The sequence below is a fragment of the Cheilinus undulatus genome, linkage group 11 (assembly GCF_018320785.1).
Source record: "Cheilinus undulatus linkage group 11, ASM1832078v1, whole genome shotgun sequence".
Taxonomy (NCBI): Eukaryota; Metazoa; Chordata; class Actinopteri; order Labriformes; family Labridae; genus Cheilinus; species Cheilinus undulatus.
The window spans coordinates 3,867,387-4,137,169 of NC_054875.1; the positions used below are offsets into that span (position 1 = coordinate 3,867,387).

The 269,783-nt window shown below is 39.4% G+C and overlaps 7 protein-coding genes across 8 annotated transcripts; 2 read left to right on the top strand and 5 right to left on the bottom strand.

Annotated features, from left to right (window-relative positions):
• Positions 1-9,986: 9,986 nt before the first annotated feature.
• Positions 9,987-22,488, bottom strand: lrrc38a (leucine rich repeat containing 38a). The gene is made up of 2 exons (XM_041798340.1): positions 21,861-22,488; positions 9,987-10,234 (listed from the first exon to the last, which is right to left on the bottom strand). The coding sequence occupies exons 1-2, from the start codon at positions 22,486-22,488 to the stop codon at positions 9,987-9,989; spliced, it is 876 nt and encodes a 291-aa protein (XP_041654274.1).
• A 9,200-nt stretch (positions 22,489-31,688) lies between these two features.
• Positions 31,689-36,033, bottom strand: LOC121518111 (guanylate cyclase activator 2B-like). The gene is made up of 3 exons (XM_041800326.1): positions 35,919-36,033; positions 32,209-32,383; positions 31,689-31,983 (listed from the first exon to the last, which is right to left on the bottom strand). The coding sequence occupies exons 1-3, from the start codon at positions 35,988-35,990 to the stop codon at positions 31,919-31,921; spliced, it is 312 nt and encodes a 103-aa protein (XP_041656260.1). The 5' UTR covers positions 35,991-36,033; the 3' UTR covers positions 31,689-31,918.
• A 5,437-nt stretch (positions 36,034-41,470) lies between these two features.
• Positions 41,471-56,246, bottom strand: LOC121516908 (putative beta-lactamase-like 1). Its single transcript, XM_041798317.1, has 6 exons — positions 56,141-56,246; positions 53,052-53,155; positions 52,812-52,969; positions 50,844-51,064; positions 44,074-44,179; positions 41,471-42,449 (listed from the first exon to the last, which is right to left on the bottom strand). Exons 1-6 carry the CDS (start codon positions 56,244-56,246, stop codon positions 41,471-41,473), a joined length of 1,674 nt encoding a protein of 557 aa, XP_041654251.1.
• A 13,617-nt stretch (positions 56,247-69,863) lies between these two features.
• Positions 69,864-156,497, top strand: LOC121517588 (ephrin type-B receptor 2-like). 2 transcript variants are annotated; one of them, XM_041799472.1, is made up of 16 exons: positions 69,864-70,106; positions 122,346-122,410; positions 125,534-126,218; positions 139,067-139,222; positions 144,407-144,742; positions 145,388-145,512; positions 146,402-146,564; positions 146,836-146,944; positions 149,116-149,189; positions 149,307-149,432; positions 150,684-150,931; positions 152,078-152,293; positions 152,500-152,649; positions 153,073-153,266; positions 153,354-153,509; positions 154,639-156,497. In XM_041799472.1, the coding sequence occupies exons 1-16, from the start codon at positions 70,004-70,006 to the stop codon at positions 154,745-154,747; spliced, it is 3,015 nt and encodes a 1,004-aa protein (XP_041655406.1). In that variant the 5' UTR covers positions 69,864-70,003; the 3' UTR covers positions 154,748-156,497. The 2 variants fall into 2 exon arrangements, with proteins under 2 accessions (XP_041655406.1, XP_041655407.1); XM_041799473.1 differs by having other exon boundaries at positions 149,310-149,432.
• An 8,304-nt stretch (positions 156,498-164,801) lies between these two features.
• trappc6b (trafficking protein particle complex subunit 6B) lies at positions 164,802-171,120 on the bottom strand. The gene is made up of 6 exons (XM_041798461.1): positions 170,831-171,120; positions 170,664-170,731; positions 168,341-168,458; positions 168,164-168,247; positions 167,531-167,624; positions 164,802-166,093 (listed from the first exon to the last, which is right to left on the bottom strand). Exons 1-6 carry the CDS (start codon positions 170,909-170,911, stop codon positions 166,062-166,064), a joined length of 477 nt encoding a protein of 158 aa, XP_041654395.1. The 5' UTR covers positions 170,912-171,120; the 3' UTR covers positions 164,802-166,061.
• Positions 171,121-176,320: 5,200 nt separating this feature from the next.
• Positions 176,321-208,579, bottom strand: foxp3b (forkhead box P3b). Its single transcript, XM_041799944.1, has 14 exons — positions 208,509-208,579; positions 206,579-206,640; positions 206,212-206,278; positions 186,723-186,883; positions 184,739-184,829; positions 184,355-184,523; positions 183,841-183,933; positions 183,529-183,616; positions 181,397-181,471; positions 181,052-181,202; positions 180,779-180,855; positions 178,908-179,009; positions 176,983-177,104; positions 176,321-176,901 (listed from the first exon to the last, which is right to left on the bottom strand). Exons 1-14 carry the CDS (start codon positions 208,540-208,542, stop codon positions 176,844-176,846), a joined length of 1,350 nt encoding a protein of 449 aa, XP_041655878.1. The 5' UTR covers positions 208,543-208,579; the 3' UTR covers positions 176,321-176,843.
• A 30,998-nt stretch (positions 208,580-239,577) lies between these two features.
• gpr173 (G protein-coupled receptor 173) lies at positions 239,578-250,057 on the top strand. Its single transcript, XM_041799980.1, has 2 exons — positions 239,578-239,646; positions 248,551-250,057. Exon 2 carries the CDS (start codon positions 248,722-248,724, stop codon positions 249,904-249,906), a length of 1,185 nt encoding a protein of 394 aa, XP_041655914.1. The 5' UTR covers positions 239,578-239,646; positions 248,551-248,721; the 3' UTR covers positions 249,907-250,057.
• The last annotated feature ends 19,726 nt before the right edge of the window (positions 250,058-269,783 follow it).

Consider the following 269,783-nt stretch of genomic DNA (forward strand, 5'->3'; position numbering starts at 1 on the left):
AAAAAGGACTCAACACTGGGATTTGAAAAGAAAATAACTTTATTACATAATTTCTGTTCTGCTCCATCACCCTCACCTCTTGTTTCCCACACTGAAGCGTCCTGACAATCCTCTTTCATCCTCAGTAATCATAACACATAAAGCCCTTTCAAAGTGGAGATTACAAATCTAGTTGGCACCCAAGTAATTGCACACTCAGACACGTAGTTTGTCCGCAGAGAGGCAGAGAGTCTTTGCATGCCTGGCATTCGTAGCCCCGGGTATGACCAGCACTGATACTTACCGAGTATCCCTGCTGAGGATTCACTGTTTGTTTTTAGGAGGTTCATGGTCCCGTATCCTTTTAGAAGGTGGAAGAGAGAAAGAACCTCGGAGATGAGACGGGGCATCAAACATTGGTTAAAAACAGGGCAATAATCCACAAAGAAAGAGTAAAATATGCAAAATAGCCCTCAGAAGTAAACAGACCATTAAACATTAACAATAGGTCAACAAAAATGACAGATTCTGATGGTTTAACTGAGAAATCGAAAGAAATGGACTGTCCAGTGTTTCACTCAGATTGGAACAAAACTACAAAGTTTTACAGAACAGAACAAAAAATATTTAAAACCATGCAAACATTTCCATTTATTGTCAGAATTAAATTCTTATGCTTGCCATATTTAAACTTTTAAGAAGACAGAGATTTCTACCATGTTAACCATGTTTTAAAGGAGGTGATTGCACAACAAACCATCTCAATAAGAATGCATGTAGTTTGTTCGTCTTAAGAAGAGAAAAACCTGCACACTATCATGCTCCTTTACATGTTTTTTGTTTATGGTACAAAACCCTCACCTATGGTAATGAGCTTTGGTTAATGACTGAAAGAAGGAGATTGCCGGTGCAAGTGGTCAAAATGAGATACCTCAGACTGGGCTTAGCTTCAGAGGTAGGGTAAGGAGCTCAAACAAATGGAGGGAGCTCAAAGTAGAACTGCTGATCCTTTATCTCAAAAGGAATCCGTTGAGGTGGCATCTTATTAGGATGCCCCCCTGTGGAGGTCTTCCAGGCGAATCCAACTGGACTAAGACCTTAGGGTGGGCCCTGAAATAGAGCTGCTGCTCCATAAATCTCAAAGGAAGCCAGATGACATAACATTTAATTAGGATTCCTCCCTTTAGAGGTCTTCCAGGTGCATCCAACTGGAAGAAGACATCAGGAAAGACCCCAAAATAGAGCTGCTGTTCCTTCATCTCAAAAGGAGTCAGTTGAGGTGGCATTTGATTGGGATGCCTCCCTGTGGAGGTCTCTCAGGCGAATCCAACTGGACTAAGACCACGGGGGAAGGCCCTGAAATAGAGCTGCTGCACCATAAATCTCTAAAGAAGCCAGACGACGTGGCATTTGATTAGGATGCCACCCTGTGGAGGTCTTCCACATGCACCCAACAAGATGAAGACCCCGGGGTGGATCCAGAAATAGAGCTGCAGCTCCTTCATCTCAAAAGGAGCTAGGTGAGGTGGCATCTGATTAGGATGCCACCCTTTAGAGGTCTTCCAGGTGGATCCAGCTGGATGAAGACCCCAGGGTAGACCCCTAAATAGAGCTGCTGTTCCGTTATCTCAAAAGGAGTCAGTTGAGGTGGCATCTGATTAGGATGCCTCCCTGTGGAAGTCTTCCAGGTGCATCCAACCAGGAGAAGACCCCAGGGGTAGACCCAGGACTCGCAGGAGGAATTATATAAGTCATCTGGACCAGGAACACCTCAGAATCCCCCAGGAAGAGCTAGAAAACATAGCTGAGTAGAGGGATACTGGGTTTACTTGCTTTGCCTGCTGCCACCAGGACCGGGCTCCAGATAAGTGGAAGAAGATGAATGTATGGATGAAAGTGACGTTAGCTACTGGCATAGTTTGGTAGATCTGACTGCAAGCATGTAAACAATGGCTGCCAGTATAGTATATGCAGCTGTAGTAGCAGTTTGATCTGACCTGGACATTTCTGAAGAAAAGAAGAGCAAAATGCAACACTGAGTTTTTCTTGCAGGAAAAACTTTGTTTGCTCCTCTACCAACTGACATGCCAGACAGCATGCCATGAATACGATATCTGGTGTGTCAAGTTAGAGCAAATAAGGATGAACCAAATACATTATGAAGATACAAGGTCAACATCAAAGATCACCCCAGCCCTTTATCTTCATGTACCAACGTGCCTTCACTGCCAGGCAGGAGCTTGTGCTTTTTAATAAAACTGGTGACGCTGAGCATTGGAAGTGTGCAGGAATTCCTCTTTTCTAGACCATTTAAAGCATAAAAACACACAGTTACATATGGACATGGTGTCTCTATGACTGATGAAACCCTAGAGCCTCTGTCCCAGCATAATGAAATATGCATCTAATTTTAATTAAGAAACCCATTAGCAGTAATTCAAGAGCTGCTGAGAGGTCAATACTGGATCTTTGCTCACCGTCAATAACCTTGGTTGGAAAAGAACTTAAAAAAATCTAATTAGAAATTTAACTGGAGGAATGCTACATCATTACCTTGTAGTTTGCACTGAATTGTAAAGTTACAGATGATACGTCGTTGGATGTTATTTTGAATTTCTGAACGTGTAAAAAAATATTTTCATGAAGCTCTTCATGCTCTCACATCAACTCTCTGTAAAACAGAAATCTGACTCTTCACAGGGATTTTTTACACAAGAGTCCAAAAGAAATGTGCAAAAATATCTTCGTTTTATAACGTAGAATAGGAAAACTCAAATATTTGTCAAAATATGCAGACAATATGATCTCACTGGAAGAGGATCGATTGAAATGAGAAACAAAATCCGTACTTGGAAGATCTGGAAACGTATATTTTCTGAAGACAACATAAAGTGGCTCTCAGTCATCTTAAGGCACTTCTGGCTCCGGCTTTTGGCCCTTGTGGCAGTTTCTTTGCTACAACTAGTTCCCACTGATGCCTATGAGGCATTTCTTTACTTATTGCAAATGAAAAACTCATTCTGCAATAATACTCTTAACAAAAAGCCACAGTAAATAATTTACAGTTCTCTAGGGTTTATGTCATTTTTTTTATTTTATTTATTTTTTGTATATTAAGCCAAATTTGTTTAAATGTGTTGGACAGGACACAAAAGCAAGACTCCAAAAGTCTGACTCTATGTGGCTCAAATAAGACAAGATGGACGAAATGGTTCCACGCTTTAGCATACCTGCCCCTATTCTTTATTTTCCATCTCCTCATCCCCAGACTAGGACCGGCCCTATAGATTAAATTCAAGGTACTGGGTGTAAAATCTGGCAGTTAACTTCTGCAGAGTCCTTGGCAGGAGAAGAAGGTTGTGTTCAGTGGTGTATTACATTAGAAAAAGCCCTTTTTATCTACAGGGGAGCAGATCCTGCACCACAAAGACCAAGCATCATTTTCTCCAACTGTGTTGTAAAGTTATGCAGAACAGAATATGGCTGTCAGCCACTGCAGATCATTGTAAATGAAAACAGAAAGTAAGGAGTGTTAGGTAGTTGGGTTTCATCTTCAAACATGCTAGACTTTCTGTCTGTCTGCACTTTGCTGAGGCGTCTCAGATGTGGCCTTGGTTGTTGTTCCACATGCATCCATGCTACGCAATTATAATACGCCAATTCTGTCCTCAGTACCCCTGATGGGCCAGGATGCATAATAAGGTGCTCTGATTGACACAGCTCAGACTGTATGTCTACGACATGGCCATACAGTAACAGTGAGAAGTCATGTTCTCTGGGGTGCATTTCTCACCACTTGCTACCAAAGTGAGCCCCAACACCAACCCACTTAAAAGCCCTCTTTGAGCCCATGCCCAGTTACCCAACTAGCCCAGATAAGCCCATGTAGGCCCCACTTGGACTTGTTGGCTGTGCAGTGTGAGCCAAAACACCAAGCTTCAATGTGTGACCTCACTAATGCTCTTATGTCTGCTCTGGCAAAAATCCCTACGTCAGATTCCAATAAAATAATCTCCTTTTCTTTGTCAGATATAGTATCATAATCTATAAATGCTTCCACGTAAACTCGGCTTCCCAGAAAGCCTTTGACAGGGGCTCGGACATGTCGCTTATGGGCCAAGAACATCTTATGGGCGTGTAGACCCAATGCAGCTGCTGTTTATTTGGGGGGGTTAGGGCTAGGTTTACTCTTCTGCAGACTGTCCCCATGATTTAGCACCTATCCTAACTATTCTAGTCTTCAGGTAAGACTGACCTGCTGTCATCAGCTCTGCTGAAATAGTATTGCTTTAGCACAGAGATACTCAACATGTGGCTCTGGAGCCACATGTGGTTCTTTTGTGATTATTTGTGGCTCTTTTATGTCTGAATTTTAAATATTATTCCCCAAGAAAACCTTAAAAAGAGAAACTTTTTGCCATTTTCATTATTCTTGCCACTTTTCACCCATTTAGGCTATCTTTAGCCACTGAACACCCCTTTTCCCTATTTTTTCCCCCCATTTTTGCAATTTTTTTTGACACTTTTCCCAATTTTTGCTGCTTTTATCCCATTGTTGCCCTTTTTTAACTTTTTTTTTGCCACTTTTCATCCAAATAAGCTACCTTTTGCCATTAAATACCACTTGTTTCCTTTTTCCTCAAATTTTTGCCTCTTCTTTTTGCAACTTTTTTTGCCCATTTTTGCCCTTTTCACCATTTTTTGCCACATTTTGCCCATTTAAGATAGCTTTTTTTCCATTAAATACCACTTGTTTACTATTTTTTTGCCCATTTTGCCACTCTTGACTGCCCTTTGCCCATTTAGGTGACTTTTCACTGAATTTTTTATTTATTTTTTTGCCATGTTTTTTGCCAATTTTTGACTATTTTTGCCATTTAACTAATGTTTATTGCCACTATTCAACACTTAGATGGTGGCTCTTGCAACAATTTGGCTCTTTGGTTGTGCAGAATTGAGTAACACTGCTTCAGCAGATCATGTCTAATGTCTGCATGAAGTAACAGAAATCCTAGCATGTTTGAAGTTTTCTCCCTTTCTTTCCAAGGCCAGCAACTTCCTTGTTGTGCTTATTGGATTGGTCAAGTCATGGCTTCCAGTCACAGGACTTTTCCAGAGGTTTGGAGGGCAAAAAGAGTTTAGAGAAGTGACACATACCGTTGACCACTATGTGGTGCTTCAGCACAGGCTGGTTAATTTCCCATCCCTTCAGAATTCACACCACAGAAAGAGTTTTGAGCAACTCTGACCCTTATAAAACACCAGGATACCATTTCAACACTAAAAAGTCCTCATTGGAACTTTGATGTTACATACATTTAGAGAGAATCCTTCTCCTTGCACCGAGGTTTGGATGAAAGTCTACAAAAGCATGGACAGTTTTATGTATTTCTGATGTGTCTGGGTGAATAATGCTGCTGTTTGGATCATAAAAGCTCAGGTAAGTGCTACTTAGCTAACCGCTGTCAGTTTTGGTCAGTGTTGTTGGGCAGCAACTTCATATTTTGATCAAGTTATGGCAGTATTAGAAGTCTGCTCTGCGCCATCGTATATATTACTCTGCTGGACAACGCTAGCAGCAGTAGTCCACTATCTGCTCCTCTCTGAGTTTTCTTTCTGTTTCAGGACTGAGTAGAAGTCTACCCTGGGTTTGTCACCTCATCTATAAATGCAACAGAACAATAACTGTCTTTAGCTTAAAACTAAAAATATCACTGGTTGAAACAAGTGGTAACCAATACCATAGCGTTCTGCAGTAGGAAGCCTTTCTCACCCACCATGAGGCTGGTTCATTAGTGTTTGATGTCACATGAAAACTATGGGTTAGGCCAGTGGTTCTCAACCTTGGGGTCTGGACTCCCTTTGGGGTCGTGAGACACTGAGAGGGGGTCTCCAGATGCCCGAAAAAAAACGATGAATATTTTTAAATTACACTTTGCCACTTTACCCAATTTTTGTGAAATTTTGTACCGCTTTTCATCATTTTCTCCCACCAATTTTAACACATTTTTGCCATGTTACACCCGTTTTTGTCAGTTTTAAACTCTTCCCATCTTTTTTTTGCCTGTTTTTGCCACTTTGAAACCTAATCTTTTAATTATTAACCCCTTTTAACCCTGTTTTACTTCCAAGATTTCCCATTTTAACCACATTTCACCATTTGATATGCCCACTTTTGGTAGTTTAACCAATTTCTGCCAATATCTGCCTATTTTTTTCTTTCTCAGTTAACCCTTTTTTGCCAGTTTGTAACAATTTTACAAAATGTCCTCCCATTTTGCCAATTTAAAGCCATTTTAGCCACATATTTACTCCCTTTTACCACTATCTATGCCCATCTTTGTCACTTAAACCCATTTCTGCTACATTTAAAATCCAACTTCACCACATTTTGCAACATTTTTTTGCCATCATTAACCCATTTTAGCCATTTTAAAACCATTTTCATTCTTTTTTGACAAAAGGATTTACATTTTTAGGGAGGCTTTTTACTACACACATGAATAGATAAAGATATTTGTTTCTTTGATATGTGAGGTTATTATTCAAGTTAAATATAACCTATGGATATCACAGCTTAACTTTACAATGGACCTTGGTTTTGTTGACCTCCATGGGCCCCCAGTTTGGCTAGGCACCAGAGGGCTCTCCCATTTATCCCCCTTTTTTGCAGCCTTGACTGCACATGACTGTTCTTGAATGTACATGGCTGTGTTCAGCCACCTTCGGGTACAGTGGGGGTCTCCAGTCTCTGGCACCTTTATTTTGGGGGTCATGGACTGAAAAGGTTGAGAACTACTGGGTGAGGCCAACTGCATTGGTTGAACATTTTGTAAATCCTGGTTAATGCTTCTAGGTCCAGTCTACGCTGTAGCTACACCACTGTGAACACCACATACTTGTGTATTGGTGTCAGCATTGATTTGCAATAAAAAGGTGACTTGGCTGTGTGATTTTTATGCCAGTTCCTGGTCCTGGTGCAACATTTCCTGCATGCAGAAAACCATGGCAACTGAAACAGAGCATTCTATGTTGGAGTTGGAGTTGAAAAATATTAATCAGAAGTTTATTTCACTGCAGTAACTGCAGATAAGAGATGGAGAGTATGGTGGCAGAATTGGCTGAGGCAAAGGAGGGGGGATTTTTTTGTATTTTCTCAGCCACTGAGGGAGCTATGCATGAGGAAATGCACATCTAATATTGCTGAATGTCCATGAGTAGATTTGAGTGGTCTAGTGCAGTGGTTCTCAACTGGTCAGGCATCAGAACCCACCACCACCTCCCCAAGAGAAGTCAGGACCCAAATTAAAAAAAAAAAAAAAATCATTCATTTCATGAATCTTAGTCACTGGTTAACCAGTATTCTTGGCTACCATTACACCATGAAGACATGAGAACACTCCAAAAAATGTTGAAGTTTGGACTCTAAATAGGAGAACTTATTGAACAAAGAGACAAGACAAAACAGACACCTTAGAAAAGCACATCATTATGGAAGGATTTGCATGCATACATCTTATTTTACTCCATTTTCCTGAGATAGCATGGAAGTTTGGTAAATTCTCAAAGGATTTCCTTGTTATCTCGGGTAAACCAGCTTAATTTCCCAACAAAATGGAGATAAATAGGTAGAAATCTTGAGAAAAATATGGGATTTCACTCGCAATAATAGAAAACCCAAAAAGAAATAAATGTATGAAATTACTGTATGTCCACCTAGGGCTTCCATAGATGGAGATTTGTCACATTTGTCTTCTCTGGCATACATTCGTGACCCACGAGAAAGAGCTTTATGACTCACTTTTGGGTCCCTACCCATCAGTTGAGAACCACTGCTCTAGAGTCTTGGATCCCAGCTGGTGGGTATCATCTTCCTGCGGAGGTCTTCTGGGCATGCCCAACAGGAAGGAGACCTCGAGGAACTCACTGGAGGGATTATGTATCCCATTTGCCCTGGGAGCGCCTTGGAATCCCCCAGGAGGAAGTGGAAAATGTTGTAGGGCAGCGAGATGTCTGAGGTGACCTGCTTTACCTGCTGCCACTGTGACCTGACCCCGGTGGATGGATGGATGTGTGCCAGTGAAGGACATGTCTCCATCTCTTTGTTTCAGTAATCTTTTGCATTAACTTTTATTCCAAACTTCTCCACTTTTCATTACACTTAGGAAAATGTAAGAAATTTAGGTCTAGATCAGTGTTACTCAACCCTGCTCAACCAAAGAGCCAAACTGTTGAAAAACACATTTTCAAGAGCCACAAACTAAGTGGTGAAAATTAAAACAAGTTAAAGGTGGAAAAATGGCCAAAAAGCAGCAAACACTGGGAGAAACGCGGCAAAAAAGGGCAGAATGTGGCAAAAATGGGTGGAAAGTGACCAAAAAATTAGTTAAAGTTGGCAAAATATTGTTAAAAAGTGGCAAAAATCTGAAAAAAGGTGGTAAAAATGGGTAAAAATGGCAAAGGGCAGCTCAAATGGGCGAGAAGTAGCAAAAAGGGGCCAAAACTGGGGGTAAAGTGGCAATAAAGGGCAGGGAGTGGCAAAAATGGGGGAGAAATGAAAAAAAAATGAGTTACAGGTGGCAAAAAAATGGTCCAAAAGTGGCAAAAATGTGGAGAAAAATGAGTGAAAGGGGACTACAATGGGCAAAAATCTGAAAGAAGATGGAAAATTAAGTGGAATTTAACTGCAAAAGGCAGCTCAATGGGTGAGAAGTGGCAAAAATAGGCAAAAGGGGCAAAAAATACTTAAAAGCAGGATAAAAGTTTCAAAAATGGGTGAAAAGTGACAGAAGAAGTGGAAAAAATGGGAATAACATTTCAAATGAAGACAGAAAAGAGCCACAAATCATCACAAAAGCTCCAGAGCCACACGTTGAGTATCACTGGTCTAGATTCATCGAAGAGGAGGTGGTGGGTCCTGACTCTAGACCAGTTCATTTTTGATGGGGTGCAGGCCGGCTATGAGCAAACGCCTTGGCGTTGGGTTCTAGGGTGCACTGACCTTTGGTGTTTGCTGTGGTGTAGCTCTGACACAGAAGCATGAATCAGACTGGAGACAACATGACAAGAACTTATGGATCTGTAAGACTTAATTTGGACAAAATAACCCTCTAAAATACCAAAACTCTCTGTAGTCAAGCCCTGATTTATGCTACCCTTTCCATTTGAGTGTGTCCCATACCTACCAATAAATCCTACTGACTGGACCTGCCTATGCCCATCATATTTCCTATAGTGCACCCACTAGAAGCCAAGTTTTCCAGTGATCTCCACCTGGAGAACATTTACAAACTCAAAGCTGACTAAGGTAACTTCATGTGTTGTAAGAATGGCACCGTTGCTACAGCTCTTCAGTTTCTTGCTCTGGTCTGACGTTGTCAATCATGATGTGGCAAGAATTTACAAATCTCTAATTGTCCATAAAGACAAAGACGACCATTTCTAAACTCTAAAGTGCTCTGAAGTCTCATCCTAATTTGTTATATCTCCTTTTTGTGTTGGATATATACTTCCAGGCCTGTGAATAACTCTAAAAGACAAGACCAACGGTAAAAGTCTGGTCCTACTAACAATGAAGACCACACCTGTTGAAATCTAGATGAATTTTCCAGCCAGTCATTGATTCCCAATATCTCCCTCTAGCATACATTTACAAATTTCCAAGCTGATGAAGGTTACTGCATACATTTGAAGAATGGTGTGATTGCTACAGCTCTTCAGTGTCCTACTAAAACCCTTCCAGAGACCAGTATCTCTGCGATGTACTCAGCAGTAGAAATTGCTACATTCAGAAAAACCAAAACCCTTTCACAGTGATTCAAGCCCTGCCAAAGTCTCCCAAACCCATCAGTGATTCTGCTGATAGCTCATTTGTGATCCCGGACTTGACTTGGAGAGATCTCTTGTACCACTGAGCTTTCCCTTGGATACCAACAGGATATCTGAGCAAGAGTTTTGTATGCAACACCTGCCCCCTAATGTAATCCATCGACCCTTCCTCTCCCATGTCAGTCGTTCCCTTCTTCCTCGTCTCCTTTACCGCCTTTGCTGAGGCGCTGGAAGCAATGGACTGTGGAAGCCAGGAAGAAGCTGGCCATGATGGCTGCTACTGAGACGGAGATGCCGGAGAAGATGACGATGAGGTAGTCGGTGAGGGTGAGGGAACCGCGGCACTCCCGGAAACTTTCCTCAGAGAGTAAACTGAGGGGGACCTGACGCCCATCCAGTAGCAGGGAGCACTCGATCCCCTCCATGCCTGCAGAGAGAGAAAACAGGAGGTGAAGAAGCTGAGGCCAGATTTTCACGTGCATTTAAAAAAGCAAGATGAAGGGTGCAATGGTGGCCTTACGGTTAAGATATACTCCACATCACTACCCAAACCTTTGCTGCAGATAACAGCAGCTTCTTTTTCTCTGTTGTATGTCTTTCTATGGCTGACAGAAAAAGCTAAAACACCCCAAAAAAGGATTAATCAGTCTTTATGTGTGGACTTCTTGTACCCCAACAATCACCAGCAGTACTGCAATGTTTGAACATACTCATACATTTGTTCAGAGTATGGATGCATGCACTAAAGTCACATAATATCTGAATGTTTAAAGTGCATTATTAATGCAAAATGTAAACAGGGCTTTGGACTTGACTCTGCACTGAAAAACTGATCTATTTTTCATACAACACAGTTTTTGTCCAGTGAAAATATTTTTCTTTGAAAAAGCTAAAAGCAGATGCCACCCACACACAGAGTTAAACAATAATAGTCCTTGAAGGCCTTCTTTTATGCCCTATTCTGGATTATTTATGGTGCATTACAACATAAAACCCAGTCCTTAATAAATCCAGGTCCACTCTTCAGATAGCAGTATGTGTGATCAGTCTAACCTGGTCTTGTCTTGGTTTTGCAGCAGTAATTACTCCTCTCCCACACAGTTCTGTGTCACAAACACCATCTGAAGTCCCACACCCCGATGACAGATTCCTAAATTAACAAGGGTAATTTCAAAGCAGCAGTAAGCCCTTGATCATTCCCCAGGACAGACCCTGACAGCTGCAAACAAGCATGTGGACATGCACACGCTTCTGTACTGTACATGTTAGAAAGCAGGGGACCACAAATGCCTGGGGCACATGTTCTTCACACATGTAGCAGATACATGATGGTAACCTCCTGATAGCAGAGAGGGCAGCGCTTTGATCTCTGATACAGACAACATGGAAACTAAGCAGCTAGCAGGCCCAAGGACAGAACATGGATGCAACTTAATGCATTTAACTCAGAGCGACCAGTTTGATCTTTTTAACATGTGCACCTGCATTGCCAAAGATTTCCTACTGCACCATAAAGCTGCAGACTGCTATTTGTAGAATATTGATCAGCTGATGATCACTGGTCTAATCTGTCTGTGGCTGGTTAACTGGACCAGGCTATAACAAACTTTCATGATGATGTTTTCATTTGCTTGTCACGATGAGATTTAATCTCATACTGGATTTTTGCTCCTGTTTGCAGAGGCAGAGAAATTCATTTGCAGCTCTGCACAAAGATTTCAGCTGCTGATTGCATTTTCTCTGTACAGCTTGATGATTGAGTCAAACATGATTATTTCTGTTTTATAGGCCTATTAAACTCCCCCAGACTAATCATGCTCTCATTATTTCTTTGTGGGATGAATTTATTATGGTAATGTCTGCATATGTGAGGCTGCAGCAGCACATTACTGAAGGAAACTGTTCCTATTTCAGATATAAATGCTGAAAGTTGGAATTGAAATTCCATATCTCTGACCGGTGGATCTCTCAGATTTGATCACATTTCACCTGACATTTTCAGGAAACCTCCGGCAAAAAAAATGCTGCTTGGCTCTTTCTGACCTCTGGTCTTTTACCTTCCCCCTTACATGTATCGTGCATGTACCTGGTTGCCTTTAGAAGGAGTAAAGTTCACACAGCAACTTCTTCATGCACAAAGAAGCACAATTATATAATACACCTTTAGTTCCAAAAAAGTTAGGGTGCTGTGTAGAATGAAATTAAAACAGAATGTAATGATTGTTAAATCTCATAAACCCATATTTGATTCACAACAGAGAAAAAACAACAGATCAGGTGTTGAAGCTGAGTCATCTTACCATTCCATGAAAAATATTAGCTCAGTTTGAATTAATGGGAGCAATACATCTAACACAAAGCAAGGACAGGACGGCAAAAGGCTGGAAAAGTAAGTGGTACTAATTAAAAACAGCTCGAGGAGCATTTTGCCACTAATTAGGTTAATTGGCAACAGGTCAGTCACATGACTGGGTATAAAAGGAGCATTTTAGAGAGGTAGAGTCCCTCAGAAGTAAAGATGGGCAGAGGTTCACCAAACTGTGGAAAAAATGTCTATTTAAAAAATGTTCCCTAATGTAATATTGTCAAGACTTTGAATATCCCACCAACTAAAGTCCATAATATCATCTACAGATTCAGGGAATCTGGAGAAATCTCAGTGAGCATGAGACAAGGCCAGAGGGAGGTATTGGATGCTGGTGATCTCAGGGCCCTCAGGGGCCACTGCATTAAAAACAGGAATGATTCTGTGCTGGAACCACTGCATGGACTCAGGAACACTTCCAGAAATCATTGTCTGTCAACACAGTCGGCTGGCCATCCACCAATGACAGTTAAAGCTGGATCAAGGAGAGAAGAAGCCATATGTGAACAGCATCCAGAAACACTGTCTTCTCTGGACCAAAGCTCATTTAACATGGACTGAGAAAACATGGAAAACTGTTCTGTGGTCAGCTCTAAAGCCTGCATCTCTGATGGTATGGGGTTGCACTAGTGCAGTGTTACTCAACCCTGCTCAACCACAGAGCCAAACTGTTGAAAAACACATTTTCAAGAGCCACAATCTAAGAGGTGAAAAGTGGCAATTAAAACAAGGTAAAGGTGGCAAAAGTGGTCAAAAAGCAGCAAACACTGGGAGAAAAGTGGCAAAAAAGGGCAGAATGTGGCAAAAATGGGTGGGAAGTGACTGAAAAATAAGTTAGAGCTGGCAAAATTTTGTCAAAAAGTGGCAGAAATCTGAAAAAAATGGGAAAAATGGGCAAAAATCTAAAAAAAAAGGTGGCAAAAAAGTGGCATTTAATTGAAAAAGGTGCTTTAATGGGTAAGAAGTGGCAATAAGGGGCCAACACTAGGAGTAAAGTGGTAGAAAAGGGCAGAAAGTGGCAAAAATGGGTGAGAAATTGCAAAAAAAATGAGTTACAGGTGGCAAAAATGGTCCAAAAGTGGCAAAAACGTGGTAAAAAATAAGTAAAAAGTGACTAAAGTGGGCAAAAATCTGAAAAAAGGTGGGGAAATGGGTAGAAAGTGGCATTTAATTGAAAAAGGCAGCTTAAATGGGCAAGGAATGGCAAAAAGGGGCAAACACTGGGGGTAAAGTGGTAAAAAAAAAAAAAGGGCAGAAATTGGCAAAAATGTGGAGAAAAATGAGTGAAAAGTGATTAAAATGGGCAAAAATCAGAAAAAACGGTGGAAAATGGGAAATAAGTGGAATTTAACTGCAAAAGGCAGCTTAATGGGTGAGAAGTTGCAAAAATAGGCAAAAGGGGGCAAAAAACTGCAAAAAGCAGGATAAAAGTATCATCCATCACAACAGCATGGCTTCACAATAGACGAGTCCAGGTCCTGAACTAGCCTGCCTGCAGTCAACATTGCAGGAAACATTTGGAGCATCAGAAAAGGAAGAAGACCCAGGACTGTTGAGCAGCTACAGTCCTACGTCAGGCAAGAACGGGACAACATTCCTCTCCTAAAACTCCAGCAACTGATCTCCTGGTTAACATGACCCTGTCTCTACTTTTTTTTAGATGGGTTGCTGCCATCAAATTCAAAATGTGGTATTATTTTTCATAAAGTGGTCAAATGTCTCAGCTTCAGCGTCTGTTCCATATATGAATAACTATGATAACTATGAAATTACAGATAATAAACAAATCTTCTATGGAGAAAAAAAATGGGGTTTTAATGGAATGAGCTCCACAGCCATGCATGTGCAGGTGGACTGCAAAAACAATGCATGCAGAGGGTTGACCAGCCCAAAGGAAAGAAAACTGCAGATCTAAATAAACCATTTCTATACAGTCCATTACATAAATGCATATAAATGCAACCTGCCAGTTTAGGCTCCATTGCTTCTTTGCTGTAAAGCCTTCAACTAAATAGAAACCTAGATTTACTGTCCACATCATGTATGCTGCAGGGTAGACTGTATAATATATTATGACTGTTTATTTATCTTAGCTATATTAGTATATGTAGCAACATTAATGATGTAGCTAGTGTAGCTATGTTAGCTTTATCTATGTTTTCTTCAGCCCTTGTTGCTAAAGCTATCTTAGCTACATTGGTGTATGTAGTTACTTTTATTATGTAGCTAGTGTAGCTATGTTAGCTTTAGCTATGTTTTCTTCAGCCCTTGTTGCTAAAGCTATCTTAGCTACATTGGTGTATGTAGTTAACATTTTTTACCATGATCTTTGTGTCCATTGTGTTTTTATTTTCATCTCTGCAGGGTCACTGTCACTAAACAGTTTATTTCCAAACCAAAAACAGACACAGAGGATTTATCCTCCTGATTCATTTATCACCTCTCAAACATCCTCTGTGCAGCAGCTCTAATGTTTCCTCCTGATTCCTCCGTAGCGCTGCTGTACCCAAGAGTCACCAGACATCATTGTCAAGCAGATGTGTGTGTTTCAGTGCATGTGCGTGTGTGGATGTGTGTGTGAGTCACTGTAAGACCAGAAGGGGTTTTCCACATGAAAAGGGACTCAGTGACCTCATCGCTTGGTGATATTCCAGTCACGTGGCGCTCCGACAGGCAGCCAGACTCACACACGCTCACAGACGTGCAGGAGACAGACAGACAGGCACACGCCCCCTCACAGCGCGCACACGCACCAAACATGCAGAGATGCAAAAATCAACAGAGTCAGAAATGCAGCTGCTGAAATGAATTCATCACATGACGTGGACAAAGACACGCAGGGACGCCCATACAAGGGCAAACGTAGACTAATTCATATGGAGAACACGCACACAAGCAAACACACGTATGAAGGTCTGCACATGCAGAAGAGTGGGTTTAATGAAACGAGCAAATTAATGAATTCAGGTGCACACAGGTGCACACATGCATGTTTAGAACATATGAACACAGGAAAGAAAATGAAGATGGGTGTGCAGAGGGGAGCTCAGCCTTTGTCCAGATGTGGCTATGAAGACAACGGTACATCAACCTTACTGAATCAACCTGAGTCTAATCTATGAAATAGCCCTTTAATGTGAGCCAGCTCCTGTTTGAGTGCCACTTTCTTTTCCTCTATCTTTGTCGTTATTTAATCTAAATTTAAAAAGCCAAACTGGAACCAAATGAAGAGCAACCAGCTGTACTGAGCTGAGCCAAACCGGACCACTTTAACATGAGTGAAGTGTGACTCTAATTATTTAGATAGAGGCCTTTTTTATTCCTGCCTGCTGACGTTTCTCCACAAATATTTTTGAGAATGATTTTATTTTTGCACTGTGAGTGCTTGGCACAGTCATAAACATGTCAAAGCATAACCTTTTCAGTAGCGTTTCTCTCTACAGAAAGAGTTTTCGGCTGCTGCTGGACATCATCTGCAGAGAACCAATCTTTACTTATATATTTCATATTTGCAGTTTCAGTTTGTGGAAGCTTCAGCTTGATCAGGAACAGTAAAATAATCTGATTGACACTCTTGAAGATTCTTTGGACAAATAGTTGCTTGCAGTAAGCATTGAATCTTGCTACTCTCCTCATCGTTGTCAGATTAATCAAGCAATCTGTTTCCAGAGTGCATCTTGAAATGAGTTAAAGGAGTTTCAGGTGTGGAGTCTAGTGCAGGAAAATCTGTGTATGGGGACGTTGGTTTATTTAACCATTTAAAATAAAAAATAAAAAAGGATTGAATTAAGATGCACAAGGTTGATGTTCCACAGGCCTCTCAGGATCCATTATTCACTGGTTTAAATCATATTTAAAGGAACGTACATTCTCAGTTTCACTCTGCAATTTCACATCAGTAAATTTCAGTCTGGACTGTGGGGTACCACAAGGATCAGTTCTTGGTCCTCTGTTGTTCAGCCTTTACAGGCTCCCACTTAGAAACTCAGAAACACAATGTCTCCTACCATTCATATGATACCGATGATACACAGCTTTATGTCTCACCCTCCCCTGGCAATCTCAATCCCATAAATCACTTGGTCAAATGCATCAATGAAATACACCACTGGATGCCACAGAACTTTCTTCAGCTTAACACAGATAAAACAGAAATCCTGCTAGTTGGTCCACAAAAACAGAGACAAGGATTCATTTCGCTTTCATCTTCGTTTCCTTTTAAGTACAGTGAGCACATCAGAAATCTTGGAGTCATAATAGATTTAGACTTAAACTTTCAACAACATATAACTGCCATCACCAAAACAGCCTTCTACCATTTAAAAAACATTTCCAAACTTTGATAATTCATGTCTCAGTCTGATTCAGAAAAACTGGTCCATGCATTCACATCCAACAGACTAGATTACTTTAACACTCTCTATGCTGGACTTCCAAAAAAGACAATAAATCACCTCCAACTCATCCAAAACGCTGCAGCTCGCGTTCTAACAGGAGCAAAGAAAATAGAACACATCAAACCCATTCTGAAAAATCTTCACTGGCTTCCCGTCCAATATAGAATTGATTTTAAAGTGCTACTTCTTGTTTATAAATCACTGAATGGTATGGTACCCCAGTGCATTTCTGACATGCTCACTCACTATCACCCAACCAGGTCGCTCAGATCTTCAGGTATGTTCCTTCTAAATGTGCCTAAAGTTAAACACAAATCAGGTGAAGGTGCGTTTAGCCACTATGGTGCTGTTCTGTGGAATAATCTGCGAATTGACCTGAGGTCAGTAGACACTTTAATCTCTTTTAAGAGTGGTTTGAAAACACTGCTTTTTTCTTATGCCTTTGACTGTTAGATGAAGTACAATATATTAACATTTTGCCTGTGTGCTCTAAGGAGTACACATGACTTGCACTTTACATCTGTGTGCGTGTGTGTGTGCGTGTGTGTGTGCGTGTGTGGGTGGGTGGATGGGGGGAATTTGCTTGAATTGCTGATTCCTTGTTCTGTTTGTTTTTAATCTTCTGTAAACCACATTGAGTTTACGCCCGTATGAAATGTGCTATACAAATAAAGTTGAATTGAATTGAATTGTTCTTTCCTTCTTTGCAACTCTGTCCACATTGCATCTATTAAACATTTATAGGATGACAGATTTGATTTTTAAATCGCATATCATTTCAGAATTTCTGTAATCAATCACATTTAATCACATCCTATTATCACATTTTCAGATGTTACTATTTTGCATTAAAAAATGTTTTGTACTTTGGATTTTTGTACCGTTTTAAACTAGGGCCACTAACTTCCTGGAGACAAGACCTGCTTATATTTTTAAAGTATATGAGGACCCTGAGGTAGATCAAAGATAAGACATGAAATTTACTGTAAAAAAGGAACTTGTCATGGATCTTCAAGATCTTCTACAAGACAGTCTGGCTGCAGATTCTTAATCTGAGACGTCGCATATCACAGAACGGAAATACACAGTAAACCTTTATAAATAAAATCCAATTAAACTTCTGTTTACTGTTTGCGTTAAAGGTTAGGAAACCAAGTTAAAGCTAAAAAGATGATCTGCAAAACCTGATTACAAAAGTTTGAATAAAGCAGAGTAAACCGTCTGCTTAAAGGAAAAGAGCTAGTCCTCCACACAAACACTCTAACACAGCTAGTGTAGTTTACATTGCTCCATAGCTGCATAAATTATGTGGCTAATGTAACTAAAGCTAAGCTCACAAGCCAGTTATGTTAAAAATGTAGGTACGCTGGCTTTAGTTAGGCTGCTAAAGCTCACGTTGCTAAAGCTATCATTTTACATTGGCGTATGTAGTGATGTTAATTATGTAGCTAGTGTAGCTATATTAGCTTTTGCTTTGTTTGCTTAAGCTCACATTGCTTAAGCTATCTTAGCTACATTGATGTATGTAGTGATGTTAATTATGTAGCTGGTGTAGCTATGTTAGCTTTTGCTTTGTTTGCTTAAGCTCACATTGCTTAAGCTATCTTAGCTACATTGATGTATGTAGTAATGTTTATTATGTAGCTAGTGTAGCTATGTTAGCTTTTGCTTTGTTTGCTTAAGCTCACATTGCTAAAGCTAGCTTAGCTACATTAGCGTATGTAGTATATACATGTGATCTCAGCCAACAAGTCTAGTTTACACATAATGTAAAGAGAAATCTAAGATCTCAAGATTTTGAAAAAAATCCTAATCATTGTGAGAAAACTGTAGAATAAAATGTCAGGATGCATGTTGTCTTGCTGGAATGAGTGTGATAGTAACATACGAACAAAACAAGGAGACGCGTACGTATAACCCCATTGTTCTGAATGCAGCAAAGGCCTCACATACAAAATATCTGATCTTCTAAAAGTGAATCAGTGCAGGATCTCAGACTACCCAGACTTTGTTTCTTGTTTATTTAATTCCTAAAGCCATCTAACCTGATTTGTTGGATCTGTTTCTCTATAATGAGGTGAAAGTCCAGACGTGTTTACCTACAGTCTGTCGTTGCTCTCACAGCCTCACACTAACCGTACAGCTGAATAGAACATGCAGCTCCTCCAGCTCTGGCCCGGCCGATGTAAACACTGGATTGTGTTTACAGGAAGTAGGTTGCCTCGTACTCATTGTTATTTAAACCGAGTAACGTGACAGCCGAGTTTAGGGGGAACTGAGGATAAGTGTTTTCTACTGTAACACTTTTACTGTCACTGGACTGAAGAGTTTGTTACTTAGGTGACCTAGAAAAGAGAATTATCCCTGAATACTACACTCATCCTACGCTGGGGCAGAGCTCTGTTCACTAAATCAGTCTGGAGCTGGAAGACTGTCGACTCTGGGTGATGGTTCAAACATCTGTGGAGGAAAGGAGGCTGAAATTTCTCTGATATTTGGTCCTGATTTCAGGGAGTTGGTGATGAAAATTTTCATTGCCCCAAAAGATTGCAGGGTTTTAAGGGTTTGACACAGACAATCACTGATCCAAAAAAATCCTAAAGTGAGCGGTCTATGAAAACAGTCGGGTCAAAGTCACCCATTAACATGATGTCTGTGTGGGTGCTCACTCTTTCACGCCAAGGTCATCCAAAGCCGGTTCAAGGAGGGCAGCTGGACTTGACTGAGGCTTATTGGACATTAAAGCTGTTTTGCCTCTATTGAGATTGTTTCGCCTCTTCTTGAAGACGTTTCACATGTTTTGGAAGACGTTACGCCTCGCCTTAAGGTTGTTTCACGACATCTTTCACATTTCTCCCCTTCTTGAAGAAGTTTTGCATTTTTTGGATGATGTTTCACTGCTTTTTGAAGACAGCTTGCCTTTTCTTAAGGCTGTTTCACCTTTTTTTAAAGACAATTGACATCTTCTTGAAGGAGTTTGGCATATTCAAAAATATTACACCTCTTTTTAAATACATTTCTCCACTTCTGGCCCATTTTGCCTCCTCTTGAAGACGTTTTGTCCTGTTAATTTTTTAAAGACATTTCGTGACATCCTGAAGATGTCCTGCATCCTCTTGAAATAGTTTAGCCCCTTCCTGAAGACGTTTCACTTCTTCTTGCACATTTCGCCTCTTCTTGACAAAGTTTTGCCTGTTTTGGGTAATGTTTTACTGCTTTTGAAAACAGTCCACCTCATTTTAAGGCTGTTTTATCTTACCTTGAAGATGTTTTACGTCTTCTTTAAAAATTTTTTGAATTTTCTTGAGCACATTACACCTCCTTTTCAATACATTTCGCCACTTCTTGCAAATTTCGCCTCCTCATGGAGACGTTTTTCTGCTTCATAAAGATGTTCTGCATCCTCTTGAAACAGTTTACCACCTTTCTGAAGACGTTTCACTGCTTCTGGCACATTTTGCCATTTCTTGAACAAGTTTTGCATGTTTTCGATGATGGTTCACTGCTTTTTGAAAACAGTCAACCTCGTCTTCAGGCGGCCATTTTTTTCTTACTTTGAACACGTTTAACGTCTTCTTTAAAAGGTTGAAACTTTACGCCTCTTTTTGAAGACGTCATGAACTCCTGCACATTTTGTCTCTTCCTGCAGACGTTTTGCCACTTCATAAAGATGTTCTGCATCCAGCAAGACATTTCAACACTTCTTGCACAATTTGTCTTTTCTTGAAGATGTTTTGACTTTTTTTTTTAAGACATTTTGCCTCCTCTAGCAGATGTTTCATATCTTCTTGCAACATCTTTTTGAATACGCTTCGCCTCTTATGAAGTTGTTTTGCATATTCCAAAATAGCTTAGCCCCTTCCTGAAGACCTTTAACCATTTCTTAAATATTTCGCCTCTTCTTGCAGAAGTTTTGCCTTTTTTAATATGCTTTGGAGCTTTATGAAGGTGTTTCTTATTCTCTTGAAATAGTTAAGCACTTCCTGAAGATATTTTACTACTTCTTGCACATTTTGCCCCTTATGAAGACATTTTGCATCTCTATGAATACATTTTTTTTCTTCTTGAAATTGTTTTGCACCTTCCTAAGGACATTTCGCCTCTTCTGGAAGATGTCTGACATTTTTTTGAGGACATTTCACCTGTTCTTTCTGACCTTTTTTTCTCTTTTTGAGGTGTGTTTCACTTCTTCTTGAAATCATTTTTCTGTTTTTGACTTTTCAAATCTTATTGAATGTTTAGCATCATCTTGTAGATGTTTTGCATCTATTTGAAGACATTTGGCCTTTTCACTTCTTTTCTCAAGAAGACCCTCATTAAAGTCCGGGTACCTCCCTTTGGGTTGAGCTTTAGATTGTTCTCAGGTGTGCCCTCTTGTAGCAGGTGCCATCCAGATAGAAACACAAGCACAAGGTGAAGCAGTGGTTTGATCTTTGAGCTTCGATCTCACGTCTGGAATCTCCACCGTGAAATCAAACGGCTGGTGTGAGGTCTCCTGGTCTCGCTGAATCGTCTAGTTTATTAGAATCAGTTTAAATGTCTTTATGCCATGGGTCTAGCATGTTTTCAGAATCCATTTTGATTTGAAAATAATCTTATGTTGTCAGCCCTGAAGGTTAACTATCAGTTTCATTTGTTCCCTCTTTCTGTTGTAATCTTTAAACTGGGCCATTTTTGTTCACCATAGTAAACTGCAACCACAGAAATGTGTGACCTGTAAAACTGGCATTCAGTTATGAGGGGGTTACACATTTGTAGTGAAGATCTTTTCATTTATCAGTGCACTGTGTTAGGTGAACTAACGAAGTATTTCAGAGTCAATGCATCAGTAAAAATGGATTTTTAATCATCTAAATATCTTCATAAGCTCCAAAAGCGCTTAAATTGTGGTGAATCTGGTTTGCAGTACATTCTGAAATTGCATTGATGTTTATATAAATGCCTTCGGTGTTGTGTAACAATGTCTTTGTCTCATCTGCTGTGCCTAAACAGGATTCTGGTGATCCCCCGAAAATGTCTCCTCCAGCACAAATACAGGAGGTGCAGCAGGAGGTACGGCTGTGTCCTGATTCACCATTTTGGGAATAAGAAATAATGCATCAGAGATGGGTTTGTGTACCAAAGATGGAGACATGCTCTGTGTTGTTTTTCTCTTTTAATTCCCTTTGTTCTACTTTCTGCTGCTCAGTCAAGCATCGGGATAAAACGACACTTTGGGGATGATTTGATTCCTCATGCTTTTGCGTGGGAGAAAGACTGCACGTCCGTGCTTTAAGCAGCTTAATTCTTACCATTTGGGAGCTTGTGTCGGTTTTGTGTCAGCCACACGAACAGCTTGGCAAACTGGCAGTTGCAGAGCCAGGGGTTCCCCTCCAGACGCAGCATCCGGAGGGAGGGCAGGGACTCCAGCACACTGACGTCCAGCTCTGTGAGACCATTCCTCTCCAGCTCCAGCTCCCTCAGAGAGGTCAGCCCCGTAAAAGCGTCCCTGTCCACCATGGTTAGGTAGGGGTTGTTCCCCAGACGCAGTTTGATCAGACTTCTCGACTCCCCGAACGTCCCCGAGGGGATTTCTGTCAGGTTGTTGCTCCCGAGGTCCAGGAAGACCAACCTGGACGAGGTGGTGAGGGTCCCAGGCTCCAGCTGGGAGAGGGAATTATTCCTCAAGTCCAGGTAGACCAGATCACTGTAGAGGACCAGGAAGTCAGAGGGGATCCAGGGAATCCAGTTGTTGGAGAGCAGGAGGCGGCGAACATCCAAAGGGATGGAGTCTGGGACTCTGGTTAGACCTTTGCCGGTGCAGTCCACGGTGTGGTGGTCCGGACACAAACAGCTGGATGGACAGTTGTTGGCTCGTGTAAGCAAGGCAGAGGAGATCAAGGCGAGGAGAGGCTGCAGCCAGTTAACGCATGGTAACATTGTCGAGGGGGCGACAGGAGACAGGGGGCGAGGGGGGAGGATGGGGAGACGGACGAATAGACGGGTTCAGATGTGAGGGAGAGAAGGGGGAGGAAAGGTCAGACGATGGAGCCTCAGTGTGGCATTGGCATCCTTCTGCGCTCCCTGCACCTCGAAGCGTGAACAACCCGAAAATCCATGGCGTGGTGAGGAGATGTTGTATTCCAGGAGATCATGTAACGGTGGTGTGGATCAAATAGCAGCCTGCTGGCTCTGAGGGGAGAGTGGGGAGGAGTGAGAGAGAGAGAGAGAGAGAGAGAGAGCGCGCGTGCAAGAGAGCGGGGAGGCAAGAGAGTAGGGGGGAAGTGAGAGGGGAGAGGATTAACACAGAGGTAAATAGAGACTAACGAACCAGAGGCGAGAGGAGGCGGGGCTTGTGGGGTAAGCCAGTAGACATGTGTTTGTGGCAGGGACAGCCCTCCACGCCTCATTAGTCAGCCGCTGAGGTAAACCAGCAGCTCCCGTCGTCACTGTGGTCAGTCGTGCAGAACGGCAGAGAAATCCTGAGAGTGGCGCCTCCATCACCAAGAGGAGAGAGACAAGGAGGATGAGGATGCCGCCGCCGCCTCTGACTCACCATGACGCTGTTAAAAAACGTAAGGCAGCGTCACACGTCCTCCTCTGGAATCACGGTTGTTTACCACCCTCCTCCATGCCTCCTCCTTTCTCCTCTTTCTCACCTTAAACCACACCGGAGGAGAAGGAACAGGATGTATTTTATGGCTGTTACCATGACAACACCTGGAAAACTACAGTGCCTATTCAAAGTATTCATCCCCTTGGATGTTTTACCCTTCATGGTGAATATAATTTGATCCAAAAAATTACAAAATTCCTCTTAATGTCAAAGTGAAAACAGATTTCTACAAAGTAATGTCAATTAAATTAAAATATGTAATACAGAATAAGTGATCGCATAAAGATTTACTCCCTTCAGGTCAGTGTTTAGTGGAGTCATCTTTGGCTGCAATCACAGCTCTGAGTCTGTGTCGATAGGTCTCAATCAGGCTTCCACAGCCCTTTTCAAGTCCAGCCACTAATTCTCTCTCGGATTGAGGTCTGGTCTTTGACTCGGCCACTCCAGAACATTCCCCTTGTTGTCTTTAAACCATTTCTGTGTAGTTTTCTCCGTATGCTTCGGCTCTTTACAGGAAAATAAATCTTCTCCCACGTCGAGCTCTTTTGCAGATTGTCCTGCGGGATTTCACTATATTTTTCTGCATTCATTTCCCCCTCTACCTTTACAAACCTTTCAGGGCCGACTGCTGAGAAGCACCCCCACAGCATGATGCTGCCACCACGTTGCTTCACAGTGGAGATGGCGTGTTTATCATGAAGTGAAATGTTCTGAGTCTTGTCTGATGGCCAAAAAGCTCCATTCTGGTCTCATCATACCAAAGAACTTTCTTCCATTTGACCACAGAGTCTCCCAGCTACCATAATACCCATGAAACATTTGATTCAGCGCAAAAACTGCATTTGAAAAAATGCAAAGGTACAAGGCAAAGGACAAATTCTTAAGATGATAAAGTGACTACCTTTCCCACATTTTAATGTGAGTGGTTCCCTTCATTGTTAAGCATGGTTCATGAAGCTTTTAAACCATATACAGTGCCTATGAAAAGTGTTTTTATTAACTCTGCCAAGGACGTTATGTGATCAGGTGGGTTTGTTTGTTTGTTTGTTTGTTTGTTTGTTTGTTAGCAACATAACTCAAAAAGTTGTGGATGGATTTGATGATATTTTCAGGAAATGTCAGAAAAGGCATAAGAAAGAACTGATTAGATTTTGGGAGTGATCCCGATCACTTTTTGGATCCAGGAATTTTTTTAAGGACTCTGTCCTATTGGGTGATAGGGCTAATGGTGGAGGTCTGCACTGTTACCACTTTACACCCGGAGATGGTGGACATGAGTAACTTCAATCCCAGCAGCATGTTTTTGGTGTGTTTCTATTCAGTTTTGGAGTTTATAGAGTTTCAAAGACACACGCTCGGTCGAGGAGACGAGTCGGAGCGTAACAGAAAGAAAGACAGCAAATTGTAGCGAGAATACTCACAACGCTGGGAGGAATAGAGGAATATTCACCCTCTGCCATGACTTTCAGTCATCCGGTGAGACCATGGGTGCTTCTGCCATGACAGTCCAAACGTAGCGAAGCCAATGCTTTGCCTCACAGTGTCTCCACCCCACCGGGGAGGGAGTAATCAGCGAATTACATTTTGGGAGTCATCTGGATCACTATCTGGATCCAGGAATGTTTTTAAAGGATTCTTCACTTTTGGGAGATAGGGCTGATGGTAGTTGAGTTTGTAAATCAATCATGGTCAATATAACTTGGCTTTTTTTACCAATAAAAAAACAGATTACAACAAAGTAATTTAGACATATTATGCCACATTCATTTTACCCTCTACCTTTACAAGCCTTCCAGGGCTGGCAGCTAAGAAGCATCTCCACCTCATGATGCTGCCATCACCGTGCTCCACAGTGGGGATGGTGTGTTTGTGGTGATGTCAGTGTTTGCCATCTCCATTCTGCTCTCATCAGACCATCGAACTTTCTTCCTCTTGACCATGGAGTCTCCCACATGCCTTTTGGTGAACTCTAGTCCAGATTGAATCTGAGTTTTCTTCAACAGTGTCTTTCTCTTCTCCACTCTCCCAAAAAGCTCTGACTGGTGAAGAACCCGGCCAACAGTTGTTGTCTGCAGAGTCTCTCCATCTCAGCTGCTGAAGCTTGGAGCTCCTTCAGAGTAGTCATAGGTGTCTTGGTGGCCTCTCTCACTAGTCTCCTTCTTGTACGTTCACTCAGTTTGTGAGGACGGTCTGATCTTGGCAGATTTACACATGTGATATATTCCTTCATTTCTTCATGATGGATTTAACTGAACTCTGGGGGATGTTCAGAGCCTTGGGAATGTTTTTGTCTCCATCCCCTGACTTAGACTTTTCAATAACCTTTTCTCTGAGTTGCTTGGAGTGTTCTTTTGTCTTCATGGTGTAATGGTAGCCAGGAATACTGATTAACTAGTGACTGGACCTTCTAGTCAAAGGTGTCTTCTTTTTATAGGCAGTGTTTGTATGTTGGCCAGTACTATTTTAGGTGGCTATTAAAGGTACATAATGCAGAATTTTTGCACTGAAATGTCTTAATTAAAAATTCATCATTCAAATCATTGCAAAGACGTTTTATTTCCTCCCTAACAGACTCGACATGCATCTCGATTATTCTCGCAGTTATCACCAATGAAGCCCCAAACTCTTGATTCCATTGCCAGATATATGCTCTAGTCTGACTGAATATTTGTAAGACATTAGGGGAGTGGCTGTATTTGCATTCATCCCAGGTCGATGCATGTAATGGAGAAAAACAGCAATCATGTTTGACAGTATTTGCACACCAACCTCGTTGGTATTAACTCGATTTATTAACCACCATAAAACAACTCATAAAGAAGAGGAAGAAGTCGGAACAACAAGTTACGTGCAGTAGCATCTAGCAAGAAGACATGACAGAGCTATGAGACCACAGGCGACTTCTCGCTCTCCTCAATTTCCCCGGGCAGTTAAAAAAAACTCTTTTAGTGGACAACCCTGGCTACTAGCGTGGATTTAAGCGCTCCACTCAGCATGTCCTGTCCAGTGTTTAGTCATGCTGCAAGCTGCTCAAACAGCATCAGCCAGGGCTTTTCTCCCTTCTGATGATAAATTCATCTATGAAACTAAAACATCAGTGTAAAGTACCACACACTGATGGTGGCGGTTGCTATGTAGAAAGGCCATCAGTATTAGCTAATCTTATTTATACACATTCATACGTCATTGATGCAGCAGGGGGAGCAGATTCAGGTTCAGTGGTGATCACAGGAGCTGGGGATTGAACCCCCCAACCTTCCACATGAGAGACGACCGATTTCACCTGCTGTCTGTTTTACAATGAGGCTAGAAAATGCTGATACAGATCAAAAACAGCTGTGGTCCAGGTCTCAACGTTTGTTGCTTCTTTTTACCCTTTTTCTGCCACTTTGCACCAAATTTGCCACATTTTTACTCATTTTCATGACTTTTTCTTGCCAAATTTTGTCCCCTTAATATATTTTTGCGCCATCACTCCAATTTCTAACACTTCTTAATCAAATTTCAACCCTTTTTCTGTGCATTTTTTCCACTTTCAAGACATTTTCGCCACTTTTAAAACCTTTCCACCACTTTTCCCACTTAATGTTGCCTCCGTTGACCCTTTATTGGCAGTTTAACCCCTTTTTACCACATTTTGTGCTTATTTTTGCCAATTTACTCACATTTCACTGTTCTTCACGCCCATTTTTGCCAGTTTAAATGATTTTTTTCCGCTTTTTAATCCCATTTCACCATCTTTTCCCCCCATTTCTTCCACTTTTAAGCACATATTGACCCTTTGAACCCTTTTTACCACTTTTTATGCCTGTTTTTGCCAATTTAATCCCTTTATGCCATATTTTCCCTATATTTTTGCTACTTTTATTTAATTTTTGCCACTTTTAACATCCCATTTCACCACCTTGTCCATCACTTTTCGGCCAATTTTAACCCTTTTTTTTTCTGGTTTACGAAAAAGGATTTACATTTTTAAGATGACCATACTACAGCACAAATAATAAAAAAAAAAAACCTCACAATTTTAGCCTTGATGACTGTAGCTTTTATTCAGGTAAAGAAATTAACTGTGGTTATCACAGATTAATATAATAATGGACCATAATTTGACTTCTCAGCTGGGCCCCAGAAAGCTCTCCCCTTTATCCCCCCTTATGGACGGCCTTGTCTGCACATGACTATTGTTGTGCATGACCGTGTTCAGCCACCTTCAGGTACAGTGGGGGTCTCTGGTCTCTGGCACCTTTATTTTGGGGGTTGTGGGCTGTAAAGGTTGAGAATCCCTGCCCTAAAGGACCAAGGCTAAAGATTCAGCTGATGCTGAACAAAGAGAAATAAACCATGCAGCACAAATCCAGCATGAATTCACCCACTTCGCTCCTAATAGTCCAAGGATTTTTTTGGACTTATCTCATGGTCTTTAACCGTAGTCTTTAACCGTAGGCCTTTATATACATCCAGAGTTTCCATCTTACCTCGTTGAATTGTTTATAGGAATATTTTGACTGTTTCTCTCACAGCTTGAAGTTGCTTGAACATCGGCGTGAACGTCAACAGAACAGAACCACTGCTGGACTAATCCTAAATCCCCAAATCGTCTTTTTTTATAGCAGCAATGTCGGCTCAGCAAAAAATGAAATATTACATAAATATCCCTCGAGTCTCACTGAGTCGACTGTTGTTTCTGTCATGTAGAAGATAAAGTAGGTCATACCGAAGTGTCACATCCAGAAGAGGAAGGATGGCACAGAACGGACTAAATATTTAAGACTCAGCCGCTGACCCATCCTAAAGTCAATTAAAGGAGGAAAAGATCTGATTCTGGTTTAATGTAATGCTTTTATACTCTAAGGCAGGGGTTCTCAACCTTTTCAGCCCACAACATTCAAAATAAAGGTGCCAGAGACCGAGGACCCCCGCTGTACCTGAACATTCAAGAAAAGTCATGTGCAGACAAGGCCGTCTGTGGGGGTGGGAGCTCTTTCTGTGGCCCAGCCAAACTGGGTCCCAGCAAAACCATGGTCCACTGTAAAGTTAAGCTGTGGTAATTAACCTGAATAATAACCACTCTTATCAAAGAACAATTTTTAATTCATTTGTGTAGTAAGTAGCCCTCTTTTGAAAATGTAAATCCTTTTGTTGAAAACAGAATTTAAATTCATTAAAAACAGCTAAAATTAGTTAATAATGGCAAATAATGCTGGGAAAGATGATGAAATTGAAGTTTAAATGTAGCAGAAATGGGTTAGAAATGCCAAAAAATTAGATAAAAATAGCAAAATAAAAAAAATGGCCAAAATGAGTTAAAGTGGCAAAAATGGGCATATTAGGTGGTAAAAAGGGGATTCAAAAGTGGCTGAAATGGTGTAAAAGTGGCAAAAATAGGTGGAAATTTTGTGAAATGGGATGAATAGTTATATAAACTGGCAAAAAAGGCTTAGATGAGGCAGAAAGTGGCAAAAATGGGCATATCACATTGTGAAATGTGGCTTTAAATGTGGTAAAAGGGCTTAATAGTGGCAATAATGTGTCAACAATAGGCAGAGAGTTGCAAGATTTGGTTTAAAAGTGGCAAAAACAGGCAGAAAAAAGTAGTGGAAAGGGTTTAAAATTTAAAAAAGGGTTTTAAGTTGCAAAAATGTGTTAAAATTGATCAAATTGGTGGGAAAAAGTCATAAAAATTTGGCAAAATTGGTGGAAAGTGGCAACAGTGTAATATTTAAAATGTTCTTGGTTTTTTAAAGCATGTGGAGACCCCCTCTTAGTGTCTGGTAACCCCAAATGGGGTCCCGACCCCAAGGTTGAGAACCCCTGCTCTAAGGTTAGACAAATGGAAGTTTTGGTAGCTGACTGTTGGATAACTTCAGGATCATTTGAGGCCCCTCACAGCCATTTTTGGAGTAATAAGCTCCAGTAAGACAGCACAGACGGCTTAATTCATGTTTGAAAAAAAAAAAAAAAAAAAAAAAAAAAAAAGCAGCTCTATCTCGACCACGAGCCACAAGGTCAGGGTCTACAACTCCTGCAGCAACACATCAGAGTGCCCTTGGACAAGACGGCTAACTTCAGAGAGCTAAAGTTTTTGTTTCATGGAGATAATGAGGAGGAAAATGACCTTCCTCAATCACCCTGCAGAATCCTTGCAAGGCATCATGGGATCCAGCTATGAAGGTTACTTAAAGAGACTTTAAAGGGAAAGTTCACATTTTTATTCCCTGGCTTTTGGCTCCATTTGAGATGTTTGTATATGTGAATCCCACCACCAGGGGGCTCTCTATCAAAACATCAACAGAAGGTAACAAGAGGAGGCTGCACAGCTCCACCATACTTCTTCTTTTAAACTGAGCACTAAGAACAGCGCTCCTTATCGTGTACCTACTAAAGAGTAAGAGTAAGAGGAGATACAGCGATGTTGCTGTTTCTCTGTTCTGCAGCAGCTTCCAGCAGCAGTTACCACTGCAGTAACCTATGTGGTGTTTCATCCAACCTCCATCACTGCAAAATCAATCTTAGATTACTAAATAATGACTTTAGCAGGATTGATGCTGTTGTCTAGTTATGTGTTTATGTTCAGGTTACAAAGCAGATCCATTTAAAGAGCATGAGTTCATTTCAGAACTGTATTTTAGAAAAGTCTGTTTTCATACAAAGATAGACTCCTGATTTAATTTATAGATGTGAGATCAGACATTTAACCCCCCAAACCTGGAATGGAAAGATCCTGAACTCAGCTGCATGGCTCTTTTCAACAAAATGTCAAATATTTCCTTATTTTTGGTCACCTCTAATCTCCACTGTTCATTTTTCTACACCTTTAAGACTCTGATAACTGAATAGAGGTATTTCTGTCTAAATGGATTTAACAACATGACAGTGGAGCTGATCCAGCTCTAGAATCAGAGTTCTCCAGTAACCCTCTCTCTGTGAACGTTCAAACATTTCTGAGTTTGATTTTATTACAGTAAGGTAGACGAGTGGTCCTCTTATTTAAATGTTCACATACCGCCCCCTGCTGGACACAGGCCTCCATCACTTCATTGTCCTCTCTTAAATTAAAAACGCTTTGAAATATTTTCATTTTCCTGTTGATTTTTTTCATTCATTTTTATTTTATTCTAATTATTGGTTAAAGATCATAATGATCATTTCAAGCCATTTTTAAAAAACTTTGTAACTTTGGTCAGAGATGGGCTGTTAAAGCCTTAATTATTACTCTAACGCAGTGATACTCAACATGTGGCTCATTTTATATCTTCATTTGAAACATTATTCCCATTTCTGCCACTTCTTTATGACACTTTTATCCTCCTTTTTGCTATTTTTGCCACTTTTTTGCCCCTTTTTGCCCATTTAAGCTGCTTTAGGCATTTAAATGCCACCTATTTCCCGTTTTGCCACTCTGTGAAGCATTTTGCCCATTTTCCCACCTTTTTGCAGATTTTTGCCCATTTTAGTCACTTTTCACTCATTTTTTCTCCACTGTTTTACCATTTTTGGACAATTTTTGCCACCTGTAACACATTTTTTCTACCATTTCTCCCCCATTTTTGCTACTTTTCTCCCAGTGTTTGCTGCTTTTTGCCCACTTTTGCCACTTCTTTTGCCACTTTTCACCCACTTTTGCCACTTTTATCCTGCTTTCTGCAATTTTTTGCTCCCCTTTCCCTATTTTAGCCACTTCTCACCCATTAAGCTGACTTTTGCAGTGAAATTCCACTTAACTCCCATTTTTCCACCTTATTACTGATTTTTGCCCATTTTAGACACTTTGGATTAATTTTTCTCCACTTTTGTGCCACTTTTGGACCATTTTTGCCCCCTGAAACTCTTTTTTTTGGTTGCAATTTCTCCCCCATTTTTGCCACTGTCCTTTTTTTCCACTTATCCCCAGTGCTTGCCCATTTTTGCCACTTCTCTTTTTCAATTTTTACCCATTTATGGCACTTTTATCCTGTCTTTTGCAATTAAATGCCACTTTTTACCCATTTTCCCACCTTTTTTTCAGATTTTTGCCCGTTTTTCCCACATTTATTTTGGAATTTTTGCCCATTTTTCCCACCTTTTTTTCAGATTTTTGCCACTTTTTAATAATATTTTTAACTATTTTTTGGTCACTTCCCACCCATTTTTGCCACATTCTGCTCTTTTTTTTTTTTTTTTTTGCCATTTTTCTCACAGTGTTTGCTTCTTTTTGAGCACTTTTGCCACCTTTAACTTATTTTAATTGCTACTTTTCACCTTGTGGTTCTTGTAAATGTATTTTTCAACAGTTTGGCTCTTTGGTTGAGCAGGGTTGAGTAACACTGCTCTCACTAATCTACCAGTACTACTTGGTACCAGTACCAAAAGTTAACACTGACACAGGGGTAAGGAACCAGGTTTCTCTGAGTCCGTGTAAATATTACTTCCTGAACAGGATCAAAAATGGAACCAGGGCTCACAACCAGGAGACTGACGTCCACGTAATCACACTCAGAGGGTTAAAAATAAAGTTTAATGACAATTAAAAGAAGTTTAGCTCCACTCACACTGATGAAAATACAGAAAACAGTAATCAACTTTACAGGATTTTTCAAACATTGAATTCAGATTTCCTCAAAGGCAGCAAAAGAAAATTTAGAAACATGAACCAAGAATACAAAAACTTTCCTACTTGAAATCAGACATAAAACCATTAAAATATGGCGACTATAAAACACAAACACACTATGATAAATGGGAACTTGTGTAATATCTGACGGCGTAGATGTCCCTTCAGCAGCCGTAGCAGGCGACAGATACACAGATCTCACAGTCATCAGGGTGGGAAGCAACGTCCGCTGGATAAGTAAGACAAAAACATGTCAGAGTTCATCCTGTGTTCTCAACAATGACCAGCAGGGAGAGACAACAGCCCTTAAATAAATCCTCTCCAACAAGAGGAGATGAAACTGAGCCTATCAGCTGATTTTTGACCTCAGTGGACTCTGAATGAGTTTGGGGCCTCCTCCAGTCCTGTATGGAGCTCAGTTTATTTTACATAGATATGAGATGAAAGATTTTACCGAGTCGAGCCAGAGCTGCTCCAGGGTCGTACCTCAGACACAGAGGTTTGAAGTCCCGGGGCAGGTCAGGGTGAGAGCACACGGCCTCCAGGTCCTGTTCAGCTGAGACTTCGTCTGAGGTCATCAGAGCTCCAAGAGCTTTCACTGACTCCAGAGAGAACTCAAAGTCTCCTTCCTACAAAGAATAACAATCAGTGAAGACCCTGAGGACTGTGAGGCTGAAATATCACCTACATTAGCAGAGTGGTTTTCTCTTATTGATCAGTGACCCACATCTACTGATCCTGGGGTAGTTTCTGCATCCTGAGTGAAAGTCTCAGTACCACTGCATTGTTTTCCTCAGCATTCTTACTTATGGAGCAGCTTTGAAGCATTACTCATAACTCTAATCCTTCTTTATATACACTATATTTCCAAAATTATTGGCTCACCTGCCTTGACTGGCATATGAACTTAAGTGACATCCCATTCTTAATCCATAGGGTTTAATATGATGTCGGTCCACCTTTTGCAGCTATAACAGCTTCAACTCTTTTGGGAAGGCTTTCCACAAGGTTTAGGAGTGTGTTTATGGGAATTTTTGACCATTCTTCCAGAAGCACATTTGTGAGGTCATACACTGATGTTGGATGAGAAGGCCTGGCTCTCAGTCTCCGCTCTAATTCATCCCAAAGGTGTTCTATGGGGTTGAGGTCAGGACTCTGTGCAGGCCAGTCAAGTTGATCCACACCAAACTCTCTCCTCCATGTCTTTATGGACCTTGCTTTGTACACTGGTGCACAGTCATGTTGGAACAGGAAGAGGCCATCCCCAAACTGTTCCCACAAAGTTGGGAGTATGGAATTGTCCAGAATCTCTTGGTATGCTGAAGCATTCAGAGTTCCTTTCACTGGAACTAAGGGGCCATGCCCAGCTCCTGAAAAACAAGCCAACACCATAATCCTCCCTCCACCAAACTTTACACTTGACTGTGGAATATTTAGGAGCCAGGAAATTTCACCACTTGTTGCAAAGGTGGCATCCTACCACAGTACCACGCTGGAATTCACTGAGCTCCTGAGAGCGAGCCATTCTTTCATTAATGTTTGTAGAAACAGTCTGCATGCCTAGGTGCTTGATTTTATACACCTGTGGACATGGAAGTGACTGGAACACCTGATTCTAATTATTTGGATGGGTGAGTGAATACTTTTTGCAATATAGTGTATATATATTTCAGGGTTTATTACTGATAAAAACTGGGAACATTCCTCTTTCAGGTTGTATTGATCGGCTTTATTGGTGATGATTACTGCTGTAAATAATCACACTTCCTCTCTTTGGTATGCATGAAACATCTGCAGAGCATTGGGCAATATCCAGTTTTTAATACCATGAAACCTTTCCAGAACTTTCTCCTGGTTTCAACACCATGTGATTCAAGAGGACATTTTTATAGAAGCAGCTCAGATCTCTTTGACCAAGTCTTAAATAAAACTAAAAAGACATTTTGTGTTTGTTTCTTTGCGGTTTTTAAATATCCTGGGACACCGTATTATCACCTACCTCTATCTGCAGTTTTAAAACAGCCTAGTGCAGTGCAGGGTTTTTCCTGCCATCTTTGGTGATTTACAAGAAAACTCTCGATATGTGATTCCTAGGAGTTCTATTTTAGTTCTGATAAAGGTTGTTTGCAGTCACATGATCACCATGTTACACCATTGCCAGAATGGAGGTCAGGAAGTGAAGAACAGCAGTTAGAAATCAGTGGAAATGGAGGAGAGTCATCAGGCTGCAGATATGGAGTATGACCTCTGCTCTTCACATACAGTATTTTTTTCCACTGGTAAACTGATCTGCCTGGCGTTGAGGTGACTGATATCACAAATGACTCAGTCCTGCAGACCTGATATGACAAGTCAAGCCAGGTGAAGAGAGACCAGGCAGAGAGCTGTGCCCTTTTAACCGCTTTTCTCCCTCTTTTTGTCATAAACATGCTTTTAAAGGAAACACTGAGATATAGTACTAACCTAACCTTGTGATGTAGGCATCATGTGTCATTAGGGAACGAGCCTGTTCTATGAAACAGATCCTCTATTTGATCCACAATAGCTTGTCTCATTTTGAGCCATTTATTGTTATTTAATCCACATATAGAAACTTAACTTTTACCAAATAGAGAGCTGAGACGAATGATCCAGATCTCTAAAAAGAGGCAATCACAATGAGCGAGGCTGGACAGACAGCAGCAGTGGAAACACATGCAAGATCAGGGTTTACCATGACAGACTGGACGGAACCAAACTGGATGCTTGGCGGAAATGGACCGTATGACTCCACTCTTCCAAACCTTAGACTGAAGTATATTGCCTGAATGTGTCACTACTTTCAGGACTCAAAAGTAGTCTAGGATCGGTTTTATTTATTTATTTATTTAGCAATTTAAAGGGGACATATTATACCTTTTTAAGACACATTTATATCGGTCTCAGAGGTCCCCAAAACATGCCTGTGAAGTTTGTTGCTGAAAAACACTCCAGTATTGCATTTTTGCATGACTAAAAACTCCTCTGTTTCAGCCCTGCTCAGAATGAGCTGTTTGTGGTTTCTGTGTGTGGCTTTAAATGTTAATGAGCTGTCTGACTCCACCCCCTGACCCCACCACTCTCAGGAAATGCATGTGGCTCTCCTGATCCTCCTCCCAGTTGGAGAGGAGGGCGGAATTTTCTTCCAAGCGGGGAGGGCCAACCGAACCTGGGGGCGGGGCTAACTCCCCACATGACATCATGAGGGGAAACGGCTTGTTTCAGCACACATTTTCTGGAAGCTGGAGAAAGAGAGGGGGAAATGGATTTCTCTGGTACCTGAGGGGATCGTGGACAGGCCAGGAGTGAATATTTTGTCAGGAAACCCTAAAAAAGTGATTTTTGCATGTTATCTCCACTTTAAATGGTCGGCACGGTTGTGCAATGTCTGGAAGTTTGATCGCACTTCTCTTTGCAGAAATTACTTCCTGGCCCCATCTGGACTTCTTCACCATAACATGACGCCATCTGCAAACAGCCTATATTTTAATTTAAAGTCCTGATATGACTACAGAAGCCTTAAAGGGCCATACATTCACTTATATTATTTACTCTGTTTCCAGTTATAACAAATAATTTCTGAGATCTTGACTTTTTTTTTGTCGTTATCTCGAGATAGCGCTGGTTTCCTCCCGCGTTATCACAAGATAACATTTGTTTTCCCATGATAGTGAGTTGAATTATCCTGTTATCACCAGAAAACAGAATAAATGATATGTATGAATACATGGCCCTTTAGAGCTCCCGTATATGACAACCCCTATATCTGTCATCTCTCTGTAAAGACGAGCATTTAATCCCATGGTTTCCCCCTTTAGAGGAAAAACACAACACAACCACACCTGATTTCCAGCGTGGGTTAGCTGTCACCTTCACCTCTCACATTAGACAAGATTACCATCACTCAGAGCATAAAGTCTGCAATTTACTTCAGAAGTGCTGGAGTTAAAGTAGATTTTAAGTTTATGAATTACTTGAGAAGCTTATTTGAGCAAAATTACATTCAAGAAAATAAAAAATAAGCTTTTGCATGAACTGCCTCCTATTTTATTAACATTTAAAAATCTGCTAAAAAGGAAAAATCACTAGATTGCATTGCTTTAAGTTCCTATGATGCAGATTTTGTGGGTTTTAAAGCTTTCTTACCTTTACCGTCACTGCTCTGGAGAGCTGGATCAAAACTGTGAGGAAGACTGAAACACGAACGACAGTCTTCATCTTGACGCGATGAGTCTCTTCTTTCTGATCACAGCATGGATGATGTATTTATAGAGGTGGATGGTTCATACTCACTGATGTCCCCGCCTGAAGGCTGGTTAATAATTAACACTGATTATGAGGCTGTAAAACTCCTCTGCTGTTTGAAGAGTGGAAAACTTTAAAGGAAAATGACGGATGCTAATTGTTCAGCTGATTAGCTTGTGTACAGAACACTTCAGTCCAACACTGCTGATAAAGGCTACGAATCAAAAACAGCTCTTTACTCCGGCAGGGTGTTGCACAAGATTAGGCCTCTATTCCTCATCACTGAGACGGCTCTAAGTACAGCTGTCTGCTCTCAGATTGGTCTATTTTCAGAGATTTACAGAATTCCAGAGTACCAGAATGTTCTGTTTAAACCTCAGGCCATATTTTATCACCCACTGGCAGTTTGCAAGAAAAGGTTAAGGCCCCTTTAGGGGATATTTCTGTATATTTAAAAATAGGGTTGTATCGGGTACTTGGTAGCTGTGGCATTAGCCTCCAGGGATTTCAGTGCCCCTTTAAGGAGAATGTACAGCGCTACAGATGGGTACAGCTGCTCTGTGTAGTTTTGTGAGTTTTTGATTAAAAATTGCCGTAAAACAATGTTGGCTCAAATGTCTCTATATCAAAAATCTTTGGAGCGTTTTATCTTTCCTGATTCTGTGTTTGGCACTCTTTTGTGATGCAACTTTCGGCTACGTATTCATCCGCTAAAGAGTATTGCTACCTCCTGATCAGCTGTTTGGGTCTGCAGAGATGACAACAAACTTGACTAAACTAAAATGAGCAATTTTGACTCGTGACAATGACGTGGTGTCGCTTGCATGCTTTCCTGATCCGGCTCACTGCAAACTGGGTGACCAGGTCCCTGTGAACTGGTCCAGATACCAGGGCAGGCCATGTGTGTTGTGGAGGAGTCAGCCTGGAGGATATCTAGAGAGATGGAGCATGGGCCTGGTGCTGGCTTGGATGACTGTAATAAGGAGGCAAGAGCATCACAAGGCGAAGGCTGATGCAGCAAAGTGCCGAGCCCTCATATGCTCCCATACCTCACCTGACCTGACAATGATGTGCCGTTTACTGTGGATACGAGGGGATGCTGGTATGACACCTAGCACACAGAGGAACAACTTCCAAAGATGGAGACTTGATGGGAAGAAAGAGAGGGGGGAGAAACTTTTGTAGAGACTGGTTAGCAGGACAGATCCTGGTTTACCTTGTGGTGCAGGTTTCTGATGAAAGATCGTGGATCACAGGCGTCTGCAGCATGCATCACTCCCCATCCAGAGTTCCCTGCCTCACTCAATGTAACTGTTTTACCGACCTTCTTCAACTTCATGAAAATAAATCAGAAAAAACTGACCCTGAGCAGAAGAGCTGAATGGAAACATGACTTTCAGGTAAGTTTATAGCTGTGGCTTTATTTCTTTAATAGCTGAAAATTACACAAGCTACAGTCGACTGATATGATTACTTTACGAAAATAATGTGTCAGCTCTTGAGAGGAAAACTGAGCTGAAATAACCTGTTTTAGTTTGTTTAGATTTTGTCTCTGTTGAAGCCTGCAGACCCAAACATCTGATTTGGAGATGGCATTATCCTGAGGTGGAAGAACACGTGGCTGAAAGCTGCATCACAAACACAGAGGCTTTCTGGGTGAAAAATAAAACACTTTTAAAAATTTCCATGAAGCATACAATTGAGCCAAAATAGTTTTTTGGTCCATTTTTACCTGGCAGATTTTGTGTAGGCCAATTTAATAAAGACATGTCTGTAGTTTTGACACCCCTGAATTATATAATGCAGAAAGTTCAGAAAGGAGAGTAAGTCATGCACCATGTGGACAAGAGTATTTTGCCACACCTGTTAATAATTGGATTCAAGTTAATTCAGGTGTTTTAATCAGACCTGTTGCCACAGGTGTAACAAATCAAACACCTAGCTATGCTGTCTCCATCTGTGATCCTAAAAGGGTTGTTCTGAAGAGCTCTGTGACTTCAAGCGTGGTACTGTGATGGATTCTACCTTTGCAATAAATGAAATTTCACCCCTGCTGGATATTCCACAGTTGACTGTAAGTGATATTATTGGAAAGTGAAAGCGTTTAGGAATAACAGCAACTCAGCTACGAAGAGGAAGACCATGTAAAATCACAGAGCAGGGTCAACGTCTGCTAAGAGTCTCTAAGTCTCTGCTGATTCCATGGCTGAAGAGTTCTGAACTTCCACTGGCAATAATGCAAGCACTAAAACTGCAGCAGGAGCTTCATGAATGGGTTTCCATGGCAACAGCTGCATGCAAGCCTCACATCACATTGTCCAGTGCTGTAATATTCATATTTTATATTGTTGTGTATATATATATATATATATATATATATTTAGTGTGAAACACATCTGGGAAAGCTTCAATAGGAAACGTCTGAGAAAAGGCAGAGGATTTGAAAAAACTTGGAGTGTGATTGGGTGAACATTCTGTCTGTCACATGTCTACGGGCCAATCAGAGCAACAAAACACATGACATAACCACTATCAAGCTGCGTGTGAGCAGCTACTGAGAAATAACGCAAAACATGGCAACTATAGACATGTAAGTAGTCGACTTTTTGTAAAGAAAACAGCTCACTGCTGTTCTTTGTTCTTCTTTTAACATCAAGTTCTGATAAAACTGTGCTTTAGCAGCATCTACACTAAGTTCTTCCACCAATCACACCGGCCTCTTGCTGCTTCCTGTTTACGTCACGACTCCGCCGCGCCTGAAAGTACTGCCCTTCAATGCTGACTGGTCCCGTCACTTTCTAACCGGGCCAAAACAGTTCAGATGGGAGCTTTGCAAGATGGATTCACCAATGAAAAACAAGGAAACAGGTGTGTCCTCCTGCTTTGCAAGGTTATATATATAAACGGGTTACAAATGGCAAAAAATGGGTTAAATGTGGCAAAAAAAAGTTGCAAAAATGACCAGCTATAGTAAACAGGGCAACACATCGACAAAAATGAGTTAAAAGTGGAAAAAAATGATTGGATGTTGGAAAAAAGTGGCAAAATGAATGGAGACAGCAGTGAAAAGGGTTCAAAAGAGACAAAATTTGGATTTAAGTGGCAAAAATTTGCTACCAAAGGAAACTTGGGGGGAGACAACACTGGGGAGAAATGGATGGAAAATGTTGAAAAGTGGTTGAAGAGCAGCCATGATGGGTGAAAATGGACCAACATGGGTTGAGGAGGCAAAATGGGAAACAAAGTTGCAAAAAAGGGTTACAATAGCCAGATAAACAGGTAAAAATTGGTTAAAAAGTGAAAAAAATTAAAGTGGATAAAGATTAGCTAAAAGTAGCATACAGTCACTGAATTTTTATTTAAGATCGGCGAAACATGGGTTTCAGAAATGCAAAAGGGTTTAAAATGGATGGAAAATGTTGAAAGAAGCTAAAAATTAGCATAAAGGTATATAAAGTGGCAAGAAGTTGCAAAAATGACTAGTTGAAGTAGGAAAATTGGGTTCAAAAGTGGCAAAAATGAGTTAAAAGTAGAAAACATGGGCCAAATGTGGGAAAAGTGAAATAAATGAGCAAGAACAGTGGTGAAAAGGGGTTAAAAAGCCCAAATTCTTTGAATCTAGCACACATGTTGATGTCATCAATAAGGTGTGAATGGGGAGGGCCCTCTCACTTTGTTTTTTTGTTGGAAAAAAAAACCTGAAAATGACTTTTGAAGTTAAATCTAATTGATTTTGACCTCTGCTGTATAGATAGAAATGAAAATATATAGTGTTATGACCCCCATCATTTTTTGTTAGGACAACTGAATGCGGGTCTGTTACGTGTGCCTAGCTCTGCGTGTTTCCTCTCTCCCTGCTCTCTCTGATCTCCCTCCTCCCCCTACCTGTGGGCTGCAGCACACCTGTGTGCGGTTAGCACTCAGGGTGGAGGAGGGGGAGTATTAGAGCGGCAGGGGAGAGGAGCATGCAGAGCAGAGAGAGCAGAGCTGGGCCAGGCACCCGTGACACTCTCATGGAGAAGCGCGTGAGGAGGTTTGTTTCTTTGGTATTTGAGTAATTATTTTTTCGTTTAGTTTTAATTCATTCGGTTAACCAAGCGTTTTGTTTCCCGTTCTCCTTTTCCTCCCTCCCCAGGCATGTTTAGATTGCTGGGTTTTGTTGTTTTAGTTTGGCTGTAGTCGTCGGTAGTCCTGTTTTCTCGTTGTGTTCTTTTCTTGATTAAATAGTTAGTTTTTTTTGGTTAGGTAGTTTTAGTTAGGGGTGGTGGCTGGTCCAATGGCCCATTGCGTGGTTAGCCAGTCCACCACCCCTCTTTTGTTCTTTTTGGCCGGCGGCTGCAGCCCTTTTGATTTCATTGATTTGATTAATGTTTAAATTAATTCATTGATCTGTTTATTAAAATACAGCTTGGATTATTTTGGAACTCAAACCATTTGTCTGTGTCCTGTTATATATGTTATGGTCTCTTTTGATACGAGCCTTATTTTTTTTTTCCCGGTTTAAATTAATAATTTTTAAGAGGCCGTAACAGGGTCCTTATGGGTTAATGCTTCAGCACATCAAGACATTTTGGACAATGCTATGCTTCCAACTGTTTAGGGAAGGCTCTTTTTTATTCATGACTGTGCTCCGTGCACAAAGAAGGACTCTAAAGACATGGTTTGATGAGCTTGGTTTGGTAGAACTTGATTGATGCACAGAGTCCTGACCTCAACCTCATCCAGCACCGTTGGGATGAACTGGAACAGAGATTTTGAGTCAGGCCTTCTGGTCCAACATCAGTGCCAGACCTAATGAATGCTCTACAGAATGAATGGGCACAAATTCCCACAGAAACACACCAAAATCTACAGTCAACTCCTTATTAAAGTGAATGGTCCAGTGGCCCAGTACTTTCGTCCATAAAGTGTGTCTAATTTAAAGCACTATCCCATGAGAGTTAAATGCATAAACTACAGAGAAAATGCATGAATGCAATACCAGATTTTGCATTTATACTTCATAAACACATTTAAAGACATGAGCAGACTTTTAACATAACACAAGTTTAATTCAGCACATCGTCCCGTCACACATCTCCTCTTTAAATAAACATGTTTACCTGCTTTCATGGTGATACCTGAAAACGTTGACCTCTTGACATGTCAGTCACTTGTGTTTTTTCCTCTATCTAGGTCACAGCGAGGCACTTAGAGATTGAAGAGAATTACTGCCACATTGTCCATTAACCAACCACGTCTCAGCAAACAGCTGTACAGTAAACATTTTTATCAGTCCTGCTTTCTTTGTGCCAGAAGAATAACTGGAAAAATGTCTTTGACATTCTCACCAAGACTAAGAACTGGAGCAGAGGAATAAATAAGATTTAAATCAAGTTCAGAATAAATAAGACGTAGAGTTTTCTGCTGTGACACAGTTACAGTAATAGTACGGTGAACAGTAATTCATGTCCTTATGCGGTAAAGTACGGTCTGCCACTTATCCTCGTCACCCTGTAAGTGTTGAGTCCTGGCGAGTCAAACCCCTGCGACACGCCTCTCTTGTTGAAAGGGTAAAAGTTAAAGAGCTGTCGGTCCTGTGCCTCCAGGGACACGGAGGTGCTGTGGACCTTCAGCTTGCATGGGTACGGCTTGTCAAAGACCACCCTGAACACTCTCTGCTGCAGGTAGTCCAGACGGATAGTTCGGTATTTCGACGGCACAGTCGTGTCTACCTGTGGTCCGAACTGCTGCATGATCAGCACGCCGTCTGAATCCACCTTAATCTGATAGAAAGTCATGTTCCTGTAAGTATAGAAGCCCACATAAGGAGACGTGTTAGGTGGTGGTCTAAGGGTCCGTTTAGCCTCCCTGAAGGCGCTCTCCAATGCAGGGATAAGATATCCATAGGCCTGACCCACGAGGTCCCTATCTGCAGGACGAACCCCGGACATCAGGACCACCATCCCCAGCTTGAGCTTTGGCACCAGTGAGAAGGTCGCAGCATAGCCGTCCAAGTCCCCGTCTTTCCTCACCACGTCATAGCCAAGCTGCTCGTTGATCTCCCATGGCGTTCCTGTTGAGTTGGCGAAGTAGCTGCTGTGGCATTTGTAGAGCGGCGTCATCATGGTGTTCAGCGTGTCCCGGCGGAGAGGCCTCCCACTGTAAGCGCCAAGGAGAGCCATCATGAGCTTCGCCATGTCAGCAGTGGTGGAGTACATCTGACCCGCAGGTCGGTACCAGCCCAGGTTGTAGAGGGGAGCCGGCTGGCCATTGTTGTAAACACCGATCGCCATCCGCTTCTGAACTTCTGGAGTTATGTTGAAGCCGGTGTCCTCCATGTTGAGCTGTTTCAGGATGTTTTGTGACAGCCACGTCTCAAAGTCTGTGCCTGCCACATTCTTGGCCAAGATGTTCGCCAATAAGGAGAAGGCAACGTTGCTGTAGTGACACCTGAGGAAACAAGACAGTGAAGTTAGAGGAAATGGCCATTTCTTCCTTGATAAAGGCAACAATTTCCCTAATAAGCAATGATTTCAGAAGTGTTCTAAATGTCAGTGCATGGAGTCTTACATCTACGCAATACCTGACAATGAAGAATGAACAACTTCAAACAATGTGGTGCAACCTAAAATTGGGATACTTCAAAAATCCCACCACCTAAAGTCCATAATAGAAACTCTTGAGAAATCTCTGTGAGAAAGAGACCAGGCCAAACGTTAATATTGGATACTGGTGATTTTTGGGCCCTCAGGGGCCACTACAATGACTCTGAACTGGAAATCACTGCATGGGCTCAGGAACACTTCTAGAAATCATTGTCTGTCAACACAGTTGGCCATACCAAGCTGGATCATGCAGAGAAGAAGCCATATGTGAACACTAAGCAGAAACTCCACCATCTTCTCTGGGCCAAAACTTATTAAAAATGAACTGGAAAACTGTTCTGTGGTCACATGAATCAAAATCTAAAACTCTGTTTTGGAAACCACCGATGCCATGTCCTGTAGACCGATGGTTCTCAACCTTTTCAGCTCGCAACCCCCAAAATGAAGAGAGATAAAGGGGGAGGTTCCTGGGATGCTGTCAAACTGGGGGCCCATGGAGGTCGGCAAAACTATGGTCCATTGTAAAGTTAAGCTGTGAAAACCACATTTTATAGTTGACCTGAATAATAGCCACTCTTATCAAAGAGACAAATCTCTTTATGCATTCATTTAGAATTCTTTTTGTTAAAAACATAATTTAAATGGGTTAAAAACTGCTAAAATTGGTTAATAATCCTAAAGGAATGTGAAAAGGTGTTGAAATTGGATTTTTAAAGAACATAAATGTTTTAAAAGTGGCAAAAAATTATATAAATGGGATTAAAAAGTAGCTAAAATGGCTTTAAAGTGCAAAAATGGTGGAATTAAGGGCAAATGGGATAAAAATTGATATAAACTGGCAAAAATGGGTAAACTGTGGTTAAAATGGGCAAAGAAGGGGTGTAAAAAGGGGTCGATAGAGGCAATAATGGGTCACCAAAGACAATAGATGATGAAAAAAGTGATGAAAAGGGTTAACGTTTGGTAAAACTGGTGAAAAGTGGCAACAGTGTAATCTAAAAAATATTCTCATTTTTTTAAAGGCATCTGGTGACCCCATCTCAGTGTCCCACAACCCCCATGGGGGTCCCGACCCCAAGGTTGAGAACCACTGCCGTAGATTAAAGCGAGTGACCATGTAGCCTATGGCGGGGGCAGCTTACACATCTGGAAAGGAACTATCAATGCTGAATATTTTCATGAAGTTTCAATATTTTATGTGATGTTTATGCTCTATTGTGAATAAATATGGGCTTATGAGATCTGAAAATCAACATCATCCACAGTGGAACCGTGGGTACACTCTGTGGTGATGGAACAGATGTGGTTCTCCCTGTTGAAGCTTGTTTCGCTATCAGATTGACTCTGAAGCTACTGTTTTAAGCTGTAATGCTGTGACCTCTTCCCTTTATAGAACACATAATTGACAGATTGCCTTAAGTCAGCAGAGTCAAAAAATAGAACAACACAAGAAGGAATCAGAGTCTTACTTTGTTCCCGGATCAGCAACGAGGACATCATCTTGCAACAAATTAAGGGCTTCCTCTGTGTCACCACTCCAAAGGAGATTAGTTGACCTTAATCTTCTGGGTAACCCTGTCAAAACACAGAAAACCTCAGTGAGTACAACTGGGATCAGATCTGTGGGCTCTTCCAGAATCTATAAATGCCCCAGCTTCTTTAAAGAGGACTCAGGAATCATCCATTAAGAATCACCAGATGTTTTAAGGCTTATCCAACCACTTTACCATCACCATTATACTGTCAGTGTGTTACTCCTGGAGTGTGCTGTGTTTGCACATTTTTCAGACCAACAGAGAGGCTCGCCCTGAACAGACAGTCCTACAGAACTCGTGCATACAGAGAGGTTAACTCAACACTTCAAGAATGAAGCTGAATGGAGTGTTGACAAAACTTACTGCGCGTGCATTGGCTGCAAGAGGGCAAATGAGATCCCAGGAACCACTTGCTATTTTTGCTCAAGAAAATTGGCACCTAGTAGGAAATCCCATCAACTCTGTTTGTCAACTCAAACTTCATTAATGCATCTTTAGTTGTAAGGCCAAGTATAAACAAAAACCAAAGCCAAGAGATTTAGGCTAGCCTCACCACGGCTGCAGGATTCTTAAATCTTTGCTGATTTTAAAAAAGAACACAGACATAAAGACGGTTTTAACTCCTTTTTGACATTATAATCCTCTGAATAGAGTGACCTCAGAATTCCATCTGTGCTTTTTGCAGATGATGTGGTTCTGTTGGCCCTTTTCAGCCGGAGACCTCCAGTAGACACTGGGGCATGTTGTGGCTGATGGAAAGAGCAAGATTGCAGTTCAAGCAGTTGAAATGAGTCCTCAGGAGGGTGCCTGGGCTCAGCCTTAGAGATAGGATGAGGAGCTCAGACATCCGGAAGGATCTCGAAGCAGAGCCGCTGCTCCTTGGCGTTGAAAGGAGCCAGCTGAGGTGGTTGGGGCATCTGATCAGGATGTCTCCTGGTCGCCCCCTGTGGAGGTATTTGGTGCACATCCAACTGGAAGGAGACCCCAGAGTAGACCCAGAACTTGCTGGAGGGAATATATATGTCATCTGGCCTGGGAACGCCTTGGAATCCCCCAGGAGGAGTTGGAAAATGTTGCTGCAGAGAGATGTCTCGGTTGATTCGCTTAGCCTGCTGCCACCGCGACCTGACCCTGGATAAGCAGAAGGAAACGGATGGATGGAACTTCTGAATGCACAAGCTGGACCAGTGGTTTCCATCCTTTTTTCCTTGGAGCCCCTTTCCCTACTTGTGTAAAAACTGAGCCCCCATCATCCACACAGAAAAAGTGTGACACAGCAGTCACTGAATATCAAACAAATATGGCATCTATGATTCAAAATCAGGGGAGCAGTAAAATAACTGAATTAAAACCACAAACTTGAGGATTATTCTGGAAAAAGTGTAACAAGCCTTGTTATTGGGGGCATCATGGTGGCACTAGAAGAAAAGCCAGGTTGATTTATCCCAAACATAAAATGTGGATACTAGGGGTGTAATGGTATCTGGTCGCCCCTAACGGTCACTGTTTTGGAATCACAGTTCGGTGCACGTAGTCACATGGCAAATATGTCTGAACTAGCCAAAAGGCCATCACATGTGACAGTATTCACCCATCAATCTAGGTGGCGCTACTGCTTGGGTATCCATAATGCTGCTGTCTGCTAATTGCTATTATACAGCAGTAGTAATGGCACTACGTGACCCTCTGCCTTCTTCTCCCTCTCCTCAACTTTTCCCCTTCTGTTTTAAAGTCCCTGGATGTGAAAGCAGAGACATTACCAATGCTAGCACATTTTATAGACTATGCATGGATATGCAAAAGTAGAGAATAGTGGTTATAAGTGTGTATTTAAGTGCTCTGCACAGACTCCATTACAATATCACATGTTGTATTTACTTAAGCCAGTTTGGGATCCTTCACAGGCAAGTGGAAATTTTACATAAGTAACCACTGCACTGGCTATTTACTCATTGCTCTTAAATGCTTGCATTTTTATTATGATTTTATTTCTTATCATCATTTCATGTATTTACATTTCATTTTAACATATAAGCATTTCAAAGACACTAGATGATTTATCTCTGTGTTGCTTTTATTTGCTTTTTTGTCCCTCCTTTTGTTTACCACTTCACAGGCTGTACTTATGTATAGGTAGTGCTCAATAACACTGGATAGAACAAATTGCAAGCTGGACTTCTGACATTTAAAAGTAATAAATGAGAGAAATGTCAAATTATAATTCCAGGACTATTTGTTCCTCTTTTAACCATGAAAACTTTTACTGAACCATGACCCCAAAACTAATGTATGAACTGAACTGTGACCTCTACTGTTATACCCCAGATGGACAGGCTCTACGGTGAAAAGGAGTTTTCCCCAAGATTAGAGTTATTGGTTATCTCATGACTTTTCATACAAACCCAGCACCTCCACCAAATTGAAGTTTGCCCAGGACTTCATCATTGGGAGCATACCCAACAGGATAGGTCAGTGCTGAAGGTTCCTGGCTCTAATACCAGTTGGACAGGTGTGGTATTTGCATGTTCTCCAATCCTAGCATGGGTTCTGCCTCCTCCAACAGACCAAAGAAAGTGATTAGGTTAACTGTTGACTCTAGATTGACTTTAAGTGTGAGTTTGGATGCCTGTCCTGTGATTGACTGGCGATCAGTCCAGGGTTTAGCACCCTCTTGCCCAGAGACAGCTGGGATCAGCTCCAGTCCCCTGTGTGACCCTGAACAGGATAAGTGGTGTAGATAATGAATGGATTGAATAGTTTCACAAGGGGTTTCATTCTTTGTGCATTACCCTGAAGCTTGTTTGATTGGTGGCTTCACCAATAAAGCACTGTGTTCAGAAAAACATAGTCAGAAACATACAGGAAGTAATGGAGCGATGGCAAGCATTGTCTCATTTGTTCCTCTGCAAACAAAAAGAAATAATTTCAGGTTAGCACTTCTGCTGAAGGCTGGTTCAAGTCTGCCTATGTTGTAAGTTTCTGTCCTGAATTAGCAGATGGGTTTCTGCCTCCTGCAGGGCTTCCCCCACCACTAATTCCTCCTCTTCTCTGAGCTGATTAGCTCTATCTCTGGATGCAGCTCAGTGTAGCCTATATGTAGCTACTCTCTTAGTGTGTGGGCGAGAGTGCTGTAGTAGGATCTCCGGAAGTGTCCTTTAAAAGAACACAGTACAAGGGTCTAGACCTACATCTGTGAGCTGGCTGGTCCTGATGTAATGGGTTAACGGGAAGTAGAATCTCCAGTTACACAACGGCACACTGTTGTCATGAACTTTCCCCAACAAAAGGAGCATGCTTACAGATTTAGGATGTTAAATGTGTCGGCCAGTCTAATGGAAGGTGTCTACCAATCAGTCCGGTTTGGTTCGGTAAATTTGGTACAGTAAACCCAGATCTTCATTGCATTTTCCCAACCAATGTCCATCCAGCCTCTTTACTGATGGGATTTCCAGCCTTTTTAGAGAGTCACATCATTTGGCCCAGCTCAGCAATTAGAGCTGTTTTTGGTTCCCAAACTTCTCTTTCTCTGGTACCAGCTTGATTTTTTTGTGTACTAATCAACAACAACAATGGAAGCCATGAAAACTGGCTCTCTCCTGTGGCTCCCACAAAAGCAGCACATCACTACAGCCTGAACTTGACCAACCCCACAAGCTTTATTGGCTAATCCAAAATAAGAATTCTATCTTTAGATGATAACTGGTCTGTAACTAAAGCTGCTGCCATCGTGACGCATTATTCGCCATTAAACAGGAAGTACAAAGTATCAGCCTTCCAAACAGGCTTAGCCTATGGTTTTGAAAATTTCTGGGAATACTCTACGCATCACTCCATAACATGCAAAGGTCCTATTGGACCCATATTGCCAAACAAACAGGAAGTTTGCCCTTTTTTGTTCTTTGGTGAAGTGTAAGAAGACATGCCATAGCTGAAAAGTTGTTCAGGAATTTTTTGTCTTTTCCTCACACAAATAATGACAATAATTAGTATTGACCAAATCTCCCTCAAAATTTCCTTGTATAGTACAAATATCATCCCCATGAAACCTTGAGAGGCTCACAGGTTTGTAACCAAAGCGGTTACCATGGCTTTAAATTATTTACCATTAAACAGGAAGTACAAAATTTCAAAAATTCAGCTCTGACAACAGATAAGGCCTAAGGTTTAGAAAGCTGGTGGGCGTAAGTATCTTATTATAATCTACAAAACACTTATTAGACACATATTGCCAAATCAACAGGCAGTCTGCATTTTTTTAATTTTTGTTGTAAAAAAATTCATGTTTTATGATTATAGCAAGGGTAATGTTTGAATTAACTCCTCCTGGGTCATTCATCCAAAGAACGTTGCCTTGGGTGTATTGTAAGACAATACTTCATAGGTGAAAAGCTATTCAGGACTTTTTTTTTCCATGCAAAGGTTGTGGACGTGGCTGTTCTTCAAATTTAAATGTTCGCCACATTATGGAAATGGCTTTTCCCCACAAACAATAATAATGGCCTTGATTACAAGATTTGCCTTTAATTTTCCCTGACTCATGCAAGTACAAAATTTCATACCTTTCAAGTTAGCCTAAGATTTTGAGAATTGGTGGGCATATGTTTTATGTCACACCCTGCAAAAAAAGTGTTTTTGGATAGTAGTAGGGTGATATTTGCATATATTAAGAAGGCATGTCTTAGCAGGAAGTTATTTTGGTCTTTTTTCTTACTCAAAGACTGTGGCCATGGGCGCTATTCAAATTTGGATGTTTTCCCATGTGACAAATATGGCTAGTACAAAAAACCATAAGTACAAGACTGACTAAATCTCCTTCAAAGTTTCCCTATGCAAATGTAAGAAGCTCATACATTATTATTTTTATGTATTATTTGCCATAAACCAGGAAGTACTCCTGAGAACTGCACTAAAAATAGCCATAATTACAAGAAAAACCAAATCTACCTCAAAATGTCCTTGACTCATGCTAACATCATCCACATGCTATCTTGAGAAGCTCACAGGTCTGCAGCTGTAGCTGCAACCATGGCGGCCCATCGTTCGCCATGAAACAGGAAGTACAACATTTCAGACCTCCGATCTAGCTTAGCATAAGATTTTGAAAATTGGTTGGTATATGTCTTATCTCATGACCTGCAAAAAAAGTGTTTTTGGATAGTAGCAGGGTGATATTTGCATATAGTAAGAAGAAATGTCTTAGGCCAGCCACACATGACAGGATTTTAAGCCCGATTTGGGGCAAGATTTGCCTCCCCCACAGTCGTGGGGGTGTATACCGACTGGAGCCTCGTCGCAAACGATTATGTGTCTGAGTAGTCTGCATGTGTATGGTGTCAACACGATTCATTTACTGCTCCAAATCGCGTCATAGCCTCCCAAACCCTGAATCGTAAATATCAAATATGTTTGATATTTACGATTCTAGGTCATAGTGCAGCTGACAGAGTACCCATAACAACCAATGAGAGCGAGCACACCGGGTAGCATCACCAGATGAACCATACGTACTTTCACCACTCACAATCATAAACACAACTGTACCTTAATTCCTACCAGGTTTTCGTCCTGAGTCTTTCTCCTGTTCTATGATTGTTGCTGCACCTGTACCGCATGTCAGGACAGCCTGATGTGGAGAGACAGCAAGATGGTATCGATAGACATCCGGGTTTTTTTTTTCTTAAGTCATGTGATCATGCGAGGTCGTAGGCAGGTGTGTGATCTCCAGTGATCTGGCTGAGTCTTCTATTGTGTAGGTTCAGAGGATTAAAGATGAAAAATCTTTGGAAATCGTCCTTAAGTCTGTGGTCTCCTTTGGTTATAAAATCGTTTGTGATTAAAAAATCATGTAGTGTGTGGCCGGCCTTAGCAGGAAGTTATTTTAGTCTTTTTTCTTACTCAAAGATTGTGGCCATGGGCGCTCTTCAAATTTGGATGTTTTCTCATGTCACAAATGTGGTTAGTACAAAAGAAAGACCATATTTACAAGACTGACTAAATCTCCCTCAAAGTTTTCCCATGCAATCGTAAGAAGCTCATATGTTATTATTTTAGCGTATTATTCACCATGAAACAGGAAGTACTCCTTAGAACTGCATAAAATACTTGTATCGCTGTGCACATTGGCAGTAATGAGGCCAGGGGAGAAATAAAAGTTTTCATATAGATCCTGTCAGGCAGAGCAGCTAGGTGGCACCTTGAGCAATAGTTTAAAAAAATCAGCCCCACTCATGGTTGCTCCTAGAAAATAGAAATTTGACAGGCATGTGGATCTTACTGGGACTGACAAATAACCTCTTGGCTCGATGGTGATGGATTCTCCAGCTGTATATAACACACAAAGGTAAATCTGCACATGTAGTCCTGACTAAATGATGAGCTCTTTTTACTGGGAAATATCTGCTCTGCAGAAAAGTTTGCTGACAAGGATTAGTTTATCATAACAGTTTTTTTCAGCTATTGCAGAACAATGTTAAATATTTTTCTATGCGCCCATTTTTTAAGCTGTTTTTCTAACTTTTTTAGCCTCTTGTACAAGACAATGTCACAAACTGAGCTGTGGTCTGCTTATCTAACGCGTACAGTAGAAGATTCTAAATAAAAAATCAAATCAGAGGTTATGGGTCTGGTCTGATTCAAAAGCAGACTGTGCAATATTTAGATTATCAAAGATGGCTGCCATGCCTTAAAACAGATAGTAGATTTACCAGAGAGCTGGCTGGCCATCCTGCGCAGGGTGAGTCCAGGAGATCGGAGACCGGCAGTCCTCGCAGACTGAGGCCCGGACCTCCCGATTTTCCCCAGCGGGTTCTTGACGGCAAAGTTCTCAGCGTACTTCTCGATGGGGTCGTCCAGTGAACTCACAAGGCCATCCTCCCACATTTTGTAGAGCATCAGGGTGGGGAAGATCTTGGAGAGGCTCGCAATTCTGCAATCAGAAGGATTAAAGTGAGTGCAACACATGCTTGTTCCCACTGATTGAATGAATGTTTCCTGGTTTAATAACACAAAGCATTCCCTGGATGAGATTTAAGCTCTTAATTTAGAGAGTGGTTCAGTCTCATTGATCCAAGCTCCTGGATGTTGTTTACGGACTATAGTGAGGGTCTAATCCTAACCCCCTGCCCCTGTTTCTACGTCTAAGCCTCAGATCTGATGTGATATCCAACAGCAGAATTAGACTGCAGGTTACAGCATGACTGGATCATGGAGCTGCTAATGACTGCGAATGGGTACGAATAGGATTGTACTGATGCTGGAAATTTATACATCAGTATGACATGACCAAAAATAACAGCTGATAAGTTTTGATTGCTTTGCAACAAAATGAAGAAACCCAAGACATGCCAAAACTGGATATTTTTTTATTCATTAAAGTTACAAAAACAATCCTTTGTACTGTCTTCATTGCAGAAGTATGTTGGCATTTCAACACTGAAGCCAGAATTTAAAAGGTTTTGTACTTTTCTTCTACACCTGCCTCAGACACCCCTGTCCTCTCTGTCAGCTGTTAGAGGGATGCACGGCGCCATGCATGCTTATGAGAACTTAAAGGCTGTAGAAACTAAGGAAAGACTGAGCTGGTGAAGCTTTTTGTGTTTAAAGATAGAGAAAAAAACCTGTGAATTTGCTGTACAGTCTGTCTCGTGGATTCAAATTTATTGCACAGTTGTTTAAGAAATAAAGTAGCTTAAATTGAATAACTGTGAGGGTCATTGCTATGAAAACGATACATCGTCTTCTCTAGTTGCAGTGGTGAGAGCGGCCCATCACAAGCGGTTGAGATTTCAACTCGTCTTGCTGCAAATATTTGGTCTGAATTACATTTTATATTTATTACCAGCACTCAAGAGTGAGTAGAGTTTGTTTCATGAAGTCTGGTGGATTCTTTTTAAACAACATCGACAACAACACCTTGCAAAGCAGATGGATTGGCTAGATTTCATGTCTGTCATCGGGCAGATTTATCTTGCAATGCTTCATTCTGATTGGACATATCAGTGGCAGTGGCTCTGTTGTATCGTAACCCAGGCAACAGTGGTGGGAAATGAAGAGTACCACGGATGTAGCTATGGCTGCAGTTTGACCAGAAATGGACATTTTTATTTTAAGAAAAGCAAAGAGTCACACTGAAACTTTCCTGGTGGAAAAGATGTTTTTGCCTTCTAGTGACAGTTTGATTTACCAGCTGGCTCCACTGATAGTGACAGCTGCCTGATGAGCTAGCATCATGAGGTTTACTCCCCGGGACAGTGCATTAGGCATGTGTCACACTGCATCATACTTGTGATGCTGGGATTGTCCCGTAACGAATGGGACAGAACATTTGTCCATGGATATGACAGTCTACTTGGTGTCAATAGGAATTAGATCTTGAATCCAAGCCAGATCATTTTGGAGCCTCTAAACATGCTTAATATTCCTGATATCAGATCAGGCTGCCTCCTGTAGATGATGTGCAATAGCCACTGAGAGTGAGCAGACCAGGGAGCAAGAGGAAGCATGAGTATGTTAAAAAATCAGTTGGTATCATCCTACCTTTGCAGTCTACCACATTTTTAAAACCAGTCTGAAATCAGTTAGTGTGTAGCCAATCTTAACTTAGATGCTCAAATCAGCCAAACCGCTGTTGTATTAATGTCTTAAACACCTGCAGTATAAGCCCTAAATCTCACCTGTAGACTGTGTACTCATTGGGCGCTGATGAGGTGGGGTCGCTGATGTTCATCTTGCCGAAGTTTCCATTCCACAGAACCGAGTCGTTTAAAACCACGATGGCTGAAATGGCCGGCAGCTTCGTCTTAAAAACAGTCGTCCTCAGGAGGAGATCGACCTGTCAGGAGAAGCTTCAGTTAGAAGATCTTCATGATAAAGCATTTTAAAATGATTTGATTAAATGTTATAAGAGAGTTTACCTTTTCTAAAGCCACCCTCAGGGATGTGATGGGATGATTGAGGGGCACAGGCTCAGGGAAGCGGGGACACATCTCCTCCACTGGTGCCTTTTTCTCCTGAACTTCTTAAGAAGGAGAAAGAGTAAATATCTGCATGCTTGAAACATAAATTTACAACATATTTATCCACAGTAGGAGGATATGCACCGAAGAGTTGCAAAACAAAGTGTGACCACAGGTGTCCTGTACTCATGCACTGTGCCAAAGTCTGCTTGGAGAGGTGGTCTCTGGCATAAATCATGTGCACTTGATGCAATATGCATGCCAATTCTAAAAATCTCTGTCCTTTCAGATACTACCATGTCTGTGCAGCACAGGCTCATTGCAGCCCCTGAGCTGTACAGAGAACATTAAATAACAAAGAGGGCCGCTGCTGGCATCTTGAAAATTCTAAAAACATCCAAATATATAAGGATGTCGGGGCCACTTTAATATCCACAAGGCTGAAGTCTGAAGCAGAATAAAGGAGGAGCTGGGGTGGAGGAGGGTTGCAAGAGCAGCTTGCAGAGAGAGCAGCAGAGCGTGGCCAGACAAGAGCAGTTTAAATAGGGCAACATGAGAGCGATTAGCCAATAGCATGCTTAAAGTGAATCAGCTGGCTGTTAGCTGATGAGGACTTACATTAGATCAGCTGATGTGGGCAGAGCTTACCTAAACTAACACTAATCTCTCGGTTTAATGGGTGACGTGGTGAATAGACAATCATTTCGGGGTTTTTGGGGGGTACCAATCAGATTTCAGGCACTAGCCGCCACTGGCTCCGCCCCTGGAATATTATTGGTACTGCTGTTTGCTGCCGTAACCTATCAGGGAGTTGGAAAACAAGATCTTACTACTTTGATTGCCCATATTTTTTTTTTTTTACCATGTACAGTATCTTTGTTTCAAGATGTTTGTTTATGGAATTAGCACAGTAGCGCCGCCTTGTGCTGAAAGTATGAAGTACAATACATTCAGGCACAAGCTCCACATTCAAATGCTGGCCACATTTGACCCCCAGGCCATAGTTTGGACACCCCTTATGTAGATGGTAGAACCAGAGAAAAACATATTTGGCTGCTTTCCCAAAGTGAAGCTGTTTTAAACTTTAGAAAAACACTTACATGCTTTTATCACCTCTTCTCTGGAACTTTCTCTACATGGGAGCCACACAGAAGACAAGGTTTTAAAAAACTGTCGACCTGAGGCTGTTTGCAGAAGCATCAATGCATGTGAAAAAAAGAGTTTCTATGCTCTTGGTTAGTGTGTACTCCAGCTTCCTCCCATCACCAAATACATGCCTGTCAGCTTAATATGGCGACTCTAAAGTGACCGTAGGTGTGAGTCACTCTGGTTAAAATGTACTTAACTATGAGTAAAAGTACTGCTTTATAAATCTATGCATGCACAGGGAGAACATGCAAACTCTGCACAAAAAAGGCCCTGACCGGGAAGCAAACCAGGGACCTTCTTATTGCGACACAACAGCACTAACCCCTGCGCCACCATGCAGCCTGGTATGGTAAAATACACAGAAAAATTGCCAGTGTTAATTTAAATCATATGGAGTTAAATTTAACACTTTAAACATGCCTACATGTCCACACTACACATAAGTGTTAAATACAAGTGTTACATAACATCTGTGATCAGATAGGTCTCCTCTGGAGAAAAAAAGCAGAGAGACAATCTCATGGCAAGGTAATGCATGCAATGAAGTACACTGTGCATCCTTTAAACTCGAGCTCTAACTCAGTGGATAACTTCACTCATGGTGCAAAAGTGTCTCACTTAAAAAACAACGATCTACCAGAGACATGACCACAGAAGTCTAGCAGGGATCACTGCACAACAGGCAACATCCAAACACAACACTTAGCCCAGCTGAGACTGATGGTGTGTCTGTGAGGACCAACATCACATCCATCCGCCATAATAGTCCACAAGCAGCACATAGCGAGGCCGGTGCTTTGCCTCACCGTGGTGGGGGTATCAGGGTGATCAAAAAACCGCAAATAGTGACGAAGGTAGGGAATGCTAAAAACTGCGGAGGTAGGGGCAGCCAGTGGTGGTGGAGACTGTCTGGTGATGTCAGAATATGAAAATTAGATGAGTGAAGTTACTCCCATCACAAACTTTGGGTCATACTGAAGATTTCTCTCATTTACAGTTTGCCTTTATCTCTGACTACTTTCAAGCTACAATCTTTTGAAATCTTGATATCAAAATTGAATATCTTCTTGAAAAAACTCTGGCACCCAAAGAGTTAACCCTAATCCTAGAAAATGCATATCAGCTTATATCGTCCGTGAATATCAGCTGCATGCAAATGAGTAGTACAAATAAATTAGTGGTAGTGGTTCCCAACCTTGGGTCCGGGCCCTCTCCATTTGAGGGAGGGGCCTGAGGCTGTGTCTCTGAGACTGGACCAATGTAAGACACTTACTGGGTTGGTCATTAAAAGGTCTTTTGGTAGGGAAAAGTGTGTATGGGTGTTTTATTTTGGTTTTTTATCACTGAAAACAATTCAAGTTGACGCAAATCTTTGACATTAATAAACTGTTTTTGCCCTGGGTTTTTTTTTTTTTTTTTTTTGAAAAGTCTGAGTTAGTGGAGTCCCAGGCAGCACCAAAAGGCCTACATCAGCTCCTCTGTTGTTTGCAAACATCTAATATCAGCATTAGTAAGCTGAATTGGCTGTTTGGCTAATTCTGGGCTATTTGGCTGGTTTTGTTAACAGACCTGGCAACCCTGTAAAGTCAGGTAACTGTAGTTTAATTTGGCTACAGCACTCGTGCACTCTTAGCTCTCGTTCTCCTGCCTTCCCCTCAAAAGAGAGGAGTTAAAGTCGCGCTTTAATCCTCCTGTCACTACTATTTTCAGCCTGGTGTAATCCCCCCCCACCCTCTTGTAGGTGCTTCAAACAAGCAATTACCCCTAAGAGGCTAAGGACAACCCAGGTCCATCTAAAAGTAGCTCCAGGGTTAAAAAGTCACACTGAATGTCTTTAAAAAGTCTGTGCTGGTGGTCTGAGGGGCTAAATGTGTCAATCTGTGGTGGCTAGACTTTACCTGGCCTTAGCTTGGGCATCCTGTACTGCCATATGAAGCCACAGGTCATGATGACAGAGAGCAGGAAGAAGACCACCATCCCCAGCATCGTCCATTTCACCTTCATCTTGACTGCTGGTTGTTCCAGGCTGCAGAATCACACTAGGAAACATAAAAGTCAACATATAAGGGGGGAAAGTTTGCCATAAAAGTGCATCACAGTTTTGCATACATTTCAGAGAGACTTCTTTAAGTGGCTCATTTATTCTACTGTAGAACGAACAAACTTAAACCTGCAGGTGAAGCGAGCACCTCTCATGATAAACAGCAGAAGGAGAGATCAGAGAGCTTACTACAGCTTACCAAAGACAGGGGAACAATCCTCAGTCGTCTCTCATGATCTTCCTTTCATTCCTCATCCTCAGACTTCATAAATCCACATTTTCATTTCCTGCGATCTCCTTGGGGACAGAAACCCAGCATGTGTGATCTCAGCTCCACTGCTCCTGAGCAGTCACCGTCCTCAGCCCACCACCTACATGCTCTTAATCCCGGCCGGTGATCCCTGGCTTCAGATGCAGAGCCGATGCTATTCCCACTCCAGCGTGACATCATAATCTGCTGGGAGATTCAGCGGCGGAGCTCCATGTAAGGAGGCCTGTATGGAGACCTAAGCACTCATCCTCCGCAATCAAATCATCTCACATCCTGCAGGGGTTAAATCCATGTGGCTGCATGCTCTTCATCAGCATATCACAGGGTTAAGTATGATGTAGAAATTAATAAACATCCACCAGATATGAATGAGCATGGTGGAGGCTGGGGATGTTTACTGAATCTGTCAGAGCATTTGAAAGAAATGAGCGAGGCAGGGCCAAGATGGGGCTGCAAAGGAGACCATTAAAGGATATTTACTGTGTCTTTCTAAGTCAGATTATAGACTCAGGCTTCTCCTCTGCACTTTTGAAGCATTTCAAAATCTAGCTAAGCTTCTATGATCCTGAAACTCAAAGTTTAAGCTCCACTTTCTAGGGTTTTTCTGGGATTTTAACCAATAACTTCCTTTTGTTGCTTGGATACCTCCAAACCTGAAGTCTACTCCTCCAAATAAAGGCGTTATCCCTGATCAGCCACTGCTGATTTTCACTTACCTAAAACAGGGGTTCTCAACCTTTTCAGCCCATGACCCCAAAAATAAAGGTGCCAGAGACTGGGGACCCCCACTGTACCTGAAGGTGGTTGAACACAGCCATGCACAATTACAAATAGTCAGTGGTGTGCTTGGGGGGGGTCAGCCAAATTGATGGAAAATGCCTTCTTAATCTAAATAGTCGCAAAAATGGTTAAAGTGGCATTAAAAATTAGAGAAAGGTGGCAAAAGAGTGGAAAAAAATGGTGAAAAGGGCAAAATAAGCATACAATGGATAAAACTGAATGAAAAGTGGCAAAAATGGGGGCAATGTCACCAAAAATTGAATTACAGGTGGTCAAAAATTGGTAAAAATGCAGCAAAAAATAAGTAAAAGGGATTAAAATGGGCAAAAAAAGCTGTAAAAAAGGTGGGAACATGGGAGAAAGTGGCAGCTTAAACAGGCAAAAAAAAACACAATAAAAGTGGCTTAAATTGATGAAAAAGGGTAAAAATGGGATAAAAGTGGCAAAAATAGGCTAAAAGTGGTTAAAAGATGTGGTAAAAGTAGGCTGAAAGCAGCAGAAATGGATTAAAAGTGGCAAAAAAAATGTCAAAAGGGGCAACAAATTGCAAAACAGGGCAATGAAAATATACAGACAAAAAATAAGGTTGGCAATCAAAGCCAACTGTTTTAGTGTAGAGAAACAAACTGATTGATGTGACTGGCAACGGTTAGTTTCTGAGAAATATTTCAAATTAAGACAAACAAGAGCCACAAATCATCGCAGAAGAGCCACATGGCGCTCTTGAGCCACGCGTTTAGTATCACTGCTCTAAACCTCTCTCTGCTTTCCAGCATTGATAGTTCCTTTCCAGATGTTAGAGCTGCCCACGCCATAGGCACTAATGCAACCCCATACCATCAGAGATGCAGGCTTTAGACCTGAGCACAAGCTGGATGCTCCCTCTCCTCTTTAGTCTGCAGGACACAGCATCTGTGGTTTCTTAAAAGAATGTCCCATTTTCATTCATGTGACCACAGAACAGTTTCCATTTTTTCCAACACTGGAGTGTTTTTACAGCAACAAACTTTACAGGAATGTTTCGAGGACTTATGAGAACAATATAAACTTGTCTTAAAAGGGTAAAATATGTGACCTTTAATTGTCATTCGTGGATAGCACGGAAAACTGTGATTTCTGGAAGTGTTCCTGAGTCCATGCAGTGATTTCAGTACAGAATCATCTCTGTTTTTAATGCAGTGGCCCCTGAGGGCCCCAAGATCACCAGCACCCAGCTCTGACCTTCAGCCGTGCCCCTTGGGAGAGATTTCTCCAGATTGTTCCAAAGTTTATAGATCCATTTTTTCACACATTAGTAAACCTCTGCCCATCTTTACTTCTAGGAGACCCTGCCTCTCTAAAATGTTCCTTTTATATCCAGTCATGTGACTGACCTGCTGCATTAAATCTACATAGCTGCAAAATTCTCCTCCAGCTTTTTACTTGTCCAGCTTTTTGTTGCCCTGTCCCAACTTTTTTGAAGTGTGCTGCTGCCATCAAATCCCAAAGTCACTATTTTCATGAAATGTCTCAGTTTTAACATCCGATATGTTGCCTATTTTCTATTTTGAATAAAATACGGCTTTATGAGATTTGACAATCATTGCATGCTGTTTTTATTCTCATTGGACACAGCGCCCCAACTTTTTTGGAATGGGGTTGTGTTCAATAATACATTTATGTTAAGGTTTGAACTCAACTGTGTAAAAGGGGTTCAGTTTATTCCATGATGGCTCAGCTTACCCCTCACCTGGGACAGGAAGAGCCACAGAAGCATGTTTTAGGGCAGAGGTGTCAAACTCAATCACAGCAGGGGCCGGATTCTGGATTCAGGACTAAGCTGGGGGCCTAACAGGGTCACCTTTTAAACCAGAAACTGTCAACCTCATTTCACCAGTAACAGAATATGAAAAAAACATAAACGTAGCACTGATGATGAATGATTTTGACAGTTAAAAAGTTAAAAAGATAAGTTTAAAGACTCACAATCTGAGAAAAGCAAATTTATTAGTTCAAAAGGGTCAAAACATGAAATTGAAAAATAATGTATTTTAAAGGCCAACGTATGAGAAAGAAAGTAAAAATCATGAGTTTAAAAGGTCAAAATATGAAATAAAATTTGTAATCATGAAATTAAAAGTCAAAATATGATTCAAAATTTTTAATTGTGAGTCAAAAAGGTCAAACTATGGGATTATGAAGACAAAGTTTGGAGTTGAAAATATGAGCTAAAATACAAAATAACTGGTTAAAAAGGTCAAAATATGACTTAAAAATTAGAATTATGGATATAAAAGCTCAAAATATTATATGATAAGTCAAAATTATGAATTGAAATGCTCAAAGTATGAAATAAAAAGTCAAAATCCTAAGTTTTAGTCTTAATTGAGAGATGCAAAATTGAAAATATGAAATTAAAACAAAAATTAATTTCTTTCCCTACATTCCTGACTTATCTAAATATTTTACTCCTTACTTTTTCAGATTTTTTGACTTAACAAGGAAATCTTAAATCATCAGGATAAGTTCACATTTTTAAACTTGAGTAAATCTGCAGACCTCAGACTGGATGGGCCAGTTAGAACAGAAATATGAGATCATCTTGGGGGCTGGATTTAACTGTTCCACAGGCCAGGTTTGGTCCCCGGGCCTTGAGTTTGACACCTGTGGTTTAGGGGATTATATTTTCAGACAGTTTTGTTTTTGATTCATGCTGATTATTTAATTTGAAAGTGGAAATCTTGAAATAACGGTTGATGTTTTTATTCGATTTCTGTCTCATTGTTCCTGACCTTGAGAGTAACATGAGTATAAAGGGCCCTAATCTTACCCCACTCCCCCCTACATTTTCTCTTTATGCCCTTAGAGCAGTGTTACTCAACCCTGCTCAACCAAAGAGCCAAATTGTTGAAAGCTACATTTGCAAGAGCCACAATGTAAGCGGTGAGAAGTGGCAACATGGGTTGAAGTGGCATTAAAAATTAATTAAAGGTGGCAAAAATGGTCAAAAAGGGGAAAAATAGGCGTAAAATTCCAAAAACTGGGGAGAAAAAAGGGGCAGAAAGTGAAAAATGGGTTAGAAGTGACCAAAAAGGAGTTACAGGTGGCCAAAATGGTCAGAGAGTAGCAAAAAAGTGATAAAAATGAGTGAAAAGTGACTTAAAGAATTGGCAAAAAGGTGGAGAAAATGGCATTTAATGGCAAAAGGCAGCTTAAATGGGCAAAAGTGGCAAGAAATAGCAAAAAAAAAGTGGCAAAAAATGAAAAAAGCAGGATAAAGTGTCAAAAATGGGCAACAATGGGATAAAAGTTGCAAAAATGGGCAAAAAGTGCCAAAAAATGAAATGGCAAAAATAGGCTAAAAGCAGTTAAAGTGGATTAAAAGTTGCAAAAAAAGGGGAAAAGGGCAAAAAGTGCAAATAAGGGCACTGAAAAAATACAGACATATAAAGGTTGACAATTAAGTTTGACCATTAAAGCCTATTGTATACGTGTGGGAAACAGGTTTTCTGGGGTAATAATAATAATACCTCAAATTAAGACATAAAAAAGCCACAAATCATCCCATAAGAGCCACACATTGAGTATCACAGCTCTAGAATAAAAAACAATAAAAATACCAAAGAAATTAAAACAACAAAGAGGGGAAAGCTGCTCTGACAGCCTGGGGCCATGTGTCAGCAGAATTTCTCTGACGGCTCACAGTCCCACTGCCTGTCCTGATAATCTCACTTGTTGCTCTCATGTTGATTTATGAATCTACCACCAGAGGGCACTGTGGGCTTTGATAATAGTCTTCCCAATCATGCAGCCTCGTCACAAGCCCTACCTTCCCCTCTAATAGCTTTTATAAAATATCTGCTGTTATATTTTAACTCTTACATCTCTGTCTTTACTGTTCCACGTCTCTGAATCATAAAAAGTGTATTTCACAGATTCCAGGTGTTATAGTCAGAGCTGCAGAGCTTCCTGGCCTGCAGAGACGTTTGCATTAGTCACTAAATAGTTCATGTTTTTGTGCATGCCCGCAGGTTTGAAAAACACAGTTGTGATTGTTAAACGCTGAAATGATTTCCTGCAGCGGAGCTGTGTCACATCTCAGTGAAACTCATTTTTACTCTTTTAATCCAGGAGCCTGAAGCAGCGCCCAGACTTCAGCACTCATCAGGATCAAAAACACATTTAAATAAAGCCACAAGACACTCCATGTACAATATGGGACATTTTATTTAATATTAAAGCCTCAATTTGAATTTAATTTCAGGCTCTATCGATATAAAAGCCATGTCAGAGATAATAGAGCATCATGCTTTGGATGTAGTTTTACTTTTTTTCTGGAGGCTCTGCAGCAGATTATTGATGGGGGGGACACCATGGATGTAGTTTTCCTCATAGCTAACCGCCAAAATCACCCTCAGTTCAACAAATAAAGCTTCATTTTTCTAATCAGACTACAAAATCATATCTTAAATGTATTATGTTTCTGGGCTTAGATAGGATAGCTAAAGAGAGACAGGAGCTATGGGAGGAAGACAAGCACCAAACCCTGAGACTGGGAATCAACCCCACTTCCAGTGCTCTGAGGACTACAGCCTCTATATTTCAGCACCTTCTCTAACCACAGAGCTGAACCCCGCTTCTAAAGGGCACCTGGAGCACTGTCCATGGCCTGATCCAGCTCACATGGATGCCCCACTAGGCTAGACCAGGTGGATCAGGTGTCAGCTGGGAGGATACCTGGGGAGATGGGCCAGGAGCGCATGGGTTTAAACTTTGAATAAATAGAAGGAAGTTAATTTTATCAACTTTCATACATCCCTAGCAAGTTATTCTTTTAAATTTAGCTGTTATTGTTAATATCATTTGTCTGAATGAGTTTTTAGTCAATGCAGCGTTTTTGTTGTATTTAATTTTTAAAGCAGCTGACCTGCTGTCTCCGCAGAAAATTCCATTTTTAGGTACTAAAAAAAACTTGAATCAACTATATGTATTTATTTATTCATGTATATTTAGGGCCTTTATTGGACAGAGGAGGACAGTGGATAGAGTCAGAAATGGGATGAGAGTGAGGAGAGACGTGCGGCAGAGGATCACAGGCTGGATTTGAACCCGGGCCGCCCGCGTACATGGGCAGCACATTATACCGCTAGGCCATCTCTGCACCTGAATCAACTATATTTGTTCAAGAAATCAATGGGGCTGTCTGCATGAATTGCAATTTATCACATTTCAAAATTAGCACTTTAATTTTTAATCCCATTGATTGCATGTTTTTAACCTGATGCTCCAGGTAGATGTTTTATTTATCTGCATGGATGTATTTCACATTCATGTGGGAAAGCTCCCATAGAAAGGTTTGGGATGGACAGGACTTTTTATCCTCTTGTATAAAAAAAATAATATGTAAGATTAACCCAAGAATAACCGCATATTAAATTGCAATTGCAATGTTTTGGGAAAAAAAATTGCAATTAGATTATTTTTGTAAATCATTCAGCCCAAATCCTTATTATTTTATATTTTCTGTGGTCATGTCCATATCATAAACTTTAATCTACACAAAGTTCCTTGTTTTCTTTCAAAGCAAAGGCAGGTCTGTATCCAGACAGGAAGTCAATGAAACCCTTAATTTAACACTGTGTTCCATTTACCTTTAAACTGGGATGTTGGAGTTGCTGAGTCAGTAACCAGGGGTTCAAAAGTTGCTCCAAGTCTCCGAGTTGTATTCTGAGTTCAGGAAGCATTTATGAAGACATATCCGCCTGAGGTCTTAGAATTTCTGAGATTTGGAGATTGACTAACCTCACAAAGCAGATGAATACGCCCATTTGCGTGTTTCTCACTGGCGAATCCATCTTGCAAAGCTCCCGTCTGAACGATTTGGGCCTGGTTAGAAAGTGACAGGACCAATCAGGGTTGAGGGGCAGAACTTTCAGAGTCGTGACGTAAACAAGCAGCATCAAGAGGCCGGAAGAGATTAGCGTGGATGCTGCTAAAGCGCCAGTTTTATCAGAACTTAACGACATTTCTTCGTTATAAGAAGAACAAAGAACAGCACTGAGTTGTTTTCTTTTCAAAAACTCTGTATGGAATTTACGCTTCAGGAGCGGTTAAGTCACGTGTTTTGTTGCTCTGATTGGCCCGTAAAGATGTGACAGACAGAATGTTCATCCAATCACCCTCCCCTTTTTTCAAAGGCTCTGCCCTTTCCTAAACACTGTCTATGAGTGATTTACCAGTGTCAGTGTCAGCTCAGAGATTGACTGGAACCGCAGAAAAATTCAAAATGTGAAAAACTGTCTTAAATGCAAAATAATGTGATTTTAAAATGTAACAAAAAGGGAAAATGTGGTCCAGTTTCAATCAAACTTCAGCTTTACATCCAAGCTAATAGCTAATGTAACAAAAAGGTGAGATTAATCGTGATTAACTGCTGAAACGATTACACTAATTGTGGTTAAAAGTTTTGACCGTTTAAGAGTCCTGGAAAAAAAAAACAATTCAAATATTACATAATTTATTTTTTATATTAATTGCAAATAAATAATTTTAATAAAGAATTCAATTACAGTCACAAGAATCTGAGGAGTGTTAATAAATTAAAATCAAATTTCATCAGTAGGATAAATTCCTGCAGCTGGAGGTTGAACAGGTTTTTAATTTGTGGTGTGAATCCTTTTTTGGTGCGACTGTTAAAGGTATGAAAAAGGAAAACTGTGATTTCAGCCGTATTAAACACTCTGAAGGTTCTGCTTTGACCCAAATACTGCGCTGGCTTTTAGACACATTACATGACTGCTATCTGTTAGTGAGAGTAATAACGTGATTTAACCTCCTCCCCCACACACTCCCTCCTCACTAACATGCCACCACTCTCTCTCTCTCTCTGTTCTCATGGTCTCCCAGCATAAACAAACACAGAACACCACTTTTGTTCCAGGAAAGTCCCGGGGGCTTATGGGAAATCGTGCCTATTGAGGATGTGCATGCATACATTCCCTCTTTCCTCACAGGTGTGGAGTCTCTCTGCAGTGTAGAGTCCATGCCTGGTCTGTTTGAAGACCTGACTCCTGTTTTTTTTGCTCTGGGGGAGAAACCGTCTAAATATAGAGGATGTCAAATAAGGTAGAGATTGAAAACCCCCCAGGGTAAATTCATTGTTTGTCGTATTGATCCTTCGACCAGTTTTACGCATTTGTCCGTGGGTTTGCTGACTCTGACAGAGGCGGGGTAAAGCCTGGACAGAATAAGGGCAAAAAGAGACAACATATATGCTGCAGAGATTATATTCTGTATGGGATTATGGCATACTTTCCTCTGGTTGTGCTTGACCAGTGCTGTGTGTGTTTTAACCACTGAGGGCAGTCTTTCAGTGCAAATCCTCCTTTACCTTTCCATAAATAAAGATCGGTTTTTATTATTGTAAATTCATTCAGGGCTGTCTGCATTTATTCATTACTAAGGTCATAATTAGAGCATTTAGTTTTGGTTCAGCCATGTCGGCGTCTCTCTGCAGCTACAGCGATGAAAAATAAATCCACCTCTGCTCTCAGACAGCTCAGTGGGTGAGTCAGGAATCACCTGAACCTTCAGTTATCAAATATTTACCTTTCTACAGCTCTCTTATTTCCTTTTTTTATCCACAATAACTTCCTTCACCTCAGTTAAGTTCATGTCATAATCTACCCAAGGTTCCTAATAAGAATGGAAGCAGGGCTGTGTCCACACAGGAAGCCAGATTCTACTTTAAGACGGGGTGTCAAACTCAATCCCACCTGGGGCCAGAATCTGGATTTAGGTCTAACCTGAGGGCCAAACAGGGTCAACATTTAACCAAAAACTGTCAACCTCATTTTCACTGGTGATGATTTATGGGAAGTAACTTAGCAACTTAGCTCTGACGATGAACACCATAAACATCAACATAAAAAAGTCAAAATGATAAGTTTAACAGCTCAAAATCTGAAGTTAAAAAGGCCAACGTATTAGTTCAAAAGTTCAAAAAACAAAATTAGAAAAAAATAATAATTTAAGGCAGAAATATGAGGCTGAAAGTCAAAATTATAAATGTAAAAGATCAAAATATGAGACGAAATTCACAGCTGTGAATTTAAAAGGTGAAATATGAGAATATGAAATTAAAAGTTGTTAGTTTAGAAGGTCAAAATATTAGGTAAAATTTATATTTGTGTGTTTAAAAGGCCAAAATTATTCATTGAAAAGGTCAAAAATTGAAATAAAAATGTGAAATCCTAAGTTCAAGTTGTAATTGTAAGATGCAAAATTTTTCAATATTAGACTAAATTTTTCATCTTTAATCCCCTGAATGCACACACTAGACGACTCAGCCAGACTGTCAGATCACTGGAGACCACACACCTGCTGACCCACCTATGACCTCGCGTGATCACGTGACTTCAGAAAAACAAAACAAAACAAAACAAAACGCCGCTGGATGTCTGTCGATACCGTCTTGCTGTCTCTCCACAACAGGCTGTCCTGGCGTGTGTTACAGGTGCAGCAACAGTCATAAAACAGGGGAAAGACTCAGGATGAAATCCTGGCTGGAATTAAGGTACAGTTGTGTTTATGGTTGTGAGTGGTCAAAGTACGTATGATTCGTCTGGTGTGTTGACACCACACACATGCAGACTACTCAGACAAATAATCATTTGCGACGAGGCTCCAGTCGGGATACACCCCATGATAGTCGGGGGAATCAAATCTTGCCACAAATCAGGCTTAAAATCCTGTAGTGTGTGGCCGGCCTTAGGCAAGAAAATAAATGCTTGGACTAAAAGTAAAGACTAAAATGTGAGGACTTTTATGGACTAAAACTAGACGAAAATGTTTTGAATTAATGTTGACGAAAACTAGACTCAAACTAGACTCAAACTAAAAAGGGTAGAAAGGACTAAAATGGGACTAAAACTAAAATGCATTTCATTTAAACATTAAAACAAAGACTAAAATTAAAAATTGCTGCCAAAATTAACACTGGCGTGAGGAAAATAAAAGAAAAAAAGGAAAATGCCCTGCCAGACACTCCTGATGCCTCATCATCTCCCTCTTTCCTTGTTCCTCACCAATCTCAACGAATGCACCAGGAAGGAAACAGGCACAGGTTGGTGCAGGAGGAACATCTTCTTGCATTGCCCTGCACTGCTAGCATAGTGTCAGATTTCTACTGTAGGAATCTGTGATTCTGACACTCGTTGCGTCTGATTAGGACTCTGTCTAGCTTGTGATGGATCACCGACATCAGCTGCACCTTCATCCAAGTGACCCCGTATTGTGGTGTCCCCCCAACTCTAATAGGACTAATGTCGCAGTAGACATTTCCAAGTTGAGTGGAGATGTGCTGCTCAGTTCCGCCCACCTCTGTTGATCATTTCCTGTTTAAATTGAGGAGTAAAGTGTTTCTACTACTCAGCATAGCACTGTTTTGATTTCACTGTCATATTTACATGATGAGGGAGAAAAGCTGTTAAAAAGTGGCTGTCCTGATTAATGCTGTGAGCACTCCCATAATGCTTAGCAAGAAGTGAAGGTGAGTGGAGCTCAGTAGAGTGTCTCATCTTTTGTTATGGTTTTGATTTAGAGCCCCCTGGTGGCAGAAATTATATACAAGGCAAAAACTGGGTAAATAAACCGTTTCTAAGGTAATGGTTTTCGTTCGGTATCTCATGACTTTTTAAAATTAAATCGTACTTTAATATGTTGGATTAAAAATGAATGAAAGACAAGGCTAAAACTTGAAGTTAGGTTAAAGAAAGTAAGCACTCAGGAAAAGTGCAGTAAGCTTCCTTTTAAGTTTATCGGCCAGCGTTTACACCCAGCCGTCTCTGCAGTCTTCCAGGGATTAGACAGAGCCGGCCCTGCTCTGTGAGCTGTGTAACCCCCGACAGTGCGAGCAGCCACAGAGAGGCACCAGCTTTACTGCTCAATCTATGACCCACAAGTCAACACAGATTACATCTGATTGGATCGCTGATGCCGCGTCTGACCTACAATCTGCTGCGTTCTCATCGCCGTCTCCCTGGGCAAAGGTTTCCATGGGAACAGGCCCTGGGCTCCTCTAATCTGTTGTTGTGCAGCTCTCACTCATCTGGAGGCAGGCTGGATTCCTTTTTGTCAGGCCCATATTCTTCTGCTCTATTTCCTCACTGAGCTCGCTCCCTCTCTCTCTCTCTCTCTCTCTCTCTCTCTCTCTCTCTTCGTTCTCGCTCGCCCTTTCAGTCTTGTGTTATGAAATCGCTCTGAGACGTCAGCTGCAGGATTACTGTGGACATGACAGCAGTGCAGCCAAGGCACCAAATTCAGCTCTCCTTTGACTCAACAACAACATCCTCAAAGACGCTGAAACATTGTGTGCACACCTAAAAACATCACACGAGTCTGCAGCTGCACATGAACATGCCGCTAAATAAAAGCCTTTACTCTCCTGGTCTGAGGCTCTCCACCAGATGTTGGATCTGGTTGCAGGGATTTGCTCCCCTTCAGCCACATGAGCGTTAATGAGAAGCTCCAGCTCCAGTGTGCACAACATTGACAGTTCATTACAGTTCAGAGGTGTTTATGTAGTTGAGCTATGTTGGTTAAAATAGACAAAAAAGATCATGTAAATTTAAATTTCGTTAGATTTTTCTAATCAATCTTTATCAAATAAAAAATAGTGTAAGGTTTCCATTTTAGGACGTCTGATGTCCTCAGACTAAACTAAACTCTTAAAGTCAGGTGTCAGATATCAGGTAGAAAGCATCAGGTATCAATTAAACCTCTATCATGTGTCAGGCTTCAGATTAAAAAGTCTCAGAAAGAAAGGTGTCAGACTCAGACAATAAAAAGTCTCCCATAAAAAGGACATCAAACCCTGACAAAAGGTCACAGACCAAAGGTCTCAGAAAGAAAGGTGTCAGACTCAGACAAGAAAACATCTCCCAGAGGAAAAGGAGTTAAACTCTGACAAGAGGTCTCAGAAAAAAAGGTGTCAGTCTCAGACAAGAAAAAGTCTCCCATAAAAAGGGCGTCAAACCCAGACAAAAGGTCTCAGACAAAAAAGGTCTCAGAAAGAAAGGTGTCAGATTCAGACAAGAAAAATCTCCCAGAGAAAAAGGAGTCAAGCTCTGACAAAAGGTCTCAGAAAGAAAGGTGTCTGACTCGGACACAAAAAAGTCTCCCAGAAAAAAAGCAGTCAAACAATGACAAAAAGTTCTCAGAAAAAAAGTTGTCAGTCTCAGACAAGAAAAAGTCTCCCATAAAAAGGGCGTCAAACCCTGACAAAAGGTCTCAGACAAAAAAGGTGTCAGAAAGGTGTCAGATTCAGAGACAAAAACATCTCCCAGAAAAAAAGCAGTCAAACAAAGACTTAAGGTCTCAAACAAAAAGGTCTGAGACAAAAAGGTCTCAGAAAGACAGGTGTCGGACTCAGACACGAAAACGTCTCCCAGAGAAAAAGCAGTCAAACAATAACAAAAGGTCTCAGAAAAAAAGATGTCAGACTCAGACAAGAAAAAGTAGCCCATAAAAACGGCATCAAACTCTGACAAAAAGTTTCAGACGAAAAGGTCTCAGAACTTCTCCCAGAGAAAAGGGTGTCAAACCCTGACAAAAGGTCTCAGACAAAAAGGTCTCAGATAGAAAGGTGTCAGACTTGGACAAGAAAACGTCTCCCATAAAAAGGGTGTCAAACCCTTACAAAAAATCTCAAACAAAAAGGTCTCAGAAAGAAAGGTGTCAGACACAGACAAGGAAGAAAAAGGTGTCAAACTCTGCATTTTTGCCACTTCTTGCCCTTTTAAGCTGCCTTTTTCGATTAAATGCCACTTTTTACCCATTTTCCCACCTTTTTTCAGATTTTTGCCCATTTTTCCCAATGTATGACAATTTTTTGCCAGCTTTAACTTACTTCTTGGTCACTTCCCACCCATTTTTTCACATTCTGCCCTTTTTCGCCACGTTTCTCCCAGTGTTTGCTGCTTTTTGACCACTTTTGCCACTTTTAACTTATTTTAATTGCCACTTTTCACCACTTAGATTGTAGCTCTTGAAAATGTGTTTTTCAACAGTTTTTCTGTTTGGTTGAGTAACACAGACAAACTTGGTCAGCGGACAAGTTTTGATAAAAGCTCTAAGATCTCCTGGTTGAGGCGGAGTGATATCTGTTGTGAAAAGTCTCTCTGATGTTATTAAAAGGAACCTACGGGAACTAACTATTGTTTACTTCACTTTATGAGTAATAAATTTCAATTTCAATTTCAGTTACAGGCTGTAATTTTCTTTAACACAATGATCAGATTTTAGATGCATCTTTAGATTTTTTTGTCACATATTTAAGATAAAGTTAAGTAATTATAAATTATAGTTGAAGTTAATGTGCCAGATTAAAAAAACATTTTTTTTTTTTTTAAGTTGGATTTTCAGAATAAAAGTCGCTGTTTAGGACAGCCTGTGGTCGCAGCGGTCCGCCGGTCTGTGTAGTGTGGTAGTTCCGGTGTTCTTCCGCCCCCTTCCTTCCTCTTGGTTTAGTCCAAAGTGTCCCGATGAGCAGCCCCTCTCCTCGGCGCTTTTATCCCCTCTGTGTGCTGCTGCTGCTGCTGCTGGTGACGAGGAGGAGGAGGATGAGGACGATGATGCTCTGCAGCTCTGAATGAACGCACAGTCAATGGCCTGCTGCTGGACGGCTGCGTGATGTTGGCTTTTTACGCTCTGAAGCCCGGAATACTACCTGTGATGATTATGGATGTGTGGTGTTTGCTGTGCATGCTGCTGCCGTCGGTGTGGGCTGTGGAAGGTAAGCTGAACTCTGGATGAATGAGAGCAGACAGTCAGCTCCATCATTAATGCACACACAGACACTCACACACGGCTTTAAACAGTGGAGAAGTGTTTCCATGTAGCTCTGCTGAAGCTCGGTGTGCTGTGAAAGGCTGCAGACATGTTAGCAGGCGAGACAGCAACTCCTCTGATAGTCATCTTTTTTATTCAATCATGGCGAAATCAGCCTCTATTATCGCTGTTTTCACCAGTTTTATTAAATCTGCACCTCCTTATTGCACGTTTGGGTTGGTTTTTACCGGGTTAGTGTCCATGCAACATGTGTGCTTTTATGATGATATGCAAATCGTGCATGCAACAGTGTGTGCCAGTATTCGCCAAATGAATGCAACAGTGCAGAAAGTCAGTGCATGTGGAGCTGCAGCTCCAGTTTTTGGACTGATCCTGCAGGATACTGAACATAGAAGACATGCAGAGAGGAGTCAGGCTTAGGCTGAGCAATAGGGACCAAAATCATGTTATTTAGCTGAACATTATCTCAATATGTTATTAAAAGACAGATGGTTGCCACATTACCAGAATGATTAACTTTGATATGACAGCAACAAAAATAGAAGTCATAGACACTCAATATTTTGCATTTTATTGTATTTTAACTCATCAAAAATGACAGACAAACCAGTACACTATAATCTTAAGTCAAGGTTTGCACAGATGCATGAAATCCTTGAATATTCCTAAATTGTGATGTTCAATTTCAAGGCTGGAGAGTGCTTGAATGTTTGATAAAGTGCTTGAAAGACCTTTAAATTGTAAATATATACGTCTCCTGATTAAAATAGACACCTGGCATTAAACAGGAGGGTCTGATAAAATAAAATAAAATAAAATAACTTAAAAAAAAAACACCTCTTTGTTTATGAGAACATCAGGCAGTAACCAGATAAACTCCAGGTTTTGGTAGCCATTTTTACTGGGTTGTCACATCCACTTATTCAGAATGATTTACTTTGATATGGCAGCAACTAAAATAGAAGTCCTAGACACTCAATATTTTGCATTTTATTGTATTTAAATTCATCAAAAAATGGCAGACAAACCAGTACACTGTAATCTTAAGTCAAGGTTTGCACAGGTGCATGAAATCCTTGAATATTCCTAAATTGTGATGTTCAATTTCAAGGCTGGAGAGTGCTTGAATGTTTGATAAAGTGCTTGAAAGACCTTTAAATTGTAAATCTATACGGCTCCTGATTGAAATAGACACCTGGCATTTAACAGGAGGGTCTGCCATGTATAAAACAGTAAAAAAATTAAATAAAAAAAAATCTCTCTTGTTTATGAGAATATCAGGCAGTAACCAGATGAACTCCAGGTTTTGGTAGTCATTTTTACTGGGTTGTCACATCCACATATTCAGAAGGATTTTAGTGAATATGTTGCTATCTTGGGGGAAATATTTACATCGAAGTGAACACCATCACCCATAATGCAACAGGAAAAAGTAGGGTGCTAAAACCTGATGAACTGGAGTCCTTCTGTAAAAACTGGACAGCCAAATTAAAGACAACATAAAGAATAACAGACAGAAAGCAGCATGTCTGAGGATGAAGGCTGCAGCACTATCCCCCTGGAAAACAAACATTTATATCAATGCAACCACATCAGAACATGATCCACACCATGGAAACGAAAAGACAAGCCCTGAACATGAAACACTGGAGGATTTATTGTCATGAATGATGCAGATAAACTCCTAGACACTGTCTAAATTGTACAAAAACATCGGCAACATTTTCATATATTTGAGGTTGCTATGACTTCCTCAAATATCATGTCTCACCAAATGATCAAATCTCTGATGTCATAAAGATTGATTGGTTTAAAAATGTACAGAAACTTCATGATGTTCAGTCATGTTTTAAACCAAAACACACAGAGCACCGCCTTAATTGCATTATTATGTTGCTTCCTGCCAGTTCCACCTACTTCTCCTTACCGTACCAAGGTATTTGTGCAATTACAGTTTGCAATTTTAGATGATTACCCCCCCCCCCCCACCAAAATAACTCAGTCTAAATGTGGAATTACATTAATTGATTGATTGATTGATTCATTGTAATTTATGTGTCATGCACAAAAGATTCCAATCCCTCTTTGGTTTCTAAGACTTCAGAAATACAGTTGCATTGCTCTGAAAAAAACAAATTTAGTACAAGAAATGACAAAGTTTCGTGATCTTTCCCAGCTCAGTAAAAAACGGTGCATTCTGCCTTTTCTCTCAGGCTTTTGCAGATAAAATCTGCTATGAAAAAGGTTCCTTTTCTCAAGCAAAAGTCACATTTTTTCATAATCATCCAACCAAAAACTCATTTTTTAACTTTCTTTGGGGACATTTTTAGTATCAGGAAAAATCAAATGCTATTGTATGCCAGTGTGATACTATGGGGTCAGGTTTCCTACAGATCCCAGCCTGGTCCAACCACTTTTCCAGATATTGCTGATTTATTTGTGCAGCTTCTTTCTCTCTTGTTAAAAAATAAGCCACAAAGCATGAAGTGTCTGCACTTTTTGATCCCACTGATCACTAAAACAATGGCGATAGATCATTTTGGGGTCTTCAGTTTGCAGAAATGTTGTTTCTGTTTTTGTGTGTGGCATCAAAAAGGATCCAGTATGGTTTGATTTTTTTTCAAGATTCATATCAAAGTTAGTCCTTCTCTTTTTGTGATGACCATTTTTATTTCTTTACAGAAAATATAAACTCAGCTAAATATATAGAGGTTTGGTTTTTGGTTCGTCCCTAAGTAGACATGATGTTTGATGAATACTTCACTAATAGTTCTCTTTATCCACACATGCATGAGCTCAATAGTCTAAAAATAGTCATGAATTGTATATGCATGCATTTCAGCTCTGGAGGAAAAAAATACCAAGGCTTCTTAAGCACTTACAGTCAACCTCACTGACCTGCTGTGGGTCAGTCGGTGCAAGCTGATGAAGAGCAGCTGAGCGTTATTCAGACCAACAGATCTGTGACTGGAATCCTGCTGTACTTCTATAGGAATAGCAACAAGTATGGCAGGACCAAGTGTTTAGATGTAGACAGGATATTTTTTAGAGTATTTTCATGCAAAAGCAGAGTGCAGCCGTGATAATATTGAGTTTGAGAACGTATGTCACCTCGTGGAAACACTTCACTAAGGAGCTGGGGCAGGATAAAGCCAGCATTCATGATGTTAAACCGTGATTCTTTCTTAATATTTAGTCAAATAGGCATTAAGAGGCTGGATGCGGAGTGTAAGATGTTACATAAATGAGTCTGACATGCAAACATCAGCTGACCAGGATGCACATTGGCCTTGTTATACTCTAAATCAGTGTTACTCAACCCAGCTCAACCAGAGAGCCAAATAGTTGAAAAATACCTTGCAAGAGCCACAATCATAGCGCTGAAAAGTGGTGTGAAAACAAGTTAAATGTGGCAAACATGAACAAAAAGCAGCAAAAAAGGGGCAAAAATGGGGAGGAAAAGTAGCACAACTGGGCAGAGAGAGGCAAAAATGTGTGAGAAGTGACAAAAAAATGAGTTACAGGTGGCGAAAAAGGTCAAAAGTGACAAAAATGTTGTAAAAAATAGTGAAAAGTGACTAAAATGGGCAAAAAGCAGCATGAAGGTGGAAAAATGGGCAAAAAGCTGTAAAAACGTGACAAAAATGGGGAAAAAGATGGCATTTGATACTAAAAGGCATCTTGTGTGGGTGAAAAGTGGCAGAAAATGGCAAGAAAGGGGGAAAAATAGCAAATAGCAGGACAAAAGTGGCAAGTATTGGTGAAAAGTGGGTAAGAAGTGGCAAAAATGGGCTTAACACAGAAAAAAAGTATCACAAATCAGTGAAAACGGGCAAAAATGGGGAGGAAAAGCAGGCAAAATGGGAGAGAAGGCACAAAAAAATGAGTTACGGGGGCAAACATGGTCAAAAGCTGCAAAAACGTAGCAAAAAAATCAGGTAAAAGCACTAAAGCGGGCAAAAAAGCAACATAGTGGAGGCAAAAATGGGAAAAAAATCTGTAAAAAGGTGGCAAAACTTGGAAAAAAGTGGCATTTACTGGCAAAAGGCAGCTTATATGGGGAAAAGTGGTAGAAAATGGCAAAAAAAGAGAAAACAAGAGCAAATAGCAGAAAGCAGGACAAAAGTGGCAAAAATGAGTAAAAAGAAACAGCAAAATTTGGCTAAAAGCGGCAAAAATTGATTAAAAGTGGCCAATCAAAGCTGACTGTACAAGCATGGGGAACAAAATGATTAACATGACTTGCAATGGATAAAAGTGTCCTTTTTTAAGGTTTTCTGGGGGAATAATATTTCTAATTAAGGCATAAAAGAGCCACAAATCATCACAAAAGAGCCACATGTGGCTCCAGAGCCACGCGCTGAGTATCACTGCTCTGATCACAGTAGTCTGCATCTGCGTCTGTCTGTGATGGATGCAGAGATCTGCAGGGTTAAATTATTTGAGTTTTGAGGATGTTGTGATGTATGCATGTTCTTTCCTCCAAGCACGACGAGATAGCCCAAACACAAGAAAGACCCTCCTTAAAGCCAGGATCCTGCCGGAGCTACAGTATGTCAGCTTTAATCGTGTCAGTGTTTCTTATTATCAAACTCATCCATAATTCAGCGCACAGGCATCATCTAACAGACGAGCAGCCTCCGGCCTCAGAGTCTCAGAAAACCAGAACCAGGTTTGGTTTGTTAGCCCTGCTGCACAGAAAAAATGCCGCGTTTGGAGGAGTCTTCTCTGACTAGAGTTTACAGCATTGATGATGATGAGGTGGAGGAGGAGGAAGAGCACTAAGATGAGTGTAATGACTGTTCAGGACTCTGTGCAAGTCTGAATCCTGGCAAAACCAAACTCAGGAAGGTTTGAAATTCAGAGAAAATCCTCTGTTACTACGTCTGATGGAGTCTGTATCATCTTATAAAAACTTAAGTCGCTGTCTTTTAAAATTCATATTTAGTATCTTGTAAAGAAGTACGGCTGTAGCTGGCTTATTTCAGTCATTTGCTGAAAAGAAAAAAATTGTTGCTGCTCCTGAGTGATTATGTAGATGTTGTGAGTATGCATGCATCTTCTCAGCATGTTAAATCTTTGGATACTGTATACTAGGGATGGGAAATTAATTGCAAATTAGATTAAATCCTAATATAGCCTGCTGCAGTTTTCAAATTGCAAGAGTTGCATCATTTACTTAACTTGAAATGTGTCAACATACCAGTTTAATAAATCATTTTTTAGCAGCGGCAGAGATTTTATGCACATTATGCAAACATTCAAGTGTCAATCTTTTTATAATGGTTTACAAAAATCCTCCTTTTTGTGTTTTATGTATGTTTTTCTTAATCAAGATGAGTGATAATGCCCTTAAACAAAGCAAATGACATCACATTTGCAATATGAGCAAAAATAGTTATCTCATTCTATCTAAAACTGATGAAGCCTAGTGTTACTTCACCAAAGTCATACCCCAGCTTCACCTCCTCCACCCCAGCCGCCTCCTTTATAGCTTAAATCTTGTTGGACCCCCATATTCAGATTCATGCTACTATGGATTAATTGCTTCGGAAATAATTTCATTGTTTTCAATACATATGGTCTTATCTATAGAATTATTTATTTCTTGCAATTGTTGAAAAATACACAAGATTAACCCTAGAATAATCGCATATGAAAATCGCAGTCACAATTGTTGGGAAAAAAATCACGATGAGATTATCTTTGTAAATCGTTCAGCCTTACTGTATACCAAAGAGCATTGAGGTTTATAACAAATCTGAGGTCTGTACAATCAAGTTGGTTGGCATCTTCACCCCTCATACACAAAATTAACTGCATATTGAAGAGTAGTTGGTTAAGGCTATTTTAGTGCCATTTAGCCAAAAAGGAGAATAGCAGCTTTGGAATATCCTCAGACATCTCCTTATGTATAAGGCTGTAGCTGCGTCCATCGTACTTCTGGGATTTTATTCATGTTATTCATGTTTGATTCATGACTTCTGGGAGCTACAGGAGCTACAAGCCTTTCTTTTCCTATTTGCCCAGTCTTTAATTGAGTAAAAGAGGTTTCAGGTATTCTGCTCCTGCAGGAGGAATCTGCTGCAGAGCTGGTCGCTCTTTAATTCTTTTTAAAAGTAGTTAGGAGACTTTGATGAAGATGCATCAGGTTGTAGATGTTATAATTGATGACTTTCTGCTCTGTGACTCAGGGTTTAGTTGAGCTGTGTTTGTAATCTGCTCTGTTTTTTATGTTTGTTTTTGTGCTGCTGACTATCTTGGTGGGGAAACTGTTGTTAATGAGATTGTTAATCTAAACAAGGCTTTCCTGGTTAAATGCATGTAAATAAATGATGATCATAATGAAAATGATTGAGATGATGAAGGTGATGATGAGGATAATGGAGTCTAGTGGGGGTGATGATGAAGCTCACAATTAGGATGATGATGGTGATGAAGATGGAGATGATTATTGAGTTGATGACATTGAGGATGATATAGATTATGGTTGTGGTTGTTATGATGATGATGATGGTGATGGTGACTCCCAGCCAGCATTTTCTTCACTTCAAGTAGGATTAACCTGGTTTGTAGACGGGGCCTATCAGTGGGATTAATATCATCCCCATACAGGATCCCATCTCTAGAGATCCCAGGTCGGTCCCACTTGAAGTCCACAGTCAGTCACAGGTGGAGCCACATGAAACCTGCAGACAAATCCAGCCAGGACCCATGTTTGCAGCAGCATATGACCCATATTGGGCCCACATGGACATGCTGACTGGGTAAGACCATGATGAGGATAGTGGTGATGTTTATACTGATGATGATGAAGATTCTTGGTTCTCGGCTGGTGGGTCTGGACCCAAAAGTTCCTGCAGATTTGTTCCTGGAAAAAAAAAGTCAATGACCGACTAAACTGTTGTTAAACATTGGTGTGAGCCGGAATTTTCACAGTAGGTGCATCTCTAATCATGATGCTGATGAAGATGATGATGATGAGGATTTTGATGATCACAATGATCATGAAATGATGAATGATATTTCTCTGAGCTGCCCTCAGGCCTGCTGTCCCCATGGTTGTGGGTCACTCTCTGGATTAGATCTGAATATTAGATGGATTATTTTAAATCCCTCAAACTGTATTTAACCACAATGCATCACCAAAAATCATTTTGGGACGTCAGATTTTAAGGGGAAGTTTGTGAATTTAATTCACAGAGATTATTTTATTTGAAGGATTTTTATTGTGAAGATTTTGTGGTAGTCTTCTTACATGTGAAGTATGTTTTTGTTCCTTGTCATCTCACAGAGAGGTCAAAGTTATAAGCTACTTTCACACTGCCTCCCTTTTCTGTGTCTGTTACGCCTTTGTTCTGCAACGCCGTTCTGTATGAGAGCGACCGTCCTGCTATGGGGGGGTCGATCTCACCCCACCTCTGATCTGGATCGAGAGGTAGTATCAGAGCCGTAACAGACTTTCTCACAAGTGTGAAAGGACGTCACGGCATTCGTCAACGGTGAGTGTGCGCTGCTGTCTCCATAAACAGGAGATTTAAAAACCAGCGAGGTTTAATCGAGTGGCATTTCATCAGAGAAAGCAACAGCGGGTTAAAACAAAGAATAATGTGGATTAACTGGAGAGACTGTGAGGTTAGAGAGCTGATCACACTCTGTACAGGAGAGGAGAGAGCAGACACATCTCTGCTCACAGCAGTGTCTGAAAAGTTCCATGATGTGTTCAAGTGAGCTCAGTACTCTGAAGTTTACGACTTCCGCCGTAAATACCTGCGCTGTGACACTGCTTAAAGGCGGACCTCCAACTCCGAGACATGGAGGAAAAAAAGTCTATTGGATCTAATTGATCAAAATGAATGTTCATGTTATTTTCTTCGTATTTCATTTAGAAAAGACTAAGTTTTGAACTGAGAAATCCAGAGTTTCGAGTTTCATTGAAAGCAGCAGCTCGGGCGGCGGCTGCCATCTGATTACGGGACGTCGGGGTGTGTGTGTGTAAGCTCGGGCATGCACGGGTCTGTTACACCTTTGTGTGAATTGCTCATTGTGGAACAGAGACAGGTATTCCTTTTCACCTTTATTGTGAATCTCTGTGTAAAAACGGCTATAGTGACGTTTAACACTGTTATCATAGCTCCAGATGAAGTAACTAGTAGCTAGGACTTACTCATCTAACACACATGCATTGATAAAATAACTAAATCATGACTGGGGAGGGCCCATTCTCAGGGTTTTTCAGGAACCAAGCCAACTCTGTGGGCGGACCTTAAGCGGTCTGGATGAGGGTCAGCACCTCCAAGCCTGAGGCCATGGTCCTCTCCCGGGAAACTAGATTGCTCCCTCCGGGCTGGGTAGTGAGTCTCTGCCTCAGGTGAAGGAGTTCAAGTATCTCGAGGTCATGGAGGGTAGAATGGATCGTGAGATTGACAGATTGGTGCAGCATTGCAGATGTTGTACTGAGTTGTTGTGGTGAAGAGGGAGCTGAGCAGTATGTCGGTTTAGCTTAGAGCAGGCACCCATGAACTGAGCCTGTAGAAGCTTTTCCTCCATCTCTCTCTTCATGTTTGCTGTCTCTCTCCAGCTGGCCTGTCAAATAAAACCCCTCCAACCTGAAACAAAACCCTGCAAACTGCAGAAATTCTGAAATTGAGGAAAAATTAGGCAGCTGAAGCATTGCTAAATGCCAACATTGTGTTGCAGTCCTTGTGTGTCCACCGCCCATATCCATCAACTGGAGGAGGGATCGACAGAATACTAAACATGTTCTTACCTTATTGCTCTGAACATTAGCCCTGAAGTGCTCTTATACACCAAGCTGAATAAGTTAATTTCCTGCAGTAAGCTAAAGATGTTGAGTTGCATGGTATGCATCCATCAGGACATTATTTTTAGATCTATTCATCATGAATTATGTCACATACATTAATCTGTTCTAGATCAGTGAAGATGCATGTGAGTCAGAGAGGAATAATTGGAAATGGCATGCTGAAATATACAGTAAAATCAAAGTGAAACATCACTTTTCATATAGATGTGCATCATTTTACCTTATCCTCTAACTCTCTCCGACCCTTCAACATAACATTCAACCTTAACTGAAAGGAAATAAACTCCCTGTCTGCCTGTTTATCACAGTGACAGCTTTAATCAGGGTCTTCATGGTTATTCCAGGCCGTTCGCAGCTCCTCTCTCAGCGGCTCGGAGCCAAATTGTTTATTTGCCTCCATCAGAGGACGGTCTGCTCCAGTGACGATGAATCGCTGCAGGGCAGGAAAGTTTTCTCAATCCTTCACTGCTCATGAGTGTCATCCGTCAGAGATGCTAACAATGTTGCTGCAGTTAAATGTGCGCAGATGCCTCAAACCATTTGTTCTAACATCCCCGCGTCTTCTCTGCTGATCTCTGGCCTTTTTCCTGGAATCACTGCACACACACGTGGTGTTTTAACTCGGGGTCAAGCTTCAAAGAAAGTGTCTTAATCCTGCAGCACAGAGGGATTTCTGACAGCGGTGTTGGTCTCAGCAGCCTGTGTTTTAAATAAAGTCAGTGAAATAAATGTTTTATCCCGGTTTGGTGTTGGAGAAGAGGACTATCCATCATAGACTTGAGGCACATCAAACGCCTGGGGGACGGATCACCCATCATCCCGTCTGACCTCATTAGTGCTGTCGTGTGTGAGAAGGATCAAATCCCCACGGCAGATTAAACAAGACATGGAAATCCTGGCACCTTTTACTCCCAGCCATTAGCAGTACGTAACAACAATTAACAACCCGATCTGATCCACAGAAAAGGCCTGAAAATGGTCATTTTCATGGCTTTCATGGTCACACACAAAATAATCCACTTGTAAAGAGTCATGTTAGAGTCATGCATGCATTTTGTTCTGATTTCTCTGGAAGCTTACAGACCAAATATTAGAATATCTATTTTGCATTAGGAACGGTACTGAGGATGGAGTTGTTACAATAACGTAACTTTGATTATTCATATTCAGCCAGAACTGCTCTATGTAGGCTAGTAATCCTTTTATTTCCAGCTTGCAAATAAGAAAAGATTACATAACAATGGACAAAAACCAAAATGTGACAATTTATTTAGTAATAAAACCCAAAATAAATCAGATTTTCCTCATAATAATGTAGAGTCTACCTAAAATCAAGTATTTCCTGTGAATGATCGTTAAAAATCTGGATGAAGTGTTACCAGTCAGTCTGCTCTCTGTGTTTCTGTATTTTCTCTACTTACTTACCTGTTGTACTGTGCAGAACTTTAAGGCATGTTTGGGCCAAGAACTGAGGCTGAAGTAAGGTGTAGATGTAGTGAGTGAGCTCCACCATTGATGAGGAAGAGGATTGACACAACCATGGTCGTGCTCTGGATGTCCTTGTATACTAGTCCACACCTTTAAGGCAGAGTAAGGGCAACTAAGCACAGCCGAGAGTACCATGGGTGGGTAGAAGGGCTGTCACAAGTCCCTGGTTGTGCTCTGGATGTCCTAAGGGCCCGGAAATGAGGCTAAAGTAGAGCCGCTGCTCCTTTGCCTCAAAAGGAGCCAGCTGAGGTGGTTCAGGCATCTGATCAGGATGCCTCCTGGTCCTCTTCCTGTGGAGGTCTTCCAGGCATGTCCAACTGGAAGGAAACCCCAGGGAAGACCCATAACTCACTAGTGAGATTATATATCTCATCTAGCCTGGGAACGCCTCGGAATTGCCCAAGAAGAACAGGAAAATGATGCTGGGGAGAGATTTCTGGGTGGACTTGCTTAGCCTCTGTTTTGACAACAGTTGTATGTGTGGTGTTAGATTTGTGGCTGCAGTCGCAAGTTGTTCGAGAAGTTCATCCTTCATAAAGTTAGAGTGCGGCCACCCAAGCTTAATTAACTGCCAGAAGTCCTCTCCCATTGAAATGAATGGGATGAGAGGGGTGGAAGAAAAATGTTTAGGTGGCTTTGAAGGATCGCTGTGAAGAAACGATGAGAGATATGAAGGAGATGGAAATAGTTGACCGGTTTGTGAACATTATAGAGTTTGAATGAAGTTTCTAAGTGTAAGTATAAATGTATTATAAGGGTTTGAAGGAGGAAGAGAAAATGTGAGAATTTGTGAGTTGAATTCTGTTTTTCCCATCTGTTTGTATAGGTCCCAACTTTTTTAGAAAATGTGAAAAGCTCTGAAAGTAGGTCATAGAACAATCATAGCACACATGTTCTAATTTGGCTGAATGGTGCCTTCAGTATTCACAGCAATAAGAGCCACACAGAATGAAAAAACACACGATGTTGATCAAAATAGACTGGGAGAGGATGATTTTAGAGGTTTAAGGCACAGACAACAAAATCCTAGTCACCTTTGGCTTTAATCCTGGATTTTGGAGGAACCAGGAGACACTTTAATTCAGAAACTATGTGCAGCCAGACAGTTTTTACAGGTAGCCAGCACAGCTCAGAGTCCACTGATGTAAGTGTGACCTATGGCATGTACTCAGTATCACGAGCTCATCTGCAGGGGTGTGACTGGAGCTGCACTGGCTCACGGACATAAAATCATCTCTTCTTAATCGCCCTTTTCCAGACTCATGTTGGGGTGCATTCATGGCAGGAATGATGCAAGATAATTGAATTTATATAAACAAACCCAGTGTGATGTATTTCACCTCCCTCAGTCCTGCTGCCATCTTCCCTTCACTGGTTTAGACGGTCAGTTTGAGCCTCGTCACCTCCATCCTGTCTTCACCGTCGTCTTCCTGCACCGGGTTTCCCCGTTCCTCTCCGTTCATTCACACAGAGCGAGTATTTTTACCTGACTGAGCACGTTGGCAGCAGAGGAGCACAGATGTTACGAGAGCTCTTCATCACGCCTCCTCGCCGCCGCTGCTCAGCTGGAGATGTATTCTGGGTAATTGTCTCTAACCAGCCGCCGTTGTTTCTGCCGTTCACACTGTGTCGTCTGTTCACGAGACTCTGGCACGGAAAAGGAGCAGCGGCTGAGTGATAATTGTCCCCCTCACTACAGGAAGTCATGAGATTAGATCCTGAACACGGAGCGGGGAAACTCCTCCTGGAGCGATATTAGACTCTGAATAATTTATCAGCGTTTTATTGTGGAGCCTGCCGTGAACACGCTCCCAGGTTATTATGTCATGCAGTTAAATTTCTCTTCTTATTTTGTGTGTTTAAGCTGCAGCGATTATCAGCCAGCTATTATGGTTAGAATATCAAATCTTTGATTGTTTTTGGAGGGAAAATGTCAAACATGAATGCAGGTTTTGCTGCTTTTTCATTATTCTTTAAACCAGTGGTTCTCAACCTTCGGGTCAGGACCCCCTTGGGAGTCACGAAACACTGAGAGGGGGTCTACAGATTCCCTAAAAAACTAAGAATATTTTTCAAATTCCACTGTTGCGACTTCACACCAATTTTGCCAAAATGTAACCAGTTTTCATCATTTTTTCCCACAAATTTTAACACATTTTTGCCATTAAACACTTATTTTTGCCATTTCAGACCCTTTCCTGTTTTTGCCACTTTTAAACCAGTTCTTACCACATAAGCCTAACGTTGCAACTGTTGACCCATTATTGCCACTATTAACCCATTTTACCACTTTTTTTCCCCAAATTTTTCCCATTTTAACCACATTTCACTGTCTGATATGCCCATTTTTGCCACTTTGACCAATTTCTGCCAATATCTGCCTATTTTTTCTTTCTGTTAACACCATTTTGCCAGTTTATGTAGATTTTTCTTCCCATTTCACCAGACTACCACACATTTTTGGCAATTTAGAGCCACTTTTTTAATTCCCTTTTACCACCATTTATGCATATTTTAGACACTATAACCCATTTTTGCCTTTTTTCTGCTATTTTTTTTGCCATTGTTATATCATTTTTTCCACTTCTAACCCATTTCTGCTACTTTTAAGATCCAATTTCACCACCTTTTCCACCATTTTTTTGCCATTATTAACCCATTGTTTCAATTTTAACTTTTTTATTTATTTATTTTTTTTACAAAATAGATTTACATTTTTAAGAAGGCTTTATACAACACAAATGATTTAAAAAGACTCGTTTCATTGATAAGAGTGGTTATTTTTTCAGGTTAAATATGAAATATGGATACCACAGCTTAACTTTACAATGGACCATGATTTTGCTGGCCCCCAGTTCAGCTGGGCCCCAGAAAGCTCTCCCCTTTATCACAGTGCACAGTGCACAGAAGTCTATGCACAGTGCATGTGCACAGACTTATAAACTGGAGGAGAGAGCCTGAATGACTCATAATAGAGAGAAAAAGACAAAGAGAGGCCGTGACTTGTCTCTCTGTGTCTCTGCAGACAGGAAATGCTTTTACCCATGACTCAAATTCCCAAAACTGCAAGTATTTTCTTGCAAAAATGCGAGTATTTTGAAGACTTTTGTCATGGAATGATTATTTTTATCAACATTTTGGTCTAAAAGAGCTTGGAGAAGAAGTTTGTGCAAAGAAACCCTTAGTCATTAATGTTTAGAGGCTTTAAAAATGAGAGCAGAGAAGCCGAGGAGAGGGAAAAGAAGCCTGTGAGTCTCGTAGCTCAGCTGCCTTTTCTTCTAAATCTAACTTTAAATCTTTGTGGTTTTGTTGTGCCTTCTTCTTCCTTTCTTTGGTGGTTATTTAATAGTGGTTAGCAGCCTCTTACAGATGGTACTGCCACCTAGAATGGTGGTAACTACTGTCGTGTGATGGCCTTTTGTATGGTTTGGATGTTTTTGGGACGTTGCGGCAGACTGAGGGAGCTGCGGATCAACTCGAAACCTTCTAGTCAAGGTGAGCTGACCCTACCACTGAGCCACAGCCCACCGTCAGCCCAGAAACAGTCACCGTTGCTGCAGACTCTCTCTCCACCTCCTGCGTGCTCTAACCAACCACTGCCCCCACCTTGGCCAAACAGAGTTCTCTGAGTTTCGTGCGACACAGACTGTCTCCTGCTGTGAGGTGCATGTGAGAGAGGCAGTTCATGAAAATGTCAGCGCCTGAAAGTCCTGAAATTATCCAGAAAATGTCAGGAGTTCATGTGTGAAAAGGGCTTAAGAGAAGTCAGGCTGAGGTGTGAAAAGGGTTTGTTTCTGACGGCTGAAGTGTCACCTCACATCAGCAGCTCTCAGTGTCGGTCAGCCAGTCAAGTACCTGTTCAGACGCTCAGGGATCGACACTCAAATATTTATGAGAAATACAGAATACAAGCTCAGAAAGCGGAGGAAGAAGTGGTTTTATTTAAGGTTCAACCTTGAAACTGTTATCCAAACGTTCTTGACCCTCAGAGATGCTTCATGATTGTTCTTGGAGAGAAGCCAGCCCGGCCTCGGCGCCCTTCGCTGACATTTCTCAGTAGAAGTCAGTTAAATAAGCCAATCAATATTCAGTGCTGGAATTGGCACAGTGCTCTTTCGCCTCTGGGAGCAGAGTGACAAACATGGAGCTCGAAAACAGCCCATGACCCAGATCTTCACTGGCCTTTGGTCGCTCCACCAAGCCCTGGATTTGAGCTGTGAGGCTGGATGAGTGTTAGCACGATGGCGAGGCAGACGGAGAGAGAGCGGCGAGGTTATTGAACGTCACCAGTCTGTGGGCTTAGGTTTTCATTGATCCTTCTGCGTGTCTGACTGAATTTAGATTCAATTTCTGAGCTTTGGTTAAACTTTCAGTCCGATGTAACTATTATTTTTATACACTGTAAAAAATGTCCGTAGAAAATACGGCAAAAGACTGTCAAATAGCAACAGTAAAAGACCGTAAAACAAATAAACATATATTACTGTATAAAATACACAGAATTGCTGTAAATCAAGCAACGGTATGAAACATAAATTTTTACAATTAAAGTACGTAATAATTACAAAATTGTACCGTTTAAACGAAAGAAGATTGTGAAAATAAAGGAAAAATACTGTAATCTTCAAGACGGGCAATTACTCTAAAAATTACAGTAGTATTTTGTTAAAATTACAGACTTTTCTCTCATGTACATTTAAATTCACAGTAAAAATCTGTGAAAAAAATTGCAATCACATACCGTAATTTTAGCAGGGACAAGAGGTTAAAAATACTGCATGATCAGGAAAGTTCTGTAGAAAATACAGTAAAAACCTGTCAACCTGCAAAACCTGTGAACAAGCACCAATTTGTTGTTATGTTCACATTTGTTTCTCAGTGCTACACCACATGATGCTGCCTTGTGAAATAAACGGACAGTTACAGTTAATATGAAAACCTTATTGAAACCAAGAATGGTACCAAAAATCATTTTGTTTGTTCTTAATTTGATGGATGAAAGTGGTCAATTATTTTAGTTTAACTGATTTATTGGAAAAGAATGATGTTAATTGCTCTCACAAAGAATGCCATTGCATTTGTAAAGCCATTCCACTTCCTTTAATGCATCTAACACAAAATACATTGATGTACTTTAATGTTTCAGTCAATCTTTCAGAACTGAAATTGGATGACACATATTACCGATAGGAAATATAACAAGGTAATTGGAAAGAACTATTTTATATATACATAAAGAGAGAGAGAGAGAGATACATACTGTATATATAATATGTATATAACACAGTTGAATATATAGTATATACATTATATAAATACAATAGTTATTTTTACTGGTTAAACAACTTAAACATGAATGCAAATAGAATGACAAGAAACCCTCCATAATCAGTTTTAAAAATGAATGGGAACTGTACATATAGTCTATCAAATTGATTTCTAAGGGAAAAAAAATTCTTAAAAAAAAACCCAATATGAAACCATGGTTTAGTTTCTGAAATTTTAATTTACTTCTCATACCTTATGTAATTTAATCTAAACTTCTCTTTACCTGTATGTGGGGTTATTTATGTCTAGTAAATACGTTTTGTTTCATGTGCCAATGCTGTATTAACTATTGGAATCTGTTCAATAAAGTTGTATCAATATAAAAAATAAATATATAAAAATAATTTTGAAAAACTGTTTCCCGTCGCCATTCAACCCTGTCTACACAGGAACGTTTTCTATTCTGTCTGTACTAGAACAGCGGTTTGGGTGTTTAAAAATGGAACAATTTGGAAACGAGCTACAGAGTGAACAGTTTTCAGGTACCTCCCTCCATGTACACAAACAGTGCTGCTTTCTCGAAATGCGTTTGCGCACTGTGGTTGCAGTCAATTGCCATGCGCGAATACGGTTTCGCGCAGGCGCGGGGAAAGAAGGACCTTATACGCATGCGTGTGTGGTTCGTTGGAAAATCAAACCGCCAACGGCTGCCTGGTAAACTACAGCGTTTTCGTGTCTTCTGTGGTCTCGTGTGCGGAAATATTTCATAAAGTTGCTGTCTGCTCGTAGAACGGGCTGCAAACGGAGATGGAATACAAAGCAGGACATTGGCGTGTATTAATTCGACGTCACCCGGAGCATCAGCCTACGAGCTATTGGTAAGGTATGTAGAACTTCTTTTGTCGTAGTGTCAAATATTTCTTGAGTTCTTTTCATTCAGTAACACCACGTGTTTATAGGTAGAAGTTAAATGGGTCAGGAGGCATTTTGTTTCAATTCTAGACCAGCCAACATTGCTGTATGATTTGTATTTTTTGCTGTCATTTTAGCGTGGAGAACGTTTAACACTTGCTGTGTCGGGGTCCATAAGTGAACCCCAAGCTCAGAGCTAACTCCGCCCACTTCAGACTTTTGAAAAATGCACAAAAAATGGGCGGTTGGATACTGGGAACACTGGGAAGAGGGAAAGAAAAAGGACGGAGTTTTCCAGATGAGGTGGGAGTGACCGTGAGGACCGTGATGTCCCCTAGCCAAAAAGTGAGAGTCCCGCCGCAGCACTGATGCTTCAGAGCGACCTAAGGTGAAGGATTTTTCCCCTTCAGTCACATTCATATCTGTGTTCAGAGTCATATTCATATCTGTGTTCAGAGTCACATTCATATCTGTGTTCAGAGTCATATTCATATCTGTGTTCAGAGTCATATTCATATCTGTGTTCAGAGTCACATTCATATCTGTGTTCAGAGTCATATTCATATCTGTGTTCAGAGTCCCCTGAGGCAGGCTTTCCAGCTTATTCCTACCCCTCCATGAATATGGGCGCAACTTCCGCTCCGTTCTATCTAAATGGGACTTTGCATAGAAACGAGATGCTAAACGTGACTATTAAAGCAATTTTAATACCAAACTACATAAAGTTAGACTGCTTCACCTCAGACGGGATAATATTATTATTATTTCTCTAGCCTCTACTGGAGAGTTCAAATTGATGACATTACTTTAGATAACCTACAAGGGCATATTTAGCTAACTTTAGTAGCTTTATATCGGTATAAAAAGATACATTTCTAGTTTGTGGAGTTGCTGAAATTCTCATTTTACAAACTAATCCTCTTAAATATGGGAATTATATTTATAAAATTATCCATGACTCAAGTTGCCAGCTCTTCAGTTTGGTAAATGTCAAGTTTTGTATTAAGAATTAATGATAAATTAATACTAAAAGAATCACATCCCCGATGCACTTAGACAGTGGACAGCATGTTGTGAGAGACATATTTAACTTTGTCATAATATTAGTACCATGAACATAGCAACAGGTACTGAGCATTACAGAAAATATGATTAAAACATTTCAGCTCATTGATTTAACAAAACGAAGCAGTATTTATTACAGCAAATATTTATTTATTTCAGAACAACCACTGTTGACACTAAATCACTTTAGTAAGCATTTGGAAAAATCATGTTTTTGCTATTATTGTTACTGTACTGGAAGTTCCACTTCCATTCATAGCTACAGTAGACCCCCAGGAATAATGTGGTATCCACCTTATTTACTTATCTACAGCTTATAATACAAACAATGTGAACATCTGATAACAAAAATATAAATATTTACAAATTCCAGAAGAATTCCTATTGAAACAACTGTCGTTCTTTGTTAGCATCCATAGTTAGTTGCTGTACTAGAATACATGTATTTAATGTAGCCTACTTCTGTTTTGGCACTGGAGGTTTCACCCATATTCACATTTACAGTAGCGGCCCCAGGAATAAGGTGGATAGTGTGGTGGTGGACTGTGGTGGTCCTGGGCACTACCTGTTGGCTCCAGCACCTCCTAAATGCACAATGGGGATATGTGCACGTCAGTGTCATGGCACTAAAGATTTAATAGCTCACTTGATTTTTGCAGGATGCCACAAAGCTCAAGATTCAGAGAGGACAGTTGGAGGGCTGCTCAGAGGACATAAAGGGTATGGTGTTTCCCCTTCTCTCCTGTTTCGACAAAAAAGAAGACAACCTCTTTTGCCTTGTTGAAACATTCTTGCCAGATGGGGTACCAGTGGAAAGCCTGCCCCATGTATTGTTTTTTGTAGTAAGTGGATCTCAGAAACACTTTAAAGACTCATTTGGATGGTAATGGATGATTTGCTTGTAATTCTTTTCTACTTTTATCATCCTCCCAGAAGCCTCTTGCTAGGCTTCAAGGCAGCTCATGCTATGCATTGACCAGCATTGGGATCCACTCAGGAGTTCCTACAGAGGTAATAATTTTTCCTCTTTAGAGGTAGTTATATGGTATAGTGTAATGCTGGCAAAATGTTTTATTTCCTTCCAGCCGTGTGCATCATATGATACAATATCAGTTATTTTTATAACTGTGTTATCGTCACCTGTAACAGCTGCTATCCTGAGGAAGACGGTTCAGAACAATAAGAGCCAAAACTAACAGACTGAAAAACAGCACATATCCCAGAGCAGTTGCAATAATAAACTAGAAAAGCACTCAGAGAGCGCAGACCTCCGCCATTAGCCCTATCTCCCAATAGTGAAAAGTCCTTTAAAAATTCCTAGATCCAGACGATGATCTGGATCAGTCCCAAAATCAAATCAGTTCTTCCTTTTGCCATTTCTGACATTCCCTGGAAATTTCATCAGAATCTATCCATAACTTTTTGGGTTATGTTGCCAACAAACAAACTAACAAACCCTGCGATCACATAACCTCCTTGGCAGAGGTAATAATAATTGCACTGAATGGAACTGTGCAAAATTTCGTTGTACTTGTGTACAATGACAATAAAGATTCTGGTTCAGATTTTTAGGTTTGATAGTATCCAAATTTTCAAATTTAAAAAACAAAAAAGAAATAGATGTGCAGCATTTTTTTCTAAACCAAAACTGTTGTGAGCAGAAAAAGCGCAAGGGCAAGCAAGATGACTTACAGAGCTGTGGGATCAACACACACTCTAAGTGGAGAGGGTAGTACCAGTCACAGCTTAGCGTTGATTTTAGAAGAACATATAAACACAGCAACACCCGTCTGATAACTGCTTAACAGCTGGATCACTCTACATGTATGTCTGCATTTTGTGTCTGCTGTAGCTTCTGCCACAAAACACAAGGGATGTGACAAGACATTCAGCTCACGGGACAAGAAGAGATTGGGTCCCCTCCTTTTTTGAGTGAATTCAAAAATTGGATAGTACTTTGCAATCAGTGCATACATAAGTGTTCAAAACTTCTAAGTTGACATGATTTGGTGCTTTACCTTGTCTTTCTATTTTTCCTTACTCTTTTTTAAGGTCCTGTTTCTTCTGCTAGTGGTGACTAGGACTCCATTACTTTATACTGTCTCCGGTATTCCACTCTTCTAAAAAGACGCCAGTTATCAAGGAAAAATAATGGTAAGCCTTGCACAGCATTTGTACATACCTCAATAAATTCTTTAGATTAATCTTTCTTTAAGCAACATGAAGCCATTTTATGTTTATTTTATGTAGTTTACACCAAGCACTGCATTAATCTGGTCATGTAGAAATACCCAGAATACTGCCATGCCACTGCTTTGTCCAGCTTGTTCTCAGTGTTCTGATGATCACACCATATGGGGGCCAATACAGTTTTCTGTGTGAGTCATATGTTTTCATTATGATTGATTTAAAATTCAGCACCCATCATCTTTGTTACAGCAAAATCCTTTTGTAGCCCAAAGCATTTAGGGTAAGTGTACCCATTAAGCCCACCAAAATCTAAGTTCACGTATTCTTCATAGATACTAAGATGGTTTATAAACATGGTCATTTGTTAAAATGAAGGATTAATCTCTCATTTGAAAGTATACTTATTCACTTCTGCATATTTTAAAGAACAAATTTTAAAAAAATTTCATGAATAAAGTCAAAAGTCTGGCATGGGCTTAATTGAAACCTAAGTACCATTTAAGCCCACAACCACATTTATTTACAGAAATATAAAAAGATATTATACTTTTCAGGTAGTGAACACATATTAATTCAGTAACATGTTATACATGTTAAACACAATGGATTTTTTGAGCTTGGATTCAATGTTTGGCTTGTAAAAATGGACCACCACAAACATGACTAAATAGGCCTAAAACTAATTTTCATTGGCTTCAGCATTTAACATTTTATTGAATGTTTTATTTAATATTGACAAAATTTGCTTCAATATTGACAAAATAAAAAAAATTGTGTTTGTTTTTAAATGTATTAAATTACATTACAGTGAATCAACAATCTCTGCTGGACGTTGGCTTTAATGTTTGGCTGTAACAATGATGATTTTAGGACAGTTGCTGTAATTCTTCCTTTTTGTTGGCATTTTTCTCACTGTAGACAAATTATGATGCAAAATTAACTGACATAGCAATTCTTCTGGTCAGTGTGTGATCTGTGATGTACTCGTGTTAATGAAGTTAGTATAACAACATCCAACACAGGATTACAGTGAAAGCTACCAAACCTCAACATGTCATTATTTCCTATTGAAACACATAAGATGGTAAGCCCATCTTGGTTCTACAGTAACTACCAGGGAAATAAAGATAATATGTTCTCATTAAAATGAAACAAATGTATAAAGAAATGCTGTAAAACTTGCCATCCCTCTTTAGCCAAACTTTCTGAATTATCAAGGAGTTCTTGTTCAAAGTTTTATGTAAGATTTATGTAAAATGAATCAGAAAACACTTAGTTTGTGTACTTATCATTTTTAATCATTAAGCATCTATCAGTAGGGCTACATGTATTGACTAGTGATTAGCTTGCTACGCTAGCTAGCATGACTCATCTTTTCACATAAAACTAAATAGTAAGAAATTACAAAAAACTACCTGTTTATACACAAAAAAACAAATCAATAATCTCTCAAATTACATAATATGAAAGTACTTAACAAGTCAGTGGCTGAAAATGGTTGAAAAGAGGTTCTTTCTGAGGGGTCCCAAAACACCAAAGTTTTGAGGCGACTTTATCTGAGCCTCCTTGAGACTGCACAAATGTAGGCGGGCCTTTTTCAATATCTACAAATGTGATTGGTGTCAAACAAAAACTGACATATAATTAAGAAATTGTGTGATTGGACAAAATAATGTATAGCATAAGAAAGGCCCCTCTTCTTTTTTTTTTTTTAAATTGACTTAAAATTACCAAGTGGGCTTAAATGGTTCCTGGGCTTAATTGGTAGGCTTACCTAATACAATACAATAATAACTTTATTCATCCCTAAAGGGAAATTATATAGAAATTATATATAAAATTATATATTATATTTACATGTAAAAGCAAATTCTATATTTATTTGGGTGGTCTTACAAGTAAATATATAAATAAAGAGCATAGTTTGCAAATATTTATCTTGTGGTTCATCTACCTAAAATCACAATATAACCCTTATGAATGGTTCATACCAAGGTCTTTTGCTAACACTTGTGGTTTGGGCTATGGTGTGTAGCTTTAAACCAGTGTTAATTTCGTCGACTAAAACTATGACTAAAAATGTTCATCGACAGCTTTGTTTTCCATGACAAAAACTAGACTAAGACTAACAAAAATAGATCTGTGATGACTAAAACTAGACTAAGACTAACAAAAATAGATCTGTGATGACTAAAACTGAAAAAAACTAAGTTTAGTTTTTGACTAGAATGTAATGTAGTTTTCGTCAGACATTCAAAATCCATGATATCTCTCCACTGTGGGTAATTCTGTCAAAAAACAATGCAGCTGTAGCTCTTCTGTCTCTCAGCTGTAGAAAGCAGGGACCCCAGGTTTGGCAGGGTGCAGAGAACATCCCACTATGACTTGGTACCAGATTTAAGCAAGACAATAAATGCTTGGACTAAAAGTAAAACCTAAAATGTGAGGACTTTTTATGGACTAAAACTAAATGGACAGAAATGACTAAAATGTGACTGAAACTAAAATTCATTTCACTTAAAGACTAAAACTAAGACTAAAATTAAAAATATCTGCCAAAATTAAAACTTCTTTAAACAATGACATCAATTCAAATTTATGTTTAGTTTTTACAGCAATAGCTATATCACTTTTTTTGTGTGGGTCCATATCTTCTTGGATATGTGAAGGAGGGGGGAGCTCAGTGGATACAAGCCTGGGCACCACAGCTCTAAACTATAAAGGAAAAGCAAATTGCAATTAATATGTCATAACTGTCTCATTATAATCAATAACGGAAAAAGTAATTGGCTGTTGTTAGGTGATTGCTGACTTAATAGCTGGCACTTGTGGGTACATTTGCGTTTCTTCACCATATTCTATTATAGAAATGATCTGTATGTACTGTACACACTGTTTATTTTATTCTGTTGTGCTGATTGTAAGCATGGCTTATTAGAGCCTAGTTTTTTCAAATTTACATCTATGTAGGCCTTAAACTGAAGCACTGAATCACTCTAACTTTGTTTTGTATATGTACTTCCTGCAGAGAGGATGGAGCCAGTCCAAAGTAGAACACCTGATGAACTGTGCTCGAGTCTTCAAGAAGATGAAGTTTCTTGGCCATGTGAAGCTTCCCAAGTGGAAGGCCTTCTTCAGTCAAGACTGGACTCATTACTCTTGAATCATTTAGGGGCAAGTGACTTTGTTTCATCTTCATGCATTACACCAAGGACTACCTGTCATACATATGGACACAAGCTTTTTTTTCCAAGATCTAAACTGCTTTGTGAGTAAACAGACAAGTTATCAGATGTGTTGAAAGGTTTTTTATAGCAAACATATAACTGCAGAGTTTCTTATTGTTTATCAGAGAGCTTGAATCTTTTGTTAAAAGTAGGAGTATTAGGGCACTACTGCAAAAATCTAGCAAATTAACTGAAATTTCACATGTTTTGTACTGTATTTTTTACAGTAAATTTCTGGCAACCACAGCTGCTGGTAATTTACTGTAAAATTTAAAGTAAGGCAGTATTAAGCTACTACTGTAAAATCTGCAAACATCAGCTGTAATTTCTCATGTTTTGTCCTGTATTTTTTACAGTAAATTTCTGGTAACCACAGCTGCCAGTAATTTACTGTAAAATTTAAAGTTGGGCAGTATTTTGCTACTACCGTAAAATCTGCAAATATCAGCTGTAATTTCTCATGTTTTGTACTGTATTTTTACGGTAAATTTCTGGTAACCACAGCTGCCAGTAATTTACTGTAAAATTTAAGTAGTTATAATAAAATACCGCTTAACATTATACGGGTCTACTGTTTTTATTACTGAGATAGATTGTATTTAGGTTTACAGGATTTCTGGTGTTTTTACAGTAATTTACCGTAAACAGGTTTGTTTCATTATCGTTATTTTTACAGCCAATCCCTGTAGAAAATGTTGTAATAGAGCTGTAACTTCTACATCAAATTACAGTAAGTTGTACAGCAAATTACCGTAAATATGGTTACAGTATAACTGTTATTTTTACAGCAAATCCTTGTATAAACGGTTACAATATTGTATTTTTTTAACAGAAATTTACAGTTAAAAAAAAACAGGTTTGAACTGTAATATTTACAGTTGTAGAATGAAAACACCGTTTTTTCTCATACATTCTCACCGTAATTTTTACAGTAAATCTCTGGTAACCACAGCTGCCAGCGTTTTACCGTAAATTTAACGGAATTTTTTTTACAGTGTACAGGGCTGACTGCATTAATGCATTAATCATGATTAATTAAGGGCACAATTAATGTGTCGTCATTGAGTTATGTCATAATCTGGATCTCTGATCTTCTTTCAAAATAAAAGCATGCTGTATCCAGACAGGAAGTCAGTTCAAGAGAGTACAAAAATGATAGTTTTAAATGAAAAAGAGTAGTTTTGAAATTCAACTAAAATGTGAAAATAAGTAGGATTAACTGGGAAAATTCTGAGATTACTTGCGATTAAGAATTTTAATCCTCTAATTCAATATCAGGTCAGAACATTTTAGGAATGGGCAAGTCTTTAAAACTTTAAAAATGTGGGAGATTAATTGTGATTAACTGCAGAAATTCACAGGGCAGTTTTTCTAAGATTTGGCAAGTTTAAAAAGAAAATAAAAAAACTTGACAAGTTGAACAACAAATTGAATTTGATTCATTGAAATGGCTAAAATTCTGTTTTTATTGTAATCTATAAATGTGTTGAAGTAGTTTTAAAAAGCCCTTATTCTATATCAAGCCGTGTTAATCATTAGGCAAGTTTTTTTAATCGTTTGACAGCAAAGATTTTAATACTAATTCAGAATGTTTAAAGATTTGAAAAGTCTTAAAAAGTTTTAAAAAATTCAAAAAGATCAGATTACTCACGATTACCAACAAATATTCTGAGATGAATGGTAATTTAAAATTTTGATTATTATTACACTGTTCTGTTTTATATCAGTTTTGAAGGATTAAGATTTTGCATCTATTTAGAAAAATAAAGATGTGACAGAAATGGGAGAGAAATTAACAGCAGATGTTCTTTTACTAATTATGACGAGAATTTCACTTGTTTGACAGCCTTTATTTTAGATATTAATTCAGAATATTTCAAGGTTTGGCGAGGTTGTTTAAACTTAAAATGTGACTAAAATAGGTGAGTTACTGCAGTTAACTGCAGAATTTTGGAGATTAATCCAGACCATAAAATTTGATCATATAAGAACACGTGTTTTATATCGAGGTGGCAAGTTTTAGGATTTGGCATGTTGTTAAAAAATGTACAATAATACAAATTTTTTAAAAATGATGATAAAATAAAATAATAAAAATTTAGAAAAGAGGAGATTGATCACAATAACAGCAGAATTCTGAGATCAACTGAAAAAACAATGTTATATAATTTGACAGCCCTAATTTCAAATTAAATCAGAATATTTAAAGATTTGGCAAGTCTTCAGTTAAAAAAAACATAAAATTTTCATAAAAAGGAGATTAATTGTGATTAATCACAGAAATTCTGGTTTTTATGGGGGTTAAAATTTGTATTTGTTTGACAGTGATAATTCTAAATCGATCCAGAACTTTGTAAGACTTGGCAAGTCTTTAGAAAGAAATTAAAATATGACCAAATAATGAGATTAATCATGGTTAACTACAGAATTTCTGAGATTAATCACGATGAGGAATTTTTAATTAATTGGCAGCCCAAATTTATTTCATGTCAGAATGTTTTAAGATTTGGTTTAAGAAATTAAAATGTGACAAGATTAAGAGATTAATCTTGATTAAAAATTGTTATCTGGGGTGCACAGATGGCCTAGCAGTCTAAGGTGCTACCTGTATACCTGGGCGGCCCTGGTTGGAATCCAGCCTGTGGCCCTTTACCGCATACCTGTCTCGTTTACAGCTCTATCCATGGTCCTCCTCTTTAGAATAAAGGTGTAAAAAGCCCAAAAATAAATCTTAAAAAAAAAAAAAAGAAATTAATAAAAAAATTGTAATCATCTGACAGCCTTAAGTTTTTCATCAATGCAGAATGCTTCTAGGCAGTCTTTTAAAAATCTGCAACAAATGACTGATGTCAACAAGATCTGTTCCAGATTTAAATGCAGGTGATTATTGGATTCATGTTTTCGTGCTAAACGTAGCACAGAGATTGATGAGGAGTGAGCCATCTCACATTCTAACCATCTTTGCTCAGAGTTGTATACAAATCAACATGAGAACAAAACAAATTATGATGGCGGAAGTCGATGCATGATCGTTACTAAATCATGAACACATAAATACCCTCGGTGCTGAAGATAACGGCGTTCTGCAAAGTCCCGGCTGAAGTCAGAACACAGAGGAGATGCAGGACTGACGCTAACTTTGGGGCTACTTGGGTCCATGAAAGTTTTCTTTGACTTTAATCAGACTAAAATGATAAAGGTCACAAATGACTGAAATGTGTTTCCAACTGAAGACCATTTTAGTAATAAAAAATAGCTGCCAAAGTTAACTCTGCTGCTGAGCAATCATGTAGTGGAGCTTCTGGTGTCAGCTTTGTGGAAGGTAAATGCAGACTAGACTCGTCTTTTTGAAGGTGGAATCTCCAGGTCTGCAGATGCTGCTAATGCCAGTCAAGATAACTGTACTTTTTCATTCCCCTGATATTTTACCTAGAATTAGAAAAGCTGAGTGCCCTAAACTGGTGTGGCAAAGCACACTGGGCAAGTTTAGGTGTGCCAACTAAAGGAACTGTAGCATGTTAAAGGGGCTGTTTTTGCATGGACATCAGTGTGGTGTGCCCTGAGATTTTGGCTTGATCTTAGGTGTTCCTTGGGCATTTAAAGTGTGAAACCACTGCCCTGAGCTGAAATGACATTAGAGATACTGATAGAAGCAGAGACTGACTCTAGTAAGCAGGCTAGACTAATTGAGGTGAGGTTGTGGGTGCTGCCAGTGCTAAAAGAGCTGCAGGCCCTGAATATTGCTGATCAGTCATTCACTGGGCCTTTCAGGCTCCTGTTTGTAAGTGTTTGTCTACTGAACTCTCACACCTGTGCAGCTCCACCTTCTCCTGCAGATTTGGTCAATTCTTCCTCTAATTCCAACACAATGGCAACCAAAATTCAATCTTGAGGCTTCACACAGTAGCCAAAAACAACATTGCGGTTGCTTCATCTAATATTCATTGAGTCTACGACCTGAGCGTACGAGTCGTTCCTGCATTAGTCATGTGCTGTCTCATTTAGAAACACCCACTGGTACACTGGCATGTCGTACGCCCTGTTCTTACTTGTGTAATTTTGGATTTCCAGCAGAGAAGTGTCATCTTCATTAAAACAGGGGCATTGTGTGCAACCCAAACTGCATCCTCTTCTTCTTTTTTATGCCAGATTACATCTTATTAGAGCATCTTTGGCAAATTTGGCCATGTTTATCATTTGTCAAAATATTTGCCGGCTTTCTTGCTCTCCTGACTTCAGTTGTCTTTCATTAAAATCTCCACATGATGAGGAAAATACCCAACCTTATGTCAAAATCTTTGGCTGTTTGATTCCAGCGCAGCTGCTTAGAGTGCATTCTCTTTTGCCTGAAATTCCTGTGTTGAAACTCTGAAAATGTAACCCTTACTGTGCAGGAATGCTGCAGAGATGCTGCTGATGTTTATGACGTGTTTAGTGAGAATTAGAAGATCCCGAACGATGTGTGAAAAGCACGCTTTATTTAGTTCTGCAGAGCTCATTTTGGTTCCTAATCCGTCTGATGTTCACTTCAGAGTGGGATTTCCTCCTGCTGCATTATTTGTAAAAGGAGCTTATGAATCCACACGGAAGAATTACAAACTCCCCGCCTTGAGTCACACCACGTCCTTCTGGCAGACGTTTCCCCAAAGGTAAAAGGCTCGAGTACTTGAGTGCATCCTCCCCAACGAGACACTTGGGCTGTGAAAGCAGTGGAGCAGAACTTTTTAGTAAAGCATTAATCCACTGAAGCATGCTCTCTTTCCTCAGGAGAGCAGGGTGATTTAGTCCATGTGACATCTGCTCAATCAGTCTCTGCACCGAGCGTGTTAGCCGCCAGTCCGACGCCATGGCGGGAGAGGAAGGCAGGAGTTAGGAGAGAGGAGAGAGCGTGGTGCCTACATATTTGAAGTCTGAAAACTTCACTGCTGCTTTTATTCTCACAGCAGGAACATGATGGACTGTTCCTTTAGTTTTAGATCCAAATAACTCAGAGAAATTCTCTCCCTGAGTCGACTGATGTTTGCTGTCTTACAATGTATTGATTTCATATATAAATATCTGAACTCCAGGCTTATTTAGGAGTTTTGCAGAGCTGCCATAAAAGTGTGAAGAAGATGCAAAAAGAAAGTGTGTGTCTCTCTTAAAGGGATATTTCAGAACTTTTGCAGTTGAGTTGTATCAGGTACTTGGTAGTAGTAATTGCATCTGCCTCCAGAGATTTTAGTTTGCACTGCTCCTTTAAGGATAGCGTAAAGAAGCTAGATTGTGTAGTGATACAGACAGATACACTTTCTCTGTGTAAGAAAAAAAAATGTTTGCTCATTTACATGTCATGTATAAAATTCGAAGCATCTTTCCCTTTAGAAAGCCGTAACGCGACTCTAGTAGGTTTTTCCTTTTCTGTCTCTCTCTGTGCTCTAAAGCTCCTCATCCAGTCTTCATAAGCAGATGTAGTTTGAACTTTTATGCTCCAATATCCAAGCAAAATGAGAGAGCAGGTCAGCTGAAAATAATTCTTAACAAAACAAAACAAACCGTCTGACTGCTCTTTAGAGCAGTAGATCCCAAACATATTCCTCTGAGCTGCTACACTTATATCTTCAATATGAGAAAAAAAAGGCATGCGTCACTGAAAAATCATCACAAACTTTAACCTGAACTGTTCCTTATGATCCCAATGAAGCGGACTAAAACACACTTAGTCTCACCAGAAGACCGACCGTTTCCCTGACCTATGTTGTAATGACGGTATGATGGTTTCAGACAGAAAACTCATGTTAGTAAAGGTTTAAAGGGGACATATTTTACCCCTTTAAGACACGTTTAGATTGGTCTCAGAGGTCCCTTAAACATGCCTGTTATGAGTTTTGCATGTTTAAAAACCTCTGTGTTTCAGCCCTGCTCAGAACAAGCCGTTTTTGTGTCGGTGGCTTTAAATGTTAATGATCTCTCTGACTCCGCCCCTGACTCCTCCCATCTCAGAAAATGGATGTGGCTCTCCTAATGTTACAGTGTTAGCTTTTAAGGACCGAACTTGGATTTGAACCATCAATCTCCCTGACCAAAGTCTGCAGGGTAATTCACTAGGGTGGAACTTTCTTCCATGAGGGGAGGGCCAATCGAACCTAGGGGCGGGGCTAGCTCCCCACATGACATCATGAGGGGAAATCTGAGAATGGCTTGTTTCAGCACACATTTTCTGAAAGGTGGAGAAAGAGGGCTGTGGGGGATGGATTTTTCTAGTACTTTAGGGGATTGTGGACAGACCAGGGTCACATATTTTTGTTGGAAAAGCCTGAAAAAGTGATTTTTGTGTCTGCTGTCCCCTTTAAAATCATTATTGCAACGGCAGAGCGTCATTTGTGTCTGCTGTCCTAACCTAATTTTGATGATCCTTGCAGATCTATTTTACATGCAGCTATTTGAGAAATGAGGAGACCCTGTAGTGTCTAAAACCTCCATCTGAGCCTACAGGTGGCGCTACCACTCAGCCCTACTGCTACATTTGCCACTTTTACATCTAGGGGTAGGCGGTCCTGATTCTCGTAGCGGTACGGTGAAGATCCAGGACTTCATGGTCCTTCAGATGGAGATTTTCCAGAGGCACACTCCAACTGAGTTTTATGGGAAATCTCCCAGAATGCCTTGTGATTAATTAGCAACAAAGCTGCTCAAGAAGTGCACAGGTGTTTAGAGAAGTGGTTCTCAACCTTTTCAGCCCATGACCCCAAAATAAAGGTGCCAGAGACCGAGGACACCCACTGTACCTGAAGGTGGTTAATCACAGCTATGCACATTCAAGCATAGTCATGTGGAGACAAGGCCGTCTATAAGGGGGGATAAAGGGGAAGGTTTCTGGGGCCCGGCCAAACTGGGGGCCAGCAAAATCATGGTCCAAGTTAATCCGTGATATCCATATTTTATATTCAACCTGAAAAAATAACCACTCTTATCAATGAAACAAATCTCTTTTTAAATCATTTGTGTATGTAGCCTTCTTAAAAATGTAAATCTATTTTGAAAAAAAAAAAAGAATGAAAAGGGGTTAAAAATAGAAAAAAATGGGTTCATAATGGCAAAAATGGTGGAAAAGGTGGTGGAATTTGATCTTAAAATTTGCAGAAATTGGTAAGAAGTGGAAAAAATTATATAAGAATGGCAAAAAATGGCTGAAAAGGGCAAAAATGGGTTACAGTGGCTAAAATAGGCATAAATAGTGGTAAAAGGGAATTAAAAAGTGGCTGAAAAGGCTTTAAATTGCCAAAGATGGGTGGAAATCTGGTGAAATGGGAAGAAACGTCGATATAAACTGGCAAAATAGTGCTAACTGAGAAAGACAATATAGGCAGATATTGGCAGAAAATGGTCAAACTGGCAAAAATGGGCATATCAGACAGTGAAATGTGGTTAAAATGGGAAAAATTTGGCATAAAAAGTGGTAAAATTGGGCTAATAGTGGCAATAATGGGTCAACAGAAGCAACATTAGACTTATGTGTCAAGAACTGGTATAAAAGTGGCAAAAACAGGCAGAAAAAAAGCGGTGGAAAGAGTTTAAAATGGCAAAAATAAGTGTTAAATGGCAAAAATTTGTTAAAATTTTGTGGAAAAATGATGAAAACAGGTTACATTTTGGCAACATTGGTGTAAAGTGGTAACAGTGGAATTTGAAAAATATTCTTAGTTTTTTTTATGGAATCTGGAGACCCCCTCTCAGTGTCTCTGAACCCCCAAGGGGGTCCAGACCCCAAGGTTGACAACCACTGGTTTAGAGCATTGATCATCAACTGGCAGCCGGGGGCCATATCAGCCTGGTGTTTTTGACTTCTAACAAGCAGTTTTAGAAATCTCAGGTGCTGTGTCTGCTCACATTGATGTCTTTGTGTCAGGAAACAGGAAGTTAATCAGTGCTGATGGTTAAAGACGTGGATTTTTACTGCTGTTGTTCTGCTGGTTTTATCTTACCACAGTTTAAACTCTGGTAGATCTCAACAAACCTGGTCCTGGTTCCTCTAATCCTCAGTTTCCTGTCTTTTAGCTGCTCCTGTAATCATCCACATCCTGGTGAACGGGCACTGCCTCTTGTTGTCTCTGGAGTGTAATCGAAGGTCGATTGATCGATCGATCAGGGTTGTACTCCTCTGTGTTATGTGTGTTAAATGTTTGTGCCCCACTGCTGTAAAAACCGATACCCCCACTGAGGACAAACACAGTTATTGATCGGTTGGTTGTTGTGATTGATCAACGCTGGTCAGTGATCGATGACTTCCTTACTACGCAGCGTGGAAATGAGTATTGAAAACAGGAGTACTGATCACATTGATGTGCAGCTCTGTGAATGGACACAGGCCGAGTGTTAACGGGTTTTAAATGAGCTTCATTCAGTGTGTCTGTAGAGAAACGTTCAAATGTGATGAGCTAAGCTGCTCTACAATAAAACTTCAATACACCAGAGCGACACCCAGGAGAGATGGAGGAGGAGAAACCATAGTAACACAGCAAAGAGCTATTTTCACTGCAGTTACACCTGTATTGTTGTTGTTTTAAACCAGCGGTTCTCAGATGGTGTGGCAAGACTCAATGTACAGTGCATCATTAATTTAACTGTACTATGACTGAAGATACTATAACTTCAGGCTAGCATGACTTCAGTCGATCAAAAATGAGATTAAATTGCAATATGGCCGGCTGCAATGTACAAATCACAGGAGGTGCAATATTTCTTTAACCTGAAATCTGTGTCAGAATACTAGTCTAATACTTTTTTCTGCAGGTATGTTATACATCACTCATCATGCAATCATCCAAGTGGCTTTTTTTTTAGAGTAGTCTACAAAAATCCTCCTTTTTTAATTTAATATGAGAGTGAAATAAAAAATTTGACTCCCTTCAATACAACAATTCCCATCTAATTTGTGTTGGTTATAATATAGAATGATTTATTGCTTGTGTTTGTTGAGGGGAAAAAAAAAGATAAGGAACTAAAAAAATGTCATCGCAATTGCAGTTGCTACGTCCCAGTCTAGGGTAACGTGGACATAACACAATGTGTGGCCCCACTCATCCCACTCCCAAGGAAGCCAGGTACAAGTAAAGCAAAGTTAAGCAGCAGTTTAATTGGATTGATAAGAGTAACAAACAAATTACCAAAAGTGGTTACTCACTGCTGCCAAGAGCTTAAAGTTTAACACAAATCTTTACAAATTTACAATATAACAATCACAATCTAAGTACCAAGTCACCAAAGCTAATTCCTAAGTCTAAATACTCAAGCCTCACAATTCACAAAGTCACAAAAATTAGAGTTTCAGATCACAGAACTGCTGGCTTCTTTGGAAGTGGCTGGTGAAGGGGAGAGCAGACCGCAGCAGCTGACATTTAAAGGCTGGGGGAGTGGTCAGATCCAATCAGCAGCAGCACCTTCCTCTCCAGTGACCCAATCGGCAACAGCCACCTGCATCAGCAGCTAACCACCTAGACACACCCACACAGAGACACACTCACACACCCAACACTGCAGGGGAGGACACACAGAGCTGCACATGTGCAGTAAAACAGAAACAATATGACCCAGGGTCATAACAGCAATACTGGGGGGAATATGTTGCAATTAGGTTATTATCCCAAATTATTCAGCACTACTTCTTGTGACGCTAAGGAAAGCCTGAGGCAGGGAAAGACGCAGCGAAAAACCCAGACTAGAGCAGGCATCAATGACAACAGAAGGACACTGATTAAATCAGAAGCAGAATAAAGGAGGTTCTGGGGTGGAGGAGGGGTGCAAAAAGCGGCTTGTAAAAGGAGCAGCAAAGCAACAGCCAGGCTAGAGCAGTTTAAATAGCCAATGGCATGCTTGAAGGCAAATCAGCTGGCCGTCAGCTGATGTCGGTGAAATGGCACTGAAGGAACACTATGCGCTCAATTTGTTAGGATGAAAAATTTGTTTGTTTCTTCATCATTTAAAGTAGACCAACAGAATCTGCTTTTTTAATCCTTTAGCTCTACCTTTGCTCATCTTAAAGCACCTCTGGTAAATGGTATTGATTTGTCCTTCCGCCTATTAATAGCATCATCAATAAGGACTCGGATGATAAGGAGCTTTGGACTGAAAACATGACTTATTTGTGTTTTTATCAAATGTAGAAGTACCTATGCTAATGTACCCATGTGAAACCTATTTATTTTGGAACTTCTCAAAACTATTGATCATTAAATTATTGTTTTAAGCTCATAAAGGTCTCACTACATCAGCGGTTTTAGCTGAAAACTGATGCAGAGAGTTTTAATAATTTCTGTTTCCTGACTGTAAACTTTCGTTTTGGAGAGAGGCAGAGTCTTTCTTCCTCATATTTGCAGCTCCTCTTTTCTTCTCCTCTTCCTAACTTTCTGCCGTGCTCGTGTGTAAATCTACTGTATGCAGCCTCAATCTGTGGAGCAGCTGATTGCATCCAGGCCAGCAGGCAGCCCGAGGCACAGACGCTACAGTATCTGTTCTAATGTGGAAAGAGGAGAGTACGCCGAGCTCACATGGCTCTCACTGTCATACCTTCTCCTCAGAGCTCGCCTCCATCTGCTTGGGAAAATAACAAAATTTTTAATTTTTAACACACTTCAGGCCTCGAGAGGAGTTAGGTCTGGAGATTTAATGTTAATGCACTCACCATTAACATTAGTAGATACAGTGCTGCTGGAACAAGTCAAACCTTCCAATTTTCATCCTCACTTTAAGGATCAGTATGTAGGATTTGAACACTCATATGTCTATTTTAAAAAGCACACCATAAGAAGACAAACACATGAATTTATCTGACTCCATTTTCCCATGAAAGTGAACAGTTTTTGAGGAATTATCTCAGTCACCTCCATTACTCTGTGTCCCAGTGAGAGCGTCTGGCGTAGCCTACAGGCTCCCGTCCTTTTATTGTGATTAAATCCCTGTTCTTCATAAATAAGAACATGATATTCTCTATAAATAAAAACATTGTGTCTGTTACAGCTGACATTATGCAGATCCAGCTCTTAAATTAGCACACATCTATGTCTGTGATTGGATTAACTTGGACATTTTGCCTGTGGTGTTATCACACTTTATAAAACTTTAAGGCCTTCTACTCTCTGTTTCCTCTTCCTCTCTGCTTGTAGCATTAAAACAAATCTTTGAACATCCATGATTGACTGTTTGAGCTCATGGTTAGCACATCCAGGTAGAACTGCCACCAAAGAAGACGCTAGACTCTGACTGGCTTTGTGTTTCCTCTTTGTTTTCACTTGAGAGAAGACAACTCAGCAGCTCTGTCGTCTTTATCTCAAAACTAAAAAGAAAATCTGTAAGTGGTTTAGCTCAGTGGCAGAGGGGCTCAACATCTACAACAATCTTTTTGTAGCAGATTTTACCTGCAAAGAATAGGAGAAAAGGCAGAGTGGGCTTTTTTTAAATTTAGCTGTAGAAAGACCGGGCTTACTCACAACTACGGGCAATTTAGGGTCCCCAGTTAATCTAACGAGTGTCTTTGGTAGGAAGCTGGACTACCCAGAGAGAATCCATGCATGCACAGGGAGAAGATACAAACTCCACAGAGAAAGGGGGGTAGGAACCGTCTTGCTGTTAGGCAACAGCGCTAACCCCTGTGCCACCACGCAGCCTGAGTTAGATTTGTAGATCTGTACACACATTTGCAATTCTGTGCAGGCATTAGGAGATTTGTAAACATATTTGCAGATTTGTGCACACAGTTGCAATTCTGTGCACGCATTTGCAGATTTTTGCACATATTTTCAGGTTTGTGCACACATTTTATGGATTTCTACAAGCTTTTGCAGGTGTGTGCATACATTTGCAGATTTGTGCACACATTTACAGATTTTTGCATGCATTTGCAGATTTATGCAGACATTTGCAGATTTGTGCACACATTTGCAGATGTGTGCACACATTTGTGGATTTTTGAACACATTTGCAGATTTGTTCACACATTTGCAGATGTGTGCACGCATTTGTGGATTTTTGCACGTATTTGCAGATTTATGCACACATTTGCAGATTTGTGCATACATTTGTGGATTTTTGCACGTATTTGCAGATTTGTGCACACATTTGCAGATTTGTGCATACATTTGCAGATTTGTGCACTCATTTGCAGATGTGTGCACACATGGTGTGAGTGCTTTATCAAAAACTATTACAGTAAGCTGCCGTTCTATTGCTGTATGTCATTCTTGTGTTGTGCTGCAAAAACAGTTATTCTCTGACACTGGCTGCATGTTCTGCTGTCTTATCACTGTCTATTCAACTTGGCTGTGGAACATTCACAGTTAATTTTCACCAGAGAGTTATGGGAGTGGAAGAACTACTGTTTCCATCATCTTTTGTTCTAGCTTTGATTGAGAGCCTCCTGTGTAGCTATTTGCACACCAAGCATTAAAACAAAGTTGTTTCATTCTAAGCTAAAACTCTGGCATTTGAGTTTTTATAGTTGCCAAATTTCAAAACTGGTCAAATTTGGCCCTGAGAAGTGTTTCAGGTTTAATGAAGTGCATAAAAAGAGGAACTAGAAGGCGCTGTTGAGGACTTGAACCTCTTTACACACTCCTTATAAAGCAGGTTAAGTCTTCAATCCATCAGTTGAAGTTTCAGCTACCGTTGCTGCATGTTTGCATCACTCTTTCCTCCCATATTTCCTTTCTTTCTTCAGCTGTATCAATAAAGGTAAAAAAAAGCCCCACATTAACGGTACAAGGAGAAGCAGAAAAGAAAATCTACTGTACTAAAATCCCGGATGCACAGATCCAGAGTCTTCCCCGGCCCAGAGACTTGCTCACAGGCGTCAGACATGCAGCAGAAAGTGAGATTCTAGGCAGCCAGCAGCAGAAACAGCTTCTTTCAGACGGAGGATGGGCTAAAGGGGGGTTGCATAAATCAAAAATTAAGGAATTTTTTGGAGTGTGAATCATGGAAACCACCTGAGGGGATTGACACAGATAGTCAGGCTGAGTTCCCTCGGCAGTGTGTCAGGGATCACTCAGACATCCTAGAAAGCAGAGAGTAGAATAATCCGCTCCTCAGAAAGGAACAAGATGAAGTTTTTAGGAGAATGTGAATGTTTCAGAAGACCCAGAGCTAAAAGAGCCATGTCCCAAAGAAATCTGATATTAAATGTGACAAGGTCTTTGCAAGCTGCTGCCCCGACCTTTTTAGAAACACCCCAGGATCCAGATTGTCCCAGACTCCCAGGTTTTAAGGAGTGAGGGCTGAATATCTGGCATCAAGGTTTAACATTTATGCATTGTCCTGAAAAGTGAAGTTGAGAATTTCCTGATGTTTTTACTTTATTTTTAACAATCTGTGTTCTGCAATAATTGTGCTGCAAAGATGAAATCAAGGGAAGTGTCAGGAAACAAGCAATGCTGCCAAATAATTTTCACAGAAAAGGAATTAAACATGGAAACATATAACATAAAAGAAGAATAAAAGTATTAAGAGGCTAAATACATAGATTATTATAGAAAATAATATAAATATCACAAAAGTATGTACAAAGGTGCAAAAGGAGAACCGGTAGAGATGTGCAGGTAAACTGGTGATTATGAGGTTATCATGCAATTTTCTATAACACAGTTGCAGTTTTAAAAAAATCCTGTCAAGTGGCTCTTGGTCTCCAATCCCCTTTATTTGTAAAGCACATTTTAAAAAACATTAAAATTTACCAAAGTGCTGCACAGTAAAAAAAAAAAAAAAGATCACAAACACTGCAGAAGTAAAAACATTAACAGGAAAGAAATAAAAGCAGGCAAGAGCACCATAAAAACCATTACAAATGAAATAAAAACACATAAGAACATAAAACAAATGAAAGCCATGAAAACACAGGGATTAGGACCATAAAAGACATTAAAGGACTGAGATCACACAACTCTCATGCTGAATTAAAAGCCAAAGAATAAAAATTAGTTTTAAGGTGCGTTTTTAGGTGGGTCGGTTGGGGGATGTTTTGATTTCAAGTGATGTCACGTGTTTTGTTGCTCTGATTGGCCCGTAAAGATGTGACAGACAGAACGTTCATCCAATCACCCTCTGAGTTTTTTGTCAAAGGCTCTGCCCTTTCCCAAACGCTGGCTATAAGAGGTTTTCCAGATGGATGTGTGAAAGAAATCCATCTGGCGTGTCAGGTTAGAAGGAGCCATGGTATGTTCTTGTTAGTTTGAACTTAAACTAGTCCCAGAAATTGCTTTAGTAGTCGTTGACCCTGCTCTGTGTTTGTACATGACCCTCTGCTTCATGGCTGTTGTTCCTAAACGCTTCCACTTTCTAATCCTATCACTTACAGTTGACTGTAGTTGGGATGGTCTGATACCATTTTTTCCTTCCCAGTGCGATTGCAATACCGAGGTGTTGGGTATCGTCGGATACCGAGTACTGATCCAATACCAGTGTGAACTTTCTGGACTGACTGTGCAGACTGGCAAATTATTTCAGACCTATATTTGACTCTACACACAGAATAATAGTGTACAGTAGGGGTGCCAAACTCAATCACAGCAGGGGCCAGATTCTGGATTCAGGTCTAACCTGAGGGCCTAACAGAGTCAACATTTAACCATAACTGTCAACTTCATTTTCACCAGTAATAAAATATGAAAAAAACACAGCACTGATGACAAATCATTTGGAAATTCAAGAGTTAAAATGATAAGTTTATGGGTCAAATCTGAGATAAAAATTCAAATTTATTAGTTCAAAAGATCAGAACAAGATATTAAAAAAAGAAAAATAATGTTTTTAAAGAGCAAATATATGAGGAGAAACCATGAGTTTGAAAGGTCAAAGTATGAGATCAATTTTGAAATCATGAGTTAAAGAGTCAAAATATGACTTAAAGTTTTAAATTGTGAGTCAGATAGTTCAAAATATGGGGTTAAAAACAGAAAAATTAGGAGCTGAAAATGACAAAATATAAGCTAGAATTCAAAATGATGATTTAAAAAGTTAAAAGTATGACTTAAATTCAAAATTTGGAATGTAAAAGGTCAAAATATTATGTAAAAAGTACAAATTATTCATTCAAATATCAAAATATGAGAAAGAAAATTGAAATTATGTTTTTGAAAGTCAAAATATGGGATTAAAAAGCCAAAATGATAACTAAAAAAGTTAGAAATATGAATGAAATACAAAATTGGGAGTGTAAAAGGTCAAAATATGATGTAAAAAGTAAAAATTAGTAATTTAAAATGTCAAAATATGAGGAAAAAATTGAAATCATGTTTTTAAAAGTCAAAATATCAGATTAAAAAGCCAAAGTAAGGAGTTGAAAAGTCAAAATATGACTAAAAAGTTAAAATTGGGAATCTAAAAGATAAAAATGCGACATATAAAGTCCAAATTATGAGTTGAAAAGGTCAAAGCATGAAATGAAAAGTCAAAATCAGTTTGAGTTGTAATCTTGAGATGCAAAATTGAAAATATGAAATAAAACACAAATTAATTTCTTTCACCCACATTTTTGACTTTTTATGAAATCTTTCTTACTCTTTACTTTTCAGATTTTTATGGCTTAACAAGGATATTTTAGATAACCACTGGCTAGCAACTGGCTGCCAGACCTTCACAAAGAGTACATAATATGGCAGTTAGCATTCAAGCTAGCGGTAATAAATGACCATAATCCAATTAAATGCATAAAAGAAAAGTTCAGTGTTGCGTTTACTGGTATGGCTCTAATAATTAAAGTCCCCAAAAGTCACACAAGTTACAGGCTCACTAAAAATGCTGCTGTAAGGGATTCAAAGGCATCAATAGTGTCAATGGGAAAGCACAACGGCTAGCTGCAAGAGGAAAAACAAGTAAGAGGCAACGATTTATGGGTCAAAAGTTACTTTAACTTTTGCCACTTCTTGTCGTGTATGACAGCGCCGGTCTGGAAGACATTTTAACAATCACATTCAGAGAAAAACTGTCACACAGACACCATTCTTTGCTGCTGCAGTGGGTCCTTTGGTTCTTCTTCGCTGCTCTAAAATGGTAGCTTGTGCATGCAGTGTTTTCCAGCAGCGAAGAGGAACTGTTTTCTGGTTTATGACTAAATGAAGCAAATTATGAAGCTAAACCAAACAGTATGAGATCAGTGCATAAACACATGGACTTGCCAATACTAATACTTGCATTTTGAGCAGTATCTGATGTATTTTCGATTCTGATGTATCGGAATTGGAACAACTCTAGACTGAGGGCTATCCAGCAGAGTTGAAATCTCACCAACCGTCTTATTGCATTATTGCATTAAGTGGCGTCCACAGTACCACGCTAGAAGTCTGAGCTCTCCAGAACGACCCATTTAGGATCACAGATGTTTGTAAATGGAGACTGCAAGGCTAGACGATGATTTCATACACCTGTGGGTCTGATACCTGGTTGCAGAGTCAGCAATTATAAGCCATAAATCAGGCTGTAGTTTGATTAGAGTGGACTCTTTCAAAGGTGGATGTGCTGTCGTTATGTGCCGTTTTAAAAAGTGGAATGAAGGTTGAGCAGTTTCAATATTTGGTGATGCAAAAGTTCACAAATGCATCAGTTTTATCTGTATGTAACAGTATTTCAATGAGTAATGCGACTCAACTAGGCTTCTAAACTTTGCTTTTCTGCAAGATTTTTTGGAATTCAGTTTATTCTTCTATAGTTATTTAGATATATTGATGCAACCCAATATTGCATGGTATTCCTCAGTGCTTTAAGTCACAACAAATGTAATATAATGATACAACATCATCCATAGTCCCAAACCTCTCCAGGGCGGCACATTAACCGTTACTCAAACTCAGTGGCAGTACATGTGACATTTGTCTTCAACAACACAACAAGAGGTCATGTTAGGAGATGTTTTCGTTGAGATTTATTTATTTATCTAAAAGTTATTTAAGTATGATTCAGAAAAATGAGTCATAATAACTTAATTTGGAGTCTGATCTTGGTGTTGAAATCTGCATGGCGGTCTCGGCGGTGACATAAACCAAAGTAAATTTCGCTGATGTATCCCTGTGGGTTTAATCCAGCGTGGCGTACAGAGCGTGGCGCAGCCTACAAGGATTATGTGTGCTGGACTTGGCCCACTCTCTCCTCCTCTTTGCCCTACTTTTCATTGAATCATGCAGAGAAAGGCAGAACAAGAGCTCTCTCTATATATATACTGCAGGAATGCTGGGACAGATGGAGCCAGTGGGAAGGGGAGGGAGCCATCATTGGACAGAAAAAGAGCGAGCAAGAAAGAGTTGCAAAGTCTGAGGAGAACGAGCGGCAATGGCAACACTCTGAAATATAGACATCATCCTTAATGAAAATAATTCACAGACATTATTAGAGCGCTGAAGTCTGCAGGGTTATCTCAGCAGCATGCCATTAGTGTAAACACTTCCTGTACGTCATGAGGCTTCCTGCAGCATACTGCATCCCATAAGTTGTTCTCAAACTGCAGGGGCCAAAGGAGCTAACATGACAAATGTCTAGTCACGAAAGGAGGACAACATATACTAATGCACCCCCGCCCTCTCCAGCCCACGCTGTCCCCGTTTCTGTGCTCCAGCTCCCATCAGCAGCAGCTCCAGCCAATGGCAGCACGCCTGCATTTTAGATGCACAACTGCAGCGCTGCTCTCTATTATTAACTAATATATTAACTCCTGTCTTCTTGGCTTTCCCTCTCTGTGTGATCGTGGCTGGGTTAATGTTTAGAGTTCTGGACCAGGAGTCTAAGAGAAGATCTATCAGATCATGTTTGTGTTACTGTAGATATTTGGCTGGTAGTTCACATGGAAAAATTCATTCTTAAAAATATTTCATTTTGTCCACAGATTGTGCAGGAATATAACTACTGTAGCGGATATTATATTTGTATCTTTAAATGGAGATGAGGATGCTTTAATAGATCATTTTAACATCTAATGTTATTAGAAAAATAGAAATACACTAACTGTAATTCTTGTCTGTTCAGAGTTTTGTCTTAAATTGATTGGAATTATTCAACCAGGAGCATCCCTGATTATTTCTGCAGCCATAAAGACAAAAACATGAGATAATGCATAAAAACACAGAGTTTGCACCACAATTGATGCACATTTTTTATGTTGCATTATAATGCAACATAAAAAATGTGATAACATTGAAGCTCTTGCAAGAAACTATAAATATATATTTAAAAACACTACTGATATTATTGTAGGACTTTTTCTAAATAAAACGGCAACATAAAGGGTTGTAGCTGAGCTCTGTGGTGCAGCAGGTGCATCATTTACAGAAGTACACGCTGGTTGCTGCTTTGATTTCTGACCTGGGACTGTTTGGTGCATTTGATCCCTCACCTTCCCTCATTTCCTGTCTCTCCTCAGGAGTCCTAAAGGCACAAGGTCAAAAAATAAACCCTAACAAGAAGAATTGCAGCATACAGTCATGCATACAGCCATTAGTGTTGTAGTACTCAAGAACAGTCTTGGTCTCGAGACCGGTCTCAGACTGGCTGGACTCAGGATTTTCCATCAAGACCGGTCCAGACCAGCATAATGTGATAATAAGGAGAAGTACTTGCTCAAACAACAAATAGCTACAGCTGCAAAAACTTGGACATCAGTCTATCTCTGAACACTTACTTTAGGCCTCATTCACCTGACTAATCCAGAGAAACAAATCATTTTCACATATTTAAATGCCTGTTGTGCTTGAAAGAGCTGCAGACATCTTTTTTTTTTATCGGTCAAATTTATTATAAAGAAAATTAGAATTGAAGACTGTTCATCCTTGTCCGAATTTTTAAAAATTGATTTTTATGGTCTTGGTCTCTGTCTCAGTTTATCTCGGTTTTGATTGGTCTCGACCCCCAAAAGAGGGGGGTCTTGGTCTTGGTGCACTCTTGTCTTGGGCAAGTCTTGGTCTCGGATAGTGTGGTCTTGAGTACAGTACTAAAAGCCATGGTTTTCAAATGAGAGGCTCGCTGGTGAGCCTGGTGAGATTAGCAGTGCTGTGGGAAATTTTAAAGTCACATGTCAATGCAAAAACTATACAATTTTACAACTATTGATTAGCAATGTGCTATCTTATCAATGTGATGTCAGTATTGGTAGATGTTAGCTTAAAAGTTAATAATAATCAGAAAAGTAGACATGAAAATTTCTGTCTATATTTGCAACAGATATACTAGTAATAAATATTGGCCAACATCTGCTGTAAATATCAGCCTGTATCACCTGTTAATCGGCCTAAAGAGCTGTAAATATCGGCTTCATGTCAGTCGAAATATTTACTTTTATCAGCTGCAAGTATTGGCCTATATCTGCTCTAATTATCAGCCTATACCAGCTGTAAATACTGGCCTAAACTGGCTGTAAATATCGGCCTATGTCAGATGTAAGTATCAGTCTATATCGGCAGTAAATGTCAGCCTGAAAAGGCTGTAAATATTTTCCTATAAGGGCTTTGATATGGTCCTATATCTAATGTAAATATCTGCCTGTATTGGCTCTCAATTACAGCATAGAACAGCTGTAAATATCAGCCCATATTAGCTGTTTATATCAGCCTAAAAGAGTTTTGAATATCAGCCTCAAAGGACTGTAAAAATGGGCCTACATTGCCTTTAGATGTTGGCCTAAAAAGGCTTTAAATATCGGTCTAAATCAGCTGTAAAAATCAGCATATTTCCAGTATATATATTGCCCTTTATCAGATGTAAGCATTAGTGTGTATTGGTTCTAAATATCAGCCTGTATCAGCTACAGCTGCTTGCAATTGCCCAGTTACTCAAAATTCATCCAAAAATCTTGCATGCCTGTAATATTTTTTTTTTCAAATACATCTACTACACTGGATCGCTGCAATAACCAAGTACTGAATAGAAACATGAACATATTTTCCCTCTGCAGCTCCCAAATGTTGCTCATATATATTGTATTTTATTGTATTGTATGGTTTTGTATTTTTAATACTGAACATTTTACTAGTGCTGCACATTCTGGTCAAAGAGTGCAATTGCAATCATACTGGACAATATTGCATTTAAAAACTGCAATCATGATACAGTGCTTAAACTGAATGATGAGGTTATTTAGGAAAACGCAGAGAATAATGACAGTTTTGAAGTGTGCATTTTTCAACATTTTTCCACCCTGTGTCTCTCCCTGGCTTTCTCGTCCCTGTGTCTGACTCTATCCTCTGTCCTCTGCTGTCATTAAGGCATAAAAAGTCCTAAAATAAATCTTGAAATTAAAGAACTGCGAAGCAGCACAAAAATATAAAACCTGAAAATTTTCAGAAATTTTCCAAAAACAGAACAAAAGGTGCTTCATCAGATTGCAATATTTCCACTATAGGGCCTTACTGCAGAAGATTAATAAACCTTTTAAGCACTTCAGTGTAATATGAAAATAATAGCAGCCTTTTATGTGATCATGTAATTGCATAGCCTGACATTGTGATTGCTACATTTTACATATGCAGCCTGATATGATGTTATTGTAGCTGCCTCATTACTGTAAAAAAGACTTTTTCTTTTCATTATTCTGGGGATTTTACAGCCAGTAAACAGAGAAACCAACCATGAAGGATGTGTTGGACAATATTGTCAATGATAATCCTCATCATCCGTGGTGTGAAATTCTAAATATGCTGCGTTTTCAGGATGGCTGGTTATTTAAGTCCTTATTGTGTCATTTTCTTCTTCACCCGAGGGAAATCTCTCTTCCTTTAGCCACTAATTGCTCTTCTGTGTTCACGGAGGAGTCTTTAACCGTTTCTGTCTGCTGTTTGCGGCTGAGTAGGTAGTGTACGGACAGTTAATGAGAGCTTTTTCACCGTAAATATTCAGGATAATGAGGCCAAACTGAAAGAGTCAAGCTGTTCACTTGAGCTCAGTTTTCAGACGGAGTAATGCTTGCTGCTTGTACCAAAGTCGGGGTTTCATACTGGACATTATGTGAAGAATAAGAAGCAGCTTTAAATAATAAAGCATAACACCTAAACAAGGAGGTTTTTGGTCCTTCATGAAGCCTGTAAGATGCCGAGTAAACGCCGCGACTGCAGCCACAGAGACACATTCAGATCGGGGCTCTCCTCTGTCCCTCCTTGTTCCTTCTTGGCTGAGTCTGTGGGAATCGGTTGCGGGTCAGCGCTCATGGCCTCTTTATTCCTGTTTAGCGGCGGCTCTGACACCTGGCTCGCCGCTCCCTCCCAGCTCCTCATTAATCGCTGCTGATACTAACAGGAAGCGAGCAGCCGGAAAAATGGGCCATTTAGATGCAACAGTGGATGCTGGCGTTGAAGGCCGGCACTGTACACCGGCACAGGAGCCGCCATAATTACAACATGGCATCATCTTTGTATACAGCGTGAATACATAGCAGAGGTACGGAAATATCTGTGAGCTATGATCAGGTTTGGTGGAACAATAAAGTTATATTTCATTCGTAGTAACCAGCGACCAGAAAAACAAGCTGATGTCATAAAGCTGATGCAGCAGGTTGTAGAACCGTTAGCTTGATGGCTAAGTGAGAGTACAGAAGAGGGCAAAAGTCAAAATTAAGTGTACAGAAAAGCCATTTAAGCAGCTATTTTGTTGAAACCTTAAAAGAAGCTAGAGGCTTACTTTGGAAAGCAAGAAACATCCAGCCAAGGCTTTTCATCTAAGGCTTAACCTCACAACTACTGATCGTCCTGGGAGTGTTCATTAGTAGCAATTGTAAATCTAGCCTTTAGATTCAAATGTTAAGATTCAGTCACATTTCAGCCACACACACAAAAATAAGCAGCAGAAGAACCCAGAGCAGAGCAGGCATCAAAGACAACTGAATGACGTGGATCAAGTCAGAAGCAGAATGAAAGAGGAGCTGGGGTGGAGGAGGGTTGCAAAAGCAGCTTGCAGAGAAGGCGGCAGAGCATAGAGCAGTTTAACGTTAGCATGAGAGCAATTAGCCATTAGCATGTGTAGCTGAGCTGAAATATGGCAGCACCTGAACTAACCAGTATCCTCGCTTTAATGGCTGACAATGCAAATAGACAGTCATTTCTAGGTTTTTGTGGATGCCGGTCAGATTTCAGGGGGTCCTGTTTGACCCTAGCTACCACTGGCTCCACCCCTGGAATATGATTGGTGCTGCTATTTGCTGCTCTAATCTGTTAAGGAGTTGTTGGCCAGTATGTTTACCATGTACAGTGCTGTCACCAAAAAACACATCATGTCAAGATGTTTGTTTACAGAGTTAGCATGGTAGCACCCCCTCATGGAGTACAATACAGTCCGGCACAAGCTTTGTGTTGAAATGTGGGCCATATTTGAATTTATGTCTCTAGAATTATCTGCCAGCCAATCAAAACTGGGCTGATGACCACATCTGACCCCAGGGCCGTAGTTTGGACAGTTAGCCGTCTGAACTGCTGTAAGCGATCTCTGTCTGGATTAGCGTGAAAGCTCATTCAAACTCTGGTGTGGACCAAACAAGTGAACAGTGGCCTCTCTCCCTCCTCTGACTCATTTGTCTTGTGCAAAGAACATGTTGGACATCTTGCTGCTCATCATGGCCCTCTTGTGAAACACATACAGCATATGAACACCAAAGCAAAAGCAGAAATCTGTAAACAGCATGAATTTGCTGTTGCTCCAGTGTTTATGTGGTGAAAAAGCTGCTGAAAGAAGATTTATTACCTGACCAATAGATGAGCCATCTTCATCTTCTTCTGCATCCTTTTTTTCTTCTTTGCTGTTTGTTAGGGATGATATCACCTCAAATGTATAACTGCTCCACATTATCCAGATAGTTTGGTTTATTTGACGATGTAAGTGTGATATAAAAGCGAACCAAACCACATGAAAGTGGATTAAAGTTGCTATTTCAGCCAACTAAACCGGGTCTCCAGACTATCAGGTTTGAAAACAGCCTCAACAAGCTCCCTCTCATCCTTATAAATGACCTGATTAACCTCACAACAAGTGAGTTTCCTTTCATTCTTAATTTGAAAGGTAGCTAATATTAGTCTTTAGTTTTAGTTATTCTTACTTTTTACAGTTTTAGTCGTTAAAACTTTATAGCATAATTTAGTCAAGAGTTCACTCATTTACACATTCTCCATGTCAACTTTTGTTTTCTTGAAACTAATTTAACTGGTCTTACTGTAAAATTAATAGAAATGTAGAACACTCATATGAATTAGAGATGAGCAGGAGAACGTTCAATCCCACTTCACCCTTTCCCCCTAACAGCCTGATCCCTGCCACTGCTATGCATGAAGAAGGCTGTCCTGATTCTTGATGGAAAGAGGGGAAGGGTCAAGTGCTAGGTCTGTATGGCCATTCAAACGGCGACTCTCCAGAGATACTCTGTAATACAAGGGTTTTAGAGAATCTCCCAGAGTGATGCACTGGAAAGATTTGAAAGTTATGTAAGGCCGGCCACACACTAGATGATTTTTTAAATCTAAAACACTTTTAAAACCATGAGAGACCACAGACTCCAGGACATTTCCAAAGATTTTTCATCTTTAACCCTCTGAATGCACACACTAGACAACTCAGCCAGACTGTCAAATCACTGGAGACCACACACCTGCCAACCTGCCTACGACTTACGAAAAAAACAAAACACAGATGTCTGTCGATACCGTCTTGCTGTCTCTCCACAACAGGCTGCCCTGGCATGCGTTACAGGTGCAGCAAAAATCATTAAACATGGGAAAGACTCAGGATGAAATCTTAGCCGAAATTTAGTTAAAGTTGTGTTTATGGTTGTGAGCGGTGAAACTAGGTATGATCCGGCTGGGACGCCACCTTGTCTGCTCGCTCTCATTGGTTGTTGTGGGTACTCTGCCAGCGGCACTACGACCTAGAATTTAGGATTCAGGATTTTGGAGGTTACGACGCGTTTGGAACAGTAAGTTAATTGTGTTGACACCACACACACGAGGATTATTCAGACAAATAGTTGTTTGCAGTGAGGCTTCTCTCGGGATACGCCCCCACAGTTGTCGGGGGAGGAAAATCTTCCCCCAAATCGGGCTTAAAATCCTGCAGTGTGTGGCCAACCTTAGTTGATGTAAATGCTGTCAGTGATGACGGATGACCGATCAAGAACTTGAAGGGTTGTCTCATTTCATGAAGGAAGGTTTCACCTGTACTCCTTTGTAAGTTTGTTTAAAGGGGCAAGAAGGGCGCTCAAAACCAAAGGGGTACAGGTACAAGTTTGATATGGGACTGAACCAAAGTTTCCAAGTGGTCCCGTCCTGGTTTAAGTCTGTCATGTTCAGAAAATCCTTGTCAAGGTCAGGGACTTTAAACATCTAGGGATGCTCAATGTCATTGCCATGATATCAGTACTGGCAGGTATGAAAGTTTCTGCTGATATATTGGCTTTAAATAATAGCAAAATATACAACTGTACCATCAGGTTTAGGTGGTTGTCTCAGGCGCAGGTTTCATCAAGGAGGCCCATCATGAGCTCTTAATGTTTTGAATGAAGCCCCAAACATAAACAACTACCAGACAGTCGACTTTGCCCACTCTACTTGGCTCAGCCTGTCCTTGAACTGGAGACACTTGGTGTGCATTCATCAGTATGGGTTTCAGTATCAACTAAAATGGATTTAGAAATATTGGCATGTTAGATTTTTAATAAAAATCCAACAGTGTGCATCCCTATAAACATCATCTTATCTTACTGCAGGTGTGAATGTTAAGCCTGAAACATGGGACTTTAAGTATTAAAGACATGATGGTTATTGAGAGCTAACATGAGCAAAAGTGTTTCCCATCCATGTCTTACCTCTCTCTCTCTGGTTCTTCTGTTCTGAATATGAAGACTCTGCTCTTAGAGGCTCCTCTTCCTAATCTCACTGCCCTGATCTCTGCCTAGCAGCTCAGTATCCTGAACATATGCCGTCGGAGTCTGGACGAGGTTGAACAAGAATAAATTTAGGGCCCTTTTAGACACTTACTCCTCCAGGCAGCTGTGGTGTTGCTCTCACAAAAAGTGATGGGATTAGATGTGACAGAGTTCACATTATTAATGAAAAAGAACTGGAAGAAGAGTGTTCAAAGTGTCTGCTCTATCTGTATCATCTCCACAAAGCAGGTTGATCAATATGGATTTTTTTAAGAATCTAAAAGAAGTAGTTCAAGTATCCAGTGTGGGTCCTCAACACCACCATACCTCTTTTATTCCCTTTTAAATCGCTGAATCATGAACTCTGACCTTAGCTGAGTCAAGTAAGGCCTGCATTTTAGTAGGCCAGCCACTTCTGGGAAGGTTCACCACTGTTCCAAGTTTTCCCCATCTGTGGATAATGGCCCTCACAGTGGTTGGCTGGAGTCCCAAAGCCTTAGTAATGTTGGGTCACTCCTTACAAGGTTCAGCACTGTTCCAAGTTTTTCCAATTCGTGGGTAATGGTGCTCAAAAAGCCTAAGTAATGTTGGGCCACTCCTTGCAAGGTTTGCCACTGTTCCACTGTTTTCTAATTTGTGGATAATAGCTCTCACTGTGGTTGGTTCTATTTAAGGGATTTCTGGATCCACCAGGTCTGGCAGTAATCAGGTCTGGGTGTGGATAATGAAATTGAAATCAGCTTTCCTTAAAAGTGTGGTTAATCACAGTTAATTCATGATTTAACAAGGGGGAATGACATTTTTATATCAAACCAGGTAGGTTTGGATGGCTTTTTTCCCTAAATTAATAAAATCATAATGTAAAATGTGTTTGATGATCTAAAACATTTAAGTCTCACCAATATGCAGAAAAAAAGAACTCAGGAAGTGACAAATAATGCAAATGTCCTTAGTAGTAACAGATTTGATGCTTTGATTTGAAAGTCTGGAATGATTTTCTCTGCTTTGTTTGTACTTTTGAGCAGAAACTCTTTAAAGCGAGCAGGTTGCATGTGAAACAAACTTTAAATTCTTGTTATTATCAGTGCATTTTCGCCTTTTGAGCATGTTTAGCTTCTCTATAACCTCCAGTTTATCAGCGTCTCTCTAAAACCACTAAAGGAGAGGGCTTTACTCAGCAGCCACAGCCGACTCTGAGGACGGTGTGAATAATTGAACATGTGTGGGATACTCAGCCCTAGCAGCATGGTTTCACCCGACATGGTGGTGGGGGGATGGCATGGAGATTATAACCTCACTCAGAGGCTTACTGCTGTAGTGTCAGAGAGAGCAAGAAGCCTCCAGGCGAGCGGAGAGGCTGTCAGGATGTTCTGCTCCATGCAGAGTCTCAGAGCAAAATTAGAGCAGTTTGAAAAATGCAAAGGGCCGCGTAGGTAGGACCAGGAACTGGTGCGAAAAGAGGATTTGATACAAGACTGGAGTAAAAGATGCTGGAAGGTTTATCGTCCTGCAGAAACACTGCACAGTTTAAAAAAAATGCACATGAAGGAGCACTTTCTGGGCTTACAAGACAACTTTAACATACCATAGCATAACATTAAAGTCAGTGCAGCACTGATTTGTGTTGTATTTTTACTGATCCAGGCCTCTGAGGACTGATGCAGTAATATCTGTGACATCAAGCCTGGATCACAAACAAAAACCACTCTAAAAAAACACTCTCTTAGCTTTGATCACGACAGAAGTTTGGGTGGAGAGATGATTGTAAGAGCCGAGGGATGGAGAGATGGAGTGACGTGGGAATGACGGGATAGATGATCGACTGGCAAGAGCTGTGAGGAAACCAGAGCAGTCAAGACCCCGGGTGGAGGAACCATCTCCTTGTAACGAGGGCTGAACAATATGCAAAAATAATCTAATTGCAATTTTTTCCTGCAATATTGCGATTGCGATTTGAAACGCGATTATTTAGGTTCCTCATTTTTCTCTGTTGTTCAGCAAACATGAGCAAGAAATCATTCTATATTATAACAAGTCCATTATTAGATAAGTTAAACTAGGGCTAAATTTAAATATCTTACTACCATTTTGGCTCATATAGCAATTTTAATATCAGTTGCTTTATTGAAGGGGATGATCATTTCTCATATTCTCATTTTGATGAAGAAAAATAAATGCATGAGCAAGAAAAGTAAGATTTTTGTAAAAAATAAAATAAAATAAAGATACTTGAAGGTTTGAATAACGTATTAAGTAGTGATACTCAACGCGTGCCTCTAGAGCCACATGTGGCTCTTTTATGTCTTCATTTTAAATATAATTCCCCCAGAAAACCTTAAATAAGGGGGGCTTTTTTGCCCCTTTTCACACTTTTTTCCACTTTTAACCCATTTAAGCAAACTTTTGCCTTTGAAAACCACTTTTTTCCTACTGTTTTGCCCATTTTTGCCACTTTTATCCCATTTTTGCCTATTAGGGCTATCTCTTGCCATTTAATACAACTTTTCCCCTACTTTTTGCCCCTTTTGACACTTTTTTGCAACTTTTTACCCATTTTTGCCACTTTTATCCAATTTGTTGCCCCTTTTCTCTGCATTTTCACCCATTTAGGCTCCCTTTTGTCATTAAACACCACTTTCTCCTAGTTTGTGCCCATTTTAGCCAATCTTGACTGCTTTTTGCCCATTTTAGTCACTTTTCACTCATTTTTTTTTCACAGTTTTGCAACTTTTTGACCATTTTATGCCAAGTGTAACTCATTTTTTTCTCACTTCTCACCCATTTTTGCTACTTTCTGACCCTTTTTCCACTTTTCCTCCCCATTTTCGCCCCTTTTTACCCATTTTGGTTGCTTTTTGACCACTTTTGCCACCTTGAACTTATTTCTATTGCTACTTCAAGCCGTTTTTGCCACTTTTCCCCACTTAGATTGTGGCTCTTGCAAAGGTGTTTTTCAACTATTTGGCTCTTTGGTTGAGCAGGGTTGAGTAACACTAATTTAAAGCATAAAAAAAGAAAAAAAATATTGTAACAAACTGGTATTTTGACACTTTTCAGGTTAAAAAAATATTGCACTGTCAGTGATTTGAATATTGCAGCATGCCATATTGCGATTTAGTCTAATTTGTGATTAATTGCCCAGCCCTACTCGTAACTCTCTATCAAGCCCCAGTGGTTCCTTTATTTAGGCAGACAGAAGTTAAACATGGAGGGGTTTGGAGAGGAGGGATGTGATAGCAGAGTCAGAGGCATGCAGATGATTGAGGAATGCTTAAGTATGTTTTACAGCAGAAATCAAACGTATATCATGCAGTCTAGTGCTGCCATAAAATTGAGATCAGCTGATCTCACAGAAGCCCTAATGAGCTGACGGCCAGCTGATTCACTGTATGCACACTATTAGCTGACTGCACTCATGCTGCCATATTTAAACTGCTCTAGTCTGCTTTGCTTCTCCCTCTGCAAGCTCTTTTGCAACCCTCCTCCACCCCAGCTCCTCCTTTATTCTGCTTCTGCCTTAAACGATGCAATTCTGTTGTTGTTAAAGCATGCAGGCTTTCATTGTAGGCACAGGAAAGGCAGGATAATGTGCTGTTCATATTTTCAGTGTAGGATTGTGCTAATGAAGACAAAGATTTACAAACACAAATCATCTGTCCTGACTGAAATTGGATAACACTACCATCGCTGATTCTGATTGGTTGAACTTTATACCTCTAATAACTATAATGATGACTCTGAGGTTGTCCTCTGTTGTATTTTCTGCCTGATTCTGGTTGTTTTATTTTTTGGAAATTCTCCCCACGGGTCTGAGCCTTTCAAAAATGTTGGACTATGTCTATATGCATAGCCTTTCAGCTCTATTCACTCATTCTCAATATTATTAGTCTGGAACTGCATGTTTCAGTTTATTTTTGCTGACGTTACGCCTGATGCACAGGCAGTCGCCTAACACAGCAGAAAACCTAGAGACAGCTCTGCAGGATGATTCTCTTTTAGACAGCTATGACAGTTACAAAGCTACAGCTTTGTATAGTCAGTCCATCATTCACTCATTAACAGAGGATAAATGAACCGATTTCCTTTTGAAAGATAACTTAAATTATATTATTTGATTGAACAAACAGCCTTTTCATCCTACAGTTCCTCTGCTTTTTCCGCTGACGTTTCACATTTGGTCATTTCAAAATAATTTCTCCTGACGTTAGCGGGGGCTGGTGTATTTTTGCAGACTCTGATCTGATTGGTCCTGTTTTCTGTTAGCCCAGAATCAAAGTCCTGCACCTTGTACGTATTTTGTTTTTGTCTGAATTATGTATCATGATCTTAAAGAAAACCTTTTTTCTTCTCGTGTCTCTGCAGAAGTGCTGATGGATTCAACAACAGCAACAGCAGAACTGGGCTGGACCATCTACCCGTCACAGGGGGTGAGTGGAGCAAACCAACACAGCAGGAGCAGGGTCTAAAACATGCTGAAGGACTTTCGTTTTTTAACAGTTTCTGAATGCATGCTATATTTAGGCTTTAAAGGTTTATTTTGACAAAGCTAAGCCTTTTCGCTATAACTGCTAACTCCCAGACATCTGAAACATGGCCAGCAGCCCAAGCCAGACATGTCTGTTTGCATGATCTAGATGTTCTGTACATCATAGAGCACAGACATAAATAATCGATGCTGAGATATGTGGTTTATATAAGAGGGGACAGCTTAATGTACATGTCACATCACTCAGGAGGTTCGTCCACAACACAAACCTCCAACAGACTGCCCTGGAAAATAGCAGCACATATTGAGCTTCATGTTTGAACACTTAAAACGCTACTGTCTGCTCTGTGTCGACTTATTCTAGCCCAGACAGAAGCAATGTTGGTTTAGCAGTGCAAAACATCTCGAGTCATTTGCTCAGACAAATGTGGAGCAGTTTTTATTTTAGCATACTCATGTATAAATTCATGTTTGTGCTGTTTAGTTACTTTAAACAGATATGGTATTTATTTTAACAGACATGGCAGCATGAATAAGCGAACAGGAATATTTTCTTCCAATGTTACTTCAAAAAGGACATAAATTAATAAAATACCTTACAATACGAATTATTTATCTTTTTGCTACATTTAGAAATTCCAAAGATCTCAAAAAGCAACATGCCAAGGTGCCTTCTAAAACTATTCAGGAACTGATGAGGTCATTTTTGAAAGTGTTACCAGGACATTTCTAAGGCCTTGGGATTCCAGCTAACCACAGTGAGAGCCATTATCCACAAATGGGGAAAACTTGGAACAGTGGTGAGCCTTCCCAGAAGTGTTTAGCCTACCAAGACGAGCTCATGGACGACTCATCCAGGAGGTCTTAAAAGAACCCAGAACAACATCTAAAGACCTGCAGGCCTCACTGACTCAATTAAGGTCAGGTCCAAGGTCAGATGATTCAACAATCAGAAAGAGACTGGGCAATAATGGCATCATGGGAGAGTTTCAAGGACAAAACCACTGCTGACCAAAAAGAACACAAAGGCTCGTCTCACATTTGACTAAAAACATCCTGATGATCCCCAAGACTTCTTGGAAAATATTTTGTGGACTGGCAGGACAAAATATGAACTTTTGGTTCCATCTGAAGGAAAACAAACCCAAAAGAACATCCCACCAACAGTCAAACATGGTGGTGGTACTGTGATGGTCTGGAGCTGCTTGCTGCTTCAGGACCTAGACCACGTGGAGCCATGAATTCTGCTCTCTAGCAGAAAATCCTTAAGCAGATTGTCTGACCATCAGTTCATGACCTCAAGCTCGAACACACTTGGGTCACGCAGCAGCACAATGATCCCGAACACTCCAGCAAGTCCACCTCTGAATGGCTTAATAAAACCAGGTGAGGGTTTTGGAGTGGTCTAGTCAAAGTCTGGACTTAAATCTGATTGAGATGCTGTGGCATGGCCTTTAACAGGCTGTTCATGCTGGAAAACCCTCCAATGTGGCTGCATAGAAGAGTGGGGCAAAATTCCTCCACAGTGATGTGAAAGACTCATTGACAGTTATCACAAATGCTTGCTCCACCATATCTAACTGTTGATCTGATGTTCTTTTGATGAAATGCTGTTAGTTTAACTCCAGATGGAGCGAGACACACACCTTCCAGAACGTTTGTCTTGTCAGTCCTCAGAATATTTTCCCAGAAGTCTCAGGGATCATCAGGATGTTTTTAATCAAATGTGAGATGAGCCTTTGTGTTCTTTTGGTCAGCAGTGTTTATGTCCGTCGAACTCTCCCATGATGCCATTGTTACCCAGTCTCTTTCTGATTGTTGAATCATGAACTCTGACCTTAACTGAGTCAGTGAGGCCTGCAGGTCTTTAGATTTTGTTCTGGGTTCTTTTGGGACCTCCTGGATGAGTTGTCCATGCGCTCTTGGAGTCATTTTGGTAGGTGGGACACTCCTGGGAAGGTTCACCACTGTTCGAAGCTTTCCCCATTTGTGGACAATGGCTCTCACCGTGAATGGCTGGAGTCCCAAGGCCTTGGAATGTTAAGCAACTCCATCCTTACCATGATGAGTTGTTTTTTGAGATCTTGTAGCCTACTTCACTTTGTCAGACAGATTCTATTTAAGGGATTTCTGGATTCAGCGGGTCTGGGAATGGATGGTGAAGTTGAACTCAGCTTTCCAAAAAAATGTGGTTAATCAAAGTTAATTCATGATTTAACAGAGTGGGACAATGGCTTTTTCACATAGGGCCAGGTTGGTTTTTGATGACCTTTTACATTGAATCATCATTTAAAAACTGCAATCTGTTTTCACTTTGGTTACATTTGGCTAAAATTTAAATTAATTTAATGATCTGAAACATTTAAGTGTGACAAATATGTCAAAAATAAGAAATGGGGAAGGTAGAAAACAATTCCATTGTTTTAATTCTTTAGCCTTTTACTGAATGCCTCATAATATAAAGCTCTCTGTGTTGCTGTACTCTGCATTCATGGTTGCTGTATAACTGAGGGGCAGTCAAACATAACCTTCTGCTTGTTAAAGCCTTGAACCGTGAAGCATGACGGTAAATATTGCCGGGCAAATGACCATCAATTGTTCCTTACCCTTTCCAATGTATTGTGGGCTACAATGAGATGATTATATAGGAAATAACTGTGCTCAGTCAGGATTTGCACACCACTGAAAATGACCTATTCACTGTAAAGTTATTAAGGACCAATTATTGACACAGCTGATGAGTAAACAAGCTTAATGTGGCTAATGAGCCACCTGCCACATCTAAGGATGGGTCCAATGTTTCAATCCTGCTCATGCATGCTCGGCTGTCCTCAGAGGCCCCCAAAACAACAGGATTTCTGATCATAAATATTGAATGTGTTTAATAATTAAGATTTTAACAGCGGCTCCAGTTGTCCTCTGAGCTGGTCAGATAGGGAAAAGTCACTTTTAACACGCCTCACACTGCAAACTATGGTAATATTGGTAGAGGGTCTCTTAAAGTCAGGATTAAATCCCTTAGCCTGTCTAACTCTCTGATTGGTGTTTTCTGTCCATCTTGCAGTGGGAGGAAGTCAGCGGCTACGATGAGAACATGAACACCATCAGAACATACCAGGTGTGCAACGTCTTTGACAGCAGCCAGAACAACTGGGTACGCACCAAATACATCCGCCGCCGTGGAGCTCAGCGAATCCACGTCCAGATGAAGTTCTCAGTACGAGACTGCAGCTCCATACCCAACGTCCCCGGCTCCTGTAAAGAAACCTTTAACCTGTATTACTACGAGTCTGATTCAGACACGGCCACGAAAACCTCCCCATCCTGGATGGAGAACCCCTGGGTGAAGGTGGACACGATAGCGGCTGACGAGAGCTTCTCTCAGGTCGATTTGGGTGGGCGGATCATGAAGATCAACAGTGAAGTTCGCAGTTTTGGACCTGTGTCCCGTAATGGCTTCTACCTGGCATTTCAGGATTATGGCGCCTGCATGTCGCTCATCGCCGTCCGAGTGTTTTACAGGAAGTGTCCCAGGGTGATCCAGAACGGAGCCGTGTTTCCTGAGACTCTGTCTGGAGCTGAGAGCACATCGCTGGTGGCAGCCAGAGGAGTTTGTGTTCCTAATGGGGAGGAGGTGGATGTTCCCATTAAACTGTACTGCAACGGGGACGGAGAGTGGATGGTACCTATTGGACGCTGTATGTGCAAAGCCGGGTACGAGGCGGTGGATAATGGGACGGTCTGCAGAGGTAAGGAGCCACTGCTGCAGTTTCTGCTTCACTACAGTGTGTGAATAGGGCTGAACATTACTAGAAATGAATGTTTTCTGTTATAAATTTAGGGATGGGGCTGCACAGTGGCGCAGGGGTTAGCGCTGTTGCCTCACAGCAATAAGGTGCCTGGTTTGCTTCCCGGTCAGGGCCTTTCTGTGCTGAGTTTGCATGTTCTCCCCGTGCATGCATGGGTTCTCTCCGTGTACTCCAGTTTCCTCCCAGCACAACAAACATGCTTTTAGTTTAATTGATTACTCTAAATTGGCCCTAAGTGTGAGCGTGCCTGGTTCTCTGACTCTACATGTCAGCCCTGCGATTGACTGGCGACTAGTCCCCCCCGCGACCCAAAATGGGATAAGCGGTATGGATGGATATTTAGGGATTTGAATAAAGCAGGAAGTTATTCTGAATAAATGCAGTGAGTTTCAGGCTAAGATATGATCAAATAAAAATCTTAATCCTGCAGTAGTGATTCAGGCTAACTAAACTTAGCACATTAAGTATGGAAATTGTGTTTGGTAGATTATTTCTTTGTTGTAACAATGCTTCTGGGTAATAAATCTTATACCATTGGAAAGCCTGTTTATTACCCTTTTAAATGGAGCCACATTTGTAAAGATCATGCATTTGTGGGATGAACAGCAGAGTTGAGTATGTGGGTTGTGCCCATGAAAAATTTGCCAAATCTTTGCTATTGCCAAACAGCTTATTTTGCTGTTGCTTTTGACTCTTGTTTTGAGCTTCTGCTACCCCCAGGTGCTGCCAATCAGGTGCTTGACTGGCACCAGATTGGCAGCACCTGTGAGCATGGGCCCTGCTACAGTGGTCAGTAGATGTCTGCTCCAAGAATCGGCATGTCACCTTGGACTGATCTGGATAGGGCCTGTGCGATAGGGCATCTTCAAGCTGGTGTTCCGCAAAACCAAATTGCGGCATTGTCTGGAGTGAGAATTATCCATTGCAAGTCACATTAATCAGTTTGTTTCAGTTGGCTTTGGCAACCTTTATTTTTTTGCCTGTATATTTCCATTGTCCTTATTTGCATTTTTTTGCCAGTTTTAATCCATTTTCACTGCTTTAAGCCTGCTTTTGACACTTGCCTGTTTAGTCCCTTTTTTGACCATTTTTGTCACCTGTAACTTTTTTCGGGTAATTTTTCACCAAGCTTTGCCACTTGCTGCCCTTTTTTGCCACTTTTGCTCCTCATTTTTTCTTTTTTCTTTATTTACAGTTTTTGCCATTTTATTCCTGCTTTCCCCCTTTTTGCTAATTTTTGCCCCTTTTTGCTGCTTTTTAACTTTTTTCCACCTTTAACTTATTTTTAATGCCATTTTATCTAGGGCTGAATGATTTGCGAAAATAATCTAACTGGATTTGTTTCCCCAATATTTCAATTGGGATTTAAGATGCAATTGTTTTTAGTTTACTCATCTTAAATGTTTTTAATGAAGACAAGAAAGAAATTATTACATATAATAATTTAAACCACTTTTGGAAAATTATACACTGGGGCAAGGAAATTTAAAACAAATATCCAATTGTGATTATTTTGGCTCATATTGCAAAATTGATATCAATTGCCATGTTAAAGAGGATGATCATTTTTATTTTGATCTCGTTTTAAATCAGAAAAACATTCATTAGGGGATTCTTACCCTAAAAAACTGAAATATTTGCATTATGTCCATAAAATCTCTCAAGCAAAAAAGTATGAAACTGGTAATCTAACACATTTCAGGTTAGAGAAATATTGCAACTTTTTCGATTTTTAAATTGCAGCAGTTCATATTGCAGTTTAATGTAATTGCCCAGCTTTAACTTTATCCCATTTTTTCCAACTTTAACCACTTAGATTGTGGCTCTTGAGAGACCATGCTGAGGTCTGATGAGTCTACATCACAGGTTTTTGCATAGCAGAGTTTGGTCACCGGACTTGGTGCTCCAGGTAGAACCTGTTTTCTCAGTTTTTATCTCTTTGTTAGAACAGATCAGTCTTGTTAATCGAGCATAAAAGGTAAAACATGAGAAAATATGGATAAGAACTAAAAGCCACTGCAGACGTTTGGTTTCACATGGGACTCAGCGCCACTCTCTGAGGTTAAAGTCCAGCCTTGTTTGACCCGTCCATCTGCTGAGACCACTGACCCGAGCTGATAATCAGGACTGAAGGGTTTCTTGTGTGTTTGTGCAGAACTGGCCGAGACCAGGCTTTGGTATTTGGAAACGTGTGAAGGATAGCAGGATGCTCTTTTCAGTGGATTCTCCATGCTAAAATGATGTGGGAATGTGACACAAACAACGATAATGATCTTTAAAATGTCCCAGGGGTCCTTTATGAAGGAAGAGGCTGAAGTCAACACATTGTTTTTCATCCTGTATGTAAATAAGATCATGTAAATGTATCTGGAAAAGAGGAACTCTTTCTCCAGCAGCTGCTCTCATTTATAATATCTGACACACTTTTGTTGTTTTATGAGCAGAGAAATTATTCAGATTCTCTTTAAAATGGAGATCTTGTCGTGCATGCCTGCCAGATGTGCACGCTGCTCTGTAAATCCTCTATCTGATCTATAACATTAATCCTGATCAGATCCTATAGTGTGTCTTGGCTGAGCATGGACTTTACATGTGACATGATCCTCTTTGACACACAAACACAGGACAAAACATGGTATGATGGTCTGCAGATGAAGGTCAGAGGATTTTCTAACCACACTCTCTCAGGCCTCAAGCCGCTGATTTATCCGTGCAGTGCATCGTGGGATTAAGCTTTACGAGTCGGATGCGTCCAATGACGTGTGGTCCAGGATGTGATCCTCAGCGTCTTTTTAAGAAGACTTTTGACACAGAAGATCACGTCTGTGAGCCTGGACGCACTCTGTCAGTCACGTGGGATGCTCAGTGATGCTCAACCTGCAGCACTCCTAAATTACCATCAGCACCCCTGAAATAATAGCAACAAGAACACGCTAGTTTTTAAAAAAATTAATATTCATGTTAACAGAGTCATGAAAGGAGAGGAGGAGGAGGAGAAAGAGGTGTTAAAGAATAGTTTCAACCCATTTAAATGTGTGAAAATAGAATATCAGGTGTTAAACAGTGTATTCTCATTGGAACATTAACCCCTTGTTTGTATCATTCCATTGCTGTCTATATAATTTACTGCCAATCAGTGCACCATGCCACTTTGCACAAACACGTGCCACTTTAATTGATTCTATTGTATTTTACTGGGGATAAATCTGGGAATCAATAAAGTATTACCTATTAATTGATCTAAATGAAGCACCAAATAAAGATACTAGCCTTTCCTCACTCATGTTGTTTTGCCATCTGGGTCACTAAATCATGTTGATTATGGGTGCTTTCACTCTAGGGGCCCGGTCCCTGATCCAAGTGCACTTGAGCCCAAAGTCCGGTTCGTTTGGGTAGTGTGAATGCAAACGAACCGCGCCCGGGCACCGGGCCCGGGCCCACTTGGGGAGTTGGGCTCGGGCGCGATTCAAGTGGACTCTGGCACTGTTCAGTTTGAGATGTGAATGCAACCGTGCTCAGATATGGGACAGAGCATCGTATCAGCTTTATGACGTCATCGTAAAATCAAAATTTCTTTACACAGCGTGGCAATTTATTCACATTTTTCCTCAATAAAAGCAGGAATCATTAGAATCCAGTCAATAAACAGTCTGTTGTGACTCACCTTACAGATGAACACAAGTTGGGGTCAGTGAGAGGAGGTGCAAAGGCAACAAAAGTCTCCCGTCATCTGAAAAACCGCTGTATCTGTGCAGCGCGAGCTCATTTAATCCTCTGAGCTGTAGTAGATGTGCAGATACGAAGAGCGAAGTTGCTGGCTTCTTAAAAAGTGATTTTAAATCATCCATGGCTGCAGGATGGACTTTTTGCCGGGTCAAAACAAAAACAATCTTCACTCAGGTCATGACTCCGGTTGTTGCCATGGTAGCTTCTTCTTCTTTCTCCTCCTTTGCGGGGTTGTAAACCAGTTACGTGCATACCACCACCTGCTGTTTCAAACTGAGTAAATACGCAAGTGGGCCCGGGCACGGTTCGATGTTGCTAGTGTGAAAGCAAGCCAGTGGAGGAAGGGGGAGGGGGAGGAATTACGCGAAACAACTGGGCCTATTGTGAAAGCACCCTAAAACCTATTCCTATACGTCCTGATGCCTATACCATGTTAAACCCAATACTGAATGTCTTTTAATCCATTTTAATCCATTTATTACTGCTAGCTTGACTGCTAACCATCATATTGTTTTCCCTTTGTGAGGGTCTGTTTGTTTTTTTAGAAAGATGGAGAATGAACATCTGGTGCTGCAGCGTTAAGTAGTGATGAACAGTCTCTGATACTGTCCTAAGCTCTTTTTGCCCTCAGTGCCAGTTACGTAATTGGAAGCTGTAAATATTAACTCATTGAGTGCCAGCCCTTTTATAAAATAGAAAGTGGCTTGTGCCAGCATTTTTGGCCATTTTGAGTCATCTTTCAGGACCCATAGAATATTTTGTACTATGACTCTGAAAACACCAATCAATGGCACCATCAATGGCACTCAATGAGTTAAAATCACAAAAACAGGAAGATAATGATCAGCAGATCTGCTCTATGCAGGCAAAGTAGCATTTTCTTCATTCCTGTAAGTTAGTGATTTCATGATCATGCTACTCTGTGCAGCATTGGTCAGAGTAAAACTGTGGCCCGGACCAAGTGCTGCAGGAAATGATGGGTTAATATCCTCTATCATTAGTCATATAAATATTAGCGTTGATGTTAGTAGATAGACAATTGGCTTTGCATCTGCAATCTAAAATACCATGCATGGCAAAGCTGTTGCAGCAGGAACTCAAACACAACCCGGTGTTTATATACTCTCTATGCATAGGCATTGGTAGCCCCCCCCCCTTTTTCTGCAGAGACAGTGAACTGAAAGTTCATTTTCTTTTGGAACTATTGCATCAATAATGAATACTATAACTGCTGGTCTTAACACTGCTAATGGAGTGTTAAATTTAAAATGTACGGTGTACCCATCCCTCTTCTTCTCCATGTTAAGGTCACTGAGAATAAGTGTAGTCCTCTGAAAACTGAAGCAGAACATCACCCAACCTGCCATCAGTCAGGACTAATTGGTGACAGACTCTTCACTTCTGTCACTCTAAAGCTAACTGTACTGAAGTCTGCCAGCAGGCACACATGCTAACGCCCACGTACGCTCATCTTTCTCCTCTCTTTTGGAGGTAGACGGGACGCTGATGTGTCCTGACAGTCCTCGTACGCTCCCCCAATTAAATCAGTAACTCCATGACCAACGGATGAATCCTAACCATGAACCATGCAGTCAGCTTTACATCAATCAGCCAAATCAAACCTACAGGCCAAGACCTTCAAAGACTAGTGCGGAATTTAGCTCTGTTTATTTCTGCTCAGACAGATGTCTGAAGATTAGTTTTCATGTTTTATGGAGGAGTTACTGACCAGAATCAAACCCTGATGACACGGTTATCTCTCACAGAGAAAATGAATGGAAGGATGGTTAAAAATTTTATTCTTCAAGAAGTTATGCTGTCCAAATTTGACATTTTGGGCTGGTTTAACAGAATAAATGAAGGGATCTAGATGTTTCCAATTGTTTGTGCTTGGTATCTGAGCACAGTGAGAGACACAGAGTTTAAAAATCTTCACCCTGCAAGGATATCCCTAAAAGTTCATATTCAGTGACTTGAATGCAGTTTTATAGTTGTTTAAAAGATGCACGTCTTATCATCTCGTGCTGTACAGCTGATGCGATATGACTCAATATCCATGTGCAATATTCTGTTTATATTTACCCTGTTTTTTAAAATTACATTGCAGTGTAGATTGCATTGAATGCACTAGACTTTTGGATCTTTTTCCAGCTCCATTTGTTATTCTTCTTCTATATTGTCCTTGTTTTAGGAGTAGTATTGCAAACTTTATTGTACAATGTTCAATGACAATCAGAGGTCACAGACAATGCAAAATACACTTTTTCAGTAACCTGACATGCCAGCTTCAATAGGAAACATTTGAGAAAAGGCAGAGGATTTGAAAAAAACTCGGAGTGTGATTGGGTTAACGTTCTGTCTGTCACGTCTGTACGGGCCAATCAGAGCAACAAAACACGTGATGTAGCCGCTATCTAGCTGCGCGTGTGCAGCTACTGAGGAATAATGTGAAACATGGCGACTATAGACATGTCAGTACTCGACTTTTGTCGTTTTGGAAAACGCTTTAGCAGCATCCACGCTAATCTTTTCCTCCATAACTACGTCACGACTCTGCTGCGCCTGAAAGTACTGCCCCTCGTCGCTGATTGGTCCTGTCACTTTCTAACCAGGCCAAAACGGTTCAGATAGGAGCTTTGCAAGATGGATTTGCCAGTGAAAAACAAGGAAACGGGCGTATCCATCTGCTTTGCAAGGTTACTTTTTCAGGCTTTTTTAACAAAATTATGTGCCCCAGGCCTGTCCACAATCCCCCCCAGAGTCAGAAAAATCTGATTCTGATTCTGATTCTTAACTGAGTTAAGGCAAACACAAGTCCAAGACACAAAAACACAAATGCATTGTGGGTTCTTGTGTGTTTATTACCTCTGCCAGGGAGGTTACGTGATCAGGTTTGCTTGTTAGTTTGTTAGCAACATAACTCAAAAAGTCAGGGACAGATTTTGATTAAATTTTCAAGAAATGTCAGAAATGGCATTAGGATGAACTGATTAGATTTTGGGACTGATCCAGATCACCGTCTGGATTCAGGAATTTCTTTAAGGATTCTGTACTATTGGGAGATAGGGCTAATGGCGAAGGTCTGCCCTGTTACCACTTTACACCAGGAGATGGTGGACATGAGTAACTTCAATCCCAGTAGAATTTTGGGTGTGTTTCTATTCAAAGTTTTGGAGTTTATAGAGTTTAAAAGATGCACGCCCGGTCGAATAGATGAGTCGGAGCGTAGCAGAGAGAAAGACAGTGAATTGTAGCGAGAATACTCACACTGCTGGGAGGAATAGAAGAATAGTCACCCTCTGCCATGACTTCCAGTTGTCCAGTGAGACCATGGGTGAGACTGTCAGTGCATCTGTTGGCTCCAGTAGGCAATGCTTCCATCATGACAGTCCACACGTAGTGTAGCTAATGCTTTGCTTCACCGCGTGTCCACCTCACTGGGGGGGAGTAATCGGCGAATGCTGTGGTGGGGGGGCACATGGGAACAGATCCAGGTATTTTTTAAAGGATTCTTCACTATTGGGAGATAGGGCTAACGGCGGAGGTCTGCACTCTCCGAGTGCTTTTCTAGTTTGAATCTGTAACTGTTTGCACTTATCAGTCTGGCTGGCTTCTGTTGTGCATTTCTATTGCATGTTTTTTTTTTTTTTTTGGTTTGGGTGTGTGCATTCATGTTGTGTTCAACTGCACAAGCAGAAAAGCACTTATAGCGATTAGGGTTGACATGGTACCAAAAAGAAAGCACAGGTACTGACCGTTTAAACCTTCTTCTACGTCTGTAAGATAATCAGTCATATCAGAATCAGTCTTTCAGCATGATCAGGACCTCTACATTAAAGGAAATTTTCCTGCTAATGATGCTTCATATCCTTATATGCATAAACATTAATTGCCCAAAGGGTCCTGTAATTATTTTCAGAAATGTATCAGGATTAAAAATACCCAGCGCTGCAGAGAGCAGACCCATTATCTTGATTTCAGAGCCTCCCTGCTCTCTTAATGTGACAATATGTCAAACAGCAGCATTAAAGGCTCAGTCATCCTTTATGGAAATGTTAAAGCAGAGCACGCAAACCAAAGCCTTGGAGGAGCTGGAAACCATCTCTGCAGGACCGTCTTCTCTGTGTTTGCAATTAAGATTTAACATAAGATTGATTTAAAAGGGTTAGATAAAGTTAATTTATTTAAAATTAGGCTCACTGACCTGGAAGGTTACAGTCTGAATAAATCCATTCATAAATGTCTGCTGAGCATTTTATAAAATAAACACACATTTAAATATGTTAGAAAGATCTGAGGGCTGAAGCTGGGATGATGTCCTGGAAAATCAGAGCACAGACGATGAGATTCATGTAAAATTAATTCTGTTGCAGGGGTGTTTACAGATGGCACCCTCTCATTTTATTCAGACCAGAGAAGAGGTCAGACTAGACAACGTGTTTGTTATGATGGTCACTGTGTCAGATTAGACCAGGGGTTCTCAACCTTTTCAGCCCGTGACCCCCAAAATAAAGGTGCCAGAGACCGGGGACCCCCACTGTACCTGAAGGTGGCTGAAAACAGCCCTGCACAAGAATAGTCGTGTGCAGACACGGCCGTCCGTAAGGGGGGATAAAGGGCTTTCTGAGGCCCAGCCATGAAGTCAGCAAAATCATGGTCCATTATTATATTAATCTGTGATAACCACAGCTAATTTTTTACCTGACTAGAAGCTACTGTTATCAAGGCAGAATAAAAAGGGGTAAAAAGGGTCAATTTTGACTTGAAAAGGTGGTGAAATGGGATTAAAAGAGGGAAAAATTCATTTAAACTGGCACAAAAGGGCATGAAAAATAGTGAAATGTGGTTAAATTGGCAAAAATAAGCATAAAATGTGGTGTAAAAGTGCAGATAATGGTTCAACAGAGGCAACATTAGGTGGGAAAAGTGGTGGAAAGAGTTTAAATTGACAAAAATGTCTTGAAAGTACAAAAACTGTGCAGAAAAAGTGTTGAAATTTGATTAAAAAGTGGCAGAAATTTGAGTAATGTAGCAAAAATGTATTTAAAGGGGCAAAATTGGGCTAGAAAAAGTGATGAAAATGGGTTAAAATGTGGCAAATTTGGTGTGAAGTGGCAGAGAAAGGATAAAAAGAAGCATCAAGAAGCAATATTCTTAGTGTCTTAAAGGCATCTGGCGACCCCCTCCCCGTGTCTCACGACCCCCAAAGTGGTTCCGACCCCGACATTGAGAACCACTGGATTAGACGACCACAGAGCCGTAAAGTCAGCTCCTACCTCACTGAGAATATGGCGGACTAGAAGGAGGGATGTGATTAGTCACTGAAGGAAGAGGGGCGGGGCTAAACCACACCCAGACAGAAGGCTGTAAATAAACGTACTGTATTTACTGTACTATGCTTCATTTCTGTCCAGACGTGATGATGAATAGATTGATGCTAAAGCTAACAGCAGTATCCCACTGTGTTCCTCATCAACAACTCTCATGTGATGCCCTGGCTGTCATCCCTCGACATCATCATAAATGCAGGGATGTTGTTGCCAGAGTTTGACAGACTTTCCCTCACAGCACCAACGCCATCGCTCTCCTTTTGCTTTTCCGTTTGGTTTGTTCACATTTGTGAATGAGTGTGCTCCGGTTATCGGAGTATCAAACTACACTAAAGTTTACTCTAGAGCAGGGGTTCCTTTTCAGCCCATGACCCCCAAAATAAAGGTGCCAGAAACCGGAGACCCCCACTGTACCTAAAGGTAACTGAACACAGCCATGCACATTCAAGAATAGTCGTGTGCAGACACGGCCATCCATAAGAGGGGAAAAAGGGGAGAGGTTTCTGGGGCCCAGTCAAACTGGGGGTCCGTGAAGGTCAGCAAAATCATGGTCCACTGTTAGGTAAAACTGTGATATCCATAATTTATATTTCACCTAAAAAAATAACCACTCTTTTCAATGAAACAAGTTTCTTTTTAAATCATTTGTGCAGAATAAAGCCTTCTTAAAAATGTAAATCTTTTCTGTAAAAAAAGAAAAAAAAAAGAAAAGAATTTAAATGAGTTATAAATTGAAAAGATGGGTCCATAATGGCAAAAAAAAGTGGAAAAGATGGTGAAATTTGTTCTTGAAAGTACCATAAATGGGTTAAAAGTGGCAGAAATTATATAAGAATGGCAAAAAAAAATTGCCAAAGAAGGCAAAGATGGTGTTACAGTGGCTAAAATGTGCATAAATAGTGGTAAAAGGGAATTAAAAAGTGGCTGAAAAGGCTTTAAATTGCCAACAATGTTTGGAAATCTGGTGAAATGGTTAGAAAAATCAATATAAACTGGCAAAAGAGTGCTAAAGAGAAAGAAAAAGTAGGCAAATATTGGCAGAAATTGGTCAAACTAGCAAAAATGGGCATATCAGATAGTGAACTGTGGTGAAAATTGGAAAAATTGGGCATTAAAAGGGGTAAAATTGTGTTAATAATGGCAATAATGGGTCAACAGAGGCAACTTTAGGCTTATGTGGCAAGAATTGATTTAAAAGTGAAAAAAAAGGCAGAAAAAATTAGTGGAATGGGTTTAAAATGGAAAAAATAAGTTTTAAATGGCAAAAAGGTGTTAAAACTTGTGGGAAAAATGATGAAAACTGGTTAAAATTTGGCAAAAGTGGTGTAAAGTGGCAACAGTGGAATTTGAAAAATATTTTTAGTGTTTTTAGGGAATCTGGAGACCACCTCTGAGAGTCTTGCGACCCCCAATGGGGTCCTGACCTCAAGGTTGAGAATCACTGCTCTAGGGTGCTGGAAAGATCACTTTGATGGATTGATGAACCCCAGAACCTTCCAGATTCTGTCCAGGACAGTGGACTAGCTCTTTACTCTCACAGGGCTTCTTGGGAGAGCATGAGCGTCCAGTTATGAACAAAGTAAGATTTATTATTGCATTCTTGGCACAAAGTTGCACACAATTCCTGTGCATGTTGGGCCAGGAGTTCCCGTTTCACCGATTCTGTTTTTGATATCCATGGGCAGGATCTCAAGGTGCAGCCGTGAGTGAAGGATTTTGGGTGTGGGCACCATTGTGCTAGCCTTCTCAGATGACGACCTCTAGCGGGGATATGGGGCGGTTTACAGCTAAGTGTAAAGCGGCTGGTGCACATTCAACTTACCCGAGTAAATTTTACTCAAATTCAATTTGGTCCCAGTCTATATGGAGTAAAATTCACTCTTTTTCAGAGTTGTTTTTACTCTAAAAAGTGTTGTAATTTCACCCTTGGGGACTGTTTTCATAAAAGTCCCACTCAAGCTGCTAAGTGCATAAAAAACACTTTTAATACGATATTTATTTAAACTATTATACATTAAGATTTTTTTCTATTTTCATTATGCTGTTTTTTCACCTACAGCTGACTTTATTATTAATATACATTTTTTTTTTTTTTTTTTTTTTTTAGGCTTTAACCCTTGGATGTCATGATGCCACCATGTTGCAGTAAAAAAAAAAAAAAGAAAAAACAGGAAATTATTTTTAAAATATGCAAAGTACATTTTTTTTGTGTGTTGAATTATTACAGCCCAGGATATGTCAGTGAACAGGAGCAAAATTGATTTTTATGCATTATTACTTTTTGCACGTTCAGCATATATGTTTGAATAAGCACCCCAAGGCGAGGCCATGGTTCTATGTTGGGGTGGGGTGTGAGTCTTTGCTCCAAGTGAAGGAGTTCAAGTTTCTCCAGGTTTTGCTTACAAACGAGGGTAGAATGGAGCGTGAGATTGACCGGTGGATTGGTGCAGTATCAGCAGTACTACGGGTGCCTGTGTGTTGTGATGAAGAGGGAGCTGAAGCAGAAGGCAAAGCTTCCAGTTTACCAGTTGATCTATGTTCCAACCCTCATCTACTGTCATGATCTCTGGGTAAAGACAGAAAGAATGGGATTGCGAATACATGTGATTGGAATAAGATGGTGGATGTCTGGGTTCAATCTTAGAGACAGTAGAGCTGAAAGGAGACGGCTGAGGTGGTTTGGGCATCTGATCTGGATTCCTCCTGGTTGCATCTCCCTTTGATAGTTTTACCATGTTCATCTGGGAGCAGACCTTAGGGCAGACCTAGAACTCTGTGGAGGGATTACATCCCTTCTGGTCTGGGAATGCCTCATCCAGAAGGAGCTGAAAAATGTTACAGGAGAGGGAAATCTGGTTTGGCTTGCTTAGCCTGCAGCCACCACAACCTGACCCCAGCTGAAATAAAAGGATGGATTAAAAGTCATATTTTAAACAACTACAGCTCCTCTGTGTTTACAGCGGAGTGTCTAGAGCTGGAGCAGATGTTTTGTATTTTTAAGGAGTTAAATCTCTCCTCCAGGTTGAAAAAGAGCTGAAGGAAATGAGGAGGATGTTTGAAAGTCAGTCAGGTGGGAAACTTCTTCCTGTGAGCTGATGGGGAAGACACCAACACATGAAACATGGATGAGGATGAATAATGGAAGACATTATGATGAGAGAGAGCCCTGCTTTACTGAATGGGAAGCCTATCAGTTCAGTTATTATGATAATCATATATTTGTGTGTAAAATGAGGTGACAGTGTTGTTTATCCTCATTATAATCTTTTAAAACTGCGGCTGAGCTCATTAATACCTCTGGTTTTTGTCCCATGATTTTTGAAGTCACTGTTTGCTGTCAGAGCATCATAAGGAGGTAAAGAAGAAACCTGATTAAATGGTGGATCTTTCTGTTTTTCTCTCATCGTCATGTGTACTCTCGGAGCGTCTCCTCCGCTCCACGTGTTCTGACATGTTTTACGAGTGCGTGGACAGCAGAACTGACAGGATCTGAAGGAATCTCAGCGCATGTCACTTCAATGAGCTGACCTTTGTGAAACGCAGACGTCATGAATAAACATGCTCTGTGGGGAAAATGTGAGATGAACAAGCTCCGGCGCGGTTTTCCCAGATCTGAGTAACACTGATGCTGAAGGCAGACGTCAGTGAAGCAGCAGATGTGATGGAATGATGTTTCTGTTTCTCATACCTCCTTTCTTTTTTCTCTCCTTTGTCTCCCTTCATTTCTCACAGCTTGTCAGTCAGGTTTCTTCAAGGCCGCTCAGGGAGACCACTCGTGTCTGCAGTGTCCCATCAACAGCAGGACCACCAGTGAGGGAGCGACCAACTGTGTGTGCCGCAACGGCTACTACCGCACCGACTCCGACCCTCCACAGATGCCCTGCACCAGTACGTATGCACAATCAGTCAGAAAACAGGCTCAAACCATCAACCTAAACACCCCCTTATCAGTGAGAAAATCTCTTAAACAGTCTAAGTGGTGGTGAAAAGTGGCAAAAAAAAGTTTGAAGAAACAATAAAAATAACTGAAGGGAGGCAAAAATGGTCAAAAAACAACAAAAATTGGTGAAAAGGGGCAAAAATAGGGAGGAAAATGTGGAAAGGGTCAGGAAGTAGCATAAATGGGTGAGAAGTGACAAAAAAATGAGTTAAGGTGGCAACAAATCGTCCAAAATTGGCAAAAATGTGGCAAAAAAAAAGAGTGAAAAGTGACTAAAATGGCCAAAAAGCAGTCAAGGGTGGCAAAAATGGGCAAAAAATAGGAAACAAGTTGTATTTAGTGGCAAAATGTAGCTCAAATGGGACAAAAGTGATGGAAAAGGGGAAAAATGGGATAAAAGTGGCAAAAAGAAGTGGTAAAAACAGGCACAAAAAGAGGAAACAAGTGGTATTTAATGGCAAAAGGCAGCTTAAATGGGCAAGAAGTGGCAAAAAAAATTGTGAAAAAGGGCAAAAAGGAATTTAATTGCCAAAAAGAAGCGGCTAAAATGGGCAAAGACAAGGAAGAAAGTGGTATATAACGACTAAAGGTAGCTTAAATGGGTGAAATGGGAAGAAAAAGGGTGAAAAAGGGCAAAAATGGAATAAAAGTGGCAAAAAAATGGGTAAAAATTTGCTAAAAAAAAGTGTCAAAAATTGGCAAAAAAGTAGGAAAGAAGTGGTATTTAATGGCAAAAGTCTGCTTAAATGGGCAAAAATTGGCAAAAAGTTAGGACAAAAGTGGTGTTCAATAGTAAAAGATAGCTTAAATTGATGAAAAATGGCAAAAAATCATGAAAAAGGGCTAAAAAGTTTCCCTTTATTAAGGTTTTCTGGGGGAATGATATTTAAAATGAAGACATAAAAGAGCCACAAATCATCACAAAAAAGCCACATGTATCTCCAGAGCCACACGTTGAGCATCACTGCTCTAAAAGCAACAGTTTGTTTAACCTGAATGAGTCAGGTGTCCACAGAACGATATAATCTGTCTCAGCATCGCTTCGCCCTCCTCCGCCCAAACTATGTATGTAAGTCTGCAGCTTCCAACGTGCATCAAGCAGACAGGAAATCACAGGATTGTTCAGCATCCTTCAAAATAAAACAGCATGCACAGATTGAAAATTGCATCCCATCATTATTGCAACACTGAAACAGAAAACAAACTGCAGATCAACCATGAATTTATCCATGTGCCCTCTAAAAGCACAGTGATGGAGACAAACCTGCTTGCGTCTGTTCTCCTTAGTATCTCTTAAGGATTGTTAGGATGAGAGTAGAGATGTCCTTAGTTTGGCCGAGACTGTCAAAGAAAAGTCTGACAGGGTTAGAAAAATCCATCCATCCAACAAACTATTTTCTGACAATTATCCTGATCCAGGTCACTGTCGCTGCAGGAGGAACAAGGCGTACCAGACGTCCATCTCCATCACCATGTCCTCCAGCTCTCTCTGTTCTTTTTTTCTGTCCAGTAACGTCAGCTGAAGACAGAGCAGAGTTGTTACTAGAGGCCCTGACACCACTCCTGATTTCATTCTCAGATAGTGTTACACCATAAAGATGCATCAGCATCACTTTTGATGGATGGGCTGAAAGTTATGCAGAATCTTAAGTGCCTCATTTTTTGACTCCTGAGGACTTTGGTGCAATTTAAAGTTCAGTTAGGCACATTACGGTTTATTCCTCCTAAACGTAGGCATGGTCATCATAGCATAGCTGCACAAAACCACCCTGATGTCCAAGTCAACAGTAGCAAAGGGCATCAAGGTGATACTCTACCTGGTTTGCAGTCTGGTGCTTTTTGTCAGGAGTTTCATTCTGCAGATGTTGCAAGCTAACAATCTGATTTGTCCAGATTCCAAGTCCATCAACAGGCAGATCCGTCTTGCAAAACTTCAAGTTGGTTCCCGTCATAGAATGACCGGACCAATCAGTGTCAGTTTTTGGAAGAAGAGGCTGTAGGTGTGGTTTAGCTGAAGTGACTGCAAGCCTGTAAACAATGGTGGTCAGAGAAGGGATTTGTCTGAATGCAGCTATAGCAGCAGTTTGAAAGATTTTCTTGGTGGAAAAGTTGTTTTAGCTCTTCTCCTGAAGCTTCAGCAAAAGTTTTATTAACCAACTGGCTCCACTGAGAGAAGAGAATTACGTTTTAAAATGAAAATGTCTGCAGGTAACCTGACACACCAGATGGATTTGTTTCACTCATACATGTTTGGGAAAGGGCAGAGCCTTTGAAAAAAAACTTGGACGGTGATTGGATGAACGTTCTGTCAGTCACATCTTTACGGGCCAATCAGAGCAACAAAACACGTGACTTAGCCACTACAGAGGAATAAACTCCATAGAGAACTCCATAGAAAACAACTCACTGCTGTTCTTTGTTATTCTTTTAACAAAGAAATGTCATCAAGTTCTGATAAAATTGATGCTTTAGCAGCATCCACACAAATGTCTTCCTCCATAATTGCACCAGCCTCTTGTTGCTTGCTTACGTCGTGACTCCGTCATTTCCGAAAGCACTGCTCCTCGACGCTGATTGGTCCTGTCACTTTTTAACCGGGTGCGAATGGTTCAGATGGGAGATTTGCAAGATGGATTCACCAGTGAGAAACATGGAAACGGGCATATCCATCTGCTTTGCAAGGTTAGGCTGCAGGTGCATCTCAGAAATGTGGAATATCATGAAAAAGTTAATTTTTTCCTCGTGCTTTCAATCAAAAGTTTGAATTATTCTGTATTTATTACACTCAAGACCTCTTTCAAGACCTTTTTCTTCTAATCTGATAATTATGCTTGCAGCCCATGAGAATAAAAAAAAGACTGTTTTCAAAATACCAAAGTATTACAAAGCAGTTATTGGAGAAAAAGGCTTTATAAAGCTTACATGTTGTCTTAAACCTCACTAGAGGCGATTCATAAAGGTACCAGGTCCAGATAAGAGCCCTAATGGATGGAGGACAGGTTGAGTCTGTACCCCATAGTGTAAAGAACTGGTTCCCAGCCTTTGCACCAGGACCCCCTAGTGGGGTACTTAAGATCTCAGGGGGTAGGGGCGAGGCTTCGTCTGCTCTGAAGCTGCAGAAATTAGATTTGCACTGAAACCATGATAAAAAGTTATTAAACAAAGGTCTTATACGAGGTATTTTGGGAAGAAAATCATGCACAGGTCTTTTTTAGGGTTTTATCAGTGAAAAAATCTTTTGCAATATGTCACCTTTTTTTGTGGGTGGGTCTCAGCTTTTTTTAGGTACATGTAGGGGGCGCCAAGGGATAATGGTTGTGAAACACTGGTGTAGAGCATCATTTGATGCTTTCATTTCATCCCCGTTGGTCTGCTGTTACTCACCACTACTCATATCTAAGCAAACATAACCTTTACGGGCTCCAGTGAATTCACAGCTGCAGGCAGGCTTATTAGTCGTTCTTAAAAAGAGAACTAGAGCTGTTATATGAGCTTCAGTAGCTGGCTACGTGTGCCTTATATGTATTTTACCAAAGGGGTCAAAGTAGTTTGGAGTGGTGGGCAATACACTAGCACAGTTCCTGACATGGAATGGATTTTTACAACACCTTCATCACAGGTTTAAATGCATGTGTTGTGTTGTAGTTCACACAGGGCATAACTAATGCCACTATTAGTGCAGCAACAGCTCTGTCTGAGACCAGTCATCACTCCGTCACTAAAGAGCAGCCAGATAATAAACCAAAGATCACCCATTTGTGCTAGTGTGTAATTAACATGAAGCCCAGTTATAGGTCAAAGGTGTGTTTGTTTCTGTTTAAGTTTGATGTCGGTAATAACAGTAACATATAGCGAGTGCACTCACTTTGCACAGCGTCTCTGTCAGCCTGTCTGTGGCTTTGACTCATGCTTGGGCCTCTTCAAATCAAAACTTAAGACTTATTTATTCAGGATGGCTTTTAATACCTAGTAGTGTAGTGTGTTTTTATCCTTTTAGTCTGTATTTATAAATGCTATTATTTTTTTATCTTTATGGATTTGTTTTATGCTGTGTTTTTAATGCTATCTGATTTTTTGTAAAGCACTTTGGTCACCTGTGGGGTGTTGTAAAGGGCTATATAAATGAAGTACATATACATTTATTATTTTACATTTACAGCAGCCCATACAAGGTATGCTCTTACTGATGACTCACTGATGAACATGTTATTAAAAGTTAAATAACTTTTCAACTGTAAATTGTAACCACTTTAATGTTTTTTCTGTGAAAGCCCCGTTATTATGTTGCTTTCCACGCCTTTGTAGCTTTTACAGAACAATTTCTAGTGAGCCTGGAACTTGGCTGACTTTCCAGGGCCTTTAAAGATTAAATCCAGACATTGGACATATCCCAGAATACGGACTTAAAAACTAAGGTAAAGAGCCTGGGTGACTCAAAATAGACACAGAGAGGCCGTGACGTGTCCCTTGGAGTCACTGCAGACAGAATTTGCTTTAAGAAATTACTCAAATCCTGAAAAGTGCGAGGACTTTTTTTTAAAATATGAATATTTTGAAATCTGTTTGTCACAGATTGATTAATTCCTGAATTTCACCACCATTTTTTGGTCTTAGAGACATTACTGATCAGGGAGGAAGAGCTGCACAATTCAGCAAATTCTGACACAACTGGGCCGTGATCAGAATCACCAGCATTAATGAGAGAAACGATCACAGAATCATTGATTATGTGATGCTTCTCAGATTGGCTTTGGCACTCATGAGAGTCAGGAGCTAATACAAGAGGAGGTAGTTGCTCTTCTTATCCATCTCATATCTTCTCAGACACTCTACGTATATCACAGATGATATTTAGAGTTTTTAAGGCCCACGTAGGGCTAACCCTGCATGGTTACATCATGATTTGATCCCAGATGAGGTTAAGGTCGGCCTCTGCTCCTACAGGGGGTCCCTCTGGTGTTCTTGGTGACCTAGATCCAAAAATAAAAGGGGATGACTCAGAACAGAAAAGGTCAGATGAACCTTAGTCTCAGCATGTGCTGACTTGAAGAATCAGAGAGGAAATAAGAAGCTAATGACGACTAACTGCTCCCGGTCTGCCCTGCATTAAGAACCTGTCTCCTTCTTTCCAGCTGTCCCCTCCGCTCCACAGAACGTCATCTCCATCGTCAACGAGACGTCTCTGAAGCTGGAGTGGAGTCCGCCACAGGAGGGCGGCGGCAGAGAGGACGTGGTCTACAACATCATCTGTAAGAGCTGCGGCAGCGGGCGTGGCGGCTGCACCCGCTGTGGAGACAACGTGCAGTTCGTCCCACGCCAACTGGGACTGACAGAAAACCGGGTCTACATCAGCGACCTCCTGGCCCACACTCAGTACACGTTTGAAATCCAGGCCGTGAACGGGGTGTCGGACCAGAGTCCATACTCGCCGCAGTACACGTCAGTCAACATCACCACAAACCAGGCTGGTGAGGCCACATCATCAGGCTTTCTTCACTCTAAGGGTTTTCCATGTAATTTAAAACTATGGGTCCTTTCTTAAGAATATTTTAAGGTCTAATGGCTTTTTTAGTCACTCCAGTTATCTGACCCTTTGTCAAGCTTCAGAAAATACTTTAGGATTGCACCGTGGATATCTTTAGTTGTCTTGTAGACAAGCTAAACTCCCCTTTAATCATATTGAAGTACCAAATTAAGGCCACAATTTTACTGCAACCTACTGGAAAGACTTGACCAGGGAGAAAGTTTGTCTAACTCGAAGTATCCCAGCAAGTGAAGCCATGGAAGGAACTCTCTTTCTGAAGAGTAAAAAAGCCAAAGAGGATGTGCATCTCTGCACTTTATTGGGGGTGTTTCCCATGATAACCTACAAATTCAGTTGATATCTCATTCAGCATTTTTATCCTTAAATATCCAGAAAATACTCGTTGTCATGGGAAAACTAAGTCTAATAAAATGTATGGATCAATATCCACTTGGTGACAATCTTCATGTTGTGGAAAACCCTTTAAAAGGTTCACTGGTTCATCATGTATAGTTTATTAGTTTCACTTTCAGTAGGATAGGATTTGTTGATGTCCCTTTATCTCTTCTTCTTCTGGCTCTGTTCTCAGCTCCGTCTGCGGTGTCCATCATCCATCAGGTCAGCAGAAGTCCCAACAGCATCACTCTGTCCTGGTCCCAGCCAGACCAGCCCAATGGGGTCATCCTGGACTATGAGCTGCAGTACTACGAGAAGGTAAATAAGATGGCGTTTTCAGGTCAGGTATAGGAGCATATGCCAGTTTGGGCATGTCACTGTGTCAGCCTTGGTCCTTTACTGCTCTGTCCTCCTGATGGCTATCATCCAGGCCCATGCCATCTCTCCAGGTATCCTCCAAGCTGACCCCTTCATCATGCACATAGTCGCCCCCTGGGTCTGGACTTACCTACTCCTGTGTGCCAGGAGCCAGTAAAAGTGCAGCATTAGAAAACATTAGACACAGGGTCTTGCCAACGATTCTCAAAGATGCATTGGTCACAAAGGAGTCCAGTTGGCACCTCTGGTCATCAGTCAACGTCCAGGCCTCACAAGAGTAGAGTAAGACCGGGAGGACCAAAGACTGAAAGAGTCTGACTTTGTTCAGCATTGCACCATGCAGGAGTTCAAGTCTGCAGTTGACCTCAGTCTCACAGCAGATTGTTTTGTCTCTTTTTTTCTCTTTACGTACTTATATTTACTGCAATAAAGGAAACATTTAGGAGTAGCTTATTTTTTTCCACAGGATTTGACAAAGAGGTAAACAGAAGGAGGGATGAAATAAATGGAGATGATGTTAAACTTGTGTTTAGGGTCAAATGGATGCATAAAGGAACGATCAAATGCTGAATGGAAATGGAAGACGGATGATCATCTGAAACAAGCTAGTGATGGTACAGAACAGGGTTTATCCTGGATGGAGAGCAATCTCTTTATTACTATCAGTAAGAATTGTTCAGTGGCTTCTATGTTAAGACAAAGAGAAAAATCAGAACCAGAGGGATAGGATGGAGTAAAGCATGCTCAGACACATTTGGCATGGATAGGGGTGTGTTTGAGGCATTGTCTAAGCTGTATTCTTTTATTGTTTTGGATTCATGTGTTTCAGAACCAGGCAGAGTGGAACTCGTCTCTCACCAGGAGTCAGACGAACACCGCTATCATCCGAGGCCTGAAGTCCGGAACCATCTACGTCTTCCAGGTTCGAGCTCGGACCGTCGCTGGTTTTGGACGCTTCAGCGGCAAAATGTACTTCCAAACCATGACTGAGGGTAGGAATTATATCAGCTGAATAGATTAATATGCAAACTTGAGACTCCTCCTGAAACTTGATAATAACATGGACTGGTTTGTGACTCCTGCAAAGTCTCCTGTAATTTCAAATACTCATGGCTAAAAGACTTGCAGTCTCTTCTGAACTCTTGTGTATCACCTGCAGTACCTCCTGCAGGAAGAACTGCTCTAGAGCTTATTTTTAAGAAATCTCTTCTTGATCCAGTCTGTATATGAGGTTTAAATGGTTTCTTCTTCTATGTCCTGCAGAGGAATATAATTCCAGTATCCAGGAGAAACTTCCTCTCATCATTGGCTCAGCCGCTGCAGGAGTCGTCTTCATTATTGCCGTCACAGTCTTCATCATTGTCTGCCGCAGGTGAGCCAGTGAACAATTAACAGAAGCACATTTTCTTCATGAAAGAACCAAATGGAATGATTCATGATCGCTTTTATCCACTGCTTAAGGTTGGCCCTCTCTACAGCACACCAGACAAACCTGGAGAACATCCCAAAGCCACAGAACAATTTCAGATTAACAAATCGCATCTAAATCCTTAGATCAGACTAGTCCAGAGCCACTGATCTAGAAGGTATAAACAAAGGAAACCTCTGTGAGTTCAACACTTGAATAATGGTCTGAAATGTAAAAGAATAAAGTTAAATGTGTAGGTAACCAGTGTTGGTAAGGCCAGATGTTATGAGCCATGTATCATTCATCATTCATGCCACACAAGACACATTAAACTCCAGGATCTGGCAGCAGGAATGAGGCCAAAGCCGTGGAAATATCACAGAATGCACTTTAACACAAATCCTAAAATAAATGAGACGTGGTTGTGCTGTTTTTGTGTTAAGAACACTCCACTGACCTCAGCCTGCTGCCAGCAGGACCAAGGACTCGAAGAAAAGGGTCTGTACCAAAGGTGGCAAACTAAGGCCGATGGCCTGTTTTTAAGGGGACCACAGAGTATTCTAAGAGAGTACATGGAGTGTGACTGTGTGGTACTTCTTAAGCACAGTTCAGGCTGAAGATACAGGACTACACTGGTTGAAACTCACAACTGCTTAAGACTGGCAACCATTGCCAAGGATGTTCTAAAATGTCTCTGGATGGCATTAATGGGTTTATTTTGTAAATAAACATTCAGACATAAGGACAAAAGGATTACTGCTAATAGCAGCATGAATGGTGCCACTATCTGCTTTGTCTGTAGGCTTGTTTCCAAAGCATATCACTCCAATTATCTTCAAGCATCAATTCTTCTATAAAGTTTGGGAGCTTTGTGCAGTTTGCTCCTGTTTTGTGGCTGAATGTGGAGATGAACCATCAACATCTGCTTGCTCCACTGCACCTCAAAATCCTGAACAAGGATTTTAATGTCAGCTTTTGTCTTTTCTATATATGAGACCAGCATCATCGTATATGACAAGAAAAGCCATGTTTTTCAAAGTTAAATAACTTTTTAAGCATAAATCATAGGCTCGCACTTGTTTTTGACTTTGAAATCCCTCCATTGTGCTGTTCTAATGACGCTATCCATGCCTTTGTAGCTCTTACAAAACGTTTTCTAGCAAGCCTGGAACTTGCCGACCTTTCAGGGGTCTCTAAAGATTAAATTCGCACCAGCAACTCCAATATTGAAGGTCTTCTTGTCCATTCATAATCCATTTTTCAATCATTTCTGTACCTAGCAGCTTAGACTGCCGCCATTGTATCCCAGAATGCATTGTGACTATGCTATGACACCAATGGAACGCTGTTCCATTGTCACATCATGCTTTTGTCAAACTGCGCTTGTGCACAAACTTTGAAACTTTAAAAGAGAGCCTCCATGACTCATGATAAATCAAATGACACAGTGAGGCTGTTCTGCAGACAGGAACTGTGTCAAACAGTGACTCAAATCCCCTAAGGCAGAAGGACTTTGTTTGTTTAAAACTGTGAATATTTTGAAAACTTTCAGTCAGAAAATGTGTGTTTTTTTTAACTTTTTGGTTTTAAAGAGAATAGGAGGTATAATCCTTTGCAAAAAAAAACACTGCCATTGATATCTGCAGAGTTTAATACTTTGAAATCTTTTAGTTTTAATTTTTGTTTTTTCTTTTGTCTTTATGGCCCCATAACTTTGTTTTTTTTTTTTCCTTTTTTGAATTCTAGTGACATTACTGCATCAGACATGTTCCTAAAGCCCAGGTTGTCCTTAAAAATAGGGCGTTTAGAGCTTGGCTGTGCAGCACAGGGTTGATGTTTTATAAGCTTTTTATGACAAAAAGTCCAGGAGAGACAAAATTAAAAATGGTTAAAAATAGCATAGGGCTCAGGGGGCTCAACATATCTTAACCTAGATTGGAATGGTTTTACAATTATAATAAAGACAAGGTATATAAAAGTGGTCCTGCCCCCTTCATATTCTGTTTGTCGCTCTTAGTGGAAAACAGTTTGGACACCTCTGGTTGACCAATCAGCATTTGCCAGAGCTTGATTAAGCTCTCACAGCCACCATCACTGGCTGGGGTCACTCACTGCATTTCTCTGTATTTTTCTAGCAGTCGGAGGAGTTCAGACAGAACAGAATCTGAGTACACCGACAAACTGCAGCAGCATTATACCAGCGGTCACAGTAAGTATAGTTATACTCCACACCTCAGACAGGCCGTGTAGGAACCATGTGGGACCTAGTTTTTTGTTTTCTTCTCTTGTGTGTATAGCCTTTGCTGTCTCTTCTATCTCTCTGTTGAAGTGTCACCAGGGATGAAGATCTACATTGACCCCTTCACCTATGAAGACCCGAATGAAGCCGTGAGAGAGTTCGCCAAGGAGATCGACATCTCATGTGTGAAGATAGAGCAAGTCATTGGTGCAGGTAAAGTCAAAAACTGCATGAAAATGAGAAGATTTAAAGGTGTCAGACTGGACAAGTGAAACTGAATAAATAAGGGGTGTATGGACTGGTTTTACTGGAACTTTTTATTTGGGTTCAGATGGTTATCAATGCAGCAGCATGGGCCTGACTTTATATATCCCTGCAACATATCATTAATTGTGTGAAAAAATGAAAAAAGCTGGAAGCATAGGACTAAATGTGTTTATTTCCATTATCCCCCTTATTTACAAGAACTTATGATTCCATACAATGCTCCATACTCACTCAGACATATGAACTACCCATTTTTCTTTGTTCCTAGAATCTCGAAAGAAGTTGGCAAAAAAATCATTCCAATATAAAGGCCCATCGGATTGGAATAACCTCCCTCTTTCTTTGCGTTCTGTTACCTCCTTTCATTGTTTTAGGATGTCACTACACTCCCATCTCAAAACAAATTGCTCCTGTTTATAATTTATTTTCTTTATTCTTTCATGTTTTTATGTTCTCATCACTGATCCTTGTTAATCAGTTTATCTATTTTGTATGTTAGACTTATGTGGGTAGTGGGAGTGGGTGAGCAAGATGTCTGTATTTGTTATGTGTTATGTATATCTGTTATGTAATGTAGTGTAATGTTGTCTTGTGTTTTATGTATATGTTTGTTTAGGGATCCCCTTGAAAATGAGATGCTACATCTCAAGGGGCTATCCTTTAATAAATTCAAATTCAAATTCAAGCATGTGCACATTTCTACTTATTAACAGAGCAAAAACAACCCTGTCATGCCCATATAAGAACATGACACTGCAGGGCAGTGTGCAAGCACATAGGAGCGGGTAGAAAACCCCAAGATATCAATAATATCCAAATTAAAATAAACTGTAAAAACAATCATAAATCTTTGAAATAATGTAAGAGTTCCAAAGAGGATGTAGTGCTGCTCCAAAAGAGGAAGATATAAGTCTATTTTTGCATCAGTAGTGAAAATCAAATACAGGAAATTTTCTTCCTTTCTTGAGAAATTGGGCTACTCTAAGTAGTCTATGTGTTTTTTTAAACTCTTTGCTGCTCCAAATTAAATTGTACAACTAAAGTTAAACATGAATCTAAACAAGTGAGAATACATTTTCATACCCACTTTAAATAAAGATCTATGATTGTCAAACTGGAGTTTTTCTCTCAGTCTGAGCTTGGTGTTGCGCTAAAATGTCTCTAATTTACCTCTGACTGCTCTGTTATGCCCGTTAGGAGAGTTTGGCGAGGTGTGCAGTGGAAATCTCCGTCAGCCCGGGAAGAGAGAGATCCTGGTGGCTATAAAGACGCTGAAGGCAGGCTACACTGAGCGCCAGAGGCGGGACTTCCTGAGCGAGGCCTCCATCATGGGCCAGTTCGACCATCCTAACATCATCCACCTGGAGGGGGTGGTGACGAAGAGCAGCCCTGTGATGATCATCACCGAGTTCATGGAGAATGGATCCCTTGACTCCTTCCTCCGGGTAAAAAAAAACACATTAATGAATGACAGTGTTTCCTACAGACACTGATGATGATGATGATGCACTGATCCAATTCACTCCCAGCAAAGCAGCGACAAGAAAGTGAGTTCTTACTGAAACTGAAGCTGTGATTACAGGGGATTGAAATTTGCCTGAGTGGCCAAAGCTTTCCCAATTTTGAACTACTAAACAAGTCCAAAGTTGCCTTTTATTTTGATGTTTTATTTCTATTGGTAATGTACCATATACAGTTAGTGTGGGGCACCTGTCTCTGTCCATGGTGCTGAAAAATGGGCCAAAATACATTAAGTAGGTGTTTTTGCTTCCCTCTTATGTGATACAGTAAATATGATTTTGATTTTCACAGCCAATGTCCATCAGGCCTTGTTCATAGGGATGGGAATTATGATATTTCTAGAGATCTGGATCATTTGGCTCAGCTCAGTAGTAAGAGCCGGTCTTTCAGCTCCCAAACGGCTCAATTTCACATCTGGTTGGCCCAGTCTGAGGTCCTAAGCCCTGTGAAACATATTTTCATCAAGGATATCTCTCTTTGCTCCACTTAGCTTTCCCACAACCCTGACCAGTCTTCAAGTCCCTGCAGCTGAAAAACACCCCCACAGCATGATGCTGCCACCCACCATGCTTTAATGTTGGGATGGTATTGGGCAGGTGCCTGGTTTCCTCCAGAAGTAATGTTTAGAAACGAGGCCAAACAGTTCCATTTTGGTTTCATCAGACCAGAGAACCTGGTTTATCACAGTCTTGAGAGTCCTTCAGGTTCTTGCAAACTCTCAGCTGAGGGCTGCAGTGATGGATGTCCTTCTGGAACTTTGTCCCATCTCCACACAGGATCTCTGGAGCTAAGTCAGAGTGACCATCAGGTTCTTAGTCGTCTCTCTTACTGAGGCCCTACTCCCTCAGAATTCTCAGTTTGGCTGGGCTTGTTGATAGACAGCACATCACACCAACTCATCTTGGATTACACTTCATCCTAACAATCAGCAGCGTATTGTATTTGAAATGACAACATGTATGCCACTACATTTGAGAGATATTTCCAACAGTCTTGTTATCAAAGTAAAGCAGGATTTGGTCATCTTTAATCTCAGATACCAACTCCAATTTTCTGTTTTTGTCTTGCAGCAAAATGATGGCCAGTTCACGGTGATCCAGCTGGTGGGAATGCTGCGCGGCATAGCAGCAGGTATAAAGTACCTGTGTGATATGAACTATGTCCATCGAGACCTGGCAGCCAGGAACATCCTAGTCAACAGCAACCTGGTGTGCAAAGTGTCCGACTTTGGACTGTCACGCTTCCTGGAGGAGGACACGTCAGACCCCACCTACACCAGTGCTCTGGTGAGCCCTGATTTTAAACTACAGGGATGTTTTTCTAACCCAGCTGTTAGCAGTCCTACTGGAAGCCGCTATAAGTTTGGGTCTAGGAGTATATCCTTAGCAGGTTCTCAGAGAGCTGCTGAGGGAAATAGGGTTAACGTATACATAGAAGAGATGGGGAAATAATTTGCATAACTTTGTTGACCTCTTCATTGGTTTTTCTCCAGGGAGGGAAGATTCCCATCCGGTGGACGGCTCCAGAGGCCATCCAGTACAGAAAGTTCACCTCTTCCAGTGACTGCTGGAGCTATGGGATAGTCATGTGGGAAGTGATGTCATACGGAGAGCGGCCATACTGGGACATGAGCAACCAAGATGTGAGTGAAACCCTGCAGGCTGAGACTGAAATCTCAATAGAGAGCAAGGAAGAGTCACATCAAGGTTGAAAGTGTAAATGTCTAACTCTGTTTGGTATGATTTTAGAGATTTAAGTTACAAGCTGAGCTAATGGTTGCAGTCGCTGCTGGCCTTTGGATGTTTTCAGGAAGATGATCAGTAAGAGAAATTTGGCTTTGAGAGTCTCTAAAGAAATGGGGGCTTAAACAGTTTGTACTCAGACCTAACTAACAGGCTGTATGTAGGAGTAGTATAAAATAAAGAGTTGCTTTTTGAACTGTGAACTATGAAAAAATGCAGGGAGAGAAACCAGCAAATGTCAGTCAACAGTCAAACTGGTTTTATTCCATTTCACTTGTGGATTTTATCAGGTCTGTCATGCTTTCCTTTGGATTTCTCTGCAGGTAATTAACGCCATAGAGCAGGACTACAGGTTGCCGCCCCCCATGGATTGTCCCAGTGCTCTTCATCAGCTGATGTTGGACTGCTGGCAGAAAGACCGGAACAACCGGCCCAAGTTCAGCCAGATCGTCAGCACCCTGGACAAGATGATCCGCAACCCCAACACGCTCAAGGCCATGACGCCACTGTCATCGAGGTACCACAGAGAATAACTAAAACAATTAAAAATATACAGAAATCCACTCCATCACAGGTTAACATGATCTTCTTTTCTGTCCACCAGCGTTCACTTACCTCTGCTGGACCGCAGCACTCCAGATTTCTCCTCGTTCACCACCGTGGACGAGTGGCTGGACGCCATTAAGATGGGCCAGTATAAGGAGAACTTCACCAACGAAGGCTTCACTAGCTTTGATGTGGTGTCTCAAATGACCATGGAGTAAGTTGGATTCGTCTGAAACTTTAAAGACGATAAACTGATATAAATTGTATTGTTCTCTTCTCCATAAATTACTTTCATTGATCTTGAAATACTTGAATTACAATGAAAACCCTAAAAGAAAAATTCCAAAAGCTTCACTTTGGGCTTATTTTTAGCCAACCTGTAAAGAAGTCTGTGGGCAGTTCAAAGTTCCCTTTGCAACTGAGTAAATGTCTTGCTGTGGGAGATATGTTCTAACAGTCAGGACCACTTTATTAAGGAACAGATACGATTTACCTGGAAAGCATCAAGTAGGAACAGCACAAGTTCCTGCCCTTCCTGTCAGAAGCAGAATAAAGGAGGAGCTGGGGTGGAGGAGGTTTGCAAAAGGGGCTTACAGAGGGAGCAGCAAAGAGTGGGCAGGCTAGAGCAGCTGAAATGACAACAGAATGACATTGGTAAGGTCAGAAACAGAATAAAGGAGGACTGGTTGTGCAGATGGTTGAGTGGTTTAAGGCGCTACCCATGTAAGCAGGCAGCCTGGGTTCAAATTCGGCCTGTGGTCCTTTACTGCATGTCCCTCCATGCTCTCCTCCCTGTTTCCGAGTCTATCCACGGTCTTTCCTCTATCCAATAAAGGCATGAAAAGGCCCAAAAAATAAATCCTTAAAAAAAAAAAAAAAAAAGAATAAAGGAGGAGCTGGGGTGGAGGAGGTTTGCAAAAAGCAGCTTGTAGAGGGAGCAGCAGAGTATCCAGGCGGGAGCAGCTTAAATGAGGCAGTGGGAATACGATTAGCCGATAACTTGCTTAAAAGCAAATCGGCTGGCTGTAAGCTGATGGAGGCTTGCATGAGATCAGCTGATCTTAGTTATATGGCAACACTGGACTGATGCTATGCACTCAATTTTAATACTTAATTTTAAAATGAACTAAATACAAAATAATTGAATTTCAGAATGCAACAAAAACTGGAATTTCAACCAGTTAAAACCTGAGAGAAAAGATAAATTTCCATTTGTCAGAGGTGTAGATTTTCCTGAAATGTAATTTGTCAATAAAAATGGTTTATCATCCAGGCCTTTCTTAAAAAATTCAACTGGCTTTGTTGCATTTGGAGCTTGAATTAACAGATTATTTCCCCTTCAGGGACATCCTCAGAGTTGGAGTAACGCTTGCTGGCCACCAGAAGAAGATCCTCAACAGCATCCAGTCCATGAGGGCCCAGATGAACCAGATCACGTCAGTGGAGGTGTGATAGAAGCGCACGCCCTCACCTGCTCTGTTCAATGTGGGGAAAACAAGGAGCCATTACCCTGCACCCTCCTGGATCCTCTGAGGACGGCTCAAGACCTTCACACAGACTGAGACTTCAGCGTGACCTCGGCCGCTCCGTCCCTCCCTCCAGACTCTCAGAGAAGGTTCTTCTGGTCTGCAGCACAGCACAGGTGTTTGGTTGATGTCTTAAAGGTGCTGGATGTCCAGGTAACCGGCATGAATCCAGTCTGCAACCTGCTCCATAGGTGCCGCAGTTTTTCTTTTAGATACTGAATATATCCTCTTGGTTAGAAAGCATTTTTAAAAACAGGCCGTGCACTTTAGAGTTCAAATAGAAGAGGAACACAGGTGGAAATAGTGGAATTCAACAAGATGGTTTCTACAAAATGCATCCTAAGCCCTTGTCACACTTGCATGAAAAACCCTGACAATTACTCAATTGAGCAGCATGTCTTTATGTAAACAGCTGAATTTTTTCACCAATACTTAACCCTGAATTTTCCCAGCTAACTTCCTAGTCATGCGTTTATTTGGTCAGTGTCTGTAATGATAAATATCAAACATATCTGACACTTTAAGATTGAGATTGAAGGAGCTCTGACTCAATTAGGTGAAGTAAAATAAGGGTGCTGACGTGACAAACTTGAGGATTATTCGGTCTAATGGTTGGTTATTGGGGGTCAAATCAGGCCCAAAAGTCACACCTTAAACCTTGAGCTTAGCCAACTGAAGAGAAACTCCATCTTCTTTAGTGTGCACAGGTGAAGCTGCATCACATTGGCTCCCCTACTGAGCTCAGTTTGACTCTGGTTAACATTTCCACCGTGTTCCTCAGACGCTGGTTTTGTTGGTTTTCCTCCTTGTGATTATTGACCATCAGACTGGAATGACATGTAGAGATTTGCCCTTTAAAAGGGCCTTTTAAAAGGTCACCACATACTTCAATGCCTGTGCTGTCAAAGGCTGCAGATGCCATTCTGACCGCCGAACGGATGAAGCTCCCGTCCCCACACAGACTTTCAAAAATGGCCTCCTTAATGAACCCTGTGTGAGCTGATCATCTCAGAGGTGTTTTTTACACAAGTCTTCTTGCCAACAGAGACATTTTAAACCCTGAAACACACTCCAGCCACCTGAAATGGACCGTATGTAAATGTTGATTGGACCATATGCTGTCTGTCTCTCACTGTGAACTCACCATCCTTTTTACTGTGAAGCTGTTTAGAGTTACTGTAAAGTTTAGCTCATTGGTTTGGGTTAAAAAAAAACCACTATGTTACAGTCAAAGCGTTCTCAGTGCTGCTACTTCACTTCATGTTTTACATGCAGAGAAATCAAACATCGTGTACATATCAACATACTTCGTTCTGGCATTTAACTCAACATAAGCCGTTTTCACTGCTCCACCAATGATGTGCAATCTTTCCTTTTAGTTTTTATATCTGTGTTGGTTTATTTAATACATGCTTTCTTGAATCAAACATCCATTAGAGCCTCTGATTTCCAGAGTTCCCTCTCAGCTCAAACACACAGTTTTTCCTGTTTAAAAACAAAACATAGGCTGTGCAGGAGTTTAACATCACTACAGATAAAATATCTGAAATGAACAGGATCTGTATCATTCCTACAGTACTGTGCAGAACCTTTAGGCATGTTGGGACTGACGCTGAGGCAGGGCGTAGATGTGGGCACCATGTGATGTAAAGGAATTGACATGACCCTGGGCTTGTCTTTGCATATTACTAGGGGTATGGATCTGTCAAAAAAAAAACAAAATTCACATCTTTAGGGCAGAGTAAGAAGCAGATGTGGCAAGAAAGCATGGCCTAGGGCACAGTCCAGGTGGGTATTAGGGTTGCCACGAGCCCTTGGACTCATCCCAAGAGCCTGGAAACCACCAGCGGTCTCCAGACGTTTTGGTGAAAAGGCCAGGACAAAAGAAATGCCGTTGAGCTTGACTCTGGCCACCTTCTACCTCTCTCTAGTCCCAGATCGTGGCACGTCAGGTCCTGCGGTTAATCCATAGCATGCCTAAACCTTGTGCACATGACTGTACATGATCAATCCTGATAGTTAGTAAAGCATGCTGAATAAAGAAAAGCACACTCATTTTGCAACAAAGCATTTAAGGAAACCTTTGTATTCCCATCAGGGACGCACCAATATCAATATTGGTGTTAGCACTGGTGCAGATGGTGCAAGTACTTGTTCTCGTACTCATTGCTAATGCTGTTCTGAGTATTGTGTCTGCAGTTTGGTGATATTCTAACATAAATAATGGTGATAAAAGTTGAGCAGACTGCAAATTAAGCACTGATGCATGGTCAATAGAAGGGTGAGGAACATTTGACAAAAAATCTATACTTTCAAGACGATTTTTAGGTCTAAAATGGTATTAAGTAGTCATATTTAAACTTTAGTGCATACCTAAGTACCTGTATTTGGTCTGAAAATAGTGGTATCAGGGTCGCTAATACCCATTTTTAACTGGGACCACCTTAACAACCCCCCAAAAATCATTTTCTTGAGCACATACTTTTTTTAAACTTCCATTTGATTAAAATGACACATGCAACATCCAGATTTTTGAGTTTACCGTCAGTAAAAGCATTTTTATGTTTGGAGGATTAGAGCGTGTGCATGCACACATTAAATTGGCTGGTTTAAAAGACAACCAAGTCCATCTCAGGACCTCGAGCCTAGTTCAGACCACAGATTTGCATCACAGCGAGTCTGTTTCAGAGTGTTGCAGCTGTGTGAACAGAGCCGTTGCAGCTTGAATAAAGCTGGCTGATAGTGATGCCTGTATTTCAGTTAGTCAAGTTGTTGGTCATCATCTCTTTCAGTTGCAGCGGTGTGAACTAGCTGACTTTCAGAGTTCTGCAGAGCTGTAAGCATAAACAAGTTTTATGACTTGCCTGGTGAATCTTTGGTCTGAACCATTCTAGACGAAAGAGGAGAGGAGCCACTAACAAAAAATTGGGACAGAAATCAGAATTTAAAGTCAGAATTTTAAAACGGAGCATCTCTTATCCTCTTTTGTAGTCTTAAGAGGAAAAAAGCATACATTTGAATTTCTGTCTTTGCCTCCTCCAATATTGCGAATCACCAGTGTTCAGTCTAGGATTTGATCTGATTCAGACTACTGAAAATGCTCTTCTAGGATTTGCAGCACCAGTCCAGTGTTTTGCTTCTTCTTCATTTAGGTTCTTGCACTCAGGATCCATTTTTATGAGATGTTAGAGCTGAAAACTCAGCAGTCATACATCTAATGCATCTAGTGAGAGCAGTGTGTTTTCAGGCTTTCAGTTGGACGTCTTATTATCCATAATGCCACAGTGAAACATAGACCCTCTGAACCCTTCACGGTCATCCTGTCCATGTGCATTAACCCTTTATGGCTCAGAATAATCCAGCTTTTATGAGGCACGTTCAGGAACCACTCTTAAGTTTGGATTATAAAGGGAACTTTTCAGACTTCACAGAAACACTCAGAATTTATTTTGTTTTTTAAAAATGTACATTTTGATAAAAGTTTTTGTAAAGTTTATGCAGTTATGATAATTTATACTTCACAGTGCAGAAAATTGAAACATTTGTTACTTGATGTCTATATTTTTGTTTTGCTGGGGTTTTTGACCTGTTGAACTTCTTCCTTTACCAGCACAGAAAAAAAACAGATTTACCTGCACACTCCAAGTCCACAAGTCTTTACCTCCAGACTTTACGAACTGTCTTTTTGTAAATGTGTCTCCATTTATTTGAGCCACTATGGAGGTGAACACTCTACTTCCATTCTTAGGTGTCTGGTTGTAATGACTGATGTGCTATCAGGATTTTTATGGTGCATTTCCACCCAGCGGTCCAGTTTGGTTCAGTGCGGTTTGTCACCTGATCTTGCTTGTTTTGATCTTAGTGATGGGAATCACTGCTCTCTTTAGACATCTGGATCAGCTCAGTATTCAGAGTTAGTCTGTTGGTTCCCAGACTGCTCTTCATTTGGTGCCATTTTTGTTTTTGTGTCTATTAAATGACAGCAAAATGTAAGGCAAAGGAAACCGGCTCTGAAACAGGAGCCAGCTCCACTAGCACTAAAATGCACATTTTTAAAGCAGGAATAAATCTTTCTGGCAGAAGGTCTGTGATGAGAAATGATCCAAATTTTATATTTAATAACTGCTTAGTGTATTTATGGCTCAATAGACTCAGTATTTTCCTACGATAATACAGTAGTAACTCAAAACTCATATGCATGCTTTTCTCTGCTCTGGCTCTTAGAACCAGCTTGTCCAAGAACAACACTTCTCTACGACTCGTATTGCCAGTCTAACCAGTATCCCACAAGGTTTATATGTTAAATAGTAAGTCAATGGCTGTGTCTGAAACCACACACTCATTCCCTACTCCCTATCCACTATAGTGAGCAGAATAAAGTAGACTTAACTGCAACACACAAAATTGTTTTTGGACACTACTCCGGCCGCGGGCAATGATGTCATCGCTGTCTCACTATTAAAGGGTCACATATTCTGCAAAATACACTTTTTCAGCCTTTTCTAGAAAAAAAAATTGCCCCTGGCTTGTCCACAGTCCCCACAAGAATCAGAATTCCCCTCTCTTTCTCCACCTTTCAGAAAATGTGTGCTGAAACAAGCTGTTTCCCCTCATGATGTCATGTGGGGAGTTAGCCCCGCCCCAGATTAGGTTGGCCCTCCCCACCTGGAAGAAAGTTCCGCCCTCCTCTCCTGATCCCCCTCTTGGCTGGAGGATCAGGAGAGCCACATCCATTTCCTGAGAGGGGCGGAGTCAGACAGCTCATTAACATTTAATGTCACAGACACAGAAACAGCTCGTTCTGAGCAGGGCTGAAACAGAGGGCCTTTTAGACATGCAGAATTCTAAAACTGGAGTGTTTTTTCAGCAACAGACTTCACAGGCATGTTTTGGAGACCTCTGAGTCCAATATAAAGGGCTGAAATATGTGACCTTTACAGCGTTGAGCAACAACAGCTTGTAAGTTTCCATGACAACAGCTGATGATAGAATTTCACTTAAAACTTAACTTATTTTCACAAAAAATAAAAATACTAAATAATAAAAACATTCTATGATTTTCATGGCAAAATAGTCTGAAATATTTCTGTGTATTTTTGCATTAAGATGATGATCTCCTGTCTTGTAATCATCATGGGGGAAAAAAGTTACTCCTTTTTGAATCCTTAATATTTTCATACAGATTAAATTTTTCAGTTAAAACTAAACAAAAAAAAAGCCTAAAAATGTTTTGATATGTGTTCCTGGGCTCCTCTTGTCGGTCCATCATGTTTGAGAGCAGCAACGACGATGCATGATGGGAAATAGCGTTAGTGACCATCGGCTGTTCACTACTCTTCTTACTTTGCACTATAGTGAATAGGGAGTGATTTGGGACACTGCCTTTGTTTCCTTTCCATTGTTTCCTCTAGCGACCACCTTTTTCTCCTCAAATGACACCGATTGGCTCGGTCATTCTTTGACCAGGAGCGGACCAATCAGCTTGAAGCTTTGTGAGAGGGATCAGATATAAAATCTGGACGGTTCATTGGCTTTGCATGGTGAGATGTCTGAACCAGAGAGCTGGTTTCTGCGTATATTGATGTAAAACCATGCATCTCTGCATGTCTCAGTGCAAATCATTTCAAACAGCACCAAAAAAATTAATTAGACCGCTCTGTGGAAATGCAGGTTTGATAACCACAAGAACAAAATCCTCTCATGGACTGCACTGTGGGTTTCTTAAATTGTTTTTTGTTGTTTTTGCGTTTACTCATCGATCAAACACTTGACAGAGTCTTAAAGTCAGCTTTAACCCACAGCTGCACACTGAGGTCAAACTTTAGAACTGTTGGAGGAAATGCACTGATCTGCTGTACGTTTTGTCTGTTTTTAGCGTGCATGTTTGTGTTTGGACAGATTCTCTCGCTGTTGTCAACTGTTGACGACTGAAGCACATGAGACACTTCACATTCTGCACACTGTGCCCTTCACTCTGTGTCAAACTTTCACACCACTCTTTCTACTTCTAACGGCTGTACATTCATGAAAAGGTGCTTCCACATCTCCTCATCACTTCCAGTGAGTTCTTTTGTCTGATTTTTGATACCAGTCTGCATTAAGATGTCATACTGTGTGTGGCATTGCTGTAATAATGGTCCTACATGTTAAACAGATGCACAAAGACACTGTATTTAACTGTACATATGCATGGTATGCACATGACAGTGTTTACTCACACAGGGCCGGGGCGGCACGTTCACGGTTCATCACTGCTGCTGGTCAAACCGGCACTGCGTTTATCCAGTCTTATCGTAATTATCACAAGTTCAGTTTAAATTACTCCTCATGATAAATGGGTAAATGATCACCTTTAAGCCTAAACCTTAAAAATACTCAGCAATTTCAAGAATAAAGTTTAAACATCTAAAAATTTCTGCTTTAGAGCCAGTGGTAGAAAATGAAGTATCATGATTCTTGACTTAATATTTTGACTTTTACCCTAAAAACACTGCCTTTAATCTCAGAAGAAATACCTAAAAACTAATTCTACCTCTGGTCCTAATGCTCTGCTGTTGAACTGAGAACATTTAAGGAATCAAACTGAATATTTAAAGTTGTTGAAAGCGGAAACAGTGCTTTTTTCTGTCTATATGATGCTGTTTCAGGCTGAACTACAAATCCAGAGTTTTCTGTCATGGCTGGTTTCATTCACAGAGTATTCTCTTTTGAGTATTTAACCCTTCGTGTACAGTTTAAAGAGAACATTAAATTTTGTTTGTATTTGTCTCGGTGTGTGTGCCCTGCTCCGTCCAAATGCTGCCCACATCTGAGCTGAAATATCTCGGTCTCTGACAGGAGGTTTGACTTTTAAAACAGGGAATATTTGCTATGAAACCCTGCCTTTTTAAATTCTCCTATTGTTTATGTCAGGGTAATATGTGTTTTGCTCTCTGTTGTTCGTATTTGGACTTTAAGCATGCACATTTCCCTCTAGGTGTCATTTAATTCCTTTATGCATTCTCAGCTTTAGGTAGCAAGAAAACTTTGTGCTGTAAGTATTAAATTATTACAGTCTTTTTTATTTTTAAGCTTTATTATTTCACATGTGAAGACAGTTAACCAGAGAGAAAACATGATTGATTTCAGGCCTTGTCATCACCCTAATACAGTAGCAGAGCAGCCTCTTGTGGCCAGAATGGGAACTACAACAACAAACCTTTTTTTTCCCCACATGCCAAAATTTTAAGCACCCTTTTTAGTCACTGGAGTTAAAATAAGAAAACAGCACAAGAACTTTGTTTTCAGCAGGAAAGAAACAACACTTCACTGTGTAGGTTTTTGATGAGACATTTTGGCTGTTAAAAATTCTAAAAACCCAGACTGTCCTAAGATATTCCCATCACAGTTGAGTGAAACTTTCTGGAAAAACCAAAAGATTTAAAAAATATATTTCCCTGAAAATTCAATGAAAATTTCTAAAATTTTCAAGGGAATTCCATAAAATTTCAAAGCAAATTACACCTGAACTTTAAAAGCCAGTTCAAGCAATTCAAAATTCCATGGAATATTATGGAAAGTTTCCAATTTGATATTCCTAAACATTCAAACAAATTTCTTCCAATTTCCAAGAAAATTTCAAAGCAAATTCCACCCAAAAATTCCTATCAAATTAAAAATAATTTCAACCAAAATTCAATGGAAAAAAATAATTTAAAAAACAACAAACATCCAAACAAGTTTCCAGTAATATCCAAGAAAATTTCTAGGGAAATTCCCCCCAAATTTTCCAATCCAATTCTCCCCCAAAATGTAAATGAGTTCAACAAATTCCAATGTTAGTTCGTAAAAAATCAATGCAAATTCCCCCAAAACTGCAAAATCAAGCTCTTCAAAATGTAGGGAAATGTCCACAAAAATTCCGTGAGGATTTCTTACAATTTTCCAAGCAACATTGTCGAAGCAAATGCCACCTAAAAATTCCAATGAAATTGTAACACTGAGACATTCCAGTGGAAATTCCCTCTAAGCTGCCATTTAAAAATAAAAATGGCAAATATTTTTAAATACAGAATATATCTTAAAATACAGAAAATATCCCAAATAAAAAATCCTTAAAATTCCAGCACATTTCTCCAAATTCCTCCCAATATTACCACCAAAGTGCCAAAAAAATACAAATAAATTCCACTGAATTCCCTGGTTTATAAGAGTTTGAATAGCCTGCCAGACCCTGATGTTTCAGCTCCATGTGGTCTCTGTTCCCTTTACAGCACAGCCTTCCTCTCTGCCTGACCCCACATCTGAACTCTGTGTGCAGGTGATATTTAACAGTATTTCCTGAATCCTTTTAGGTCCAAAGCACATGGGACACAGGGGTCTACAGTAGAGTCCCCAGGGTCTATGGTAGAGTCCCCAGGGTCTGCGGTAAAGTCCCCAGGGTCTACGGTAGAGTCCCCAGGGTCTACGGTAGAGTCCCCAGGGTCTACGGTAGAATCCACAGGGCTCTACTGTAGTCCACAGGGCTCTACAGTAGAGTCCAGGGTCCCTCCTCACAGCCAAACACGCCTCTCTTCTCAGCCCTACCACTGTGATCTCACTCTGATCTGTTTTTTCTATTGTTCTGTATAAATGTATATTTGATGGTATTCTTGTGAATGATGTATCAATTTTAATTATTTGTAATACTGTTATGGTTTTATTTTGTACAAAACAGGAAAATGAAAAGTAAAGAAAGAAAGAAAACACAATAAACTCAGTTTTGTAGCAACTGTCTTCAATAAAAAAAGAAAACATGCAGTAAATGAAGCATTTATTCATCCTTTCACTATAATGACTCTTAAATAAGCGGATCAGTTCTCACAGAAGTGAAATCATCATCCATCCATTTTTGCCACTTTTTTAAAACTGTTTTTTTTTTTTTGCTCTCTTTGAGCAACGTTTTTGGAGGGTGGGGGTGCCTTAATTTGCAACTTTTAACCCAAACTTGCTCCTTCTTGCCACTAATATTCAATGTTTTCAGGGGTCTTTTTTGCCACATTTTGCCAATTTTCACCCATTTTTGCTTTTTTTGCCCATGTGCAACTGCTTAACTCCACTTCTAACCCATTTTGCTGCTTTACTGAAAATATTGCCACTTTTAACCTATTTTTTGCTTTTTTTAATGCCACTTTTATCTACCTTTTGCCCTTTTTGCCACTTAGAACCCATTTTTTAGCCATTTACCACTCATTTTGGACACTTTTAACCCACATTTGCCAAGGTTATGCTGTTTTGCCTTCTATGACCCATTTTCGCCACTTTTTGCCACTGCATTTTTCCACTTTTAATCCATTTTTGCTTATTTTCTGAAAAAATATACTACTTTTAGTCTTTTTGTCACTTCTATAATTTCTGCCACTTTATTGTAATTTTAACCAACTTTTGGCACTTTGAACATTTTTATGAAATGTGAGACGAGCCTTTGTGTTCTTTTTGGTTTTGGTCTTGGAATCCTCCCATGATGCCATTGTTTGCCAGTTTCTTTCTTATTGTTGAATCATGAACTCTGACCTTAACTGAGTCAGTGAGGCCTGCAGGTCTTTAGATGTTCTGGGTTCTTCTGGGACCTCCTGGATGAGTCGTCGTTGCGCTCTTGGGAGTCGTTTTGGCTGGCTGGCCACTCCTGGGAAGGTTCACCACTGTTCTGAATTTTCCCCATTTGTGGATAATTGCTCTCAGCGTGGTTCACTGGAGTCCCAAAGCCATAGAAATGTCTTTTTGACCCTTTATAGACTGATAGATGTCAGTGACTTTGTTTCTTTCTTGAATTTCTTTAGACAGTGCCATGATGTGTTGGAGATATTTTAGCCTTCACTTTGTCAGACAGGTTCCATTTAATTATTCAACAGGTCTGGCAGTGATCAGGTCTGGGTGTGGATGGTCAAACTGAAATCAGCTTTCCAGGATAATAATCACAGTTAATGCAAGAATTTATAGAAATAATAAAACTGAAGCCTGTGTTTAAAAAAACCCTCTTTATTAAAAACAGATCCATTTATAACATGGTGTATGAAGTTTTCATGCTTTAGTAATAAAGCTGACCATGATCAGTGCTACGCTTATGACGGTTAGTCTGTGGAGAATATCTGTGGTCAGATATAAGCATTAGTTCAGTTTAAATCACCAGTCTAAGGACACAGTTCTTCATATAATCTCTCTCTTCCTCTTTTAAACCCTTCATCTGGTTATTAAAGCTTGGCTCCATGTCCTTATTTTATATATTAATGTTAGATCTTTATACATACATGAATATATATATTTATTTGTTAAATCAACTGCTGACATAAAAAAGCTTTTAGAGCCAGACACCTTCTGCTTTTGACTCACTTGTGAGGTTAAAGCAAGACATGTGTTTCCTTTTGTAACATATATATATTTAAAAATACAAATGCAGAGAGTACTGCATTCACTTGTGAAATAAAAGAGTGGAGATGCTATGATATTATAGGCATTTCTCCCTTATTATGTGAAAATCATCAGCAAAATTAAATAGTTAATAAACCTTACAGAGTGAAGTTTTTGTTGTAAAGACTCCTCAGTTTAATTTGGTCAGCAGAGGAGGAAGGCAGAGATGATTAGCCTCTACTTAACTTAGAAATGTTTCATGGAGGCTTGGGTGGCAGAATATGTAACAGATGTCAGAGAATAATCATGGTCTGTTAGAAAAGCAGCACCTTGCAAAAAGTTGGAAATATAGGAGGGATTCCATAAAAATAAATATAACATAGGAATGGCCATTTTTTAATTAAAGTTAAATTTAAATCCCCAAATTCTCCAAATTTAGCTCTCTTAACTATCTGGCTAATTCAAGTAGAAAAGGGCTGTTTTTATGAATTAACAGGTTAAAATCCTCATTAATTCAGAAAAACTGATTTTTATTTCCTCAAGTGAATGCAGTACAATTCTACACAAACATGACTCAATACATTGTAATTATAATTAAAATGATTATCATTCCTTATAGATAAAGAGGCCTGTCATTGTGCAGTTTAGCTCAGAGTCAAACATTCATTCTGTTGTAATCTCTCAGAATAAAACCTGATCAATAATCTCTTCAGAAATCATCATGGCATTAAATAGTGTTTGTTCATTAAGATAATAAAATCAGTGTGGTCCTCACACATGAGTGTTATTTACAGGTCATAAAGATGCGTGGCACTTCCCTTTCATGACAAAGAACGATGAAGGCAAAGATGAGAGCAGAGTGGCATTGATGGCTGCTACATTTTCTGGATCATCACCTGGAATTTACCTGCAGGACGAAGGAAAGAAAGTGAGAACAAAGAACTATTAGTCCAAAAATCACTTACAAAATGATACAGCAGACCTTTTTGGTATCTCTTCTTCATAGAACAACAGCAAAACAGGACAGCCTGGGCCACGACCCAGATAAAAGCTGGATTTTTTTCTCTAATTGTTTTGGTTCAGTTTATCCAAAAGCAGCAACTTAACAAATACTCAAGACTTCATATTAGCTATAAACTGACTTTATGTTTATCTGCTGTGCCTTATGGCAGGGGTTCCCAAACTTTTCAGCCTGTGACCCCCAAAATAAGAGTGCTAGAGACCGAGGACCCCCACTGCACCTGAGGGAGGTTGAGGCATAGTCGAACACATACAGACTTACTTTTTCAGTACTGTTTAAACTTGACTTTAGCGTAAATCTCTGCAAATAGCTGTATTTTATTTGAAACTGCAATAATTTTATGCATTTATTTTTACAAAAATTTGTCAAATAGTAACCTTGCAAAGCAGATGGATTTGCCCTTTTTCATGTTTCTTACTGGCGAATCCATCTTGTAAAGCTCTCTTCTGAACTGTTTGAAAGTGTCAGGACCAATCAGGGACGAGGGACAGTACTTTTGGGCGCGGTGGAGTCGTGACGTGAGCAAGCAGCAACAAGGGGCCGGTTTAATTATGGCAGAAGAGATCAGCTTGGATGCTGCTAAAGTGCAGTTTTATCAGAACTTGACAACATTTCTCCATTAAAAGAAGAATAAAGAACAGCAGTGAGTTGTTTCTTTTCAAAAATGACAAAAGTCGCTTACTTACATGTCTACAGTCACCATGGTTCACGTGATGCAGCTCTCTATGGAGTTTACTCCTTGGTAGTGGCTACGTCACGTGTTTTGTTGCTCTGATTGGCCCGTTAAGATGTGACAGACAGACAGAACTTTCATCCAATTACACTCCCAGTTTTTTCAAAGGCTCTGCCCTTTCCCAAACGCTGTCTATGGGAGGTTTACCAGATGGATGTGTGAAACAAATCCACCTGGAGTGTCAGGTAAGTCAAATATACAATGCAAAACCATTTAATGATATTCTTTGTTTTTTGGGCATCTCAGTTTGGGAACCACTGCATTTAAGTTTACATGATACCTGTGTTTTCAGTGTCCCTTCTAAGACAAAAAAATATTTTTTACCTGCTAAACAGGCATAAATTAACCTATACCTGATATCTGGCTGAATGCTGCATCAACATGCAGTGGAAACGTAGAAATCACCCCTTAGCATCTTCTTTTATATCATATATTACAATAAATTCAAACTATCCTGCTGTGTTTGTTGTGAATGCTCATAATGTAATGAAAATGCCACTGCGATTTTTAGCCTCATTTCCATTGAAAAGTTTTATGAATCTGAGATTGCTGCACTACAGGAGACAGAGTAGTGCTGCAAAACGTCTTACATGCAGGCATGACGGAGACCTCAGCTGTGACGATGCTCTTCACTCCGAGGTTAGACAGCCCTCCTCTCACCAGACCGCAGGTGAAGGCCAGGTACTGCAGAGACAAACAGTCAGCTGTGTTAGGGCTCATGTCATTCTAACTTCTGCGGTTATAATCAGACATCATGATATCAGAAGAGCTTTACAACAGCAATGCATGGAAAATTCTTTAGTTTTTCATTCATGTGTTTCTACGTTCTCAGGTATGCTGTGTCTATTTTTAAGGTCTCTTCCTTCAGCACTAAAAACTGCAGACCAGTCATTCATAGCTTCATACTGCCACCTTGTGGTCTGTAAATGTGACTGATAAAGTCTCCATACTTTAAATGATTTTACCATAAGCTATTTTTAGCTTTTTAACTGAATGTTAACAGGATGGATTACTGCACCAGTGAACTAAAGAAACATAAGGACATATTTTTTTGTTAGTTTCATGCTTGTAAATGCCATGTGTTTTAAAACAACACAACTGTTATTATACAGATTTTAGTGTAGTATCAAAAATACAAAAACTCCAGCTCTTCAGTCATTTTTACTTAGGAGCTGCTGCAAATGAGCACTGCTGAGTAGCATTTTGAAGGCGTATCAGATCACCTTTGGAGCTTGATCCAGATACTGCTTCCCCGCAGACAGCTGACTCAGTAATCTGAACTTGTTGTCCTGCAGAACGTAGATGCCCTGAAACACACAGCAGCATCACATCTGCTGGTTATGTTAAAAATAACGCATTTCTGTACAAATAAAGATGAGTAATGTGGAGCTCAGAGGAACCTGGTGGTTGGTACGAAGGTTGTCGATTTGCTTCTTAAACACACAGGTCCAGAAATCTTTGCAGATGAACTTCATGATGTCCAGCTCGTCTTTGAAGCGAGCCGTGTCTTTAGTTAGTCTAGAAGAAAAAGAAGAAGCGCTTGTTAAGGGCAAGAAAACTCACAGTTTCATTGTCATCAGAATCAGGACTAATGAGTTAGTGGTGTCTTGATCTTCCAATCCATGAGAACATTTTAAATAAGTCTTTGTTTTGGCCACATTTGTTGAACCATGCTATACAATTCCCTTGAGTACCGTAGGCCAGTGGTTCTCAACCTTGGGGTCAGGACCCCCTTGGGGCTCGCGAGACACTGAGAGGGGGTCACCAGATGCCTTAAAAAAAGCTATGAATATTTTTTAGATAACACTGTTGCCACTTTACACCGATTTCACCAAATGTTAACCCTTTTTCGTCACTTTTTAACACCAATTTTAGCACATTTTTGCCACTTAAAACCCATTTTTGTCGATTTTTAACCCTTTCTATCACATTTTTCTGCCCGTTTAGCCACTTCTAAACCAATTCTAGCCACTTCTGCCTATCGTTGCCTCTGTTGACTCATTATTGCCTCTATCAGTCCCTTTTACACCCCTTTTTGCCCATTTAAACCACAGTTGACCCATTTTTGCCAGTTTATATCAAATTTCATCCCTTTCCACCGAATTTCCACCATTTTTTGCGCTTTAAAGCCATTTCAGCTACTTTTTAATACCCTTTTATCACTTTTTGTGACCCATTTTGCCACTTTAACCCATTTTTGGTTATTTTTTTGCCACTTTTATCTAGTTTTTGCCACTTTTATCCCATTTATGTTTTTTAAAAGTCCAATTTTACCACCCTTTTCACCATTTTTGCCATTATAAACCAATTTTAGCAATTTTCAACCAATTTAAATTATGTCTTTAATTAAAGTTTTTTTTCATCTAAAGAAGGCTAAATGAATGAAGATATTTGTTTCTTTGATTATTATTCAGGTCAAATATAAAATATGGTTTTCGCAGCTTAACTTTGCAATGGGCCATGGTTTTGCTGACCTCCATGGGCCCCCAGTTTGACGAGGTTCAAGAAACCTCCCCCTTTATCCCTCCTTATGGACGGCTTTGTCTGCCCACAACTATTCTTGAATGTTCCTGTTGCAATTATTACTTATTTTATTTATTATTTTGAATTTATTATTAGAGCATAAAAGCAGCATCTACACCTGTGATTTCATCCAATTAATGTGTTTGTAGTATATATTTAATACCCACAAGTGCTGCAAAGAATATAAGCCAATTTACCTCGTTTGGTGCAGTGTTATTTCGTCGACTACAACTATGACTAAAAATGTTCATCAATAGCCTTTTCTTCCATGACGAAAACTAGACTGACTTACAGAAATAGATCTTCGATGACTAAAGAAGTAAGTTTAGTTTTCATCAAGATGACTAAAACTAGAATAAATGTTATGTAGTTTTCGTCAGACATTCAAAATCTGTGATATTTCTCCACTGTGGGTAAATCTGTCTAAAAACAATGCATGTATAGCTAGTCTGCCTCTCAGCTGTAGAAAGCAGGGACCCCAGGTTTAGCAGAGTGCATAGAACACACTTCTGTGATTTGGTACCAGATTTAGGCAAGAGAATAAATGCTGGGACTAAAAGTAAAGACTAAAATGTGAGGACTTTTTATACACTAAAACTAGACTAAAATGTTTTTTAGTTTTCGTCGACTAAAAGTAGACTAAAAGTAAAAAGAGTAGAAATAACTAAAATGTAACTAAAACTAAAAGACATTTTATCTAAAGACTTTTTGGAGCTGCACTATGTCCACTATAAATATCTAAGTATTTCAAAGTATTTTGATTGTTTTTACAGGTCATTTTAATTTGGATATTACTGATATCTTCCTTTTCCTCCTCTCGCTCCTGTAGGCTGTCTGTGTTTGCACACTGCCCTGCAGTCTCATGCCCTTATATGGGCGTAAAGGGGGCGTTTCTAAACATCAGAATCAGAATTGACTTTTATTGCTGGGTACATTTACAGTAAATCTTAGCTTGTTTCACTGGCAGATAGTTTGACTTACTTAAACAGTTCAGGCCTTTTTGTGCTTCTCATATCATAAATAGGATGTCTGTGTGGACTTGTCAGTTGAATGTGTCTTATAGTAAATGTAAGGAGATATTTTTGACTAATAAACTTGCATTCTTGCAGAGTAAGCCAGCACATTTTGAAACCCCCAGTGAATATTATACATCTACAGTCACAGACAGAGACACTGAGAGCTAACTAAAGCTGTATTTACCTCTCTATGAGTCCTTGCCCCACTCTGAAGCCCATAGTCTCCAGTTTGGTGATATTCCTGCCATTTTCCTGAATCAATGACAGACAGGTTATAAAGGTGACAGTCATCCTGTCGTCAGGCTAATTTCACTGATGAAGAAAAAGCACAAGTTCCTGACAGTTTCCTACCGCTTCTCCGTTCTCAGCCGTCTTATAGATGTACTGAATCAACTCGTTATGTAAAAACTGGAAAGGAGCCTCGTCTGCCATTCTTCTTCTTCCTCCTCCTCTTAAAACAGCAGCAGTAGCTAGCTAACTAACAGTCTGTCAGTAGCTCAATCACCGTGACACTTACACTGTAGCAAACATAATAAATTACACAAACTAAAGACTAAAACGCTTTAATGCACATTAAACGGGAACTATATTAAACACACAAACACAGAACGCTCCCTGCTACTTCCTTATTGTGCTTTTTTTTTAACAACCAGAGAAGGACGCGGCGGTGACAAGCACGTGACCGCAGCGCCAGCGCCCCCTGCTGGTGTGGAGGTACTGAGTAATAAGGTCTACGTTTTTTGCATGGACAGTCTATCACAGGGGTTTCAAACTCAATCACAGAAGGAGCCGAATTCTGAATTACAGTCTAACCTCACGGTCTAACGGGGTCAAACGATTTTGAGATTTAAAGTCAGAATAATCAGTTAAAAGGCTCATAATCTGAGATTTAAAAAAAAAGTCAAACTTATTAGTTCAAAGGTCGAAACACAGAGTTAGATGTTAAAATAATGATTTAAAAAGGCAAATATATTAAAACAAAAGTCACAATCATGTTTTTAAGGCAAAAATATGACTTGAAATTTAAAATGGCACACCTAAAATGTCAAAATTTGAGATAAAGTTCGAAATAATCATCGAAAAGGTCAAATGATTAGATAAAAAGTCAAAATTATAAATTGAAAAGGTCAGAATATAAGATAAAAAGTCAAAATAATAAATTGGAAAGGTCAGAATATAAGATAAAAAGTGGAAATTATAAATTTAAAAAATTCAAAATATAAGATAAAAAGTGAAAATTATAAATTTAAAAGCCCAAATTAATAGATAAAGTTAAAATTATACACTGAAAAGGTCAAAATATGAGTTAAAAAGTCAAAATAATAAATTGACAAAGTCAAGGTTGATGTAATCCATTCTTGTTGCTCGCTGTGTTTTGTTATTTGTTATTTGAGGAAGTTTTTGTGCCGTGGTCATTTTTTGTTTCCAGGAACATATTTGCCACCCTCTGAAAAAGGCTCCACCAGTTGAGAAGAGATATGTTGGACTCCAAATGTCTGACAAAAAACAAATTTCATTTTAATTTTGTTTTAGTCACTTTGACAGAAAACTAAACTTACTTTTAGTCAGAGTTTTAGTCATCAGAGTCTCACCTTTCTCGGGGAAAAAGGTTGTTTACTGAAATTTTTAGTCATGGTTTTCATTTATGAAATTAAAGCTGCTTTGTGCTGCAGATTTTGCAATGAAGGAAAAATGCATTGGCCTCAGTGGGTGTCAAACTCAATCACAGACGGGGCCGGATTCTGAATTAAAGTCTAACCTGAGGGCCTAACAGGGTCCACATTTAACCAAACTGTTAACCTCATTTTCACCTGCAATTATGGGGAAAAAAATTAGTACTGATGAGAAATGATTCTGAGATTTAAAAAGTCATAATGATTAGTTATGAGCTTATAATCTGAGATTTTAAAAAAAGTCAAACTTATTAGTTCAAAGGTTAAAACACAGAGTTAGATGTTAAAATAATGATTTAAAAAGGCAAATATATTAAAACGAAAGTCCCAATCGTGTTTTTAAGGCAAAAATATGACTTAAAATTTAAAATGGCACACCTAAAAGGTCAAAATTTGAGATAAAGGTCGAAATAATCATTGAAAAGGTCAAATGATTAGATTAAAAAGTCAAAATTATAAATTGGAAAGGTCAGAATATGAGATAAAAAGTGAAAATTATAAATTGAAAAAGCCCAAATGACTAGATTAAGTCAAAATTATAAACTGAAAAGGTCAAAATATGAGACAAAAAGTCAAAAAATAAATTAAAAATGGTAAAAATATGTAATAAAAGTCCAAATAATAGATTGAAGTCATAATTGTGCAATGCAAAATTAAAACTAGGAAATAAAAACACAGATGTATTTATTTTCCCACACTTGTTTTAATCTAATTATTTTTACTCTTTATTTTTTCATATTTTTCTGATTTATGATATTTTATACCAGCAAGGTTAAGTTTACTTTTTTGTACTGAAGTAAATCTGCAGACCTTGTATTTTAGGGCCAGTTATAATAAGAATAGGATGTGATTTTACAGGCCGTATTTGGCCCCCGGGCCTCGAGTTTGACAGCCCTGGTCTTTAATGTACACCACATTTCTTGTCTTGCCAGTTATGATAAAATTCTTAATAGTGAGTGTTATTCCAGTGGAGGGGTGACTAAAAGACTTGATGGTTTTGGTTTATTGAAGATTACTGCAGGATCCACACTTAAAATCGCCTTAATTAGAGCTTTTATTTGAACAGACTGTTCATGTGCTCGTACTGTTCTGTCCCTTAGCTTTCTCCTTCTTTTAAAAGTCGTCACAGGTTTATCCTCAAAAGTAGCTTTTTTTAAATTATAATCTGACAATATTTAAAAATAATGTCCTCAATGTTTTATTTTAGGGCAGAATGTCGTTCAGGTTGTACGGTGTGGTTTGATGGTTCTGTTCATTGTCAATTCTTCCTCTCTGTTTTTTAATCCACCTTGTTTTCTGCATTAGCGAGCCACTGTTCATGGTCATTTCTCTCTGAATTTGTAAAGCATCTCTACTACGGAATAAGATTAGGGCCACTGAAAAAAAATGAGAGGGATTCTTTTTTTTTTTTTTTTTTTTTTTTACTTGTGAGAAAAAAAAATCTGACTTAAATCTCAGAATTCTGAATGTCTGAAACGTCTTAAGTTTTTCAGTGACCCTAATCCTCTTCCATACATCTCTGCCTTGCTTTTCTCATATTTTCCTGGAACAGCAGAAATTCTTTTCAGTTGACTAACTGACAAGTTGACTAAGGAGATTTTTTTTCAGTGAAATTGGATGAAAACTTGTAGCATGAGGGAATGTACAGGTGTACATCAATAATAAGAATATGATAATAAAGTTGATTTATTTCAGTAATTCAGCTCAAAAAGGCAAACCTATATTCTCATTATTTAGACTCATCACACTCAGACTCATTTATTTTAAGTGTTTATTTCTTTTAATTTTCATGATTATGGCTCACAGCCAATAAAATCCTAAATTCAGTGTCTCAGAAAATGTGAATATTGTGGAAAAGTTCAACATTAGAGACTCATGGTGTCACACTCTAATCAGCTAATTAGCTCCAAACACCTACAGAGGTTTTAGACCAGTGTTACTCAACCAAAGAGCCAAACTGAAAAAAATACCTTTGCAAGAGCCACAATCTAAGTATTGAAAAGTGGTGAAAAAGAATTAAAGTGGCAAGAAAAATAAGTTACAGGAAGAAAAAAATGTCAAAAAACAGTAAAATGTGGCAACAATGAGTGGGCAAAAGTGGGAAAAATGGGGGAAAAACTGGCATTCAATAGCAAAAGGTAGCTTAAATGTGCAAGAAAGGGAGAATGGCAAAAGGGGAAAAAATTGCAAATAGCATAAAGCAAGATAAACAAAGCAAAAACTGGTGAAAAATGACAAAAATTGATAACAAAAAACAAGTAACAGGTGACAAAATTGATCAAAAATGTGTCAAAAATGAGTGAAAAGAGGCTAAAAATGGTCAAAAGTGGCAAATTGGTCACAACTTGGCAAAGAAGTGTCAAAAAATTGGTGAAAAATTGTCAAAAATTGGACCAAAAAAGTATCCAAATTGATTAAAAAATGAGTTACAGGTGGCAGAAATGGGCAAAAAACTGTAAAAATTGAGGCAGAACATGAGTGGGAAAAGGCCAAAATGGTCAAAAGTGGCAAATTGGTCACAACCTGGCAAAGATGTGTCAAAAATTGGGTGAAAATTGGCAAAAGTTGAGTGAAAAAGTATCCAAATTGATTAAAAATGAGTTACAGGTGGCAGAAATGGTAAAAAAAAAAAAAAAAAACTGTGAAAATGTGGCAAATGAGTGAAAAGACACTAAAATGGAAAAAAGTGGCAAAAATGCGATGGAAACGCATTTGGCAGCTGAAATGGGTGAGAAGAGGCAAATAGCAGGACAAAAAAGAAAAAAGGGGCAGAAGAGGTGGCAAACGGTCTTAAAAAGCTGTAAAAATAGATTAAAGTGGCAAAAAAGAGGGAAAATTGGTTAAAAAATAAGTTACAGGTGGCAAAATGCTCAAAAAACAGTAAAATGTGGCAACAATGAGTAACTTAAATGGGCAAAAGTGGCAAAAATGGGGTAAAAAAAAACTGGCATTCAATGGCAAAAGGCAGCTTAAATGTGCAAGAAGGGGAAAATGGCAACGGGGGAAAAAAATTGCAAAAAGTAAGATAAACAATGCAAAAACTGGTGAAAAATGGCAAAAATTGATAACAAGAAAAATGAGTTACAGGTGGCAAAATTGATCAAAAATGTGTCAAAAAATGAGTGAAAAGAGGCTAAAAATGGTCAAAAGTGGCAAATTGGTCATAAACTGGCAAAGATGTGTAAAAAATTTGGTGAAAATTGGCAAAAAATTGGGTGCAAAAGTATCCAAATTGTTTAAAAAATGAGTCACAAGTGGCAGAACTGGTAAAAAAAAAAAAAAAAAACTGAAAGAAACTGAGACAACAGTAGCACTCAATGGAAAAAGGCAGCTTAGTAGATGGGTGAGAAGGGGCAAAAAGGGGGAAAAAAATTGCAAATAGCAGGACAAAAAAGAAAAAACTGGTGAAAAGGGGCAGAAGAAGTGGCAAACCTGGGCCTTAAAAGCTGTAAAAATAGATTAAATGTGGCAAAAATTGCAAATCAGGGCAATGGACAAATACAAAAAAATAAAGGTTGACAATTTAAGCCAACTGTACAAGAGTGGGAAACAAACTGATTAATGTTACTTGCAATGTATAATTTCTGAGGTTAAAGTTGACCTTTTTAAAGGTTTCCTTGGAGAAAAGTATTTCATATAAAGACATAAAAGAGCCAAAAATCATCACAAAAGAGCCACACGTTGAGTATCTAAGTTTTAGAGCCTTTAAATGGTCTCTCAGTCTGATCAGTATCTACACAATCAAGGGGAAGACTGCTGACTGCACAGATGTCCAGAAGATCTGACACCCTGCACAAGGAGGGTAAGACACAAAAGGTAACTGCTGAAGAAGCTGGCTCCATTGCTAAAGAAAGCTTTATTTAGGACTCCCACGCACATCCTGTCTGATTCATCTGTTTCATTCAATATCTTTTCTTCCCATGGCTCTTGTTTTATTGTCTTTCAGTTTCTGTGTTCATACCAAACAACATCTCAGAGTCAAGAAAATGCCTTTGAGGTTTCTTTTCCTCAATTGTGTGGAAAAGGGGAAAAACAAATGACACATTTTAAATCGTCTATGAAAGATAAGATTGTGGACGTGAGGAGCACTGAGCGCAGGAGGATGCTCTCTGTTCAGCACACCTCTGACCTCTGACCTACTGACTGGGGTAAATAAGACCAAACAGAGAACACACAAAAACATATTTATTATGTGATGAAACATGACAGAGCTGTTTAGCACATTTTATAAAGTCAAAAGAGAGGATAATTCACATCTTCATGCACTCTACATGCCAGCCTTTTTAGCAGACAGTTTGAAGGCTTTCTTTCAGTGTGCATGCCTGAGTTATGAGTGAGGGCTATGTGGAAAGAGGGTGGATGGTGTTGTTTTTGTCACTACCTGCATTTACTTGCATGAGCCCAGGTCTGTAAAAGATGGTGATGTTGTGGCAGCTAAAGGTGCCATTGGGCTATGTAACAGGAATCATGGGTCTCTTCATTGAGAGTTCATCCTTTCATTAGGGCTCGTGAATGTTGTGCTTAAGTCAGTGTGCTAATACTGCTGCTTTTACCTTAAAAATATGATTCATTGTCAAGTTTTTAAGGAAAACTGCGATCAAGACCCTTTTCAGTGGCCGGCTGTGAGAAAAGGCAGGTAATTGTAAAGAGCCAGCAGCTGGAAGCGGCTCAGCGCTGCCATCTGCTGGTCTTCACGGGTCCTCTGGATAGTAATGAGAGTAAGACTTGAACCACTTCACAGGACAGTCCCTGAAAAACACAATAATTTAGTCTAATGGCGACAAGCATAGCTTAGATAGGCTGTTCCTCTTATATTTGCTCTGTATGTACCTGTGATACTTCTGTCCTTTCCTTCTCTGGTACTCGGTCTCGTCCACGGTCCACACAGCTCCCTTCCCTCCCTCCACTCGCACAAAACACTTGTGGAGGCTGAGGTTGTGACGCACAGCATTCTGGGAGGGAAAAAAGAACTTTATTGTGATACAAAAAAGCTGAGATGTACGTTATTAAATCTTTGCACAAGTCTTTTTTCAATGCATTTTCAGACGATACAGAGCATTCAGGAAGTGTTCACACCCCCTTCTTTTTTCAGTTTTTTTATATTGCAGCATGCTGCTTTTATTCCCATTAATCTACAACCAGTACCCCATCATGACAAAGTGACATCAGCCTGCAACATAACAACTTAAAAACAGTGAAGGGGGTCTGAATACTTTCTGAATGAGCTGTATAATCCAAGACAGAAAACCATGCACACCAGGGGTGTCAAACTCAAGGCCTGGGGCCCAAATCCGACCCGTGGTACAGTTACATCTGGCCCGCAAGGTCATATCTACAACTGGCCCTAAAATATAAGGTCTGCAGATTCCCTCCAGTATAAAGATGTAAACTTAACCTTGATAATATCAGATATCCTTAAGTCATGAAATGTGATAAAAATAAAGAGTAAACATAATTACATAAAAAGAAATGTAGGAAAATGAATACATTTGTGTTTTTATTCCATATTTTCAATTTTGCATTGAACAATTATGACTTTTTATTTATTTTTTGGACTTTTATTATACATTTTGACCTTTGGAATTAATTATTTGGACTTTTTATCTCATATTTTGACCATTTTTAATTTATCATTTCCACTTTTCATCTTATATTTTGACCTTTTCAATTTATAATCTTGATTTTATCTAATAATTTGGGCTTTTTCAATTTATAATTTTCACTTTTTAATCTAATCATTTGACCTTTTCAATGATTATTTCGACCGTTATCTCAAATTTTGACCTTTTAGGTGTGCCATTTTAAATTTTAAGTCATATTTTTGCCTTAAAAACATGATTGGGACTTTCGTTTTAATATATTTGCCTTTTTAAATCATTATTTTAACATCTAACTCTGTGTTTTAACCTTTGAACTAATAAGTTTGACTTTTTTTAAAATCTCAGATTATAAGCTCATAACTAATCATTATGACTTTTTAAATCTCAGAATCATTTCTCATCAGTACTAGTTTTTTTCCCCATAATTGCAGGTGAAAATGAGGTTAACAGTTTGGTTAAATGTGGACCCTGTTAGGCCCTCAGGTTAGACTTTAATTCAGAATCCGGCCCCGTCTGTGATTGAGTTTGACACCCACTGAGGCCAATGCATTTTTCCTTCATTGCAAAATCTGCAGCACAAAGCAGCGTTAATTTCATAAATGAAAACCATGACTAAAAATTTCAGTAAACAACCTTTTTCCCCGAGAAAGGTGAGACTCTGATGACTAAAACTCTGACTAAAAGTAAGTTTAGTTTTCTGTCAAAGTGACTAAAACAAAATTAAAATGAAATTTGTTTTTTGTCAGACATTTGGAGTCCAACATATCTCTTCTCAACTGGTGGAGCCTTTTTCAGAGGGTGGCAAATATGTTCCTGGAAACAAAAAATGACTGAGAAAGTCCATGAAGGATTTTTTAAACAGGCTTATTTCCTAGATTTGTCTGTGATTTGAAGTGTTTAAGAGATGTTTTATGACTGGACTGTTATGAAAAATGAATCACTGCTGGTGCTAAAATAGTTATTTTTATAATGGGAGGCATTTCATTGGTTTAAAATTGCTCGAGGCTGCATCCTGTCTCTGCTGTTAGATTTAAGCCTTGGCTCACTCTTACACAGGTGATGGATTAATGCAGCCTTCAAACATCTGAATTAAACAACTAACCTTTAGGACCACTGATAAAATAAAGCTTAAGCAGTAATCAGAGGTTTTCAAACCTTCCAGGTAGCCGGGTTGTGTCTGAAGTAGAAGAACATGGTGGTGAACCAGTTGTAGATCTCATTCAGGGTGCGCTGTTTGTCTGGAGACTCCAGGATAGACTGTAGAGAGTCAGACAGAAACTAACATTAGAAAAGCTTTACAGGCATCCTGGAATATTAGTAATATCTAATTTCTTCTACTTTAGGGGAGTCCTGGCCAAGACAGTAGCACAAAAACTTCCACAAATAAAAACACAACAAGCAATAAGAAGAAATTACATCAACCAGTAAATAACAGGCCAGTTAAAACAAATGAATCACAAGATGAAACAGGTACGCACCACTTCTTAGGAGCCAGCTACATAATGTGAGCTGAGCAGGAAGCTATTTATGTTAGTGCACAATCCTTCACTATCAATTCAAGCGCTGCTGTAGCCGGTTGAGAGGAGAGCATCTTCTCCACCAAGGAAAGTTTTCAGTGCCACATTTTGCTCTTCTTAGATTAAGAAATGTTGTCCAGCTAGGACAAAAGAGCTGCTATAGCTGCATCATATCACCAGCCACCATTGTTTACAGGCTTGCAGTCGCTTCAACTAAACCACACATGTCGCTACGCCTCTTTCCCCCCAAATGACACTGACTGCACCGCGAACACGGTATCAGCATGAAACTTTGCAAGCTGGAATGTCCTCATGACAGACGTGGAATCTGCACAATCCATCAGGTTTTGCTCCAGCAAGAGCTTTAGTTAGTATAAAATACCCAAAACTAAAAGGCTGGACAAAATTATCTGCATAAAGATGACATGAACTCCTCACGATTGAAATAAGTCATGCATTATTTTCCTGCAGAGAGCTTACTTTTTTTTTTTGGTTCGAGGATGATCAACATGACTAAAAAAAATCACAAACAATTCCTCTAAGCAGCTCTTACCTGTAATTTCCTAATAATTTCTTTTCCCTGCAGCATCATTGAATAGACATGTGTTCTGTTTGTGAGACATTACTGTTAATGGCCTAGCTGAAGATTTCTACAGTTTCCTGAAGTAAGTGGGGTCTTCACGTTCAGAGAGTGGGATTATTTTGTTCAAACTCTATGCTTTACTTCTGGAACAAGAACAGTGCAACTCCTGGTTTGCTTAGCATTTATGCTCCCCACCTTCAAGGTCAAAGTTTGGTGTGGAAACTATAGAGCATGTGCAGAAAGCTCAGCCAAGTTTAGCTCTGATTGAGGAGTATGCATGCAAGAGTGCAGCGATCTCCAATCACTTTGTCTACATGTGTTAGTTCAACTTTGCAAGATTCCGATTAGAACAATATAGCCTGATTAAAATGTCAATATGGATTTCAAAAGTCAGGTATGGGAGTATGTGTTTGGCACTTCACCGCCTCGACCTTGGTCCTTTATTGCTCTGGCCTCCTGATGGTCATTGTCCAGGTCTGCTCCAGGCTCATGCCCCATCTCTAGGTATTCTCTCAGCTGACCCCTCCATGATGCACATGATTGCCCGTGGCATCTGGTCACTGGGTATGAGGTGAGCTGGATCAGGACCAGGGGTGTGTCAGGTGCCATTCCCGTATAAGGCGGCTGTCCCTAACCATGTGGTCTTGCTTACCAAAAGATGCACCAAAGAGAAGCCATCACAAAGGAGTCCTGCTGGCGCCCCTGGCCATCAGTTAACATCCAGGCCACACAAGAGTACAGAAAGACAAAAAGGACCAAAAGACTCTGGCTTTCATCTGCATGCTCGGATAGCAGGAACTAATACAATAATTTGACTTTCTTAAATCAAATGTAAACATACAGACTGTTGTTGCACATTTATCATGAAAAGAATAATGTCAGCAGTAATTCAGCCTTTTATAGCCACCTCTTTTGTGGAAGCTTACCCATCTTATCAAGAAGGCGTAGGTGTACGGTGGCCTGATGTTGTTGTATTTGTAAAATTCAAGACTGGGGACCAAATCTGTTCAACAACAAGAACATGTCATTAATTATTTTCCCCTACACATGCCCTAAAATAAGGATCATGTGAAGATATAGCTGATCTTTAAAGCCAGCTGTTTGTAAATACTATTGCAATGCAAACGTGAAAGATAAAACAGTATTTAGAGCTGAAAGACAGAGGAATTCAGGATAAGCTTTCATTGGATGTTTGTTACCGGGCAGAAAGTGTGCAGAAGCAGCAGCTCTGTTTCCATGCTGGGAGAACTCCTCCAGGTGTTTAACGGCCCACTGCTGCACAGTGTCTCTGTCCGCCACTAGAGGCTGGGGCAGGTACAGAGGAAGGCTGTATGTCCACTCAGACAAATTCTGCATGCAATGATGGAGATGGACGTAAACAGGAAAAGAAAGTTCAGCTGCTTCCTTTTTAAGGGAAAATAGCTCAGAGAATTCAAGAATTTGCTGAAACATTAAAATCCTTTAACAATAATGAAAATAACCTGCTCACTAAGAAAAATGTCCTCAGTGAAAACGTAAAATCTGAGAGTGTTGACATGGCGTACCTGATCGGTGTATTTGTTCTCAGAGAGGTGCAGGTGAAGCCGCATAGCATTGAGTTTCTGCTTTTCCAGGAAGAGCTGAAAAAAGGTTGTTTGAATGGTTTAATTAGCATAAAATGAATTTAAATCAGTGACTTTATGACTTTAGACCAAGGTAAGGCAAGGCAAGTTTATTCCAGAGCATCATTTATGCACAGAGCAGCTTGAGGTGCAGGAAAAAATAGAGAATAGAAAACATCATTCTTCAAAATTGAGGCATTAAAATACAGGAAGCATAAACTATATATGCACATCAACCACTGATTTTATTTCCTTTGAATTTTGAATGCAAACAACGCTCCTGTTGAGGCCTGAGTGTCTTATTTATTTTCCAAAATACAAAACATGAGAGGTTTTTTTCCTATTAAGGGCATTGGGTGCATGTATTTGAACTCGAACTCCTCCACTTGGGGCAGGATCTCATTCCCAACCTGGAGAGGGCATTCCACCCTTTTCCAACTGAGGACCATGGTCTCAGATTTGGAGGTGCTGATTCTCATCCCAGCTGCTTCACACTCGGTTGCAAACCATTCCAGAGAGAGCTGGAGGTCCCGGTCCGATGAAGCCAACAGGACCACATCATCCACGAAAAGCAGAGACCTGATCCTGAGGCCACCAAACCGGACGCCCTCAACGCCCTGGCTGCGCCTAGAAATTCTATCCATAAAAGTTATGAACAGAACCGAGTGAGGGAAGAATGGAGCGGGAGATCGATAGGCGGATCGGTGTGACATCAGCAGTGATGCGGTCTCTGCATCAGTCTGTCATGGTGAAGAAAGAGCTGAGCCAAAAGGCGAAGCTCTTGATTTACCGGTTGATCTACGTTCCCACCCTCACCTATGGTAATGAGCAGTGGGTAGTGACCGAAAGAACGAGATCGCGGATACAGGCAGCTGAAATGAGTTTCCTCCACAGGGTGTCTGGGCTCTCCTTTAGAGATAGGGTGAGAAGCTCGGCCATCCGGGAGAGACTCGGAGTAGAGCCGCTGCTCCTCCACGTCCACAGTCTGGCACCAGACTCTATCCTCCAAGATGACATAGATGGCCCTCACAGAGTGGGGTTTATCAGAGACTACCTCCAGAATTTGGGAGTGGAGAGGATGGATTGGCCTACCTGCAGTTCTGACCTCAAACCCCCTGAACACTTGTGGGATCAGCTAATCATGCCAGAGTGACCAACACAACCACACTGGCTGACTTGTGACAAAAGCTGTTTGATGAATGGGATGCCATCTCACAGCAGTGTGTGACCAGCATGAGGAGGAGGTGCCAGATTGTTGTAGCTTTGCATGGTTTTTCCACATGCTACTGAGGCTCCTGTTTGTTAAGTGAAATCATTTTTAATACCAACATGTCTTGTTTCTTCAGACTTTAATCATCTAATCCACCAAACACCAACAAGAGTCAACAGCAGAATAAGCTGTTTGGCATTGGCAAAGAATATTTGGAAAAATTTTCATGGGCGTAACCCACACACTCAGCTCTGCTGCTCATCCCACAAATGCATGATCCTTACAAATGAGGCAACATATGAAAGGGAAGTAAACAGGCCTTCCAGTGGGGTAAGATTTATTGGCATGGAGCAAACACGACTGTTCTTACTTTTTGTGTTAAAGTTATTAAACTTCTACAAAGCTAATGTGCTGTATTAGAGGAATATTGACTGTTTTTAGTTTGTTTGCTGTCTCTTCAGCATCTGATTTTTTAGCTCCTTTTTATTCAAGACTGTTGGGAAGTTTTATAAAGGCCCACAGCATCCTGACTCTGTATCCTCCCTCTTCCATCCTCAGATTGTCTTCCTCCAAGTAGTTTAAGAGCTTTGGGATGATCCTTCAGGTGCCACAGGACTGAGGACACATCATTTAAGAGACTTTGGATCCACAGCTAGTTACACATGTGTATGCAGTCTCTGTTTTCGGCAGCAATGGAAGCATGTTGTTTTTTAAAGGTTTGTACTCTGGAACCCATTTTCAAAATGTTCCAGTTTTAGGCACCAAAGAATGCAGATGTTGTATAAATAAACAGACAGAATGCAACAAAAGTTGACCGTTTTCAGCCAAACGGTCTAAACATGGCTTCAGTTTCTCTAGTTCCTACCTGGGTCTCCATGGACTGAACGATATCCTGTTGGACTTTCCACTGAGCGATGCTTCTGTCGCTGTGACTGTGTTCAGAACTCAGATGTCTAAACCAAAACAGAATATCTGATCATTATTTAACACAGATACCAGCTTTAAAATACTGAAATCTACTCTGTCATAGCATTTCATTGCAGTAGAACTTGATGTGATCTTCATACATTTTGGTTTGCTTTACAACAGCTCAGTTGTCTGATGATTTCACCAAGCTCTGTTTCAATCTGTATCTGGTCTACAGCTTTGGAAGCATAATCTCCAAGAGTCCACTTACTTAAGGAAACTGTGGAAATCTTCAGTGACTGCATCACAGCCGGGCCATCGACAGTAACCGCTCACAAACAGAGACCTGGTTGCTTCAGGGACGCTACAGCACAAACAGGACATTTAACAAGGAAAGGTTTTACAAGTTTTTAAAGGCCTTATTTAGGATTTTTTCATCCTCAGTCAAACAAAATGCACCACCTGATCCCTATCCTAAATGCTTCTTTGCATCTCTTCTGCATACTGACAACTTTGTCAGTTACTTTTAAAACAGTCAGAGCTCTCTATTTTCTTGTAGTGCTGAATGATCCCCTACTCCAGTGCCTAGAAATCCCAGAAGATGTCAGCCTCTTACGGCCTCTTTAACATAAAACACAATATAATGCATAGATATGAAAGCTAGCTAAACATGGGAACAATGCAGATATCTGGTTTTAAGTCCAAGTATATGTTTGGACCTTTTAATAAGATATCCAATTAACCTTCCGTCTTACGATGATTTGAGTCACTGAAATATTTCTCACCCTTCATGAAGCTTGGCCTCAGTGGAGCTCTGCTTTGCCCCGTCTCTCCTGGAGAAGAAGTGATGGCTCTGCCTGGGAGACGAGTCCACATGAGGCGAAGAGGAGGAGGAGCGGGAGAGACGGGCTGTGTCCACCTCTTCTTTTAAAGCAGAGACAGCTGTGCTGTTTTCTGGAGATAAAAGCATTAATGTAATCATTGAATCTGCATGTGCAATAACTCACGCTACAGCTGCTGATAATATGCAAGCTAAAATTTCAGTTTAACACCATTTCTGTGCTCTTTAGATAAACCACAGAGTACTTCCTGTGTAGAAAATAACAGCTTAGCATGTAATGTGATGATGCTACAGATGAGGAGGTGAAGAAACCGAAGCATTTGAGTACCGTGTTGTCGTCTTGAAGCTGTCTGGGAAAGTTGACGAAGGACTGACGGTCTCTGCTGTTTCTGTCTGACCCCCTCCATGATGCTGCAACACTGAAAAAAAAGCACAAAACAGCAAAAGTCTAAAGAAAACTAACAATACAGCATCATTTCTTTTGGTTTGTCACCTTTTCTGAAATGCACAGAAGTCAATTTATTTAATAAAAAATACAATTTATCATAGTTTAAAAATATATATATAATAAGGATATATTGCTCTTCAATTTGTTCACCAGACGGCAATGTGTTTTGGGCTTTATGCTCCATAAAATGTCCTTGTACAGTTTCAGAAATGGGAGCTACACTTTGACCTTTAGCAACAATCAGAAACATGTTATGCTCATTTTCATAATCATGTTCACATATATCAATATTAATCAAATAAGGACATCAAAAATAAAAAAATGAAGTGCCAATTCACTAAAATAAACTACTTTTAATGTATAAATAATTGACATTGATATCAGAACCTCCCTGTTCCCCATTAATAAAGTATATTCACGTCCCACCCTTTGGTTGTTCTTAACCATCGGATACTATGTCCATCGTGAGGACATTCATCATTTTTATCATCATTTTTTTGAGTTGATAGTCACATTTTTATAGATTGAGACATCAAATTTGGCCAAAGTTATTATTTTTCTTCATATTAAAAAAATCAATAAATAAATAAATAAAAATATGTTGCCCATAGAACTCGATTGACACGAAATAGCTCCATCCATCCTTGTTTGTCCAAAATCTGGACAATAGACTTCCATTAAAAACACGTTTTTGACTGTGTGTCTATGGCAACAAAACAATTTATAGCAACCTTTTCCATGCAGTCACTCCATCACCAGGGCTCTAAATTTCACAATTCCACAGTGATTCAGCAGATAGTGCCAGTGCACCATTTAAACCCCTTCGGCAACGCACATGCAGGATTTCTTCCATGGACTCAGAGTGTTTGAAGCGCTATTTCACCCACTAAACATCATCAGAATTAAACGAAACGATTCGTGCCACTAGATATGGATGTCTGAGAGTGGGCTACATTTGTAGGGAAAAGTTTGTGCGCTCCTACATGTGTGCTCAGGTGTGAATTTATGAATTTATGTTTACAGCCGGACATGCCGTAAGTGGAGTGTTTACAGTCGAAAACGCTACTTCCGAGTTCTGCAGTCTGGGACTAAGAAAGGGGGACATTTGGACAATTTCAACTTTGCCCTCACTTCATGGCAAGTGGATGGACATGCATGACGATGCACGGGTCCTTTCGATCAATAGGTAAGAATATATGATATCTCAAACATACAGTAAATTTATATATGCACGGAATTAGCATAATCGTGGTCACATTTTGGTTAGAGGTGGAAATGTTCGTTTGTGATTCATATCCTACATATATCCTCTGATTTTTTTATGCCTGTACATAAAATAAACCTAACATGAACAAATGCATTCGCTCGCATATGATTTGGTAGAGGAGAAGGCTCGGGAAAAGGATGGTAAAACTGGCGTGTTTTTGGCTCCGATAGATTCATCTGTTTAGCATGGACGCTATCTCACTGAATCCAAGTCATAGGCATAGTGTACAATAACTGGCATAAAAAGGATGTAACATTGAATTTTTATGTTTTTTGTTCTAAGAGGTCAGGGTTGAAGTTGTGGAAGAGATTTGAGTCGGTGAAAGTTTAAAAAAAATGAAAAAGAGTGTTTTGTTAACAGTTTTCTGTATGTCCAGAACATGGACATAAAAAGACAGATGGAGTTATTTATTTATTTTTTTAGTGGTCAGGGTTGAAGCTGTTGAAGAGATTTGAAGCAGTGAAAGTAAAAAAATGTTGAAAAATGATTATTTTATGAAAACCTTTCTGCATGTCTGATTTCTGGACATATTGGCCTCAACCATGCTTAAAATGACGAGGGAGCGCGGGTTAATGGTTAAGAGAATCAACTGGCTACCTGACTTCCTGCGGTGGGCGGTGTCACATTCCTGCTCTCAGGTGGAGGAGGCGGAGTCTGAAGAAGGCGTGGCTCCACCGGCTGTTTACCTTTGCTAGATTTTGGTTGTGCTTCATTTTGTCCACATCTCACCGCTTCAGCAGATGTTTCAGGCATCTCTGCTGAAAAAGGAGAGAAAATAACACTTCACTATCAAAAGTTATAAAAGGTAAAAGGATTTCCTTTACCTGGTTCTCATGCCGTAATTTTCTGTCATTGGTCCATGGTTAGGGTTAGACCTACACCCCCTCAATTGGTCTGACCAAGGTCCGGCAGTTTGGTCTAGACCAGAGTTGTCAAACTTAGAAAGATATATAAAACTTTTACTTTTTAGGCCAAGGGTGTCAAACTCAATCACAGCAGGGGCCGGATTCTGAATTTAGGTCTTATCTGGTCAACATGTAACCGTAAACTGTCGCCCTCATTTTCACCAATAATAAAATATGGTAATAAATGATGATAAATCATTTTGAGATTAGAAAAAAGTCTAAGTAATACATTTATAGGCTCAAAATCTGAGATTTAAAATTTAAACTTATTCATTTAGAAAGGTTAAAACACAAAATTTAAAGAAAAAACATTGTTTTTAAAAGGCAAATATAAGTCAGTAAGACAAAATCATGACTTTGAAAGGTGAATTTTGAGACTAAAAAGTCAACGCTAGGAGTTGGAAAGGTCAAAATATGACTTAGAATTTTAAATTATCAATCCAAAATGTCAAAATATGAAATAAAAGGTCAAAATCATAGCTTTAAGTCAGAATAGTGAGATGCCAAATTGAAAATCTGAAATGAAAACATGAATTAATGTCATCTCCCACCTTCCTGACTTTTTATCTAATTATTCTTACTCTTTACTTTTTAAAAGAAATCATTTTTATTTAGAAATATACATGTACAGAATGACAAGATCCTTGCAATACACATTTCCAACTTTTTTTTTAAATTGAACTAAGGAGAAAAACCCTCCCGACCCCTCCCCAACAGAACAAAGCACACATAACTCCATGTATAAGACTGACCATAAAAAAAAAAAAAAAAAATCCAGGTGAGGATACGCAGTACCTTGTTTTGATACATGTATATGCATATAAGTAGATGTGGGTTTTAATTGTAAAGTGTGCCAAATGAATAAATAAATATGAGAAGAACAGAGTCATAACATAGAAGGCATACATGCAAAAGCAGTTTTCACATATGTGATGCAGGGGAAAACAGGCAAGCCAGCCCAAACTATAGTCTAATGTCTTTTTTTTTTCTTTTTTACATTTTTTATGATTTAAAAAGGATATTTAAAATCATCAAGGTTAAATTTACGTGGCTGAAATCTGCAGACCTGATACCAGTTGGCTACCTATAACAAAAATATGATCTTGCAGGTCAGGTGCAACTGTATCAAAGGCCGGATTTGACTTTGACACCGCTGTTCTAGACCAGTGTGGTTTTCAATCTTTTTTTTATTCCCCAAAGCACTCCTAAGATCAAGCCAAAATTTCAAGCCACACCAAAACCATTTAAATACAAAACAGCCTCTTACATGTTATAGTAAATCAAGTGTATAGCATTAGTTCAAGTGCTGCCATACAACAGAGATCAGCTCCTCACACAAGTCCTCATCAGATGACAGCAGGCTAATTCATTCTAAGCGTGCTATTGGGAAATCCCACTCATGCTGCTGTGCATACTGCTTTTGCTTGGCTATGCCCTCTGCAAGCCTCTCCTTACAACCCTCCTCCACCCCAGCTCCTCCTTTATTCTGTCTCTGACTTTATCAGTGTCATAACTGCTAATAAAGAGAAACTATAAATACACATCATGTGTGTTTCTTAACAAAGCAGTTCTGACTGAGCTTAAGTTATAAATAGTTGTAGTAATTGCTTATGGTTGCACCCATAGCCATGCGGCACATATGTGGTGCACCTCTATCAGCCACATCTTGAGGGCCCTTGGAGCATAAATCCTCAGGTAACCTACCACCTTTGCCTGTTGATAAAACTGTCTGTAAAGGGCAGCAGCGCTTGAAACGTCACTTTGGTGCAATAAATAATTTTGACTTTTTGAGCCCTGCAGCATGAGACGCCTTTTCTGTTCTTTTGATCTACTTTCTTTCAGCTCAGCACCTGCCCACCTTGGTTTGGATGTATGCTCTTGTGAAGACTTTTTTCCAACTATTTGATAAAACAGTCAAAAACTCTCACAGCTTTTATAAGAGTTTTTAAGATATTATTTTCCAATCATTAAACTAAATTGTTATTATTAACATTCTCTTCAGATCAGACACTGACTTTCATTATTTCACTTCAGGTTTTGGTCAAAAGGAACCAGGTCATAAATATCAAGCTCCTACGCTCAGTTACTTGGAAGGTCGTTTTATGAGTGGCTGTCTATGTCAGACTCAAACTGAGACAGAAACTGAATTATCAGGACTAAAGGACAGCGATCAGACCTTGCAAAACACTATACTACTGAATTTATTATTCTTTATAAAACATAGATTTTGTATACTAGTTGTGTTTGATTGTTTTTATGTTTTCATGAATGAAGATGAGGTAAAATGAGAGCTACTTTAAATATCTGTACTGTAATCATTGCCATTAGAATTAATAACACCCCCACATATTGCATTATTACTTGTCATAAAAAATAATTTTCAGTCCTAAACAGTGCTGTTCTTTAGTAATGTGTGGGTTGTTTCACTTTGAAACAGCAGATTGAATGAATAGCTTTTTACTTTTTTTTCCCAAAAAAAGCACCTGTTTTTATTTTCTCATATCTGTCTGATTGTTTCAGGTCAGTGTAAGGATAAACAGCTTAATGTTTTAGTGGTTAAAAAAACCACAGCAAAGCGGCTGCACTGAAAAAAGAGAGACGATGGAATATTGTCTTAATTCACGTATTAACCATTTCAGTGATATTTCCATCTGACAAACTGTCTGTGCTTCTTCTGCAGGATAATTTTAACAGTGATACCAGCAGTATTTCAGCACAATAATCAGGACAATAACCAGGTCGGAAAGCCTTTGTGCCATTAAAAACTCAGTAGAAACTTTCATATTTAGCTACTTTAAATCAGGTTTATACATTAAATTTAATGCATTGCAGACATGATGTAGCCCATTTAAAGACATCCTCGGGTCAGAGTCAGGTGTCAGACCTCAGATGGAGATCTACCAGGTCTCATGAGATCTGTCATACGTCAGACCTCAGGTCAGAAAAAGGTCATCTGGCTGAAGAAGAACAGGTCTCCTTAAAAAAAGGCACAAAAAGGCATCAGGATCAGACAAAAAGGGTCAGAAAATTTGACTAAAAGGGATTCCCTGATTGTCTGAGTCTGATGCCATTTGTCCCTAGACCCTTTTCATCTGAGTCTAAAGCCAGTTGTCCTTGAACCTTTTTGACTGAGCTTGTTGCCTTCAGTCTTGAGACCTTCACCTAAATCTGATGCCTTTTCCTCCTGCAAACTTTTTGAGCCTGATGCTTTTTGTACTAAGGCCTTTTTGTCTGAGCCTGATGCTTTTTGTCCTGAGGCCTTTTTGTCTGAGCCTGATGCCTTTTGTCCTGAGACCTTTTTGTCAGAGTCTGATGCCATTTGTCCTGAGAGCTTTTTGTCGGAGTCTGATGCCTTTTGTCCTGAGACCTTTTCATCTGAGCCTGAGTCTCTTGTCCTGCCTGATGCCTTTTGTCCTGAGACCTTTTTGTCTGAGTCTGATGCCATTTGTCCATAGAGCTTTTTGTCTCAGCCTGATGCCTTTTGTCCTGAGACCTTTTAGTCTGAGTCTGATGCCATTTGTCCAAGAGCTTTTTGTCGGAGTCTGATGCCATTTGTCCTGAGTCCTTTTCATCTGAGCCTGAGTCTCTTGTCCTGCCTGATGCCTTTTGCCTTGAGACCTTTTTGTCTGAGCCTGATGCCATTTGTCCATAGACCTTTCCATCTGAGCCTGACGCCTCTTGATCTGAGACCTTGTGTTCTGAGACTGATGTTTTTGTCCTGAGTACTTTTTGTCTGACTCTGACGCCTTTTCTTCCTGAGACCTCTTTGTCTGAAGTCCGACACTCGAAAGAGGTTCAACAGTGACCTGATGGTTTTTCACCTGAGGTCCAACACCAGACCTTTAGACCTGAGGATGTCCATAAATGGACACTGTACAGTAGACTAGTGATGATTTCTTAAGAATCCCTTTATCATCTGTTACTAAAAGCAGAATTGTAAAATGAATTTTAAAGGATATTGATACTTAAGATTCAAAAGACAATTTCCTTTGTAGACCAGTCACACATTTAATGTGGGACTACAAAAATGTAAAACAGAAACCCTACAATGATTCTAAGCCAAAACTCTAAACATAAACTGATAGAGGACCAGGATAAGAGTTCAGACTATTGTCATGGCTGCTTGAAAAGAGAGCTGGAAACCTTTAGGACTTGAGGCTCAGTGGACCAGGACTACCCCCTGATCTCACTTTGGTACACACCCTTAGTATTGATTTCTAACATTTTAACAAGATCAGAGTTCTGTTTATTTGAAAATACCACACAACCAGCCAATCAGCATCCAGCTCCTAACCCATCAAAGTGTTTAGTGGTACAAAATGTTTCCTGCAGATTCTCAGACCCAGAGTCTGAGCTGCAGGTGTACTGACACACACACACACACACACACACACACCCACACACACACAGATACACACATTGATAGCATCACCACAGCGTCTCCAGACTGAGTGGGAGATGAAGCTGCACTACTTTGTGTGAGATGTCATCTGAAACCACGGGGACTAACTTGTGTTTGTCAAAGATGCCTGCATTCCTGGAAGAGAGCTTCACAAACTTATAAACACATGCAAAGTGGTGCTCACCATAGCACGCCCTTAAAAACTGCATGTTTTTACAGTTTGAGGCTCTCTCCTACTAGAAACAGGGACTGAGGTCAGCTAATGTATGTGTAAACAACGTACAAAGTTCAAGAGCCCACACATTAAGGTTCATTTAAAGGTTGTTCTGAAAACAGCCCTGCACAATTGCATGCATGTTAGGAGGACTTCAGGTTTCCAAGATAGTTCATTTGTTCAATAGTGAAGTAGTTTGTAGTCTAGCAGAATGCAAAGTGGATATGCAAGATAGACTGTTTCACATATCCATGGCCAAAAGTATTCGCTCACCTGCCTTGACTCGCATATGAACTTAAGTGACATCCCATTCTTAATCCATAGGGTTTAATATGACGTCGGTCCACCCTTTGCAGCTATAACAGCTTCAACTCTTCTGGGAAGGCTTTCCACAAGGTTTAGGAGTGTATTTATGGGAATTTTTGACCATTCCTCCAGAAGTGCATTTGTGAGGTCATACACTGATGTTGGACGAGAAGGCCTGGCTCTCAGTCTCTGCTCTAATTCATCCCAAAGGTGTTCTATGGGGTTGAGGTCAGGACTCTGTGCAGGCCAGTCAAGTTCATCCACACCAAACTCTCTCATCCATGTCTTTATGGACTTTGCTTTGTGCACTGTTGCACAGTCATGTTGGAACAGAAAGGGGCCATCCCCAAACTGTTCCCACAAAGTTGGGAGCATGTGATTGTCCAGAATCTCTTGGTATGCTGAAGCATTCAGAGTTCCTTTCACTGGAACTAAGGGGCCAAGCCCAGCTCCTGAAAAACACCCCCACACCATAATGCCCACTCCACTAAACTTTACACTTGGCACAATGCAGTCAGACAAGTACCGTTCTCCTGGCAACAGCCAAACCCAGACTTGTCCATCAGATTGCCAGATGGAGAAGCGCGATTGGTCAGTCACTCCAGTGAACGCATCTCTACTGCTCTAAAGTCCAGTGGCGGTGTGCTTTACACCACTGCATCCGGCGCTTTGCATTGCACTTGGTTATGTATGGCTTGGATGCAGCTGTTCGGCCACGGAAAACCATTCCATGAAGCTCTCTAAGCACTGTTCTTTTTGCTAATCTGAAGGCCACATGAAGTTTCGAGGTCTGTAGTGATTGACTCTGCAGAAAGTTGGTGACCTCTGTGCACTATGCGCTTCAGCACCTGCTGACCCCACTCAGTCATTTTACGTGGCCTACCACTTGGTGGCTGAGTTGCTGTCGTTCCCAATCGCTTCCACTTTGTTATAATACCACTGACAGTTGACTGTGGAATATTTAGGAGCCAGGAAATTTCACCACTGGACTTGTTGCACAGGTGGCATCCTATCACAGTACCGCGCTGGAATTCACTGAGCTCCTGAGAGTGACCCATTCTTTCACAAATGTTTGTAGAAACAGTCTGCATGCCTAGGTGCTTGATTTTATACAGTGTATTTCACATCCATCAGAATGGGACAGAACCTTAAAACAAAAGGGGGCTAAAGGATGATCGGTTGAACATTCTGTCTGTCACATTAATATCTGGCCAATTAGAGCACCAAAATACCTGACAGAGGCACACATCACTGCTGAGGAGTAAACAAGGTAGTATGAGCTTATAGCAGCACTTTTTATACATGAATAAAGCTAACCAGCTACCTTAATACTCATGACTGTAAAACATTTGTTCTGTGCAAAAACTGCATTTAAAACAGAGAAAAAGGTACATTCTTAAGAGGATAACATGACCACATATCCCACAATCCATTGCGAGTGATTTTATTCATTGTTAGGAATGTCTTTCTAGTTTTTTTAACCATATACTGTGACTATAAAAGGCAATTAACCCCTTTTGTTGAGTTTGTCTATTTCAATTTTCAATTTCAATATGCTTTATTGGCATGACCAGATCAGTTACTGCCAAAGCAGTAGTGTGTGCTGCTGAAGCTCCTGAACTTCACCCAGGGGGATCGGTAAGTTATGATCATATCCTAAGTTTCCAAGGCTTGGTTTGTAATGACAGCTCCCTATACAGCACGTTACAATGGCTGCCATCATGTAAATAAGGTATGATGGAAAGTGTGAGAGTGGGCCCCTTCTCACAGCTAATCTAACCGCCACATCAGATATTTGCCTCTGTAGGGAAGCGTGCATCTTCACCAAACACTATGTGTTCTATGCAAAAGAGCACACCCACAGACAGGATTCAAAAGAAAGTGAGAGCATGCAACATGTTTGTGGCTTCTCGGCATCACATCTTGTTCTGGCTTTCTTTTGTGAAGTTCCCTCCCCTGCAGGAGCCCATCACGATCTCTGTGCATGTGAGGAGAGCTTTAGTCACTGTAAGCTCGCAGTGATCCGATGTGATGGCTGATATTTGGTTAGGTTTTTCTGTGAGTCAATCTGTCGGCCACAAATAGGTTAAACAGGTTCTCGCCTGGATGTCACAAAGGGCCACATAACAGTGTGGAAAGTTACAGATGTATCATTGTGGTTCTGTGATCACTGTGTGTTTATTACTCACACACTCCCGCATCTACAATCACACTTCCCCAATCACTCTGAGATGAATGTGTAGAAGAATCTAGCTTCAGAGTAAAAGGGATCATCATCACGTCACATTTCCTCTACTCTAAAGCTCAACTATAACCTCATTTCCTAAAAACTTTGTGCAAATCACAAATAAAAGAAGAGTGTTATAGAGGAAGCCTCCCAGTCGTCTCCCTGTGGAGGTCCTCCAGGCAAGTCGAACTGAAAAGAGGCCCCAGGGGAGACCCAGAACTTGCTGGCATATCCTTTCTGGCCCGGGAACGTCTCAGTTTCCCCAGGAGGAACTGAAAAACACATCACTAGGAACACAGAAGTCTAAGTTGAAGTCTAAGTTGACTCTTTCAGCCTGTAGCCTTACAACCCAGCGCAGACCTGGCAGAAGAAAACGGGTGAAAACAGTTTTCACCAAAAAGTTTAATTACTTCTGCAAAATCATGGAGCAGTATTGAATTTGATGCTTGCATCATGTTTCAAAAAACATGGGACAGGGTTGTGGTTACCACTCAGATAGACACAATCCATATTTTTTGGATGTTTTTAACAAAGAAAGGCTTCGTTTTACATCTGTATACTAAATTTTTGCATCTCCTTTAATCAAAGAGTGCAGAGCTGCAGGCAGATAAGATAAAAACGATGTGGGCTGATGTGCGTGCAGAGTGAGAAATTTAAATGTGGCTAATCTGAATATGTATTTTCTAGGTTACGATAACTTCAAAGTTTAAAATATAATTTTACTTAACATATGCACACAGAATAGGTCAACTGTGGGCTGCTTTCTTGCAGGGCTGTAGCCTCTGTAAATGGGGCAATCTGAGTGCAAGGCAAGGGTAAGCAAACGGGGGCCAAGAGGCCATCTGATACACCCATCTTCACTCACTGTGGCCCGTGAGTCAATTTTAAATACCAATAAATTATTAATTTGAAGGAAACATGCCATGATACATTCAAAACCTTCATTGCAAGCAACACCATGGACAGTGGCCAAATGAATTACTGTGTTGGGGACATGGATGGCTTACCGGTCGGGTCACGCCCCATGTAAATGCATGGACCGGGTTCATGTCCAACTTGTGGCTCCCTAATCTCTTGTCCCTGTTTTTGACTCTAACCACACCCCATCTCTCTTAGAAAAAAATCAAATCATGGCCACCAAATAAAATACACAGTATGTAAATTCCACCACTAGGGGGCTCTCAGTCTTAGGTGACAAGTAGAAATGTGCTGCTCAGTTCTGCCCTCCTTACTGCATACACAAACTGCACTCCATACAGTACTAAACAGTAAACTGACATTTTGGTTTCGCTGATGAATTGCACGTAACGACGGAGAAAAGTTGTTAAAAGTGGCTCTGCTGCTTCATGCTGCTTGGCTAATTACAAAGCCCTCTGGCGTAACTCGTTTCTGCCATTTTTATTTAAACATACAGTCCTCTTTTTTAAAAAAAAACCCAAGCACTTCTGGTCTCTACTCCACATGGGATGGGGGATTAGGGAGCTGGAGTTTTGCATACATGGGGAGAAAGCTTGCACCACTGTCAATTTTGGCAGCTATTTTTGATTTTGGTCTTAGTTTTAGTCTTAGAAATGCATTTTAGTTTTAGTCACATTTTAGTCATTTCTATCCTTTTTAGTTTTAGTCTAGTTTTAGTCAACGAAAACTCAAAACATTTTAGTTTTAGTCCATAAAAAGTTCTCACATTTTAGTCTTTATTTTTAGTCCAAAAATTTATTTTCTTGCCTAAATCTGGTACCAAATCATGGTAGTGTGTTCTCTGCACCCTGCCAAACCTGGGGTCCCTGCTTTCTACAGCTGAGAGGCAGAATAGCTACAGAGGCATTGTTTTTTGACAGTTTTACTCACAGTGGAGAAATATCATAGATTTTGAATGTCCGCCGAAAAATAAATGATATTTCAGTCTAGTTTTAGTCATCTTGATGAAAAATAAACTTAGTTTTTGTCAGTTTTAGTCATCACAGATCTATTTTTTTTAGGTTTAGTCTAGTTTATGTCATAGAAAAAAGGCTGTCGATGAACATTTTTAGTCATAGTTTTAGTCGATGAAATTAACACTGGCTTGCACAACTGAACTTGCAACCAGTGGCAAAGAATAATCACGACAGGTAACAAGCAATGGGATTAAACAAAGACTTTGCCTACACGACAGTGGAGAAACTTTAGTCGTGGTAGTTTTGGAGGGTAATCTTAGGGCGCATTCACACCGGGGCTGTTTGGTTTAAGCGAACTCTGGTCCATTTTTCCAGATAGTCCGGTTCATTTAGAGTGGTGTGAAAGCTCACACGAACTCTGGTGCAGACCAAACAAGCGGACTCTGGTCCTCTTGAAAACAGAGCGTCTTGGTCCGCTTCCAAACAAATCCTGGTGTGCTTTGTTTGAGGTGTGAAAGCAAAGTGGACCAACTTGTGAGCCAAAGGCAGGAAGTGGCATAAAGTGTAATGATATACAAAGTTTTATGTGATTTAATACACTCAAATACATGTCGGTAGCTCACTTGGCGTCTTGTAACCATAGCAACACGTTGTAGTCTGTGCTGATTTATTCGTCTCATGTTAAGAACGACATGTTGGACATCTCGCCGCCTCGCTGGCTGTTCATAATGGCCCAATGCAAGAGCAGAGACCCCAAGACAGCATAAATTAGGTGTTTTTTCATTGTTTATTTGGAAAAAAGACCAGTGGAAGGAGTTTCGTCTTCTTCTACGCCTTCTTTTCTTCTTGGTCGCCGTTTGTTCATGGCGACAGCACACCTAGCAGGCAGAGGTTGTAGGTTTTCAGATGGTTTGGTCCGCTTGACCAAGAGAGCAGTGTGAATGCGAACCAAACCAAAGGAAAGTGCAACAATGTTGCTATTTCTGTTCCAAAATGGACCGAGTCCCCCGGACTATCCGGTGTGAAAACGACCTTAAACAAAGAGTCTTGAACATTAGGGGGACTCATTTTCCCAGGAGCCCTTGCAGCACTTCATACCAAGTTGTGAAAAGGACAAATTCTCCTCCCTCATGGAAGAACCGGAGTGAAAACCACAGGGGTCCTTATGATGTTGAGCAGGTTATAAAAGCCCTTGCGACCATCTCCCCAGTATCTACACCATTACCCTGCACTTTCCAGCAGACATGCACAGAGACGTGCACGAAAGACGATACAGAAGGCTAACAGACTTTCTGAGTTCAAGTGAGAGGCTTTTTCTTGGCAGAAATAGCTGTCGAAAGCATTTTTATGTGCATTTGTTGAAAGCTGCAAGTGTTGTCTTGTTGCCTGCTAGTTGATTAACGCCAACTTTGCTGTGTCCATTTATATCCACTACAGTGCCTTCACTTACACAAACACTAGTGTGACTGCAGTTGGATCAAAGTTGGGACACTGGGTGGTGAAGTTACTGTAATGAGTTTGTAGGCAGCACCACCTTTTGTCTCAGTCCGCCATCATTAAAATCACATGTGATTCGGCCATATTGTTTTCTCTCTTTTCTCATATTTTTCCCATGCTTTGCTCAGTGAATAGTTTGCTTGTTGGAGTTTAGTTTTATATAAGTTATTTGTTGAATATGATGCCATTGATAACAACTGATGCTGCTTTTTTCCCTAAATTATATGATAAATAAGTAGAGGTTGACTGTGTTCATTTATTATTACACATGGTTATTCCGTCTGTTTTTATTGGTATTTAAATACCAATATTTATTTACAATTAACTGTATTACTATTTTAATTTTAACTAAGACTGAATTTTGCTCCTTTAAAGCTGGTGTTCCCTTTTTTTAGGTTGGTGCACCATTATTCAGTAATCCTGATTAATATTTGCATTTTATAAATATAAATAATTAAAATAACTATTATTAATATGTTAACAATAAATAAAATTCAGAATTACAAATCCCAACAAGTCAGCAGCAAAAGAGAAGAAAAATGAATGATACAGCAACAGAACAGCAGCTTTAAGCTTCATTATGTAGCAGCCTTTCATGCATCATCCACTGTTTTTGTTTTATATAATAATGTATTTCATTGAAAAAAAATCTGCATTTTTAAACTTTACAAAAAATAGATAAAAAAAAGGTAAATGGATGGTGGAATTCTCATTATATCTCTATTAAATGCAGATGTTGTGCTTCATAAGGAAACAGCAGGTCTAAGTTTCTTCACGTTTTCATTATCATGAATAAAATTAGTCTGACTGTCTGCAGGCTCCTTATCTTCTGATCATGACTGTTCTGGATTCATGTTTCTGTACATCTCATCTGTCAGACTCTGAGCGGGTTGATTGTTCTGCCAGGAGTAATAGGACAGCCTACACAGAACATCATCATCACGCCACCTTTAGGTTTTTTTCTTAAAAACATCATGAGACATCTGTTATTTATCTGACAGTTGTCAATAGATAAAGATCTCAAACTTACAGAAAAGTCAAACCTTGTGAGACAAACGACTACCTGGAAAAATCACTGACTCTTCAGAGAAAACGATGATGGCAGATAAAATCTGTGATGACCATCGACTTTATGTGTTATCAGTTCTAACCCTAACTGTTCTTGATCCCTGCACCGTGCTTGTACTGACTTAAGATGTTTTTGTCAGACTTTTCCAAGATTTTGACCCTAAAAATTGTTAATTTTTCTGAGTTTAAAAATATACCAAAAAGGGGACAGCTTTCTGGGGCCCAGCCAAACTGGGGCTCCATGTTGGTCAGCAAAATCACGGTCTATTGTAAAGTTAAGCTGTGATATCAATATTTTATATCTACCCTGAAAAATTAACCACTCTTATCAATGAAGCAAGTCTCTTTTTAAATCATTTGTGTAGTGTATATTCTTCTTAAAAATGTAAATCTATTTTGTTTAAAAAAAAAAAAAGAATTAAAATGAGTTAAAAATTGAAATAATTGGTTAATAATGGTAAAAAATGGTGGAAAAGGTGGTGAATTTAGATCTTAAAAGTAAAGCAATAAATAGCCAAAAAAGGCTCCAATGGGCAAAAATAGTGGTAAAAGGTAATTAAAAAGTGGCGGAAAAAGCTTTAAATTGGCAAAAATCAGTGGAAATCTGGTGAAATGGAGAGAAAGATCAATATAAAAATAGTGCTAACTGAGAAAGAAAAAATAGGCAGATATTGGCAGAAACTGGTCAAACTGGCAAAGATCGGCATATCAGATAGTAAAATGTGGTTAAAATGGGAAAAATTGGGCATAAAAAGTGGTAAAATGGGGTTAATAGAGGCAATAATGGGTCAACAGAGGCAACGTCAGGCACATGTGGCAAAAATTGGTTTAGAAGTGGCAAAAAACAGGCAGAAAAAGTGGTGGAAAGGGTTTAAAATGAAAAAAAAGTGTTAAATGGCAAAAATGTGTTAAAATTTGTGGAAAAAATGATGAAAACTGTTTGGCAAAATTGTTGTATAGTGGCAACAGTGGAAATTGAAAAATATTCTTAGTTTATTTAGGGAATCTGGAGACCCCCTCTTAGTGTCTCGCAACCCCCAAAGGGGTCCCGACCCCAAGAATGAGTACCACTGTTCTAGAGCATACAACTTCACCTTCACTTCACTGATGTCTCCTGTGTTACAGCTTTGCATGAAACGTCTAATAACTGAACAGGAAATGAAACTTTAAAAAGGCAGATAAAATGTTGGACGGAACTGTTGACAAATATGTGGTGAACCTTAAAGGCGTAGGTATACCTAAAATAAAGAGCGAGTTGGATCTTCCAGCTGCTTCTGAAATCCCCCTCCCTACTGAACACCTTTTAAGTGGATCAGAGGGGCTTTCAGGTTTCATATTTCAGTTTTAGGCATTTTGTCATGATATCAGAGTTTTTAACACAATGTGTGTTAGGAAGAATATCAAGCTTGCAGCATATGAAGTTATTAGAGTTGCATTAACTGTCTTTCAATGCATGCATCTCATGAGGCATGTTGAGGCAGTAAATGCAAGATTATACACAGCAACTACCAGTTTAACACTGCAGCAGCAGAGAAAGCAGCAGCTGGGAATATGGCCATGTTGTAGAAGCTGTGTGCAAGTCCAGCATGGGCCAAGCAGGGTGCCTACTGAGAGCAATATGGCTTGAATATCATATCATGGAATTTTCTTTTCCTTTACGGTAGTGTTCCTGTATCACGGTATTGCAAAATTAAAACGAGGTAACGCATTTAAATGCATATTCATGTGTTACAATCCTCCATCTCCCCTTAAAAATAACCACAAAAATTGATAATTTTTTGAGTTTCTCTATGTCCACTTCTTTTTCTCATAGATTTTAATGTTGTCTCTGAGGTGTGTCAAGCTGCTACCGGCATAAGCAAATTTCCTGATGTGGGTGTTCACATTTAGTTTGAGAAACGTAACAATACCAGACTTTTACTGGGAAGAACTTGACAAAGTAGCAATCATCATTGATTTAACTTAGCTTCAGCTGCTGTACATGTAAGTTTAAAAGAGTTTGCAGCTGCTTCTCTGACCTCATTCAACGCCAAAGTCAGAATCTTTGACTCATCATGGACTTAAAACAGGAGAGGCATGGGTTAAAAAGCACCTTTAAACAGTTAAAGCTGCTGTACGATAAATCACTGCAGCGCTGACAAACCGAGACAAACTAGTGAAGCCTATGTTAAAACCCTAGACAGACTGAGACAGACGCTTTGCGACGTGAAGACACTCGCTGTATGTTGCTGTTATTACAGACATCAAACTTGGGGAGGAAAGATCCCTGTTTACTGTTTAAGTACAACAGCACAAGTGGGTTGTGTTCAGTTGGTAGCTCAGCTGCTGGTAATGCTAGAGCAAAACATGCTGATGGCTAGACTGCTGTCTACCACTTCTTACTCTGCTACGCCAGTGGTGGCAGCGGTTTCACCTCATGCATGTACAACATTACACATGCATTTAAACCACTGATGACGGTGTTGCAAAAACCCGTTCTGTGGTCAAAATTTTACCGGTGACGGTATCGATACCAGTTTACCGCCTACCACCATCTGCTGACAAACTGAATAAACTATTGCAATATCAACCAGTCTCATCTCTCAGCCTTGCTTTGACGGATTAACTGTCTCCAATGACGCTACAGAATTTCCCACCTTTCAGTATGATGCTAGTAGAGATCAGGCAGTACTGATATCTATGTTCATAGCCTTGCAAAGCCGATTGGTTGGCCACTTTCTACGTCTCTCATCAGGCAAATCCATCTTGCAAAGCTCCAATCCACAACATTCATGCCAAACCGAACACAGTCCAGACCAAGCAGAATAATGGCGGGGCTACGGGCGGGGTTTAGTTATACTTAAAGCTGATAGCAATGTCTACCACTTAGCGTAGTGGTTAGCTCGGATATAGCTTTAGTACAGCGGTAGTTTTATCAGAACTGGACCACATTTTTCGTATTGTAAAGAGGAAAGAACAGCACTGAAAGCTGCTCCTGACAGAAAAAATCTTTTTGCTTTTCCATCAAGCTGCTTCAGCATGAATTTGCAATCACAAATTAGCAATTAGCTTGGATGTAGCTGTAAAAATATTGGGCTTTTAATCAACCTTGTCCACATTTCTTTATTCAAACACCAGCAGAGAGCCACACTTTTTAACTCCTTTGTCTTGTCGCTCAGATTGGCCCATCATGAATTGAAAGACAGAACTTTTGTTCAATCGCCATTTTTGAATTATTTGAAAAGTCCTGCCCTTCCCAAACACTTTCTATGGGATTTTTCTATATGAATGTGAAATATACCCATGAAATGAATATATATAACAGTCCATCTGGTGTGTTTTAATACCACGCCAACAAATTAGAAATCCTAGGCAATCAATACTCATTTATTTTTTCCAAATTCCAGAACACAACATGAATACCACAAGATTTTTTTATAAGTTTATAAAATTTCTGTATGGACATGTCATATAACGTTTCTTTGTGAGAATAACTTTAATTCATTGATTCTAATGATGGTAAAAAATAAAAAAATTAACTATTATTAGATGCCTTGGACTTCTGATTTTGCTGCTGTGGCATTGAAATAGGTAGAAAAATAATACGCTTTTACCTTAACCATTAGTCTGATAATTATGTGTCTTGAGAGTGAGGGAAGACATGCACTGAAATATGCACTGGGATCTGAAATCAATCTTGCAATCATTGCATTGAGGACTGATGCCTCAGTGTACAGGCGCCTGCAACACCAACTGAGCTAAATTGGCAGCCAAGACATGTGAATTATTATCCAATAACTGTTTATTTCTATGAAAGATAATGCACTTGTTCACTTTTACAAACTGTCTCCGTATACCAACACAAGTCTTGACTGTCAGAGGATTATAAAAATACAAGGCTCTTATTAGGGATGTAAAGAACTTTGGCCCTGTTAGCAAACATCAGCAAATAATGTGGCATGACCAGATATCAGTTGCCAGTGTTTGTCTGTTGTATCAGAACACTTTAATATTGATTAAATCTTTGTTTTTATTAGGCAGAATTGGACACCTGCAGGACAATGCTTTCATGGTCAAACACCAAAGGATATGTTTTCAAAAATAAAATCAACATCGGTATCAGCATCAGCTGATGTTTCCTGAGATTCCATGTATGCAGGTGCAGTGATTGCAGTCTCAAAAAAAAAAAACAAAAAAAAAAACAGACCGGCATAAGCGAGGGTTTTCCTGTGCACACTGTTTAACACCACACGAGTGTTTTCTAGAAACTGCAGCCATCTTCTCTGCAGAAATCAGGAAATGGTTCCGCGGAAGGGAAGTGAAGTTGTTATGAGACATAAACACTGTGAGGAGCATAGCTGCATCGATAAAACATCCCAGTGAATACTGAAAACATTTCCCATGCAACTTTTTGTTCCCTTTTTTTTTTACAGTGAGTTCATTATCATTCAAAACATTTATGAAAACCAAGTTCTGAAGTAATAAAACTTTAAAAGTTGTATCTTTTTCATAAAACCAGTGTGTATGGCAGGATTTAATCCGTTAAAAATGTAGGAACTGGCTTGGTTATGAAACCACTGATAAAAGATATCGTAACTAAAATGTTGGCAATGTTATTGTGCAATTTATACATTCTGGATTATTTGATTATTGAAAACAAGAAATTACAAATTTCTGGTTGCCTTGGGCTTCTGATTTTATTGGTGTGGCATTGAAATTGCAAGGGATATCATTGCAACTATTATTTTAAAAGTTTGGTGTCGTGAAAATGCTCGTCTAAACCAAAGTAAGTCATGACATGATCCAGTCAACTACTAAAACATTTAAGTCTCCAGCACTAAAGTTATACAGCTATTGACAGTTTTTGTATTATTATCTATTTTTATCATTCTAAGCATTGTGGTAATATAAAACATTTATGAATATGCATGCAATATTATGTCTTATTATGCATTTAACACAATATTATCTGCATATAACTTGATAAAATCATTGCTAATTTCTTATGTCTCGGATGTTTCTAAACAAATTTGCATGTATTAAATTCTAGTTGTTCCATATAGCCCTGGACAATATCTAAATTCATTGTGAAAGGAGATTTTGGCTCGTGCGTCCCTCTTTTAATTACAGATCTCCAATTTAGCCTTAATTTTGAAGGTATAATCAAGTATCATCTGCATATAACTTGATAAAATCATATCCTTGGACATAACTGAATTATTTGTGGAAACATATTGTTGCATGCCAGCCCTCTTTTTGATATCAATCTCTATTTTATTCATATTTTTAAGGTAAACTCTAACATCATCTACATATAACTTTATAAAATAGGTTACTTTGGGGGGGAAACAGATTTTTATTTATTCATTATCCTCTGTTCCAAACACTCCTGGGATGTATCTAAATAATTTGTGAAAGTTATTTTGAAGAGATTTTGGCTTGTGAATATACAGACATCATATGCATATAATTTTATCAAATCAATTCTAATTTTGTGTTCATTAAATTTTGATTGATTATTTTGTATAAGTTTATATTTGTAAAACACATTTTCATTCATTCTATTCTAGATGTTCCAAACATAACTTTAAACACTTGAAAAACCTAATCACTGCAATTCACATAAAAGTTCTTTTAAACATTTAAACCTCAACCATGTGTTTCCAGTCTTTAATACATATTACAATAAACCTATTGTTTGTAGAGTTTCAACTGTTATTTGTATTTTTTTATATTTATTTTTGATTAACTTATTTGACATTTTATTTGTAATGCTGATAACTGACTTTTTGTAAATATGTTTATACTTTTTAAAAAACTTTTCTACATAACCTTTAATGTTTAATTATGGTGTTTTTATTCTTTGTGGCTTCACGTGTTGATAACTAGCTGCTGTAACACCACAGTTTCAGATTGGGATCGATAAAATCTATCTATCTATCTATCTATCTATCTATCTATCTATCTATCTATCTATCAAGTCCTTGGACGTATCTTAATTAATAGTGGAAAGTCTGCGTAGCATAAACAGCCCTTTTGCAATTACAGATTTTCCTTTTAGCTGTAGTTTTGACATGATAATAGAAAACCTACATAAAACTTGATCAAATCATAGCAAATTTTGTATGCATATATACCTCTTTTTTTCACAAATGATCATTTACAGTCTACTTGAATCCTGGGATTCATCTAAATACATGGTAAAAAATAGCACCTATAATCCCCCTAATTATTACAAATCTGTAAAATTGAACATCATCTGCATAAAACTAGATTTATGCTGTTGGTTTTTCTTTTACAAACTTGGATCTTATTATTATCTGGTTGTTCTAAATAGCTCTTGGACATATCTAAATTTATCGTGTTGGCATGTACAGCCCCTGCAGGAACTCAGATCTTTCTTTTACCCTTAAATCCTAGGAGCCATTATCATACTGTGGTTTTAAACCCTTTACTCCAGCTGGCATACTGTTTCAAGCCTCCAAAATACAATTTGAATTGATTTTAATGTAATCCACTTTGAATCTATCAAGAAATGTTTCAACACTTAAAGTTTTTTTGTACAGTTTAGATATTGTGTATTGGATTTCCTGCAGTCTTTGGTAACTGAAATCAGGAATCTACCCAGTAATATCTGCCTTGGACTTCTGTTTTTCTTGCCGTGGTATCAAGGCTGGTTTCACATTTGTTCCCTTTTAACGAGAGTCATGCCAACGCTCAGAATTGTGGTTTTATTCCAACCCTGGATGGTATCATCAGCATAAAAGGATACTTTAAACCATGTTTTTTTTTTTTTTTTCAAAATGATGACACAGTTAAATCAAAAACTGTTGAGCACATTTAAACCAAACCTTCCACAGGACTACTTATGGACCCCATATGAATGGTGTCAATATCATTTGATTTGAACTTGCATTATGTCAGTTTTTAAAATTAAAGTATGCTGTGTTTTCTGTAAATTTAAATGAATTCTGTTATGAATTACCTAATACGGCATATTTGCCTGGTATTTTCTAAAATCAAACCAATTTTGAAAAAAATAATGTTTTGGTCTTATCCGAAAACGTGACATCCTCTGCTGTTTCCTGCATTCACTGCATTTTGACGCAACCAAACATGACCGCAAAACTGGTCCGAGTGTCTCTTATTTATTCTTTAAAATCATCAGAACGTGTTTTAAAGACCAAGTAAACACACCGCAGCTCTATTTTAGGTTCTCACTCTACTAACTAAGTTTAATTCAGTCTTTTACATTTGTCAGTTTATTTCAGAAGAGCTTCATGCAATCAGCTGTGGAAATATTTTTAGATGGAATCGTCCAAATTTTAAAATCCTCTGAAATCTTAAAGATCCCAGTCTTTAAAATCTTAGAGAAAAAAGGGAGTTTTGGTTCCTTCAGCCAAACAAAGGCTGACTGTTTTCACTCTGGAGCGTCAGCGCGTGCCACTACTCTTGCACACCGTCATTTAAGGTATTTGGATGTTGTCCTGGTTGCACAGATAGTATTCATAAGTTACATAACCCATATTCTACACGTACACACATTTCCCCCGCTATATGAGCCCAGTAAGAAATTTTTTAACTATTTGTGTAAAACATAGAAATTGGTCTTACCTCCTCTGTGCAGAACCTCTTGCTCGTTCTCTGTCTTCCTCTCTTGGTTCTTCGAGGGAGCGTCTTTCTATTCCACAGGAAACATGGGTTTAAGAGAAAGGATGAGATGCAGACTCAAGTTCAAAGAAGTCTGCAAAATTTAGGTAGGAAACATTAGAAAAAGTTTACATAAATAATTAAAACTGTTTTACAATACAATTTATATTCAAATATTATAGAAAAACTTTCAAGATTCAGTTTTTACCTTTTTGAAAGAATAAAAATAAAAATAAAATTTTAAAAAATCAACGTTTTCTTTTCTTAAGTGAAAGGTGAGAGTACTTGATATTAATATTTACATTAAAATAAGGATAAAGTTTATTCTCACCTGATGGCAGTCTGAGAAGCAGAAAGCATTACAGTGGAGAGACACGGGCTCAGTATTTATACCTGAGAGGACAGAGGAAACTTACAGTTCAGGTGTCTGGCAAATCACAACACAACAAATGGAATGAAAACTTTCCAAACAACAACCTGAAAATATACGTTTGCCGGAAACTTCACTGGTTATACCTGAACTAAACGGACAAATAGGTTTTTTAGTCTGATTTGCAAAATAAACGTCTTTTTCCACCACTCTGGGAAGTTTTCTTGTAAGTTTAGTGCATTTTCAATTTGCATCTGAACTGCAGACCTCTTATAAGCATACATTTGACTTTTTTGATTAATAGATTTGTTTGGAACTTGAATGAAACAATGACTCCAATGAAAAATAGATCTTTGTCATTGGCCTCATTTTGGCTTCATTTCTATTTAAGGAGAAAACTTTGATTTTTCTGCTCTGGCTACAATGTAAAGGGACATTGGTCCTAATGAGGGTATAGAAACATTAAAAAAATTGCTGTGAAAAATAAAAAGTGAAATCTCTACTTGCAAGACTTTATGGCAACTTAACACATTCAGGCAAGGATGTGTGATTTAATGGCCATTAAATAACTGAAGTAACTTAGTAACTTTAACTTCAGATGAAGTTAGGAACTTAGTGTGACAGCACTAGCATATGTACAGGTGATTTAAATGACAGCACCGAAAAGAAAGAACACACACACACATCAACATACGACATCGATGGCACAATCAAAAGTGCTTTGTAAGTCAAGCATGTGTGCTATGATGAATACAGCGTTAATGAAAAATAATAAAAAACACTAAAAATGGGTCAAAAATGTATGCTAACACATAAATAAATAGATGAAAATATTAAAAGTATATCAAACAAGTCATGAACAATGTTAGGGAAATTATTTTAAAAACATGTTAGGTTTAAAGCTACATTTAAAATGTTAAAGATTACATTTAGACTCGGGAATTTAAATAAAAATGAGATAGTTGTGATTTATTGATGACATCAAAGCATCAGTGTTGGATCAGTAGACTTGGTTCTAGCATCCTGGCTAACAGTTCCATCATTTTGGAGCTGAAAATCAGTGTTGGTTTTGGCAGCTATTTTTAATTTTAGTCTTTAAATGAAATACATTTTAGTTTTAGTCACATTTAGTCATTTCTATCCTTTTTAGTTTTAGTCTAGTTTTAGTCGACAAAAACTAGAAAACATTCTATACTAGTTTTAGTCTTCATGTTTTAGACTTTACCTTTAGTCCAAGCATTTATTTTCTTGTCTAAAGCTGGTACCAAATCATGGTAGTGTGCTCTCTGCACTCTGCCAAACCTGGGCTCCCTGCTCTCTACAGCTGAGAAGCAGAATAGATACAGATGTGTTGTTTTTTAACAGATTTACCCACAGTGGAGAAATATCATGGATTTTGAACGTCCAACAAAAACTACATTACATTTTAATCTAGTTTTGGTCATCTTGATGAAAACTAAACTTACTTTTGGTCAGTTTTAGTCATCACAGATCTATAAAAAAACATTGCTACAAAAAACATAGTGGGACCACGTCTCTGACTCCGACAGGAAATCCACCATGTGAATAAATTAGCCAAAATTGGGTGATTTGGGGCCTGTTCCTGGAGTCATAACTTCTCAAACTCCTCCTACGACTGTCATCCTATCTTCTTGTACTTTGGCATACTGCTAGATGTGACCTCGATTGTTGAAGGTGATCAAAAACTGTGTCATGAGTCAAAAGGCGTGGCCTAGCAAGCCCTCAAATAAGCAGATTTTTTTTCATTAACAGGAAGTTAAGTGTGTTCTTTGTACAGCTTTGCAGTCGTCATTGGACCTCAACATAGTTGCCATCATGCACACTGGCCCTCTCTCCTACTACATCCAGCACATGCTGGTAGGAGTCTAACCGGGGATGATGCACCAACTCTTCCTTGTCAGCATCAGACTGGCACAGCATACACTGCTTCCAGTTGATAGACTCCTGACCTTGACAAGTAGCCCCTCCAGCAGCTTGTGGTTTGTCACTCATGTTTAGAACCTGCAAAAAAAAGAAAAAACACCACTATAATACAACAACCACCAACTTACATGTAGGGCACAGTAAACTGTTCAGCATACATAATATAGGCCTACTACAATAATCAGACCATTACATAAACATGTCCTTGTGGTTGGTGCTTAGTATGGCCTAATGACCAATTTGTCTTATAAAATTAGTAAGTATTTGCAAGAACTGCTGTAAAAAATGTCTAAACACATCTGCAACCAGGAGCATTGGATTCCTTGGCCCTGAAAATGGTGGTTTAGCTGTCAAAATCAAACTTCTAGGTTATTTAGAAGCTGAGATATTGATGAAAAGCTTTCTTATGGCAGCCATTTTTTAAAATCCAAGATGGCGGCCATACTGGTATCAGGACAAATGGAAACATTGTTTTTCTGATTGCTTATACAATAAAGTTTCCAAAAATGTATAGTTTTGATACTCTCCACAAAAATCCAACAAAAGTTAAAATCCAAACCTAGTAACCCTGACTAATACCTGAACTATGACACACAGTTTTATTTAATCTTGAAGAATCAGTGAGGATACGCCCCTAAGTTTCAATGGTGTCAACAAAAACAAGATAAACATGCATTTACCAGAAGAACATGAGGAATGGAAACATCCCAGTCACGTTAAAAACAGTTATGCACAAAGGCGGAGCAGATCCTTGTCAGAGTTTGAAACCAAACTGTGGAAAAAAAGTGCATATAGTTTTTATGCTTTTGTTTGAGGTGAACCCAGCAGAGAAACTAAAAGCAGTTTTTCTAAATGAGGTGTTTGTCTGTGGGACGACAAGCAACAGCCACTTACTAGAACATGCTGAGTTCTGATTATGAGACTGCGCTTAAGGTACTTTATCAGGGTGGTTTCACATCAGGGACTTCGGCTCAGATCCAATTACATTTGAGCAGAAAGTCAGATTACATTTGTGATAAATTATGGTACAATACCATCAGTATGACATGATTAGATGCAATATAATATGATGATATGATACACCGTAATATATCATGAGACAATACAATACACAACAGTAGGATGATAGAGAAGGATAAAATATGAAAAGAAACCATTAGATAAGATACAACACAATACAGTACAGAAGAATACAAGAGGTTACAATATGGAAAGATACGATACAGTATGATACGATGTAATGCAATATGATACAATACGATACAAAATGATAAGAGATACTATTATGGAATATGATAAAATATGATACTATATGGCATGATACAATATGATACAATAACATACAGTATGATACATTACCTTACGATACGATATGATACGATACAATACGATATTATATAATATGATATAGTACGACACGGTATGATACAATAAAATACGAAACGATTTAATAAGATACAATATAATACAATAGGATACAATACCATACGGCATGATACATAACCTTATGATACAATATCAATATGATATGATATGATATGATATGATATGATATGATATATGATACAATACAATACAGTATGATACGATGACATGTGGTATGATACTAGAAGACAATACAATACGATGAATATGATACAATATGATACAAAATGATAAGAGATACTTTTATGGAATACTATACAATACGATACAGTACAATAGGATGGATACCAAGGTTATCATAGTTTGGGATTTTTCATTAGTTTTTATTTTTATTTCATTTTCACAGAAGTTTTAACGGCTGGTTTGTTAGCTTAATTAAGTTTTTATTTAGCAAAAAATGCTTTTTATTAGTTTTTTTTTTTTTTCAGATGCATATCAGGGATGAGTTAACATCATACATTTTAAAAACATATGCATACAGGTTACTCTTCACTAATCATTTTATTTATTTAAAGATGTTTAAATACAACTCCAGATATAAAACTACCACTGTGTAAAGTCTTAACAAATCAAATCACGCCTTTTTTACTCTCCAGACTTGGGTGAAGGTGCCAGTTTGTATGGTTTAGTCAAAGACTAAAACTAAGGATATTCTGTCTCTATTTTTATTTTATCTTAGTATTGTAAGCGCACTTTTTGTAAGCTAGTTTAAATTTTTTTAGTAGAGCTTAGTTTTTATTTAGTTTCAGTTAACTACAATTATTTTCTAATTTTAATTTTAGTTATTTAATTATACTTAACTCAAATAACCTTGATGGATACCAAAGATTATGATATGTTAAAATATAGGGAAAAATACGATACCATATGCTACAATACAAGATCATAGAAAAGATACGGTATAATGCAACAAGATAAAATATGGTACTATAAATACAATTCAGAAGTATACAATACTATAAGATGGATACAATAGAATATGATACTGTATGGTGCAGTTCAGAAGTATACAATACTATAAGATACAGATGAATACAGTAGAATTTGATACTATAAATACAATTCAGAAGTATACGGTACTATAAGATGATACAGTAGAATATGATACTATAAATATAGTTCAGAAGTATACAAAACTATAAGATGGAGACAATAGAACATAATACTATATGATGCAGTTCAGAAGTATACAATATTATAAGATACAGATGGATACAATAGAATATGATACTATAAATACAATTCAGAAGTATACAATACTTTAAGATACAGAGGGATAGAATGGGATTCTATATAATACAATATTATTGTTGAGATACAATGTGATATGATAAAATGCTATATTATAGGTCAGGGTTGGACGCTTGCCTCACTAATCCCTGATAATTGGACACTTCAAAGGGCATTAACCTTTCTTTACCATGTGCACTTGCCAAAGAAAATAATCAATCCACTAATTTATGATTTTACTTATTTTGCAATCAAAATACAAAGTTTTACAACAATTCCTTTTTCTTCGCAACACCCGAGGGCAACTCTAAAATAGAGGAATAGGATAGGCTTCAATATTGAAGGATGCAATAGAAAACTATACAACACAGTACAATACAGTGGGACAAGACAGGATACAATATGGTAGCATAATAAAGGATATGTAATGACATGATAGGATACCATACGGTAGGATATATACCGTACCGACAATACAGACTGATATGATAGGGTACTAAATAAAACAGGTATGGGACAGGGTACAATGTGGTAGGATACCATATAGGAGGTGCCAGTTTGATACAATAGGGCATGAGGGATTGAATAGGGTACAGGATGGAGGGCTCTAACATGGTAATACAGTAGGATACCATAACGTACAATAGTAAACTATAGGACACCAAAAAATGCATTGGCATGATGTGATACTTTTTATTTTGCACTTCAGGAATTTTTGTATCTTTGCCAAATATCCCTTAGTGACCATAAAGAGTGTCAACAAAACAATTACTTTGCATGACATATCAATATATATGTCAAGCTAAAGTTCAGCCTGGACCATGACCTTCATGTAGGTAGATGGCTTCCCTCTGAGCTCTGCAGGTGTCTGGGTTCAGTTCTTACATGGTAATGGAAAAGCTGCATCACTTTTGCACCTGACACTGAGGTGAACTTCCATGTTGAAAGCACTGACTGTATGTTAACTGTTTTTTTCTCGTGGGAAATATCAACAACACGAAAAAAGCTTTGATGACTCTGGTTTTTGATCCCACAGCATGCCCGTGCCAAGGTGGTGACTCCGTTTTGATTCTCGCTGACAAACTTCCGGGAGATCACGTGTTCATTTGGCCTCTCTCAGCCGGTGATTCAGAGTGAAAATCAAATTGTTGAGGTGCCAAATGATTCACTCCTTCCCTTTCATGGATGAGACTGAGCTTACTCAGCACTTTGAGAGCTTTAATCCTACAACTCATAGTGACACTTTATAGTGAAAGTCCTTTATGTAGACATTTAAAAGACATTCTGTCAGCTTTTTTAGTTCATCACTGTGGTTTTAACAATGGAACACAGATTTTGTTAAATATGTTGAACATTTTCTCCCTTTAGGTCTGCTCTTCTTTGGGTTCAGAGGCAGAAATTTTTTATGAACCTCCTGACAGCTTCATGTATGAACCCTGAGCTTGACTGGATTTACCCTTCACTTACACTGAGTATGTTTGGGCCATTGAGCAAAGACTATCCCAGTCTAAAGCCCACTTGTTCAGGACCACTATGGAAGTTTGCCACCTTAGTCCAGTGGAAAGAGGTGTTTTTATGGAACCTCTGAGGATTCAGGTAAGGAATATTAATAGCCATTTAGAAATATGCTCCCATGAGTAACAAATCCATGTGCAAGCTTTATGACCTGTGGCCTCAGATTTTTCATTGCATGGTATCTGAAATCGTGAATGTGGATTTTCATCAGTTTTTTTTTTAGTTCAGCTTCAACAATTCATGCATTGATGTTGATTTAAGATGATAATCAGAGTCTGTACCAACCCTAAAGCATCAAAGTTAAAATAGGTTAAAACTCACAAAAAGATCTGTGTTATATGCATTGTGTCAAATTATATTTATCCAGGATTAAGTTTTTACATTTAGATATATAAATAAACTTAATTGTGTATTTTAGGTTTCACTAAATGTTTCAAATTTAGTCTTAGTCTTTAGATTAAAATGCCTTTTAGTTTCAGTCACATTTTAGTCATTTTTAAATGGGTTAAAAGGCTGACCACTGGACCCACATATATGAAAACTTCTGCTGCTAATAACAACCATAGAATCGGCGGTAAATATTAGCTTATATCAGCAGTGTGTACAAATAAGTCTGTGGAGTTTTACTCAGCACTTAAACTTTCAAGTAAGTTTCATAGGCATGAAGTTTAAGTTTTACAGATATACAGTTGAAACTAGAAGTTTACATACACTATATAAAAAGGCACATAAACTTTTTTTTTTCTCACCGTCTAACATTAAATCAGATTAAACTTTTCCTGTTTTTGATCAATTAGGATTACCAAAATTATTTCTATTTGCTAAATGCCAGAATAATGAGAGAGATAATTTTTTAGACATTTTTTATTATTTTCTTGAGAGTCAGAAGTTTACATATATTTTATTAGTATTTGGTAGCATTGGCTTTAAACTGTATGACTTGGGCAAATGTTTTGGATATGCTTCCACAAGCTTCTCACAATAGTTTGCAGGAATTTTGGCCCCTTCCTCCTGGCAGAACTGGTGTAACTGAGCCAAGTTTTTAGGCCACCTTGCTCGCACATGCCTTTTCATCTCTGCCCATAAATTTTCAGTGGGATTGAGATCAGGGCTTTGTGATGGCCATTCCAAAACATTGACTTTGTTATCCTTAAGCCACTTTGTAACCAGTTTGGCAGTATGCTTAGGGTCATTGTCCATTTGGAAAACCCATTTGCGCCCAAGCTTGAACTTCCTGGCTGATGTCTTAAGATGTTGCTTCAGTATTTCCACATAATGTTCTTTCCTCATGATGCCATCTATTTTGTGAAGTGCACCAGTCCCTCCTGCAGCAAAACAACCCTACAACATGATGCTGCCCCCCCCGTGTTTCACAGTTGGGATGGTTTTCTCAGGCTTGCAAGCTTCCCGCTTTTTTCTCCAAATGTAACGATGAGCATTATGGCCAAAAAGTTCAATTTTAGTTTCGTCAGACCACAGAACATGTCTCCAAAAATTAAGGTCTTTGTCCCTGTGTGCATTTGCAAACTGTAATCTGGCTTTTTTATGTTTCTTTTGGAGTAATGTCTTCTTGCTGGTAGAGTGGCCTTTCAGCCCATGTCGGTACAGGACTCGTTTGACTGTTGATAATGACACACTCTTACCAGTTTCAGCCAGCATCTTCACAAGGTCTTTTGCTTTTGTTCTTGGGCTGAGATGCACTTTTCGGACCAAAGCACGTTCATCTCTGGGACACAGAACCCGTCTCCTTCCTGAGCGGTATGATGGCTGGACATTCCCATGGTGTTTATACTTGCGTAAAATTGTTTGAGCAGATGAACGTGGCACCTTCAGGCATCTGGAAATTGCACCCAAGGATGAACCAGACTTGTGGAAGTCCACAGTTCTCTTCCTGATATCTTGGCTGATTTGTTTTGATTTTCCCGTGATGTTACACAAAGAAGCAGTGTGTTTCAGGTATGCCTTAAAATACATCCACAGGTGTGCCTCTAATTAACTCAAATGTTGTCAATAAACCTATCAGAGGCTTCCAAAGACATAACATCATCATCTGGGCTTTCCAAAATTGTTTAAAGGCATAGTAATCTTAGTGTATGTAAACTTCTGACTCTCAAGAAAATAATAAAAAAATCTCTAAAAAATTATCTCGCTCATTATTCTGGCATTTAGCAAATAGAAATAATTTTGGTAATCCTAATTGACCAAAAACAGGAAAAGTTTAATCTGATTTAATGTTAGACGGTGAGAAAAAAAAGTTTATGTGCCTTTTTATATAGTGTATGTAAACTTCTAGTTTCAACTGTATATGAAAAAATATAGGAATCTATATGTCAGTATCGCCCAAAATGAATTTGTAAATATTAGAAAACTGGAGATCAGTAAAAAAATCCAATGAAGTTCATCCAAAACCTTCATACACCGCATTCTAAATTATTATGCAAATTGGATCTTAGTGTCACAAACATTCAGTTTTTTGTTTTTCATTAAACTCATGGATGGTATTGTGTCTCAGGGCTCTTTGGATCACTGAAATCAATCTCAGACACCTGTGATCATTAGTTTGCCAGGAGAGCCCAATTAAAGGAAAACTACTTAAGAAAGACATTCCACATTATTAAGCAGGCCACAGGTTTCAGCAATATGGGGGGAAAAAATGATCTCTCTGCTGCTGATAAGCTTCAGATAGTGCAATGTCTTAGACAAGGTATGAAAACATTAGATATTTCACGAAAACTTAAGCGTGATCATAGTACTGTGAAGAAATCTGTGGCTGATTCAGAGCACAGATGGGCATATTAAGTCATAATAAGGAAGGTTTATGACAGACAAATTCATGGGATTAAGAGAGTAGCTGCTAATATGCCATTACAAAGCAGCAAACAGGTATTTGAACCTGCTGGTGCCTCTGGAGTCCCAAAAAACCTCAAGGTGTAGGATCCACCAGAGACTTGCACTCGTGCATAAACCTACTATGCAGCCACCCCTAACCAATGCTCACAACAGAAATGGTTGCATTGGGCCCAGAAATACACGAAGACTCATTTTCAAACAGTCTTGTTGACTGATGAGTGCCGTCGGCCCTGGATGGTCCAGATGGAGGAGTAGTGGATGCTTGGTGGATGGCCACCATGTCCCAACAAGGCTGTGATGTCAGCAAGGAGGGGGCGGAGTCATGTTTTGGGTCAGAATCATGGGGAGAGAGCGGATAGGCCCCTTTAGCGTCCCTGAAGGTGTGAAAATGACCTCAGCAAAGTATATAGAGTTTCTGACTGACCACTTTCTTCCATGGTACAAAAAGAAGAACAGTGCCTTCTGTAGCAAAATTATCTTCATGCATGGCAATGCACCATCTTATGCTGCAAAGAATCCCTCTGTGTCATTGGCTGCTATGGGCATAAAAGGAGAGAAACTCATGGTGTGGCCCCCATCCTCCCCTGACCTCAACCCTACTGAGAACCGTTGGAGCATCCTCAAGCTAAAGATCTATGAGGGTGGGAGGCAGTTCACATTAAAACAGCAGCTCTGGGAGGATATTTTGACATCTTGCAAAGAAATTCAAGCAGAAACTCTCCAAAAACTCACATATATGACCTAATCCTGCAAATTCAACAAATGACCATTTTCAGTTCTTTACAACCTATAAAATGTTTTGAAACGCTGTTGTGCATGATAATTTGGAACAATGCATTCTGAGGTTTTTATTTTTGAAAAAAAAAAAAAAAGTTATCATTTGGAGGTTTGTTAAATAAAATTAGAATTATGCTGCAACAGTTGATGACTTGAAAATCATACTGACCCATTTACATTGACTATTAAAGAAAATCAGAGAAAAATATAATTTGCATAATAATTTGGAACGGGGTGTATTTTAAGATTTAACCCCCCAAAAAATTATAGTCTAGTTTCAGTCAGTTTATTCAAGTAATTTCTTTTCTTTGAATTAATTTAATCAGCCAAATTATAAAATTAATAATCATGTGAACCACTTATATCAATGCACTAACAATAATTCAATTTATAATGTACTGGTTAAAATACGGACATACCTTTAAGGCACAGTGTAGAAAAACCATGCATTTTTTTAAGTTAGTTGACCAGCACTGACATTTTAATCTCCTTAATGAAAACTAAACTTTTGTCTGGGTTTTTATCACCACACATCTATTTTAAGCTAGTTTCAAGGCCTTTGCACACTGAGCCTGTTTTTCTTTCTTATCTCTGCATGTTAAAAAGGAAAAACAATCTCGTGCTGTTCAAACCATGTTTGTGCACCGTCATCGAAACTTTCATCTGCCTATATATATTTTTTGGACAAGGTTCTGGTCTTTTCTCTCATCCATCTCACAGTAGTGGTTACTGCTCCTTTCTCGCAGTCATAACTTAAATCTCCATCTATATATGCTGATGACACTGTCATTTAGTGCCTGCTGCCCACACAGCAGCAGGCACTCTGTTGTTTAGAGAGACCTTTGATGCTGTACAAGACTGTTTGCGTGAGTTAAAAGAGATTTGAATGATGATTGAAACAAACTTGTCCTGGTTTCAAACTCAAAGATAAGGCTGCATGACCTGCCTTCTATTCCTACACCTCGGGGTGATGTGATTGAGTCTTTCTTCATATTAATACTCGCTTCTTTTTCAAGATTTGTCACTTTTATGCTTCAGTGGTGTTTTGAGTATGTGGGCATCATTTCAATGCATTAAATCTCAATATTGTACATCACTGATAATCAACTGGCGGCCCCGGGGGCCACATCAGGGCCCCCAAAGCTTCTTGTCCGCCCCCCATAAGATCATTAAATTCAGAAAAGGAAAAGATGATTTTAAGAGTACCTTTTGCTTTAAATGTCTGCAGGTGTTAAATCTATCCCACACACAATTAACACTGAAATAGTTTAAGAATGACTAACCATTTGATCTGTTTTTACAGAAATTTACTGTCAAAATTAGTTGATATTTTATAAACGGTTATGGCAGAAGTGCTGCAAAAAATTGGCAGAAAAAAGTTGTGAAAAGTGGTTAAAATGTGTCAAAAAAATGGTAAAAGAGGAAACAGGGCAAAAGGTATAAAAACTGGTTGCAACTGACAAAAAAATAGTGCAAGAAAGTAAAGAAAAGGGGTTAAAAGTGGCAAAAATTGAATTGAAAGGAGACAAAACATGCAGAGAAAGTGGTTTAAAGGGGGTTAAAATCTTTCAAAACTTGGGTTAATGTGGCAAAAAGGGGCAAAACGTATCAACAATGGGTTAAAAGTGGAAAAAATGGTTTTAAAGTTGCAAAAATTGTTGAAAAAATATAATTAAAGGGGTTAAAAATTGGCAAAAATGGATAAAATAGTGGCACAAAGGGGATAAAACATGCAGGAAACATGGTTTAAAAGGGGTTAAAATTATGCAGCAATTGGGTTAAAGAGGCAAAAAGTATCAAAAAGGGGTTAAAAATGTCAAAATGGGTTAATATTGGTGCTAAATGACAATTGTGAAGGGCCCATTCTCTTGGATTTTCAGGGACCGGCCAATCCTGTTGTCAGGCCTGTCTCCTTGTGGCCTGCTGTGTTATAGATAGTAGGGATAGATCTCACTGGTAATAACTAACAATGTCCTGTAGTTTAAAGGAAAATACAAATACTACTGCAATATTTAATCAGACCAAAATATTTAATTTTTGTGTATTTCAAAGTCTGGCCCCCAGAGTTTCTGTTAAGACTAAATCTGGCCCTTGTGCAAATGTACTTGATGAACCCTGCTGTACATCATGGGGCGCTGAGGACCACTACCAATCAAAAGACCCTAACTCATAATTGTATTCTGTGTGATCGAGTTGGTTGGCCTTCACTGACCACTCATAGGCTAAATTATTGGCATATCTTCATTTATAAAGCTGTACCTGCTTCCATCATATGTGTGTGAGAAGAAGTGGAAGCTACAGTTTTCAATCTGAGACTCAGTCACAAGACTGTCTTTCATCATCTGTCTCTAAAGTCCAAATGGGTAAAAGGCATTTAAAGCACTCTACTCCTGCAATAGGAATCTACTGCAGGATAAATGTAGTCTTGGGAAGCTGGTCCCCCTAAGTCTTTTTAAAAGTAAAACCTCAATTCCTCAAAATTTTGGGCACTTTGTTAAATGTAAAAAAGCAGAATGCAATGTTTTACAAATCTCTTAAACCCATATTTGATTCTCAATAGAACATAAACAACATATAAGATGTTTAAAACTAGACATTTTACCATTTCATGAAAAATATAAGCTCTTTCTGAACTTGTTTCAAAACATCTCAAAAAAGTAAGGACAGGGCAATGTGTGCCATTGTTAGGCATCCTCTTTTGAGTCTGTAAACATCTGGGAAATGAAGGGGCTAGTTGCTGTTGTTTTAGGAGAGGAGTGTTGTCCCATTCTTGTCTGATGTGGGATTCTAGCTGCTCAATGGCCCTGAGTCTTCTTTGCCATATTGTTTTTGTTTTATGATGCTCCAATGCTTTCTAAGGGTGAAAGATCTGGACTGCAGTGGATCAGTTCTGTACCCAGACTCAGCTATTGTGAAGCCATGCTGTTGTGATGGATGTGGTATGTGGTTTAGCATTGTCTTGCTAAAATAGTCAAGGCCTTCCCTGAAAGAGACGTCTAGATGGGAGCATATGTTGCTCTAAACCTCTCTCTGCTTTTCAGCATTGATAGTTCCTTTCCAGATGTTAGAGCTGCCCACGCCATAGGCACTAATGCAACTCCATACCATCAGAGATGCAGGCTTTAGACCTGAGCCAGGAGAACAAGCTGGATGCTCCCTCTCCTCTTTAGTCTGCAGGACACCACATCTGTGGCTCCAAAAGGAATTTCAAGTTCTGATTCATGTGACCAAAGAACAGTTTTCCATTTTGCCTCAGCCCATTTTTAAATGAGTGCAGTGGAATGAGCGGTGTTTCTGGATGCTGTTCACATATGGCTTCTTCTCTCCATGATCCAGCTTTAACTGTCGTTTGTGGACGGCACGGCCAACTGTGTTGACAGACAATGATTTCTGGAAGCACACTGAATTCCAGTTCAGCTTCGTGCCTGTTTTTAAATCAAACTTGTTTCCTTGAAGTACATAATGTCTTGTTTTTGCCTCAAATTCCTCTACAGTGTTATTTCCTGGCGTCAGAATGATTTTTCTGTGTAAACTCACCTTCTCATCATGTTCAGCATCAACAACCTCAAATGTTACAGCGATACATGTTTCAAGAGGAAGCATTAACAGCAGGAGGCGAGGGGGGAAGCCCAGTATAAGATGACATTCTCACAGGTGTAAACAACTTGTTCTGAGGTTATTTTTCATGTTTTCAAAGGTCATCTATGCCGAACAGAACGCCACAGAGGCAGAACGGAAGTCTGGGTCCTGTTCAAGCCCCGGCATTAATAACCTTATTAGGAAACTCAGTGAAGTTTCCGGACTTCATCAGGCTGTTGTCATGCTTTTTGTGCACCTCTTTTACTCTGTGAGATGTTTTTTTCAAATATTAAAACCAAGGTTATGATAGTTTTGGATTTTTCATTAGTTTCTATTTTTATTTTGTTTTCACTTACTGTGTTCGATTTCAGTTTAGTTTTTATTTTGCAAAAATGCTTTGTTTATGTTTAGTATTTATTCATTTTAGAGTTAGTTTTAGTTTTTAACAGACAGATGTCGGGGCTGAGTTAGCATCATACATTTTTAAAAACATATCAGAACAGGCTACTCTTTACTTATCATTTATTTATTTAATGATGATGTTTGAATACAACTCCAGACATAAAACTACCACTATGTGAAGTCTTAACCAATCAGATCAGGCAGTTTTACTCTCCCCAGACTTGGGTGCAGGTGCCAGGTAGTCTGGTTTAGTCAAAGACTAAAACTAAGGATATTTTGCCTCCATTTTTATTTTATTTTAGTTAGTTTTGTAAGTGAATTATACAGTTTTATTTAGTTTTCTTTTTTTTTGGTAAAGCTTAGTTTTTATTTAGTTTCAGTTAACTAAAATGATAATTTAATTTTAGTTTTAGTTAATTAGTTAGTTTTAGTTAACTGTAACAACCTTGATTAAAACAGCTACGAATAAAATAGAATTAAAAGATGCTTTAACAGACATGGATAAACTAAAAAGAACTGTGTTTTAAGTGAATTACAACCACAATGTGCTTTAAAGATATTACTCTAAAGAAAAATAGGTTTCTTTGACATGTGGCTGACTTCGCAGAAATAAATATGATCATAAAGATTATGGTCTTCTCCCTTAAAGTCAAGTTCAACCCTAATTCCTAAAAAATTGGGACACTGTGCTGAATGTAAAAAATATACATAGAATGGCTATATTCTAAACATTAAGCCCAAACTGAAAACCATGTCAAATGTTTAATCTGAGAAATTTATTTTGGAACCGTACAACCATTGTGAATTAGATGTAGACACCACATTTTCAAAAAAGTTGGAACAGGGGTCACAAAAGACCTGAAGATGCAGCTCAGCTATCAAGATTAATTTGGTTTGATTCATAGCACATTGGGGTATTAAAGTGTTGATCTATCAATGCACTTCTGTGTCATTAATCAACTGCTTATTCAGTAACTATAAAAAAATACAACCTTGTAAATTTGTTTTCCCATGTGGACAATACTGGAATTAAGCTGATATCTGATATGCTGTGTATTAGCCTGTAATGCTTGATACTAATACATAGATAGGGTTCAAACACAAATGTCGTCCACATATCTACAGATTTATTCTCATTAGGCCTATCAAATGATTTTTTTTTTTTATCAAACACTGAATTGCAATAGTTAATCATAATTAACTGCACGTTTAAAACTCCTGCGTTTCAAAACATATTTTAATGTGAATGTGAATCAAGCCTTCCCAGTGTGTTGGTTTCTGAATTAAACGAAGTCAAAGAGATGTATTTGATGATGCTGACTTTTAGATTGAGTGCTGCACTCTTACACCGGTGCGGTCTGAAACCGTGACTTAGAGGCGGGAGACAGTTATACTGTCCGTTTAACACTACACTATGAAGCATGCAGGAGTGCATGTACAAAATGACTCACTGTTGCTAAATGATTCTCCGTTGATGTGACAGCATTTACATTTTTTCAGGAGTTGGTGTTTGGTAGCTGTTTTACGTTAAGGAGCAGTTGTGAACTAATTTTACATCACTGTAACTACAGGGAGGCACTACAGTGAGTACTATCCAGCTGCTGTCATGCAGCCCAACTATGGACCTAAAATAGACTAATAAGTAGGAGTTTAACAGTTTTTGTATTCGTCCTAACCTTTATGGTTCACAGGTCACAGTTGGGTGCATCTAATGGGCCGTGAAAAAGGTTTTATCCCCTTCCTGATTCCTGATTTTTCTTTTCTTTTTTTTTTTTGCAAATTCATCACACATATTTATTCCAGCTCATCAAACCAATTTTGATATCTCACAAAGACAACCCAAGTAAATACAAAATACAGTTTCTAAATGATGATTTTATTTATCAAGGGGAAAAAAGTCCAAACCTATCTGGCTCTTAACTGTGATTAACCACAGTTCTTGGAAAATTGAGTTCATTTTCACTGGCCACATCCAGGCCTGATTACTGCCAGATTTGTTGAATTAAGAAATCCCTTAACAGAAGCAGTCAGACAAAGTGAAGAAGGCTACAAGATCTCAGAAAGAAACGCATCATGCTACCATCCAAAGAAATTCAAGAACAAATGAGAAATCTATCAGTCTGGAAAAGGTTACTAAGCTACGAGTGCAATGATCATCCAGAAGAACACAAAAGAGCCCAGAACTACATCCAAAGACCTGCAGGCCTCACTGGCCTCAGTTAAGGTCAGAGTTCATGACTCAACCATAAGAAAGACACTAGGCAAAAATGTCATCATGAGAGAGTTCCAAGGCTAAAACCACTGCTGACAAAAAAGAACATAAAGGCTCATCTCACATTTGCCAAGAAACATCTTGATGATCACCAAGACTTTTGGAGAAATATTCTGAGGACTGACGAGACAAAAGTTGAACTTTCTGGAAGGTGTGCGTCCCGTTACATCTGGAGTAAAAATAGCACAGCATTTGGTAAAAAGAACATCATGCCAACAGTCAAACATGGTGGTGGTAGTGTGATGTTCGGGGCTGCTTTGCTGCTTCAGGACCTGGACCACTTATTGTGATTGATGGAACCATGAATTCTGCTGTCTACCAGAAAATCCTGAAGGCCAACGTCCGGCCATCAGTATGTGCCCTCAAGCTCATGCACTCTTGGGTTATACAGCAGGACAATGACCAGAAACATACCAGCAAGTCCACCTCTGAACGGCTCAAAATAAACAAAATCAAGGTTTTGGAGTGGCCAAGTCAAAGTCCAGACTTCAGTCCTGTCCACACAGGCTAATTCAGCAGTACATGCAAAAGTATTTTGTCGTATCAGCATTTCATCCACACGAAAACGGCGTTTTGGGAGGCCATAAACGCTACTTTTTGAAACCGGGTCCCAGAGTGAACAAATCTGTAAATGCTTACCGTTTCGTCTCCGTGTGGACAGCCAAACGCATCTTTCTTGAAATGATAACATCACACATAGCGGATCCCATTTACACCACTTGCGCTGTAGAACCAAAACAACAATGGTGGATTACAGGGTTGTGTTTGTGCTGCAGAACCCACTGAGCTTGTTATGGCTTTTACAGCAAAATCTGATGCCCCTTTACCACCGCCGAGAACAGCAGACACCAGATGTTCTTAAATCCACCGTGGATAACAACCAGAACTGAAACCAGGAGAAAGTTTGTGGCAGTTTTCTTTAATCTTCGTCTCTCTTTTGGTGCATTTCTGTGGCAGTGTTACAGCACCACTTACAGGCTTGGCATAGATACTACAACGTTTTCAATCATTTTAATAGCTCCATGCTTATGTGGACATTCCCTGAAACGATCCCATATTTACAGAAAACTTTTTCAAAATGAAATAGAAACATATCATTTTCATCCCGGTGTGGACAAGGCCTAAGATCCAATTGAGATGCTGTGGTGTGACCTTAAACAGGCAGTTCAAGCTGTAAAACCCTCCAGTATGGCTGAGTTAAGACAATTCTGCCAAGAAGAGTGAGCCAGATTTCCTCCACAGCGATGCAAAACACTCACCACCAGTTATTGCAAATGCTTCATTTCAGTTATTGCAGCCAAGGAGGTCATATTTACTGAAATCACAGCTATTTCAATCAAAAACATCTTAATAGGCCAAGTTCCATGTTAGCATAGGAGCCCTTCTTTGATATCACCTTCACTATTCTTGCATCCATTGAACTTGTGAGTTTTTGGAGAGTTTCATCTTGAATGCCAGAATATCCTCCCAGAGCTGCTGTTTTAATGTGAACTGCCTCCCACCCTCACAGATCTTTAGCTTGAGGATGCTCCAAAGGTTCTCAATAGGGTTGAGGTCAGAGGAGGATGGGGGCCACACCATGAGTTCCTCTCCTTTTATGCCCATAGCAGCCAATGACACAGAGGGATTCTTTGCAGCATAAGATGGTGCATTGTCATGCATGAAGATAATTTTGCTACAGAAGGCACTGTTCTTCTTTTTGTACCATGGAAGAAAGTGGTCAGTCAGAAACTCTATATACTTTGCCAAGGTCATTTTTACACCTTCAGGGACGCTAAAGGGGCCTACCAGCTCTCTACCCATGACGTAACTCCGTCTACTCCTTGTTGGGACATGGTGGCCATCCACCAAGCATCCACTACTCCTCCATCTGGACCATCCAGGGTTGCACGGCACTCATCAGTCAACAAGACTGTTTGAAAATGAGTCTTCATGTTTTTCTGAGCCCAATGCAACCATTTCTGTTGTGAGCATTGGTTAGGGGTGGCTGCATAGTAGGTTTATGCACGAGTGCAAGCCTCTGGAAGATCCTACACCTTGAGGTTGGTGGGACTCCAGAGGCACCAGCAGGTTCAAATACCTGTTTGCTGCTTTGTAATGGCATTTTAGCAGATGCTCTCTTAATCCCATGAATTTGTCTGTCAGAAACCTTCCTTATTATGAGTTAATATGCCCATCTGTGCTCTGAATCAGCCACAAATTTCTTCACAGTACTATGATCATGCTTAAGTTTTCGTGAAATATCTAATGTTTTCATACCTTGTCCAAGGCATTGCACTATTTGAATCTTTTGGGCAGCAGAGAGCTAATTTTTTTCCCATATTGCTGAAACCTGTGGCCTGCTTAATAATGTGGAACGTCTTTCTTAAGTAGTTTTCTTTTAATTGGGCTCACCTGGCAAACTAATGATCACAGGTGTCTGAGATTGATTTCAGTGATCCAAAGAGCCCTGAGACACAATACCAGCCATGAGTTTAACTGAAAACTAAAAAATGAATGTGTATGACACTAAGATCCAATTTGCATAATAATTTGGAAAAAGTGAGAGAAACCTTCCTTCTGCTCTACTTCAGCGGTGTCTAGAATTAACTGACACTTTGCATCTTATGTTTTGGTGTAAATTTGCCTGCAAAGCGTGACTATCAAGATTAAGATTATAGCATTTGGAAAAACCATTTGGCAACGTAAACAGTCAAAGAGAATCCCGGTTAAAATTACATTAAAACGGCAGTTTGAATTTCAGGATCCCTGATCATTGAAGAGACAATACAATTCCAAAGCTAGTCAGTGTGACTCTAAATGCTACTGTATGACAGTTTCATATGCATTTATTCTTTTTTTTTTTAACAGTCTTCTAATATAATTTGTCCTGATGCAACATGTTGCCTGTGCATCCTTCTTTCTCATGTTTTTATTGAATGTTTTTGTTTTTAAGCATGTTAGTGAAAGATGAGGGCAAACATGTGTGTCGACACATTTTATTCAGCACGTAAACGGCGTCACGTATTAGGTGGTTTTCAAAGTGTCTCATTTGAATAAGAGTACCGTGGAAAAACACCATCCTATCTGGTTGATTTGCATCTTTATTTGTCATTATTCTCTCATTTAAATTTCCTTTATTGTTTAATCTTTATCAAACTGGCATATCAGGAATTTCAAAGGTGTGAAACGTTTTTTGTTTCCACTGAATTTTCATTTATTAAAGCAGGTATGATAAGAAGATGACTCACTTCACTGCGGATCAAAATGTTTGTGTTTTGTGTCAGTCTGATTCATTTTCCTTTTTTTATTAATCACTCTGTTCTTTAAAGTCCCGCAGTCACTGAAACTTTCATTGGTAGGGCTTATTTGAAATCGATTTTTTTACCCTTTTTGTTAATCATAAAAGGCTTAGTCACTATTGCTCTTTAAAATTAGAAGAAAGTTAACCAAGATAATCAACCACTTCCGTAGTCTTGTCCTTTTTTCAAACCTGATGTCCCGTTTTCAGTTCTGATCTGAGTGACAGAATGACGCAGAATCTGCAACAGCAGCTGTAAATGACGACACACGTGAAACGCACCATGAAGGTTGCCTTTACAGAATAAACTAGAAGATTAAAGTTCTCCTGGCTTAATAAACACCATAACCCAGACTACAGCACTAACAACGGCTCTACAGCAGCTACAGAAGCCCTCCAAGTCCAAATCTGAGTTTTTTCTGGTTAAATAGACTTTTAAAAAGTCAATAAATCAATAAAAGGGACATGTTACTTAAAAGGTGAATGAACAGTAAGCTGTGTTAGCACTGGTTTGTCGGGATGAAATGATCCGTCTACATTATTAACAATGGCAAAGATGGCTTTATTTTATTTTGCATATCTTAAATGCTGCACACCTACATGACATTGTTTTACAAAGAAGAGATTGATCAGGAGTGAGCCATCTCTCACGCTGGATGCGCAAATCAACATCAATGATGTAACTCAGAAAGAAAACAAGTGGCCAGAGCCACACCACTGAATCCTCGAACTTCTTAACATTTACCCTCCATGCTGGAAATGATAGTGTTAAACTTCCTGCTGCAGAGTCCTGACGAAAGCCAGAAAGCACAGAGGAGACTAAAGGTCTTTGCACACTGAGTTGGTTATTTTCAGATGAATTTTACCTTTCCTTAATCCAGTAAAAATATCCACCCTCATCAAAGTAACAAAAATGAATTTATGTGTTTATGCTGTAGTACAATAAAGCCTTTTTAAAGATGTAAACCTCTTTTATCGAACTAGAATCACCTTTTTTAGTGGTTGTGTTCACATGTGGATGGACGCACTGAACTGTTAGAAAAGTAATGTCAGACTTTATAGCTAGGTCATGATGTGCACTAATGGCAGAAAATACAAGAGAAGAAATTTAGACAAAATTTTTTACAATAAATACTTTAATATTTGTGAAAAGAGACAAAACAGGGGTGAAAAGTGTCATGGGTTAAAAATGGGGTAAGGTGGAAAAGAAGTGGCAAAAAGATGCAAAAATAGATGAAAAGTGGAAAAAAATTGATTGAAAGTCTTAAAAATGGTCAAAGAGTGGCATAAATGGGCAAAATTGACCAAAAAATGATGACAGTGGGTAAAAAATTGGCAAAAAATAGCAAAAAGTGGCAAAGAAAGTGGCAAAAATGGATAAAAAGCAGCAAAAAAGGGTTAAATGCAACAACAAATAGTAAAAAAAATGGATCAAAAGTGGCAAAAATTAGCGAAAATAGACAAAACTTTAAGAAAAATGACAGAAATTGGTGAAAATGGGCAAAACAGGATGAAATTGGCACAAAAGTTTTAAAAAATGGCAAAAGAAATGGGCAAATCATTAAAAATAGTCACAAAAGACATTTAAAATTGGGAAAACTGTTACAAAAATTCACTCCCTAATCAGTTCTTCCTTTTGCCATTTCTGATATTTCCTGAAAATTTCATCAAAATCTGTCCATAACTTTTTGAGTTATGTTGCTAACAAACAAACAAACAAACCCTGCTGATCACATAACGTCCTTGGCAGAGGTAATAATGGATGGAAAAAAGTGGTGAAAAGGGGTTAAAAAGCACCACATATAAATCTTTTCAACATCAGAACCAAGGCATAGTTTGACACAGTTTTCAGTTTCAAAACGAGGAAACTGTTAGCCAGGATGCTAGCACAAATGCTACTAATCCAACACACATGCAATGACATCAGTAAATCAAAAGTGGGGAGGGCCCATCCTCTGGGTCTTTCAGGGACCCAGGCCAATCTGTATGCAGGTCTGACTGTAGTGTAGCATTACTTCATGCTTTTGCCAGCTCTAGGTGATACAGCTGATTCATGTTTACATGTGATAATATTAACGTAACATTTCTTACTTCATACACACGGTAATATCAAGGAACAGCAGCGCTGTCCTGTGACTCACTATGTAGCATGTTCAGCATGCTAACTAGTTTTACAAAACCCTCATCATAACGTGAGGATGGGCTAACAGTTAATAATTGACATGTTCTACTTAATCACCCTAAATTAACACGATTGTTAATCTGATGGTGGATTTTTGTTAACAAAGACTGATTTGACACAATAGAGCTGCTATATACTGCATTACATCACATTTAAGTCTTCCTACCCACGAGCCATGAGAGTCCAGCCTTAGAAATTTACATTTTTTATTTTCAAACTATAAATATACAAGTTAAAATTGATGCCACAGATGTATTTGTACTAATATTATATATATATATAAATCTGCATAAGTCAGGCAAAAATCTAGTTACCGTTGTAAAACCAATGACGTAATTGTGCAAAAACGTATTAGAATTGGTGACTAATCAGCCACAAGAGCCGACCGGCTGGTAGGAGACTATTCACCCACCAGAATAGTGTGTCCTTACTGGTTAGCACCTGCTGTTTGTGATGATAGCAGAGAAGATTAGCCTGCTGATATGAGAGAAAAACAGGAAATATCTGCAAAACCTCCAACAGACAGGGAATATTTGCTCAGTTTGGCTGGTTTTTGTGGTGAAGCTGAGTGCGTGCGAGATTTCTGATGTTTATTTTGTATTTGAGCCGTGCAAATGAGACTACGAAAATAAAAACACACGAATCTGACCTCAACCTCTGTCTATGGGAGTTTTAAAGACGACTTTATGACCGACTGTCAATGCTTCATCCTGATTTAACTAAATGATAATGATGTCCTTTAAAGTGATGGAAACAGCTGTGAGGAGAGACTCAAGTCTACTCTGTTGTTACTGCCGGCTACATGACCAAAAGCAACCTCAGTTATTGATTTAACTATTTTTCTAGGTTAAATTTTGGCCGTGGGTGTTGCAAAAATTACATGAGTCAACATTTAAAATTCCCTTTTTAATACTAAATGGAGTGAAACTATCTGAATATGAAAGGGATTGTATTCTTCTACTGTTTGGCTTGTTGTAGTTTCGATGATTCAACAGATGTGTGGATTCATTTCTCACGTTTCCAGAGCGGCTCAGAAGTGAAACAGCTCATTTAATGAGCTCCACAAGCTCTGTGCTGTGAAAACGCCTTGAACGTTTGATCCATGGTGCAAAGCGATGGTTTCGTGGGAACAGCAGCACGAAGAAGTGATAGAAAAGAAAGAGGACTTTATTTCCTTGAAGCCTGAATAAGGTGGATAGTGATAAACTTTTAAATTCAGTGGCTAACGAAGGAGCATCGAGACATTGTAGTAAAAGCCCAACCAGTTAATACCACACTACATTTCCCTTATCAATAAATGGTCTTAATCTTTCATTTCAGGTATTTAACCAGAGAAACGTAATGTTCATGTTGTGCATTCTGGCCCAATATGAGGCAACAAAGACAAAGAGGCATAGCATGCTTTCAGGTAAACTTGTGAGTGTCAAGTCGCCACCAAAGTAGAAAGAAAGATTTCTGGAACAACATGAATTTGCAAAAAGACACTAAATTTGCCACTTCTACTCAATTTTACTACTTTTAAGCCATTTTTTCCACTTTTTAACTGCTCCATTTGGACTGCCAACCTTTGCCACTTTCTTTCCTTTCTTAACCCATATGTGCTGCTTTATCCCATTTCTGACACTCTGAACCAATTTTTGCAACCTAAAATTCATTGTTGCCACTTTTTGACCGTTTTTCTCCATTTTCAACACAATTTTTGCTTCTTTTAACCCCTTTTTGCTACTTAAAATCTAGTGTTCTCACTTTTCAACTGCTTTTTATTTTACTGCTTACTCTTTTTATTTGCTGCTTTCTTTCCTTTTTTATGCCTAACCCGTTTTTAGGGCCACTTTCTAACTGCTTTTAACATTCTTTCCACTTTTTTTCAACCCTTAACCCATATTTGCTGCTTTATCTCATTTTTGCATAATTTTTTGCAAATTAAAATCCATTATTGCTACTTTGTGACCATTTTTCTCCATCTCTCCCACCAATTTCTGCTTCTTTTAACCCATTTTGCTCCTTAAAATCCAGTGTTTCCACTTTTTAACTGTATTTCAACATTTTACCACTCAGTTTTTCCTTTCTTAACCTAAATTTGCTGCTTTCTTTCTTATTTATGACTATTAACCCATTTTTAGTGCCATTTTCTAACTGCTTTTAACATTTTTTTTCCACTTTTTTCCTTTCTTAACCCAAATTTGCTGCTTTATCTCATTTTTGCCCCTTTGAACCCATTTTTGCAACTTAAAAATCCATTACTGCTACTTTTTGACCATTTTTCTCCATTTCTACCACCAAGTTTGCTTCCAGTAACTCATTTTTGCTACTTAAAATCCACTGTTTTCACTTTCTAATTGTTTTTCAACATTTTACCACTATTTTCTCCACTTTTTACCTTTCTTATCCCATGTTGATGCTTTATCCCATTTTTGCCATTATTGACACATTGTCTTGCCATTTTTAACTGGTTCTTATAATTTTTTTCAACCCATTGTTTCATTCCTTAACCTATATCTGCTGCTTGATCCCATTTCTGACACTTTTATCCAATTTTTGCTACTTAAAAGTCATTGTTGCCGCTTTTTGACCTCTTTTCTCCATTTCTAACACCAATTTTTGCTTCTTTTAAGCCATTTTTGCTACTCAAAATCCAGTGTTTCCACTTTTAATTGCTTTTCAACATTTTTCCTCCCATTTTTCCTTTTTTAACTCACAATTTGCTGTTTTCTTTTTTTCTGCCCCTTTGAACAGATTTTTGGCCACTTAAAATCCATTATTGCCATTTTTAACTGCTTTTCTCCATTTGAAGCACCAACTTTTGCCACTTTCTTTTCTTTCATAACCATATTTGCTGCTTGATCCCATTTCTGACACTTTGAACCAATTTTTTGCAACTTAAAATTGATTGATGCCACTTTTTGATTGCTTTTCTCAATTTTTACACATATTTTTTTTTGCTTGTTTTAACCCATTTTTGCCACCTCAAATCTAGTGTTTCAACTTTTCAACATTTTTCCACCCATTTTTTTCTTTCTTAACCAAAATTTGCTGCTTTCTTTCTTTTATATGCCTATTTACCCATTTCAGCGCCACTTTCTAACTGCTTTTAACATTTTTTTCCTCTTTTTCCTTTCTTAAACCATATCTACTGCTTTATCTCATTTTTGCTCCTTTGACCCCATTTTTTGAAACTTAAAATCCATTGTTGCTACTTTTTGACCATTTTTCTCCATCTCTACCACCATTTTCTGCTCCTTTTAACTCATTTTTGCCACTTAGAACCCATTTTGTCCACTTTTTACCTTTTTCAACCCATTTGCTTTATCCCATTTTTGCCATTTTTAACTAATTTTTTCCTACTTGATAACCACTTGTCACAATTTTCCACTATTTTTTTGCTTTCTCAATCCATTTTTGCTGCTATATCCCATTTTTGCACATTTTGCCTAATTTTTGCTATTCTTTAATGATTTTTCCCCACTGTTCCAGCCACTTTTAGGAATTTTTTGCCAATTTCACCTTTATTTTGCAATGATGAAATGAATTTTACTTTAAAGTTATTACACTTAATTCTACTTTATTCTCTGGTATGCTGATGTTTGTGTTCATCATGGCTTAGCCATGAAGTCTGACTTGACGTTCCAAAATGGTTCATATCAGCATGCCCATCTGTGTTGTTAAAATACCACAAAATGTTACTCTGGTTCAAGCTTATCTTGAGAGGGGGAAAAACATTTTCTGCCAGAAAACTTTTCAGTGATGCTCTTTGCTCTTCTTTTGATAAAAAATGGTGATCAGTTCTTATAAAAAGTGTTGCTATAGCGTCATCCTACCTAATCGCTTCACCAGCAGCAGCCATTGTTTTCCAGCTTGCAGTACAACTAAACCATCCTCATAACTACTGCAAACTCATGCCAAAATGTTGTCCAGTGTTTGTAAAACAGCAGCTGTCTTGTCTTCCATCATTACACCAGTGGCAGCCATTGTTTACTGGCTTGCAGTACAACCAAACCCTGTACATAGCTAACATCTCATTCTCCTCAAAATACACTGATTGGTCCTTTAACATTTTTTTTTTTTTAAGATTTATTTTTGGGCTTTTTGTGCCTTTATTGGATAGAGGAGGACAGTAGATAGACTCAGAAACAGGGAAGAGAGTGGGGAGAGACATGCGGTAAAGGGCCATGGGCCAGATTCGAACCAGGGCCGCCTGCGTACATGGTGCACGCTTTAAACCTCTCGACCATCTGTGTGCCGGTCCTATAATTTTTTTTAGACCTGGCATAGTTGTTTCAGATTTGAGTTTTGCTTTGAATAATCTGAGTAATCCATTGGCTTTGCAAAGTTACTCAAGTTCTTTATAATCAGACAAACTCACTTATTAATCAACAAAGGCTGCAGTTTGTTAGCTAGTTAGCATCTTGTATGCTAAAATACCACACTGGCACAGTCTCTAAGAGATCCACTGTAAAGGTTCAGTTTTTTTAAAGTACAAGAGGCTCATTCTGTTTCAAAATATTAGAGGAGAGAAATTTCACAGCCTGTCAGACATCACAGAGACTCCTGGCTGGCTTGCCTTCCTTAAATGAAAACAAGGCGTTGATGTGTCTTTGCTATCTTTTTCTTCATTCAGATTTACACTAATATTTTCCAGGACACTAAAGCCCCATTTTCCATAATCCTGTGTTTTTTCTAAATAATTTCAGGGTGGTGAATTAATCTAGAATTGCCTCTCACACATGTACTGATTATGAATGTTTCAGATATTTACCTGCTGTGTTTACACACCTGCTGATCCCATCTTTACATAGACACTGAAACTTTCAGGAGAGCAGTGCATGTGGGAGAGAGACTCAGACCTGCTTTATTCCAGAAAAGAGTTGGTTCTGTAAGCGTCCAGCTTCCAGCAGAGCAGACATCTGTTGATGCATAAATCCCCGCCACACAAAAACACACGACTGACAGGCCATGAGGAGGGCAGTGATCCAGGCCATACTGTGAAGCTTTTCATGTCACCATCAGTGCCACATGTCTCTGTGACCTCTGTTGACTCCAGCACGGTGGGCTGCAGACACAGATCTGAGTACGCCGCATGACTGCCATTAAAGTACACGGAGCAACGCTGCAGCCGCCTTGTTTGGCTGCACAGCACTCATTAACAGCATCAGTAACAGCAGCAAAGTGTTAAAGAGAGAGGCTACATAGATACTGCTCTTTTCAAGTCTGATTTAATCCTTTTAAACTTTATAATTCAATCTCTACAAGATTCCTGATATTCTAACTTTCTTTCTGAGTGAAAGGCGAGTTCATTTGTTGGGTATCTTTGATGAACATGGCTATGAAAGGTGCTATACATGAACTCTTTTCAGAATCAAAAGAACAAAAGAAAGAGAAAATACATCTTTAAAAGGTGATGGTTTAGTATTTCCGCCTGTGTGATAAGATCGATTAGATGGTGTTTGTTCAGTACTGAGATGAAGGATGTGGTTAGCTGTCAGTGCCTTAATGTGGCAGTCCTTTTTTTCTGTGCTGATGCAAAGCTCTAGTCATTACTTTTAGGAAACCATTTTGTTATTTCACGTGCATGTGTTTGTCACTTTGTAGTAACTTTAGTCAACTTTTAAATGTGCACACAATTTTCTGAGATAACAAGATAAGTACGCTGAGAAAAAACAACCACTTGTTTACTTGTTATGGGACAAAGGTGACATTTCTGATCAACTGGGCCATCCTCAAAAAAACATCCGGATATTTACATTTATTGAGCAAATTTTTACGCTAACAACCATTTCAGATTGGCTGCGCGGTCGCTGCATAACAGCTTGATTTTCATTTTACCGTGCACGTCAGCAAGTCAGGGTTTTAGGACTGCCTGCAGAAGCATTGCATCTCACGTCTGTATCGGATTGGGTGTGTGTTTGCTGCGTGACTGCTGCAGCATAAGTCCACTTCAGCTTGTGCCATCACATGCCATGCCAGGCACGTACCAGTGTTAAAGGGATACTTCATCATTTTGGCAAATTCGTCCATTGCCATAATTCCTATAGTCTTAGTAATAGGTTCATTACCTTCAGTTGTTGGTGCAAGCTATTTTTAGATTGCCGCTGCCGAGTTTGGACCTGCTGTGCCAACTCAATGTAACTAGACGGTATTCTGGCTTTCCCTCATCAAACTCATCAAATACACAATCCAACAACTCCAAAACGCTCTCATGGACAAGTTGTGACCTGCACATTCACCACGCTATGAAATAATCATGGAACATTACGAGATGGAGATGTTTTAAAGTGAAATGCAAAGCCGGAACTACACTCCAGACATGGCTGCTGCACTGTGTCACTCCGCCCAGTGGTTTACTCAAGAAATAGTTCCAAGTATCTGCTTTATGCGTTGTAATGTTACATAATTATACGTTATTATTTCATAGCGTGGTGAATGTGCAGGTCACAACTTGTCCACGAGAGCGTTTTGGAGTTGTTGGATTGTGTATTTGATGAGTTTGATGAGGGAAAACCGGAATACCATCTGCTTACCATCTGAATTTTCCAAAATGTTGAAGTATCCCTTTAATTTTGGCAGCTATTTTTAATTTTAGTCTTAGTTTTAGTCTTTAAATTAAATGCAGTTTAGTTTTAGTCTAGTTCTAGTCAACTCAAAACTCAAAAACATTTTAGTCTGATTTTAGTCCATAAAAAGTCTTCACATTTTAGTCTTTACTTTTAGTCCCAGCATTTATTCTCTTGCCTAAATCCTGTACCAAATCAATGTAATGGGTTTTATGTGCTCTGCCAAACCTGGGGTCCCTGCTTTCTACAGCTGAGAGGCAGAATAGATACAGATTCCTTTTTTTTTTGATAAATTTACCAACAGTGGAGAAATATCACGGACTCTGAATGTCCGCTGAAAACTACATTACATTTTAATCTAGTTTTAGTCATCTTGATGAAACTAAACTTTTTTTTTTTTTTGTTTTAGTCATCACAGATCTATTTTTGTTAGTCTTAGTCTAGTTTTTGTCATGAAAAAAAGACTGTCAACGAATATTTTTAGTCATAGCTTTTGTGGACGAAATTAACACTAGCATGTACGGTATTAGCTGTGCCTTCTGACAGTGTTTACCCTTTAAGCGACAAAGTCACAAAATTGTGACAAGCAACATTGCTGAATTAAACAGGCTCCAGATGCAAATATGGTGCCTAATGTTGTTACTACTTTACACCAGGAGATGGCGGACATGAGTAACTTCAATCCCAGAAGTATTTGTGGGTGTGTTTCTATTCAAAGTTTTGGAGTTTATGGAGTTTGAAAGACGCACCCTCGCTCGATGAGAAAAACACCGCAAATATTGATGGAGATTGGGAATCAAAAACACAGCAGAGGAACAGACGTGGTAGAAGCATAGGGTAGAAGCCATGGGAGAAAATGCACAGCCAATGGCGGTGGAGGCCGCCTGGTGACCTCAGGATATGCAAATTAGATGAGTGAATTTACTCCCATCACAAACTTTGGGTCATACTGAGGATTTTTCTCATTTACAGTATGCCTTTATCTCTAATCACTTTCAAGCTACAGCCTTTTGAAATCTTGATATCAAAATTGAATATTTCTTGAAAAAACTCTGGCGCCCAAAGGGTTAACTTTATCTAAAACTAAGACTTAAAATGTTCATAAAAAGACTGAAAAGAGACTAAAATGTGGACTGTGCTGGACTGTTGGACAGAGTTTGAGATAAGGGTTTCCTTTAAAGACATAAACAAGGCAAACTAGTACCAAATAAACCAGCTTTTACTGAGCTGAGACACATACTCAAGGTTTCTGAAAAGGTAGGAATTCCCATCACATCAAGTACCATAAATAACCTCGAAATTCCACATACTTCACCTATGCTATGTTTGAAGTATGCAGCATTTTTGCTCTGATTTTCTTCGCTCTCGCCCAAAGATCACAGAAGATCTACAAGTTCACATGGGAAAAGTATGAAAACAACATTATTTCTGGGTTTGATTCGCTGTTAACTTCATTATTTCTCTATGATATTTTTGCTTTTGCCACGGGTGAGTCATTAGGAAGTCAAAAGGTCTATGTTTCTACAAGGATTTGCAGTTTATTATGAAATCCTACGGATTTCATACCTTAAGTTAACTTCTTTTTGTCAGTGGCGCCATAGAAGATCTGTGGCACACTGACCAAACCGGTGACCTGTAGCTTGTGCCACAAGTTTGGATGTAATATTGATATAGTGATATTTTACTGTTGGGAGTCTTTGGGTTGTGCTGTAACTTGAAGGTAAAAGCTTGGCATGTTTTTCCATATGTTTGGATCAATCTGCTCTGCGTGGACTGACACGGTTTTGGCTGCAGCTGGTGGAGAAAATAGACCTGGCGCTTCTGAGCTGCCCCAGAGATGGACTGGAGCACATGCAGTGGAAATGCAGATTGAATAAAAAAGGAGAGATTTCCTCAACAGCAGCGCTGGACTGGTAGAAGAATTTGGCCCTGGCATTTTTTGTGCAAACCGGCCTTTTATTCCTGGTTGAAAAAAAAATTATTCCCCAAAATTATTATGAAGTTTAAAAATGCCACAGATGGATAAAGTGATGTTATTCCCTCTGTTTTCACTGATTCTTTTGTTGTCAGAGTTGGATGTGGTGCACAGAGTATCCTTACTTAAGTAGATATACATTAAAAGTAAGATATTCTAACAAAACAACATCCAAAGACAAAATCATACTGGCCCAAAAGTGCATCAGCCCACCGGGAAAATGCCCTGTATGCTAGATTATCAGTCCAGCCCTGCTCAACAGTGTGCTTTGTGAGCAGATTACTGCACTGATTGAGTGTGTTGAATTCAGGGGTAAAGCCACACTTTTTGCTCACTAGATTATCACAACTCATGCCAGTTGAGAGAGTGACCTTTAATGTGATTGATTGCAGCTGCACTTGTCTTTTAGGGTCCCCCCCTTCCAAGATTCACATGAAAAATATTTGTTCATTGCATCTATTTTTTATATGCGTCATTGCTAAAACTCTAAGAAAACAGGTATGCACACGCTCTTCTAATCAAGAGACCTTTGTATAACCTATGCTGACGGTTTAATCATGGGTTTAGCTTACATGTGCAAAACTAATTTTGCACATTTGCACAAACAGCCTTGAGTAGGCAAAACCTTGTTACCCCCATGAGACTTTTGGTGTCCCCCCTGAGGGATCCTGGACCCCAGGATGGGAACTAGGATTGGATCCATTAGTCGTCTGCACCAGAATTAGGTGTAGATTGTACTAAATATTTACATTATTTATCAGTTCATGCCCACAACCCAGGTCAAACGCTCGGTCTGAACTGTAACACAGCCACCCACCAATAGTTGTCACTGTAGATGCTTTAAATGAAGATCACTACCACAGTGCTTTTTAATCCGATATAAACAACTGCAAACTGCTTTAGCAGCAACAGCACTTTGTAGGAACACAGCAGTTTATCCCTATTTTAATCTGGAAGATGTGGATAATATTGTTTTTAGGCTGTACCTGGTTATATTCCCAAATAATCGAATGACTGAGTGTCAGTATCCAGCTCAGGAATGTGGATGTTAACCTGCAAAAAGAACTGCAAGTCTCTAATTGCTAACTTTGGCCACATTTTGTAAACCAACATTGCACCATAAAGGTATGAAGTTGATTTACTGTTGCAGTGCGATTAATAATTATTATTATGATTTTCGAACATTTTCAATGAAGTAGATGCCATTTCTGTATTCTAGTGCATTTTAACACCATATTAGCACAAGATAATCCAGACTGGTTCTGTAAGATACAGTTCTGGCTCAATAAAGATCAAAAAAGGGCCCAACATAAAAGTCATTGCAACAGTAATGTTTCATAGTATTTCTTGGTCCTAATGGTCTTCTGGAGTTTAGTGTGTTTTTCCATCCAAGAGAGCAGTTGTGTTTTGCCAAACAGGAGGGCACTTAAGCACGCGTTTTTACCACCCAAGAGGGCAGTTTAGTGTGTTTTGCCAATGAGGAGGGTACTTAAACATGCCTTTTTGCCACCCAAGTGGGCAGTTAATCATGTTTTAACCAGCCAAGGGGGCAGTTTAGTGTGTTTTTTCCACCTAAGAGAGCAGTTTAGTGTGTTTTGCCAGCCAGGAGGGCACTTTAGCATGTGTTTTGGCTCCAAAGAGAGCACTTTAGCACGTGTTTTGGCTCCCAAGAGGGCACTTTAGCATGTGTTTTGGCACCAAAGAGGGCACTTTAGCACGTGTTTTGGCTCCAAAGAGGGCAGTTTAGTGTGTTTTTTGGCTCCCGAGAGGGCACTTTAGCACGTGTTTTGGCTCCCGAGAGGGCACTTTAGCATGTGTTTCGGCTCCCAAGAGGGCACTTTAACATGTTTTGGCTCCCAAGAGGGTACTTTAGCATGTGTTTTAGCTCCCAAGAGGGCACTTTAGCATGTGTTTTGGCTCCCAAGAGGGCACTTTAGCGTATGTTTTTAACAATTGGGCCGGGGGGGGGGTCTCTGCCCCCAGTGCACACCACTGTGAAAATGCATTGGCTAAATGTTGTCTATATTACCACATGATCTTCTTAAAGCTATATGTAAAACATTTTATACACTGGGGGCTCCCTGGTGTCAGAGGTGGGTACAGGATGCAGCCCACAGAAATCCTGGGAGCGCCCCTGTCCCCGGACCATTCAGACGGGATTAAAATCAGTGCCGTTAACAGCAGCAGTAGCCTCTCCTTACGCCTGGATACTGCGCTCATTCCTGAAACCAGCCCAGCTCTAACAGCCCAGTAAAGCAGCTCATCCACCTGGCAGCGACAGCGGAGGAACACCGATCTTATTCCGGATATTTCCACCCTCCGTGTTCCTCCTCCTAGCGGCTCTCTGCTGGTGAGATGCCCGGCTGGACGCTGACGGGCTGCGGGACAGAATGAGGATCGGCCTCGGTGTCATCCCGCAGCCCCAGCCCGCCTCTCCGGGACTTCCTGGCCTTCACAAACAGTCCTGTTTCGTACCAGAGGACCTGGGTGGGAATGTCTCATAATGCTAAAGGATTTAAAGGCGATCACAGATGAGGGTTTCCTTGGATTGACTGGAACAATGCGAAAGGAAGTGCGGCGGAGGATCGAGCAGGAGATGCTCCACAGGGCGTCTGCTGGAGTCTGTCAGCCGCAGGGAATCATGAATTTTCAAATGCTGGAGTAGGATGTTATAATATTAAAACTGGAGCTGACACTGTTTAAGATAACGAGCATCTGAATGGTGATGAAGCCACATATCGTGCTGTCACCGGGACTGGGGATTTACTGGAGCTTCTGTGGAAAACACGGAGACATGACATGCACAAGAAAGAAGAGGAAACGCAGCTTTAGCTTCTTTAAAACCTGTCTTTTCTAAAAGGAGTCCGCAACAGGCTTCAGAGCCAGCTTCCACACAGACTGGGAGCACTGACACTGCTGCATTTCTTATTTATTTGTCTCCTGCTTGTCATTTTTAGCTGTAACAGCCAGGTGGATCGCTGTATTTCATGTAGACTGCAACAGACGGCCTGCCTGCCATAGTGTGGAGGACAAGCAGCCCACAGCAGGTAAGCAGCACAACATGACTACCATTTTGTTTTGCCCACAGGTCCCTGATCTGCAAAATGTCATGCAGCTTGCCTCTGCATCCCTGCATGCCATTTATTTGAGTGCTTTCTGCCTTCTCTGGCTGCCTCCTGCAGGCCCAGACTGCCCCAGCTCTCTGGGACTGGTGTCTTTTGTCTGCCTCAGCCTCTGCTGAGTGATCAGCTAATGCAGAGCAAATCCTAACAGCACATGCATGCAGTGACGCTGTGTTGTGTTGATGATAAATAATAGAGGATTTCCCCCAGCTGTAGGGCCTCTGCCCTGGGACAGCCAAGTGATTTAATATGATTTGGTGTAATGTGCCCCTAAGAGAGCAGAGCGCCACCTCCTGAAGCCTCTGTGGTTTATGATTTTACACTGGACTGCAGCTAGGGCTGGGCAATATGGACCAAAAATCATTACCAGATATTGTTTGCAGAATGGAGCCAAAATGCTTGTCCTGCCCCAGCCTGGACAGCAAAAAGGAAGTATGCCAACCACTAGATAGCAGTGCTTAATTTCCCTGTGGTGTAGTGCACATTTTGTACACGGAAAGTTTAGAAATATTACTTAAAAAGGCTAACGCTAGCAAACAGTGGTGTTCTAGTTTAAACTGTTACCTTGTTCACTGGTGACTTTCACCTGAATTAAGGCCCATTTATGCTCAACGTTAAATACGAATCCGGATACAGACGGAGCCTTCTGTCCGTGCTCCACGTTCATTTCGTCCGTATTTCTGCACGTTTCCATAAAGCTTATGGATACAGGCCAAACGGAAACTGTGGGGGCAGTGTTGCTGTCACTACCCGATATGTAGCTCTAGAGAGACACGAAGAAGAAATAACAATGGCGGAACTTTTTGAGCAAAAGTTGTGTGAGCTGGTTAGAAACGCTGCCTCCGTTTTTGTCTTTTATGCAAGAGATGCATTATCAATACCTCCTCCACAGTGGCCATGTTTGTTTTTGAGTTTGTTGTTGTCATAAACTTTTGACTCTGGGCTGCCCCTCTTGGTGGATGTATTGGTTAACATCCATGCCAATGTAAAGGACGCATGGAAGTATGTGAGCAGTGACGGTAACATCGTTTGAAAAGGACGTATACATTTTCGTACATAAAGGGAGTATAAATGGGCCTTAAGATGTTAAAATGGGCATGTTTTCACATTTTTTATGAAAAACGAAACAAAGAAGTATTCCCTTGGACAGCTACTTAGGCATTAGCATGCTTTAAAATTGCTGCTGTGCACAGAAACCGCCATTTTCACCCCAACCTTTGCAAGATCTCTCCATGACTCACTTTAATGAACAGAGTCACTGACGTGTGTGTTAAATATGGTGATTCTGTTATACCACTTTGGCTCCAATTACAACTTAAACATGCACGTTATCTTTGAATAATATGTAAACTAGCCTATTGTCAACATTTTTGCAGTAAACCAGAGTGGCTTCAGAGTAGTCAAATGTCTGCAGGTGATGGATTCCTGCATTTTTTTTCTGTAAAGACAAAAAAAAACATTGCCACTACACTAGAATGGTGCACTTGATATGATACTATTAAGAATAAAATCATATTGAAACCAGTTTGATACCACAGCAACAAAAATAGAGTCTTGGACAAGCTATATTGGGCAAAAAAGCATTTAAACTATAGGAAAAGAGACTCAACTAAAGGAAATAAAATGCATTTAAGTCTTACTGTCTCTACATTGTAGAAAATATTGGCAAAATTTGCTTACACTGAGGTTTAAAAATGTTCCATCCTCTTCAATAATATACATTTCAAATGGTCAAAATTCCACTATTTAAATGCCCAGGGGCTTGGAAAAGAGCTGAAAACCTTAAAGAGGACATATTATGCAAAAAATGACTTTTTCAGGTTTTATGAAAGAAAAAAATGTGCCCCTGGCCTACCCACAATCCCCTCAGGTACCAGAAAAATCCATTGCCACCCCTCCCTCACCTTTCAAAAAATATGTGCTGAAACAAGCCATTCTCAGATTTTCCCCTCATGATGTCATGTGGGGAGTTAGCCCCACCCTATGGTGCGGTTGGCCCTCAACGCTTGGAAGAAAGTTCCTCCCTCCAATCCTGAACCTCCTCTCAGCTGGCAGCTGAAAGGAGGATCAGGAGAGCCACATCCATTTCCTGAAAGGGGCGTGGTCAGGGGTGGAATCTGTAACATTTAAAGCCACAGACACAGAAACAGCTTGTTCTGAGCAGAGCAGAAACAGAGCGGGTTTTAGACAAACAAAAATCCAATATTGGAGTGTTTTTTCAACAACAGATTTCACAGGCATGTTTTGGGGACCTCTGAGACTGATATAAACTTGTCTTAAGAGGTTAAAATATGTACCCTTTAAAAACTTAAGTCATATTTTGACCAGAAGAGACAAAAAGAGCACCATCGAAATTGTACAAAAACGTCAACATTTCCTTACATTTGAGGTTGTCAGATGTTAAATCCTCATCACTACTTTGACTTTCTAAATGCTCAAATATCCATTGCTATAATGCTCAGTGGTTGAGGGATTTTTTTTCCCCTAACATTGCAATTTAATATGAAATTACATTTTTTTAATTCCTCATTGCATGTATTTATCAAAAAGCAAACAATAAACTATTCAATATCACAACCAACATCAATTAGACAGATTAAACTAGGGCTGAAATTTAATGAAAAATGATCTTATTGTGATTATTTTGACTAATTTTGCAAATATATTAATTTTTGCATTGAGGGGAATGGTCATTTTTACATATTTTTTCATTTTGATTGATAAAAAAACATGCAAAAATAAGGAAAGAAGGATTTTATGTAAACTTTTCCAAAGATATGAATTTTGATTGTTTGCATAATGTAGAGAGAAATACATCTCTGCTGCATAAAAGGTAATAAACTGGTATTTTGACGCACTTCTCAGGTTAAAGAAATATTGCACCTCCGGCAATTTGTAAATTCCAGCAGGATCTTAATTTTGATTAATTGCCCATTCCTAAAAAGAGTTGGCTACATTTCTGTTTTAAGATTTTAAATTATTTTTGTCCTCTTACATTCTTCAGTGATCAAATCTTCATAGTTTAAATGATTGGTAATTTAAAATATTAGAGAATCTTAAAGGTCTTAAGCTATATTTTCAAACAAAAGAGACAGAGAGCACTGTCCAAATTGGAAAAAAACATTGGCAACATTTGCTTACATTGCAGTTGTCAAACTGTCAACCCCTGTGTAAAGCACAGGGGTTTCAAAAAAAACATAAACCCAATGATCTTTAGTCAAATTTTTAACCAAAAGAGAGAGAAAGAGCTAGGTGGCAATCGTACAAAAACGTTGGGAACATTTCCATATCTTAAGGATTTAAAAAATAATGGTTGTCCTATTAAATACTCCCATTATTTGAAGTACACAAACATCATCAGTCATTTTTTTTTTGACCAAAAGTCTAAACTGGACAAAAACATTGGCAACATTTCCTTAAACTGAAGTCAAATTAATCAATCCTCTCCAATACTGTGAGTTTCAAAGTGGCAAAACATCAGTTTTTAAATGCTCAGAGGTTTCAAAAAGAACATACTTTATGATTTTTGGTCATTTTTGTTGAAATTGCATGAATGCATAGGCAACATTTGAAAAAAAAAGGATGGAGCAGAGCTCATTAAATTGTCAAAATAATGGTGCATGTTAGACTTTGCAGGAGTTTGTCATCAACTAAAAACAGTATATTACCTGATAATGAATTTCTTGGGTTTGGATTTTTGTTGCCATACTATCAGACAGGTCTCAGTATTGTTTAATTTCTACTGCTAGTAAAAATGCACCTAAGTTAAAGAGAATTATGGTTCCCCTTTTAGGTTAAACATTTTAAATAGATTATCTTGTGCCCAATAAGCATATTACTGCTAGTGGATCTTACAGTTAATCTTTTTACTCAGCTGTAGATCTAACATCTATTGTTTTAACAATATTGCCTTACCCTACATCTCACTGAGTAATATATAGATGTATCTTTAAGACCGGCTATATTACCCAGCCCTATGTGCAGCATCTGGTGGCTCTCCAGTCCTCATCAGACCTGTAGGCTCCTCATTCAGAGGCCTGCTGCTGGGCTGTGCTGTCAGAGACCAACTCTGTCTACATCTCATCCAGTGAGCTTTGTCGCCTCCTCCCACCAACATCAAGCCAGAGGTATTGGGCTGCTGTTGCTACCCAGTTCCTGACAGTGACTCTGCCCTCCGCCGCCAACCAACTTCCAGCTCCGCAAAGCCCCTCCTTCAAGACACACAGCCTCTCTCACAGTTCCCCATAGCTACATATACTTGTCCTTTTAAAGAAGCACAAAATGATTGGGATTCTTTCGTCGAAGGCTGATCCTTATTTCTGAAACAGCTGTTTTCGTATCAGTCTTTCTCTGAGCTGAAACATATCAGCCTATTGGTGGCGTTTAATGCTGGATTCACAGCTTCTATCTTGAAAAGGCAGCAGCAACATTAGCCATTGTTTGCTCTGTGTCTCCTGTCATATTAAGTATTATTAAGCCAGATTACAGAGTTTCCTACGGAAGCCCTAAGATGACATGCATCTACATGTTTTATTTGATTTCATAGTTGACTTATTTGTCACTTCAGTTCTGGTCTTCCTATGACAAGTTAATTTCTCAAGATGCCAAAAATACAAGATTGATATTAATTTAGGGATGGGCTGGTGTGGTCACAAAGAGGGATGCATTCATTTTTTGATAAATAAAAAAAATTGGGCAGTCTTAATTGGTAAGTTACAGCTATAACATATCAGAGGTGACAAAAGTATACCTTTAATCAGTGTTTATTATATTATCATCTCTATTTTCTAGACTTCAATGCCAACAGTTCAAATTAGCTCAAGGTGGAATTAAATATGTACATGTTTGAAAGTATAACCTATTTTATATGCATTTTGTTTTTTAAATGCATTTTGTTATGCTTTTAAAGAATTTCATAGAAACAATTACAGTCAAATATATTTCAAATACCTGCAAAGAAATGAACAAATTCTGGAAATCAAAGTTATCAAATGTTGAAAGAGATGTTGATAAAGCTTGCAACGCAAGATTTCGTGATTTAAATTAAAAAAAGAAAAAATAAACTTTACATTTAAATCATAACCTGAAATATTAGAGAGATTCTGGCCTTCAAAACAAGAACTGGCAAAGAAAAATGAAACAGGAATTATGTAATATGTTATGATTTTAAGATTTTGGTGTTTTCAGCCACTCTGGGCAGTTTTTTTTTCTTTATCAAAGAAGGATTGGGCAGTATCAATTTGTCAACACTGTCAAACTTTCCCCAAAATTGTATCGAGGTATAGGTTCTTTGCATCAGTTGGGAATGGCCCTTATAGGGAAAGAAGTTTTTACATAGAGAAACTCTACCAAAAAGGCCATGTTTTGAGCCATTTAAGTGTTCAGTTTGAAATAAAAACGTACTTAATTCTTAAGCTACTTTTGTGACTGGAAAGTAGTGAAATATTCTGGTAAAAATAAAAGTAGGGTTTAAAAAAGTCACAGAAATGGAAGCAGACAAGAATTTAAAAAGCCTGGACAAGTTGTGTTACACCGCTCATGTATGGTCCATTTCCACAAAGTGGTCTGGTTTGGTTCATTATAGTTTTGTCATAACCTTGCAAAGCAGATGGATTCGCTTGTTTCCGTGTTACTCACTGGCGAATCCATCTTGCAAAGCTCCCATCTGAACCGTTTGGGTCCAGTTAGAAAGTGACAGGAGCAATCAGCGGGCAGTACTTTCAGGTGCGGCGGAGTCGTGATGTAAGCATGCAGCAACAAGAAGCTGGTGCTATTACAGTGGAAGACATTAACGTGGATGCTGCTAAAGTGCCAGTTTTATCAGAACTTGACAACATTTCTTCGTTAAAAGAAGAACAAAGAACAGCAGTGAGTTGTTTTCTTTCCAAAAACAACTAAAGTCTATAGTCGCCATAGTTCGCATTATGCAGTTCTCTATGGAGTTTACCCTTCAGTAGCTGCGCACCTTGGTTTGGGTCTACGATGTCAAGTGTTTTGTTGCTCTGATTGGCCCATAAAGATGTGACAAAACGTTCATCCAATCACCCTCCAAGTTTTTTTTCAAAGTCTCTGCCCCTTCCCAAACACCGTTTATGGGAGGTTTACCAGATGGATGCGTGAAACACACATCATGGTTTAACACATTAAACTGATCTTATTAGTGTTCCCTCAGCTGAGGTCCATCACTACAACCTCCAGTCTTGCTCGTTCCTACAGGAAATCCATCTTTTTTAAGAGATCATCATCAGATCATGTGGCTCAGCTCAGTAGAGCTGGTTGTTTGGCTTCAAAATGGCTCTTCATTTGGTACCAGTTCGGCTTTTTAAAAATTTAAAGGTTTAAATAACAGCAAAGGATGGAGGAAAGAAAACAGGAGCTGGCAGGAATTTGTGATACTGATCGCCTTCATGCCATGTAAATCTGTTAAACTGGCAAAAATCACTTTTTTGTAAAGTGTACGGTTCATATTCAATGTATGTAGAAATTTTCTGATGATAATTGCAGCATACAAGTCGATTTAGAGCTGTTAAGTACAAACTTTTCTTCATTCCTAAAGCCTGACCCCCAACAGAGATTCAGGATCATGTGGTTGCAAACAACCTATACAGTATTAATGGACATTATACACCTCTTTACACATTATACATGCGCCTCTGCAGGCATTTTGTTCAGTCCTTATTCAAAATGCTTTGAGTTTATAACAGTAAAAAGACGTTGATTACAGGTGCACTAGAAGGGATTTATAGTTGAAGCATTGCTCATACTTCACAGGTCAGCTGAGTTACATCAGGACAGAGAATCGGAGATTACCCTCCATCTTCTCTCCCCCATCGTTTAGAGGAAATATGAAAATGATATTCCACAACTATTGTCAGACAGGATCTACAAATGTAAAGTAATGTCTGTGTTCTTTTAAACAGTGAGTGATTTTCCCAGTACCATTTTCAAATTCCAATAGCTATTTTAATGATCTTTCTTTTTTTTGGCTTTTAACCTTTATTTTTGAAAGGACAGTTGAGGAGAGACAGGAAATATGGGGAGAGAGTGGGGATAGACGTTGACCAAACATACCCCAAGACAGGGAATTGATCCTGCAACCAGTGGGTGTAGGATTATGAATTCCTGCTCTATGCACTGTACACCCACTTAAAAAGCTTTTTTAAGTAAAATTGGTTTCTTTTTTCACACACCCCCACCCCCAATTTTCAACTAGGTGGAGGCTTTGAGGTTGAGAGCACCGTGATGTGTCAAACTGTCCTGATATTGTGTTGTCTAAACTCAGTACGATCAGTGTTGTTGAATTCCTGCTAATTTCATTAAATAAAATCATTCAGTCTCTCCTGCTGCTGTTTAGATTCCAGTGAACTTAAATTCATGCTGTAACAGCATCTGTTCTTAGAGCCTCTAAAAAAAGGAGCTACTTCTTTTCAGACTTGTTGAATTAAAGGGTTAGAGCAAGGATACTCCAGCTGCAGCAGAAGTGAAACATTTCTACAGGACTTTCTAAAAGAATCCTGAAAAGACCTTGTGGTTGTCATGGGAACAAATGTAATTCAATAGTTCACTTACATAAGTCACAGCAAGGCTGAGGTGAAAATATTTTCAGTGCGCTTGTAGTGGCATGGCTTTAAGAGTAGATGTTTTGTGACAGCAGTGAAAGAAAAAGTCTGCTTTAGGTTGAATCCAAGAGTCAGATCTCACCCAGCCCCTCTTTTTCTTATATTTTCACTCCAGGATTAACACTTTTAGCGACTTTATAAGCTCCTACTTTAGAGAAGGTCATCACCAACTGCTGGCTGATTCACATCAGTTCAGCAACTTATTTGATGCTGCAGAGCAGCATAGCTTCAGTCAATGGCCACTGCTGTTTCCCGCTACCTGTCAGACATAAACATAAGGTTTAGCTTTGAGCGTGTCGTAGGAACAGCCCAGTACAGCAGTGTTTTATACTCAGGTTTATACTCATTTATAACAACTCAACTAGTAGCCACAGTAAGCCCAATATTTATCTGCAAAGAGGAACAAATGCTGGTGGAGCTAGCTGCTAACTTGAGCCATGCTCTACTCAGTATACCAGCCTCATCTCACATACCTACTAACACAAAGACCCTGTTATGAATTAGACTGTTTTCTGAATGTTTCCCCAACTTTAGATTAGCCAGTTAAATGCATTTTAAATGCACATTTAGCCGACTAGTCAAATAGCCGCCTGGGAACATCATTTATGAGGGCCGCGGCAGATCAGCCTCAAGAGTGTTTACTCTGAGGCAGACAAAACTGGCTGCAGATGCTTTGCTTGATCTACCTACAGTCATGGAAGATTTTGACAAACATATGATGTTCAAATGTGTTACCCTGTGTCTCGTGATGCATTTTAATGTATTTTGTATCATGCTTTCGGCATTTGGCTGCTCATTGTTTGCCTGGGTCTTTACTAACTGTTGCTGTGTTTGCCAGGATGCTTTACAGCGTTGCTTTTTACAGCAATGTTTTCTTGTTTAAATCAATGAGTCCCCTTTAGTAATTGTCACTTTGTCTTTGCCCAGTATAGCCTAGGAATTGAACAATTTGCTGATGTACCAGGAACTTGTTGGGGAAGATTTTGCCATGACCCCTTGCAACTCTGTTTCAAGCAGCAAGAGAGCATTTGCAAATAAGGAGTAATGGTAAAATTTGGGCCTTTGTATAAAACCAAACAGGTTTGAGGTTTGAGAACCCCAAGGTCCCATGGCATAAATTTGGCAACACAAGTGTAGTGTTTAGCACTGTTTGGAATAGTAGTCTACGATCTAACCCTAAAAAACTGCCTTTTTTTGTCTTCTTGTTTAGGGGTCTGGAGGTTGGAAGACGTATCACAAGTGAACCTGCTCAAAATGGCGCAATGTGGATCAATGTGTTCCTGGTCTCTGTGAACTGCAGAAAGGAAGCAACCACGAGGACGAAGGATCAACCAGCAGGCGGAGGAGGCGGCGGAGGGGTGGTGTCAGAAGACAAGGTGGTATGGCTGGGGGTGTGTTCGGGATGGCGAATGCGAATGAAAGCAGCGAAGGGCCTGCTGGGCCCATGGCAGCAGTGGTGGCTACTGCAGGAGGTGTTGTAGCAGATAGTCCTTCATCGGCTGTCTCTACCTACATCAAACTGGTGCTACTGGGGCTGATCATTTGCATCAGCCTGGTCGGCAACCTGGTGGTGTCTCTGCTCGTACTCCGGGACCGAGCACTGCACAAAGCACCTTACTACTTCCTGTTGGACTTGTGTCTGGCAGACACCATCCGCTCAGCCATCTGCTTCCCCTTCGTTCTGGTATCAATTAAGAATGGTTCAGCCTGGACTTACAGCGTGCTGAGCTGCAAGGTGGTGGCATTCATGGCAGTGTTGTTCTGCTTCCATGCTGCCTTCATGCTGTTCTGTATTAGTGTGACTCGATACATGGCCATTGCACACCACCGCTTTTACTCAAAGCGTATGACATTTTGGACATGTGTGGCAGTGGTGTGCATGGTGTGGACTCTGTCAGTAGCGATGGCCTTTCCTCCTGTCTTTGACGTAGGCACCTACAAATTCATTCGAGAGGAAGACCAGTGCATCTTTGAGCACCGCTACTTCAAGGCTAATGATACGCTAGGCTTCATGCTAATGCTGGCTGTGCTTATTCTGGCCACACATGTTGTCTACATGAAGTTACTCCTCTTTGAGTACAAGCACCGCAAGATGAAGCCAGTCCAGATGGTGCCAGCCATAAGTCAGAACTGGACCTTCCACGGACCGGGGGCTACTGGTCAAGCTGCAGCAAACTGGATTGCAGGCTTTGGCAGGGGCCCAATGCCGCCAACTCTGCTGGGAATCCGGCAGAACTTGCACAACCAGAACCGGCGCCTGTTGGGCATGGAGGAGTTTAAAGCCGAGAAGCAGCTTGGCAGGATGTTCTACGTGATCACCCTGCTGTTCCTGGTGCTCTGGTCTCCCTACATAGTGGCTTGCTATTGGAGGGTATTTGTCAAGGCTTGCACAATACCACATCGGTACCTCTCCACCACGGTGTGGATGAGTTTCGCCCAAGCCGGGGTCAACCCTATCGTCTGTTTCTTCCTGAACAAAGACTTGAAGAAAGGGCTCCTTTCCCATTTACCAGCCTGCTGCAGGACTAAACCTCATCTGCCACGAGAGCCTTATTGTGTCATGTAAGCAGAGATGATCGGAAAAATAGAGAAAAATCAAGAGGAAACCAATAGACGTGAGATGGGGGTGATTGCTTGAGTTATTTAGGCATTCGATTCCATGTAAGCCTCATTTAAGTAATGGGTGTAAACTGCTGAGTGTTATGGTAAAACACTGGAATGGTAAGCATGTCTTTTCATCTACCAAACCCTTAGTCAACCAGAACAGAATACATGGAGTTAGATCCTTATTTGACTACAGGAGAAATACTTTGATAGTAGATTAATCATCAACAAATTACATTAGCAGCTTTGGAAAGACTGTCGAAAAAGAAAGGATGTTTTTGTGATAGAATATTTCCTTAGGATGATTAAGCATTTCTTTTTTGTTTGTTTAAATTAGGGCTGTCAGCATAAATGCTTTAATTGAGATGTAATTAAGGTCAGAAATTGCCACATTTATATAAAATTCCGATTAATTGTGTGCTATTTTGTCCATTAAGACATGTAGCAAAGCTACAGTTACATGGGCTGCAATGGGGTGCTACTCACTGTGGTACCTGCCTTTACTGTGATGGGAAATAAGGACACCAGTGTTCCTTTGAATGTCTCATTCGGCTTAAAAGCTCACAGACAGCTCAGTAGACAAGTCAAACCTAATGTGCAGCCTGTGCTATCAGACATTTCACTTTGTACTGTTACGATTAGCTATTTTTGTTTACCTTTTAATCCAATGCTTTTACTTTCAGTCCACCAGAAACTATCTAGTTTCTCTTACAATAAAAGAAGGCTTTTATTTAAAAAGGAAGTACCCTTAGTTTAAGACAACTTACAAAGGAAATGCTTGAAATAAACAAAAGATCTTTGAGGATAAGCAAAGAAATCCCTAAAAGCAGTCATGCAGTTAATATAGGTTGTTTATAGATCACGCCACGTCACAGCCTAGAACTCCACATGGGGGGCAAGAAGTGATTCTATATAGAGGCACTATCAAAACACCAAAGTTTTTTTTCTGTTGATGGCTGTACCAACAATTCAAACTGCAAAATAGAAAAGCTTGAGAATGGCCCATTTCCATAAAGTGGTCCATTTGCTTCCAGTACAACTTGTCACAGTAAACCCTGATCATTCTTGTGTTGCCACAGCCAAAGACCATCCAGCCTCACCCCTCACAATGGGAAATCAGTCTCTTTTTAGAGAACTCGATCATTTTAGTAATAAAAACCGCCATTTCATTTCCAGAGGTCTTTTTATTTGGCACTGGTTTGGCTTTTCAGTGTGTTAGAAGAATGTTTTCCATTTAGTCCAGCAACCCAGAACCACCCCCTTATGCCAGCTCTCAGTGCCCACCATGCCAACCTGCCATACCAAGCTGTCACTATTGGACTAGTTGCCAGTAAATCACAGGGCTGACATGCAGAGACAAACAGGCACCCTCACACTTACACCTACAACCAATTTAGTCACTAATTAACCTAACGAGCATGTTTTTGGTGGTGGGAGGGTGCAGGAGTACTCATCTTGAGAAATATTTTGTATTCATTCTTAACCTTAGCTGGGTGACTTGCATAGGGAAAGCAACTAAATATCAATTCCTGATCATTGGGCATCACTTAGTCATTTTGTACATGCACTCTTGCATATTTCTTAATGTATTACAGTGTGGAACAGTATATTTGACAGGAAAAAAGCACTTTGAAGCTTAATCCTGGTCACAGTTTCAGACCACACTGGTGTAGCAGTGCATCACTCATTTAGGTGATAAATCCACGAGTCAGCATCATTTAATACATCCGTTTGAATTAATTTGATTAAAAGAATCAATTCACTGGGAATTTCTTCTTATTGACTATATGAATTTAAAATTTGTGTTGGAATTCAAAATAATTACATTTTAAACGTGATCAAAATGTGATGAATCACAACAAAAACAACCAAAATTCAGGGGTTTAAATTTTACATACTTGTTAACCAACCTGTACTCCGCCTCTGTTCAATGGCATCTGGTATTGGCTCCAGTGCCCCCACAACCCCAAATGGGATAAGCAGTGTAGAAAATGGAAATGGAACTTGTTGCATTAGTTTGGCACACCCGGATAAGATTAACAATGAAAAGCCTATGAGGATTTAGCGTTTCTGACACAATAATCTATCTAAGTGTAGTCTCTGTAGCTCTATCAAAATGAAATGTTGCACTGTAATCGGAAAATTATTTAACAATCAAACTATTGGTGTTTATAAATTGGAGGGGCCATGAATACTTCAGTACAGGACATGAAGGTAACACAAGGAGTGGCATTATAAACCACATTCTGGGATTATCACAACATTATGATATGAAACAGATCTTTTTTGAAACCATAGATTTCTCTTATGTATGCACTTCACCAAATACGGGACACCAAATACTTCTACGACAAAAGATAATCTGAAGTATAGGGGCCAAGATTCCTGGCTAAAAACAATATTCACTAATGTCTGACTGAAGTCTAAGCACAGTGACCAGCTGCATAAAATGCCTCTCTTCTGGATAAAACACATTTCTCCTTGCTGAAACTTTGCAATAACAAGTTGTGTTAGAAAGATCTTTAGCAGCCAGGATCTCTGAGAATGAGCTGAAGATGCTTCTTATTGGCTTTGTACGTCTTTTCATTTTGCGTGATAGATCTACAAAGTTGTGCCCTCAAGAATAACCACAGTGGAACCACCATATGCCCACTTGGCATGTCTCAGTTGATCCACTGTCTGCTCTTCCGTGTGCTGATGTTTAACATGCGTCTCCTCAGTCTGCACCGAGTCCATTTCCAGCAGACCACCTCGTGTTTCTAGAGCATGAAATGGGTTTGTGAATATATGTTAATGGCTGTAGATGTTGCAAGCTGAGTCTAAAATGAATATTTAATGACTCATTTGAATTGTTAACTGACCTTCATGTTAAAACCACAAAACTAGGTTTTCCTTTTTGAAGCTTTTGAAGCAGAAGACATCAGGTTTTCTCTGCTCTAAAGGTGGGCATACACTGTGCTATTTCTATCCAACTCTTAACAGCTGTGGTGAAAAGTCAGCTCATACTATGGGACTGGATCCCTTAGATGCACAAGCATTATGCATGATTTACGTGCTCATACTATACAGTCTGATGGTCGGACAGTAGCATTAGCATCAGGAGTATCAGAAAGTTATACCTGCTGTTTTCATGGTGATTTATGAAGTTGTCAGACAGTTAAAGGAAAAATGTCTCATAGTTGAGGATTCTGCTTGAAGTTCTGCTCTCACCATGGGGGTGTGTGCAGCCGTACAATCAAACTATCAAACATGCCAGAAATCCATCCGACCAGTCGGGAGAGGCTGTTGTGGTTGTGGTCAGGAGTCTTAACTCCCCACACACTGCAAGACAAATACCGCCAAGCGAGTCCTGCAACTCAAAATTTGAGTCTGAATCAGATTAAATTTGCACAATGTACGCCCTACTTAAATGAACCTTCAGTTCAAAATATCAGACAGGGATAAGCAAACAAACATGCTTACAACTAAAACTTCATGGCATGATGGTCAGTGGTCTTTTTGATTTTATGTCATTTAAATCCCCTGACAATAGTTTAAGGCCATCTTGAGTTACTGGTCTTAAACCTGGCATCTGTTATTATATTTATGTTGGTTAAATGACAGTTGATGGCGGCCAACAGGCTCCTTCGGCTGGCAACCCTGTACTCCTTGCTCACAAAATATGACCCAAACTACTTGAGAAGTTCCATAGGTGTCCATATATCAGAAGTTAACGGATGCCAATGGAATTTCCAGAGCCAATCAGAATGGAGTATCACAAAGACCATGGTATAATCTTCAATAATCTGCCCCTTCTTTACATAACATTAATTGAAAAAGCATATACCCTCATAAAAAATAAGGTTTAAAATAGAATAAAAGAGTTGCAGACTAAAACAGCTACTCATATCCTGATACCAGTCCACGAGTTAAAATTCAAGTTATGCAAAATCACAAAATCTTCTGCATGTCACCATGAAAACATGACATGATGCATTGTTCTTCAACATATTTTTCACCATTCCCTTTAACTTTATAAGTTTATCTTTCTATCATCAGAGGTTCTTTTTTCCTGTTAAGCTAATGCTAATTCCAATCTACCACAAAAGGGTATGAATCGTCACTAGAAGGCTAAAAATTTATCTTTTAAATGTTAAAGAAATGTATTTTAAACATGGAATTAAAAATAGTATCATTACATTTAACTGTGAAATTCATTTATTATGTTTACAGCCCTAATATAAACAAAGACTTTTGCATAAGACTGATAAGTAAACATCACCTTCAAATACTGTTGTAAGTCTTGTTGTTTAAAAGATAAATGAAAGCCATTAAAACCCTAAATGGAGCTGTCTAACATGAAAATCTCCTGAAGACAGATTACTGGATTATTCATTTTCCTTTAGCGTATTTTATGAGCGATCATTAGCATTGCTTCACATAGAGAGTTGAAGGTATTAGGATTGCAGTAGAGGGGGCATCTACTGCTGTATTTTTGCACAAATCTAGGTAAATCGATTAACTGTGCTTCTTTCTTGTCTCTCTCTGAGAACGATCTGTAACTTGAAGTGGAGTTTAGCCGACGGTGAAGGACAGGGCACAGAGATTGTAACTTGTCAGTGAATGTTTGAAAAGATGACAAAGTCAGGGTTTAGGATCGAGCGTTAAAATAGTGTCTGTTGAGGGGGTTTGAGGTGCCCCTTTGTCTCAGCCGTGGCGTTCTTAAAAACACCCGACAACAGCATGCCACAGAGAATCTTGTTTTTAGTTTTAAGAATTATGGCCTTACTCCATGAAAAACCAATGCAACAAAGAGTAGAGAAATGTGTCTCTTCTGTGCGTCATTCAAAAGGAGGAAACTGAACACTGTGTACACTCGTGACATTTTGGAAGACTTGTTGCTCTTCCCATCAAACCGTGGAGGAACTGAGGTCATGGACAGATAATGGCAAACATAGAAGACTTTTCTACCGCAGACTGATGACGTGAGCGAAACCCGCTCTGGATTTTTGTTTTCCTCTGTTGGTTTTTTTTTTTTCTCTTGGAGATCAACATGTCAGATGGAGGAAAAACAACCAGTTTCCATTTTCATTTGTGGGACAAAGCCAGAGAAATGTGAGGATTCCCAGTCAATGCTGGAGAGGACTGAGCGTGCTTTTTTTTTTTAGTTGCCTCAGGCAGATTATCTTTTGTAAATTTACTGTGACCTCTGTACTATTTAGTGTGTATTATACTGACAGCAAACCAACTTTGAAATGCAACAGAAGAGTTCCTCATCATCGTATTTTTACTGTGCGTGTGCGAGCGTGTGCGAGCGTGTGCGTTTCTATTGGCAGGTATGAATGTGTGAATGTGTAGGGCGATGGTGACCTGAATGAGACAGGAGGGAAAAATACTGACCAGATACATTTTGCATCTTTAAGATTATCATTCCTGCAAATGCTTCCTCAGTATTTCTCATGTCTATCCTTTTCCTGACACAGAGATCTGAATGTTTCCAAACCAATGAAGTTTACTCAAAGTCCCTTTTGTAAAACATGTTCTAGATCATAATGAATTAACTGGATTTTTTGTACATATGTGGGGATAATGAAGGTAAAACAGCTCGATAGAAAGCTTTTCAGATGTTACTGCATACATAAGCCACTTTCTGAATGTTTCTTTGAAGAAGTTAAACAAAGGAAATAAAGTCACACTGCTCACTTCATTGCAAATGACCAAGATCTGAACCAGATCACTGAGGTTCAGTCATCTTCATCGGTAATATTCACTGTCTAAGTGGTCAAATGATCAGTCAGGCTGGAAGCGAGCTCTTCAGCTAAAAGCTGGAGGATGAATAACATAGTGCTGTAAAAATATGCCACCCTTAAATCACAGGCGTGTCCCTAGAGGAATATTTTCCCATCTTAATTATAATTCTGTTAGCTTACAAGCATAAAGTCAAGTAAATCTGTAAGCCAATGTCACACCAGAAAGCCCAAAGTTGGTTTACAGAGTGTAGCTAATACTAGCATTGTTAGAACTAGCCAACCCTGAGCTAAATCCATTTCCTGTTTGAAACCAGCCTCAGAAATCGGGAGAAATTCACATTTCTCCATTTTTCAGTTTTGACAGAAGATGGAAAAAACAGCTGTTTTCCCTTTTTTGTTTCTAAAAAAAACCATTTAAAAACAGAAAATTGAGCAAAAAATAATAATAAAAAAAAAAAAAAATCAAAAATGGGTCTAATTTTTTATTTCAATCCTGTTATGTATTTTACCTGTTTAAATGAAAAACTGGAGGAAAAGGCTATCATGTGACCCAATAGGAAAGGTAAGCATTTAAAAAAAAGCCCAAATGCAAACTTTGTAGCCTACATAGCCATCCACTGTTTTTACTGAACAATTTAGGAAAATAATCTAATTGCTATTGCAAGTTCCTTACCTTATGTTACTTCCAACAAACACAAGCAATAAATCATTCTATACTGTAACCAACACAATATTAGACTAAACAAGGGCTAAACATTTTTGAAAAAATTACTTATTGTGCTATTTTGACTCATATTGCAAATCAGATATGAATTCTTGTATTGAAGGGAGTGTTCATTTTTATATCATTCTGATATTCAATTAGAAAAAAAGTACAAAAAAATGAAGAAAATAGGGTTTTTTAGACTATTCTAAAAAATGTAACTTGAATGATTGCATGGTATGTAATTTATAACATCTCTGCTGGAAAAACAGGTGTAAGCTGGTATTTTGGCACAAATTTCAGGTTAAAGAAATATTACACCTTTTGCGATTTGAAAATTGCTGCAGGCCATATTGTGATTTGATCTAATTTGCGATTAATTGCCCAGCCCTAGTTTTTACAGTATGATAATAGTCCTTACACAATGTAATGAAAATGTCAACGGTGATTTAATGGACTATGCTAGGAGGAAAATACATTGATATAAATTATTTTGCATGGACTGCTTGAGGTGTTTATCCATGTGCACAGCAGGAGTCAAATTTTCAATTCCTGATTGTATTATTAAAGTTTAGTTTATATTTTCTCATTTTATACTTTTTTTCAGAAACAAACACAGGAAAAAGGCTCAGTGTTTGGGGTTTTTTTTCTTCCATTTTCAGTCAAAAACGAAAAAACGGGATCACAAGAGTATCTCACTATTTCTGAGGCTGGTTTCAAACAGGAAATGGAACTGCCAGAAAACACACTGACCCTAAATATTTCCACTCAAAGCTCAAAGCTTTGGTTTTATGTGAGTGTAACCTTGCACAGCCTCTGGACAACTTCCCATGTCCTCACTCAATTTAGTGCAACACCGTGCAATTCCCACAAGATGCTGTCAGTGCTATTAGAAAGTGATTGTTTACATCAGAGTGAAGACTGCTGTGGCAGGAAGCTCTAATACAGTTAAGATTTGACCAGGATTGTGGAAAAAAAAAAGTTAATATTTAGTTGAACTGACTCGTACTTCTGGTGCCAGTACAAGAGACCTGATGTTAACCATTTAACCAGCTAATTGTGTGCATTCCTGTTAAATTAAAAGATTGCATACAAAATATACTAGAGCAGCATTTCCCAAACTAAAGTATGCTGCGGCAGATTTTGAAACCTTAATATTTTGCAGTGCACACTCTCCCATAACCATAATATGAGACTCAAAGAGTCACAGGGCACAACAATGAGTACTATCGTAATTTTTTTATGACCAGGCATTTTAAAATACACCTACAGTGCTTAAAAAAATTTATTAGACCACCACCCAAAGTAAGGTTTATGCCACAGCTGCCCTAAATTAACAGCATTGGTAATTACCAAAATCATTTTTTATGTTTCTTAAATGGTTAATACACCAATATGTAGAATCTCTTTAACCCTAATATTTTTAATGCTAAAATATAATTATTATTGTTATCCATGAACTTTCAAATTTATTGATTTACAAAAAAACTGAAAAAATAGTTAAGTGCATTAATATTTCTTGATTAATATGTAAAATAATAGTTATTTACTTGCATTCCTGAAGAGAAAAGTGAGTTTTTAGTGGGTGAATGTTATGCTTGATTCATTTCTGACTTCTCAGAGAAGCCCAGTGAGCCAGCTCACATTTGGGTATAAAAAGATGAATTCAGTTTGAAATTCCTCATTCCTGTTCAAAATAGTAAAACGTGGAGAGCTCACTGAAAATGAAAGAGTCTGCATTAAAGCACTTCATGATGCTGGATGGTCTCTGAGACAAATATGACAGGTGGTCTAATAAATTTGTTAAGCACTGTATATTTTGCTTTTATCCTTTTAAATGTTCTTTGTGACTCCTGACCACAGTTTCTGTCTCTGAAGGCACTCACAAATGCAATCAGGAGGGTACAGTAGAACTGTCAGACTGTCAGCAGTGAATTCAACACCATTTAAACCGCTAAAACATGCAGTTTACATCTCATGGTTGAGTTTGGTTGTTTGGTGGGTTTTCAAAACATAAAGATATGTAACAAAGTATTTGTAGTGATTAAAACGCAATCTCAATTTTAAAAATTATGTTTATAATTTACCTCCAGGGACTACCAGTGAGCCCTGGCCAACACTTTGAAAAGCATTGTAAGGCAAAGCAATACTTGCCAAGTAATTTCTAAATCCATTGTCAATGAAAGAAAGCAGAATCTTAAAGGTCCAGGTGCTGAAATGTTTGAATTAAGACGTGAATAAGTCAAAGAGAAATAAGAGGGCCACTAAAAATGACTTTGGATGTCCTAGGGCCTCAAATTGAATAGCCTGGTTTTAAGGTGATCTAGCCATCTGACTACTCAATGCATTCAAAGCTTTCATATTAGGCACACTGCCTTTGTTTGACCAGGAAATAAAATGCTAATTTTGAGGATCTATAGTCGTCTGCTTCCAACCTGCCCAGTCATCAGACTGCTCATTTCTTCCCATCTTATTTTTAGATAATTATTTTATTGACATGAACAAGCTCAAGCCATTAAAAGGTGCAAAAGTAAATAAAATGTGTTTTGCAAAGTCACTGGATATTTAGACCCTGCAGTTTATTGTAAATTTAATTAATAGAAATGATTGGCCGGTACTCAGTGCACCCTTCTCTGCGAATCAAGTCCGGTGAAATAAAGTATAGCAACACACCAGTTTAACAAGTGAATGTCCAAAGCAGCTTTTGGCTTTTGTAGTTTAAAAATTACAGAAATGCCATTCATCACAGGGGCTTTCAAAGCGTTTCTTTGTGAGGAACTCAAAATATGACCATGTCTCAGAAAGGTTAAATTCTTTAGATTTAAGGTGATTTATTTTGATTTTATGGTAAAACATTTCATGTTGAAGGTTTAAAAGAAAAGTATCTCGATGCATCCTGAATTCAAAAGATAAATATCCAAAGGTTTGAAGTTTTGAAGGATGTGAAGGGAAATTCTTCTGACTAGTGGAAATCATGGAGCAAAGTCAGATGCTGCGGTTTTCCCTTTGTTCTGTATTATTAAAAAAAGTGGTTGAGCTATTACGCATGACTCTGGCGATTTCTGATTTCTGTTGTTGGTTTTGTAATGAAATAAATTCATTTGAAATGATCAGGACATTATTATGATTGGGATGGCCTCACCAGATTTTCTGGGTATGATGAAACAAAAACTACATTTCCAGGTATTTGCCTTTACGATTGTTTAAAACTGTGAAAGGTACTGAAATAACTGGTCCATACCATCCCACTCTTTCAGCACACTTGTTAGGGTACCAGGTATAACTGTTGCCATGTGTTTCATCTATGTGGTCCGGTTTGATTGGGGATGGTTTGGTAAACCCCAGAATATTTTGCATTTCCACAGACACCTGTACCCTCACTTGGTGGGCGACATTGTAAGCCAGATGGCAAGGCTATGCCACCAGCTGGAACATTTCCTCATGCCTTACAGGGCCATCCAATACCTCCAAAGTGTTGTATTATGTGCTGACATCATTGATTATAAATATGCTAATCCTCTTCTTTTGAAATCTCCAGGATATCTAAACACTGCGGTGATGATTCTTTCAACCAATCGGTGAACTGCTGACTGTTTAGGGACAGATAGGTAAGCTTGGCACCCCTATGTAAAGGGGGCAAAAATGTAGGACAGTATGGGACCCTTTATTTGGCACTCATTCCAAGTTTGATAAAGGAAATGCAAATAAACTCACACTGTGCCGTATCATACTCAACTGGACCACCTGGTGGAAATAACCTTTATCTGACCCTCAAGGTTGCAGTTCTGATAGTCACTTCCTGTGGAACAGTGGTAATAATTACAGTTTAGATCAGGACCATAAATTCCAGCCTGAGCCTCTGCTCATTCTACAAGCTTGTCCCGTCCCCTTATCTGTCCTTATGGGCCTGAGCACAATTTAAGCACATTTTTAAGAAGTTTTCCTTTATTATTTAAACTTAAACTATAATCTTGAGTTGTTCGATTGAATAAGGTCTGCTCACATGAGATCTTAATGAAACATGTATTATAGATGTATCCTAATTATTATGAATAAAGCTAAGCAACCCAGGACCCCCTTGGAAAAATTCAAATCTACTTTTAATTGTTTTTATTGACAAAATCTGAACACAATAGGCCCACATACTATTGTTCTTGACAAAAATCAATGTTTAACTTTCCATTACAATTACTACAGGGCAACTCTTGACATAACAATAAAGAGAATCTAGTCGTTTTTTATAAAACCTCTAAATTCTCAATTTTAAAAAGTTGTTAATTTACAAGAAAAAAGTGGACATTTTGTCACTTTAAAAGTTGGAAATGTAAGTGAACCCAAAATTAGTGTTTTTGTGATTATAAAGTCAAAAATACAACCAATATTTTTAGTTTGGTTTCTTGTAAATTTTACATTGTATTGAGGGATTTATAAATTTGATATTTTTGAGTTTCTATCGTAAAAATTAAAGACTTCATTAACTCTAAAATTGCAATATTGTCTTGCAAATTTCCTACTTTTTAAACTTTGACATCCAGAGTTTTTTCTGGAAAACAAACAACTTTGAAACCCTGAAAAATGTTAACTTTTTGCTTAAAAATTACAGATTGTCTACATTTAAAAAAAAAATCTTTTAAGCCCTTAAATCACCATGTTTCTAATCATGATTCTTACTAAATATATTTGTTCATCTAATTTTGACAACCTCAGAGCAACCCCCCCCCCCCCCAAGGGGTTCCTGGACCCCAGGTGGAGGGTTTTAGTCTGGTAACTACACTGCCTGGCAAAAAAAAAAAGTCGCCACCAAAAGAAGGTCACACAATCTAATATTTAGTTGGATCGCCTTTAGCTTTGATTACAGCACGCATTCGCTATGGCATTGTTTCGATAAGCTTCTGCAATGTCACAATATTTATTGCATTAATTTTTCACCAAGATCTTGTATTGATGATGGGAGAGCCTGACCACTGCACATAGCCTTCTCCAGCACATCCCAAAGATTCTCAATGGGGTTAAGGTCTGGACTCTGTGGTGGCCAATCCATGTGTGAAAATGATGTCTCATGCTCCCTGAACCATTCTTTCACTATTTGAGCCCGGCATTGTCATCTTGGAATATGCCCGTGCCATTAAGGAAGAAAAAATCCATTGATAGAATAACCTGGTCATTCAGTATATTCAGGTAGTCAGCTGACCTCATTCTTTGGGCACATAATGTTGCTGAACCTAGACCTGATCAACTGCAGCAACCCCAGATCATAGCACTGCCCCCACAGGCTTGTACAGTAGGCACTAGGCATGATGGGTGCATCACTTCACCTGCCTCTCTTCTTACCCTGATGCGCCCATTACTCTGGAACAGGGTCAATCTGGACTCATCAGACCACATGACCTTCTTCCATTCCTCCAGAGTCCAGTCTTTATGCTCCCTAGCAAACTGAAGCCTTTTTTGCATGCCAATGATTTGACCCTTCTTAAACAGACTAACATCTTTTCCACGACCACAGGATGTGTCTTTCGACATGGTTGTTTAAGAAATGAGAAGTTACTCATTGCATCAGCTGGGGTTAAATAACTTGTTGCCAGCTGAAAGATAATCACCCATGCAGTCACTATTCAATAGGAGGCTCGTACCTATTTGTTTAGTTAAATCCAGGTGGCGACTTTTTTTTTGGCCAGGCAGTGTAGTAGCTGCATGTTGTTTACATTAGGAGAAGGCATATGAAGGAAAGAAATGAAAAACTAGACTGTGCATTATTCTTTTAAAAGATGGTCAATATAAATACAAAGAAACTAGTTAAAAGTTTACTGAGCTGAAGTGTTTCCTTGTATTCTCTAAAGCCACATGGGCCTGAAGTTTCAGCACTGAAGGAGGCTGAAGACTCGAACATGGATTTTAATATTTTACACCATTCAGTGGAGTGGATTAATGCTTGGCAGGCATAAAACACCGAACAGGAACAGCGGATTTTACTCCACGCTCCTTTATTTAACATGCACATGGAGAATCAGTTTGAGAGAAATGCATGCTTTAATGTTTTCTAGAAGAAGATAATGATTGAATTTAAATATGAACCTCAGCAAAAATCTTAAATGGCAATATAATTATGTGGGTTTTTTTAGTTATACTATATATTATGCTAACTAGGGCTGTCACGGTGCAAGTTTTTTTTAGTTCTACTCAACCAGTATTGGGAAATTCCTTTTTTTAAATTTACTAAAAAAAAAAAAAAAAAAAAAAAAAAAGGGAGAGAGAAAGAAAACTCCTGCACACTGTCCAAAATGCTCAAATTCATTGGAAAACTAGAGGTCTACTGATTATCAGCCTGGCTGATAATTGGGGTATTGGGGAATTATCTGAACTTGGCTTTCATTTGATAGATGAAACATAATTATATCAATCTATTTAGGTGTGCTTCTGGATTTTGAATGTGCACAGCTATGCTTTAACCACTGCCAAAGACAGTGAAGGTCCCCTGGTCTGGTACCACTGATTTGGGTTTAGCTGAAAAGTTTGGGAACCTGTTTCAAACCATCTACTTGTCATATTCGTCTCCTTGAGTCGCACGCCAAGTTAGCTAAACTGACCGGGCACAAAAAAATAAAACTGTCATTTTGTTGAAAAAAAAAAATGGCTTCATGAGGGCATCTTTAAATTCATTCCTTTTGCAAAAACAACTTTAACAACAGAAGTACTTGTGATGGCAAAGGCTTCAGGGGCAGTGGAAAATTTGGGTTTGGGTACCTCAAAAGTTCTTGTGAAGGTTTCAATTTCACAGATAAAAATTTGAACACAGCCTGGCCATATTAAAGGGATCTCTTGGGGTGCAGATGGCCCTGTGGTTGAAGGCCAACCCCATGTACGTGGGCTGCCCGGGTTCAAGTCCGGCCCCTGCTTACTTTCTTCAATATCTCTCTCCCACTCTCCCATCCCTGTTTCAGACTATCCACTGCCTCTCCTATAAATATAAAAAGCCCCGGAAATATATCTTTAAAAAAATATGAAAGGATGTTTTGACAGACAGTATCAAGAGTAGAATCATTATAGACAGCAAAAATCTTTAAATTTAGACCCACTGGTGGTCCAGACACTCCTACAAACCTGGTCTGTGGTTTAATCTGACCCAGACACTGTCCTATGAGGATTTTCTCCTTTCGCTGACATCAAACCACCCATGATTCCTCACTGGGAGCTCAGGGAGAACTGATCCGCCACAAATCCAACAAATCCAGAGCAATCCCTGCCACATGGCGTGAGGTAGACACCTTCAGGATAGAAGATTGGCCTTTTCTGAGGACACCGCGCTGGCCTACATTTCAACCCAGGAGCCGCACAGGCGACCAAACACTGTCTGATTGATAGAATTAGAACAGACTGTGGTGTCATGATCCATTTACTTTTGTGCTGACTTAATGTGCCGTTAATTACTGTGAACTAAACAAGGGTTCATCTCAGCTCGTTAGAAAGCAGATGCACTGAGACAAGAGGATCACTTCAGGTAAAAGGTGGGGCCTCTGCCTCACTGGTTCTTTATTTTTGTTAGGGTTGCTGTTTAATCATTAGGCCCAAAGTCAAAGGAAGATTTACCACACTCTTTTCCAGGAAAGTGTTTGTTTCTCTGCAGAACATGTGATTATTAGACCCTTCTTGAGCCCGAACAGGAGCACAACAGGTAGACTGAAAAAAAGCTGCCCATTATTTAAATGAGACATTGTTCTCCAGGAAGGTTTGAAATACTACTATTTAAAAAATGAAATCAAAATCCTCTCTCTCTTTCCCACGGGTGTTTTGTAAAAATTAAGTTAACTTTTCGTAAACTTGCACTGATGCAGTATTTGCACATCACTGACACCCTCCACAGGGAAGGTAAGCCACAGAAGGTCACTGCTGAAAGAGCAGGCCAGTTATAAGAAAGCAGATTCATGGAAAGTTGAGAGTAGCAGGGATGAGCACAGCCTTCAGAGGATTGTCAGACAAAGCAGATTCAAGACTTAGGGTCTCTGCAAAAGGAGTGGACTGAGGCTGGAGTTAATGGATCAAGAACCACCCCACAGACAGGTCCAGGAGATGGACTATAAGTGTGGTGTTCTTGTGTCGAGCCAGTCCTGAAACACAGATGTCATCAGTGTCTGAAGGAAGATCCGAGGGGCCTAGAGTCCTTCAGTGCTTGAGGTCCAGTGTTTCCAGTCTCCACAGTCAGTGATGGTTTGGGGTCCATGTCATCTGATGGTCCACTGCTCTTTATCAAGTCCAGAGTGGACACCGTCAGCCATCTACCAGGAGACTTTAGAGACCTTCATGCCTCCATCTGCTGTGGAGCTTTATGGAGATCCTGATTTCTTTTTCACCTGCCCACAGTGAAGCCAGAACTACTATTTGCTGACCATGGTATTACTGTGATCTTCAACTGGAGGCCCGGGGACCACATCAGGCCCCAAGAAGATTATCAAACTAGAAAATGTGTTGCACTATACACAGCATCTTTTCATTTTTAAAAAGCCCTCCAGCTATTAAAGTAACCCCTAAAATAAGTGATATTAAAACATCTCTTAAAGCATTTGCTTAATGTTTGATCAGTTTTACAAAAATCCACCTGTCAGCCATTATTAGTAAATAAGATGCAGGATAAACACACACCATTCAGTCCATTCTGATTAAAGCTGCAGGTTTCTTCCCCCTTACCATCTCAGTTGCTTCGATATTGTATTTGACATTGTCCAGAACACACCACTAAAAATAAGGAGTATTTAAAAGGAAAATAGATTATTTCAATAGATTAAAATGTGCATTTATTTTATGGTTTACAATGTCGAGAAAAAAAAGCTGGCCCTCATACAAATGTAGATGGTGATCATCTAGAGCAGGGGTGTCAAACTCAATCACAGCAGGAGCCATATCCTGGATTTAGGTCTACATTTAACTATAACTGTCAACCTCATTTTCACCAGTAATAAAATATGGAAAAAGCAGCATTTAAAGGCTCAAATCTGAGATAAAAATTCCAACGTATTAGTTCAAAAGATCACAACATGATGATAAAACAGAAAAATAATGTTTTTAAAAAGGAAATAGCGAGGAGGAAGTTGAAATCCTAAGTTTGAAAGGTCAAAATATCAGATCAAATTTGTAATCATGAGTTTAAAAGTCAAAACAGGACTTACAATTTTAAATTGTAGGTCTGATAGGTGAAAATATGGGATTAAAAAGCCAAATTTAGGAGTTGAAAATGTCAAAGTATGAACTTAAATTCAAAATGATGACAAATTTTAAATTGGGAGTCTGAAAGGTCAAATTATGACATAAAAAGTAAAAAGGATTCATTAAAAATGTCAAAATATGGGATTAAAGCATGATTGAAAGCATGAGTTTAAAAGTCAAAATATGGGATTAAAAAGACAAAGTAAGGAGTTGAAAAGGTCAAAATATGACGTAGAATTTAAAATTGGGAATCTCAAAGATAAAAATGCAACACATTAAGTCCAAATTATGAGCTGAAAAGGTCAAAGTATGAAATGAAAAGTCAGAATCATAAGTTTGAGTCATAATCTTGAGATGCAAAACTGAAAATATGAAATAAAACATAAATTAATTTCTTTTCCCACATTCTTGACTTTTTATGAAATATTTCTTACTCTTTATTTTTTTCAGATTTTTATGGATATTACAGATATTTATGAAGTTTACATTATACTGGAGGAAATCTGCAGACCTCATACTGGTGGGCCAGTTATAATACAAATATAGTATGATCTGGCAGGCCAGATATAATCATTCCACGGGCCGGATTTAGCCCCTGGGCCTTGAGTTTGACACCCCTGATCTAGAGAATTTCTGGAAGATGAGACATCAGACTCAACAACCCAGACCTGCTGAAGGCTATCAGAGCAACCTGGGCTCCATAAAATCACAGCAAAAGCACTGAGTGAATGAATGAGCAGAATTTTCCAGAAGATCAAGATTTGTTTTAGATGTCTTTTTAAAAATGGGTGTTTTGTAATATTTTAATATTTGAGACAGTGGATTTTTTATTTTCATGAGCTGTAATCATCAAGATTAAAACAAAAACAACTTTAGGAATTTAGTTTGCATGTGATGAATCTAGATTATATGGAAGTTCCTTTTTCTAAATCAAATTACAGAAAAAATTTAACTTTTTCATAGTATTTGGATTTTTTGAGGTGCACCTGTATACTGTAGAGACAAGTCCTCATTTCCTACCATGCTCAGTTGTACTTGAGTGTCATTTTTTTCCATTTTATCCTAAAAAATGTTTGTTTTATTTTTTGCCTGGTTTAAAATACCATTATTTTATTGGGTTACACTGCTGCCATTTTGTATTTTTCTTACATTTATGTTTAGAAGTAACACCATCCTGTATAAGTCACAGATTAAATCTCTCATATGCCATGAAAGATATAAAGTTAGATGCTCTAGGCCAGTGATAACACATGGCTCTAGAGCACATATGGCTTTTTTGTGATTATTTTTGGCTCTTTTATGTTTTCATTTAGAATATTATTCCCCCAGAAAACCATAAAAAAGTTAAAAATTTGACCTCAGAAATCAATCACTGCAAGACACATTAATTAGTTTGTTTCTGATTTTAATTGCAAACGTTTTTTGTCCGTATATTTTCATTGTCCTTATTTGAAATGATGTGCCACTTTTAATCAATTTTTACTGCTTTAAGCCCAATTTTGCCACTTCTTTTAGCCACTGATCACCCATTTAAGATGCCTATTGCCATTAAATGCCACTTTTCCCCTCATTTTTGCTAATCATTGTTACATGTTGCCCCTTTTTTCACCATTTTGCTGCTTTTTGCCCATTTTAGTCACTTTTCACTCATTTCTTGACATTTTTTAATGTTTTTTGAACATTTTTGCCACCTGTAACTTATTTTTTTGTCCCTTTTACCATTTAAATTATGGCTCTTGCAAAGGTATTTTTAATTATTTGGGTCTGGTTGGTGGTTGAGCAGGGCTGAGTAACGCTGCTTTAGGCTAAAGCTCCGGCTAGCCAATGCATTAAGGCACCATAGCTCAGTTGTAACGGATGGTTGTTGACCTGCCATAAACAAGATATTCTGGCCCACAGAACTGATGCACTCCAGTTATTTTCTCTTTTTCTCTCTGGAAACCCTAGAGATGCTTGTGACGTTGTAAAAATCCCAGCAGATCAGAAGTAAAAAAAAAATAAATAAATAAAATAAGAAGCTCAAACCAACAACCATGGCGTGTTCAGTAAGCCACCTTTCTTCCCATCTCTGATTCTTGGTTTGATCTAAAGCACATCATCTTGATCATGTCTATATGCTTAAATACATTCATATTTTCTGTTTGGTTGGCTGGCTAGATATTTATGTTATAAGCAGTTTAACAGGTGTACCTAATAAAGTGGCCACTAAGTGGATTTTATTTTATTTTTTTACATAACTTGCACAGATCTTGGTAATTTGGGTAGCATAAACCAATTCTCAGATCTTTCCAGTCTGGTGTCGACAAAGACAAAACAAGTAAAAAGCGCCATCTAGTGGAAAAAAGTAGCACTCACCACAGCTTAGCTTAAAAGAAACCACCAGTCCACCCCAGCACAAGCCAGTAAAACCATGACAAAAACAACATGAAGCACTGAGAACTACTTTTTCAGTCTTTATTACATCCTTTTTGTCCTCACCCTACGAGATAGCAACACTTTTATGTTCTAGAAAACTAAAATTATAAATATTTACAAAAATATCTGCTATTGGACCAAGATTAGAGGCTGTACAGTCAGAATAATGACAGGAAAGTTCAAAGAAATGACAGACCCTCCCTCACATTAGCATTAAGCTCAACAAAAACACAAGAATCATGATGTTTGGTCTTGTGGAAATCAAGTATTACCAAATACTTCGTCAACATCTGGCTGATCCGGGCCTTTAACTCACTTAGACTTTGCAACAATGACACAAAGTGTTCAAACATCCTGAGCAGCATTGTTCACTGAGATGAATGTTACTCCCTCCCTGCAGTTTGTCTGCAGGTTCAAGTTTAAAACATTTGAATTTATGTATGAAGAGACCTGCAGTGCAATTGCAGCAGGAAGATTTTAGCTTTTAATACCTTTTTTATCTTTAAACATCCCTTAATCTGCTGCTAAGGTTGACAATTCTTCCACCTGTATGCACACATACTTCCTATAAATATCTGACACTATTACCAATGTTAACGCCAAGAACGTAGTTTTGGAGTCTGCAGCATTGATGCATGAATGAACCGAACAAAGCAGTGTTTTAAGATCATGTTGATGGATCAGGGAGGCAGAGGGACACAGCTAAGGCAAATATTTGGGTACTCTGATCCTTTTCGATACCATGTGTTTTGAAGCAAAAAAAAAAAAAAAAAAAAAACGAGAATGGAATAGTACCAAACTTTAAAATGCTACATCTTTTCATGGGGACAAGTGCAACCGAAAGGAATAAATCCTTCAAAACCACAAGTATACCCCTACACAGTCTTAATCAGAGGTTAAAAACAGGTGTGGTGGGACCTAAACAAGCAAGATAACAATTAAGTTTTGGTTTCCTTGACATCTTAACTCATTTATCCCATCTCTGGATTAAAAAAGCCCATTCTGCAATGATAATTTTTGAGATCTCTATGACCTTGGTTCTCAACTGGCAGGCTGGGACCCAAAGGGGAGGCCCCAAAGTCTTTTTTTTAGAGGGTTGCAGAATTGTGCCTGGAAAAAAAATGTGGCAAAAATGTCTTATGTGCTTTTATTTTGAAGGACATGTTGACATCTCTTTTTTATCACATCTTTTGTTCCACTTCAAGTCCAAACTGCCCCATTTTTACTTTTAAAAACACTTGGTTATGATTGAATTTTTAAAAAATACTTGGGCCAAGATGAATCCACAAGGAGGAGGTGGTTGGATCTGACCATAGACCAGTTTAGGATGCTCTAAAACCTGAACTGATATGCATGTAAGCACTGTATTTTCTTTCATTTCCCATAATAAGCTAATTTTGGTTATTTTCTTGAGATTCTGAGAAACTAAAACATGAATTTAAGAAAGCAAGTTCTGCTTTCCTTAGTAAAGAAAATTACCAAAATATACTACAGAGTAAAATAAAAATGTAAGGATGCGTTTTGTCTTAGACCTTCCTTACATCACAGACTTCTGTCAGTTTTTTTCCCACTGACACCTTTGGGACCTCCTGAAAGGAGCTCCATGACCCACTTTTGGGTCCAGACACTGTTTAAAAAAAACAAACAAACAAAATTTACATATCACAGTAAAAAAGAGTGAAATAAAAATTATGATTGCTAGTCCTACCAGAGCTTCTGTAATGGCGTTGCTTTAATAACATGTTCGTTTTGACCTCTCTCTCTTGTTCAGTGATATTTTTAGTTCCATTCAAGGTC

Excerpts from the sequence above, each read along its gene's own strand:
- foxp3b (XM_041799944.1), bottom strand. The coding sequence starts at position 208,542 with ATGCTGACAAGGAAGAGTTGGTGCATCATCCCCG. Across the intron at positions 183,934-184,354 it reads GAGGCCAAGCTTCATGAAGG|CGTCCCTGAAGCAACCAGGT; the intron begins GTGAGAAATATT and ends TTTGTGCTGTAG. Across the intron at positions 176,902-176,982 it reads AAAGGACAGAAGTATCACAG|GGACTGTCCTGTGAAGTGGT; the intron begins GTACATACAGAG and ends TGTGTTTTTCAG.
- gpr173 (XM_041799980.1), top strand. The coding sequence starts at position 248,722 with ATGGCTGGGGGTGTGTTCGGGATGGCGAATGCGAATGAAAGCAGCGAA.
- LOC121516908 (XM_041798317.1), bottom strand. The coding sequence starts at position 56,246 with ATGAAGGTGAAATGGACGATGCTGGGGATGGTGGTCTTCTTCCTGCTC. Across the intron at positions 52,970-53,051 it reads TGAGGGTGGCTTTAGAAAAG|GTCGATCTCCTCCTGAGGAC; the intron begins GTAAACTCTCTT and ends TTCTCCTGACAG. Across the intron at positions 51,065-52,811 it reads AATGAGTACACAGTCTACAG|AATTGCGAGCCTCTCCAAGA; the intron begins GTGAGATTTAGG and ends TTCTGATTGCAG.
- LOC121517588 (XM_041799472.1), top strand. The coding sequence starts at position 70,004 with ATGTTGGCTTTTTACGCTCTGAAGCCCGGAATACTACCTGTGATGATT. Across the intron at positions 146,945-149,115 it reads TTCATCATTGTCTGCCGCAG|CAGTCGGAGGAGTTCAGACA; the intron begins GTGAGCCAGTGA and ends GTATTTTTCTAG. Across the intron at positions 150,932-152,077 it reads CCCTTGACTCCTTCCTCCGG|CAAAATGATGGCCAGTTCAC; the intron begins GTAAAAAAAAAC and ends TTTGTCTTGCAG.
- lrrc38a (XM_041798340.1), bottom strand. The coding sequence starts at position 22,488 with ATGTTACCATGCGTTAACTGGCTGCAGCCTCTCCTCGCCTTGATCTCC. Across the intron at positions 10,235-21,860 it reads CCGACACAAGCTCCCAAATG|GCATGGAGGGGATCGAGTGC; the intron begins GTAAGAATTAAG and ends CTCTCTCTGCAG.
- trappc6b (XM_041798461.1), bottom strand. The coding sequence starts at position 170,911 with ATGGCAGACGAGGCTCCTTTCCAGTTTTTACATAACGAGTTGATTCAG. Across the intron at positions 168,459-170,663 it reads GGGCAAGGACTCATAGAGAG|ACTAACTAAAGACACGGCTC; the intron begins GTAAATACAGCT and ends TTTTTCTTCTAG. Across the intron at positions 167,625-168,163 it reads ATCTGGATCAAGCTCCAAAG|TACCTGGCCTTCACCTGCGG; the intron begins GTGATCTGATAC and ends TTGTCTCTGCAG.
- LOC121518111 (XM_041800326.1), bottom strand. The coding sequence starts at position 35,990 with ATGAAGACTGTCGTTCGTGTTTCAGTCTTCCTCACAGTTTTGATCCAG. Across the intron at positions 32,384-35,918 it reads CCAGAGCAGTGACGGTAAAG|GAAGGAGACTTTGAGTTCTC; the intron begins GTAAGAAAGCTT and ends TATTCTTTGTAG. Across the intron at positions 31,984-32,208 it reads AGCAGCTCTGGCTCGACTCG|CGGACGTTGCTTCCCACCCT; the intron begins GTAAAATCTTTC and ends TTACTTATCCAG.